Raw genomic sequence first — 288358 nt, forward strand, 5'->3', positions numbered from 1 at the left:
ATTGAGCTCCAGTCAGCTTCTGGACTTGCTCTGCCCTGCAGCTCTTCTTGTATGGACCTGCCTAGCCCTGATTGGCTGCTCCTTGCAGCCCCTTTCCTATTGGCTGCTTTTTGCACAGCCACCCTAGGGATCTATTAACCCCTAATAGGCCAGTGTGTGGCAGGTGCCCCATCACAGTAGTAGTATTTAAGTGTTTGCTTTGTAACTATGAAACTGGAAACAGGAAAGAAGCATTACTATGTGTGAAATACTAGTTTACCACAAGAGATGTCATCTCCTGCCCTACAAAGGCCTATAGACACCAGACAAACCGCTGGGGAACATCAGTGGACAAAAGACTTTGTTGATTGTTTTCTCCACAACCCATGAAGAGGGGACATGCACAAATACTCATCCCATTGCAGCTTGAACTCTGGTGGAAGGGCATTAAAAACCCTGTCAAGAAGAAATTATCGTCAATATGCTGCTTGGAATTCAAAGAGGGCAATATTTCTAAGCATAAGCAAGGGATCCCCAAGCTGCTTAGCTTGGGTTAGCTCTAACAGACATACAGAGCTTGCATATTACAGCAGCTGCTGTTATGTTTTGGATCCTAAGACTGGAACTCATTTGTGGGTGTGTGTATGTTTACCTGCTTTAAACTTGTAAAGAACTCTTGTTTCCTTTTCTTAGTTAATAAATCTTTAGTTAGTTTATTACAGGATTGGCTACAAGCACGGTTTTTGGTATGTGATCTGAGATGCAACTGACCTGGGGTAAGTGACTGGTCCTTTGGGACTGGAAATAACCTGAATATTGTTGTGATTTTTCATGTGAGGGACCATCTCTCACAAAGGCAACCTTGTTTGAGTGGCAAGATAGACTGTCTGTGATTCCATGTTAAGGTTGTTACAGTGCTTGGGAGTTCACACTTGATACTTAGTTGGTGAAATCTAATGATAGAATACAAAACATTCATGAGCCACTCCAGCCAGCTCTGAAGAATAATGATAATAGTCACTTTTAATTCACAGTTGATACATTTATCACAAGCATCCAGCTACTCTGAGACTGTAGCGGTGATGTGAGTGGAAGAGAAAAGAATATCATTGTGTCAAATGTCAGCACTATTTTGCACCCTTCTTTTGGTCATCCATTAATGCCTGCACAGCCCAGCAGTTGTGCAGCTGCCTCCATGGATTATTCATGCTACCATAAATGATCCCAGTGAGAGAAAGTGCATAGACAATCACACAGATACATGGTAAAACACATTCCCCACTCCCATCACAACCTAGTCTGTGGCTCTGACTGCAGAGGACCTACAGAATGTAAACTCCATGCAGGGTGGGAATCAAGAGCAGATGGAGAAGTTGTTGTCACTCACTTGGTTGCCTCCCTGGCCTTCTCTTCAATGAGGGGAAAAAGCATGTTCTAACTTGAATTAGTTAACTCAAGGCAAACTCCTAATGCAGTTTGTAGTTTTCACATGAGCTAGCAGGTCAAGTTAAAGAATTAACTCACTCAGGTTAAGAACACACTCTTTTTACATTTACATTGCAAGGATTTGGCTTGGGATATTTTAATAATTTTCCTCTTTCTATAATATAAAAATCTAGTATCTTGAAAAAAGAACAAGGAGTACTTGTGGCACCTTAGAGACTAACAAATTTATTTCGGCATAAGCTTTTGTGGGCTAAAACCCACTTCATCAGACGCATGCAGTGGAAAATAACCTTGTAGAGTGAGGCTACATTAACGAGTTAACCCTTGAGGGCTCAGCCAAATGCTAGTTCATCATTTTCCCAAGGCATTCCCTGGGAAATATCCCACCCCCTGATTCCACCATCTCAACCAAGCTTCACAGTCATCATCACTGTGTACCAGTATATATATATATATATATATATACACACACACACACACACACACAGAGTAACTCCTCACTTAAAGTCACCCCGGTTAACATTGTTTCGTTGCTGATCAATTAGGGAACATGCTCGTTTAAAGTTGTGCAATGCTCCCTTCTAACGTTGTTTGGCAGCCGCCTGCTTTGTCCACTGCTTGCAGGAAGTGCAGCCTGTTGGAGCTAGCTGGTGGGGGGCTTGGAATCAGGGTGGATTGGCAGCCCCCCTATTAGCTCCCCGCTCTCCTAAGTTCCCTGTGCTGCAGCTGCCCAGCAGGCTAGCAATTGCCAGCATTCAGCTGTCCCTTCCCCCAGTGCCATGTGCTGCTCCTGCCCTCTGCCTTGGAGCTGCTCCCAGAGACTCCTGCTTGCAGTACCGGGGGAAGGGGAGAAGTGGGGTCTAATGTCAGGGTGTCCCTCTCCCCCCTGCTCCTGCACCCCGCTTACCCTATTTCCATAGAGCAGGGGGGGGACACTACAGGGTTCAGGATGGAGGGAGATTCCAGGCAGTTGCGGTCTCAGCAAGCTGATCTAATTAACAAGGCAGTGTACTTAAGACTGGAGTCAGCAATTTAAAGGGGAAGTGTGCATCTCTCTCACACACACGGTGTGTGTCTCTGTCTCTGTCTGCTATGCTGTCTCTCCTCCCTCCATGCCTGCTGCCTTGTAGAGTGAGGCTACATTAACGAGTTAACCCTTGAGGGCTCAGCCAAATGCTAGTTCATCATTTTCCCAAGGCATTCCCTGGGAAATATCCCACCCCCTGATTCCACCATCTCAACCAAGCTTCACAGTCATCATCACTGTGTACCATATATATATATATATACACACACACACACACACACACACACAGCATAAGTTTTAAACAATTTAATACTGGTACACAGTGATGATGATTGTATATATATATATATATATATATATATATAGTCTTTTGTCTGGCGAAAAAAAATTCCCTGGAAACTAACCCCCCCATTTACATTAAATCTTATAGGGAAATTGGATTCGCTTAACATCGTTTCACTTAAAGTCACATTTTTCAGGAACACAACTACAACGTTAAGTGAGGAGTTACTGTACAGAGAACATGAAAAAATGGGGGTTGGCATACCAACTTTAACAAGACTAGTCAATTAAGGTGGGCGATTATCAGCAGGAGAAAAAAAAACTTTTGTAGTGATAATCAGCATGGCCCATTTCAAACAGTTGACAAGAAGGTGCTAGTAACAGTAGGGGGGAAATTAGCATGGGGAAATATTTTTAGTTTGTGTAATGACCCATCCACTCACAGTCTTTATTCAAGCCTAATTTAATGGTGTCCAGTTTGCAAATGAATTCCAGTTCTGCAGTTTCTCATTGGAGTCTGTTTTTGAAGTTTTTTTGTTGAAGAATTGTGACTTTTGTCTGTAATTGAGGGTCCAGGGAGGTTGAAGTGTTCTCCGGCTGGTTTTTGAATGTTATAATTCTTGACGTCTGATTTGTATCCATTTATTCTTTTGTGTAGAGACTGTCTGGTTTGGCCAATGTATATGGCAGAGGGGCATTGCTGGCACATGATGGCATATATCACGTTGGTAGATGTGCAGGTGAACGAGCCCCTGATAGTGTGGCTGATGTGATTAAGTCCTATGATGATGTCCCTTGAATAGGGACAGAGTTGGCAAGGAGCTTTGTTGTAAGGATAGGTTCCTGGGTTAGTGTTTTTGTTGTGTGGTTGCTGGTGAGTATTTGTTTCAGGTTGGGGGGCTGTCTGTAAGCAAGGTCTGGCCTGTCTCCCAAGATCTGTGAGAGTGAGGAATCGTCCTTCAGGATAGATTGTAGTTCTTGATGATGCGCTGGAGAGGTTTTAGTTGGGGGCTGAAGGTGACAGCTAGTGGCGTTCTGTTACTTTCTTGGGCTTGTCCTGTAGTAGGTGACTTCTGGCTCTGTCAATCTGTTTCTTCACTTCAGCAGGTGGGTATTGTAGTTTTAAGAACGCTTGATAGAGATCTTGTAGGTGATTGTCTCTGTCTGAGGGACTGGAGCAAGTGTGGTTGTATCTTAGAGCTTGGCTGTAGACAATGGATCATGTGATGTGGTCTGGATGAAAGCTGGAGGCATGTAGATAAGTATAGCAGTCAGTAGGTTTCTGGTATAGGGTGGTGTTTATGTGACCATCACTTATTAGCACTGTAGTGTCCAGGAAGTGGATATCTTGTGTGGACTGGTCCAGGCTGAGGTTGATGGTGGGATGGAAATTGTTGAAATCATGGTGGAATTCCTCAAGGGCTTCTTTTCCATGGGTCCAGATGATGAAGATGTCATCAATGTAGTGCAAGTAGAGTAGGGGCTTTAGGGGACAAGAGCTGAGGAAGCGTTGTTCTAAGTCAGCCATAAAAATGTTGGCATACTGTGGGGCTATTTGGGTACCCATAGCAGTGTCGCTGACTTGAAGGTATATTGTCCCCAAATGTAAAATAGTTGTGGGTGAGGACAAAGTCACAAAGTTCAGCCACCAGGTTTGCCGTGACATTATTGGGGATACTGTTTATTTCTTGATTATTTCTGAATACTTGAAATTTATAAGGTTTCTAGCCTCACGCTGATTCAGAGGGGGAGTCTTCTCTGGAACCCCAAACAAATTAGCTAAACAAGCCTCTTTTCAAGCTGTTCAACTCCCAAAGATAGTGATGGGGCTGAACAGGTTTAAATGAGGACAGAATTGACCATTGTGTGTAGAAACGGGAGGACCCCATTGCAGTTCAACACCTAGCAAAGTTCAATTGAAGTTCACTCCTCCAGCCTGCTAACATCATCTGTTTTTATGCAGGAATGAAGATTGGAGTACACACAAAAGATGTTAAAGACAGTGAACAAATCTTTTTAAGCAATTACATTTAATTAAGATACTGCATGTTATTTACAGAAAACATACCTTACACAATTCCTACACATAAAGTGCAGACTAAGTATAAAGACAGAAAAACTGTACTTCAATTACATGCTAAATAAAATAAATAAAAAGCAATTATTTTGGCACAATAGCTATTACATAAACAAATAAATACTCTAGAACATGAGGAATTAACTTTTCTATTTACAGTCTATTTGAAAGTGCAAAACAATTGCTAAAAATTGAAATATTTGTAAATGTTTAAGTCCAGAAAGTATGTTTTAATAATCCACAACTAATTGTAGCTGATATTTAAGATTATAATGTCCAGGAAAATATTGTCTTTGTGCATTTTGTGCTCTTTTGGAACCAGTCTCTTGCTACCTTTATGCTACTGATTTTATAAAGCTCATTGCTTCAAATTGAAATTTTCTAAAATCCTGGTTGGTAGTTTAAGAAAACCTCAAAAGAAGTAAAATTACAAATATTAATCTATTTATAATTCAAAACATGGCAGTTCAGTCCTGCCAGGGTAACTTAAATGGCCAGAGTGCTTTACAGTTGTATGCAAATGTGGTTAAGGTGTGAAATTGTTATTAATACATGAGTGTTTAATAAGTAAACATTTTTTTCAATAGCTCCCTGAATACCAAACCCTGGAAATATACCATTGGACCTAGCTTGGGCCCAAATTCTGCCACTGGTTTCTTACATACATCTCTCATTGAAGTTAATGTGAACTGAACATGCAAAACTAATGGCAGATTTTGGCCTCGAACTGGATAATAAATCTTAAAATATTGTATTTTTAATTAGAGAAAAGAAACACTGTTACATTCCTTAGAACTATTTGGAGTTTTTGGTGCACGTTTCACCAGCTCTTCTGGCTATTTTACCTCTTGTTTTTATTTTCACTAGTTACAGGAATTTTGCCTCACCTTAAATGAATGAACAGTACCCAAGGTGCACCCTCACAGTCACAATGTATAAACTCTTCATTAGTCAAACTTCTCTGAGGGCTGGTACATTGTGCGTTACCTAGGATTTTAGAATATGTTTTTGCTTATTTTTGTAGTGGCAATGCAGTAGCAGAATAAGTGGAGTTCTTAATAGATGACCTTGACTGGAAAAAAATCATTTCTTGTAGTCACTTTAAATGTTTATGCTCGACGTGGTTCTAGTCGGTGAGACATCTGTGATAAAGTTCTCTGGTTGTCAATCACATTTAATTGTCGTACATAGCTCCGTACATCCTGATGGTTCTTATTAGTTAGAGCTGCGTCAGGATCTGAAGAAACAGAAATGATGTAGGATTGGTACACTTGGTCAAACAAAAATCTGAGTAGAATATATAACTCTTCTTTTCAGAAATCTACTATAAGTAAACACCAGATACTGGTGCAGTAAAAATAAAATGTTTAGAAATCTGTCTTCAACTATTCTCCTCCATTTGAATTCACTCTCCCCAGTGTATTTTATATTTTTCTTATCTTGTATTATTTTTCCCATAGAATAACTCTGCTTCCTGGTGTCCTTGGCTACATTCTCTCAAATTGATGGCCCTTGGGTGAAGTTTTATACCTAGCTTAATACTCAATAGTAATAATTACACAGCTAGTTAGTATAGTTTAACAGTTTAGTAATATCTACTGTTGACCTAGGAGAGCTCACACTGGCCCCAAACTGTAAAATTGCTTTAGGTGCCCTTTATGAACCAATGTAGTCCTTAATTCATTATTATTTAACATTTGCAAGGTGGTGGTGTTTAGTGGCCAAGCAGCTTCAGACCCATTATGTTAGGTGTTGTAAAAACATATAATAAGTGACAGTCACTGGCTTACAATCTAAAAGCTCCCTGGGCCAGATTTGTCAAGATGGAGATAGGCACCTAGTGGGATTTTCAAAAGTGACTACCACCTAACTGATTGGTTTCAGCAGGAGTTAGGTGTTCACATGCTTTTGAAGATCCCACTAACTGCTTATCTGCATCTTTAGATGTCTAAATATCTTGAACAATCTGACAGCATGCTACAGCAAGGGCTAGAAACTGAGTACATACCCAGGCTCCAGGTACTAGGGTGGCTAGCTTTTGCTGAAGCCTGTGCCATCACATCTACGCTGGTAGATGGTAGCTAGATTAAAGTTAGCATGGGTACCCCTACCCACACTACCATCACTCCTTCACTTGCAGTGTAGACAAACCCATAGGCAGAGCCTAAGCTACAACTTGATCGGGTAACACAATTGTAAAGGCATTAAACTGTGTCTACATGAGGAATAAGGGCTGTTTTAAATCAAGTTCGTTAACTTGATTTTTAAAAGCAATTTATCTAGACATTCCCTAAATGACCACACAAGACGGTAGCCAGGGGAGAATCAAGTCTTTTGTGTTTAATTTAATCACTTTTTTACTCTAGTTATACAATATAATGTCATTGCACTGTAGGCATTCCTGCAATATTTATTAAAGTATTGCTATATATTGTTCCATAAACTGGTGACTTCAGAGCTGAGCAACTGCTGCTTCACAGCAATACGCACTAAGTGCTTTACAAACGTTCACTCTTCTGTTAGAAAAGAAGATGATGCAGAATCTACACTGTGTGCAAACTACTTTATTCTCAATGTATGTGCATATGTCCATGGACTTTAACTGAAGATATGTGTGTGTGTTTACATCTAGAAGATAATGAGAGTATATTTTAATTTCTAAATCATTTATATCTGAAGGTCTCAGAGTGCCTAATAAATCAAAATTAAAAAAAGAGAGATGTCCAACTGAGATGCTGCCTGGAACAAAGAAAAAGTTTAGTCAACAAGAGATTCTGGTGCTAGGATGGAAAAAAAATCTATTCCATTATAAGTGTTTCTTTTATTCTGCTTTCTGTGAAGAAGGATTGGAGGCTGCTGTGTTAAAAAGAAAATCAGAGACTGAGTGGTGCTCTTTAGCGAAGTGAGGCTGAAATTATTCAGTCTGGTTGATCAGACCTCTGTCATTGTGCATGACCACAAAGTATGGTGAAACTATTGAAACAATAGCCTCAAAATGCATTATCCAGTATGTCTTTATCATCCACAACAAACTCATTTTTAACATTCCAATGACCAATGATAATTCTGACAATGCACATATCGCAATACACTTACTGAAAGATTGGCTTCGGCAAAATTTCACTGTCCTTACAGTGTTGGCGATCATACGCTGAAAAGAAAATGTATTTTAAGTGTCCTTCTTGGTGGAGGATGCAAACAGAAAACAAACATTGTATTTCATCATTTGAACTAAGCACAGGTCTGAAGATACTGACAAAGTCAATTAAAACATTCAAATGATGTTAAAGATTCAGAATTTTAACGTTGCCCTGACATTTTGGGTCTGATTCTCATTTACATGGGCCTCAAAGTGGGCATAAATGTGATTTCCATTTTCTAAGTGGTGTAAAGGGAGATAGTATAAGTGAGAATCAGTTCCTTTAATATTTAACCTTGCTATAATAATAATTAATGGAGACATCCCATCTCCTAGAACTGGAAGGGACCTTGAAAGGTCATCAAGTCCAGCCCCCTGCCTTCACTAGCAGGACCAAGTACTGATTTTGCCCCAGATCCCCAAGTGGCCCCCTCAAGGACTGAACTCACAAACCTGGGTTTAGCAGGCCAATGCTCAAACCACTGAGCTATCCCTCCCCCCCCCCGATTTGCTCCCACCTGCACATGAAACAAAAGGGTTATCCCAAACCCTCTGCACACCAATACTCAACTTTAATTTTAAGATCACTAGTTCCTAACAGCAAGGACATTCTAGAGCACATTCCATTAAATTACTGAGCACTTTAAGATATTTCAAATTTTATTACGGGTTTGAGTTAAAATGCAACTCCACTTTGAAAAATGGCTGTAAAAATGGCATCCTGGGGATCCATGTTTACTGATTTCCTGATGAAGTGTGCTCAGTTTATAATTAAAAAGCTGATGGGTGGAAACCTGGCCCTACTGAAATCAAGAAAATTTTTGCCATTGACTTCAGTGGCGCCAAAATTTCACCCAGTCCTGCAAATCCAGCTTCGATTCTTTTCTTTTTCTACAGCTGGAGTTGAAACTTTTGTTGATAATTCACAGGAAGGAACAGAATCCAACTCAGTCCCTCCTAGATGTGCTTGCTTTGCAGTGGAAACAAGAGTAAAATGTAGTAAAAAATTATTGCAGTTCCTAAAGTAAGCCACAGTGACTTAATAAACATGGGGGGTAGATCTGATAAGGAAGAAGTGCTATTTTACAGTAATGTTTCAGAGTAGAATTGCTGCTGATTAAACAAAAAGCAAGGAAGTTGAAATCTAATTCTACAACCCCAAACTTAACTCACTGGCTCAATTGTCACCTGATAGATAATGTTCTCCTGGCTGAGCAAAGTATCAATTAAATTACAACTTCAGGAGTAAAAAGAAGAACAGGAGTACTTGTGGCACCTTAGAGACTAACAAATTTATTAGAGCATAAGCTTTCGTGGACTACAGCCCACTTCTTCGGATGCATCCGAAGAAGTGGGCTGTAGTCCACGAAAGCTTATGCTCTAATAAATTTGTTAGTCTCTAAGGTGCCACAAGTACTCCTGTTCTTCTTTTTGCGGATACAGACTAACACGGCTGTTACTCTGAAACTTCAGGAGTAAATCTGAATTTCCATAGTTGGGGAGTTTGATTTAGGCATGAAAGCTTGTGGTTTAATTTACTTATTTAAATTAAGAAGAAGAAGTAGGAAAAAAGTTTCAAATGGCAAAATTGCTATTGCTACAAAGAATCTGAAGTTTGTTCTCATGTGTTCCAACACATTTAACATGTTAAAACATATTCTAATAGTTATATGTTAACATACTTTCACAGCTTATTCTCAAAAGGCTGTTTTACACACACTGGAAATTAAGATGATCAAGAAAATTATAAACCCATACAGTGGAATAGCCTATTTCCAACTAGTGAGTAGTGAGAGAATTGTCTGGTTAAATTTAGATGCCTCGCAAAAAAAATCCACAGATTAGGCTGTTATGTGAAAATAAAATAGCTCTTAACCCAACAGCTCAGAGGAAAATAGTAAGCACTACTCCAGAACAGGCTTGTAACTGACATTTTTCATGCACATGAATGGAGTAATCTCAGACATTTTAATGCAGCATGTAAAGTATACCAAAACTGGCATGACTGTTGATCAACACGAGAAATCTAATACCTACACAATATGAAACTAGCCTGTGATAGTGCGCAAGAGGTGCCTGAGTGTACATCACAACTTTGCCAACATTTTGGGGCATATGGACCAAGGATTATTTTTTATGCTTTCTAGATAAACAGATGCAAAATTAAATAGATAAAGAGCCCTCAAGTAAAAATAAATTTAACGCTACATTACCTTAGTTCTTTTTACACTTCTCCAAATAATTATTACTTGTCTAGTATTACAGGTGTGCATGGTGTTCTCCTTTAGGAGTCTACAATCTAAGGCTCCAATCCTGCAAATTCTCTTGCATGTTCTTAACATTAAGCACATGAGTAATCCAACTGACTTCACTAAGGCTACTCAGATACTTAACGATAAAGACATATCTAAGAGTTGTGCTGGATCAACCCAGAGTGCACAGTGCCTTGTAGGATCAAGCCTGGAAGTCTAATCTAATCAAACTGGAAAACACTTGAGTATGCTCTGGAAACAGATATGTTACATACTTCTGTGGAAGCCATGTAGTTTTGGCTAACACAATTACTAGTGGTGTTGCTATTTTGATCATACTATTTCAGGAAATACACCCTTAAAATAAGTATTTCCAGGAGAGGTATCATAGCATTGAACAAGGCTGGCTGACTAATGCCTTGATGCAGCTTCCAGAATTACTTCTTTTAGGGGAGGCACTTCAGAAAGTTCTGTCTTTCAAGATGATGGTTAAAGTTGCTTGACCTGTATATTGCTGGGTGTTTGTTGGAAACATGCAGCCTTATCTTTCTATACTTACAAATCTTCAGTATCTTAGGCCTCACTTCACAAAAAATTTGAACTGAGCCATGAAGTTTGGATCTAGAGCTATGTTCAAACTTCTCCAAAGTTTGATTAGTTTTGGATCCAATTTTATGGTTGAGAATCTTACCTTGCGGTAAGAGACAAGCATCACTGAAACTTTTTCACCCCATGTATTTTCTTTATTTTGGGGATGTTCTGTATATTGGAGTAACATTGGGGATCAGGACAAGTCTATTGTGTGCAGTTCAGAAAGATGAAAGAAATCAGGAGTATGAGTTTCCAAAAGTTCTAGTTCTAAGCTTCTCCCTTTATGGACTATTCAAAATTAGGAAACTGGAAGTTGTGCATTTAGCCTCTTGTTTGGATAGGAGTATCTTCTCTCACTGAACTGTCTGAAGGATTCCATTTTAAGGAGCGGTGTTGCATGGCTCTAAAGATAGTCTCATCCAATCCTTTTCATTCAGAAGGATGCAGGCAATGATGCAACACCAAGGATTTTGGAAGTGGGAGTTAACACAGCAGAATATGTTGCTTCAACCCAATGAGATGATCCCAGAAGCACACCATACATCCTACAAAAAGCTCCATTCACATGGCTCTTTGTATGTCCTGTACACTTCACAAGTATTGACATAAAAGGTGTGAGTTGGACATATCACTGGCTCATAAAGAAAAAACAGATTTATTTTACCAGTGCCTTGCAAATGTGGTGGATTCTCTTCTTTTGATCCATTAATAGTGGAGTTTTACTACATGTAGATGAAGGGTTGTATTACTAAGCAAACATTAACACAGAAGTTCAATTGTTAGCACCTTAAACTTTTCTTCATTTTGGGATTGTCTCAGGTTAATATCTCCAAAAATTAGCCTCTGTTTACTCACTATGCTACGAAAGGCCATTATTGAAAAGCCATATAAACCTAAATATGGAGCCATCTGAAATAGAACCAACCATGTAACACAATAGCAACTGCTACTATCAGCATGCTATATATACACACAACAATACCGTTTCAAGTTTTATGCTGCCTAGAAGAGTGGCAGCAGGCCAGCACATTATCTGCTAATCCATTCCTAGCCTAGGCTTCTAAATGTTATAAATATTCATATATGCCATAGAAAACTATCAGGGGCTTTAGTCGCACACTTTCTGCATAATCTTTATGTTCCAAAAATGAAAGAATGTTTACCCTTTTTTTGCATAAGGATCAGAATGTGAAATCCCTTTTGTTCATAACCACAAAACCTGAAAACCAATATGCACAAATTCTCTAATACTCATTTCACACCTCAAGGATGAAGAGACTCAATAAAAGAAGAACCAGAGACCAGCTTTGTAGCCTGATGGTACTGTCTTATGGTGCCATAGGAAGGTGGGCTCTAGATTTCAGAGCCACCTTGCAGCTTCTATTCCCTCTGCAGGTGCCACTACTGGTAAGCAGCGAGTGCAGAGGCTGCCAGGTAAATTGATCTCTGATCACACTGCCAGATGATTTAAGGAATAGTGTTGACATAATCTCCAAAGGAAGTGCATCCCCTGCCTTCCCTTATGAAGACATGATGCTGCAATGGCAGCCACATGTACTCGGGTTATAGAGAGAATGGGAAGAAAGGGTGGTAAATAATGACTTTCAAATGAACCGTGAGGGAAAAGATAAAGACCATGTTTGAATTCATTTGGGGACACAAATGTGGTATGGAATATAGCATCTCCACATGGAGAACCAGCCCCTGGAGCCTCCCACAGAACAACCATTCTAGAAAAGGGCCTGCCTAGCATATCCCATCTATTTACAAAAACCTGTGAAACTGTTTAAAAATTGACAGGTACAAAAGCAGTACAACTTGTATGTAATATACTGTTATGTACTGGCTTTGTAGGTTGCATGTTGCCCTCTAGTGGCTATCCCACAGGGAGTAAACAGGAACTACTACTACTACTACTACTACTACCAGCTATGGGATTTCTCCTTTGCCTCAAAGGGTAGAGGCTTGTTTCTGGAGTTGAGAGAGAAACTTGTGTGAGGTGCCCAATCGCTGCATTTGTGGTCTACTACAGTCCTCTTCACTACTGCTTTACCTTCCTGCAGCTCCCAAATTGTATGTTCTCAACCTTGCAACAGCAGCACTTCTACAACTTCGCAAGCTAGTTCCCCCCTGATAATTATGACTTTGTCTTCACTGCCAAAAAAGGTGTGTTTTTACAGTACGATAGCGAATGCATATTATGTAAAACTCCTAGTGGAGATAAGGCACAGACAGCTTTTACTGCAATGTAGTTAGGTGAGATCAAATCTGGGTAGAGGGTACAATATTGACCTCGTCTAGCTACATTGCACTTTTCTCTGCTAGGATTTTCAGCAAGATAGCAAACACATGGTAGTTACTGTAAAAATAGAACTTTTTGGTAGTGAAGACAAAGTCTATAAAGCACTAGTAATGCTACTGATATGCTAATAATTCAAACATCTAATTACTGACAAAAATATTGATCATGGCCCCATAAACCCAGGGGTCAACTCCTGCTATCTGCTGCCCCCTCCCAGCTTCGATATTAGAAGGGCGCACAAAGAGCAGGTTGTGATTTAGTACTTTAGACTTGTGAGAAAATAATGGATGAAAGAGTTCTCACAAGTCTGAAAAGGTGTCAGTCTTTTTAAAAATACAGTTGAAACATTAAACAGAGATGAGAGTGAATAAGAAAGCTGTGTTGGTTGGAAGGATGTCATTTATTATGCTATTTCCAGTCTGGGTGGTCAATTACAAGCAGACAGTTGTCGGTAACCTATCAGCTGTTGGGACTGAAACTCTTTGGTGAGAATTCAGACATAGCGCTGTAGTTATGCCAGAAGCAGAGGAACATCCCTTTTTGGAATAAACAAGGATTTCAGTAGGGATCATCAAGAGATTTTTATTTGTAAGCAGAACAAAAGTTAAAATCTCCTAATCAGGATGGATCAAAAGAAACTGTTTTCCAAAGGATGAAGAAATTCAGGACAGACCAATAATTCCTAACCATCAGAAGCAACTAGAGTTAATTATATAGCTAGAAATGACAAATCACTAGATATGGCTCCTGGAGAAAATCTCCCACTGCCTATTTTCTGGTTTCTATCTAAAACTACATGAAAGCAGCAGAATATTGACAATGGTGTTGCTCAGAATTTATACCAGTATAAATTACAGCAGAATTTAGCCAGTAATATGTGACTGCATAGCCTTGTCTTCACTAGGAAAAAAAAGTATTTTTTAGCCTGTGTTAGCTAAGACATGGCAATTAATACGTGACCAGGCAGTTGTAGTTGAAACATGAGTTAAAAGACTGAGATAAACAATAGTCTCCCTCTCGCATTTATTTATCTTGACCTGATAACACATGTAAAAACTACAAACTGCCTTGTCCATACTAGAATTTTACAGTGTGTTAGCTAGCACATGCTTAAAAAAAAAAAAAAAAAAAAAAATCACCTTTTTTCCTATTGTGGACATTCCTGTTCACCAGGTGCCTTTTATAGCTTTGCACTAACCTGCTCTCTCTCCCATCTATTAAAATTTGTTCTCCTTCCTTTCCCAATTTCTTGTTTCCTTCTCTCTCTGTGTCCTCTTCTTGTCTTTCTTCATATGTTCTCTCTTCCCCATGCTTTCTCCCTACCTTCCTAATCTGTCCTTCTGTCCCCCTCAAGATCTTACTACTTGCACTGTGGGTACATCCACACTGTAATTTCCAGCCTAAGTAGAAATTCCCACACTAACTCGGATCGAGCTAGCATGCTAAAATCCGCAGCCATGTGAGCGGTGGGAGGGGCTAATTCCCAGAGTTCGTACCTGGGTCTCCCATGGGATTGTACTCAGGAGGCCAAAACATAGGCTACATGCCAGGCCAGTGAACTGAGATATGTGGGAGAGCTTTGACTGGAGGCTGCATATTGCTTGAGAGAGCTGTGTGTGTGGAAAGAAGCATCAGAAACACTACAGAAGCAGACAGAGAAAGCAGCAAGGAAGCCCCAGAGACATCCAGAGAAGTGCTTGTTACATGACCCTGAGGGTATGTCTAAGATGCAGATGGCAGCGTGCTCCCCAGCACAGGTAAATAGACACATGCTAGCCCTGCTTGAGTGAGTGCCAGCCACCCTAGGCAAAAAAGCCACCCGCCGCCCCCCCCGCCCCAAGGCAGGGGAGGGCGCCGAGCCCAGCCGCGGGCCCGCAATCCCCGACCGGGCCGAAGCGCTGGGGGAGGGCGGAGAGCCCAGCCGGGGCTCTCTGCTCTCCCCAGCGGCCAGAGCGCTGGGGGGAGGGCGGAGAGCACCCGGTGGCCAGAGCGCTGGGAGGAGGGCGGCGAGCCCGGCCGGGGCTCTCCGCTCTCCCCGGCAGCCAGAGCGCTGGGAGTAGGGCGGAGAGCCCCCCGGTGGCCAGAGCGCTGGGGGGAGGGCGGCAAGCCCGCCACAGCTCTCTGCTCTCCCCGACCGGCCGGAGCACCGCGGGGAGGGCGGTGAGCCCAGTCGCGGTCCCGCTCTCAGGCCTGAGCGCCCCGCCGCGCTGCCCCCCTCCAGGCGCCGCCCCAAGCACATGCTTGGTGGTCTGGTGCCTGGAGCCGGCCCTGGTGAGTGCACTAAAAGCAGCAGTGCAGCCTGGGCTAGCTGCCTGAGTACAAACCCCCCGGGGCCAGCCCCCTGAGGTACGTATGTGGGCAGCTAGCCCAAGCTGCCACCCTGCTACCCCGACAACACTACTACTCTTAGCACATTCGCTCAAGCAGAACTAGCATGTGTCTGTCTACCCGCACTGGGAAGCACGCTCCCAGCTGTAGTGTAGACATACCCCAAGAGAGAGCACTTTTGGGTACAGTGTGGGCTGAAGAAGAGGCTTGGAACTGTGAGCACACAAACTGTTTCCTGTTTGATTCTTACTGTGTTCAGGGGAACAGAACTACATCAAAGAAATATGCGACTTCATCATCTATTTCCCCTCCTGTCGGAAACAATCCACAAGACCCTAAATATTGGATAACTGCTTGGGTCAAAAGGGGCAACGCTGTATTGCTGTATAAAACTACCTCTAAAATCTTCTGCTACTAATAATAAAAACAGGTTGTGGAGATACGTGTTTGAAAAATTCCTTCTTATGGCTGGCAGACTCTATAAGTCTTGAGACAAAAAATGATATGAAGTCAGTCGTCCATTTGGAATCGACTACTGTATATTATAGCAATAGGCAGCCAACGTACACACATACACACACAAAATCTGAATGCTGTCCTGATTCACTGTTACAATAATTAACACCACAAATATATATCGTCACGGCAGAAGGTGTTAATGTTATGCACGTTATGAGTCATCGATATATAAGCATTCAGTATGAAACCGTACATAGCAAGAATTAACTGGATGGCCTAGACCTAGAGATACCATTCAGTAACCACACCCAGATTATCACTAAAGGGATTAAGCACTTTCTTTTGTCAGACTGGGGACTGACCAGAAGCCAACTCCAGGCAAACCTGTCTGAGGTTCCTGTGTATTGCACAACATCTTCAGAAAGGAGAGCTAGCACCTATGCCCACCTAATTAAACCATGAAGTCCTGGTCAAACAGTTCTTTCCCAGGAAGAAAGCTCGGGGCTGAGGCAGAAGAAGGGAACAGAGAGTGCTTATATGCAGTTAGGGTATGCCTTCACTGTAGAACTAACTCAGGCTGCTACCTGGCATTGCCCCTACGCCTTCTCCACCCCAAAAAGAACCTCTCACCTGAATTTGGTGGTGATTTTAACCCAGGCTAGTTGGCTTGTCTGGGGCTGTAGGCTAAAATCTGAGTGATGCATTCAGTTGGGTTGATAATCTGCCCACATTGCAGTGAGCACACAGGCTAATCACTCAAATGCTGATAGGCCTCCCCACAATTCCCCCAAGTGCTTGAAGGGCAGACAAGTTCTCCCACAATTTACTGGGAAAGAATCAGACTGGTTCAGCTTATTGCAGCACAAAGAACCATGGAATATGCTCCCACTAGTCCTAGCAGCACACATGGCTGAGTGCAGCAAAGAGGAGGACACATTAACTTGGGTAGGGCCTTGCACTGTGGGGGCTTACACTAGGGCTAGGCTTGATCATCTGAGTTAACTCTGAAGTGAAGACATACCCTGAGTAACCAATATGGACAATGACAAAACCCCCACTTCTCAGGAGCAGGAAGATGGCTCTTAGTTGAGATTTCTGCAAAAGGAAATTGCCTGCGTGCAGTTGTTGCCACTTCTTTTCTAGGTAAACAGAACTTGTTTACAATTGTTCATACATAAATTACACTGGAACATAACCCTGACTTTGTGTCATTGATTTCCCTTCCAACAGGAAGGAGAGCTACCAAGCCTGGAAATTTGCCCTCAAAGTGCCAACAATGCAACTCAGTTTCAGAAGAAAATGACGTTTGTGTGCCTATTTTGTACCTAGAAATCTCTGATATAAAAACATCAGTTCTCTTTTGCACCACTGTAAATCTCAACATACAACCATAGCTGAGAACATACTGTACGTACCATTTTTTCAAAGTTTACTAGATTGTCAATGAATGTCTTGTTCCCCTCATGAGTAAATGTCATGTCTGCATAGAAATAAATGCAAAAGTCTTATAGATAATTGAATCATGACATACAAAACAGCACAGCACTGTATCTCTATCTCTTCAGTTACAACAATCATACCATTTAATTGTTAAAAAGCATGCTCCTTTTATTAGAGTGAAACTTTGAAAGATTTCTTACTGAGGCTAGTGCAATTGGAGTCTGACATTCAGATTTACTGAAAACTCCTTCACCTATCTTCATGTCATGATTTTTTTTTAATGGAAAAGAGGATTGCACCTTCCACTGAGATTGAATTTTACTTTCTCTTACTGCCTTTCACTCTTCAAATATCTGACAACTAACTTTCACATGAATAAGGCTGGTAGATTTTCTAGATTACCTTTTATGAGTAAGGGCATGAAGGGAATTATAGGAGGGTCCAGTTTAGTTACAGTAAGCCTGTAGGCCCTATGGTTTCTTGATGGATCCTTAAAAAAAGAAGAGATCAGACAATTATTAACATGGATCAAAAAGCAGACACTGTATAGCTTCATTTAAAAGCCAGGGTGTTTATTAAATGTAATTACTTTGTCTTGCAGCTTTAAAAAGTGCAGCTTCAAAACAAGGACAGCTTTTATTAAATTTAACAGTTTTCCTATCAAATGACAAGATATAAGTGTGATTACAAAAGAGCTTATTTGAATAGAAACATCATATTTTTCCTCCCTCTAATGGATTTGCAGACACCGGAAAAAAAAATCCATGTTAGAAAATATAATTTCCCATATGTACAATGAGAAAACATGTTATAAAGCTTTTCGGAGTTTCCCAGATTGACCTTAAGTGGTACATAAATTCTGTCAGAGTAAGTTCCTAAGAGTATAATTTATTAGTCATACATGCTTATTTTAGCAGCACTAAAATGGGATCATAAACTTCTTAAATTCAAACAAGGACATATAAAATGTTCTGAATCGAGGAATTCAAATCAGTTACTCAGAAACTGAATTAGTACAGATTGTGCACAGAATAAAGGATCTATTGCCATTTACCATCAAGCTTTCAAACTCTGCATAGATCTTCTTGAACTTGCTTGGAAGTTTCTGTTAATAAAACAAAAACAACAGAAAACTGTGTTAAATTCAATCTGCATTCAGTATAATCATTTAACTGTATATGTTTCTTGTAAACATCCATAAAGCAGGAAAAACTGTTCCTTTTGGAACAATGTGGTAATGTAAAATACAGCACGTCTCCTAGCAACCAGATTATAAATAGAGATGGGACTGAGCTACAAAACCTGGATCCTGATTTGGATCCAATCCTGAAGTTACCTAGTTTGAGATGTTCAGATTCAGATGTTGAATTGGCCCATTACAGTGACATGCCGCAGCCAAGTAATTCACATTCATATCTGGATCCAAAGTGGAAATGAAAGTTTAATTCAGTGTTCCAATTCAGGCCCATCCTTAATGACAGCCTGTTTGAACCAAAGCAATTCACAAAAATGCCTTGGGCAGTATTATTTCAGCTAGATCATTCACAGAAGGGACTTTTGGAATATTCACAAATCAGTCAAACCACACCTGGGCATTTCCAGGAGCTATTGTTAAGGCAAATGTATCATCAGCTATTACACAAATCCTTGATTCGCGTGGAATCCAAGGGTCAGTGTTCATTTGTTTGGGTTTAAGTTAATTAATAACTTTTCAGTTCACAATAGACACTGAAAATGAACTTTTGTCAGCTATGCCTACAGTGAACAAAAGATATGGTGGAACATTATTAAATAGTTGCTTTCTATCTCATATTATACTAGAAATGTTGAGCAAATTTACTGGAACTGGATACTGGTATGTGAAAAAGACAGCTTCAAAGATCACAGTAACTTTCATATATCAAATTGAAACATGTCAGCTTTCTAATTTGCATTACAAATTTGAATATATTTTCTGATCAAATCACATTACAACATTTAGCGGGCATCATAAGCAATAAAGAAATATTTCCTTAAAGTTGATTCTGCAGCAAAGTTTTTCCTCTATTTAATAGGCATGTTATAGGTAGAGTACCACAGTAAGGGCCTCATTTCATGTGATGCACATGAACAATTGTGTGCCTATTTTCTATATGCATACAAATTAGGTATTAGTGAATGAAGTGGCCATATGCACCTGCAAATACCTGATTTGTGTGTGCGACTGACATACCTGCATATGAATATTAGTAAAAATTGGGTCCTAAATATTTATTTTTAATGATGTTCACTGTATATATCCTGAAAAAACCCAGCAGAGATACTCTTAGATTATGCTTTGATAACCTGACTGCTCCGCTGAACAAAAGAACGTGAAAACATTTATCTGAATACAGTATCATACCTCTTTCACTTACAAATTTTTCCCCCTTCCAGCTCAACCCCCATATCTATTGTAAATTCCAGTTTGTTGTACACAGTAAATAATTTAAATTCCACCTCTTGTCTGTTTAGAACTCCTGCCCTCTTTTAAACCCCCAATCTTAGTAGCTAGAAATAAAGGGCCATTTATTTAGAAATTAGCCTTCAAATTCATGCCTTCAACGTTAATTGTGAGAAGGTTTATGCTGGTATTTAGAAAAATCAATATAGGCTTCTCTGGCTGCAAATTGCAGGTGTACATTTAGATTTCAGGTTAGGTCTTTTTGTAAACTGGTGCCTTCTGATGGTACCTCGAATCCCCATTTTCAGGCCAGATTTTAGAAACGTGTTAAATGCAATAGGTCATATTTTGGTTTCAGTTACACCAGTAACATATCACTGACATATCACAGCAACCTGGCCAAACATTTTTTTATTTTTCATGAAAAATGTTCACAGAAATATCCAAAAAATGTGCAAACATTTTCTGTTTTCAACCAGCATATATAGGTCAACATTTTTATAAAAATGGAAATTTTGATGAAAATGTTTTGCTAAAAAATTTCATGAAAAATCTTTCAGAATTTTTGGAGCAGGGCTACACTGGGGTAAAGGAGAATTTGGCCCATGAAATGTCATTTCACCTTGCTTCCCACAATGATTTTGCCTCCCTCTTCACCTCCTTTTTTGTAAAATAAAACACAACACAGCAGCTCAGTATTGTGTTACACAAATGCTCATTAATGGTGTGGGATGTCTCCAAGCTTTTAGACTACAGTAGTAACCTCTCCTCTCAGGAGCTGAATTACTGTCTTGAAGAATGGCATGCCTCCCTCTCAACCCTAATTCTAGAAATAACATGGATGGATGTTGTTGCTTACTAAAAGCAGAAATACAACCAAAGGTCTCGGAACTGGACTGTAGCTATCACTTACCTCCCATGTTAGTGAAAGGCGGCTCACAGCAACATTACTCAGTCCCATGATAATAGCGAAAAAGGAATTAAGATTTTTGTATTCCTTACAGCTGAAATACAAAAGGTCCAGACTTTTAATGTTATGCATATAATCAGAGAGAAGTAAAACTGAGGTCCTGAAGAGAGTGGAATAGAAGCCTTTGGTTTGAGTTTGATTACTTTCTGGCAAACCTTACCAGTGGGCTTGAGACATCATTTTGCAACACCTCTCCCTCTGAGTTTTGTTTGAACCTCAAACTCAAAGCATAATGAGAAGCTTGGTAAACCCAGGATAATTGTATCTATACTGATCAAATTCACCTGGAAGCTTCTCTCCCCTCACGCCTCAAAATTGGCCACCAATTTTCCTCTTATCTGATGTCATCTTTGGCATACGGGAATCCATGGCCTTTTAACACCTTTCCCTCCCACCAGTGCACTATCTCTTGACACTAGACTAAGTTAAGGCCCAAGGAATGCTAAAAACACTGGGAGAAGCATGGTTTACACTCCCATTGCTGCAGAACTTGGTGGGCTGGTAGGTTGTCTACACTCCAGAAGAATCTTACTCCAGATTCAAGGGGCAGATGACCAGAGATGGCTGTGTTTCAGTGACCCCTGTATACATAGTCTGTAATCAATTTGTGCGGGTTTCTTGAAATCTTTGGGATCTTTCAATTAAATAAGTGCCAGTTGTCATCTTCATCATTATAAAGACCCTTTACAACATATCCATTGCTGAAGACCCCACATACTAGATGCACTAAATCTGCCCTAACCTCCAATACAAGAGTGCTCCTTCATTAGCGCTGAGGAGAGACTGAAGGATATAACTGCATGTTACAGAATATCTGATATGCCACATCTTTGCAAATGATTTGCTATGTTTGTTACTATAATTGCCCAAAGTAGAAAGCTTTAGGCCTATGCTTCTTTTGCTATTTGACTTGCAAAGGTTGGGTGGTAAGATATTAAGGAAACTATAAAAGCAAGAGATTCAAACTGTGATTCTCAAATATAATTCTCTACTTCAGCTTTACCTACAGAAGTTCAATCTTGAATATTTTATCCTCTCTCCGATATCTCATCTTGTATCTTTACCTTAAACTCAGCATGACTAAGAATGAGCTCATAGTCTCGCCTCCGAAAACTCTCTCTCCTCCCAATACTATACCAGTGTACAGTTACCATAATCCCGTCACCCAGGTTTGTAGCCTTGGGGATTAACTTGGCTCTGTTTCCCCTCACGTCCAAGCCATAGCCACGCCCTGTAGCTTTTCCTTCACAACATTTAAAAAAACCACACCTTTTTCTTTTTTTTCCTGATGGTCAAATCACTTGTCCACAACCTAATCATCTACTGACTACTGTGACCTCTTCTGCTCTCGGGTCTTCTTGTTAACAACCTTACCACCCTCCAACCTTCCAATGCTGCTGCCAAAATTATTTCCCTCATATGTTGCTTTGATGATGGTAACATGTCTTTACTTGTTCTGGGAGACACCAAGCATAAATCTGGGCTCTGTAGAAATAATAAATATTAAAATACTAGTGTTCAAGCGTAGTATGGGCTTATTTAAGGAAGCTGCAACTTGCAATTTACAACTACCCTTTGTCTGAAATAAGGGAATGTTTTGTGAGTGTGCATATGGAGAGAGATTTTTAATGACTGTGTGTGAACTAGTGTGTATCGAGATGAGAGAGAGGAGGCATAGAAGAGTGAGTAAATCTCTTTTGTGGATACACATAAAGAGGTTCTTTTAAATAATGTGTACGTAGAGACGCCGGGTTTGTGACCTGGTGAGCTGAGCACTTTTACCCAGCAAGTGGCAGGGCCAACCATTGCACAGTAAGCCGAAAGTACACCATGCTCACCACAATGAGCCCGCATCTGATTATGCAACTTCCCCTAGGGGCGTGAGCACCAATAAGGGCGCATTGCGGGGCAGAGAGAGCATGTCTATTGGAAAAGTGGGGACCCCTCAGTCACAGTATGGAAACAAAGGGCTCGGCAGCCATTATCTCCGAATATCAGTATGCCAGGAAAGCTGCAGAGCCACACAATTTCACCGCCAGCTACCCTGGAAGAGTAACAGTGCTGTACTGAACTGAGCGCCCTCCCTAATGAGTCCAGTGCACCTTCCTCTGCTCCCAGGAATGATTCGACTCTCATTCGGTTACTAGTTTATCAAGGCTCTTCATATGCAAATGTAGACGGGAATATTATATCAAGGTCTGGGCCTACCTTTTTTTAACCCAATCCCTTGGCTCTTTCTGTTCTAACTCTTCAGCACATGATATTTGTTTCAGTATGTTCTGTAGCACCTGTTACCATGGCAACAATTTATATGGTAAGAAAGAGCCCCATAATTTTTAAAGTTCTCTTGCAGCCACTGAAAATAAATCTGCCAGCTCAGTTTTTATTTAGGAAAATCTTGTGCTTCAGAACTCCCTGCCTTTAGGAGACACAGAGGTCTCAGTAGAGCAGGTCACGTTTAGCCATTTATTTTTAGAATTGTAGTGAGACCAGAAACATGGAAGTAAACAGGTCATCAAGCTGATCTAAATAGCACAAGTTAACCCTGGGAAATCTAATGGGTCTGGGGCACTTTATGATTGATTATTTTCCCTGTTTTTTCTTCAGGTGAAGTTTAACTGTTATTTTGAAGATGATTGATTTTAAAGGTTTATTAAATTTACCTTAATATCTTCATTTACTTGCATTTATGCATTTTCCCATTTCACACTGCTGATTTGAGGAATAAACCTTATTCATTTGTGTGTATGTATCCTACTGCCCTCTACTGGACAGAATATGTCAAATCTGCTTTCTGGTTTACAATTTCCCTGTAAAGAACCAGATAATGGAATGGCTGTTTTTAGAGACTACTGGAGAGGAGTATGTTCTATTTACCTTACTATGAGTCTGATCCTGTGAGGTGCTGAGTGCATCTTATAGGTGTTGGGTGCCTTAAACTTCCACTACCTTTAGTGAATGTTGAGAGCGCTCAGCAATTTCCAGAAGGAACTCAGTACCTTGCAATATCAGGCCCTCTATGCAGCAGAATTGGTCATGCTAGTGCTTGTGTATGATTTGTATGTGGGCATGGGTTTGGAATATGAAAAATTATGATTTCTGGAGCAGAATTCAGAGTTTATTTTATAGTAATCCTTTCCTCCCCCACTCCCTCATGACACTTCTAAAAATGGGGGATTTGTTTTATAAAATGCAAAAATGTTTTTTCATGTTTTAAGTGTAAATTACTTATTTGTATTATAATAATACCCAGAGGCCCCAGTCAAGATCTGGGTCCATCATACAAGGCATTGTGCAAACACATAGAAAGACACAGTTCCTCCCTTGAGGAGTTTAGAAGCAACAGGTGGGTGTAACAAACAATAGCAGGGATTGGGAGGAGGGAAGAAGAGGTTAACAGTGCTAGGAACTCTGATTACATAGGCTAGTTGTGGCCCTGCTCCCTTTGAAGTCAACATAAAGTTCCTACTGAATTCCATGATGAGAAATCAAGCCCTAAAAGCAGAAATTGAAGGTTCCAAGTAATTTTAAATTTATTTTAAATGATGAGATATTAACAAACAAGTTAGAGATCAACAATCCCCACTGGCCAGCTACCTAGCCAAATACACTTTGCTTGAAAGTGAGCTTACATTTTGCCTATTTTTGGGGTCAATTGTCTGTTTTTACTCACAAATTTATCTGTTTTCACTGAGCCATACTTTTGGGGGGGCAAAACTAGGATAATTTGCAATTTTCCAGCAAAATGTGCAAATACTTAGTTTTTATAATGAGTCACCCAAAACGTATCACTCAGCTGGAGTATTACAGAATGTTATAATACGCTTTAATTATGAAGGACTGTTGTTTCTCCATGTGTCCTGCTGCCATCCATCTTTAAGCTTGGTAGCTGGAAAGAGAGAGACAATAACGTTTTGGATGTCTGAAAAAAATACCACAGAGTGAGGCTAACAGGAGCCGCTCTACACTTTCACCTTGCTCTTCTCTTGCTCTACTTTCACTCTGCTTGAGGGACTTCTACCCCAGAAGAATGTAAATGACTTTATCCTGCATGTAACATAAGTGGATTGGTCCCACTGAACTCAAAGAATTACTCATGTAGGTGGTTACAGGACTGGGCTCTAAGAATGCTGGGAACAAGGGTAAATAGAGGAGATGAACAGAAAAGGGGAAGACAAACAGTAACAGGGAACAATCCTACATTAACAAGGATGGGCAAGATTAATTAGGCTTTTTCAGCTATGTTTGATTCTCTGTAAAAATTACAAACAACAAATATATTAAAAACTTGGCATATATTTCAGCCTCTGTCTGTATATACTAGTGTATACTCACTGGGCTGCTATCTTAATGAATTTCTTTAACAGTTGAACACGCTTGCTGAGTTGGGAGCAAAGACAAATCTCTGTGACCACCCAGAACTGGATTTCATTAAATCTTCTCAAAAACAAGTCCAAATTTGCTGTGGTCTTTTTAAAATTGTGCCTTCCAAATGTGTGGTAAATCAGCTCCAGCTAGGAGAGAAAAAACAGGGTTGGTTTTCAGATGTTTCTTTTTGGGGGGGGATTGAGAAGAGTGAGAAGTCACTGTTAGGTTTCTAAATTATTCAGGCTTGAAACTTGCTGTGCAGTAAATGTGTGCATGATACAGCTGACAAGGATTCAGCTTCCATTGCAAATTCAGTAGACAACCACTAAGGCACATTAAAAGCATAAATATAGACTATGTAGTAACAGTTTAATACCCTCAATGAGACATATCAAAGTAATTCAATACAGAATGCACTATTAGGCAATATTTCTTTGATATACTTTATATTTTTGCAGTGGCTGGAATAGTATTTAATAGTTTCAAGGCTTACAACGGCTAAGGATCTACAAGTTAAACTCAGAGAAAATCTGGCAAACAGTATCAGTATCTACACTGAACAGCTAAATGTTTAATAATAAATACTACGATGTTATTTAGATTCCCCATACCTCATGCACACAGTTGAAGAGCTCCCAATCATAAATTGTCATCTGGTATGCTAAGTCTTTGGAGCTCATGAGTTCAAAAGTTCCTACAGTTCCAGTCGATGGGCCTTCTTGTTCTGGCAGAGGTGTCTGTCAATAAGAATAATGATACAAGAATATTTCAGAATGATAATTTGCACCACCAGTGCTTAGTCCTCTGAAGAACTCCTGATTTCTTTTTCCAATGTCACCAGTTTCTGAAGGGGTTTCAGATAGTATAGCTGGAGTCTGCTTTCAACTATAGGTAGCAATAAAGCCACTATTATCAATTCCCATTTCTACATGCACACAGATACAAACCACAACATACAAACCTAATGTTTTTGCAACAAACAGATTTTAGTGATGTGAATTATTTTCTTTATTATAATTTAGAAAGCTGTAACAATCTAAGAAGTGTATCTCATACTTTCTCTTTCAGTATACATTGCATATATTCCAGTCTTCGGATCATTATCTGACATTTGTGATTGTATAACTCCCAGTTATGTTATTGGGAGTTTTATGTGTTCACAGAATACATTCCTTTGAGTTATTAAAGTATTAATTTTTAAATGGATTTTCATATAATCTAATAAAAGATGTGAGCTGCAGTTTTGCACAAAACACAAATAATTCTTAAACTAAATCAATTTAAAATGTAGGCTGGGATGATTCCATATTTGGAGTCATCTACTGTATATATTAGGGTCAAACACACTAAACCATCCATGCAAAAATTATTCAGTTGCCAAACAATATACCTGTTGCCAATTCACATGCACCCTGTGTAAACACATCCTTGGACTTCTTAAATAGTGCTTCACGTGAACCTACATTTTAAATTGCTTTTGGTTCCAGGAGAGGGCAGTGTAGTTCATTTACAATTTTCTCTACAAATTCCTCCATGCTGTCTTTAATTTTTAATGACCATAATCTAATATGTTGCAGATTATCATAGAAAAATGTGCTGTCAACAAAGCAGGTCCCATTCTGAGTCCAACCTGAACCAGGGCTGCAAGATCAGGTCCCATATTTCAACAGACTATACTTCCAAACAAGAAAGTTACGATTACTACATTATTCTGCACTTACAAAAGAAATTATGGCTGCAAAATTTTAACAATAAATAGAGCTCTCTGGATTAATATACCAGCAGGCCCCTAAGTAATACATAAGTATATAGTAAATTTATTTCTGCCAGAGTTGCTACTTTTTGTTCTCTACGATAAACTTGCGTCACAAACAACATAATGATACAATCACGTCAAACTGATCCAAAATAGTTTGCAGTAAACTACTGGCATTATGGCTCTACAAGCCTAGCTTTTCATTTTTACCTTCAGGGAAGAGTGACTTTTGCACAGAATGAAATAGATTTTTGTTCCTATTCAGAGACTATCACAACACTTTACTGTGTTACCATTACAAGCAGCTGGCCCTAAATATATTTTATATAATATATACATAATGCTGGAAAAGAAACATTTAGACTTAGACACACAAAATATTTGCAAATTCATCCATTCCAGAATAACGCCCTAATTTTCACAAGGGGCTTGCCAAGCAAAACATCAACAAATTCAGAAGTTAGAAAGCGCTTTCTTAAATGGTAAAAGGTGTTTCATTTTGTAGGATTCTGCTAGTTATTAATACCATTCTTCAGAATACTGCAGGAACAGTCAATGTGTGGACTTCTATTATGGAGAGCTGAGAAGCAACTATAAGATGCTTAATGCCCTCTATTCCTCCTGAAGCCAACAGGAGCTGAGGACTGTCAGAACATCACAGGATTGGGACTTTGTCACATTTGAATGGTACAATAAAGTGTATTTGACATATTCAGTCCATGCTAACTGGAGATAGCAAGATGGAAAAGGCAGCCAAGGACTGAAAATTTACAACTAAGTTTCTAAATCTAAAGCAGAAGCAAAACTCAGATTTTGCAATATCTATAAAAGAAAGAAGGCATACATACTAAGTAACTTGTTAAAAGCATACAGGAGGTCTGGAGTAATAGAGTTTATGCTGACATGGCTTGGCAATGACAGTTGTTTTTAATGAAGTAAAAGGAACAAAAAGTACAGTAAAAATCAAGCACCATAAAAGCAGGCCCCATGGACATTGTTAAAGTTACTGTATGAATAAGCACTTATGAACAATTTTACTTAAGGAAATCCAGACTTTCTACATAGAATATTTTCTGTGATTCAAGTTAGAATCATCTGTGATTTTCTCATGGTATTTGTGGGGGTCAGGCAGAAATGGTTTTAAAGCACTTACTGCATGAATCAAGTCTTTATAATACTTCAATTGATAACATCTAACTCCCCTTATACATACAGGGACGGGGGGGGAGAAGAGAATTCTATAATCAGATCCGCACCACAAATCTGGGTTATAATATTTTCCTCTGCCTACATACTCAATTCCATTTAGAATATTGGAGTCAAAATTTGCTGTGTGGATAGGAGAACAATTTTTGCTCTAGTTTAAGAAATTTACTATTACCCTTTTTATATATATATATATATGTATATAAAAAGGGTAATAGTAAATATATATATATATATATATATATATATATATATATATGGACGTTCTTCCCACAGCACTGTGACAAAATGTTAGCTCTGACTCTCTTAGATGAGCTAAAACATTCAAAAGGCAGAATGGGGCAAGAAACTTTTGAGCTACTAGTGTTCAAAGTACAGTAAAAGCTGTGTTATCCAGCACTTGATCAAACAGAAAGCTCTATCAACCCGCATTTCTGATATCTCCCAATACAAATCTTCAGTCTAGTAACTGGGACTAGTATACTGCCCAGGAAGTTATGCAATTGAACATTTTGCACTCTACTTTTATGCAAAAGAGGCAGAAGACAAGTAAGCAACCTGATATCAGGGATTCATTAAAAAAAGCAGCTTCCAGGATGTGTCGTAGGGTCATTACAGATTCAGCCCAATCCCCTATACCTTCTACATCTACGATGATAATTGCTATTGATAATGATGGCCCTGAGGCACTGCAAGATCCTGAAGTGTCTTCTGAATCATCAAAGAAAGATTAAATTATGTTCAGTCTAGTTTTAGTGTTAAGTGTATTTTTAGTGATGTAGCTGTACGCCATGCGCTGCACATAGTGATATGTAGTGTTATAAGATAACCTACTGTATAGAAAACTTTACCTGTATACACCTAAGTGCTTCAAGAAACCAACCACTCTGCAGTGCAGTACTTCTACTGGATTGGTGAGTACCTGTTATTCATTTAATTATATTCTAATTCTTTGAAAATTGGTAAGTATAACTCTTAGTTAGCTGGAATTTTTGACTAACTGGCACTTCCCCTCCCCTCCCCCCACATTCCTCAACATGCCAGATAATAAAGCTTTTACTGTATCTGGAAAATTAAGTTCCAAAGAAGCTCTCTGATTTGCAATGCTGAGAACAGTACACATACATACCAGGGAATCAAATTGGTCTCGTGGGCAAGCGAACAGACGTCCATTAACACTGAGAGTCGTAAATGCTGAAACATCATTAGGTTTGAGCACAACCTTTTCTATAAAAATGAAAGCATATGATTGCCTATTAAATGCATGTGGAATGAACAGCAGCGACCTAACAACAACAACAAATTAGTAGGTATGTGCATTACTTGAATGAGTATAGTGAATGCCTTAGATACAAGGTAGATGACTATAAGAACCCACTTACTGAAGAAAAGTGACATCAATATATAAATGAGCAAAGCTCAAATGAAACTCCCATCGATCTGGGACGTGGAATCCTAACCCCCAGACTGAAATCAAGAGTCAGGGATCGTGCATAGAAACCTTTAGAAACTACCACCCCCCAAAACCCCAAACAATAATTAGATCACCATTCTCTTGAGCAGGGATAGATTAGATAGCTGTTCTTATTCCAAAACTGACTTGAAAGTCAGTAAGTAAGTGCATTTCACCACACCCTCAGGCAATCATGGCAGTCCTAAAAAATGGAGTGCAGATCACAGGTAAAGAAGAGCTTATAAATTGATTCATGAATCACTCTCTCCCCGTGTATGCTAAGAAGGCTGCCTGGGCTGTCACCCACTTTTGAAACAAAAAAATGCTGCAACTGCAAAAAAGTGGGACAGGATTTGCTCCTAAGAAAGAGATTTCATACTAGTTGAACATGTATTAAAATGTACTGGAATAGCCTTTACCAAACTAGCATTGGTTTTGTGCTTCATTTTAAATGAGAAGCATTAAAGATCATGCAAAAAACATACCTCCTCCTGAACTCATCTTTACTATGATCAAGCCTTCTCCAGAACCCAGTTTATCTGCTACCGCGCTGATCACTTCCTTAACAGAGGCCATCACCGGCACACGGATAGTAGTGTAGGTGTGATCTATACAGTATACCTTAAACAGAACTAAAGACAAAAGAGTGCATTGTGAATACTGTACATAACCGAATTCAGTTTACTGTGCAAATTACTTGCTGTACTTCAATAATCCATTGCTCACAGACATAACAAACACCAGCAGGTCGCCACAAATTTATTTGGTACTGTAGCTCCAAGATTGATAATTGTTCTGAAGTTTGACTAATTTCAATAACTGATTTGCAGGAACTTCTAGCAAATTATAAGATATCAGAAATTCCAATGTTACCATATTATTCATAAAAGGCAGTATCACTTGGTATTTCCTTAAGTTTCAGGCCACTGGATAGTCAAATATTTAATAAGTGATTTTTCTTTTTTCAAAAGTTAAGAAAAATTGGCTATAAATGCCCTACATACAATATAGAGAGTTTACATATTTACAAAACCAGATTTGATAAGAGATTCATGATCACAATCAAAGCTTAATTTAAGCTGCATTGCATTAGTTCTAGTCCCCTGTTTTATATTTAAATATATTATTGAGAAATCAAAAATGTTTCGGAAAATGAGAGGAAGTGGCCTCGCAACAAACATACAATTGTAAAAAATTAGAGTCTGAAGCGATTAAAAAAATTAATTGTGCTCAATCGTGATGTTAAACAATAATAGAATACCATTTATTTAAATATTTTTGGACATTTTCTACATTTTCAAATATATTGATTTCAATTACAACACAGAATACAAAATGTACAGTTCTCACTTTATATTTATTTTTATTACAAATATTTGCATCGTAAAAAACAAAAGAAATTGTATTTTTCAATTCACCTAATACAAGTACTGTAGTGCAATCTCTTTATCATGAAAGTTGAACTTACCAGTGCAGAATTATGTACAAAAAATAACTTAATTCAAAAATAAAACAATGGAAAACTTTATTGCCTCTGAGTCCACTCAGTCCTACTTCTTGTTCAGCCAATTGCTCAAACAAGTTTGTTTACCTCTGCAGGAGATAATGACCACTTCTTGTTTACAATGTCACCTGAAAGTGAGAACAGGCATTTGTGTGGCACTGTTGTAGCCGGCATCGCTAAGATATTTACGTGCCAGATGCGCTAAAGATTCATATGTCCTTCCATGAGTCAACCACCATTCCAGAGGACATGCGTCCATGCTGATGACGGGTTTTGCTCGATAACAATCCAAAGCAGTGTGGACCGACACATGTTCATTTTCATCATGAGTCAGATGACACCAGAAGAAGGTTGACTTTCTTTTTTGGTCTTTCAGGTTCTGTAGTTTCCACATCGGAGTGTTGCTCTTTTAAGACGTCTGAAAGCATGCTCCACACCTTGTCCCTTTCAGATTTTGGAAGGCACTTCAGATTCTTAAACCTTGGGTTGAGTGCTGCAGCTATCTTTAGAAATCTCACATTGGTACCTTCTTTGCGTTTTGTCAAATCTTCGGTGAAGGTGTTCTTAAAATGAACAACATGTGCTGGGTCATCATCCGAGACTGCTATAACATGAAATATATGGCAGAATGTGGATAAAACAGAGCAGGAGACATACAATTCTCCCCCAAGGAGTTCAGTCACAAATTTGATTAACACTTATTTAACGAGCATCATCAGTATGGAAGCATGTCCTCTGGAATGGTGGCCGAAGCATAAAGAGCATATCTGGCATGTAAATACCTTGCAATGCTGGCTACAACATTGCCATGCAAACGCTTGTTCTCACTTTCGTGTGACATTGTAAATAAGAAGCGGGCAGCATTATCTCCTGTAAATGTAAACAAACTTGTTTGTCTTAGCCATTGGCTGAATAAGAAGTAGGACTGAGTGGACTTGTAGGCTCTAAAGTTTTACATTGTTTTGTTTTTGAGTGCAGTTATGTAATAAAAAAAAATCTATATTTGTAAATTGCACTTTCACAGTAAAGAGATTTCACTACAGCACTTGTATGAGGTGAACTGAAAAATACTATTTCTTTTGTTTATGATTTTTACAGTGGAAATATTTGTAAACAAAAATAATAATATAAAGTGAGCACTGTACACTTTGTTTTCTGTGTTGTAATTGAAATCAATATATTTGAAAATATAAAAAAACATCCAAAAATATTTAATATATTTCAATTGGTATTCTATTATTTAAACTACGATTAATCACAATTAATTTTTTAAACTGCGATTAATATTTTTGAGTTAATCGTGTGAGTTAACTGCGATTAATCGACAGCCCTATAAAAATACAATATAGTAAGAATTGCCCCATAAAATAATAGGAAATACAAGGTCACATTGTTGCAGAGACTGTAATGATGTTACATCAGCCAGTAAAGAGCAGGAGAGAAGTGGCATAAATTCAAGCCAAAAGAGGAAGCAAGCAAAGAACTCCTTTAACCCAACTCCCAAACCAAGCCAAATAGCTTATGTTCACTTTGGTGCCTGCCCTATCAATGAGAAATATATAGCCTTGGGCTCAATTGCTATATAACCCTTTAGAATGTGATGAGCTTCCTCCATGGAAGCAATATCTGACTGGCCTTATGGCTGCTGGTGGTGGCTGGGTGGTGGTTAGTGGTCTGTGATATACAGGAAGTCAGACTAGATGATCTGGTAGTCCCTTCTGGCTTTACATTCTATGACTATGTAAATCCAAAGGAGAGACACACAAATTATGGCTCTCTGAATATGTGATGTACATCCACGGCGAGATGCCCCTAGCGTCCTATGGAGGTATGATATACATTTATCGGATGAACACTTCTACAGATTGATCCACATGTGATATTGGTTTATCAGCACAAAGCCTGCGGATACACAATATCATGGTTGTTTCCACTCACAGATCCCCATATGGAGGGCTCCTTCCATGCATGACTCTTCTCCTATTCCTACAGAAGAGGAGAGTGACCAGCTGCCTCCACATGTGGAATGGACTCCCACTAATCCTACTCCACAGATCTGGCTCATTGCTAGGGGGAGGGCAGAGATTGGGCTGGGGAGGGTCAAAGAGTACAGACACTGTCCCCCTTCCAGTCTGGTGGAGATTCCCAGAATGAGATAATATGGCCTAGTGCTGTATTTTTTAGCAATGCTACTTTAATGGAGTCCACAGAGGCCAGAGCCAATGGGTTTTTGTAGTTGTTGGGATTTTTTTAATACAATACCAATTAATTTTCTAAAATATCTGATTTAATCAAAATATGATGCTTGCTCTATCAGCAGGACATACCTGGAGTCCTGGATCTAATAAAATATTATCCATTTTACATATAGCATCCTCGATACCTAGCATCATAAAACACTTTGCAATGAGAGGTGGAACAGAAAGATAATACAGGAGTTGGGTACAGCAACATATTATATAAAATGACATACAAAGGTAAAGTAGAAGAAAAGGAACAAGGGAGAAGACAAGTGAAAGCAATAGAGATTAAAGTAAATATCCTAGCAAACTAGTAAAAGAGGGAAGGGGGGCGGAAGGATGCAGCAATGGAAAAAAGAAAGGCAAGTAGAATTTAATGTTGACTGTCAGCTAAACTGGAGAAAAAAGATTTAAGATGAGATTTGAGAAATAGAAAAAAAAGGAGTGCCTGATCCAGAGCCCACTGAAGTCAGTGCAAATCTGTCCATTGATTTCAGTGGGCTTTGGAGTAAGCCTTCAGATTGTTCTGAAGGACGGAGTGATCACAGAATACAAGACATCAGAGATGGAAAATATCTATGAGTAATCAGATCTTTCCAGATGCCAGTGCAAGATTGCTCTTCGTTTTCAAGTACCTTATCCACTGCTGGAGTATTGAACTGGATGTTCTCTCTCAAATGTTAAAGATTTGGAGATGAATTAAATTATAAAAGATGTGCTGTGCACCTGCGGTTTAGCTCTACTGCAACTCATCTTTGGAAATAATTCTTGCTCTGGCTCCCTGTATGCTGCCAGCTTTCTCAGAAGATGGACTAGTATATTAACAGCCAGAGTAAAACACAAGATGTCACCACAATATGCATCTTACAGATAAAGTTCTTTAGAAGTTTGTACCTCCTACATTGCCTAGTTTTTAAAACATGGCATGGTATGTGTAATTTACAAAGTATTTTCCGTGAATCAACATGAGATTTGCAATCTACTACAGAGAGCTAGAAATTTCCTTCCGCACTCTTGCCTAGGATGGGCAATAAATCATAACAGATCGACACCAGTTTCCCAATCAAATGTATCAAGATTTTCAGCATGTATAAGGGACAGAAACCTTAATAATTCAGGATGCTATTAGGGCCCTTTCTGGTCATGACGGTGTGTGAGGGGGACGGTGAATGAGTTGGTGTCTGCATAGCTAAATGGGAGATGAATAGTGGTAGGGTAAGAGTGTGAGTGACTGTATTGACAGTCAAGTATCAGAGGGATAGCCATGTTAGTATGGATCTGTAAAAACTGACAAAGAGTCCTGTAGCACCTTAGTCTGTAAGGTGCCACAGGACTCTTTGTCGCTTTGTATTGACAGTGTGTTGTTGGGGTGCAGGGAAGAGAGAGAGACACAGAGATATACAGTGATGCAGGGCACTATTTTCTTCAGAGAGCACAGACCAATACACTAAAAAGGATGCCTGGGAACCCTGCATCTTGCCTGATGTTCTTACTGTCCCTGCCTCAGTGACCTGCTCACTTGCTGGAAATGCTGTCCCTATCTCAGGCTGGAGAAACTGTTAAGAAAGAAAATCGTATCGGGTACGGCACTGTTTAAACTGTGTCTTGACCTAATTAAAAAAAATGATTCAAAACCGGAGAAAGTTTGAAAGAGGCTAATGCGGGGGAAGAGTGAGGTCAGGAGTTAGCTGGGGGAAAGACAGAATGGGGACCCCGCTTTTCAATTTTTTGGGGTGAGAACCTGATCTCACCAAAATTTGAGGAGCCTAGTATCTCCTTATTGTGATTTTCCATGCTGGAAAGGGAGAGGCAGCTGATATTTGGTCAAGAACGTGCAGCTCTAAAGGAGGGCAAAAGAAGAGGGAGTCCATGCTAATATAGTTTTAGAAGTGAAAAAGTCAGAAACCCAGAGCTAGACTGCTATACGGCAGTCATGGCCCATGGTCCCAGGGCAAAGTGCCCTAAAGCCAGCTTAACCCGCTTCCAGAGGACAGGGGCCTTCAGCTGGCGCACTGCTCTCGGGCTCCTATGCATACAATCAGGAGACCAGTGCCTGAAGCACGGCTGAGGAAAGGCAGCATGGCCAAGGTGTCTCTAAGCTCTTCTAATCCTTAGCTGCTGTAATGGCACTTAGGGCCATAAGCAACTGGTGCAACTTAGTTCAGGCTGTAAATTGTTCTAAGTTGCACCGAGGGGCTGGATTGGTGCAGATACATCCGAGGACTGGGGGGATGCCAGGTGATTTAAGGACACCTTTCCACCCCCTCTTCCTGAGCAGTACTAAGTGTGCCTCAGTTGCAGGGTAGGTTCTGTGCCAACGGTGCACATTAGTGCTGTTCCTGGGCTGCGTTAGCCTACATAAGTAGACCACTTCTGCTGGAAGTGCAAGAGGAATGGCTCCATCATTCAGGAGCCCCACTTTTTACTCTGCACAGTCATTCTTGCCACTGTGCAGCTATTATAACCGTCCCCACATCAGTCTCGGTCTCACTCACACCATTCACGGAATATGAAACAGAGCCAAACTGCAACACTTACCTGGCAACATTTTTATTCCAGTTTTTTATTTTGAAACAGTAATTTTTGTATTTTGAAATTTCTTATGGAATTCCTTCGCCCGTTATCCACATGAGAGTCCTGGGCAGAGCTGAATACAACCACATAAAATGCAAACTAGCTCAGGCTGAGCATATAGCAGAGGAGCCACAGGAAAAAAAATGAAGGGTCATATCCTCAGCTGGGGTAATTGGAGTAGCTCCATTGACTTCAGTAAGGAGAGAACACAGACAGATGAGATCAGGTTGTTGATCCATTAAGTACAGGACCCTGGCTCCTGCAGTGCCCATTCCTACTTCCAGGAAGGCAACTCCCTTCTATCAATAATGCACCTGGCCAACTGGCAGTGCTGGACATGGGGAAAGGGGGAATTCCTTAGTGTTCTCTGTGGCAAACGGCAAACACCTTCAGCCATGAGATTTGATTAATCTAACCGTAGCATTCATCATTATAAATGCCATTACTCATAAATGCATGGATTTTAAGCCCAGAAGGGACCATTATGATCATATAGCCTGACCTCCTGTATGAGACAAGCTACAGAATTTCTCCTGGTAATTCCTGCAGCAAATCCAGTCAATTGATGGGCTAGAACACATTTTTAATCCAGTTTTGATTTAAAGACTCCAATATCCTTTAGTAACCTTTGTCAATATTTTATCAATACATTAGAAGCAAGAGGAAGACCAAGGACAGGATAGGCCTACTGCTCAGTGAGGAGGGAGAAACAGTAACAGGAAACTTGGAAATGGCAGAGATACTTAATGACTTCTTTGTTTCGGTCTTCACCAAGAAGTCTGAAGGAATGCCTAACATAGTGAATGCTAATGGGAAGGGGGTAGGTTTAGAAGATAAAATAAAAAAAGAACAAGTTAAAAATCACTTAGAAAAGTTAGATGCCTGCAAGTCACCAGGGCCTGATGAAATGCATCCTAGAATACTCAAGGAGCTAATAGAGGAGGTAGCTATTATCTTTGGAAAATCATGGGAGACAGGAGAGATTCCAGAAGACTGGAAAAGGGCAAATATAGTGCCCATCTATAAAAAGGGAAATAAAAACAACCCAGGAAACTACAGACCAGTTAGTTTAACTTCTGTGCCAGGGAAGATAATGGAGCAAGTAATTAAGGAAATCATCTGCAAACACTTGGAAGGTGGTAAAGTGATAGGGAATAGCCAGCATGGATTTGTAAAGAACAAATCGTGTCAAACCAATCTAATAGCTTTCTTCGATAGGATAACGAGTCTTGTGGATAAGGTAGAAGCGGTGGATGTGGTATACCTAGACTTTAGTAAGGCACTTGATACGGTCTCACATGATATTCTTATTGATAAACTAGGCAAATACAACTTAGATGGGGCTACTATAAGGTGGGTGCATAACTGGCTGGATAATCATACTCAGAGTAGTTATTAATGGTTCCCAATCCTGCTGGAAAGGTATAACGAGTGGGGTTCTGCAGGGGTCTGTTTTGGGACCGGCTCTGTTCAATATCTTCATTAACGACTTAGATATTGGCATAAAAAGTACGCTTATTAAGTTTGCAGATGATACCAAACTGGGAGGGATTGCAACTGCTTTGGAGGACAGGGTCATAATTCAAAATGATCTGGACAAATTGGAGAAATGGTCTGAGGTAAACAGGATTAAGTTTAACAAAGACAAATGCAAAGTGCTCCACTTAGGAAGGAACAATCAGTTTCACATATACAGAATGGGAAGAGACTGTCTAGGAAGGAGTATGGCAGAAAGGGATCTAGGGGTTATAGTGGACCACAAGCTAAATATGAGTCAACAGTGTGATGCTGTTGCAAAAAAAGCAAACGTGATTCTGGGATGAATTAACAGGTGAGTTGTGAGCAAGACACGAGAACTCAATTTTCAGCTCTACTCTGCGTTGGTTAGGCCTCAGCTGGAGTATTGTGTCCAGTTCTTGGCACCGCATTTCAAGAAAGATGTGCAGAAATTGGAGAGGGTCCAGAGAAGAGCAACAAGAATGATTAAAGGTCTTGAGAACATGACCTATGAAGGAAGGCTGAAAGAATTGGATTAGTTTAGTTTGGAAAAGAGAAGACTGAGAGGGGACATGATAGCAGTTTTCAGGTATCTAAAAGGGTGTCATAAAGAAGAGGGAGAAAACTTGTTCACCTTAGCCTCTAAGGATAGAACAAGAAGCAATGGGCTTAAACTACAGCAGGGGATGTTTGGGTTGGACATTAGGGAAAAGTTCCTAACTGTCAGGTGGTTAAACACTCGAATAAATTGCCTAGGGAGGTTGTGGAATCTCCATTAAGAGTAGGTTAGATAAATGTCTATCAGGGATGGTCTAGACAGTATTTGGTCCTGCCATGAGGGCAGGGGACTGGACTCGATGACCTCTCGAGATCCCTTCCAGTCCTAGAATCTATGAATCTATGAATAGGTAATTATCCACACCACTAAAAACTTGTATCTCATTTCCAGTCTGAATATTGCTGACTTCAAATTCCAGCCACTGGATGTTGCCATGTTTTTGTCTGATAGATTAAATAGTCCTCTAATATCAGATAACCGCTCCTTGTGTAGGTACTAATTGACCATCATCAAGTCACCTCTTAAACTTCTCTTCTATAAACTAAATAGATTGAACTCTTAAGTTTCTCACTGTAAGGCATGCTTTCCAGACCATGAGTTATTCTGTAGGTCTTCTCTGAGCCCTCTTCAACTTTTCAACATTCATTCTGAAGATTGGATACCAGAACTGGGTACACCATTCCAGTAGTGGTCTCACTAATGTCATGTACAGATATAATGCCACCTCCTTAATATTCTTCACTTTATACAGCTAAGGATCATGGTAGCCCTTTTTTGCTGTAGCTTCACACTGGGAACTCACGTTCACTTGCTTACCAACAATGACGTCCTTCTCAGATCACTGCTTTCCAGTGTACAGTCTCCCAGTCTATAAGTCCATTTTTTGATCCTAGATGTACAATCTTGCATTTGGCTATATTTTTACTATTATTGTTCATACAGTTATCCAAAGTGTCCCTTGACTGACAGAACAATGCTGGGTTCGAAGCTGGGGCAACTTTTATTGTGAAGATAAATTTTAACACCTGTTTGAAATGTTGATTAACAGTTGGGGAAAGGTGCCAGGATTTATGGGATTTTTAAAATATCTTTGGTTACGATGGATAAATCACAGAGCCAGGTCTCCAATCTGCCTCCATACAGAGGAGCTTCTCCAGCCCAAAGTAAAAAGAAAGTCTGAAAAGTGAGTAGAGCTGAAAGTCTCAGTCTGAGGCACTGACGTAAATTTTATTTTCAACTCTGCATGGGAGTCAAACTAAAGACAAAATGATTCATTCGAGCAAACAAAGGCTTCTATTTAATAGGCCTTCCTGTCATAGGCCAGAGATCTAGAACCCGACTCTCCATTCTATTTACACATATTTTATGATAATGTAACTCCAATGAAATCTACAAAGTTACACCTGTGTGTAACTAGTGGGGAATAAGGGCCCCAATGTCATGTGTGTTACAGATCACTCATTGCACACGTACTACACACCTACATATTGCTAGTGCTGTTTTTCAAACTGCTTTGTTTATTAATTATTTTAAAGGGCCTGAGGAAGTGTATTTTTTCCTCTGAGGAAGTTATATTAAAATCAGTGACTAAGCACCATGTTAAGCAAGGAAATGCAAACATGTTTTTGCCCCAGATTTATAAATTGGGGATACTTATGTTTATTTTGATCTCTGCCACAGAAGTGACAAATTTATTACAAACATCAGAAAACAGAGTGCCGCAAACCCCTGTATGCATACTTACTTTCATCACTCCCCCTGATTGGCTGGCGTTTTTGAGCTCTGTCATCAGTTGTGTTAAACTGCTGCAAAAGTACTTTGTGCTGCCAGAAACAAACAAACAAACAAAAACCCATAATCATAAATGCAAGAAGAAACGTGGAGTAGATCTAATCAGACATACTGTATCAGAGATGCAGGTGAAAAAGTAAAACAAATACATTTGCAGTTTAATTCTTGAAAATATTTCAATATGTGTTGTTCTAATAAATTGTATGTTACTGAAGAGGAAAGTCAATAAGTCTTAAAGCAAAGCCTTTGTTTTAGAAGATTGCCAAATAAAGTCCATTTACCTTCTTTTGTGGCGCCTTAGTTTCTTCTGAACTATACAAAGCAGAAAAAAGCATACTGTATCATTAAATATATTTTGGAAGATATTTTCTACAATATATCAGTTTAGACATTGACCACTCTCCAAACTATTGTATGTAGGTATTCAGACATTTTTTATACTAAGAAAATAAAGGAAGATTATCATAGTCTAAACTAGGATTGGGCAAATATTGCAAAAATTGTACACAGTTAATTTGCAATTTTGTTCATAGCTTAATAGACTTTAAGGCCAGATGGAACCATTAGATCATCTAGTCCGGGGTAGGCAACCTATGGCATGCGTGCCGAAGGCGGCACGTGAGCGGATTTTCAGTGGCACTCACACTGCCTGGATCTTGGCCACCGGTTTGGAGGGCTCTGCATTTTAATTTAATTTTAAATGAAGCTTCTTAAACATTTTGAAACCTTATTTACTTTACATACAACAATAGTTTAGTTATATATTTTAGACTTATAGAAAGAGACCTTCTAAAAAAGAAAAATGTATTACTGGCATGCAAAATCTTAAATTAGAGTGAATAAATGAAGACTCGGCACACCACTTCTGAAAGGCTGCCGACCCCTGATCTAGTCTGATCTCTTTGCTTCAGTGGAATTTACAATTGCTTTCATATTCTGTCTGTGAACGTTTATGAGTGAATTTGGTATTTGCAAGAATGTTCATAGAGAGAAAAAGTGTCACATATGCTTGTCTGAACATGCATGAAAATGGAAGTGTTTTTCTGTTAGAGCAGCCATCTTGAAAGCTTCCCATGGACTTGGGGAACACTTTCCAGCCAGCTGTAAGATAGACATTTTTCACTGGGTATTTAGTTGTAAAATGAACCAAAAAAGAAAAGACCTTACATTTGTTTGACAGTCTTATCTAGCTCTGAGAGTTGCTCTTTTAGTGCTGTAATAATTCTTGCATCATCTGATACAGATACATAAAATTCCTGTAAATGATACAGAACAGTCTTTGAACAACAAAACAATAGATGAGTTGTACCTAAAAAGATAAAGGATTAGTGAGCTTACATATGCTAGTTTATTGATTACTAAGAGTGAGACCCAGTTTAGTGAATAGGGGAACAATAAGATGCCCCACAACACTCAAATTCTGGGCCTATTCCTGTATCCCTTCTGTTTGTGTAACTCCAGCTGACTTAAATTAAAACTGCACATACAGGAAGGAAGCATGATAGTAAAAATGTGAGACAGATGTGAATGTGCTTTTTCTAGTTAAGCACTGCCCTGCCAAAGCCCATACTCCACATTTTTGATAATTTTATACATAATGCAGTGAAACACTGTTACAGTTAGGTCACTTTGTTTTAAAAGAGCAATCTCACTATTGTTGTGGTTGTTATTCCTTATATGACATCCCAAATGTACTGTGCACTACAAAGCAAATACAAAGGCATGGTACCTGCCCCCAAAGAGTTTACAATCTTCATAACAATTGACATTGTTATGGGTCAAATGCTGTAGCTGGGCTGTGTGTATGGGAGATCTGCAAGGACCTTGGGGGCAAGGATTCCAGGCTACAGCAGCCAGTGTGGCTGCAGGGTAGCCTCAGTTGGGGATGGAGTGCTCTTTGGCTTCACATAGTGACAGATCCTCTAGCCCCTCCCTGGCACATACCAACAAGATTCAAACAAACAATCTACATGACAGGGTTTAGGAAGACCTTTGTGGCATGCAGAGGGTCTATTCTCCCTTGGCAAAATCCTGCCTCTCACCCCTGCACAGCAGAACTACAATGATTCTGCTGTTGTCAGAGCCCTCTTCACTGTGCGACAGAGTATCGTACAAATACCCACAAAGCATGGATTTGTACCTGCTGGCTCTATAATTGTTGTGCATTAAAATAAAAACCAATCACGTGTGTACTCTGCAGCCAAAACTGAGAAAGAAAACACAAACAGAACATTGCACTTTAAAATGATCTATGGCATCTACACACTTGTTAACAGAATTCTAAAGGTTGTGAAGTGGACTTATGGAAATCCTCCTTGGTAGCTGCTCTTCAGTATAATGATACAATAGCAATCCCACTGTACCTCCAGAAAGGCCATTGCTGCTTCATCCTCTTGTAGTAGATCTCCATACAAAGCAGCCCACTGTAGAACCAGTCGGATGACTCGCCTTTTATTATTAAGCGCATAATCCATTTTCTCCTGCTCTGAACCTTGGGAAGGCTGGGCATGGTAAGTGCCAAGGTGTCAAGGAAAATATTTACTGAGTTAAGATGTCCAATACAGTAAGAACTGAAGAAACTACTCTTTTCAGGGGCTTTCCAACAGGAATTTCATGATCAGTGAGGTTGGAGGGTCAGATTTACACACCTTTTTTGTTTCTTACCATATTATAAAGGTATAATGAAGCCTCTTCATGAAACAATAGAGGGCATTTTCTAAGGAATGTATCAAGAATCACAATCAGACTGTTTGTCACAGCTTTATAATGGAGCAAGAGAGATGACACTTAAGAGCCAGGGAAATGATGGTTAATCATTTCATCTAAAGAGAACATTTAGTCCTGTTCTTCTAGTAGAATAAGAAGGAATCATGGAAATAAAAGAATAAAACTCCCCCCCCCCCTCTTTGGTTACAAATTATTTCAGCTTCTATCTGCAAGCGATTTTACCACCTGTTTACATGCAGTAAATCTTTGGCATTATTACTCCTATTTCTAATTTTATTACAGTATTCCCAGGAATCCCAACTGAGTCGGGTCCCCTTGTGCTAGATGCTATACATACATCTGTTGAAAGATAGTCCTTTCTCTGAAGAGTTTACAATCAAAACAGACAAAGGGTAGAAGAAAGGAAATATGCCCGTTTTATAGATGAGGAACTGAGGCATAGAGGAATTAACTGATTTGGCTACAGTCATTCAGGAAGTCTCGACTCTGTCACATAAGTTAGCCGCGTATCGTATCCTGTGCACAGCACTTTGTGACATGCATTTAACAACATAAACAATAAAATATAAAGCTACATATTTAACAAATGGTGGCTTTACTTTTTCAACTTTTTAATTGCAAAAACATGGAAATTAGATGCAAAAACTTTTTTTGAAAAGGAAAAAAAACGTAGAAAAAGATAAAGATATAAACAAACTGCACCAAAGCATAGTTTCTGCGTGCACATATCTTGTAAGTATCACAAAGGACAGCACACCTGTCAGGGTGCTCACTCCAGTACCTACAACTGTAATCTAAAGAGCACTGGGCTTGTATAAAAGACTGCACTGATGCCTCTATACATCTATGGGGAGCAGACTAGAGAGCGGGGATTGGCCTGTGGACCCTCTCCCCAACCAGAGGGAGGAAGGTTCAAGAGATTTATTGAATCAAGATTTTATTTTAGTAACATTAAGCCAAATGCACCTCTGGTGTACCTCCACTGTAATGAGCAGATATCTACTGGGGAGAATTGGGCCCATTGAGACTAGGTTTAGGAAAACATTTTCTTTAAATATTGTATTGAATCATATCATGCAGGATTAGATCAAATAACGCAAATGTAAAGTGCAGCACGTAATGGTATATAATTTGTGTACTCTGTAAATTCAACTGGCCTGAGTGTTATTTAAAGGCTTCATTCAGCTTGTGCTTAAGCTCAGGCTGCTTAGCCACATAAGGGGCCTTATACATAAATAAATAACTAGAAAGCACGTCCATGGAATTGTAAACAGAAAACGCTCCCTTTTGGGGTTGGAAGTTTGGGGCCAGGCAAGCTTTATTTCAATTTGCAAAAAGGAAAAAAAAGGGGGGGGGGGGGCAGTGAAGATGTCTACATGGTCTCACCGAATCTCATTGGAAGAGTCTGTCTCAGAATCACTACAAAGCAAAACAAAATTCACACATAATAAATACAGAGAGGTCTACTTGTCCGTAACTTACGGGAAAGACCATCAGTACAGCTTGCCTACCTCCTGGTCTATTACCTCTAGGAAAGGTTTCAGAGTAGCAGCCGTGTTATTCTGTATCCGCAAAAAGAACAGGAGTACTTGTGGCACCTTAGAGACTAACAAATACCTCTAGGAAAGGCAGGGTTTATACAGTCTCCTTATATCCCACCAGGTCTTCCCCCATGCTTGCACTACTACCCTACCCTAGGGATTACACTTCCAAGCCTGTAGTGCTCTCCCGGTTCTGACAGACAGACAGGCAGGACCCACCAAGAACCAACTTGATCTCTCACCACTGAAGGGAGAGGGAAGTTCCAGCCCACCTCTGATTATACAAATCCACCCTGGGCACTAAAACCAAAGGTATCAGCAGCCCACATGACTTTCCCAAGACTTCTCCTCAGTGACCTTATTTCCTGTCCCAAATGTCCTTTATTGAAAACCTGGCATGGGGTAATACTGGCCTCATAAATCTTAAATTGCCTGTATGCCCCATTATAGGCCTTATGCTGACATTAATTCAAGTCTGATCCTGCTAGGGTTCCCAACTTCGTAATATTTAAAAACTGGACACTCCAGCAAGTGCTGGAACCTCCCCTTCCCCTCTCCTGCCTCACACCTTTCTCCTAGGCCTCACCCATGCCCCACCTCTTCCCCCAAGGCCCTGCTCCTGCCCTGCCCCTTCCCCCAGAGGCCCCGCCCCCGTTCACTCCTCTTTCTCTCTCCCTCCATCGCTCACTGCTTTTCCCCTTCCCCCCCACCCTCGTGAGTCAGGAGAGACTCACCTGCAGAGCCGGGGCTAGGAGCTGCAGCCACCCAATGCAGGTAGGAGGTGGCCCTGGCTGAGTAGGGGCTGGCAGTGGCATGGGTGATGATGTGGTGCCTCCCCACCTCTCCCACCCGCAGTAACCGGACTTTGGGAGTCTGCTCAGTAGATCTGACTGGACAGTCAGCTCCCCTTTTCAACTAGACTTTCTGGTCGAAACCTGGACACCTGGCCCTCCTAGATCCTGCTCTTGTTGAACTGAATAGGAATTTCATCATTGCCTTCAGTGGAAGCAGGATCAGACCCTTCATGCACTTGCCTTGCCTCTCGTTGATTTTAGGTTAATAGTATAAATTGTGGGAGGAAAAATTGCTCCCAATACACTGAGGTTTGTGTGAGAATTAGGGAGAGAATGATTGTGGTGGTAACTTGGAGTTGCCTTCCATGGAAGAATTTTTAGCCATGGCCTCTCCTACATATGATAGCTTTGATATGAATCTGGACATAGTGAACTTTAAGAATTCATTTATTTCCATTGTTTCAATCAAATCAAAGACTGGGGTTCATTCAGGACACTTTCAAGAGCTCACCCAGGAGACTTCAAACTCTTCATTAGAAATCAAAATCATCTGTAAGATCTATATTTCAATCTTTTCATTTGAAAATGACACCAAGGGCTCTTGTTTTTTTCCACATTAAAGCATTATATTAATAAAGCATTAATTGGAAAAAGGATGGGCTTATGAACAAGGAATTTTCTAATATCCCTCTGACCAAAAATACCCATAGAGATTAGGCATTTCACTAGGATTACTGGGACAGTTATATGACTGCTAAGCTTTTGAGTATGAACAGAGATCTGCATTCTAATTTAGTTTAGAACGGATTTAACGTGACTAGGGAAACAACATGTCAGCCTATTTATGAGAGTGCGTAAGTCCGAGGATCATAGGAAGTAAATAATATATTGCAGACTATGCTCTCTAACATTTCAAGCAGCAAATTTAACATTCCACTGAGTCATTTTCCTCATGCAGTTTCTACCTTTCAAACACTTATTATTTCATATATTTTTACCTACTTATTAACTGACTCACCACAGGCACCAGTAATTTTTACTGCTCATTTGCTTATTTTTAATTTGGCTCATAATGGCTTCTTTATTAATGTTATCATGGTGCAAGTTAGTGAAAACCTCCTAATTCTACATGTTGCAGATGCGTTACGGTTTGCAATCAGAAACACAATATTATTTATTTTCGCAATAAGAAAGTGTCAGATATGCAGTTAATTGTGAAACATGAATCGACACCAACATGGTTACAGCTTTGTACTTAGATCTTAGTTATGTTGGCATAAGATATCTTTGCTAGGAAGCAGAAGCAAGTTTTGAGTCTGTTCTTCCATCCATGAAATCAAAATTTCACTCCATTAATAACTAATAATTGTTTAAAGCCAATGTGCATCACTGTGATGGAGTATAAATTCTTGTTGGTATGATGGTAAATGAAATTAACAAAACATACAATGTATTTTCTGTAGCTGCACAATGTAAGTATAAAGGTCTAATGGTTAAACTGTTGTTGTGTTTATATGAGACACATTTTTGATCAGATGATTACAGGTACTTTACAGTTTTCATTGGAGGTTCAGAATCAGGTGAAATCAAAAACACCCCCCTCTAGGCTCGTGGGTTCACAACAATTTATCTGTGCATTGAAGAGCAAACTCAAAACAATCTGCTGAAATCTATGTCACTAAGTTGTTGGTAAAGCAGGTAAAGTGCTTCAGGTGTGGAAGTCAGTGAAGCTGTTGACACTGATGTAATATTCGAAACAAGATCACTGCATCATGATCACATTCTGGATGGAAAATTTTGTGTGAGTTTATGAGAAGAGAGAGTTGAGAAATTAAGAGAGAGAAACAAACATGAGTGACCCCAACATAGAACTTCTAAAAGCTATTTGTTTTCCTGAAGATTTTGTATTTTGTAAATGCAAGTCTTCATAATAGCTGCCTGATATCATTGTTATAGGAATAGTAAGATGTTTTATATACTAATATAGTAAGGTCATTTGATGCCAGACTAATTACTAATGTAAGAAGCCATTTAACCATAGAATATTTACATTAATGGGGAATTAATTAATGAATTACTGGCAGTGCGCAATCAAATCCTCACTCAGTGCAGGAAGACAAGGAAATTATCATTCCAAAAATTGCCATGTAGAGTCAACAACTTAGGCTAATGAATTTCCAGGAGTTATGTAATTTTGAAAGACTGTTTTGAGAACTGAAAGCTCTTATATGAAGAACAGGAGTGTTTGGAATTTTGGAAAACAGAATTTCATTTCCTGTCAAACTCTAATAAAAGTTTTAATAAACTCATAAAATGTTCTAAGTTAAAAGAAAGAGTTAAAACTCAATTTAAAAGTTATCTGGCTCTTTCCTGCCAAAAGAAGAACGAAGGCAATTAAAGAAATGCTGCTTATTCATTTAACAGACTGCATATTCAGGAGCTGAAACTGTCACATTAGCCAACCCCAAAGGCACAGAACCAGTGAAAGAGTGGCAGCAACCAACTTGAATCTAAACTACCCCATTCGTCCCCACATGCTGTAGTTATCTGAATTGTTAGTAACGGAGTCATTTGGAAAAGTGAAGTAAAGTGAAAAAAACAGAAGACCAGAATTACATGAGAAATGTCCACACTTGTCACAGAGGAAGTACAGAATACAAATACTCATGAAATGTGTTTCTGCTCTTCTTCATTGTTTAGCGTCATTAAATTTAACTGAAAAAGCAATGTTCTGGCAAGAACTTCTGGCACCTTCTGAAAATACAGTCAGATAAACTCAGCTACTTGTAATTCATATTCTTAGAATAAAATAATTATAACAGTGATTGCCATTAAAACAATCAACATTTGTCTACAGTTAACATACAACCACAGCTATTTCCTATTCCATGTATGGAGAAAAATGGCATTACAGATACCACTGTGTGGTAACATGGACAATGCTGACAATTTTAACAGCAACCACTCACCTACTCACCTTCCCTGGGGATACTTTTGTTCTGATGTTTTAATTATTCTGCTTTCATTTTGTACAAAAAACGAACCGCTGGCTGAAGCAGCCACTGACTTTCATTTACTCCAGGTGCCTTAAGACTTCAGCTATCATGCCAGAAGGGATTGTTTTAACTTATAGGCACGTAATGTCACTCAGTGGAATTCAGCCTGCAGGATAGGAAATCTCTAGCAGGAAAGAAGGAGTTTTCAGACTCTTTATTTCACCATAGTATGAGTATGTATTGTGGCACTCTGTGCCACATATTCACTATAATGATATGATTATGATATGGTTATAATATAATTATGATGCATCTTGTACAACATATGTCATGTAAGGTGTCAATGGAAAAGTTATGGTTTGCTGAATATGATTATCCTATTTGTATGCATGTATCATTTTTGTATCTGGAGTTATGAATATTGACTATGCATCTGTATTTCAAATGTGTTTGCTTCTGGATAATTCCCACAGGTCAGTTTACATCCAGTCTAGCCAGCACATTCTGAAGGAAATATTCAAGGTAATGGGCCATCAATGAAAACAATGGAACATGGGAAAAGCTTATCCTCACCTGTGGACACTTCAGTCAGCATATGGATAATAGTTACCATGACTCATCAAAGCATGCAAGGGCATGTGACTAGATCAGGTGATATTGGATTCCATTTTAGTGCCTGTATTTTTCCACAAACTGTGTGTGTGAAAACAACAAGGAGTCTGGTGGCACCTTAAAGACTAACAGATTTATTAGAGCATAAGCTTTCATGTGTGTGAAGTTCCCTCCACATGGAAGAAACTATAAAAGGGAGAAGTGATGTCACCACTGGGCCTCACTCCCTACAACCCAACACCTGGAATCACCTTAGGAATAAAGACTGAACTGAGGAAGGGGGTTCCCAGGCGGGAAACAAGGAAACGTGCCTGTGTATGGAAGCTTGGTGGACTGTTTGTACTATCTAACAGGGTGAGACACGGCTTGGTTCAAATCCTATCCAGTTTAGAGAACTTAGATTGTGTTTTTGTTTATTTCCTTTGATCTGTATGTTATTGCTTATAAACACTTAAAATCTATCCTTCTGTAGTTAATACATTTGTTTTATATTTTTTACCTAAAACAGTGAGGTCTTCGAATTGAAGAGGGAAATCTGCTCAGGAACCAGGGCTGGTGCATTGTCCTCCCCACATCAAGGGAGGGGCGGACTAGGTAATAATCTTTACTGATCAGGCTTTTGACCAGGGCAAGCCGGTACAGCTCTGGGGTCCTAGCTCTGGAGCTGGGGTGGGGGTGCTGGCTATAGCCTCTCTATTGTTAGTTCATGAGTGGTTGAGGAAAAGCACTCACATAACTGGGGGAGGGATAGCTCGGTGGTTTGAGCATTGGCCTGTTAAACTCAGTGTTGTGAACTCAAACCTTGAGGGGGCCATTTAGGGATCTGGGGCAAAAATCTGTCTGGGGATTGGTCCTGCTTTGAACGGGGGGTTGGACTAATGACCTGCTGAGGTCCCTTCTAACCCTGATATTCTATGATTCTATAAACTGCAGCTGGGTGTGTACTTGTCTGTGTGAGTGCAAGTCCTGGAGAGGACTGTAGCTTATCACAGTGTGAGCATGAACCCAGGCTGGTGAGTCAGAGGGCTCAGTGGTACCCCAGTTCCAGGTTGCACCCCAGGGGGGACCCTCACATGTACCACTTGCTGGCAGCTTAAACACACAAAACTATGAGTTATGAGTAGGCTTGGCAAAAAAAAAAATTAAATAATTTTGACAGATAATATTAATTATTTTGAGCATTTATTTTTATCAATTTAAATGTTCACATTTGAGAAAATTATGGGTTTTAAGCATTTTTTAATTTTTTTGTCTATTTAAATTTCACAGTTGCAAGAAATTATGGGGCATGTGTCAGGCAATGGTGATGGGGCAGACAATTATTTAATGACTGCAGATGTTGAGATTCAAAAACTTAAAGCATTATAGCCATTAAAACACAAATTATCAACATCACATGTCTAAACCTACAAAGTAAATATCCTTAAATCAAACTCTTACAGTCGTAAGCAGCATTTTTCTTACTTTGTCTATCTGTCAATTTTGATTACTATCGATGGAAATATTTTTTGTCGGTTTGTGTGTGTACAGTGAAATCTACATTGCCAACATTTACCAATAAAAATCTAATCCTTCCAAGCCTAATTATGAGTATTCTGTCATTCACACACTGGGAGCTTGGCCATAAAAGTGAGGCTCCATTAAACTTTACTTGTCTTTGGAGAGCTAGGAGTTTTTCAGAATGTGTCTGTCTCTTTTCTAATAGGAATAGTCTTAAAAGGAATGTAAAATTTTAATCAAAAAAGGATATTGTGCCATCAAGGCTGGACAAAGCTGACTATTTGGCATAAAAACACAGTGCATCATAACAAAATCATTTAAAACAGAATCTGTGAAAAGAAAAACAAATAAAGCAGAAAGTTAAGCTCTTGAAACAACTCAGGGTTCATAACAATGATGCTTCTTTCAGTTAAAGATCTCATTAGCTTCCTGAAAACTGTGAAGAGGTCATTTTTTGGCTACAGTATTAAACTTGAGTACAGAGAATCTATGTATTTATCATGAAATATTGATTTGTTTGCTTTCTTGGAATGGATTCTGCTGTGGTTATGCTTCTAGATTTGACAGGTACCTGGCTTTAGTAGATGTACTCAGTTTGCATCAAATGAATCCTTGCCATGAAATACTGCACTAAGGCTCTGATTCAGCAAGGTATGTTAGCATGTGCCTTACTTTAAGCATACATTTATAGCCATTTGACTTCAATGGGCTTATACTAAATACTTCAGAAGAAGGCATCCCATGCATCACAATACTTCTGTACAACAGTGAAATATGTGGGCATAATTCTCATGTACATAAGATCTTCTGTGTAATGAGAATCAGGCACTGTACATCTCAGTACCTAGGAAGCACCTGTCAACAGGGTGTATCAGCATAACAATTCCAAATAGTATACTAAGATGGGGAAGAATTCCTAGCTGACTCCAGCTGGCAATCAGCAAAAGACCAGAAATAAGTAGATTGATAGTCAAAGATCTAATGTATATTTTGATTCAAATCAGTTCACAATTATGACATTTGAATTAAACATAGAAAACAGATTTATAATGAGATTAATAATACAAATAAAACATTTTTAGGTTGGAAAGAAATGAAGGTCTACTATACCATTCACTACATTATGGCAACTGAAGAGCTACCTCTTCCCTCCAAATGAGCTGCTAGTGGGGTTGCACTGGTGTAAATGAGGGCGTCTTTTACCCCTTGTACTTGTGATGATGTATAAGGAGGACGATCTGGAATGGCTTTTAGAGCCCGACATAAGTTTGAGGGTTGGCAGTTCGTTTTAATTGTAAACGAAGCAAATTTTATATGGAATCAGTGAAACACAATAAACCCATTACCCCAGGGAGCCATTTTTATAGAGCCACTTTTTAGTGTAATAACAATTTAAGTCTTGTAATGGAGGGATATGAGGGAAAACATAGTGTGACAGCTGTGCCATCCATACTGTATCATCGCTTCCACTCTTTATATAATTCAGCATCTGGAAATGTCTCTCTGTTGGAAGTATATAAAGTCCTATGGACCTCAGCCAGAGTATTTTTTTTTTTTTTTTGGTGTATAATTCACAAAACAAACTGGTTTCATTGTTTTTAATTTACGAGAATGCACAAATGAAAAATCAGTGATTTCAGAAGTTTGTGCCCCTACCACTTCAGAACAGCTTTGTTTGTTTGTGAAAAAGAAATGTGATGTTTTGCAGGCCATCAGACTGAAATATGGAATTTTGCTATTGGACATTTTGGAAAAGAAATGTTTTGAAACAATTTAAAAGTTTAAGACTATTTAGAAAGGTAAAGGATAGGGATGGTAAACTTGCCATCAAATGTTTGCAGACATGAAGTCCCTATGCCCTGCGTCTGCTGCTAGATGACTATGCAACTGTATAGGAAGCTTATTTTATTCACAGAAGCAATTAAAACAGAGAAGTTAAAAGTCATCATGCAGTCTTTCAGCACATGGGCTGATGTACTGATTGTATCACTACTAATCTATGGATTATTTAAGAATGTTTTTACACTCATGCTTCCTAACCATCTGTAAGGTCAAAAACATGCTTACTGAAGGGGTGTCCTAGTTGATATACAGTAACATAATATAAATTGTCTGTGCCAGTTTACAACAACTATTATTATGAGAAATCCTTTTTTCTTGACTTTTCTTTAATGAAAAGACCTACAAGGAATAAGATAGAAGAGACACGTTCTCGGATCTGACGACTGTGCTGGTGTAAATTGCTGCAGCTCCATAGGCTTCAATGAAGCTGCAGCAATTTACCTTTGATGTGCTGAATTCCTTCTGTTTGAATAAGAGTCCATTGGAAAAGTATAATAAAGAAATTTAAAGTGACACAGGAGGGATCAAGGTTAGTGCACTATGTATTATGTGGCATGCATCATGACAAGTACATTATGTGGTGGCAATGTAACTGGGTTATTGCATGTCTCCATTTATCATCATAGCTGTGACCAATAAAAGCAATTGCCTGTGTTACAACATCTTGTGAGACTTTGCTATCAATAGACGCTCCAAACCCTAAATACAATGGGGCAAGATAAGGATGGTGGATTATCACCTTAAATTTTGAATTTCCTAGCTTTTTAAAATTTGTATCTAAATATTGATTAGATTAATTTCTGCAGATAATTAAAGGCTGCATTCTCAAGCATGACGTTTTCACTTACATCTCGAGAGCCTATCTTATTTATGAATAGAAATACAGCCTTTGTCACATAATTCTACCTGTCGCTTCATTTAAAGTTGATTCAAGGCGCATAGTTTCTAGAAAGTGCTCTAAAATTTTCTCTGGAGTTCCTGACATCACAGTATACCTGTGGAAGAGAAAAGAAGCAATTAATTTTCTAAAGGCACAATGAAAATGCCAACTGAAGAAATAATTGGTACCAGAGAGAAGTGGAACCTAAGACTTCTGAGCACAGGAATGGAAGTCAAGAACAACCCGAGAGTGCAAATACCTGCTCTGACATGGACTGTGTGGCCCAGGGGAAAAATTACTCAACCTCTTTGCTTCAGGTTCCCCATTTGTAAAATGCGAACAATAATACTTACCTTCTTACCATGAGGACTAAGTTGACAAAGGGCCCATTCTCCACTGCGATACCCAGTTTTACACCATTGATTTCAGTGGAGTTGCACTGGTGTAAAACTGGAGCAGAGAAATGGAAAACATGAAAAACGCTGTCAGTGCTAAGTATTATTAAGGAAAAAAATATCAGCAAAATTTCTGAAAATGTAGGCTTTGGATGGATTTAAAGAGATTAACTCTTAGGATGAGACGGGCACCACTATTTATCATCATCAGTGCTCAAAGGGAAAACAATGAAAGTAAATGAATGCCTGCAGTACTGCAGGTCTGAGCTGGGGGAAAGGACATGGTGGTAGACAGTAACGTATAGTAGTGGAACTTCAAAATTTGCCAATTGCCTTAGGTAACTGCAGTAAATAAGTATCTGCTTAACTTCAGTACTTACACCATTTCTAACAGTAAATCTAGAGAGGTATAGCACGAGGGTATATTGCATATAGTGAGGTTATCATATGTATTGCAGGGAACATTGGCAAGATTTATGTACCAGCACTATAGCAGAGGATATTACAGAATAGAGCTGCACTGATTAACTGTCCTCTCTTTCCTAGTGAATAGGATTTCTCTTTATCTTTCATTTCATTCTTTCAATCTTTGCATCATTTTTCCACGTTGAAGTGAAAAAGTATGAAACTTAAAAAAACCCTGAAACCCTAGGAGAAGTGTAGGTGTTCTGCTCCTGCTGAGAAATAAGTGGTGGAACTGAGCTCCTGGGAGCTCCCCCTCACTTTGAGCACTGACCATCACAGTTCTTTTACCTGCCAGCCCCTTTGGAAGAACTGTATTGATGTCCCAAGAACACAAACACTTGTTAAGCCAGTGCACATCCTTGTAGAGATACTCACCAAGTCTGTAGGTGAGCGAGGCAGAGAGAACCCAGTTTGCTGCACTTTGAATATGAAAGTGAAAACGAAGCAGTGAAGTGGCCTACAGTGACTGTAGCAATGCTCTGTGAGGTGTCAGGCAGTAACACCGCATGTGTGTGATCACCCATGAAGAGAGAAGTTAGAGGTTGGAAGACAGAACTTCAGAGTTAGCTCTTCGTAGCAAGCCTGTCATTCTTTGAAACTGTGGCTCACTGAGCTGCAGCAGTCAAGGGGGTGGGGATGGACCCAAACCGCAGTTCAGGGCATCTGGTCCCAAAATGAAGCCTTTTTCTTAAGATTAAGAGAAGGGAAAAAATAATTCGTGACAGGATGGCTCAGGGAACTAACAATACACTACAGTGTTTCACCTCTATATAATTTGGTAGGGATCAAAAGTCTGAAGGTAGTTTAGTATCTCATAAAAGTCACTTGCTGGTCTTATTTTACTTCCTAGTGAGAAAGTGCCCACATCAAAATTGGTACTTTTGTTGACAGTCTCAGCAGAGAAGCTAAGGTTTGAACGGACCTGGAAAATGAAACACCCTCCCACCAGAGAGGTGAGCTCTCCGGCTCAGGCCTGAGCAACCCTGCTGGGGCAGTATGGGGAAGGTTGCACGGCCTCTGCTTTATATTTTCTGTGGATATACAGAATGGATTAGCCAAGACTTTCAAAGGTGGATACTTACAGTTAAATTCCTAACTTAGGCATCTAAATAAGTGGCCTGATTTTCAAAAGCACTGAGTAATTCCCAAAGACTCAGCATTTTGGAAATCAAGCCACTTATTTAGGTGTCTAAATATGGACTTTGAAACGTAACGTTTGCCTCTCACTCCATTTACTAGCTTATAGCAGAAACTAGAGAGGTCACACTCACAAGTACTAATTCAGTTTAAAAGATTTAAAATAAAAATACTTTAACAAACATACTGTCAGTAAAATAAGCTGGACTCTGAAAAAATTATTTGGGAATGCTGAAATTTTTAAGCCATTTTGCTTTTTCTCAGTTTCTGCCCCTTTTGTGTTTGCTTTCTGTGACTGCTCACTGGCAGGAGTGGTCACAGAAACAATATATTTAAGCAAATTGATAAAATATTTGTGAAAAGCAAATTTGAATTTTCATTGAAAGTATTCACCCTGGAAGTTTGATTTTGAAAACTACCCTCATCTAGCCAGGGAGCACAAACATACCATGTGACTTAGCTGTTCACATTTTGAATTGTTAAATGCCAGATACTAGAAGTAATACTCATAGCAAAGAGTAGAAAAGAGTTTTCAAGAAATCCAGTGTTTGAAATATGTTTGCATAAAACATTAATTGAACCATTTTAGAAATGCACAAAATTATATGGTCACAATCAAGTCACAAAAAGCAAAATGGGCTAAAATCTAGAGGCCATTCTGCTGATGTAAAATAGTGTAGTTCCACTGACTACAACTGAGTTTCACTCATTTACACTACTAAAGAATTTGGCACTGTGGCAAGGTGGACTAGGTGTGGAGGCCCCCTGCTGGAGGCATCGCAGCCCTGAATCACCCTGTCCCAGAATAGAGCAGTGAGGAGTCCTCTAGGCAGCCTAGAGAAGAGCAGCCAATCAGAGGGGCTGCTGGAGCGACCAATAAGGGGCCAGAAGGGCCAGATAAAAGGCAAGCAACAGAGCAGAGGCTTCAGTTACTGTGTGGAGCTTGATGAGGGAGGACTGGGTGCCTGGCTGGCTAGACAAACAGCAGTACCGTGGATAGCTCATTGCAGAGAGCTCACCAAACAGAGCCCAGTGAAGACTGCTAAAGACCGTCTGCCTTGCTGGCTAGATAGTATAGCAGCAGAGCCATCGAAAAGTCACTGTGGGCAGGCTGAGCCCAGGGGACTGAGCACAAAACCTGGCCAGACCAGAGGAGGGTACTGAGATGGGCTCTGCTGGTCTGGTTGCAGACTGAACCCAGGGAGGTCTGCTAAGAAGGACGCCAGCTGAAGGTACCAATATGGGCCCCGGCTAGTGTCTGAAGAAGGCAGTGCCTCTGGGAAGAGGCCTAAGAGCTACTGCCCCATACCAGGGCTGTGATAAGAACTTGGGACTGTATACCCCAGAAGTGGGGGATAGTGTATGCAACTCGGCCAGAGGGGGATGCTGGGGGATGCTTGCGAGAGGCAGGTGGCACCCCACCGAAAGAACAAAAAACCTGAAAGCAGGTTCACACCTTACAGAGAGAAAGGGAGCCATCCATGAGAGGTGGGTGCCTCCTGCCCCTGAAAAAGAACAGTGTTTACAGGCACTATTGGCCAAAGAAAAGGGGGCCTGCATGAGAGGCAGGTGCTAACTCTGTTACAGGCCCTAAAACTAAACTGTTTGCTGAGAGGGAATGCCTGGGTCTAATAACTTAGTCATAGGATGTGATGCCAGATTACATAGCAGATGAAAAATGTGTGTAAAAATATAAGGAAATGCTTTATTTAAATCCCCATAGATAAAATATTTAATTATAAATACAAATACTGTAATAACAGATGGGCGATAATCACACATCAGAGGAAAATTGTACTAATAATGGGCAGTGCTAGCACTAACCTTATGTCTTATCTTCACTAATAAAAAAACCCCTCAAAATAGAGGAAAATAAGTTCCTTATCTGGGTAAAAGTGAGGAGCAGAAGAGAAGTTTCAGTACTTCTCAATATATAATGTTAGCTGTGTTAGAGATGCTAACCATACTGGATACGTGATGGCAAAGGGCCATCCATTATTGTCCAAGGAATCTGCACAACATTCCTGTGAAATGACAACACTTTGAGGGGATGAAAAGTACTGCCATCTCCTGCTGTATTTTGCTATTTTGTTGTTGTTGTTCTTGTTATAAGTGTGCATTAGATGACTGGTGCATTTGAGTGCATATACGTGTGAACAGAACTGGGTCAAATTTTTCAGACCAATAGTTTGTTCGCTGAAAAATGCAGTTTCAATTAACCTGAAACTGTTTGCCAATTTGACAGAAATTCATCAGATAGTTTCATCCAAAAAGACTTGTGGGCTATAATTCACAAGTGGACTTTGGCACAAAATGGCTGGAGGAGAAGGGTGATGGTGCCTCCCTTATAATCTTTAGCTCAGTGGTTTGCGTCCTCACGTGGAAAACAAGTGACCCGGGTTCAATGCCCCCCTCTGCCTGATGCAGAACAGGGATTTCTCCTCTTGAAGCTGTTCCACTGTATAAATATAATTGAACACGCATTGAAGCAGGGACATGGACATAGGCCTCCCCCATCACAGGTGGACGCTCTACCCAGTGGGCTACAGAGTCACTCATGCATGCGCTCTCTGGCCCAATGATTAGCCGAGTATTTTACACAAAGTGGAACAGCCTCAACAGAAGAGAATGAGAAAACCCCAGAGCCTAGTGGTTAGGACACTCTCCTGCAATGTGCGAGATCAATTCCCTGCTCCAAATAAGGCAGAGAGAGGGGAACTGAGGCAGGTCTCCCACATCTCAGGTGAGTGCCCTAACCACTGGGCTAAAGGTTAAAAGGGAGGCACCAGATTTTCTGGCCATTTTGTGAACATCATGCTTTATTTCCTTTGCTTTTATTTTGAAAATGCCCAGAAATTAAATCATTCAACCAGAAAAAAAACTATCAACTTTTTCAATTCACCACTTTTTTTCCCCCAAAGTTTTCAGTTTTAGTTCAACCCAAATTTTTTTTTCAGAACTGCCAGTTATTTGCCCAGATCTACATGTGAATGCATGGGTGTGCAAAATATGCATGTGCATGCAAATGTGTGTGCATGAGGTCATTATTTCTGTACTGGGGAATTTAAACTATTGGAATAACGGAGCCAACAATCCAACCTGATTGTATTTCAATGGAGGATTCAGACCGATTTTCAAGTGTAGAAAACCAGTAAGTTTCACAGCCCCTATCTTGGGGATTTTTTTCAAGCAGTTCCGTTCATTTGAAATATTGATAACTTGACTCCCCTGGACATCCTTACTTCATTTCAGAACGGTGCTTCCTGCCTCTAGGTAAGAAGGCAGGAGAAATGTGGTGAATATTATAGAAAAGAATGCAAGCCTATTCAGGGAGTTACTTTCCTGTCTGAATTCTTCACACTGTGTGTAAATTGAACCTAGCAAATTTGTATTAGAATCCTGAATCTGAAATCCACAGAGAAACATCTGTACTTAGTAACAAAACAATGTACTTTCCCCATGTATTTTACACAATTGTGCTGCTTAATGGGGTTTCATCATTCCCTATGTGCAATCTATTTAAAAGCCATCCATGAAATGAATATTTACAGTTAGAGCTTTAGAGAATTATTGTGTAAAGTTGTAGACCTAGTGCGCGGCTGGAAATTGATATATTATGCACTACAGGGCATGTGATTAGCTGATGCTAAAAAAAAAACAACCCTTACATACACTGAATTTTTCCACAGAAAGGGAGAATATGCTATTGTTTAGATAATAATACCATATGAAAAGATTAATCACAGTCTGACATTTGCACTATTGAATGAAAACATACTTGTGCTGAGGTTGTGCGTTTCCTTGATTAGAAGCTCTGTTTCCTGCTAGGATTTTCTCCAATACCAAGACATCTTGGTCATGTTCTTTGAGTCTTACTGTATTTGCTTCAACATCCTGCAAGACAAGTTATTTTTAATACAGTTACTGCACCTGACTTGGCTGCTTGATTACTTTTTAAAAATGAATGACTTTCAAATAACTTCAACAAAAGCTGAGGAGCCAAGCCTCTGTGGCTGGTCCTTCTCGTGTTGGTTTCCCTCTCAGCACCCTTTCTCCCTGCAGGCAGAGCGAAGAGGATCTGCAACTGGACTCCCCGGGTGGGCATGGGGAAGTCTAGCACAGCAGCCTCTAGGAAGGGGATCACAGGTGTGTGGTGGGAAGAAAGCAGATTACCAGAACCAACCCTTCTCCACACATTTAAAATGTAGAGTCATTTCAACCCCTGCCCTTCCATGATCATCATTATCCATAATCTGGCATTTGTTGGCCATTCATTTTTAAATACTGTTCTTTTGGAAGGATTATAGAAGAATTATAAATCCTAGCCCAATAGTGTTATAGCTAATCACAGTCTAGGGTGGAAACAATTATATACAAGTAAAACAAAGCCAGAGCCAAAACTGGTGCACATTTAAACACAAAAGTAATCTGGCACCCAGGTTTTAGTACATCAGTGCAGTCTTTGAAATCCTGCTAAAATCAGACAGCAAGAGCTACATAAAACTCAACTAGAGTCTCCAAGACCTAAAGCATCTCACTACTTATTAGTTCAGGAGCCACTCAGCAGCAGCAAGACATTTTTCAAGTACAGCACTGAGTGGCACCTGTCTGAGCTGATTTTGTCATCACTCCAGTAGGCACGTAGACATTCCAATCGAAGGTAATAGGGTTCTGGCCTTGGGTATTATGGGATGTTTCCAACCACTCACAATCAGATCATCTGGGCCCACATTATAAACACCACAATTGAACTTTTCTTCTAACATTAATAACCACAAAAATTGGGCCAGTACATCTTTCCAGATCCTTTGAGCAGGGGTCAATGTATTTACCTGTAGTTTATTTAATGTACTACTTGATTTTTTTTTTTTCTAGGAGGTTACATCTCTCTTCTTTAATTACAAGTTTTTTCAAATGATGCTTTGGGTTGATTTGCATTTATTGATACTAATGACACAGGTTCTGAAAATGTTTGCAAGGTGAGAAAGCAGGCCACTGGATGTGGCAAATATGAGAGGACCAGTGTTAGTGTCATGTCTTACCCAACACTTACCCTAAGTATTCTATTAAAGTCCTCCTTGTCTACTCTCAAGAAGTGGCAGTTATCTTCTCGTAAAACAATGGACGCTGCTCTCGGAGCATCATTCACTAGCGCTAACTTGCCAAAATCATCTCCTTCGTGTAGGGTACATACCACACCCTATAAACAGCAAAACATTTATACACAAAAATCATCATTATAGTTCATCCCATTGAAATGCCATGTGCAAACACCAGACTTCAAAATCCAATATTAAAACAAATGTATTTGGCAGGAAATCAACAGCTAAAATAATGACTAGGAAACAATACTTGATAACTGCTTATTACTATTACTAGAAAAAGGCAAGAATAGAAAAGAATGGGCTTGTTCTCTGAAATTAGACTCAGAGCGAAGGACTCTTCTGGCCTTGCTGATAACAGCAAGCTGTTGATTTAAAAAAAGAGACCATGAAAAATACAGATCTAGTTTGCTGACTAACAGATTTGGAGTAGAAATTCTCCTCTCCAACAGTGTGTCTCTGTTACCTATTCTGCTCTTTTCCATAATACACATGCCCATGACGGGTGTCCTGATCTAATGATAGGAGAATCTAGGTGGAATGGAGGTACAAATTTCCATCTTCCAGTTTTGGTAAAGGAGGCTGATCATTCAAAGGAGGTCCTCACAGGAGGTGGGAACACCACTGTAATAAGTCAACAGACTGTGGTGGTAGAGGATTTGATCATTAGAAACATGAATAACTGGATATGTGATGATTGTGAGAACTGTTCAGTGACTTACTAGCTATATAGGTGACAGAGCTCACAAGACATCTAGAGTGCTGGAGAGTTGCTTGGTCATTTTATCTAGTGACACTAAAGAGACAGAACCAGATCTTCAGCTGGTGTAAATCAGCATAGCTCCATTGACTTCAGAGCTACACCAATTTAACTGGCTGAAAATTGGGCCCACAGGCTGGAGTGAGAGATGACCTAGAAGCTAAATCTGGATGAATAAGAAAAAGGCTTAATACTGGGACTTCTATGGTAGCAGTCACTGAAATGCTTAGAGTTCCACATGCAGGTCCAGCATGAGAAAATGTCAGGGGAGATTTTCAAAGGCACAAAGTGTAGTTAGGTGCCAAACTACCATTAAAAGGAGTTAAGAGCTCCCATATTCACCGGTGAAAATCTCCCTCATAAAGAGGAAATTTATTAGGCACTGGGACACTTTCTGGGCTTTACCTTAACTAAACTGAGAACAGATTGCTGACACAAAAATTGACAGTTTTGGAGGGTTATTTAAAGTAGGAATTGAAGGAAAACTGACATACAGAGGAGCTCTCAGGTCAGATAAAGACATCTGCCAATATAAGTGGTGGTAAAGGCCTGGACAAAAACTCCTGATGTAATGGAGGAGTGACAGCTCACCAGGACTGAATGGTATTCATCCAAGAGTTTGAAGGATATAAGAACAGAATGGCTCAGCTACTAATAAAAATACGCAATCTCTCATTAAAATCAACTACAATGCCAGAGAATTGGAAGGTAGCCAGTGCTGTACCTTAGTTTTCTAAAAGGTAATGGGATGATCCTGCGAATTACAGACTAGTAAGTCTTTCTTCAGTGCTGGGTGAATGCAGACCTGCCAAGTCTACTGTTTTCCACTGTACAGTACAATTTTTTGTAACTTTCTACAGAGAAACTTATTGATGTACTAGTTTTTCTGAGGCATGGCTTAGAGTTCAGTGTGGAGGATTTTATATGGAAGTTTGTGTGTGTGAAGAAATAAGTGGTGACATTAAAATGTTTCAAAGTCATTTGTCTCCTTAACTTTTCAAAATGTAGGTTTATTGGAATCCAGATTCCTCAGTGTCTCGCAAACATCTTCCTATAAGAAAATGTTTTTCTCAAATAACAACAACTTAGGGAGAGTACTAACAGGTCCTCCTCCCCACAATTCTGCCAGATTAAAGAGCCATCTTCTATCAGAAAACTCTTTGCCATGGAGGTAATTGGAGAAAGTGATCAAGTCACCTCTTAACCTTCTCTTGCATAAATTAAAGAGACTGAGCTTCTTAAGTGTCTGACTAGAAGGCATGTTTTTGAGACCTCAAATCATTTTTGAAGCTCTTTTCTGAACCTGTTCCAATTTTTCAACTTTTTTAAAAGTATTCCAGTAATAATCTTACAATTGCCATATACAGAGATACCAATTCTCCATTTATTATTATTTTATTTCTGTCAGTTAAGCAACTTTTAATCCATTTAATATGGATTACACTGACTTTGTATAGTGCTAATTTCTTTATCAGATGTCTGTGGGACTCGGTCAAATGACCAGCAGAAATGTAAGTGTTGCTACAGCTGTGTTGGTCCCAGGATATTAGAGAGACAAGGCGGGTGAGATAATATCTTTTATTGGACCAACTTCTGTTGTTGAAACAGTCAAGCTTTCAAGCTTACTGAGAGCTCTTCATGTCTGGAAAGTACTCAGAGTGTCACAACTAAGTACAAGGTGGAACAGATTGTTTAGCATAAGTAGCTAACACATATTCTAAGAGAGAGAAGATGGGTGAGGTAATATTTTTTTTTCTCTCCTTTCCCCCACTGTGACTGGAGAGTTGTTAATAGCCATTTCTCCTTGAATGGTCCATTGAAATATTTCCCAGACCTGAAGAAGATCTCTGTAGAGCTCAAAAGCTTGTCTCTCACAAACAGAAGTTGGTCCAATAAAAGATATTATCTCACCTGCCTTGTCTCTCTAATATCTTGGGACCAACATGACTACAACACCACTGCATACATATTCGTAGAGACCATTCAAGGTGAAGTGACCCATTAACACCTCCCCAGTCATAGAAGAAAAATCCTTTTCAGTGTCACTGCAATCCAGGATACTTTCTGGTCTTTTTTCTCAGATGACTAGAAGGGTGTTAATGCCCCACTTCACCTTGAAGGGTCCCTTGAAATATCGGTTAACTACTTATGCTAAACAATCTATTCCACCTTGTATTCAGTTGCGACACTCTGAGTGAGTATCTTTCCCAGACCTGAAGAAAAGCTCTGTGTGGCTGAAAAGCTTGTTTCTTTCACCAACAGAAATTTGGTCCAATAAAAGATATCGGACCCACCTTCTCTCTTGCAGAAATTTAAGATACTTTATCAGTGACATTTGTCAATCAAAAATGCTATCATGTTTATTTGACACCACCTATGTTCCATAAAACCCTGCTGACTGGCATTAGTTATGCTATCATCCTTTAATTCTTTACTGATTGCATCACATATCTGCTGTTCCAGAATTTTGCTCAGGATCAAACTCAGGCTAACCAGCCAATAGTTACCCAGGTCATCCCAGTTATCCTTTTTACAAAAGTAACTTTCTTTGATTCCTTTAGAACTGCCCAGTAGAAGGAGTCCAAAGATGGAAGACAAATATGATTATATGTGTGGAAAGCTTATATGTGAAGAAAGACACTAGGACTGTTTAATTTAGAAAGGAGAGAAATCAAAGAGGCATGACAGTGATATAGAAAATAATTGCATACAGACGGTAAAAATCAGGTACTCCTATATACCCTTTCTCAAAAGAATGAAGGAGAATTTAATAATATCAAAAGGCAACATATTTAAAACTGAGAAAAGGAAATATTCTTTTACACAGTTTATAATTAATCTCTGGAACTCTTTGCCACAGTGTATCACTGAGGCCAAAAAGATCAGTAGGAGTCTAAAAGGATTTGACATGTATATGGTTAAGGAGAGAATACACAGTTACATTAGACAGGATAAAAAAATTCTTAGAAGGGATATAAATCGTTATGCTTTGGGTCATAAATTGACTACTAACTGTCAGGGATTAGGAAGTAACTTCCTCTATAAGCAGGTTATTTCCTATCTGACCACCATAGGGATTCTTGTACCTTCCTCCAAAGTATCTGGTACGAAAGCAGACTATGTAGTAGATATCTTCACTCCTTTAGGGACATTTTTGCCTTAAATCAGAAGGAAAACTAAGGGCTCAGTTTTCTAACCTTTACTCGTGTGAGTCATCCTTACTTCTATGAATAGACCATTTGAAGCCACTTAATGGGAGTACCCTTGTGGGGGAGGGTTGAGGAACGCACATCAATCTATGTCAATTTGTTCAAAAAGTACAATACATATATATATTATTTAAAATGGAAACATACTTAAAGGGATCATTTTTAATGTTTATCAATGGACATTTAAAAAATATTCTAAAAAGAGGTGACACATTAATTACACTGAAAATACCTATCTAGCTTCTTCAACATTAGTTATACATGCTTAAACATGAAATGGCATAAAAGGAAATACAGAATTGTATCTCCATATTATGGTAAAAGGTTGGTAAGATGAAGAAGACTTTTTTGTATTTAAAGTTCCTGTATACAAATTATTATACTTTGTGAAGTGATAATAACATTTAAGTTAACATACGATCGCTCATATGTGATCGTGCTCACAAACGGTACTACTTGTAATACTAGACTAAAGCAACAACTCAGAAGGAAGCAGTTGATCTTACATCCCCAAAGGACTGTGGCAACCATGATGTGGGCAGAGGGCTTAGCTAAGGCTGGGAAAGTCAAAGGGACTTGGCTACGTCTGCACTATGAGCTAGGCGTGTGACTCCCCTGCTCCTGTGCGCATATTTGCGCTAGCTCGATGAGAGCCAGCAAGAATATAAAGAGCAGCACAGCCACGGTACCACGGGTAGCGGCAGCGGAGGTACAGGTAGCTGTGCCAAGTACAAACCTGCCTGAAACCAGTGAGTACGTATTCAGCACAGCAAAGCCGTGCCTTCGCTGCCGGTACCCATGCTGCTGCAGCTATACTGCTAGCCTTCGATGAGAGCTAGTGCGAGTATGTGTACGTGAGCAGGGGAAATCACACCACAGTTCATCGTGTAGATGTAGCCTAAATGTGAATTTGGGCATTATTTTTTGTTGTGTTAAACGTAGCTACATAGGGATTATAATGCTATAACTTGTAGTTGTCTGGCAGCCTCCTTCTGGGCATTGCATTCTGCACGACTTAGGTTATGAGGCAAGCGATGTGTCCTGTGGCACCTTTAAGACTAACAGAAGTATTGGGAGCATTGTTTTTCCACAATTTCTGCCTGTGTTCCATTCCATATGGCTAAATGCACTGCCTTGCATGGTGTCAAGTATCAGAGGGGTAGCCCTGTTAGTCTGAATCTGTAGTTGTCTGGCAGCCTCCTTCTGGGCATAACTTGGGGCAGTTTAGTAGTTGGCTATCAGTGAATGAGAACAAAGCTATATTAAGACAATGTCAGCATTATGGTGTGACAGCTACTATTGAAATTAAAGTAGTAACTACTGCTAAGTGCTAAATATGCGTGTGTGATCTATCTAGCTAAGGAGTCACTGAGTATCTTGGAGAGGGTGTGCTATGCCATAATGCTTTATTGTTTGTGTTTGATTTAAACCATTTTGTAGTACAAGTGTGGATGTAACTGCACGGAGTTATATTCAGGGAGTCTATAGTCTTGCAATTGTACATATACATACAAATTATAGTCCTGAAATTATTCATCGGCCACGTAAAAGCATAATAAATAAAACAGTTTGGAATCATTTCTTGATTAAAAACTGAAAACAGTATTCTACTTTTTACCCCAAGCAACATAATCTTGCTGTAAGTCAAAGTGTATTCCAGTAAAGTTTATTCTTACAGTCTCACTAATAAAAAGAATAATAAAAGGTCTTCAAAAATACCTTGCCATAAATGACTACATTTACCGATCCCTTTAGGATAATGTACCAGGAAGTACCTTCTTCTCCCTGATTGAATACTACAAAAAAGAGAAAAGATTTTATGCTGAGAATATAGGTGCCTTTTAGCATAAGTGGGCCAAATTCTTCCATCAGTTACACCAATATAAAATAACTATACTGAAGTCATTTTAGTGGGTATTACCATCTTGAAAAAGGTCACATTTGGATTTAAAAGCAATTTTCTTTTGATTGGAGATGAAAAAGCGAATACTAATCATTTTATAATATTTGTATGAAGCCCTCTTTTTTTCTAAGACAATACTAAAAGCAGTTGTAATTTCTCCTTGCTCTATAGGCGTCTTTATGAACTTTATGTTATCAATTGCTAACTGATACATAGATTTGGATCTTACAGGGTGCTGAGTGATATAACACTAATCTTTAAAGTGCTGAGAACCTGACATTAATTTTCCAGTGCTTCTCCATATAAAAAGTTTAAAACAATCCTATTTTAAATATTTTTATACACAAAGCTGGGCTTCTGAATACCATGAGAATAACATTTTCATTAGCGTTTCATTAGTGGGTGCAGAAGTCCAAATAGCAGTCCAGAGACATTTTGCAACTGGCCACTCGCACGTTCTGAACAGCCAGCTTTGGAATATTCAAGTTTTGCATAATAATTTAAATAGTCATCTAATACCACACATGAGAAAAAAAGGTATGGTTGGATCCCTTTTACTTACAAACAGTTCCTGCTTTGGGATGTGACTCAAAGATTAGAACACCTGCTAATTCTCGCTTTACCTTAAAATAAAGAGAGAAGAGTTATAGTTTTTCTGTGTACTGCATTTTTGGTGCTAAATGTAACAGTATGCCAATGGGCACCCTTCTGCGCCCATTGACTTAACTGGGAGCGGGGTCAGGATCAACATGTTTTAAATTACATACGGATTTGGGGCCAGACTGTGGCTTTAAGCCATTGGTCACAAATAAGGGAGATGAGGAAGGACTATGCAGAAACAGAAGTCCCCAAAAGAATTTTAGCTGACTCAGCCAAAAGTCCACTTCCAGATCTAGAAGTGGCACTGGCAACACACAGTGCCTGTGCTCAATGCCCCAACTATGGGTAGCTTCTTGGCATGGGATGGAAAGAGTCCTGGGACCTCAACCTCCACTCCTTGTGCACCCACAAAGGGCCAACCACTATTCAGCCCTTTTTTGTCAATGAGTTATATATAAAAAAAACAACCAAAACACTTACTGTGGTAGAAAGATGAGATAAGGCCTTAATGTGAAGAAGTTCTTCATATATAATTTCTAGATCATCAACAGTTCTCTGGCCAGGTCTACAAAGAAAAGACAAAAACAACAAAATACAAAAAAACAACCCCAAAACAAACTCCTAATAAGTAATGTTTGCAGAATGAGCTCAAGGGGTCAGTTAAGTGCCTTGACATTTCTTAACTATAAAAATAAATTTGCCCTGGATAATCTTTATACCATAATAAACTCTAACATAATTATTTAAAGTGTTTCTTGTTGGGAAACAAAATGTAACTAACAGGGCCGGCTCCAGGGTTTTGGCCGCCCCAAGCAGCCAAAACCAAAAAAAAAAAAAAAAAAAAAGCCGCGATCGCGATCTGCGGCGGCAATTCGGCGGGAGGTCCTTCACTCCCAGGCGGAGTGACGGACCCTCCGCCGAATTGCCGCCGAATACCTGGCACTGCCGCCCCTCTCCGGAACGGCCGCCCCAAGCGCCTGCTTGAGAAGCTGGTGCCTGGAGCCGGCCCTGGCTGTACATTTGAAAGTCATCCTTCAATTTGTGTGGCTAATTAGAAATGGAAGAGAACCTTAAAACTGTTCTGTGAATATACACTTGGGGGGAAAAAAGGAATAAAAGGAATTTCCTTGGCGGTTTTTGCTCCACTTATGTGTTTACTATCCATTAATATTCTATTCAACTAATTTCTAGGAAGTATGTGTATGGAATCAGTGAATTTTAGAGTGAATTTTGAATGTGTGTATGAGAGTATTTATACTAGAAACCAGGTTCTAAGTGTTATGTTTTTCAAGTCAGTAAACAAAAATATCATGTGACCTGTGTGTCCAATCAAAACCAACCCACACAACTTGAATTGTGAATATTGAACACTCACAATAAGCTTCTCATAGATACATAGACTATGAATTTGTCGACAAATGACTTGAACAGGGAATAAATTTTGTAAGTTGCTCAGAGACAACTTGTGAGCAAACAAATAAAAAAAAGCACGTCTTTGCTGAATCAATCATTTTCTGCAAATTTTCAGCTCTAAAAATTACACAAAACAATATTTACTAAAGAACCTAATGAGCTTTTTCAAGGTGAATTTTGCAAAAGCATTTGTACCATTTAAGTGTGAAACAATAAACTTTAATGAAAACATCCTAAAATACAGTGGAAGACTAATATCACTTTTGAAAAAAAGTGTTTTTAACCTTTTTTTTTAAAGTGGGAATCAGATGGAGACAGATGTTCTGAAGTAGTGAGTTCTATACCCTAATATCCTCCACATCAAGAGTTTGGTTATGTATGTTCATAGCAATGAAAAGATTCCCAAATAGAGTTAGCTCACAGCACTATTCTTTGGTTTTGTATGTTGATAAGGACCTCTTTTATTTACTATCTCCACTAGACTCTATTTTGGACAATTTATGCAGGAAGCTCCCATTAATATTAATGGGAGGATATTCGATGAGAAAACAATCCCCCTGCAGCGCAATAGTGAAAGAGAGTCTTCACACTGATTGGGGTATTTTGAGTTTCTGGAAAGCACATGTAATTGGGATAATTTTGGGGACATTAACAACTAACATTGAAGAGCTCAGGACTGATGTATGCTAGAGAGGTTACCTTTGAGGAACTCCACACCTAAAGGATACATTAAATTGACTATGATTAAGGGCTGTAGGAACCTCTGAGTATATTCCAACTCATTTCCCCTCACCAGAACCTCTTAATTTTAAATGTGCACCACAACCTTATTTTGTACAGGACCAAATTCCTCTGTGATGTAACTCCATTCAGGCCAATGGAGTTACACCACAGACAAATATGGCACAAAAACTGTTTCACAAACACTTTGGAGCAGTGGTTCTCAACCTTTCCAGACTACTGTACTCCTATCACGAGTCTGATTTGTCCTGCGTACCCCAAGTTTCACCTCATTTAAAAACTACTTGCTTACAAAATCAGACATAAAAATTCCAAAATGTTACAGCACACTATGGCTGAGAAATTGCTGACTTTCTCATTTTTACCATAGAATTATAAAATAATTCGATTGGAATACATTGTACTTATATTTCAGTGTGATACTTGAGCCTGTTTTTCACTTATCAGCCTGTCTGAAGCCTGAGCTCCATCACCCGGGGCTGAAGCTTGTAACTTAGCTTCAAGGGACCCCCTGTGGTGCAGGGACCCAGGCAATTGCCCTGCTAGCTACCCCCTAACACTGGTCCTGCATTTGCGACCCCCTTAAACCTATCCCATGACCACCACCCCCGGGGGTCACAACCCCCACGTTGAGAAACACTGATCTAGATAGAAGACCTCTGTGTACCCCAAAGGTTATACGTTCCCCTTATAAGTAGAATCACTACTTTAGAGCACCAATTCCAGACAGTATATGGTATAAATCACAGAAAGCAGTGATACAAATACATTTCATGGCAAATAAATTATTCAATCATAGGGCCAACATCAGAAGGAGGGAGCAATCAGAAGGTATAAGCAGGGGAGGAAAGCAAGGTTTTAAGATTAGGTTTGAAAAATGGAGGCAGGTAGAGTGATACAGAAAGCCTGGTCCAGATGGCAGGAGCCGCAGAGAAGTTTTCCACATCAGTATTGAAAACAGTTTAGTGCAGGGTCCTTAACTCTAGCTTTCTGCTACATAAAACATCCAAAGTGTTAACAATACAGTTGAATCTTTGAACAGCCCTCTAAGATATGTAACAATGGTGCTTTTTGAAAGAAACGTTTCCAAAAAATATTCAGTACAACAGGAGATGCCAGTATCTAGAGGGTCAGAGAATCACATTAAAAATTAATATATTGCTCTAAGTTCTCTGTCTAATCACCTGTTAGAACAACAGAATAACTAAATCATTTATGAGAGAGGGGAGGGAGAGATTTGTTGAAGCACCTAGCAATCTTTTCACTAAAAAGGAATTGGTTGGAAACTTCTACTGGTTAAAAGTAGTAGTGAAGAGATCACACGAAATATAAGATAAATCAACCTCTCTTGTCTGCCAGGCAAGCTAAATTTTTCATTTGTTCTACATTTACCAATGGCACGTAAGGAAACCTTAGCATAAAGGTAGCATGGATGGAATTATGCTTTTCTTACACAGAACAGAATAAATTGTACAGGGAATAACAGAAATTGATTTGGTACTGCTCTGCCTTTTAGTGATTCATAAAATGTTCACCCTCCTGTTGCTGGTCAAAATTTTGCTCTCAAGTACAAGGGTGAAGCCCCCATTGGGTTCAGTGGGGATGCACCAGTGTAAGTGAGAGTATAACTCAGCTCCGTGTGCCCTATTCAGTAAAACAAGCTCTTTATCCTAAGCTAGTACATAGTGTCTTTCACTGTGTATTCATCTGCCATAATAAGACAACATGAGGTAAGGCTTTAACAGTTAAAACCGATATATTATTTAAGTAAGCAATAGCATTAATCACATTTGATGTGTACAAAGCAGCATGTCTGGATAAACGGGAAAAGATATACAGTACATCAATTAAAAAATAAGGATTATGTCCAATTGCATGAGATCTAATCTGAGAAATGGATATATTCTTCTGTCAACATGTTCATTTGTCTCCCTTTAGCATTACTAAGAGTATCACACATGACATGGGGAGGAGTGGAAATCTATAGTGGATGTACCCAGTCTTTATTTCTGCTTCTCCAGATGTCACATGGAGAGATATTAGGTATCACTGCTTCAGTTAAACCCATGTGGTGCCCCACTGATATAGATTTGTAGGATCCTGCTGTGTAAAGACCTAGTTTCTGCAGGGGACACATTCTAGCAGCAATGCTTGGTTATATACAGGATAATAAATGGGGATAGATGGAGAACCAGACTACTCATTAATGAATGGGAGACCTCAGGTGATATTAAGCGATCAATAAATTCTGTTCACTGTTTGGGGAATTTATCAAGGTCAGAGACACTGAGCTTCTCTTTACTAGAATGTGGACAAAAATACAGAATTTACTTAACCATCAAGAAACCATGTATGTGCTGGAAAGATCACTTACCACTTTTATTACACTTCCCAAACTTTGAGATGATAAAAACTGGGATGGGACTAGCTGAGAGCCAAATATAACTTTATTTTAACAGATTTATTTGGACATAAGCTTTCGTGGGTAAAAAACCCACGTCTTCAGATGCAATGAAAGCTTATGCCCAAATAAATCTGTCTTTAAGGTGCCACCAGACTTCTTGTTGTTTTTAACTTTATTTTACACATACATAAACATATAAACACATTACAATGGCAGCAAAACTGAACACAGATTTCATAAAGGTTCATATCTTTTCCCTAATGATTCTAAATATCGTATCTTTCCGTGCTATGACCTCACAGTGAAAGCAGAACAATGGGCTACTTTTAGCTGTCACTAATATATATGTGGGTGTGTGTCTGTGTTCTCTCACCATATGGAAGAAGGCCATCTAAATCGGTCTTCTTGATTCAGGGCTCCTGGACAATTCCCTTAAATTCCATTTTATCACATATTTATCTTGTATTATCATGCAAACCTCAGTAAGAGGAAATGCAGAAAGACATCTGAATTTTATCTCAGTGCTAATTCTTGATTGATTTCATAGAAGTTAATGGTGAAAAATCCCATTGGCTTATATAGAATCAGAATATGGCCTTTGAGGAAAAAAATCACTATAGTTGTGTCCACTTAAAACAAGGCTGAATTTGGCATTAGAATTAAATTTTCTCAGGGTAAGAGAGTACATTCATGGTGCTATACAAATGGTTGTTAGCAATAACAGCAACATTTACTTTGCTATATATTGTGTCCTCTTCTATTTTCCTTGTACAGTATACTTTTATTTTCCTTTCTATAACATGATGCATACCCACCATATTTTTAAAAGTGTGAGCCAATGTAAAGTCCCCAGGACACAGAAAGTTTATTAGTGATCACATGTGTACTCATGTACTTATGAATACGAAGAAGAAATCTGTAGCACAGATTTATTGTTTGAAGAGTCATGCTGCTAACATACTGCAAATTGGAGCAAAACACTGTCCAAAAGAGAATATATATTACAGTATCACCTCCTAAGTTAAATACTAAATCTAAGGCATATTTTCACCTTATAGACAGACTTCTGTCATTAGTGTTTGGCTTTATACTATATTGCCATGTTTAATTAGGTCCTACCATCATTCATGCTACAGCTAAACATATTAAACACAAACTAAAAAATAGAAAGGGGGAAAAAAAAAAACAGTTTCAGGATGTCATTCTCATACTGAAGGATTGAAGAGCTTGCAAGTTAGAGCTGTGTTAGACCTAAAATATTTTCCCAAGAACCGACTACAGGTCTTCACCTGTGATAGCAGGCACTGTGAGATAGCAGGGAGCTATGTTTGCAGCTTCACAAAAAGCTAATTTCAGATTCACAATGTATGTGTGTTTTTTTCAAATACCAATAGCAACAAGAGCCTGTCAAAAATTTCCCTGAAGCTCTATTCTGTTTTTTAAACTATAGAACATTCTTTCATAGTTTGACAGTTAAAATGCTGCAGTTAATGTAATAAACAGAGAATTTTTTAAGTCGGCTGTCAAAACAAGCGACACTTTTTACTGGAGAGTTTCAGATTGTGAACAATAGAAAGTACCTTTCAAAGCAACAGCTTCATTATACAATCAAATTCTCAAAGTAATCTTCTCATCAAAGAATATTGTCTTATTTGTTTCATGGTAATTATCTGAGCTTTGCAACCTCTCCGGAAACGGTGACTATTATAAAAGCAGCTGTGTTGGTTTGAAAATTGGGGGTCCTGCTCAGGTTGACGCAGAGCCAATGTCCCTGAGGCCCTGACACATCCTTGCACTCCTGGTAGATGTAGTGGTGTCTAATCAAAACTGCTAGGCCTTTGAGGATTCACTGAGGTTTCAAAAGCACTGATACATCTTAGCACAGACAGGATGCCCAACTTCCAGTAATGTAATGTACGAAAAGTGAGCTTTATAACAGTCATTAATATGGTACCATAGGCTGAAAATATGAAATATGTTCTCTCTGTTCCGAACACCTCATGGGATATCCTTATAAGACACTTTTACATTTTGTACAGCTGCAATGGACTGATGCTGAAATGGAGTAATCAGTGAAAAGGAAGCCTATCAATATGCTATAGCTGCCTCATAGTTTCTCTTGTTATATGGAGAAAAAGGCTTGCAGAATATAAAGATTTTTTCAGAGGCATGAGCAACAAAAATTGGCTCTAGATTTGGGCTAAAATTTTGATCCCACTGTGTTGCAAAGTTCAGGGGTGTTGAGACTGATCAAAATATTAACCTATTAATCTGCTTACGGTTTTCTGAGAATCATCCTCATATGGGCATCTGGACCAATCTGAGACAGCAGAAGCATAGTATCCTGCAGCTCCTCATCACATTCCTTCTTCTCTTCCTCCGTTGGCATTGGGGCATCTTCATGCTCATCATCCAAAAATCGATAAAACAAGTATTTGTCTTGGAAATGGTGTTCTTGATCCACTGCAAGCAACATCATTGACATCAGGTATCAATATTAAACTTTCCTCATTAAAAAGGAACCTTCACAGAAATGGTATATTATGTGGTGTGTGGCAGAGACATAATAGTTTAACGAGCAAGAGAAAATGGCAGAGAAATACCAAGAGAGTGAATTGCCGCCTTCTTGCTGATATACGTTAATAGTTTGTACAAAACTGCAGGTCTAGGAACTTTTCCTTAATTTTGCACTACAAATGCTTTCTATACTTGTAGCTTTCTCACACACATTTTTTTCCCAAAGCAATTCATTCAAGTGAAACTGTCCACACTGGACCAATAATTGTATTAACAACAACTCTATTTAAACAAAGCTGTTTTTTTTTTTTAAATATATGGAGATATACCTATCTCATAGAACTAGAAGAGATCCTGAAAGGTCATTGAGTCCAGCCCCCTGCCTTCACTAGCAGGACCAAGTACTGATTTTGCCCCAGATCCCTAAATGGTCCCCTCAAGGATTGAGCTCACAACCCTGGGTTTAGCAGGCCAATGCTCAAACCACTGAGTTATCCCTCCCCCTGTTCCAACAAGACCCTCTAGTCTGATTTCCTTACCCAGTCAGTGTGGCCACAGCCTAAAGGTAATATATTGAGAAGTATCTAAACTCCTTCTAAGCTACTCTAACGACCACAAGGGTCCCCGGAGGTTACTGTGTATATTGGCAGGGTCAAATTCACTGGCACAGACTTTAGTGGAAGGAAGGCCTTTGAGAGCAGAATGTCTGTCAAGATAAGATTACAACAGGGCAAAACACCCACCCACAATCTCCCATCTAAGCAAGCAGGCAGTTCCACTCCAAATGTGGGAAATGCTGACTTAACAGGGGGCATGGCCAGGGTGGCCAGGTGGTGGGCTGATTCAAGGCATCCATGCAGCAAACACTGCAGGTTCTGGGTAGCCCTTGTCAGACGTTAGAGCTGTAATTCCCCTCAGGGAAGGGCAGTGGAGAAAACACTCTGCCCTCCTACAGGGATGAATCCTCTCTGGGGTGCAAGGGACACAGGAAGTAGATGGAGGTACAGTTTGGAAGTTCAGTGATTTGCACACACAAAACCTCGGCCACTGAACCTGATCCGAAAGCGTTTGTGATGTTAAAGAAGGGGACAGGAGGGGTGTTGTATAAAAATTTATTTCCGTAGATAACATACCAATGGTATATGTAAAGGCAGGGGGGAAAACAGATAAACCCAAACCAAAATCTAGATCTGAACATTAGGACGTTTGAGATCCAGATCTGAATTTTTTAAGTGGTCCTTATAACAGGCCAACCCAAAGCCATGGATCCAAACACTTGGAAACATCTGGTCCAAATGTTGTAGCTGGATCCAGGCCCACCTCTATTCAAAATCCATTACTTTTATGTCATTGTGCCAGCACATCTCATGGGTTTTTTTTCAATATATACAAAGATGACCATATAATCACATTAACCATGAACGCTGAATACACACTAATAAACATAATTAGAATTCCTGCCACCTTTAGATTGCAATTTCATTTACTTTTTTAACATTCTCCTGAGTTACAAAGTCAATACTGCTGCATTTAGCTGGATGAATTAAGTCTGCTGTATTTCTAATGGGATCATCATTCTTTTTTCATGAAGGAGACCCATAAAGATTTTGATGAGAGGCATTTCCAACACATTAGCTGACAACGTTTATCTTACCATGGTTAAGAACACCTTCCTCCAGCAATACTTGCCACATGCCGACAGCCTGCGTTCGTGAATGAACACAAGGACTTTGTTGCATCATCCAGTCCACCAGTTCTGTTCCTACACAACATTGCCTGAGGGTCAAAAAATCGTATTAAAACAGATCAGTAAAAGGAGATTGCTTAAAGCATCTATCAAGAGTAGCAGTATCAGCAACCTGCATCAGCGAGACTAGTCAGACCCCATTATAGAAAAAACAATGCTGAAGCATTAACTATCATCTATTTATACCTGTTTGAAAGACCTGTCAAAAATGCTTAGTTTTGAAAGAATTATTTAAGCAAAACAATCCAAACCTTCTGGAAAATGGAAATCTAAGAACATAAGAGCTACCCTGTGCCATACTAGATCACCTAGTGCAGTATCTTATGCCTCATACTTCAAAGGAAGCCTTAAGTATACCACACATAAAGCACCTACATTTGCAATACTATGCTGGGATGACACTAGTTGATGATCGACTTTTACCTTAAAGCATAATGACTGCTGTATTGGTAAAGGACTATATCTTTTTTATTTCTGTAAGTAATAAATAATAACACCGCCTAACTCTTACACAGCGCTTTTCATCCGTAGATCTCCAAGCACTTTACAAAGGCAGTCAGTATTACGATCCCCATTTTACAAGTGGAGAAATTGAAGAGCCATGCACATTTGAGGTACTATCTAATTAACAACAGCAATAACAATTTTTAGCCTAGCTAATGTAACTTTAGATACTATTCTTATTCACAGAAATGTTCAATTCTTTTTACACTTACTACATTTCTTTTACCAGTAAATTTCACAGATTTATCTTACACTGTAGCCATATCTTTCTATAATTTTCCTAAGAAACAAACTAACTGAGAATTTCAAGGCCTACCCAGAACAGAGTTCCAGACTCCATGTGCACACTGACTAAGAAAGCTTTCTACAAATTATCAGGCATTAAAAAAAAGGGGGGGTGGGAGGGGGAATACGCTTTACTCCAGTAGATATCAAATGTAACAAGTTTAACATGAGGCAGTTGGCTGATAAAGTACATTTGTCCTTTGGATGGGGCCAGTCTTACATTTTGCAGGGCCCTGGGTGAAGACAGATGCATTAGTCCTCAAGCACTTTGCTAACCAATGGAGCCCACACAGGAGGAGCTGAAGAGAGATTATTATAATGGAGCTCCACAATCTGCATTAGTTCCCTGATCACTATTGGATTTTCTGGAATTGAGCTACAAAGCCTTTTGAGGAATTTTGCTTACACTCTTCTCTAGGACCCCCCCCATGCTAGATGTAATTATCTAACAGATCACAACTGACACATCCCACATATAAGGTCTTATGCTGGAGGAAAACCCTTCTCAACAGCAGTCCTGAGGCTCTGGAATAACCCCCCAAAGGAAATCAGAAAGACCCTGGCTCTGACCATGTTCAGATGTAAAGGTCTACTCTTCGTCATAACAACAGATAAAGCATCAGAGCAGAAGAAACCCCAGCAGCATGATCAAAGCTAGAAAAGCCTATAAATAACCACTTATAAAACAGCGACTGTCTGGTCCATCTGGACAAATATCACTATTCTACAATTCATGTACAGCTTCTAAATATGAAGGTGATGGGGCTTCTGAAATACTCGTATTTAGGTTAGAGAATGACTTGTTTTTGAAGACTTGCTGTAGGTGTATCCCAGGGGTCGGCAACCTGCAGCACATGTGCCAAAGGTGGCACGTGAGTCAATTTTTACTGGCACACTGCTGCCAGCTGGTGTCCCAGCCGCCGCCCTCGCTCAGCCCGCTGCCGGCCTGGGTGAACAGAACCTCAGGCCGGCAGCAGGCTGAGCAGGGCCGGCGGCCGGGACCCCGGCTGGCAGGAGCCGGCGGTCTGGGGTTCTGTCTGCGGGCATAATGTATTAAATTTCTCCCCGTAGGAATGTGCTACTTGCGGAGCACCAGGACTGGCAGCCATAAGTAGTACACTGTAAGTAGCACATTCCTACGGGGAGAAATGTAATACACTACACCTGGGTAGGGAAGGCTGTGCCTCCCCAAACAGCCCGCCCCCTATCTGCCCCCTCCCACTTCCTGCCCCCTGACTGCCCCCCCTCATAACCCCTGACCCATCCAACCCCCCCGGAGACCCCCCACCCCCTGACTGCCTTCTTCAGAACCCCCCCACCCATCCAACCCCCCCCCCCCCCGTTCCTTGGCTCCTGACCGCCCCCTCCCGGGACCCCCTGCCCCCAGGACTGGCAGCCGTAAGTAGTACACCGTACGTAGCACATTCCTATGGGGAGAAATTTAATACCTACACCTGGCCCCACTAAGCCCGCTGACAGTCTGGAGTTCTCAAAATATGTTCTCACACCCCTCATCGAAAATTACACTACAATTAGCTTAACAACTTGAAAACTTAAACTTTGTATATTACAGTAATCGTTAAAAAATGTATAATGTTAATAAATCCATAGGTTTGATGAAACAAAGTAGTTGTACTTATGTGCCTGTGTTTAATTTGAGTTTTGATGATTTACCTTCTAAAAAAAATCTCACGTGTTTCCAGGGCCGGCTCTAGGATTTTTGCCGCCCAAAGCAAAAACAATTTTGGCCGCCCCCCCCCACCCCCGGTTCCCGCCTCAACTCTGCCCCTTCCCCAAATCCCCAGCCCTGCCTCCTCCCCCCAGGCTCTCAAGCCTAGAAGGGAGGGAGGGAGGGGGAGAAGTGGCGCCCGCGCCACGGCCACTCGGAGTCTCCCCCCCTCCCAGGTTTGAGAGCCTGGGAGGGATGGAGGGGGAGACTCCGAGTGGCCGCGGCGCGGGTGCCGCTTCTCCCCCTCCCTCCCAGGCTCCCAAGCCTGGCTCCCAAGCCTGGGAGGGAGGGGGAGCAGCAGCGCACGAAACGGCCGCTCAGGATCTCCCCCTCCCTCCCAGGTTTGAGAGCCTGGGATGGAGGGGGAGACCCCAAGCCGCCGCGGCGAGCGAATCAGCTGTTTCGCGCGCCGTGGCAGCAGCAGCGGAGGTGAGCTAGGGCGGCCGGGGCACATTTTTAGGGGCGGCATTCTGGTGCCGGCCATGCCGCCCCAAGCACCAGCTTGTTTTGCTGGTGCCTAAAGCCGGCCCTGCGTGTTTCGCACCCCCAGAAAGGGCATCTTGCACCCCCAGGGGGTGTGTGCACCCAGGTTAAGAACCACTGTACTAAACTGATAAGATCAGCATTTTAATTTAATTTTAAATGAAGCTTCTTAAAACATTTTAAAAACCTTGTTTACTTTACATACAACACTAGTTTAGTTATATATTATAGACTTACAGAGACAGACCTTCTAAAAACGTTTAAATGTATTACTGGCACGCAAAACCTTAAATTAGAGTGAATAAATGAAGACTCGGCACACCACTTCTGAATGGTTGCCGACCCCTGTTGTATCCCAATTCGATCACAAGAAAAAAATATTTCTCATCTTAGAGATTTGCCCCCATGACATAAACAGCACCCAGTTTGACACAGTTCTATAGCACTGGTAGTCTTTATTCAAGAGGCTGAAGAACAGAATAGCAAGTGTTTTTTGCTTAAGGTAAATTGGCAGAGTTGTATGGAGGAGCTTCCACAGCACCGAACTGCATGCACCGTGCATGCTGCCAGGGTATCTCTCCCATACGTATTCTGAAATAAGGAACTATAACCTCAGAAACTCTTATTGCTACAATCATTCCGATAAATACAAGTGTTCCAAATTTCTCACTGGTTTATAATACATCAAATTAATGTCAGTCAATTTTAGACTGAAATCTAATGGAAAAGTATCTCTCTGAAAAAGTAGATCAGTGATACATTGATTAACTATCAAGAGTGGAAGTACTTAGAGATTGTAAACCACTTTCTGTATACTCAGAATCACGTATGAATCATTTGGATTAAATATTAAACAGTAAAGCTACTCAAATGTTTCTTAATCCAGCAAAACAATATGATGAAGAAGAACAGGAGTACTTGTGGCACCTTAGCTTATGCTCTAATAAATTTGTTAGTCTCTAAGGTGCCACAAGTACTCCTGTTCTTCTTTTTGCGGATACAGACTAACACGGCTGTTACTCTGAAACCTGTCAATATGATGAAGAATCATTTATAGTTCTGGACTTTCAACGCCTATCTTGCCAGTGTCACAAAAGTCCCCTTTCAGCAAGACAGTGCTGCCACCAAAAGGAAGATCAGAAAGACTGACTGTAAACTGAAAAGTTTAATTTCAAATAGACCTGAGAATTTATATGATGTGAAAACCGCATTTCACTATGTGAACTTTCAGAACTCCACATTGAGCAAAATGGGTGCAGCTCTTTTGGGATCAATACAGTAGCACAGTCTTTTAATGAGATTTTCATTCATTATTTAGTGATACACCAAAAGACCTGGATCTATATTTTCACCCTGATGTGTAAAATATTCCAGCTAACCATAATATTAACTTTTATAGGGGTTTTATATGTATGCTTCGTTCACAATCAATTTCCAGTCAAATTACCTAGAAAGGATTTACCAAGAACATTAAACACTGTATAACACCCAGAATAATTTCAGACCTTTTGAGACCTGCAGGCAGGGTAAGGTATAAATCACAAGTCAGAGGATGGTAGATGTAAAGGTTCCAAGCCCTTTACACAATCAGCTCACACACACCTGTAAGTTTTCAGATGATATTTACGATCTCTTATCATATGAGGTGCTCGGGAAAGAATTGCATTGCGTAAAATCTTTCCAGCTCTGAGGATCTTTTCTGATGGCACCTTGATGAAGAATAAAGGGAACAAAATGAACAGATGTTAAACATTTTTAATATCTGACTATACAGCTTGCTGAAAGAAAAAATACCATCCAAACCCCCATAAAATAAAAGCCTCTGCACAAATGGTCAACTGTGAAGAACACTAAAATAGTGAGGACTCTAAGTCTAAGATACTCAAAGGCCCAAAGCAAAGCATCACCATGGTATTAGCTGAATATCATGCCCCCATACTGGAAAACTGCTACCATCAGTTATTTCAATTTGCACAGCAGCCTAGCTCCCCGGCACATCTATGTACCCATTACCTGTGTAATAGTTTTAGCAGGACGAAGTGGGATGTGAGGTTCAATGAGTGGTGTCTGAAAAATAAAATGTAAATGACACAAATAATAATAAAAAGTAAGAAGAAAAAAATGAGCTTAAAAATGATTAATTGATTAAAACTAAAAGGATGAACAACGTAAGGAACAACGCTTAGGGCCAAGCTCTGCCCCTGGATGTCTGTGGAAGATTCCTAGTGAAGTATGGAAACCACATACAGGCATCCCAAAGAAGAACTTTAATATTGAGCACTTTAAAACAAATTACATGAAATGTGAAGATGTACAAACAGTTATTTACTCTTTAGGGCTTTTAAAATGTAACAAAGGGCTTAATGATCATCATAACAGTTCAAAAGCCAAGCCACAAGGGAGTTAGGCACCAACTCTCACTATTGTGATGGTGCTAGGCATAGGTGCTGGGTCCCCTAAGAGGGTGCCAGATTGGTTCAGGGGAAACAGAGGCTCCAGCTACACGTGACTGTCTCTGCCATTCAGCCCACAGCACTGGTTGTAAAGAAATAAACAAAGGGGGTTTCTGAGTTCCAAGGGCTGTCTCTTCCCTCAGCTCCTTTCTCTCATTAACCCACATGAGGCAGGATGAAAAATGGGAATGGAGAAGAAGATTATTCCCACTGAGGAGGGGCTCTGCAGTTCAGGGAGCAAAGTGTGGCCAGATCTTATTTTAGCTTCTCTGCTTTACAGGAGCACACAGATATGTCTCAGGTATCAATGGATTCCTCTGGTAAAAAGTGGGGTAGAAGCACAAGAGATGAGAAGGTGTCAAAGTAATAAGGGAAGAGGAAAGAGGACAGAAAATCCTGAAACAGAATGAAGGAAGTGGAGAAGGTCCCGGGAGAAAGAGAGAGAGAAGAGGAGTGAAATGGGAGAAAAGCATGAAGAGATTGAGAAAAAAAGGAGAAAGAAAAATAAGAATAAAAAATGGGAAGCAAACCTCAGAAAAACGCAGAGACAAAATTGGGAAAGCCGCCAGGACTGAAAATGATGGAAGAAGGATAAGGAAAAAAAAAAAAGTGAGACCCAGCAACCATCTCTAAGTGGCAGGAAAATCCTTTGTTTTGTAAGGACCCCTAAGACTCAATTGTCTGAAGTTATGTCAGGGATGAATCTGTGGGAAGTCCTGTAAAAGATTAAGGGCTGGATTGTACCACAAGGACATGGCTCACAGAAGGGACAGCATGCTGCTGACTCAGGGAGACACAATTGCCTCCCTGCTCCCTACTTGCTCCACAGAACCTAGTAATTTGCTGCTGGTCTATACTATCACCAAATTACTAATCTCCTTCCTCCGTACCAGCTCAGCTCCTTTGGCCAGCAGACTAGGGTAGAGAGAGAAAAAGACCTAAGGGCAGGGAGCAGGAAGGGTCTCCTACAATAAATCAGAGGGGTGGTAGGAAGCACTAGGAGGCTCAGGAAAGTCTGTGGGAAAGAAAGGTCCAGGGAAGTGTAGCAAGGAATCAAAGACGCTGGACCTTCTCCACTTACTACAGAGTGCCTGGCCTTGGACCCAGAGTAGAGGGAGGGTCTACATTCCCTACAACGTTAAGGAAGGTGGTGAGAAACCTCCTTAGATGTTGGGCAGAAGGGCTATTGAGCCTGGAGTAAGTGGCAGACCCAGTGCAAGGTTGATGGATGTCTGTTTTGTTGTGTTGGACGTCTGTTTGTTAATTCCAGATGGGGTAGACTCTTTCAAAGGGCTAACTCATCTCAGTGAGACAATAGTGCTGAGAGCTGAAGGACTACCAAGGGAGACAGCAAGTCAACCAGAGTAGGGAAATGGAGGCAAGCACGTGACCAGAAGTTAAAGGAGGGAAGATGATCTAGTCACACAGGCCCACTAATCAAGTACTATTTAAGTCACTTCCATAGAGGTGGAAAACATTGCAACTTCAACTTCTTTAATTATGGTTATATCTTACAACAAGCCTTTGCAAAGGTAAATTAATAAAATTAATTTGGGTTTGTATATTTTTCTCCCATTAATAAGACAAAAACATTTGCCAAAAGAATTGGGTCAAGTTATACACACTTTCTTCTTTTAAAAAATAAATCTATCCAATATAAGTTCTGGGCATGTTCCCCCTTATTTTCTACACAATGTATTTTTGGAGTAGGATCAAAAGCATGTTTGATATGGCCTACATTTTTTGTTTTGGAGAGAGAAACCAGTAAATACAAACACACATACATACATAAAACAGTTTTTGTTTTAAACTAACCAGATTCTTTTTTTCAGATTTTTCAGTTCAGCCATTGAACTAAAGAATCGATTATTAGCTAAGCTCAATTTATGAATGAATAAGGATTTGGAAACTCAGCAATACAAAAGCAGAATCAAATAAAGGAATGATGGCGGGGTCATAACTTACACCCTCAGATTTAAAGGTTGGGAACATGAACTCGAGTTAGGAAGAAATAAAATAAAATCCACTGAATCATATTTTCCCCATGACCTAGTCCAGTCCATCTTTGAAAAAAAACTCAAATAACAACTTGCTGTATTTGTTGGAGTTAAGCGTGGCATTTGAGATTACCAGCGAGAAAAGAACAAAACCATCAAAGAGCAGCCTCGGTATTTCTGCTAACGTCCACAGGTGAGTCAGCAACATCTCATGATTAACAAATGATAGATCTAATAATATTATCACTGATACCTGATCTTTATTACTACTCCAAAAAATCTTGGACCCTGCCAAATTCCAAAACTTAATAATAGAAAACTACCCAAGAGTCCAAAGAAGAGAAAAATAAGTGAGGAGCTACAACTAGTCTTTGAATATAGCTATAGACACGCTTGCACCCAAGCACCTTCTCCTGGACCACAGACCACCATGGTTCTCAGACAAGGACCTGTAACTGAAAAAAGCAGGAAGGAAGAAAACTTCAGCACTGGTAGCAGAGAACAGAGTCTGATACAAGCTCAGACACAAACTGTTTCTACAAACTTATGGCACTGCCACCAAGACAGCAAAATTACACCTCACACAAACCTTCTGGACCATAAATCACTTCACATTGTCCTGCAGTGTGTGTAACCCAAACACTGCAATGCATGATACCCAGAAGCAATAACTAACTATAAACTAAACAAAAATGACATTGACTAATTAAAATTGTTAGGACTAGGAATCTGCCATTAACTTGCTGTGTGACCATAGCCAAATCACATGTCTCTGTGCCTCAGTTTCTCCTGCTGTAGAAGAGGGATAATGATATTTATCTACCTTTGCAAAGTGCTTGAGAACTATGGTTTAAAAAGCTGCTAGAGGATACTTAGCATTACTTTAAAATCTATTTTTATTGTTGAATCTTAGCAAAATGCAAAAAATACACAGCATAAATGGTGCAAATTTAATTAGTTTAAACATTGTTTGCATATTAATTTAAGTTTATTAATAGCACAGGTAGGAATACTTTCTCTTTAAATACTTGAAGTGCAATCAGTGCGGCACACTTATATTAGAATGTTCAATTAGGCATGCATTACTTAGCATTTTGCACAGTCTCTTTGACAAACCGTAACATGATTCAGCCATTACCAAAAAATGATACTTTACTGCAAATGTCAAAGGGAAAAAAGAATATTGAAGCAGAATATGGCCAGTGTACCAAAAACTTGAGAACATAGCTAATGATGTCTTATTTTCCTGTCATTTTTCTACTTCCTTGCTACAATGAAACATCTGCGGTAACTACACTGAATGCATTGAATAAAATGTCCCAAAATGCTAACTCCACTGAGAATGCACCGGATAGTCTGATAGAGGCGTACAGTTGTCATGGCCAAACTCAGCTAGGAGATGTGATTTGTTTGTCTGCCACAGCATTTGTTTTTAACTTAAGGAAGAATAATGAAACTTTTTTCCATCGTATCTCACTAACATTGCTGTGTTTTCTTGATCTCTGCAGCACTATTAATGGCAAACTGGTTTACCTGATATCATTTACATCTCCAAAAGCAATATATGGTACTGCGGATGAAAAATCAAAGTCATAAATAAGGCAGAGATTTTTTTTAAAAGAATCATTTCCCAAACATGTTTTGATTTATAACAAATATTCAAAATATTGGTCTTGGCAAACTAAAATAAAGTTATTGTTTAACCATATGGAGATTCTTCTTGGGTTCTCTGGACACCCGCCACCTATATACCCCACACCCTGTAAGAGGCATGTGGGGGGGGGAAGTGGGCATGGATGAGGCATCCCATACCCTGGCAATCCCTAGATACCAGAACTGCTCCTTAAGCCTTAGGGAGGTGGATATAAGTCTAAGCAGGCTCATGCCAAGGATTGGTCTGATGCTTGGCTGCACCAAGGATTAAGGAGAGGAGGAGTCAAGGGGTGAAATTCTGGACCTACTGAAATCAGTGGCAAAATTTCCATTGACTTTACTGGGGTCAGGATAGCACCTAAGGTGATGTAAGGCCACCTTTGCTTCCTGGGATCTCCCACTACATTGGCCAGCAAAACTTCTCCATCTGTAAAACGGGGATAATGATAATCAACCACCTTTGTTTTTGAGATCTAGGGATCAAAAACACTATCAATTAATCATCGGCGTCAATGATTTCAGTGAGTTTTGCCAAAGAAAATTTCATCAAAGTGAGACAGATCCCCGAGCTTTAAAAGCTTCCTACAAATCCCTGAGCAGTGGGCGCCAAAGGTAACACTGTCTGCCCTCTGCGGGGTAAATCTCTCCTTTAGCAGACAGGGCAGTGCTGGTGCAGGGAGCATAATTTACAACTCCTTGTGCCATCTTTGGTGAATCCAGGCTCCCATTCCCCACAGTTTACAACAGTGCATTTTGCCCAGCTTCAATTTGCCACACTGTGTGAAATGAAGATAGATAGAAGAAACATTCTGGTGGTATAAGGCACCTGCCTCAGATTCTAGCTGTCCTATGGACTCCTCATTCCTCTCCTCTGTCAAAGGTAAACTTTACCTTCCTACAAATACGTTCTTTAAAAATAAAACAATCTTTTAAACACTGAAGCTGAAAAGGAATCCAACTGGTTCAAGATCTCATATTACACCTTTTTATGTACAGTAGATCTGATAATTCTTTACACTGATATATCGTGGTTTTACCTATAACGCAGTAAGATTTTTTGGCTCCTGAGGACAGCGTTATATCGGGCTAGAGGTGTATTTAGATGCAATTTCTTCTTTCAGCCAGGCATGACTTTTCAGAACAGTATTTTTTTTCCTGTTACAATGGCCTAAAACCAAATATTATGGTTGTGGTAAACATCCACAAAATTAACTCATTATCTTCCTTCAGATCCCTTCTTAAAACCCTCCTTTTCCATGACACCTACAAAAAATGTGGCAATGGTTAGGCTGTTGGAATGCTGAGACCACAGCCATCTACACTGACCAATACGGACTCATTATTTCCTTGTCTGTCTGTATCTTTTGGTTGTCTCCTGCCTTATATTTAGATTGTCAGCTCTTTGAGGCAGGGACTTGTTCTGTGCTTGTACAGCATGTAGCACAGGAGGGTCTTGGTGCACGACTAGGGCTCCTAGGTGCTACGGTAATACAAATAAACAATAAGAAGAATTCTCTGATTGTCAGAGCCCAGGTAGACAGTGAAGGCCTATCTTTGAATGATCAGGTTTGACAGAGAGATGGGAGAGTTGGCCCCAAAAAGACAGCTAACATAGATCTTCTGTACAACTTCTCTTCAGCGTCATTATTTCTGTCTGCAGTGGCTACATGTGGATTAATGGATGAGATCTAACTAGGGTGACCAGATGTCCCAATATATAGGGACCATCCCAATATTAGGGGCTTTTTCTTATATATGCAACTCTCTCCTCTCTCCCTACCTCTAAAAAAAGTGTCCCAGTTTTTCACAGTTGCTATCTGGTCGCCCTAACTCTAACAATACATATTAGTAGGAAAACATCAGCTATAAAGGCTAGGGAGAAATCTTGCTTGTTATATAAAACCTGACCACAATCTTATGGTCAAGAAGTTTGTGATATTGTAAATAAAGGAGGGTATCTATGTATCAGTGCACTGTTCAGTGTTATCTTGAAAGTATTCTTTGAGTCGGAGGCGGCGAAAGTAGGCTTCCAGATCACTGCAGAACTGTATCATGTTCGTGGAGGTGCTGGGGCAAAAAGAGAGTCCCCGAGATAGGACAGACTCTTCTGCTGGGTTGAGTCTGTAGCTGGATAAATTGACGATATTGCTGGGTGAGTTAGGGGTACCCCTGTTGTAGCCCCATGTGGCAGGTAGGAAATAAAGAAACAAATCAACAGAGCCAGACGTGTACCCAGAAGACTCCTGCCTACAAGACAGGCCCAAAAAAGAAACCATCAGAACTCCACTGGCCATCACCTACAGTCTTCAGCTTAAACCTCTCCAATGCATCATCAGTGATCTACAACCCATCCTGGACAATGATCCCTCACTTTCACAGACCTTGGGAGGCAGGCCAGTCCTCGCCCACAGACAACCCGCCAACCTTAAGCATATTCTCACCAGCAACCACGCACTGCACCATAACAACTCTAACTCAGGAACCAACCCATGCAACAAACCTCGATGCCAACTCTGCCCACATATCTACACCAGCAACACCATCACAGGACCTAACCAGATCAGCTACAACATCACCGTCTCATTCACCTGCACGTCCACTGATGTTATATATGCCATCATGTGCCAGCAATGCCCCTCTGCTATGTACATTGGCCAACTGGACAGTCACTACGCAAGAGGATAAATGGACACAAGTCAGATAACAGGAATGGCAATATACAAAAACCTGTAGGAGAACACTTTAACCTCCCTGGCCACACAATAGCAGATGTAAAGGTAGCTTACAGCAAAAAAACTTCAGGACCAGACTCCAAAGAGAAACTGCTGAGCTCCAGTTCATTTGCAAATTTGACACCATCAGTTCAGGATTAAACAAAGACTGTGAATGGCTATCCAACTACAGAAGCAGTTTCTCCTCCCTTGGTGTTCACACCTCAACTGCTAGCAGAGCACCTCACCCTCCCTGATTGAACTAACCTCGTTATCTCCATACTGATTTATACCTGCCTCTGGAAATTTCCATTACTTGCGTCTGATGAAGTGGGCACTCACCCACGAAAGTTTATGCTCCAATACTTCTGTTAGTCTTAAAGGTGCCACAGGACCCTCTGTTGCTTTTTACAGATTCAGACTAACACCGCTACCCCTCTGATACAATACAAAATTTGACACTTTTTCACTCACTGTTACCCCATTACATTCCACTACAATTTTAGCAAGTTTGTGAAAAATGTGGCTTTGTCTTACCTCTCCCAGTACCTACCAAAAACTTTATAAATTCTGTCAGTCTGGCTTTCAAGAATTTCACAGAATCACACCTGTCCTTGTGGGACAGTTAATGACCTACAATCTTTGTCTCTTCTTATCCTACTTAATCTCATTGTTAATTTTAATATCATTGCAGACTGTGTTGTTCCATGGAACTGGAATTCTGTTCCTTCTCCCTCTGAGACATTTTCTCCCTCATTAAATCTAACCTTAAACCCTTCCTTAATTTATGATTGGTTTTTTTAGTGAAGAATTTTGTGGTATTGTATATAAAGGATACTAGATAAAACATACTGGATTGGATTAAGTATTTTATACTCAAAGCAAATACTGTGAAGACAAACCATTAATGTCTGCTGTCCCAGATGTGAAGTTTAATTACTGTAAATTAAAACAACTTGAGTGAAAATATTGAATGCAAATGCAATATTTGCAAGTAGCTCATAAATCTAAAAATCATAATTCCTGCAACACTGCACTAAACAGTCCCTCTAATTACAAAGTGTGCTTCAGAGACTGTCATGAAGTAACATGATGCCTCATGGTGCAGTATACTACAATATTATTATGGAAAATAATGTGTATAAATTGCCACAGATTCACAGACTTTCCAAGCAGTAATACACGTTGTCTGCCTCCCAGGAGCTTACATTCTAAAATAGACAAGACAAATACACACACACACACACACACAATGACAGTTCAAGGACAGAGTTTTATAAAGTGATTGCTGCTGAGAAACTAACAGACTCCTTTGTGATATTACTAATATTTAGAGATTCTAGCACAGTAACCTCCTTGTCCTTCCTTGCAATTTGCATGTGTATATTTGGACCATGAAATTGTCATTATATTGTACCATTAGTCCCAGGAGTGTCAGAGAACTGTTGCTGAAACTTTCAAGTAAAAGATGCGTTAAAAACCCCTCTTCTAGGGCAGACTTTTATGGTCTTGCCTACAATCAAGTTTTTGTGAAATTTTCCCACCATTGATGTGGTATCAACACAGCTCTCCTAGCATCAGCAGTGGTTGGTGCGGACCATTCACCAATGGTTTTGTTTGTTTGTTTTTACCAGCATGTCATTCTAGATCTGCTCTGAACAGGGTTAGACATCCTGGGGTTGCCAACCCTCCAGGAATTAAAGATTAATATTTAATTAAAGCTTATGTCGTGATTAAACTTCCACATACATCCAGCCAATATTAGCAACCCTAGACAACACAGAGGTAAAAACACCTTTGCCCACATCTGAGCCAGTACTACAGCAACAACAGAAAAAAACCTCACAAAAACCTGAATCTAGACACAGCCCAGAGATTGATACTATGCTGTTTAACCTGCTATTTAGCTGCAACTTGCAATGGTTTTGTCCTCTGGTGGTTGGAGGCCTGACAAAAGGATTTTCCACTACTAAAAGTCCTCCTTTAGTTGAAGTGGACTTTTAGATCCAAGAGTCCTTGCTTCAGATCCCTACACAAAGACAGTGACGGGGAATTTACTGCAGTTTTATCAGATTAAAGGGATAGATTTAATGGTGGTTTGTACTCCCATAAAGGAGCTGTGGTATTTAATGGGCTAAGGGGCTTTCAGAAGCTGCTACACAGAAAAACACATCAGAAGAGTGGAAAGGTGGAAAGGGCTTTCTCCTTACTCTTCCTCAGACTAACACCTGGCTCATTAGCAGCTTCAAAGAGTGAGGAAAGACTAAACACCATTTTGTGATATGCAGTGGTATATTCGAAGTTCAGTTTTGTTCTCACCCCTTTAAGCTGCTCCCTTCTCTCTTCCTTCCCTGTTATAATGTAAGGTAATGGTGCATCCTTGTTTGGGGATTGATTCTTCAATGGGTCAAGTGCCTTCTACAGCATTGTACCATTGTTTTAAATTATAAAAACCCTGTTTCTGTGAGATGAAAACATGCGTAGTACAGTAACCCCAAGTTAGAACTGTACTGTTGTACAGTAACTGGTGTTGGGAACATGACTTCTTCCTTTATCGCTTTTGTTCTGGAACCAAATGCACTGCTTTCACTTCTGTACTTGCAAACTCACGTACCTATGTGTATTTGTACTTCCTCACTAACTGATATCTTCAGTTTAATCTTCAATTCACAGATGAGGAAGCCCCAACACAGACATCAAACACATTAAGGCTCTCATGTCAAGCTTTCCTCTAGACAGACACTTTCAAAAAGAATAAATAATGAAGAAATCATAAATCTTTAAATACTTGAATAGCACTTTACCATCACTAGAAAGAATAGGCTAGAACAACATGTTCAACTGTGTCTTAGACATCTGACAGTTCTATCTAACATTTGTAACTTCTTATCAGAATTTTTCTCATAGGCGGCAGTGAAAATATTCTTGGGGAGTTGGACTGAGCCTTGTCCCACACTCATCCTACAGAGGTAGCTCCTGTCCTGCAGAGCTGGGCCCAAGCTTCAGCTTGGCCCATTGGCACTCACTGCTCACAGATTCGGAGGAGCTCACCAGAGCATCACTTGACATACGTGTCCGCAGACAGGCGGGGCCCTCCCCCTGCGAGGCCCTGCCCCTGGCACCACTGGATGTGGTGTCTCAGAAAGGGTACACTGTTACACATCACAACCCATAAAGACATGCACATATGCTCAATTTAGCTCTTGCAGTTGAAAGGCAGGAAAAGAGAGTGGGTGATTACAGTGAGGAAAAGGGTCGTTCTTCTCAAGGTTCATGCCTTCAGGCAAGTCAGGCGTACACAAGTAACACATTTCGCACTTAGATTTGAAACAGCAAAATGAGTTTCTTGAATCTTGTAATTATTCTCTCAAGTTTGGCAGAAAAATTGAATCGGGGATCTTAAAATCAGATTTCTTATAGTCAGTCATATCATCTCCTGCAGAGCATTTTGTCTACCTGTCTTACAAGTAATATACATGCATTCTGGAATTTGTATTCCATAAAATCAAATGTCATCCTGAGCCAGTGAATAATGATGACACTGAGGTAATAACTGGTGAGACCCTTCTTCATTTATATATTGGTGACAAAGATTTGATGGATTAATAATTAAGGGTGGGGGGAAGGAAGCTGTGAAATGATTTTATTATTATTTTATTTATTTGTAATACCATAGTCAGGGCCGGCTCCAGGCACCAGCTTAACAAGCAGGTGCTTGGGGCGGGCAAGGGAGAGGGGCGGCACCTGCGGCAATTCGGGGGCGGCAGGTCCCTCACTCCCTCTAGGAGCGAAGGACCTGCCGCTGAACTGCCGCCGCCACCGATCGCGGCTTTTTTTTTTTTTTTTGGATTGGGGTGGCAGAAATGCTGGAGCCGGCCCTGACCATAGTGCCTGTGCAACCAAGTCAAGGACCAGGACTCTATTTTCCTGTACAAACACGGAACATAAAAGACAAAAAATAAATTATTTCTGTCTGTGACATTCATTTAAAACAATCATAGGCCGTGGGTAGCTAGGGCTAGAAGGTGCCCCCCTAAATCTGTTTTCTGAGCCACACTGTTGCCCACAAGCATGCCCAGATTGGCAGGTGAAGCCCCACATCCAGCGGCCCTAGGGCTAGGCAGGGGGAAAGGCAGTGCAGGGTGAGGGCCCTGCTTGTGCACTGGATTCCTGGCAGGTGGAGCTAGATACTTCAGTCCTGGCAGGGGACACTGACCCCTGAGCAGCACTTGGAAAAGTCCCCTGGAATAGAGGAGAGTCCTGGGAGAAGGGTGGGGATCTTGAGGGATGGGGTGGGAGGAGAAGGGGATTCCTAGGGAAGGCAGGAGATTTTGAGCTGATGGGGAGAAAGGAAGTCGCGGGGGAGATCCTGAAGTGATGGGTTGGAGGAGGCATTTATAAAGACAGAGTTAGCAGCTTGGGACCTGCCAGTGGGGGCTCCAATGGAGCTGTGCTGCCAGGGAGCCAGGTGGAGGGCAGGGCCTCCACACAGATGGCCCATCCTTCCAGTGGATCCCCATGGATTTTGGAATGGGTGTGGAGTTGGAGGGTTAAACCACATGCCACAGGGAATGAAGGGGGTAAACTCTGCCAGCTCCGCAAGGGAACGAAACAAGGGAAAGTTCATCAGCTAGCCATGGTTTACTGTTCTCTACATGGGTTTTTCCTGCATAGAGGACAATCTGGGCCTAAGTTCCTGCATTACAAAAGGATGGTTTACTTAGCTTAAATCACATTGTTAAACAGACGGGCAAATTTGGCTCTTATTTACACCAGTGTGCTTCCAGAGTAACTTCACTGATTTCACTGGAGTTGCACCAGGGATGAATTTGCCCCATTGTATCTGAAAAGAGCAACTGTGCGCAATCCTATGTATCCAGGCCAATGATTCCCAAACTGGAGAAGCAGGTGAGCACTTGGTGATGGTCTGTAGCAGGGTGCTGGTGCAGAAGCACCTAATTAGCCCCTGCTACAGACCACCGGGGGAAACAGATTAGGGCTGACAGAAAAGGCCTGATGCCGGCCTGAGGATTGGCAACAACTGCCAGCCTGACAAGCCAAGGGCTATAAAGGCTGGGAGGGAGCCAGATGGAGACGGGCAGCCAGGGAGAAGTCAGTCAGGGAGGGAGCTGGAGGCCTCCTAGCTGAAGGCTGACTCTGCCTGTAAGGAAGGTAACCAAACCTGTAAAGCTTGTATATAGATGGACACTGGTGGTGGGACAACATTAAGTAAATAAAAACATGGGTGTTGCACAACCCTGAGGCCTCTCCGAGCCTTACTGGGGAGGGCAAACGGGCCCCAGGAAGAGGGGCGGATTGTGGAACCCTGTTACATAGTCCCATGATGTTGGCTCTTCTTATTTGCAGAAGACAGAAAAAAGAACCGATGAGAGAGGAAAGATAAAACAAAAAGCAAAAGAAGACAGTATGATTAGCTTTGTGCCAAAAAACAACATGCTTGTAGCACAAAAAACAACATGCTTGTAGCACAATGACAGCTAAAATACATCTATACTTATTACTCTTTCATTTGTGAACAACTGTAGTTGCCACAAAGATGTTTCACAATTGTGAATGGGAGAGGAGATGGTTACAAGACAATCTCTCTGTTTGTGGCCCACACTATAAAAGTTTGGCAACCAGTTTTAGGTGCTTCTATTGCACCTTGCTGTGGTGGCTGAAGGCACAGAAGAAAAATCAGACCAGTGGTTCATTGCCAGAACTTCCCAACGTAGAAATGTACTTGGTTTTTAAACTAGTATATACACAAACACACCTATGCAGATTTAATTGTATTCTGGTCTTGTTTGTGATTGTTGTGAGAAAATAAAAGTGAAGAAAATGGTATTTCACTTGAACCTGAGTGTTGTGAGGTTCTTCCCTCCTCAGGAAAAAAGATTCCATAGCTGAAGACCAGCCACCAAGAATGTTCTGTCAGCATCTCTCATCAGTCTTACTCTTGCTGTAGACAGCTCCATTGTTCCTCAGAAGTGCAGCTGTGGTGGAAAGTCCTGATTGTAGAAGGAGAGGTGATCTTACTCATGGGAAGGTTTTGAAGATCAGGACTATGATCTTGAACTAGATCAGGTATTTGATGAAGAGGCAAGTTAGTGAGTATTAACATCCATGTTGGTTAGCTGACATGCTGTGGCATTCTGGACCAGCCCGAGTTTTTTCAAAGCTTGTGTTCATTCCTGGTATAGCAATAATCAAGTAACAATCAATAATTAATCCTGCATGTGTCAACAGGATGGAATACACTGGTCAGCAAGGTGTCTGTCACATTAGAGCTTAGTGTCCTGGTCAGCTACAAATAGAAGTTGTTCATGGCAGCCATCACTATTTGGGTCTCCAGGATCAGTGAGGAGTGCAGAAAGACCCCAAAGCCCCACACCTTTTTTGATGATCTGTCAGTTGAATTGGATGACAGGTGATGAAAGAATGCTAGCTACTTCTTAGAAGCACCTCTTTTCTCACAATCATCACGTTTTTCTTGCCTGGGTTCACCTTCAGCCAGATGCTTCTCATCCACATACTGACTTCACGTATGTTTTGGGACAAATGGCTTCTGCATTTGATTTTAAGGAAATGTACAACTGTGTGTCATCTGCATACTGCTGACATTTAAGTCCATGGTGTCTTTCAGTCTTCCCTATTGACTCTCTAACAATTTAGCTTACGTAAGACAAGTTTATGTAAAACTGCAGCCTTTCTAATAATGTAGCTTATGTAAAGAGATCTGGCGACATATAAAGACCTGCACATTTTTCAAGATGAAGTTTATTTCTAATGTATAAAAATGCATTTGTCACAAACGCCTTCACACTTCACACCTCGGTATTTATTATCTCTCCCACCATATGCTGCCTCCAGTGTGACTCACTGCAAAGTGACTATACTCACTCACACAGTCTTTAAAACAGCCAAATTGCTATGGAATCTGATAATTATTGAACCCAAAGCATTTCCACATAGTGCAAAACGAAGAACTTAGACATCTAAGAAAATTATATTTTCATATATCGGATAATGGATGCCAAAATATTATAGCAGACACCAGAAAGAACTATTATAGTTCGGGTTGCATAAAAATATTATTAGAAATCATTGTGTAAAGGGCATATGTAACAGTTTTAAAACAGAAAATACAAAACTATTACCTTTGCTATCCTATACTGACAGTGTATAGGATAATAGATTTTGGCACACAGCCCAAAAAGGTTAGGACTTATAACAGTGCATATACACTGTAGGTCACTAACACAAACCATATAAATGAAGAACACGAACATGCACTAGGGAACTTTTAGTCCACTCCAGCAGGGACTACACGAGCTATTTAGTGCAAACCACATTGGTGCACTTTAGAATTCACACCTGTCTCGTGCGCATTGCCACACTAAGTAGACAAGACCATAGAAAATCAATTCACTCAAAACTACAACACACAAATTTAATTCAAGTGCCACACTGAGATCACCACTTTCCAAAAAAACTTTGTCATCACAGCTACAATCTTGCTACAATACTTCACACATTCTCTTTTACTACAAACCCAGTATTTTACAGTAGTGTCAAAATTCTCCATAAGAATTCTGCTAGGAGTCAGACAAACCCCAGATTTGTTAACCTATTGGATATGTTAAAAGGTAAGCATTCTCCTCAGGCATTTGGGAATGGTAAACTGAGAGACAGTATAACCAGAGGTGTAATTTCTGTGCTTATTACTACTGTGGTTATTATAGTAGCCCAGCATGACCATTACTGGTATGCCATATAGGCTGTTCAGTATTGTGTATCTGGTGAATTTTCAAGTTAGCTTTGTAAACAGTACATTTTACTTATTTTAAAGTGCCTAGAGCTACCAATAAGGGCTTAAAAATTAAAATAAATTAATATTAATTTGATTGTTTATGTAGAAAAAGCTATCATTTAAATGATTAATACTCAGATTATACTTTTTCTTTCTTTCTACTAAAAGTTGTTTTAGATATTTTTATTAAAAAGATCTAGGGCTGACAAAATACCAACTACTGCTTTTCCACCCATGCTATTCTAATTATTTGAATGGACCAAATTCTGTTCTCAATTACGCCAACCTAGACCCTTGATCTAGCAAGGCACTTAAGCACATGCCTAACTTTTAGCAAGTGAGAAGTCATATAGGACAACAGCCAAAAAGCCAGAAATGCTATAATTTATTAAAGATATAAAACAATTTTAAATTATTGTCTGTCAAATAAATCATGGAGGAAACAAAACAAAAAGATACCTTCCAAAGAGATTTATAAGCATATATTGTAAAGGTCTTGGTAAGAAAAATGTCCTCAAATAAACGAATTTTTGAAAAAATTACACTCAGCAGGATTTGAATGCATTACCTTTGAAAGAAAAAGCAGACAGTTTAGCCGTTGTGCTATTTAGACATTACCTAATGTTAAGGGTATTTAAAGGTATTACTTTGACCACCAGAGGGAGCCCAAGTTGTTATTTCAGTATAGTAGAACTATATGCATGGGAACACATTAAAATAAAACATAACAGAGAGTTCAAACAAAGTATACTCCCAAGCTCATATCAAGATCTACATGCAAAAAGTCATGCCAATTACATCTAATTTATTGTGTATATAGATTATTTTGCAAAAGCAGTGAGAAGAAGACAAATGAAGAATAAGAACTTTCCTACTTTTGGGATATATATTTTTCCACAAATAAGGCATATATTAAATTAATTTTCTATGCAATGTTAGAGGAATTAGGCTGTACCAAAACAAAAACAATGTGTCAATGTTACTGTCTGAGGTTAGAATTTATATTGTTAAGGGGTCCCACGGAAAAAATATGTGATTATGTAATTAAAGCCCATAACATAATGCATACACACAAGGGGGCCTAATTAAAATTGCACATTCTGACAATTGCACATAGTTTTTTGGGTTTAATTCCCTAATTCAAAGACAAAAAAAACCCCAGAAATCCCAACATGAGAAACCATATTGAGCCCCAGCATAGGACACCAACAGGATTGAGATTTTTAGGTCTGCAGCACAGATCTCTTCCACATGAGCTAACAGAGTAAATGATAGCAGTTGTAGGCTGTTACCCTCTATGTGACCATCACTAGAGGAGAATAAGACACATGCTTTGGCAAAGGATTTCACAGTTAATTGCTGACAGGAAAGAAATCCAAAGACTGAAGACTTCTGAGTTCAATTCCAGGTTCTGTAGGAGAGTGATTAGAGACTCTATGCGCCTAGCCTGGGTCTTTCTCTGCTCCTATCTACCCCTGCCATCCTGCCTTCTTCTCCCTACTGTCTTGATCCTGCAGCTCCCTCTTCCCCTGTCTCCATAACCCCTGGGAATAGTCAGCCAGTTTCCTCCTGCTCCTTCTCACTGCCTGGGTGACAGCAGGAGATGCACTGAGAGCACAGAAGAGACAGTCTTCCTCCTCTCAGTTCCAGTGCCTGGCTCCACAGAGGCCCCTAGCAGCTGGAACAGGGGTGGTCAACCAGAGTCTGAGAAGGAGCCAGAATTTACCAATGTACATTGCAAAAGAACCACAGTAATACATCAGCAGCCCCCTGTCAGCTCCCCCCCCCCGCCCCTGGCTCCCAACACCTCCCACCCACCAGCAGCCCTGCTGATGAGCGCCTCCCACTCCCTCCCCACACCTCCCAATCACCTGTTTCATAGTGTGCAGGAGGTTCTGGGGGGGAGGGTGTGGGGGAGGAGCGAGGGCATGGCAGGCTCAGGGGAGAGTGCGGGAAGGGGTGGAGTGGGGGCAGGGCCTGTGGCAGAGCCAGGGAGTGAGCAGTGAGCACCCCCTGCCACATTGGAAAGTTGGTGCCTGTAGCTCCAGCCCCGGAGTCGGTGCCTATACAAGGAGTCGCATATTAACTTCTGAAGAGTCGCATGTGGCTCCGGAGCCACAGGTTAGCCACCCCTGACCAGGGAGAAATAATTGCAGAGAAAAGCTTGTTCAGTTCCTGCAGCCCTGAGCTGGCATGCATGTGCAGAATGCGCCCAGTGCAGATGGGATCTTTGGAGAATTTAGCTGTCAAACTCTAACAAATCTCTCTAGCAAGCATGTGTGAACTGAGATTTTTCAGAGGCTTATATCTTGGACAGAGTGTTATTGGGATGACAAAAGGTGCATCCCTGATGCCAGGGTGACATCTACTGCTAAATTTCAAGTCCCTGCATGGAGGCGCTAGAGCTTCTCCAGGAAAAAACTAAGAATTATTTTTTTTAACATGGACAAACAACATATTTTTCCCCAACCTCATTCTCCGAAATGGCCAACCAGTTTAGCTGAAACTTTCAGCCTCAGGCAGACCCCTGGCCTGGAAAATTTCAACCCAAAAAGTTAAAGATTGGAAAAGTTATAAGCAATTAAAAATAGGGTCCCATGATGGAAAATATCAGGCAACCTTAAATACAGGCCTGGCTCCCAGCTCTACCTGTACACAATCAGGAGTCTCCTGTCTTCTTATTCTTCTTCTGTAACTTTTTCCAAAATGTATCTGAGATGATCATAGATTCTGTCATTTAGCCTGGAAATTTAAGCTCAACTACTAGACCCAGTCATATCTAGGTTTAGTTCTATAAGAATTTTCAAAACTATTTCAAGAGACACTATCATACAATTATTAAACTTAACTACTCCAACAGAAAGTATTTATGTTCTTTTTTCTAAGGTAAGAGAGTCTAGAATTGATTGTTTCCATTCCCCAAAATATAACTGATGACATTAACACAATCATTGCATATTTTGTTTCAGTTATTTTATGCTCAGTTTAATTGTGTCTTTGTATTAAATGATGTGCACTAAAGTAACCCCAAATGCAAATGAATTCCTGTTTGGTACGAAAAAATCACTTAGCAGCTTTCTTCAGACAGAAATGCATTTTTGATCCATTTTAATTGAACCAGGAATACCAAATGCTCCCATATGGTGGGATACTTGGAAGGCATACATTAGAAGAAAAATCTATGTTACTCATCAAAAAAGAAAAAGGTGACAAGAGAAAAAAATTAAGCTATGAACATACAGCTCAAATAATTAGATGGTGAATATGGAAAATCATCTATTCTAGAGCTATTAAAAGAATTAACATAAACCGAATCAGAGATGAATACATTTCATATTTAAAGAGTGGAATATATTCTATTTAATTTGAAGCAAATTTATGAGCCATATGAAAAGATTTGTGAATTATTTACATGCAAAATTAAAATAAGCAAGTTCTACGAAAATAATAAAAACAAAAAAATTGGAAATATATCAGATCTGTGCAGGATGTTTTCTTACAGAACATAGTATTTTAAAGAGCTTCCTTTAAACCTCATCCACCTCCGCGCTTGGCTGATCTTTGAAGGGTGCTCTAAACCAGTGGTTCTCAACCAGGGGTCCGAAGCCTGCTGGGGGGCTATGAGTAGGTTTCAGGGGGTCCTCCGAGCAGGGCCAGTGTTAGACTCACTGGGGCCCTGGGCAGAAAGCTGAAGCCCCACAGCATGGGGCTGAAGCCTGGGCCCACGAGCCCTGCCACCCGGGGCTAAAGCCAAAGCCTGAGCAACTTAGCTTTGCGGGGGGCCCTGTGGCATGGGGCCCCAGGCAATTGCCCTGCTTGCTACTCCCTGATGCCTGCCTTGGCTTTTATGTGCAGAAAACCAGTTGTGGCACAGGTGGGCTGTGGAGTTTTTATAGCATGTTGGGGGGGCCTCAGAAAGAAAAAGGTTGAGAACCCTGCTCTAAACTGCACCTACCGCCAGCATCATTAGGGTCATTCCAGTAGCCAAGGCTAAATGTGGCATAAGGATACTCCAGACATGCGATTCTGCACAAACCTAGTAGCTGTTCAAGTGGCTCTGCATTACCCAAAGATTCATCTATACAGGGGGAATCCTTCTCTGGCTGCTAATGCTGGATTTAGGGCAACTTTGCATCCTGGATCAGTGTAAAGCTACCCCCACACATCTGAGAATCTGGACCTGCAGGCATATTTTCCAGGTCAATCAAATCTTTAATTGATAGCAGGATATGAGACTGGTACAAGTTGTTCAGGTTCTATAGTATTGGTATAATTCATAAATGCATATACAAATAAATCTGACATGCAGTAAACTAAACATTTATGCATTTACATATTGTTTGGTGCACTTGCTTTTTTACTTCCTGTAAATAAAAAGAACTATGAACTTGTGGCAAAGGCATAGAACTAGGAGTCATGAACTATTCTGTTCTACATAGGTTTTTATACCACACTCATCACCATCTTTCAGTAGTGCACTAAGAAAAGTGACTAACATCTCATGTTTGTTCTCTCATCTCCCTGAAGAAGAATTGTATGTAAAGTGTTTTGTTTTGGAATGTTTTTAAATATATACATGTGTTGCTATATGTTTATGTCAGAAAAGTCAATACCAAAGAAAGGTTCCTTTCACTTAGAGAAGAAGGTGATATAATTTGTGATGGTCCTTGGTTCCTGGGGGAGTTCATCCCCAGTCTTGACTGGCCCCCAAGAAAGATCTGGGCCTCGCACACAGGAGCTTAACCCTCATTGCAGAAAGTTACATTGTGCCAGAGAAGTGAAATTGTCAGCCACATTCTTCATCCCAGAGCTTTAGCTGATCTTTTAGATAACTTGGACTCAGGCCATTGAGCAACTTGAAGATAAGGGTTGAGACTTTGAACTTGACTTGACATTCTATGGGAAGCCAGTGTAGCGTGTGGAGGACAGGTTTGAGGTGTTCACAGTAGTCTGTGTTGCTGAGGAGAGTAGTGCAGCATTCTTGACCGAGTGGAATTTCCTAAGAGCTTGTGATGGGGTACACAAACCCCACAATGGTAACAGAGGATTAATGAGCTGCTCTGGGCTTAGCCAGCCCCACCCCGCCACACCTGCAAGAGATGCACGGACTGGAGGAGGAGCTAAAAGGGAGCAGAACAGCTCACTTGCAAGCAGGCCAGGAAAGAGATTGGACCTGAGAAAAGAGCTGAGGGAAGAAAGGACTTTTCCCTGCAACAACTGCCCAAAGGTGCCTCCCTGAGGGAAGAGAGGCCCTACTAGAGTTGCCAATTTTGGTTGGATATATTCCTGGAGATTTCATCACATGACAATCTTTAATTAAAGATTAATCTTTAATTCCTGGAGACTCCAGGCTAATCCTGAAGGATTGGCAACCCTACCTGCTGCAGATACTCCCTGAGGGGGAGGCACTCCCCTCTCTCTCATATGGGCTCCGTGATTGCATTAATTCCCCTTCTTTTGTCTATGGACTACCCCAGCAGGGGAGAGACAGAGGACTGACCTGGCCCAGGGCAAAGCCACCAGATGGGGCAGCTGCCACCGTGAGGAGGAGCCACTACATCACGCATGGCCACAAGGAGGTGCCAAGCGGTGAGCTGACCTCCTGGCACATCTCCTCGCCACAGACAGCGAACTCTGGACAATCCTGGGATGATAGGAAGTGGCTCAGGGAGGGCAGTCGTAAGGTTTCCCAGGTGTCAGACCTTTGATAGGCCTCACAGGGCCCTGAGTCTGGTGGAGTGGGAGGGCCTGGGCTCCCCTACCAAACCCTGCCTCCACAGTACGAAGGGCCTAAGTCCAGACTATGAAGCAATGCTCCCCATGAGCGAAGGCCATCATAGTGCTGAAGACTTCATGTTCAGGTATATTGTATTGCTGTAGGCCAACCAAGAGGTGACAAAGGCGTGGTCATCGTTTGCCAGGATGTGATGGTGTCTCCTAGTCAACTGGAGACAGTAGAAAGCATTACTCACAGATGCTGCCATGTGAAAGCTTAGCAGCAGTGAGGAATCCAGGAGCATTCCTAAACTACAGACTGAATTGACCAATTGTGAATGTGTACCTTCAACCAAAGGTGATTGCACCATTGCTGCAAACCTTCGAAATGCTTTCCTTTGCCCACCAGCATCACCTGTGTCTTGCTTGGGTTCAGTTTCAACCAGCTGATATCATCCATGAGCTGATCTCATCCAAGCACTGAACCATCTCGGTGGTAGTCATATGCCCATATGTGGTGAAGGATAGGTAGAGCTGTGTGACACCTACATATTTCTGGCACCTGAGTCCACATTTATCTAGTGGCTAAATGCAGATGTTGAATAAGACAGGAGAGAGCATTGATCCTTGTGGGATTCCACAAGTGAACTTCCGCTCTACTACTTCGCTTCACCTCTGCTACCGACTTCCTGTGTGGTCTCAAGTATGTTACCTAGCCTCTCTGTGCCTGAGTTTCCTCATATGTAGAATGGAGATGATCATGCCTCACAGAGGTGTTGTGACCTTAATTCATAAATGTTTTTAGAAAGCTTTTAGAATGGAAGGTGCTATCAGAGTGCGTAGGATTACTATTACTAAATTCATGGAAAAGTGTTAATTTTCATGCAGGATAAGGCTGGGTCAGGAAGTGTTATGCTGTTAGTGAATAACAGAGCGGAAAAAGGAACTGCGTATGCAGTAGTGTCTGTATGCTTAATAAAGGCTAAAAGACATGATTAAGAAAGGTTACTATCTCTGAGGAAGAGGGACAGGCAGACAGGGAGAGGTGGAAGTGAACAAGAACAAATGGTTTCCTTTTTCAATTAGTTATATTCACATTAATGAAATGGGCTAAAGTATTCTTTTGCTTTATCTGCTGTCAAGAGATATTTTCAATTTCCACTTAAAAATTCTATTATTTTTTTAAAGACATAAAATAAATGCATGATTTTAAAATACTATGTCCAGAAAGAAAAACATCCAAGCAACATTATATATCCATGTAACGCTCCCACCCAGGCCCCAGCAGGAACAGACCCTGCTACTATTATTTCTTCCTGCTATTGTGGTTATTTTAAACCCAAACAGCATTACTAATAAATTATCATATGTGTGTTCCAATTGGTTAGTATGAAGGCAGAGAAGCACTTTTTGAAAGGGAATTGAGATTACGGCTATTCTGTGCAGATAAGGTAAAATTCAGCCCTGTGTAAAGGGACAATACAAGGGCTATGCATTATGTAAAACCCACTTAAGCCCTCAAAGTAGGTCTGAATTAGGACTATAATGGTGCCTTGGCTTGCATTGGCCCTCTTCACAGGGATGCATTTCACCCACATACTCTTCCATCCTAGTGACTTTATTATAGAGACGAGCCCCAGATGTGAAGGTCTGATCCAGGCACAAGCTGTTGCCAATTTCAACAGTAGCTGAATATATTTGAGATAACAGACCTTTTTTTTTTATGTCCTGGTCCTGGACCAGCAATGAGAGAGAGAAAAGTTCAGCCACTGCTCTTTGATCCTGCAAAGACTAAAGCCCAGTGGTAACCTGGGATTTTCCATGTGCGATAAAGTTACACATGTGTTTTAAGCCTTTGTAGGACTGCAACCTTTCCCTCCATCCCTTTTTATTGTTTTACTGTTTTTCCAATTTAATGCTATATTTATTCTTTTTTATTTTCAAAGTAGTGAAGAATGATGTGTGATTTACCTTATTACAGTTTTTAGATACTGGGCAAAGAGCATTACTAGACATATTCTCCTTGTCAGGCATCCCTAAAAGAAAACAGGGAATACATCAATACAGCATATTGTGCATTCTCTAAATACTAAAGCAACCATTCATGAAAGTAATAAAAAAATTAGGAGGGTCTTAGCAGTTTGAGTACATGTGCATTTACTTATGAGGTTTAGTAGTTAGTGTAAGTTTGATCCACATTATTCAGAAATGAAAAATGTACTTCCTACCTATTTATGAAGGCTATAAAGATGAAATGCCCATTAAGAATAACAAATGTGTAAATCCTACATGTATCGGCAGGTTACCTCCCCCAATTTTAAGATTTCAAGACTGTACCTGGGCATTTGGCTGTGCACACATAAAACTCAGAAATTGTTGTGCCCAGAGATTACACTGTGTTTTAATATATTTAAAAACAAAAATAGCACTGCCCATAACAACCTATTCTTCTATAAAACATAATATATAGTATAACATTGGTATGTGTTTCTTTAGAAGAATGTTCTCTGTTAAGATGTCATATGAATCCCATGGAATGCAGCAATGAGTACTGCAGATACAACAAATATACCAAATGTATAAACGTACTGGCCAACATTAGCAGATTTGAGCAACTAAAGTTAGACATCCTACATCCATATTCAGGCACCTAAATAAACATCCTTGATTTTCAGAAGTGCTGAGTATCTACAGCTCCCAAAGACTTCATTTCAATTTAGATACCTAAGTGTGGATTTAGGTACCTAGTTAGGCACACAAGTTTGGATGTGTTGCCCTCAGCACTTAACAGAAAAATTGAATGCAGTCCTCAAATTGACTGGTGTGTAGTAGATAATTGTTCCTTGCTATCCCCCACTTCTCACTGCTAGCAGCTGAAAAACGGGTAGATAAAAGAAAGAAAGTTGGGGCACCCCCCCCCCCTTTTTTTTTTTTTTTTACGGTGGACACTGACACCACTTCCTGTCCACACTAAAAAAAAGATCATGCATCACAATGCTTAAAGAGAACAAAACTCCAATATCTAAGGAGGAGGGACTTTTTAAAAACTGATTTCCAAATATATATATATATATATATTTACTTACTGTCATTGTTAGAGCCACTTTCCATAACACCATAAGGAGGAGCCAGAAGTCCTGACATGTACTGTCGATATTTCTGAAAAACAGTGACAAATTCACTAAGATACAGATATACATTCCATTCCTTGGGTGAAGTGATGTTTGCATTCATGAGGTCTGCTCTGTTGTGCTTCACATGCACCTGAGCTGTATATTAATGGCCAGTAAGAAATGCCCTATCATATCATAAAGCTATAATAAATGCTTTATCATTTAAACAATTGCTTGCTCTTTTGATCTGTGTTCATTGCACTGGCTATATCAAAAGTCATAATGCATTTCCACTCACCTCCCTTCCTGACCTACCCAGAGTGTATGATTTTGGGTTCCAGCATAAGTTGATATAGTTGATACAGAAGTGTGACACATGAACATTTATGCAACTTTTTGTAAGGCTTGTTTGAAATTAAACCAAATTTAACAAGTTGTTTTATCTTAGAGGGAGGAGGGAAGGCCACTAATTAAGAACATAAAATACTAATGGCTATACTGGGTCAGACCAAAGGTCCATCTAACCCAGGGGTTGGCAACCTTTCAGAAGTGATGTACCGAGTCTTCATTTATTCACTCTGATTTAAGGTCTCACGTGCCAGTAATACATTTTAATGTTTTTAGAAGGTCTCTTTATATAAGTCTATAATATATAACTAAACTATTGTTGTATGTAAAGTAAACAAGGTTTTAAAAATGTTTAAGAAGCTTCATTTAAAATTAAATTAAAATGCAGACCTCCCCCCCGGACCAGTGGCCAGGACCCGGGCAGTGTGAGTGCCACTGAAAATCAGCTTGTGTGCCGTCTTTGGCATATGTGCCATAGGTTGCCTACCCCTGATCTAACCAGTATCCTGTCTTCCAACCACGGCCGGTGCCAGATCATTAAGAGGGAGCGAACAGAACAGGGCACTATATCGAGTGATCCACCCGTCATCCAGTCTCAGCTTGTAGCAGTCAGGTGGTTAGAGACACCCAGAGCACGAGGTTGTGTCCCTGACCATCTTGGCTGATAACCAACAATGGATCTATTCTCCATGAATCTATCTAATTCTTTTTTGAACTCAGTTATACTTTTGACCGTCTTAACATCCCATCGCAACGAGTTCCACAGGTTGACTGTGCACTGTGTGAAGAATTAATATGGTGTTCATCAGTAAGAATTTTTCTACTGCATATTATTATCTTGCCTACAGTTTCTAGGCTAGACACAGTTTAAAATATAGATCCCAACAAATTGTAAATTGAGGGTGACAATTCTGAATTATTTATTCCATCACATTAAATAAACAGAGGTTTCCAAAACCACAAAAGCATAGTACACACATTAATACACTGTTTCAATATTTAAACTGCAGTAACAGTCTGAATTTTAGATTGATGAAAATAGTGTCCATTACATCACTGTAAGCTTTATAATCATAACTGGTGTACAGTAATTTATATTGTTCTTCAGTGAATACTGGTATAGTGTAGACATGATCAATAGCACTCAAAGCTTACGTAACTTGCTGTCTGGGATTTAAGTAACTCCCCACTAACCTGGGAAATAATATTATGGGAAACACTGTCCTATTTAATACAAAAACATATAGGGAATACCTACAGGCAGTTTTGTTTTCAATCATATAGTGCCATCATGCTTAAGGGTAAACTTTTGGAATTGGCAGGCAATCAGCTTGTACCGATGGGAATACTAACACTAATTAATAGGGTAGGATGTATCTTGTAGCCTGGCTATTTACGCACTGAGTTGAAGTTGAACAAAATAACTAGTTTAAATGCATGTAGGTTTCAACTAAGTATACATTAACAATTGAACCACAAAACTTCTCTTATAATACAATTCTAATTAAAAAGGCTTATTCTTTGCCCTCTGGGACTGGCTTGAAGTATTCGCTTTAAATATGCTGTCTGCTGGATTTTAATGGATGCCTGAATTACTTTTTCAAAATTTCTTCTGTATGGAATTGGATATAAAAATGCCATTAGTTCTGGTTCTAAAGAATGAATGCCTTGTATTCTAACTGCTAACAAAAGCTACAAACTTGTATATATGTATATTTTATATATTATGTTTAAGTTTATTCATCTTAATAACCCAACCCTATTTTTAGCCAAATTTTACCACTAAAAGCTTAGTAATATTTTATTTAAACCTCATACATAAGCCACCTACAAACTATTAGGAGCAAAATATTTGCAATCAGAACTAAGTATTCCTGGGGCTTTAGCCCTTACAAAATCCTCCTCTCTTCCACATTGTGTATCTCTTCTGCATACCACATTCAGCTCTTGTCCTGTGAATGAAACTTCCAATGACATCACTAAGAGACCCACAGAGAGCAGCAGAGATGAGAATTTTGCCCTTAGTTTTAAAAAAAAATGTGCATTTCTCACCATCACATCATGTTCCTTGTCAACTGCAGCACTGTAGTTTGTTCTCTGGCTAATTCTTTAATATGCTTCCTGACTAACTTGCTTATGAAAGGAAACAGGTAATATACGTCATTTCCAAAAATGATTTGGGACTAACTCAGTGAAAAATACACAGAGAACTCTTAATGAACCACATCCACATACACGCAGACACTACTGCTGTCAGCAGGCATTCAACCTTCAGCACCAAAAGTGCAAGTTTTACACTTCTGTTGAGAACTCTTTGCTGTGGGATGTAACTAGCCTGAATAATTGCTAGGGTCAGCCACAAAGGGAGAGATATAATCACACACAAGAAACCGGTGATACCCAATACCACCGGGAGCTGATACATTACGGCTGCTAGAATCCCATGTGGCTTTCTGTATTATAGAAACCTACCATTATTTAAAACACAACCCCAGTTTTAAGTACCTCCAAACTTTGTAGATGGTCTCTAGCAGTATAAACAAGTCCAATATTTCAGGCTCAGCTCATATATTATTTGCTTAATTATTTGGGTTCACAATGCTTAAGCTTTGGAATATCATCCACTATCTTCCTTGCTTATGTGCAGCCATAGCCACACGCAGCCCAGTGTTACACCAGAGGAAGCCACAGCAAACAAGGCCTGGAAGGCAGATAGTCGGATTTATGCCACTAGAAGACCCTCCCATTCTACTGGGGTGGGCCTGCTCAGGGGACCAGTACAGCAATGGGTATTGCTGGCCAGCAAGGCAGTAAAGCCAACATTACTGGGGAGGCACTGATTCACTGCCTCCCCTTAGAAATCTCTGCTCTAAACGACTTTAGGGCCTCAGCAGCAACTAAAGCTGCCCTCCCCACTACAGCAGAAAGCTTGAGAGAAGGCAGGCATCAGTATCATCAGTGCTTTCCTGTCAGAATAACCCTCCCACCTGGGGTGCAGGTTGCCACAAGGAGGTGCAATTCACACCACTTTGTATTGGCTTTGGATGAATATTGCTCAATGTGACTAAAAAGGAGCCTTTCCTCAGTCAAAAAACATTCAGTCGCAGAGAGGTTAGATTATCCCACGCTGAGGAAGCGTGTGTGCTAAGGATAGGCTGCATAGAGATTCACAATATCCGGCTGAGTAATGGAGTCCCAAGCATGCCATCTTTCAAAGCTGAGATAATGAGGAAAATACAATATTAAATGCAAGACCTAGCTTGTTACTGCAGTGTCTGTAAATAAAAAGAAATGTGATAAACAAAAGTGTTCTGCTTGGGAACATTTGCAATGATTCCGCAGATTAAAAGAACCAAATATTTACATAAGATTTTTTAGAATGCATTCCGTTTGTGGTACGAGCCTAAGAAAAAGTGTCTTACAAAAAAGCAAGAGTAGCTTTCAAATCACCAGCAGCCTGCTTATTACTAGGAGCCTTGAAAATCTGTAAAACCAACATGACAGCAGGTTTTCAAACTACACTCCGTGACCTATTCATCGTGTCTTCATTACACTTTCTAAATCTACCAATTTACAAACTCCATGATGCAACGGTTTAAAGATTAGAGCCTCCCTGCATCTTCTGTGCAAATTCAGGACCCTGCAGATTAGCATCAATAATAAAGACACTATTTTTTCTTACAGTTTTTAACCAGATCACGTCCATAATGTCCATGTAGTTGAGAAGCAAAGAAGAGTTTTAAAGTGCAAACATTAGGGGAAAACTAAGGAGGACAACATATTCTTCAGGATGGGAGGTGCGGGGGTATGATGCTAGTGAATTTTCACATGCTTACAGTTTTTAAAGACACACACAAGCATGCTTTTCAGAGCATCCCCCCCACACTGTTAGTTGGATCGTGTTCAGTGGTACTTGGCTGCTGGTCTCAAATTATGTTTTCATTATAACTAGATTTCCTTCCACAGCATTAACATAATTTGGAAAGGACTCTTACATAACAGCTTTTCAAAAGAGGTTTGTTTATTTTTAGTGCCAATGTAAACTCTTTACAAGCCCACTCAATGCTATTAGGAAGGACAATGATTGTGAACTATTTGGGGATACCTGGAGGATAAAATGTGCTAAATTACCACCCACTCCCTTCCCTTTTCTGTTGCAAACCTGTGAAGCAAAGAATGGAAAGGACACATGGTAAGCAAAAGTCACCTATTTAGCACAAACACTACAAATAAAATCATATACTATTTAACGATGTGTCTAAGTATAAGATCCTATGTTTGCTCCCCCCCCCCATTGCTTTATAATATGTAAAGGGGAGCAGAGCCACAAAAATCCTGTGAACAGGGGTCATGCTGATGGCAAATTCTGCTGCACATAGCTTGCCTTCTACAAGAACTATGAAAAAGCTCAGCTCTAAATCAACAAAGAGGGGCACACATCACAGGGGAAAGGATGTAACTGGGGAACAGTCACCCAACATGGTATGTTCCTCTTTCCACTATGAGCCAAACATTATGCACCAAAACAGGAACCATTACTGGAGCTTGGATTGACAAATGGGGGAAAATACAGAGTTCAGGTATTGGATAGAAGCCAATGCCAATGCTGGCCAGCCCTGGAGAGGGGAGGATGTAGCAGAGAAGCAACTGTTCAAAAATGGCTCTCCTTAGGTTGTTTCCTTGCAAGTGAGTGAGTGTGAGAATCGAACAGAGTCCATAGGTTCAGAAACAAAAGATCAAATCCCCAACTAATCTTTCTTAGGCTTTGAAATCTTCTCCAGATTTACAGAACACTCATTACTTTATACTAGTCAGCTATTCAGGCTCTGCAGAGGTGAGCATCAGGAGCTAGTTACAATTCCTTAACGTGGCAGGTCAATCTATGCCAGTGCTACCCCGACTGGAGCACCCTAGCAATTGGTTTCAGCGGAGTGGAACTCTATGCTGGAGTTTGGTGGAACAGCTGGTCACAGGAACTGGCTCCACCAGCTTTATGTCAGTGGGAGTTCCTTTCCATCAGGGGACTTCCCTGTTGCCAATTTTCAAGCACAATCTGGTCCCTGAATGGCACAAAAGGGCCCGATCATATTCAAAGATCTAGCCCGAGTTGTCTATTTTCTTAATATGATAAATATTTGATCAGCACTGATGCCCTCAAAAACTGCTTTTTCTGAGCTTTGGTCATACTGCTCGTACCAGGCAAAACAAACAATTCAGGCTTATATGGTATGTTGCTACTTCCTGTGTTCATATGGAAACTGAATTTTCTCCAAAACTATACTGAATGATGGAAAATAGCCAAACGAGCTGCATTAAGTCCCCCTTCTTACTACAACACCAAGCACAGATCATTCTTTTCAAAAACTAACTTTTACCATATGGCTAATATTCTTTGTGTTCCAAAGGTCACTCTTCACTGGACTAAAGGCAGACCCCAAGTCTTGGATAAATGGCCTAACATATCTACATATTCTGGGTTAACATTGCATTCACCAGCAGATTATGGTAAAGCTATGCAGGAACATTAGGCATTTTCTCACTTTCTATACTGTGCTTGTTCCTAAAGAAAAACCATATGACACATTCACATTTGTACAATATTATGTTCTGAGACTTGCAGAAAACTCACTGGCATGATTCTGATTTAAGATATTGCCTGCTCAGTATATTAGGGTAATTAGTAAGTGTAAATGCAAGCTCAAATAGAAAAAAAACCCCACACTGCAAGTCAATGCCACTTAATTGAATGTCATAAAAAGGACTTGCCCAAGGGCTATTTATTATTGGAAAGTAAATCCTTGACCGAGGTTGCAGTAATATCATTACTACTACTGCCATAACTGACTCAGATGTTAACCCAATCTAAATTGGAGTGGTGATAAGCACCTGAAAAAACTATTCAGATAAGGGCAAACTTTCAGGAAGTGAAGCAACTTGGGTTCCTCAGCGTCAACGGTCCAAAACTTCACCTACTGATTAAGCAATTTAGACTTTATTTTAAAATTGATTTTTACAGCAAAATTGACTCCAGAACAAAAAACTGTTCACACCACACGCTCCATGCTCCCTTAAACTGGGCTTCAAGACAGTGGCAAAGGAAGAAACCCGGGCATGTAAGAAATGAATAGGGATTCTTGTGTGGATTTCACTCTAAAATGTGCTGTCTGAATTTAATTTTTCTCACATCTCCAAAGAGGGGGATTAATTTGTGTCATTCCATTACTTATAGATGTGTATTGAACAGCACACATCATAGCGGAAATCCAATTGGCTGATGTAAATTCCATCTCCTGGTAGTATCCATGTGACTTACAGTCAAGAGAACCTAATGAAAATAGTTTGAACTTTGTTCACAAATACAAAGCAGCTATTGGTGGTAATACAATAAGATAGAATAATGTGAAATACTTATTGTATCACCACACTGCATATGTTATGGAGCGCATACACTGTACTATGGGATAATTTTTATCTCAGTACAAAAGGAAGTTATGTACATAAACTACATACAGACATACATGATTTGTGTTGGACAGTGCTTTAAAATCTATTATATATTCCTAAATACTAGCCTATCTACCATGCAGCCAATATAATGAAATTCAAGTATTTTCTAAAATAATTTTAAAAAATTAGAAAGGAAAATGGAGACTAAATTAAATGAAAATAATAAGGCAACAAGTAAAGATTAAACATATTTTTCCTGAAATGCAGAAAGAGAATGAATAAAAAGTGATACTAAAATGTTTTATTAGACAGGTATAAAGCAGACATTTCTGTATTCAAATATTCTCTAAATATGTCAGCACTACTCGCAAAACCTCACGGCCAAAAGTCAGTTGACTTCTGATCCCAGAATTAACCCAGTACATATTGTACCATGTACACACAAAATTAATCTTGCACATTTTCCCTTGTTTATTTACCATTTTTCAAAATGTTTTCAGCTTGGTTCTAATCAAATTTGCTTTTGCGTTTATTTTACTTCTGTGTCTTGGGGGTACATTTTTTCTGCCACATTCCTGCTTAAATAAATTTACTGTGCTTGAAAAACTTTGTGTGCAGAATTTGCTCAATCACAGAATCTCCTTGAGTTTAAGTCAAGAAGAAAAATGTGCCCAGTGCATTGAAATCATGCCAAATAAGAGACGTAGCTAAGAGATATAAATTTTAGATAAAAGCGCACTGTAAAAAATCAGCTCCCAGGAAATTAATGCATGAGCAATGATTAAACAAATTACTCAGCTCTATTCTACTACATCTAATTTAAATATAGAAATGACATCATGCAGCTCTCTGATTCTAAACTCAGCATGTTTAATTCTGTTTCCTAGAGGAATCCACTTAGTAAATGGATTTGAGGGGGATTGTGCATGCTCAAATGAGGGCAGAAAAAATATATAAAGGAAAAAAAATGACCCTTCTGCAACATTCTTTCACTACACTTCTAAAATTGTGACATAAATAATTTACTTATACTAAGTAAGTTACAACTAAATATCTTTAGAGTGCAGTTCAAGTAGAAAGTACCTAAAAAAAGAACATTATGGGATTCCATATATATTCTCTCTCAATGATCTCCATACTGAATTTGTTCAATAGACAAATCAGATGATGATTTCTCTAAGTGCCCTGGCTGCAATCTTAACCCAGTATCTGAAAATCAAGCTGTGTTCTTTCTGCCTCTTCTATTATAACTTGTAAAGATTCTGCAAATCACAACTTAGCAGGAAATGTTCTGAATGATGCATGCAGCAGAACAGTATCTATCTCCCTCTTCAAGCTGTTCTTGAGTGCTAACAATTGTGAAACTGTTTTTAACAGTGAAGTCAACAGATATGACTTGAAAACACACACCGAGCAGAACTATTGAGTCGGAAAGTGCTGTTTTAACATAACCGTTTTTCTGACAATGGTCATCCTTTCAGTTCCATGCACAGCACTAACTCAGCAGAACACCTTAGATCTCGCCAAGTCTGACAACATTGCTAGGGTCCGATTCTCACAGGGGTGAGCTAGTCTGGAACAGTTTCCTCAATTTGTTGGATAAAAGGGTTCCTTTCGACATTAGGCAGGTGCAGTTCCTTTTTCCATACGTATTGCTTTAATAATGAGAGTACTGAAGAAGTGCTCTTCAGGTCAGTTTGATGTGGGTGGGTAGCCTGTAAGAAGGTGCAGAGACTCTTGTGAGAAGCTAACAAATAGGTGGATGAGGCCAGGGGCACCCCCAGAAATTTTTCACATGGTATGCACCACCAATCCCAGTGGAGCTATCTCTGCTGCAGCTGCTGGCCCCAGTGCCTTGCTCACCAAGTCTGTGCCAGCCTCAGCCCCCCTTTTCAGCCTGGCCTACCCAGGTGCAGTGTTACTCCCCATCCCAAAGAGGGGACATGGGCTGCTGGAAGGTGGGGAGAGGTTGGGTAGGCCTCCAAGGGAGATGGAGGGGGCCCTGTTGTGTAAGCTGGCTCCATGGCAGTGGCAAGAAGGAACTGCGTTGGCTGCCCCACTGCCACTCAGATTGGCCCCACCGGCTCTCCAGCATTACACGCAGTGGGATTAAAACTGAGTGAGAGGTGCTGCAATCTAGTACACAGCGGTTGCAGTGCCACTTGGGTTTGCCAAATTTGCCAAATGTGAGTGGCACCACTGCCCCCGTGCACCAGGTTGCAACGCCACTCACTTAGCTCTGGCTCTGCCAACACCGGTCATGATGGAGGGCCAGCAGGGCCAAACCTGAACGTGGGACACCCAGCGCTGCTCCTCTTCACCACTGCCAATGGTACACACCATACATAACGTGCATATGGCTACAGCTGCCACTAGATGAGGCTGGCATTTGTCAGGTCCTGACAAATATCTATGGGCTGCCTTCTACGCTATATCTAACACACGGAGCCCCTCTCTGAACTGATCCATCTGTCCCTTCCTGGAGCAGATCCTCAGCTGGTGTAATGTGTCACAGCCAATGGGCCTGTGGCAATTTACATCATGTGAGGATCTGCCCCTCTATCTACTCCTCCTCCATATTACTGTTCTTCTGAGACACCTCTAAGAAATCAGCCCGTTAATTATGGATAAGATGAAGGACAGCTAGGGATACAGCTGGCATTATATGAAAATACACAATTTTAAAAATCAAGTATGTATTTTCATATAAAAATTATATATATTTGATCATATCCGGTCTCCTCTACAACCATATGTCATTTGCAATCTTAGATTTAGATCAGGGACTATGTTTGTGTATATATGTACAGTGGCTAGCACGATGGAGCCCTATCCCTGCCTGGTGCTCCTAGGTACTATGGTAATATAAATATAGTAAATATGTTGTTGTTGTTATATTTCATAACAGTTGTTGGGTAAATCCTACTCTCTATTAATGTTCATGTTCTTCTGTATCCATCAATGTAGCAATGGAGTATAGGATCTGGTCCACTTCAAGATCCCAGTGACATGGATAAAGTTATGCAAGCAAAATTTATATTGCTCTTTTTCCAATAGTAGTAATGTTGACTAGGGTAGATTAAGACTGAGTAGCCTGAATATGTCCCCCTCTGTCCTGTCTCCCCAAATGTATATTGGTACCAGCGGCTGGGGAAATAAAAGACAACAGCTGATTTGCCATCTACGTGAGCATACTGTGTTGAGTTATGCCAATTTCTGGAAGAATGACCACAGCTTGATCACATGACTATCTAAAAGATAACCACTACAGCGCAGTAAAGAGACCTACCTCTTCATCCACCTTTAACAATCATCATGCCCAAGGTACATTACATAACCTATATCTCATTGTGATACTCACTCCATCCCTCGACCGTGACAAGTCACTTAAAACCTCTGCCTCTGTTTGCCCCACATGTATAAAAGGGGATGGGAAAGCACTCATCGACATACCTAACAGGGGCATTTTGTTTGGAAAGCATTTTGAAAGCATTGCAAGTATTATTATTGTAATGTGCCCAATTGTTTCTGATTTCCTTTAGCATGTAAAATAGGGAATAATGTGTATTGGAGAGGTTCGTAACATTCTCTGAACCAAACTCTTGTTCCACCACGACAATGTTCTCTTCCAAATGTGTTAGGATGATATACATTAATAGGCCTGTGCTTGAATGTTATGAAAAAGAGGGCTGATTTGAACAAAAGTGAGCGGTAATTAAGTACAAGTTATTTATATAAAGTATCCAGTGAAAGTCGTGCTGAAGTGGAAGGTATAAATTGTGCTCTTATAGAGTGAAATTCTATAGAGTCAGCACAAGGTCTATGCAGCACTTAAATCCTAAAAATAGGACTTCAGTAGGACGCAAATAGTGCATAGGGGTCTCATGAGAGCCCTAGAGATCAACAGAGTGAGCTGATGTGTAATATTGGTGCTCATATTTACAACTCCCAAACAGAGAAATGTTCTTCAACAAGCTTGTTTTCAGCTGGAAGAAAACTATGCGTTAAATCCTAGCATCATTGAAATCAATGGCAAACCCCATGATGAGTTCAATAGGACAAGACTTCACCTTGAGCTTTTACCTCTCATAAAAACCATCTGCCATCTGAAGTCCTACTATAAAATCAGTTCTTTTGATAGGTAATCCCATAATGAGAAGACAATTTCTGCGATGATTATAGCTAACAAAAATGAGTTTATTTGGTAAGTGCAAGTAAGCAAAATATAAATGTGTTTTCCTCCGAGTGTAGCTCACTGAATTATCTTTTCTTGAATGATTTTTTTAAAAATATTACTTTAATTATAACATGAGTAGCTTTAATAGAAGTTTGTACATATCTCTCAATGTTGTTGCAAAACCTCAACATGCTATAGGAAAATCAAAGCAAAAAAACCCAAACACTTGAGTACAAACTGTACAATTATATTGCAATTTGTGTGTGCATGCCTTGATCTGCCCAGTGCATGGAGAACAGTGTGACATTGACAAACAATTCAAAAAAATCTGATAAGTATTATTTAAGAGGATCCTGTAATGCCTGGGCCCCACACCAAAAATACATTCACTATTATAGCACCACTGAAGTTAACTTGCCAGTTCATGTGGCTCAGAACCCACCACACCCAAAACGTTATATAGGTTGTAGAGTAATTAGTGCCACTCACAGTGTTTCCACAATAGTGCTTGCAAGTTGCAACCATATTTCAACTATTTTCTACCACAGTTAAGCCCTAGCATGGTTGTACCATCTACATTCATAGTTAGAAACCATGCTGATAAACCATGCTTGAATCCTCCTATGAAAGCAGTCTGAAGTGCAGTTTCTAATATATGGAGTTACACCTATCTCATAGAACTGGAAGGGACCCTGAAAGGTCATTGAGTCCAGCCCCCTGCCTTCACTAGCAGGACCAAGTACTGATTTTGCCCAAGGTGGCCCCCTCAAGGATTGAATTCACAACCCTGGGTTTAGGGGGGCCAATGCTCAAACCACTGAGCTATCCCTCCCCCCCTTCTTCTTTCTTCTACTTCTACTATTTCTAATGTGTTTGTTTGTAATAAAGCCCTGTCTGTATTAGGCCTCAAGGCTTCAAAATCTAGAGATGTAAATGAGTAAATAGATGCTAAGTATTATCATTATTCACTACAAAGCAACCAACATTAACAATGGTGGTTAAATCTGGTTGCAGCTCAAGTGTGTTGTAACATATGAAGAGGGCCAAATTGTGTTGTAACCTACAAAGTAACTGCCAACCGTACTGATTTGGATGGGGCAGTCCCAAGTTTTTGACCTCTGTCTCCAGTCCACCCAGGCAACTTCCTCAGCCTGAAAACATTTAATTTATACTGTAGTTATCCATTTGAGCTACTAAAGCTATTGCACTCACTACTGCTATGCAGCTCGAAACAGCATGACTAGATGCAGGCTCTCAGCCTACCTTAAGTGTTTTTTTCTGTAGGCAGGTTCACCTGTTTCTCCCCAGCCCAAATAGCATTTTCAGCTCCCATCATGAAAGGGTGCAATGAAAGAAAGCAGGTCTTGGAGACTGCGAAGAAGGAGGGAAATCCCACCGAGGCAAGGCTTGGAAAGGCAAAAAATGTATAACTTAAGCAGAGCCTCTTTTACTAGAGAAGGGAGGTGAGAAGAAACATGAAATCAGGTAGGGGGCTTGCCAGGCATACCTAATTTACCTGGAAGGAATTCACATCCTGTGGTGATGGACGCAATGGAAAATCCTAAGATAAGCAGATTGAAAGGAAGTGGGTTCTCCAGAAGGAGACACCACAGCTGGCTGAAGGAGGGAAAAACTGAAACACCATGGAGAGTGAAAGGAATTCAGGGAACATGGGAAGAGAGAGAGGGAAAAGGTTGAGATGACCCACAAATATGCCAAATGGAGGAACAGGCCTGCCATCTACCCCTAATGGTGCTACTGGGGAAAGGATGTTTACACATGAGAGGGTGAATGAAGGAACCAGACAAGTAGGAGAACTGTTAAGACTGGCTATGTGTGAGATGGCTTTGAGGCCAGGTGGGAGGTTTCTATAGGTCCAGATAAACATCCACATAAGATACTGCTCAAAACCTTTGAAAGTTCTCCCATCACTGGCTTAATTTATATATTTACAGTGAATTATGTATAATTTTACAATGTGTCATCATGGCAAAACATCAAGTTCTAAGGCAAAGTTATAATATAATATATGGGGCAGAGAATGCAGGGCATAGGGGATTTTTTTAGAAATATAGTAGGAGTTCAGATCCTCAAGAGAAATCTGGAAAAAAAGTATCAGTTTTGAGGGCTTGAGCAGACGCTCATATAAAAAATAACATACAGTAACATTCATCAGAATGCATTTAACCTATCGATAATAATTTGTCCTATTTTAATGGGATGGATCAAACACAACTGAGATATATTTTAAGAATTACTTTGGTCAGTTTTTGTAGGGTAGTTTGGCCAAGAGCATCAACCCATGCCAGCTACAACACAGATTGAAAGCATTTGGCTAGCATAGCTAAAATTGACAAGAGATTTTGAACATGGATGTAGCAAGGGTTGGTATTCCAGTGCGGGCAAGAATTCTGAGTTAAGTAGTACCGTGTTCTTTCTTTTACTGGATGTTTCCTTTCACTGTGCATTATATAATCACAAAATGGTCACTCTCTTTTCCTTTCTTGTAATCAGCCTTCAGTCCCACTATGATCTGTCATGGTTAAGACCAGAACGGCATTTGGTGATAGGCAGATGGTCACAGTAATGAGGAAGCACTGTAAATTTCTTAAGGAAAAAAACAGCAGCAAAAAGAAAAGAAATGAAACCAGAATCCAAATGTGACATAAAAAATATAACAAGAGAAATAGGAAAAACTTGGAACAATTCACATAATAGTTAAGAATAAAGAGAAGAACCTCATTTGAGACTGATTTGTAAAACATGCTCTAACCACATCTCAGGGTGCATATGCTGAATATTTCACTGTTGCTTCTTTTCTCCGAGGAACAAAAGGAAAAGAGAGAGTGTGACATAAAACCTATCCTTCCACCCAACTGAGGCAACTGGAATCCACAAACAGAATCGGGGGGGCCCACTGTGCTGTGCTCTACATAAAGAATAAAGGGCAGGCCCGGCCTGCAAAAGCTTACAGTGTAATTAGGGACAAGACCCAGAAGGTGGGGGTGGGACACAATTGGTGGAGTTAGGAGGAAGGCAAGGGTGATAGCTATAAGAACACAAGGTTGCACAGATGGCTGAGGTCAATGTGAAATTTTTATTTTAAAATAAAGTGAACAAGAACAAAACCCACGATGAGGCACATGAAAGGCAGGCATAATACATTCTCAGTAAGGGGGTCCCAGCTATGGAACAAACTTCCAGAGGAGATCAGGTAAAACTGGAATCTAACCATCTGAAGAAATGCTGCAAAACCTTCCTCTTTGAAAAAGCCTTCCCACCATAAGAATGACACCTGCCACCCCCTTGACTCTTATGCCCTGAGCAACAAAAAAAACAGAGGAATTTAAAAAGAAAATAAGTCCTACACCAAGCAGAGTTTTGATCCTCAAAAGGTAGAAGTGCCAGAGACTACACAAAGTCAACTAGGGACTTCGCTATTTCCAATGAATTTACATAGAAGGAGCTCAGACACAATAGTGAGGAATGACAGTATAAAACTCTAAGATAGATAAAGAATCACTCACAGGCCACCATGCCTGACCATTATCTTTGTACTGGGTGCATGAGGACAAAGTAGTAGCTATGCAAATCAATTTGGTAAGGGAACTCCACATCTAGTACCAGGCTTGGACTTACCAATGAGGGAATCGGGTTCCAAAACTAGGAGTGGTCCAGGAAGAATGCCCTACCACCTGTTCCAAAATCTAGGGTCTGATAGCACGAGCACCCCACTATTAGCCTATCAGGTGGGAGTCAGTTTTTAAGTAGCTAGTTAGAAGATGCTGTCTATGGAACTTGTCTGCATTAATGAGTTTGGTTTGCTATTCTGAGTCACTGAATGTATATTTCAAAGATTGTGCTTGATTAAAAATGTTGATAAATGCTAAATTAGACAAACAGATGGCTAAGAAATGAAACTCCTATTTTGAGCTTCTGAGAGTTCGCTCTTCTAGAGCAAACACATTTCTTCTGGGCACTGTGAGGGGGTATACAAACCCCATCTTGGGCAACACAGGCTTAACGAGCTAACGTTGGCTCAAGTGGCCCTCCCCCCTGCACCCAGGAGATGTCAGAATTGGAGGGAGGAGCTCATCTGGTGGTGGACCATTGAGGAGAGCAGATCTCCCAGGCCTCAATTCCAGGAGCAAAGCCTGGCTAAAGGCAAGGGCTCCTCAACCGCCCGCTGCCCGGCAACCTGTCCTTGTAGGGAGGGAGGATCTGCTATGGATCCACTTATGATGGGACTATTCTTTGACACTAGCCTATGAGCCTAGATAAGGCCTACTGCTTTACAGGAAGTCCTCTGAGAAAAGAGGACTCTTGCTACTCCAACCCACCAATCCACGTGTGGGATGTTCATTTGTGTTGACCTCATTTGTGTTTATTGACAAACCCAGAGGGGGATGGACTATCTTGGACTCAGCCAGACAGCTGAGCTTCTTAAGTCCAGACTGATGTGATAATCCCCCGCCAGAAACTCAGAGCAGAGGCCTGGGTGAGTGACACAGCACAGCACCTACACATCACATGACAGAAAGGGTAGGTACAATAAGTAAGATGAGGTTCTGTTTGCAGTGATATATTAGGATGGGAAATATTTTCCATTTCTTTTCCTGTTAATTTCTCCGACAAAGAGTTCCAGATAACATCCATTAAGCCTACATATGTAGGAACTTAGATGGCCCCCATGAGCATAGTATCTGAACAAACATTAATTATCATTTATGTTATGATCATGCCCACAATATGCTGGGTGCTTTCTAGACATTCAAGAAGAGAAATTCCCCCAATGAGGAACTCAGAGGCAAGAAGACAGAGGTTAGGGGAAGAGGAACAATAAGTAGGGATTTTTTTTAATACAAGTTTGTTCGATTTATTGCAGGGAACACTGTAGAAATGCATCTTCAAAACGAACTTAATGAACTTATCCTCAGAACATCCCCATGAGGTAGGAGACTATTACAATCACATTACAGATGAGGAACTGAAACAGAAAAATTAGGAATGAAATTTTTGAACATGGCCACTGAGTTGGGGCACCTTAAATATTGGTTACCCTATTTGCAATGCCTGGGGCTTCATTTTTCAGATGTACTGACCATCTGACGCTCCAACTGACTTCTGCTGAAGCTGGGGGTGCTGAGCCCCCAAGTGTATCAAATTGGGCACCCAGAAACAGTGGTCACTTTCTAAAAAAATTGGTCCAGTTTTTCAGAAATATTTAGGTCCTAGGTGCCAAGGTGCTTCTGAAAATCCCATAGGCACCTATCTGCATCGTTAGCTGCCTAAATACCTTTGAAAACCTGGCCCATTGACCTTCATGACTTGCCAAAAGTCACACAGTAGTAGAACCAGGAATTAAACCCTGATTGCTTGAGCCCCATTTCAGTTCCTTAATCACAAGACCTTCCTTGTATTTAATGAAGACACACTGTACATTCCTAGAGGAAGACTTATGAGCTTCAGGTTCAGGAAATCCTGAGTTCTAATCCTTCCTTGGCTACAGACTCAGTGTCTGACCTTAGATAGGGTCACTTCATTTCTTTGCCACAATGAGCATTTACTCCACACATCAGAGCCACCACTACCACTACCAAATGTGAGTATGAACTGTTCACTTTGAGTCTCAGAAGAGAGTTTTTAAATTACAAAGACACTAATGATGCTTGCATCTTTTGGCTCTAACGTCAGTGGTGTTTACCTACCTTTATTAGTGCACTTCTTTGTATTTTAAAACCTGAATCTGTATCTTATAAACTCAACTTATGGCCTCAACCAAAATATTAAATCCCAACTCTCCTGAACTTTGAGCAAGTTCTGATTTGGACCCAAACTTCATCACAATCCTTTCTTTGTATAATGGTCTCCACCACGGCCCCCTAACCAAATATAATCATACTTTGGAGAAATTTGAATCCAAAGCTGAATTTGCCTATCAGAACAATTTATAATGACATCACAGCATTCTTAAGACTTAGTGACTAGATATTTGCTACCAGGAGATCCTTTCTTGATGTACACTCTGTGTTACACACATTCAGACTAATTATTGTCCTAGCAAAAAAGACATTTTCAAAAGGTGATGCTTTTCAAGAAAAAAAAACCCAAAAAACAATAAACACAACATAAAATAATCAACGATAAAGTCTGCAGATGACACCAAAATTTGCGAGTGGTAAATAATGTAGAGGACGCGTCATTGATTCAGAATAATCTATATCACTTGATACACTGGGCACAAGCAAATATTATTTTAAAACAGCTAAATGTAAACTTATACATCTGGGAACAAAGAATATAGGCCGTACTTGCAGGATGGGGGATTCTATCCTGGGAAGCAGTGACTATGAAAAAAATTGGGTGTCATGGTGGATAATGCTATGGACAAAAGAGCTAATGCAATCCTAGAATGCATAAACAGAGGAATCTCAAGTAGGAATAGAGAGGTTATTTTACCTCTATATTTGCCATTGGTGTGACCATAGTTGTAATACTGTGTTCAGTTCCAGTGCTCACAATTCAAGAAGGGTATTAATAAAATGGAGAGGGTTCAGAGAAGAACCACAAGAATGATTAAGAATTAGAAAACATGCCTTATAATGATAAATAAATTGAGCTCCTCGAGTCTAACTTAACAAAAAGAAAGTTAAAGAGTGACTAGATCACAATTTATAAGTACTAGGAGGAATATTTAATAATGGGCTCATCAATCTAGCAGAGAAAGGTATAACATGATCCAATGGCTGGAAGTTGAAGCTAGAAAAATTCAGATGGTAAAAAAGGCATACTTTTTTTTAAAAAAAAACAGCGAGAGTAATTAAATACTGGAACAATTTACTAAGTGTTGTAGCAGATTCTCCATCGCTGACAATTTTTAAAACAAGATAGGAAGTTGTTTTTTTAAAAATATCTGCTCTAGGAATTATTTTGGGGAAGTTCTGTGGTCTGTGCAATACAGGAGGTCAGACTAGATGATCACAATAGACCCTTCTGGCCTTAGAATCTATGAATAAATACATGTTAGCATAGATGCCGACTACATCAGCGCTCTGGGGCTGGGGCACCCACAGAAAAAAAAAAAAGGAGTGGGAGCTCAGCACCCACCAGCCACAGCAGATCGGAGGAGGTGCTTGGAGAAGGGCAGAGAACAGCAAACAACAGGTGGGCAGGGCCTCAGGGGAAGGGTTGGAACAGGGCGGGAAGAGGTGGAGTGAGGGCGGGGCCTCGGGGATGTGGTGGAGTGAGGGCAGGGCTTCAGGGGAGGGGCAGAATGGGGCAGGGCCTTGTAGCAGAGCAGGTGTGGAACACTCCTGACAAAAAAGAAAACTCAGGGCCTATGCATGTTAGTACAAAAAAAATTATAGGGCCGGATCCAAACTCATTACATCTGTGATGCTTCAGACTTGAAACTGACCTAATTGGCTAGCTGAGATTTCATTGTATAGAGAAGTCCTCTAGTGGCACAGAAATGGATTAGTTAGCCCTATATTAACCCTATCACATCCGAAGCACAGATAAACTAGTTGGGGACCGGTGGAGTAGCCAGAGCACTGCTACCTTTACAGCTGGATGTAACTTGGAATAGCTGGGTGAAACTTGGAGCAGCCCTGAAGCTGCGCTTGCACCAAGGGCTCAACTGCCCAACAATCCAAGATCAGCAGGTTGTAATGATGACATACAGTCATTACTCCCCTCCCTCTCCCCCACCTTTGGTTTTACACTAATTGCAACTTACATGGACTTGGAGATTGGGTCTTTTTATTTTATTATAAATTGGCATTAGGAATTAGAGTGACCTAGGTGACTATGATGAGTTTTACATATGCAGTTATAATGCTGTACCTGACTGGCTAGAATCTCCTGAATTTGACTCTCTGCATAGAGACTTTGAATTTATTTTTATAGTCTTCATTAGTCATTTTTTCTTTTTTATATCCAGGATCCATTTTAGAGCAGCAATAAGGCACTTGTCACCAGGTACTATTGTCCTATAGTCACACTTCTCGGGTTCCTGAAGGGATTGGGCACCTGAGGTATGCAGTTCTGGATCAAGAGCATAGTCTTCTGTTGTCTGTTATTGCTGTAATAAAACATATACATGGACATTCTTATATATTCATGGATGTAATCTCCAAGATATATAGTGCCTCTCAGTCAAGTAATTTAATACATACTTTCTCTAAAGTAACTGACAGCAAAAAGAAATTATAATAATATTAATACTTCTAGCAAGATACATTGAGATGAGAATTTTCTTCTTACTGGAAGGCAGTATAAGAGGAAGCCAATGATAATACAATATCAGAATGCTTCTTGAGCTAAATGGTGGCTCAATTTCAAATGAACAAAATGCCAATTTATTTTTTATTAGCTTTCCTCCCTGTAGTGTCTCAGGACTGACAGAGCAAGTTAACAGATTTTGATATCAAGTATCCACTCACTGTTCAAAGAAAGTCTTTGTAAAGAATATGCAGTAAATAAACTACAGCATGCGTCATGCTGCAAGAGAATCTATGCTTTTTGTGCATTATGAGGCACAAGAGGAATCAGATGAGTTGCCTGTGAGAAAGAGGCATTATTCACCAGGCCTCAAGTGTAATTATGAAATGGCCTCAAAGAAAGGTTTAATCAAAAGAGACAAAATGTTTCCTTCATGTTTAAATCTATCTTACACACACTCTTACATAATTGTTCTGCCAAAGATATTAGTTTCTAGCACAATTTTAAAATTACAATGTTTCTAGTATGTATTCATCAAAAAAATGCCAGTGCAATACTGAAAGTAAGACAAGAATGTTTCTCATGTTATACATTTGAAGGGGTTTTAGATTTTTTTTTTAAAGAAGAGCTTATTGCATGGTAACTGTCGTTTATGAAGTCTGTTTGTTTTCCTTTGATAACACAGGAAAGAAAAAGCGAATGTGTCTGAAGAAGAGCTATATGAATACACAAATCATGTTTCCAGCTCATGGGGTTTTTTTTCTAAATATCATCACCACAATTCTACCTGTCTCTCCAACTTTGTAACATTTTGAAACTGTAACTTTATGGATTTCATGACAAACATTGATAGCTTTTAGATACGATTGTCACAGTTTTATCTGATCTTATAAACAAGTTAATTTGTCTAACACCTTAAAATCTCATCAATAAAAGCAAATTCCATTACGTATAGGTAAACCAGACCAGATCCTTAGCTGGTGTAAATTGGCATAGCTTTATTGATCAATGGACCTATACTGATTTACACTGAGTGAGAATCTGGCCCAAAGAAGCTAAATAATTAGTCATTTGAGTGGGAAGGAGCATCGTCTAATGATTAGAACAGAGGACTATGCATCTAGACTTCTGCATTCTATTCCCAAGTGTGCCACTGATTGAGCCTAACCCTGTGTAAATCATATGTAGCCTTTTATTTTATTTAATGTTAATTATACCACAGTGGGTTTGGCTCTGGCAGCTCCAGACTTAAGTTCAATAGAGTTATCTCTGTTTGTTCTGGATCTAGAGCCCCTAGGAACACATGAAACCAGAGGCAGGTAACACATACAATCACAAGACCAAGGTTCACTATCTTTTAGTAGTTTTATTAAAGTTACCAACAAAGTTATAAATGTCACAGTATATACAATTCCTAAATATATCCATGTACCAGTTATAAAAGACGGTTACTCACCGTTGTAACTGTTGTTCTTCGAGATGTGTTGCTCATATCCATTCCATTAGGTGTGTGCGCGCCGCGTGCACGATCGTCGGAAGATTTTCTACCCTAGCAACACCGGCGGGTCGGCTGTGGAGCCCCCTAGAGTGGCGCCTTCATGGCGCTGAATATATACCCCAGCCGACCCGGCGCCCCCTCAGTTCCTTCTTGCCGGCTACTCCGACAGTGGGGACGGGGGGCGGGTTTGGAATGGATATGAGCAACACATCTCGAAGAACAACAGTTACAACGGTGAGTAACCGTCTTTTCTTCTTCGAGTGCTTGCTCATATCCATTCCATTAGGTGACTCCCAAGCCCAACTTAGGTGGTGGGGTCGGAGTGAGACATTGCTGTGTGCAAGACCGCTGATCCGAAAGCAGCATCGTCTCTGGACTGCTGCACTAGTGCATAGTGAGCTGTAAATGTGTGGACTGATGACCAAACCGCTGCTCTACAAATGTCCTGGATCGGAACTTGTGCCAGGAAAGCCGTCGAGGAAGCCTGGGCCCTCGTGGAGTGAGCGGTGAGGTGCGGTGCTGAGACACCTGCCAGGTCATAGCAAGTCCGGATGCAAGACGTAATCCAGGAGGATAGGCGTTGTGAGGAGACCGGTGAGCCTTTCATTCGGTCGGCCACTGCAACGAAGAGTTGCGTCGTCTTTCTAAAGTGCTTTGTGCGGTCAATATAGAAGGCCAGGGCCCTTCGTACGTCCAGGGAATGCAAACGTTGATCCTGGCGAGTGGCATGTGGTTTGGGATGAAAGACCGGGAGAAAGATGTCCTGGTTGATATGAAAAGGAGAAACCACCTTAGGGAGAAAGGCAGGATGTGGACGAAGCTGCACTTTATCCTTATGGAAAACTGTATAAGGGGGCTCGGATGTAAGCGCCCTGAGTTCAGAAACGCGCCTTGCTGAGGTGATGGCTACAAGGAAGGCTGTCTTCCAGGATAGGTACAAAAGTGAACAGGTGGCCAGTGGCTCGAATGGAGGACCTGTGAGCTTGGAGAGAACCAGGTTGAGGTCCCACGTCTGAACGGGCTGACGTTGTTGTGGGTACATCCGGTCTAAGCCCTTGAGGAATCTAACGACCATCGGGTTAGAGAATACCGAGGACGCGAGTTCCCCTGGGTGAAAGGCCGATATAGCGGCCAGGTGAACTCTAATTGAAGATATCGCCAACCCCTGCTGTTTTAGGGAGAGGAGATATTCCAAAATGAGAGGAATGGGTGCCTGCAACGGGGACATGGCTCGTTGTTCGCACCAACAGGAGAACCGCTTCCACTTGGCCAGGTACGTGGTGCGTGTTGAGGGCTTCCTACTGCTCAGCAGAATCTGTTGGACAGAGTGCGAGCATTGCTGCTCTGCCTGGGTGAACCATGGAGCAGCCACGCCGTGAGGTGGAGTGATTGCAGGTCGGGGTGACGCAGCCGGCCGTGGTCCTGAGAGATGAGATCCGGACACAACGGAAGCGGGATCGGTGTCTGAACCGAGAGTTCCAACAGTGTGGTGTACCAATGTTGTCTCGGCCACGCTGGAGCGACCAGAATTACCTGTGCCTGGTCTCTGCGCAATTTTAACAGTACCTTGTGGACCAGAGGAAACGGAGGGAAGGCATAAAACAGGTGGTCTTTCCAGGGAAGGAGAAACGCATCCGAGAGGGAGCCCGGAGCTCGACCTTGTAGGGAGCAGAACACGTGGCACTTCCTGTTGTCTCGAGATGCAAACAGGTCTATCTGGGGAAACCCCCACCTCCGGAAGATGGAATGTATGATGTCCGGACGGATAGACCACTCGTGTGTCTGGAAGGACCTGCTGAGTCGGTCCGCTAGAGTGTTCTGGACTCCAGGGAGGAACGATGCCGTGAGATGGATTGAGTGGGCGATGCAGAAGTCCCACAGGCGAATGGCCTCTTGGCATAGAACTGACGAACGTGCTCCTCCTTGCTTGTTGATGTAAAACATGGTCGTGGTGTTGTCGATGAGAACTAACACACAACGGCCACGTAGTTGATTGAGAAATGCCTGGCACGCCAGGCGCACCGCCATCAGCTCCCGAACATTGATGTGCAGGGCTAACTGGGGTGCAGTCCACAGGCCCTGGGTATGGTGTTCGTTGAGATGGGCGCCCCAACCCAGAGATGAAGCGTCTGTGACCAGGTGCAGAGAGGGTTGTGGGGCGTGAAATGGCATCCCCTCGCAGACCACATTGTGATCTAGCCACCAGGTGAGGGAGGTCAGGACCGAGATCGGGACCGTGACCACCATGTTCAGGCTGTCCCGATTTGGTCGATATATTGACGACACCCAGGTCTGGAGTGGGCGAAGCCGAAGTCTGGCATGCCTGGTTACGTACGTGCAGGAGGCCATGTGACCCAGCAGGGTAAGGCACGACCTCACCGTGGTAGTTGGGAACGCCTGGAGCCCTTGAATGAGGCTCGTGATGGTGCCAAATCGGTTGTCTGGCAGGATGGCTTGTGCACGTCTGGAGTCTAGAACTGCGCCTATGAATTCTATTCTCTGGGTAGGTTCTAGAGTGGATTTGTCCTTGTTGAGTAGGATGCCCAACTCGTTGAATGTGTGCACTATTATGTGGACGTGAGCTTGAACTTGCTCCTTGGTGCGACCGCGTACCAGCCAGTCGTCTAGGTACGGGAACACCTGTATCCCTTGCCGACGAAGGTACGCTGCCACGACAGCCATACATTTCGTGAACACTCTTGGGGCCGAGGATAGGCCGAAGGGAAGGACTGCAAATTGGTAGTGCACCATGTTTACCACGAATCGCAGGAAGCGTCTGTGAGGTGGGTAAATTGAGATGTGAAAGTATGCGTCTTTCATGTCGAGGGCGGCGAACCAGTCTCCAGGATCGAGGGAAGGGATAATGGCCCCCAAAGAGACCATGCGGAACTTCAACTTTACTACGAATTTGTTGAGTCCGCGCAAGTCCAAGATGGGCCGCAGACCTCCTTTGGACTTGGGGATCAGGAAGTAACGGGAATAAAATCCCCTGCCCCTTAACTCTACTGGAACCTCCTCTATGGCCCCCATAGCAAGGAGCGTGGAAACCTCCTGTATAAGAAGTTGCTCGTGAGAAGGGTCCCTGAAGAGGGACGGGGAAGGGGGGTGGGAGGGGGGGATAGAAGAAAACTGGATAGTGTATCCCCTCTCCACTGTGCGGAGGACCAAACGGTCCGAAGTTATAAGGGACCAAGCACGGTGGAAGTGGGAGAGACGATCCCGAAAGGAGGGGGCTGGATCCTGGGGGATGACTGGGGCGCCGTCCTCGACCGCACCTTCAAAAGTTCTGCCTGGGGCCTGAAGGTGGTCTAGGTGGCCCTTGGTTCTGGCCGGGTTGAGGGCCGGCCCACCTTCTTCTACCACCTCGCCCTCGCCTCCGGGTCGAGTCCTGTCTCTGACGAGGCGGGGGGGGTAGAAGCGCTGAGGCTGCGGCCTAAATGGTCTGCGCTGAGGGCCCACAACATGCATCCCCAGGGAGCGCATGATTGTTCTCGAGTCCTTGAGGCTCTGCAGGCGAGAGTCCGTCTTGTCCGAGAACAATCCATGTCCCTCAAAGGGCAGATCCTGTAGGTTTGCTGTAGCTCCGGAGGCAAACCCGAAACTTGAAGCCAGGAGATCCTCCGCATAGCGATACCCGAAGCCAGGGTCCTCGCAGCTGAGTCTGCTATGTCCAAGGAGGCCTGCAAGGAGGTCCGAGCCACCTTCTTACCCTCCTCTACCATGGCTCCAAACTCTTCCCTGGACTCTTGGGGAATCAACTCCTTAAACTTCCCCATAGAGTTCCAGGAGTTGAAATTGTAACGGCTCAATAGCGCCTGTTGGTTCGCCGCTCTAAGTTGCAGCCCTCCGGCTGAGTAAACCTTACGGCCAAACAAATCGAGCCGCTTAGCCTCTTTTGATTTAGGCGCTGCAGCCTGCTGGCCGTGGCGCTCTCGTGCGTTCACTGATTCCACCACCAGTGAACACGGTTGGGGGTGGGTATACAAGTACCCGTAGTCCTTAGACGGGACAAAGTACTTCCTTTCCACCCCTCTCGCTGTGGGTGGGATAGAGGCAGGAGTTTGCCATATCGTATCCGCATTGGTTTGTATCGTGCGGATCAGGGGTAGCGCCACCCTCGATGGGGCATCCGCTCCGAGGATGTTCACGATAGGGTCCTGTACTTCCACTATCTCCTCCGCCTGCAGGTCCATATTACGGGCCATCCTACGCAGGAGATCCTGGTGAGCCCGAAGATCTATTGGAGGGGGACCCGTACATGAAGTGCCCGCCACTGCCTCATCCGGAGAGGAGGAGGAAGACGCCTCCGGTGGTACTGGATCCAAGGGGGGGTCCTGATCCCCCTGCTCTTGGGCCGGAGCATCACCTGTACTCGGGTCTATGGTGTCAGGTGGCGTGGACACGGAAGCCTCCATGCCCCCTGGCGGAGGCCGAGAGATGGTGGATTCTGGGGCCCTTCTAACCGAGTGACCCGAGCGAGAGGTCGATGGTATTGGAGCCCCTTGCTCCTGGTGGTACGCCCACGGGGTCCAAAATGACCAGTGAGATGGTCCATGAGAGTGGTCCTCTGCCATCTCCTGCCAATGGCCCAAGTTCCGTTCCTCGGCTTGCCCTTGAGGGGGGTATGCCGATCTCGACAGGTCCTCCGAGGAGCGAGACACCGATCTTGACGGCCATGGCGGTGCCGAGAGAGATGAAACGACCCCCGTGGGCTGCGGTGCCGCACGGTACCGGTCCGGAGATGATCTATCTCTGCGCGGTGCCGGCGAACGGTGCCGGGACCGCGATCGGTGCCGATGACCTCGTCGGTGCCGGGAGCCGGATCTGGACCTCGACGAGGACCTGGAGTATGCCCGGTGCCGGGAGCGGCCTCTCGACGTCGAGCGTCGACCGTAGCGGTGCCGAGAACTACGTCTCGACGTTGATCGGTGCCGACGATCATAGCGGTGCCGAGACGTAGAGCGGTGCCGCGAAGAAGATCTTGGCCACGAGTACGACCGGTGCCGAGGTGATATTCGGTGCCGGGACTGCGAGCGGCGTGGGGACCTGCTTCTGGACCTGGACCGGTGCCGAGGTTCCAGCCCTTGTGATGGAGGGCGCATCAAGGCAGGTTTCCCCCTTGACTGGACCGGGCGGGTCAACGGTGCCGTCGGTGCCAGTGGTTGAGGCGGTGCCGGCTCCGTGAGAGCTATCAAGTCTCTCGCCGCCACGAAGGTCTCCGGAGTCGACGGGAGTTGTATTACTGCCGGTCTCGGTGGAGACGCTATCTGCACCGGACTCAACGGCCTCGGTGCCGGAGTCGACAGTGCTGGAGGCACCTGTTTCCGGTGCTCCACCGGCGCACTCGGCTCTACCCCCGGCACTGGGGGAGCCGGCGTCTTCGGCACGGATGTCCCCGTCTTATGGGCTTTTTTATGCCCCGGGGATAATGACCGGCGCCGAGGTGCCTGCTGCGGTGCCGACGAGGTCCGGTGCCGGGGAGGTTTGTCCGACACCGCCCGCGTTGTCGGCATTGCCGGTGCTGCTGGGGCACTGCGCACCGAGGCGCTAGGTGCCTGGGCCTGGCTCGTAGAAGGAGTGTCCGGGCTAAGTGCCGCCTCCATCAGGAGTTGCCGGAGCCGAAAGTCCCGCTCTTTCTTGGTCCTTGGTCTGAAGGCCTTACAGATCTTGCACTTATCTGTTTGGTGGGACTCTCCCAGGCACTTCAGACAGGAGTCGTGCGGGTCGCTCGTGAGCATAGGTTTAGCGCAGGAGGCGCACTGCTTGAAGCCGGGAGCTCTGGGCATGAGCCCGGGCCCGCGGCCGGGGGAGAAAGGGGGCGACGACCCCCTTAGTCCCCTGGACTATTATAACAAATCTAACAACTTTAAAAACTATTTAACTATTAAACTACAAACACTAGAACTATAACTATAACTACAACTGCGAATAACTAACTAAGCTAGGGAGAGTGGAGAACAGCTATGCCGCGCTCCACAGTTCCAACGACCGTCAGGGGCGGTAAGAAGGAACTGAGGGGGCGCCGGGTCGGCTGGGGTATATATTCAGCGCCATGAAGGCGCCACTCTAGGGGGCTCCACAGCCGACCCGCCGGTGTTGCTAGGGTAGAAAATCTTCCGACGATCGTGCACGCGGCGTGCACACACCTAATGGAATGGATATGAGCAAGCACTCGAAGAAGAACTACAGACATACTCACATCCTCCTAGATAGTGTTAAGAGTCTGATGGCCTTCTTATGGATTGATCATCAATACAGGAGGGGTTCCTGCTGGAGGTTTCCCATAGGAAGCTCAATTTTTCTGCTTTGGGCACCCTTTTTTAGAATGTGATTCTGGCTATACGTGCATTCTGCGCATGTACTTGAAAGTGTCAACCCTCTATTTTTGTTGGTCCGTGTTGGTCCTAGAATAAGGGACCCTGAATTCTATAGGCAGTGTAGGTTCTCATTAACTTTGATGTATCACCTTTATCCTGTGGTTAAGACATATGTTGGAGACGATATTTGCTGTTATAGCACTTTATAATTTAAAATTTAATCTTCCAGCTAGACTTTTGCAATATTACCAGATGGTACTTCTTTTTTCATAATCTTAGAGCACTGGGTTATTTGTTGGTCATTAACTTATGTCAGCATTTCTTGTCGCCAAGGCCTAAATTAGCTAAGCTAAAATCATTCAGCCCTCAGCCTACAAGTTCTTGTATTTCAGCTTGTTTTACTTATGTCTATTACATGATTCTTCTGAATACTGATCAGTCTTTTACTTCTATAACTCTACAAATTAATTCACATACAATGAATATACAACTCTACCCCGATATAACGCTGTCCTCGGGAGCCAAAAAATCTTACCGCGTTATAGGTGAAACTGCATTATATCGAACTTGCTTTGATCCGCCAGAGTGCGCAGCCCCACCCCCCCAGAGCACTGCTTTACTGCGTTATATCTGAATTTGTGTTATATCAGGTTGTGTTATATCGGGGTAGAGGTGTATATGATATAACATGTTGAATAATCATAACATTACACAATAAATGAATAATAAAAACACTGGCTACACATGTCTGCACTTGTACCAAAACAAAATAGGTATATTAATATAGACCTACTTTAAATGGCTGTTGTGATGATCAGGGTGAAATCCTGGCTCCACTGAAGTCACTAGGAGTTTTCGTCACTGACTTCAGTGGAGTGAAGAATTCACTCTTTGTGTTAGGTGAAAGGTACTACATAAAAGTGTCAGGTATTACTTTCATCTGTGCTAACTCTTCAGCAATTTAGGTAATCATGGCAGGTTCCAAAATCAGGCCATTATCAATCTCTATGGAACAAGTATTAAAAATACTTCTGACTCTGGTTCAGATGAGGAGCTTATACAGCAACCTTGCCTGGCAGCAGAATGCAGTGATTTAGCATCATCAATATAAGAGCAAAGCTTAATGAATTTGGTAGGTATCACAAACTTGATGTCATAAAAAATGCAAAGAGCACAGTGAATTGGGAGGCCTACTGATTTATGAAAGACCACATTGTCTGACCAGAGTGTCAGTGAGGTCAACTTTAGATATGTTTATTCATTTAAACAAACAGAAACAAGTAGGTAGATTAAGGATGTAGAAAAAGGCGGTGGTTTTAGGATATTGCATAGTGAACAGAAACCCATTAATGGTGGCAAGGATAAAACAAGTCCTCTTAGGAAAAACAGAATTTCTAATAGATACTAGACAGTGTCCAAAAGTTCCATTTCAACAAAGCAGTGGGCAATGAAGAGAAGGTGGAAATTAACTATAATGCACAATCTTCATAAATCACCAATATAACAGTCTGTTTCTCTGCTTTTCCAACCGACAGAAACTAAGGGCCTGGTATATCAATGTGTTCATCCAGTTTTACAATGTAAGCTTCTTCCCATTTCTTTTGGAGCCGCACTGGTATACAACTCAAGCAACACAGAGATGAATCAAGCCACTAATACGTCAGGCTAATTAGATACATTGAGCCTTTAATTGGAAAGAAGAGATTTCCTACATCTAGAGTGCATACTGGGAGCAGAGAGGTGGCGATGGCAAGAGGAACTGTTTTAAGCTAATAAACAAAAGGGTGTGTGTCAGAAACAAGACACTGAACTGGACTATGTAGCTTCGTGTGCCTTTGTTGGAGGAGCAGATCTTGTGGAAATAAGTCAAAGGCCTTTTCCTTACAACTGTATTCTATTAAAAAATCTAACCTGCGTGAATAAAGGATAATAAAATGGCTATGACAAATATACATATCTCTCTGTTTACTTATCAGAGCTACATAGTCAGTTCTCAGTATGGCTGAGAAAAAGCTTGTGTAATAAGGTGCTGGAGCTTCTCTGAAATTAAGATATTTATCAGCATATTCTATGAGTTCTCGCAAGAGGAGGGAGGCTTCGTTGTAGGACAGAGCTACACTCTGTTTGGAGGGAGAAAGCTGTAGAATACAGTGATCTTATGAGAAGATCCCAGGCTACTGCATCACCATACATGCAACCAATTTTTAATTTAGAGGGAAATGAATTCTCAGTGAGGATGTTCATTTCACTTCTTTAAGGAAGAACTAATGGCTTCATAAATACTTGCCATGTAGTATTGGAACACTGGAAAGCTATAGTCAAAAGCCTGACCTGCTCACATATGGTCAGTACTAATGCACACATAGCAAAGACATTACTGTCATCTTGTTAGCTGTGGTCCTCCCAAAACCTCTAAACTATAAGAGTATCCATCAGACAGTCTCAACGATAACACATCCTTAGTTTGCAATTTCTCAATGGTTACTTTTTGCTTTGATGAGCACCATCAGGACTCTTCTTTCATGACACACATGGAAGAGTGCTGGATGCGGTTAACGCAAGGGGTTGGGAGGTAGGACTCTTGGATTCTATCTCCAGCATTTGTGTATAATAATTACCCTTGGGAATCAAGTTTTTATTTAGTATAATCATATTTATGTGCCCTTCCCCATGATATCTGGTTGCATGACATACACTAAAAATAAGCAATACATTGGACCAAATACATCTCAGTGTAATTCTATTGATTTAAATGGTTTTATACTAGAATGAATTTGGCTGATTAAAATAACCTCCCCAAAACAGTCAATGGAAACCTTTCCCAAACACACCATAAGAAAAACTTCCCTAGTGATGACCTACAACGAAGCAAACACTTGACTAAAGCACTTGTCTGTCTATGGATCATCACCCAGGGAATTTTTTTGAGGGTGCTGGCTAGCTAGATATTTGTAAAATACTCCAACTTCTTTGGATGAAGGGTGCTAGCAGAAGTGCTAAGCAAAATACTATTATGATGATACTGAATTTCTTAGGGGACAGACATACACAAAAATATATAATTGGAGTGATATCCTTTTAAATATACATCATTAGAACTCCAGTGAGATACACATCAGTGTCAGTGAATGTATGTACAAAGAGCTATTCATTTGATTCTCAAATAATACAAAAATGCATACATATATCTATGATGATTATACATTCAGTGTATTCACTGTAATGTCAGCACATGGTCTGAGACTTACTATTCATTATCACATTCAGGAATGTTTGTCTTGACTGCTCCCTATCTCCCACACTTCATCTGCCTACTTAATCTCACGTCTATAAAACTTGTCCAAATAGGTTTTAAAAGAAAGATACTCTTCTCCTGCAGGATAAGCAAGAAGTGACTATATAATTTCCTGCTTTACCTACACATCTGGCGTGGTAGGGAGAACCACTGCAAATCCCATCAGAGACAGCAGAAAAATAGCTGAATATCGTTCTGTATGAAAGGCTTTTGCAGCATTGACTATAAAACCTATTAAATATTAAATAAAAGATTAGCAGATTTCTTAGCAGAATACAATACTGTATGCAGGATTGGTTTGCTGTACAGATATAGAGCACTGAGTGATGGAGCCTTCCAACAAATACTGAATGATGAACCTCAATCTGCTTCTCTCTGCATTAAATGCAAACTGTCAAGGGAAATCTGGCAGGAGGCTTCCTAATCCAAATATACTGAATAATAACATACACAAAATTTTTCAACAAATAACCTTCCACGAGTACATGGCAAACAAGAAGAAAGGGTAAAATTTCCAAAAACACCTGAATGCTATAGGAACCTAAGCCCCATTTTCAAAAGTGACTCAGGCACTCAGGGATGTAAGTCTCATTGAACATTAATGAATCTCCTATGTGACGAAGTCACTTTTGAAAATGGGGCTCAGGTTCTTAAGTCACTTAGGGACAGATTTTCAAAGGTGCCATAAGATACAGACAGGTTCCTAGTAGAATTTTCAAAAGCCATGAAGCACCTAACTCCCAGGTGTTTCTGAAAATCCCACTAGGCACCTAACTTCACCTTTAAAAATCTACCGCTTAGGCACTTTTGGAAATACTGGAACTTCACAGTGTGCCTGGGAAGGGCCATGAAAGAATGAGGTTACTTTGTTGGTACTGGTGTTTGGTTAAGTGCAGTATAGTCATATTCAGGACCTAGAAGCAAATTTTATGTTTTATTCACAGGGAAGTTCAATGAAAGATATACTTGGAGGGGTCTGGAGGTTCCAAAGTGCTCAGCATTGGCTAACTTGGTTCCCACTGATTTCAATGGGAGCAGAGTTAACCTAAAGCTGAGAGCTTTTGCAAATCCCATCTCCAACGTGGAAGAGCTGTTCATTGTGACTCCCATCTGGCAGACCTGCACTTTGGGAATTATGAGCATGAGGGCAAGAAATCTGACTCTAGAAGCAAAAATAGGGAGTGAGTCACAGGAACTATTGAGGGCAGGGAGATGACTAGGACCTTTAGCATGACTGGGAGACCTGTCCCCATTACTGGGTCAGCTGTTGGAAAGTCAGAGAAACCTAGTTTGACTTGGGCAAATCAAAGTTCAGAAGAGTTCTGCACAGAAAGGAGTGCCCTGCCCAGGAACATTGAGGAGACACTAGAAGAAGTTTCTATAAGTGACAGTTCTATTACAAGTTTCAGAGTAACAGCCGTGTTAGTCTGTATCCGCAAAAAGAAGAACAGGAGTACTTGTGGTACCTTAGAGACTAACAAATTTATTAGAGCATAAGCTTTCGTGGACTACAGCCCACTTCTTCGGATGCATATAGAATGGAACATATAATGAGGAGATATATATACACACATACAGAGAGCATAAACAGGTGGGAGTTGTCTTACCAACTCTGAGAGGCCAATTAATTAAGAGAAAAAAAAAAAAACTTTTGAAGTGATAATCAAGCTAGCCGAGTACAGACAGTGTGATAAGAAGTGTGAGAGTACTTACAAGGGGAGATAGAGTCAACGTTTGTAATGGCTCAGCCATTCCCAGTCCTTATTCAAACCGGAGTTGATTGTGTCTAGTTTGCATATCAATTCTAGCTCTGCAGTCTCTCTTTGGAGTCTGTTTTTGAAGTTTTTCTGTTGTAATATAGCCACCCGCAGGTCTGTCACTGAATGACCAGACAGGTTAAAGTGTTCTCCCACTGGTTTTTGAGTATTTTGATTCCTGATGTCAGATTTGTGTCCATTAATTCTTTTGCGTAGAGACTGTCCGGTTTGGCCAATGTACATGGCAGAGGGGCATTGCTGGCACATGATGGCATATATCACATTGGTAGATGTGCAGGTGAACGAGCCCCTGATGGTATGGCTGATGTGATTAGGTCCTATGATGATGTCACTTGAATAGATATGTGGACAGAGTTGGCATCGGGGTTTGTTACAAGCGGAAACAAGTTTGTTCAGCTTCTTAGGCCAACATTTCTAGGCCTTCACATTCCTCCCAACCTCCCCTCCCCATCTCCATCACTTGTTCAGAATTCAAAATCTATAGTAGACATATCTGGGAATTTAAATTAATCTAGTAACTTATTCTACAATGTATTTTATTCCTAATATAGTTTCATTGTTTGTTGAGGTGTGATTTTTTTTTAAGTTTGTGATGGGATGGCTGCCCCTCACTGGTAAAGCAACCCTGGGGAGGTTGCACGGGAGACTGCCAATAAGGAAAAAGCTTGGAGTGCCAGCCAATTAGGAGAAGGTTTTTTGGAGGAGCCAATCAGGCCAGGCTGGCCCATATAAGAAGGGGCTGCTGAGCAGAGCAGAAGGTAGTCACTCCCTGAAGTTTGAGGGAGGAGAACTGGCTACCTAGAGGGCTGAAGCACCACGGACAGAGCAGTGCTAGGCAGGGTCAGCAGCATATGAGGAAGCTCCAGGCTGATGGCTTCCCGACTGAGGCCTGGATACAAGGGCAGAGGAGAGGTGCCGGGGCTGCAGGGAAGTGGCCCAGGGAAGGAGACGGTGGAGTTGGAGGAGGGGCAGCCCGCGGCTTCCAGCTATAGGGTCCCTGAGTCGGAACCCGGAGTAGCAGGCGGGCCTGGGTCCCACTCCCACACTTGCCACTGAGGGGAGTGGCCAGTGTATGGACTGCAGTTTGCCACTGAGAGGAGCAGCTAGAACCTGGACTGCAGTTTGCCACTGAGGCAAGTGGTTGGACTGAGGACTGTCAGTCCCCTGGAAGGGGGGAAAGAACCAAGTGGGGCACAGCCGCAGGGCTGTGTCCAGAAGAGGACGACGTGGTCCGGGGAGTGATGCGGGTCCCGGAGATGGAGACAGAAGTGATGATGGGTGAGACACCACCTGAGGAAGGTGCACTGACAACCCTGACCTAATTCCCAAGATGGCCAGCAGGCAGTGCCGCGGTGGTGAGTCGAACATCCCCGTTACAAAGTTTTACAAAATTAAGAAAGGGAACACTTCATACCCAGTGTCAGACACACCCAATGATGCACCAAAACTATTGAGGCTATTCTGCACTGGACACTATATCATACATCCTGCTGCCATCCAAGGACCATAGGTGAAACCCTTGAGATTTCCAGGAGAATCAAAAACTACCATAGAACTGTGCAAGTCTTCAATAATGAAGCCCAACTGGCCTGATTTGGGATTTTGTTACCTATCTTAAAGTCAAGCTGAGTCTGCTGAAAAAGGGTTGCTGCGATTCACAATGCCAATCCTGAGGTGAGTTTCAGACAAACCTTGATGGGTTGCTGGAAAACTCATTCCTGGCTGTCCAATGTCACTCTACGAGAAGGTCACAGGTCATAAGCTGTGAGAATATCAAAAGCTGATTGCTAGGATCAGGGAGTACTACCGGTAGGGGATTGACTGCTCCTGGAATAAACATATGGACTTTTCATAACGCAGTGTTAACTGGACAAGGTCATCAGAGCAGTACTGAATAACATTATGTAAGTCTGGCAACAGAAGTTCTGTACCATGTCCTGTCCTGTACCATGAATAATATCACTTAAATAAATTTTTAAAAATACCTATCCCCCATCACAGAATAGGGCCTTCTTCAGCAACATTTCCAAACTCTAGCCTTTCTCTGAGATATAGCTTAAAGAGAAACAAACCTCCCTTACTCTTCAAAAACACACACATTAAGAACTGAAGCTGCTACAGGATCCCATAACCCTGGCAATCACTTCCCCTCCCCTGAAAAGTTTCTTACCTTCCCTCAGCATATAATTTCTAAATTTAGGCTACAATCTATTTGCAGCAAAGAATTTGACCAAATTCTGTGATGAAGTGCAACATTGTAAGTGGGTCTATCAGTCTCAACTTGTGTAACTTACATGCAGAAGAACCACCGGATGGTATACATTATACCAGCTTGACTCCATTGCAGTGCCCTTACACATTACCTCTGAATTTGGCCCAGCTATGGTTCTGCATAAATAATAAATGAAAGTAATACACAGAGTATAAAATGAATAAAAACAGAGTACCTGGCAGCAGATTCCATGATAGCACATGGTTTTTACAACTTATATCTAACAACAGTCCCATAAAAATTCTTTCAGTGAAAAAATACCCATTGGGAAATTAAAACAGCTCTCCATTACCTAGCTCTTGGAGTGCAGGCTTCTTTGGCAGTACGTGTAACATTTTAGAATCTCTCACTGAACATTCATATCATTCAATGAAACAATCTGATAACTAGCAGCCAGGAAAGGAAAAGGTATTTCCAGTGCCACAACATGGAGTATGTGATTATTGCTTAATATAATAATTTGATTGGATGGTCTTTCCTTCTATTAAAATAGAGGCCCCTTGCCACTGAAAGAAAAGCTAAGGAAATAGTTGACTCTCCCATCTCTTTGAATTGTCCCACAACATCTAATTTTCACCAATTTGTACACACATGAACACGGACTGCCAAGACCAACTGGCTTTCTTCCACCTTACAGAGCACACACGTGCCTCAGACTCTGGCTGGCACTACCGTTCCATGGCCTTCTCACAAGGAGTGTTTAGGTACTGTATGTTGCCTCCTTTCTTCCCAGAGACTGAATATGTCACTTCCAAGAAGTGCTCAGATTCTGGATCAAGAGCACCTAGGAATTGGCAGCTGTCCTTTAGTTTTAAGTCTTCTATTTCGTAGTAGTCTACATCGCTCTGTATCAACTCAACAGCAGAAATATATTCAGAAAACAAAATGTTTCAAACGACACATTCAAGGTTGACAAACACAGCATTCTTTGCCACACACACACAACCACAGGGCCCAATTATGGAACCCTTACTCCTGAAAGGAATCCCTCTCATGTGAACAATGATTATAAAATTGGGCCCAGGCACACATGAAAAGGAGATATTCTCCTCTTGACATAAGTATTTTACATAAATTCGAAACCATTCATGCTATTGGGAGTTACAAAAATGGAGAGGTGAATAGATTCAAGTTATACTTTTGTTTCTAGACTGGCCCAACAGTTAAATTCCACACCACGATCAGCCCCTAAAGTGGGCTGCAACAGAGTTAAAGTCCCAGTTGCACTGTAAGACAACAAACCTAGCAACCATTTCCCCTGCCTGCTCTATTTTAGCGCTTTCTATAGAGCAAATCACTGTGGGTAAGCACCACTCTGTCCTTGTGAGCCATACAAGTATTGAAATGGACAAGAATTTAGGTCTCTGGGCTCTTTCAAGATCAGATTTCCATCAGTTTCAGGACACAGGGGTTCAGAAAGAAAGGGGCAGATAGAGCAGAGGAATGGTGTGACAACTGCATGTTCATATTGTACATACACTCATGACTAAGATCACCACAAACCCAGCATCCTCTTTTGATGTTGGTCTGAGTTTTTCCCATTACTGGAAAGAAATTTTAAAACCACACATTTAATGTGTATCTTTAGTTTATTTCCCCCCAAACTGCATCTTGTTAATCTTGACATTATGTCAAAGATAATAATGAATTTATTAATAAAATGGTTCCCCATTCCCCCTCCATCAACCCACCAAAACAATGATAAAACAATCCACCAGTTAAAAACTAGCCCATCCACAAGTTCACTAGTCAGTCATTTATAAAGAGGCAGACACAGGGCACCAATTTTAACACTGCTGTCATTTTTAATCAAACACTGACCCTTTTAATCAAACACTGACCCTTAGGCTTCAAGGAAGATATTGTCACTTTGACAAGCCCATTCTTAAATAAACAAAACAAAACTTTGCTTGATTTAACAGTTAACATCTTAAAAGTATAAATAGCAAGCAAATAATAGATTAAATAGGTTCTTAAAGAAGATTCAGCAAGACTCAAAATGTACAGACAACGATTCTTCCGGGGATGGGGGGTGAGATGAGGGGGCAAAGGGACATGCATTAACTTTTTAAAGTTTGCCATTGTCAAATTTAGGGACAGCTAGCATGTGTGACAGCGCAGGTCATCCGCCGGCGCAGGCACCTTCAGACTAGGGGCTGCAAAAACTCAATGTCTCCTGGCACCAGAAGTTCCATGAGGAAATGTGACTTGTTCTAATTTTGGAATCTGGAAAAAAGACAGACATCAGGAAGGAAATTTTAAAAAATATGTTTGGAAAAAAATCCTTTAAAAGAAAAAGGAAACTCAAGTCAGATACATTAGAATAATAGTAAATTAACAATCAAATTTAAGTATCATGCTGCTTTAGAAACAATATACAGATCCCTAGTCCCTCCATGGAACACAGAACATGAAATGATGGGTCTCATGCATCCTTTGGTTGCTCTAAAGCAGTGGTTCCCAGTCACTCTTACATGGACTGCTTATACATGGTACCTCAGGCTTGCTTTTGAATGAGATACTCAAACTCTATCATAATAATGAGCCTTGGAGCTAGGCTCCAACACACCCAACTGTTCACCATCCATCTATGCTTCTCTCCCTATGCCTAAATAAAACTATCACTAATGTCAATGGGAGTTACATCTATAGAGGAAAAAGAGATGAACGAACTAACTTGTCCTTTTCATACTCTCAAGAATTTTTAAATACTAGGGAAGGGAGTGCTCCTGTGAAAATCTTTTCTGAGGTGTGAGGTTGTAATTTGTTTGTTTGACTGACACCAAGATCAGTCTACCCAAGACTTCTCTTCTATCATTGTAGGATCTAAACATTTGTCTGAGATTTGTTCTTAAATTTGCAGCTATAGGACCCTGTGCTGTGAGCCACTTGGAACTTGTAAGCTAAACATGGTTCAGAGGAGTCAACGTTGAATGCTTAGAGCATTGTAGGAAGTGTAATTTATGCATCAGTACTGAAACCACCTCATCATGGTTTTAGGGGTTGCTGTAGTGTTGGGGATGACTTTTTCAGTTGGCATGTATGATTTATGTCTTGAGCACCAGTGGTAATTAGAGATACTATGGCTATCCCCACCCCAACTCCTTTTTGTTCTTTTTAGACTAGTTTACCATGTCTTAGAGAAATATAAACTTGGCTAATTCTGCTGTAGTTTCAGCTGGATACAGTATTCTTCACTTCCCAGCCTAAATTTTTATGTAGTATTATTGTGTGCTCTTAAACAGTGGCCATATCTCATTTCAGTGGTAGATACATAATAATATAACCCAAGGTATAATAGCAACAATAGTTAGCACTTTCTGCATTTTCAGTGTGCTGTACAAACATCAACTGGTCCATCATCCCACCACTACCCAGTAGGGATGTCAGTGCTTTGGGATCCTTTATAATGAAAGGTGCTATACAAAGACAATATTATTAACCATCTTTTTGAGAAATGTTAGAGTACAATTTAAGCCAGAGTTTTCAGTCTCTGGCTTTCTGCAAACCTTTTCTGCAGTTGCAGTTTGAAAGCTAACCCCTGAGGTGGCTAACTGTCATGCCTGTTCAAATGGTCTGTAGGGTGAGAATCGAGATGGTGCCTCTTCCCACCGTTATATGAGACCAGGGTATGTTATCATGTGCATTATGGCTTCATGAAAGTACTGTGCATGTGCAGTCTTTGGTTTCAAATACTACTTAATAATTAGCCAAATCTGCTATCACTATTCATGTTTCGATATGAATACGTTATTCAAAATGTCAGGTTCATTTTAGTTTTTATAAAATAAATTCAGTTGAAATTGCACACATCGTAAGTATCTTTCATGTCAAATACACAGCAGATGAACCATAGGTCCAATTTCTCTGTTTTCCCTGGATACTGTTTTGAAAATATGTATCTAAATTATCTTTATAGGCTACCAACATCAAATTGCTTTTTTCACAAGAGTCACTACATCAGACATCTTTCAAATGGGTTGGAATGTTTTGCACGGTTTGTGTTTAAAGCTTAGAATAGAAGAGCCATTCAAGCCTCCTGAATGAGTAACATACATGGCATTACCTCTCTAGAACGGCACTCAGCATATCAACTGAAAATATATCAGACACTATGGTGATGGAGAATTTAGAAATGTATGTAATCATCATAAGAATATTACCCATCAAAATCCACACATCTATGATTTTTTTTTTCATTTCCATCATATAATAGCAACAATGACCTCAGCCTAGGGCCTTACATAGGGATTAATGACTGGCTGGAATTAAGGGCCAGTGGTTGTGCCTCAGGCTATCAACACCTCCCAGCCACTCATTAATCCCAGGAGATCCCATAGTCTCCTTTGAATCGTTATTTAAAATTAAAAAAATAAAACTTTCTGCACAGATTTATTTATATATTTGTGTGAATAAAAATCCAGTGAGTTGGAAATAGAATATTTGTGTAGAAAACAGTATTGCTATCCTAGAGGAGTATGTTCAGTTGGAAACAAATGCTCCCATGTTGGAAAGTAATGCAGGTCTGTACCTTTGAGCACTCCCTCTGTGAGGAAACTTATATTTCATTGATAACTTTCTGTTATTCTTCCACTGTGTCTGCTCTTCCTGAAACTAAATGGTTCACCCTAAGTTCAGCCAGATTGTTTCAAAATACTTTGAAATGCCATTACTGAAGCTATCTTCACATCTATGGAATCTGTTGACTGCTCAGCACTTTTGAAAGTGGTCATAATATTTATCTCAATGCTTCACAATAAAATATTTATTGTAGCACAATAACTGTATTATCTGCAAGATCTGGGCCTTAATTTGAAATATATATATATTAACTATTTTGATCCTTAGCATAATCGTTTCTCATTTTGCTTTCAATTATTAATTAAAGTAATATTTAATTTATACAAAGTGGAACAGTGGGAATATATTCCAGTCCCTTTTCTAATGAATATTAAATTATTCATTTATCCAAAGTTTCTAAAATATTGACCCAAAACTGATTTTTTTTCATTTTTTTCAGAACTGTCAGTGAAACAAAAAATCAGTTATTCTCACAGCTCTACTCTCCACCTATAATACTGAGTGTTAGTTTTCACCAGATTTCTTTTGGAGTAGATTGCATGTGCACTACAGACTTTTGTCAATGAAATTTTTATAAAATATTGGCTGTTATCCAGATCTGAGTCTCTTGAAATTGCAAAAAAAAAAAAAAAAAACCACCTTCGGATCCTGCCCTCTGGATGTTCCTTTTGCCAGGAAACTACTACTCTGAAGAATAATCCATCTGACTAAGATGCAATCTGGAATGATGCCATTCACCACAGCAGTAATTCTCGAAATAGCCAGCAACAACAGGAACTAAAAAGAGATCTCTTTGAGTACTGGGCAATGCATACTATTTCCCCCCCGCCCCGAAAGCTGAACTCCATGTTTATATTCAAAAGCTCATTATTAAAGCATACTCTGTATATGGAATAAAGAATTCATCAATTTAAAATACTGCTTTCATAATGTACAAAGAAGTGTGCTCAGTCTTATCTGTATTAGAGCAGTGGTAATTGTGTAAGACAAGTCCAGATTGTTTGATAAGTCAAAAACATACTGGGCCAAATTCTGCACTCAGATATGCACACATTATTTATTATTTGTATCATCATAGTACCTGGTCATGGACCAAGACCTCACTGTACAAACACAGAACAGCTCCCAAGAACTTACAATCGAAGTACAACTTCACTAAAGATCATGGGAGTTATGCATATATATTTGCATAAATGAGGACAGAATCTGGCCACCTGTAGCTGAATATTTGAATAATCTAACCCAGATTTGACAGCACCTTCTCAGAGGTAGTTTCATCAATTAATGAGCAGACTTAGGGTTTTTATACTGATCATAACAATCAACTGTATATGCATAATGCACCAAAAAGCAGTAAAAACATAAAATAAATATATACCAGCTAGCTAATTCTGAATTGTCCACCAACTATTAATATTAAAGACATGGGTCTGGAATGAAGTAACATTCCAGTGTAAAATGGAGTTGGCAATTCTCCTTCTGCTTATCATGGCCTAGGGAAGTCATGCATTTGTGTGCAATTATCAGTTTTCCCTAAATTGCACTGTCTGCAGGTGGTTGTTGCTGCTGCTGCTGCTGTTAGGATGGTGATGTTACTACGGTAGGATGGCTAACTTCCTTCCCATCAGAAACAGAGAAATGCTCAAATGACAGAGTTTCCAATTTACTAGATCTTTAAAGAATTTCTGGCAAGCAGAGCAAAATGAGAAACGTAACCTCTGACAATAAAATAGCCAACTCTACTCTGAATAGGGTTGCCCCCTAGGCATTTCTCAAGTCCCCATGCTGGATAAAAAATTCTGGCACTTAAAACATCTGAATCTTTCTTGTTTTGATTATTAGAGACTTTATAGCTTATGACAAAAAACATGATTAAAAGAAAGAGCCTTAGGATTTCAAACTGTTCCCAGATTTCTACTGTATCACTGATACAGTTCAGCATAGTTACATTAATGCCTCAGTAGCCCTGTACTGGTATTACAGGGTTCTCATTCTCTCTCTCGCTGGTATTGCTAATGTACCTGTCACCAAAGTAGCTAAGCATAGGGTTACCATATTTTGTGCCTCCAAATGGAGGACACCCCCAGGGACCCCGGCCCCGCCCCCCAGCCCCGCCCCCGCCCCAACTCCGCCCCCTCCCGAAGTCTCCGCCCCCTCCCCTGCTTCCCGCGAACATTTGAGTCGCGGGAAGCCTGTAGCAGGTAAGGGGCGGTGTGGGGGGAGGAGGGGCGGCCCAGGCTGGCCCCCTGGCGGCTCCAGCCTGGGCCGGCCCCGGCCCACCACCCCCGGCCCGCCCAGCACTGCCGGCCCCCGGCGGCCCCGCGGACCCCCCCGGCTCGCAGCCCCGCGGACCTCCCGGCCCAACGGACCCCGCGGCCCCGTGGCCCCCCCCCCGGCCCGCGGCCCCGCGGACCCCCCGGCCCAGCGGACCCCGCGGACCCCCCGGCCCCCCCGGCTCCCCCGGCCCCGCGGACCTCGCGGCCCCGCGGCCCCCCCCGGCTCGCGGCCCCGCGGACCCCGCGGCTCCCGGACCCCGGACAGGCACCGCGCCCCCGGCTCCCCGCCCGGCCCCGCGCCCACCCCGGACCGGCACTGCGACCCCGGCCCGGTACCGCGCGCCCGGCCAGGCTCGGCACCATGCCCCCGGCCCTGTGGCCCCGGCCAAAGAGCCCTCCCAATTTTCCAGGACATGCCCGGCTTTTGGGGATTTCCCCCCGGACGGGGATTTGAGCCCCCAAAAGCCGGACATGTCCGGGAAAATCCGGACGTATGGTAACCCTAGCTAAGCACCAAACAAGAAATGCAAGAGAACTGTCCATTAAAGTTCACCACTCCCTGAATTTTGCCACTGTTACTGAGAAGTGATATTTCCCCTTGTCTTCTTCAAGCCCCACCCACTTTCTCTCTGCATCTACCTCCTCCTGCTCCCTCCATCGTTGCCTATCCAGGGAGAATGATGCCAAGCTATTCATCAGCCCTTGCTAACACGAGGTTTTTTTTACAAAAGGAGGCAAGGTGGTTGTGTGGAGATCTGAAAAAATCCTCAAACTTGGGCTTCTACAGTGAAGGACCTTCTGCTCCACTTCCGAAGAAGTGGGCTGTTGCCCACGAAAGCTTATGCTCTAATAAATTTGTTAGTCTCTAAGGTGCCACAAGTACTCCTGTTCTTTTTGTGGATACAGACTAACACGGCTGCTACTCTGAAACTTCTCCTAAGAGTTTCACCTACGAGCACTAACACAACAAAAAGCAAATACAGATAATGCATGTAAACTGAGCACTGGTCATCTGGTAGTTTTGCTGCTATGGCAAATAAAGAACTTTTGACAGCACAGCACCTGTGGTCCTCAATGGGGAATTTAAGTGGGCCATTATTCAAATTCAGTACCCGGTGCCACACTGCATTCTCTTGCAGCAGCGTAAGGCTCTGACACACATTGCATATTCCAAATTCCAAGTCAGTATTGATCCCCAGCACAGACACTTATGTTGAACTCTCCTCTTCTTTCTACTGTAGTTTTCCCTCTCTCATTCTTGAGATTAGGGTGACCAGATGTCTCGATTTTATAGGGACAGTCCCGATTTTTGGGTCTTTTTCTTATATAGGCGCCTATTACCCCTCACCCCTGTCCCGATTTTTCACATTTGCTGTCTGGTCACCCTACTTTAGATATTTATTTGGATTTTTGCAATTCTACTATAACGGCGTACGGATCTAGTGCTCTGGGTCCTCTCAACAATCTTTTAAAATACACTAATAAACAAACTGACCCACCAAGTACCCCAGCTTAAATCAACACCCACTGACAACATACAGATAACAAAACTGAGTTAACTTCCTCACAGAATCCCCACTTGAGTTCCAGCGCCACTATCCAGCCCTACCCAACACCCATCCCCAGTAATAGATGTGCCTTGCCACATGCCCTGAAGGTTAACAAATTCGAGATTATATCACAGACCAACAGGGGAAAGGGACAATGGTGAGGCAGACAGTGAGTCCCAGCCCCTGCTTAATGAACAATAACTTACATGCTTTATTGTTGCTTTGTCCTACTTCCTTCCTGCCCCACCTTGTCATAATCTAGACTGAGTATCTGGGGTCAGGGACTGTCTGTATTTTCTGCGTGTCCATATGTTTCCTAGCCCAATCGGGTCCTCATCCTTGGCTAGTGCCCCAAGAGACTACTGCTGCATCAATAATAAATGATAAAAAGAAGAACAGGAGTACTTGTGGCACCTTAGAGACTAACAAATTTATTAGAGCATAAGCTTTCGTGGACTACAGCCCACTTCTTTGTTAGTCTCTAAGGTGCCACAAGTACTCCTGTTCTTCTTTTTGCGGATACAGACTAACACGGCTGCTACTCTGAAACCTAATAAATGATAGTCATTATGGCCTGGATTCTGCCTTCCTCTTTTGTGTGTGCATGGAGCAGAAGGGGAGAAAAGAAGGAGTAAGGAGACTTCCCCACACCTTGTACATACAAGGGCTGGAAAGTATTGCAGCCCCTGACTCCCCTAAGAACAGGGACTGCTCCCCAACTAGTCCATCAGGCCCACTGCCCAAAAGAGGCAGGGAGAGGGAGAAAGTAGACAAAACCATGCTTCTGCACCCCGCCTTGCTGGCTAGCAGAGTTGATTGGCTGCATGATGGGAACATGCTGTGCCCCTCAAACAGAGTAGCAGTGCAAACACTCCATTTGTGCAGGAGGGACCTCCAATGCAAGGCCCCCTCAAGAGCCTAAAATGGTACAGGTTAGACCTTCATGGATTCAATTTTAAAATGAAACTGTTGATTTTTTTGTAGACAGAAATGTGTAAGAAATGCTGTGTAACCAAAACATGCTTCACAATTATAGTCTGAACTTCGATTATTATTATACATTTTTCACTATAAAGCCCTTTGGTCACAGGATCTATTGGTGTGGGACATGTGCTCCTTTAAGATTCTGGGCCCTCTTGATTCCACTATAGTCAATGGCAGCATTTCCATTAAGCTCAGTGGGAGCAGGAATGTTCTGTAGACTGTTTGGATGAATAGCACAGATATAAGCAAATTTTATATGCAAAAGCTACATCAATAAGTCACCTGCTGCTCTGAAACTGCAATAAATGTCCATTACCACGTTTTCTCTCTTTTCTACACTGTACGCAAAACTATATTTAGATAATATTCAAGTATTGATAAAACAGAAAACAGAAATAAAAGTCATGTGTGCGTCTAGCGAAATAGCCACTGTTTACACTCAAACACTCAGCATAATAAATAAATACATGGGCCAGAGTTCAGCTTTGAAGGAAGAGGATGTGCCTCTCATTCACTAATGGGAGTGCACACACTCATTCCAAGGTCAAAACTGGCCCACAGACAGGCATCTTATTAAAAAAAAAAGTCAGTAAACTCCAGTCTCTTGGGTTAGAAAATAAAATCCCTGAAATCTGGAGGGAAAGCAATTGAATACCAGCTTTCTCAATGTGCAAAGCAGTACATTGTTAGTTAGTGGCTCTAACTGAAGTCCACTTATTTTATGAAGCTTTGTAGAAAACCCACAGTGGCAAACATTTATTTAAAAATCTCATTGTGAAAGCAGCTGTATTCCACTTTGGAGAATGCAGAATTGCTGACCCATTAAAAATAATAATCCTGGCAGAAATCTAAACACATTGTGGCTGATTACAGAACTAAAAAGAGAAGATAAAGCTTTTAATTGTTGCGGTACGTTTTAAAAGCCAGCATAATCTCCCAAAGTTTAAGTGAATGCAGGTCACAGAAAGTAGGATTGCTTTACTTTACTAACAGAACCCTGTTCCATCAATGTAAACCAGGATTGATTATACTACTGTTATGTCTGCAAAAGGGGAATATTGCAGTGTTTTCTGACTCTCCTCTAAAAGTAGTGCTGTATACTCATATACTGTACACTGATATTATAGGTCCAAACAGGTCACTTCAAAACAAAGTCATGTTTCCCCAAAAAACTGTTAAAGTTCTCTTTTCTAACCCTAACTCTGGACTGAATGGAGGATGCTACTACAACCTTCATGATTCAGCATGCCTTAGGGTAGGTCTATACTTACCTCCGGGTCCGGCGGTAAGCAGTCGATCTTCTGGGATCGATTTATCGCGTCTTGTCTAGACGCGATAAATTGATCCCGGAAGTGCTTGCCGTCGACACCGGTGCTCCTGCTCCGCGAGAGGAGTACGCAGAGTCGACGGGGGAGCCTGCCTGCCGCGTCTGGATCCGCAGTAAGTTCGAACTAAGGTACTTCGACTTCAGCTACGTGAATAACGTAGCTGAAGTTGCGTATCTTAGTTCGAAGTGGGGGGTTAGTGTGGACCAGGCCTTACATAGCCACAACTCCCTTTGAAATAAAGGGGAATTTTGGGTCGGCAAGGTATGCACAACTGGGTTCTGAGACTCACAGATCTATAACATGTTATGATACTATGAGGAGATGAGTACTATAGGAATAACAGTAAATAAAAGCCAAGTAAAACTGTAAAATCAGAAACCTTACCAGTAACAGTATTGTTTATTTTAGTTTCTTAGGCCTGGTCTACACTATGAGTTTAATTCGAATTTAGCAGCGTTAAATTGAATTAACCCTGCACCCGTCCACACAACGAAGCCATTTATTTTGAAATAAAGTGCTCTTAAAATCAATTTCTGTACTCCTCCCCGACGAGTGGAGTAGCACCAAAATCGATATTGTCATTTTGAATTAGGGTTAGGGTGGCCGCAATACGATGGTATTGGCCTCCGGGAGCTATCGCACAGTGCACCATTGTGACCGCTCTGGACAACAATCTGAACTCGGATGCACTGGCCAGGTAGACAGGAAAAGCCCCGTGAACATTTGAATTTCATTTCCTGTTTGCCCAGCACAGGAGAGCATAGGTGACCACAGAGAGCTCATCAGCACAGATAACCATGCAGGCCGATAATCGAAAAAGAGCACCAGCATGGACCGTACAGGAGGTACTGGATCTGATCGCTATATGGGGAGAGGATTCAGTGCTAGCAGAACTTCGTTCGAATAGACGAAATGCCAAAACTTTTGAAAAAATCTCCAAGGGCATGATGGAGAGAGGCCACAATAGGGACTCAGAGCAGTGCCGCGTGAAAGTCAAGGAGCTCAGACAAGCCTATCAGAAAACAAAGGAGGCAAACGGTCACTCCGGGTCAGAGCCGCAGACATGCCGCTTCTACGCTGAGCTGCATGCAATTCTAGGGGGGGCCGCCACCACTACCCCACCTCTGACCGTGGATTCCGAGGCGGGGATAATCTCATCAGCCACACCTGAGGATTCTGCGGACGGGGAAGAGGAGGAGGAGGAGGACGAGCTTGCAGAGAGCACCCAGCACTCCGTTCTCCCCAACAGCCAGGATCTTTTTCTCACCCTGACTGAAGTACCCTCCCAAGCCTCCCAAGCCAGTACCCAAGACCATGACCCCATGGAAGGGACCTCAGGTGAGTTTACCTTTTAAAATATAAAACATGGTTTAAAAGCAAGCGTTTTTAATGATTACTTTGCCCTGAGGACTTGGGATGCATTCGCAGCCAGTACAGCTACTGGAAAAGTCTGTTAACATGTCTGGGCTGGAGCGGAAATCCTCCAGGGATATCTCCATGAAGCTCTCCTGAAGGTACTCCAAAAGCCTTTGCAGAAGGTTTCTGGGCAGTGCAGCCTTATTCCGTCCTCCATGGTAGGACACTTGACCACGCCATGCTAATAGCAAGTAATCTGGTATCATTGCATGACAAAGCCTGGCAGCGTATGGTCCCGGTGTTTGCTGGCATTCAAGCAACATCCGTTCTTTATCTCGCTGTGTAATCCTCAGGAGAGTGATATCGCTCATGGTAACCTGGTTGAAATAAGGGAATTTAATTAAGGGGACAGAGGTGGCTGTTCCTATTGGGCTGTTTGCCTGTGGCTGAAAAGAAATCCTTCCCTGCAGTTAGCCAAGCGCGTGGGGGCGGGGGGGGAATTGGCGCTGAGCTTTTCGCCTTTGGCTAGCAGGGATCTTCCCTGATACCAGCCACGCGGTGGGGGGAGGGATAAAGCGATCATCCCAGAGAATTGGATGGTGGGGGGGGGTTAGTTTGTTTTCTGCTGCTGAAGGTTAACAGGAAAACCGCAGCAGTCAACGGGCTTTGCTTGGTATGTGGGAAAGGAGAGCGCAGAAGCCGAAAGACAATGGCTTACCATGGCCGCATGCAAGCTGAATTCTGTTGCCCGGACCTGTGTCTGTGATCTCTAACACCAAAGCCACAGGCACTCAATATTAAGATGGAAAATGCGACCTTGTACTGAAATCACATGTGCTTTGTAATGTGAATAGTGTTGTTCACCATGAAAGAGTATAAGCATTGTTCTATAAAATGTATCATTTTAAAAACTTCTCTCCTTTTTTTCATCCCTCCAGCAGCTGTAAATTTTTCAAGCCTCCCTCCTCCATCCCGAAGGCTATCTCAGATAAGGTGGCGGAGAAAGAGGACGCGAGACAAGATGTTCTCGGAAATAATGGAATGCACCCGCAATGAAACAGCTCATTTGAATGAGTGGAAGGACACGGTATCTAAATACAGAAAAGTTGCCAGTGAATGTGAGGTCATGAGGGACGCTCGAGATGAGAGGTGGCAGGCTGCAACGCTGGGGCTGCTGCGTGATCAAACGGACATGCTCCGGCGTCTGGTGGAGCTTCAGGAACGGCAGCAGGATAATAGACTGCTGCTGCAGCCGCTGTATAACCTCCCTCCCCCCTCACCATGTTCCATAGCCTCCTCACCCAGATGTGTAAGAACGCGGGGTGGGGGGAGTGGGGGGAGGCTCCGTGCACCCTCCCACTCCACCCCAGTGGACAGCCCAACCAAAAGGCGGTCATTATATTGAATTTTTTCAGTGGCCTTTTACTTCCCTCCTATCCTCCTCCCAAACCTCACCCAGGTTATCTTGTCGGTTCTCTCCCTATGTTTATAATCAATTAATAAAGAATACATGATTTTTAAACGATAGTGACTTTATTTCCTTTAAAAGCAAGCTGTGATTTAAGGGGGGAGGGTGGTTTGCTTACAGGGAATGAGTCAATCAAGGGGGCGGGTTTTCAACAAACAGAACTTTCATACCGTAGCCTGGCCAGTCATGAAACTGGTTTTCAAAGCTTCTCTGATGTGCAGCGCTTCCTGGTGTGATCTTCTAATCGCCCTGATGTCTGGCTGCACATAATCAGCAGCCAGGCAATTTGCCTCAGCCTCCCACCCCGCCATAAAGGTCTCCCCCTTACTCTCACAGAGATTGTGGAGCACACAGCAAGCAGCAAGAACAATGGGGATATTGGTTTGGCTGAGGTCTGATCGAGTCAGTAACGAGCGCCAGCGACCTTTTAAACGGCCAAATGCACATTCTACCACCATTCTGCACTTGCTCAGCCTGTAGTTGAACAGCTCCTGACTCCCGTCCAGGCTGCCTGTGTATGGCTTCATGAGCCATGACATTAAGGGGTAGGCTGGGTCCCCAAGGATAACTATAGGCATTTCAACATCCCCAACAGTTATTTTCTGGTCCGGGAAGTAAGTCCCTTGCTGCAGCCGTTTAAACAGATTAGTGTTCCTGAAGACGCGAGCGTCATGAACTCTTCCTGGCCAGCCCACGTTGATGTTGGTGAAATGTCCCTTGTGATTCACAAGTGCTTGCAGCACTATTGAAAAGTACCCCTTGCGGTTTATGTACTGGGTACCCTGGTGCTCCGGTGCCAAGGTAGGGATATGGGTTCCATCTATCGCCCCACCACAGTTAGGGAATCCCATTGCAGCAAAGCCATCCACTATGACCTGCACATTTCCCAGAGTCACTACCTTTCGTAGCAGCAGCTCAGTGATTGCTTTGCATCACAGCAGCACCCACAGTAGATTTGCCCACTCCAAATTGATTCCCGACTGACCAGTAGCTGTCTGGCATTGCAAGCTCCCACAGGGCTATCGCCACTCGCTTCTCAACTGTGAGGGCTGCTCTCATCTTGGTATTCTGGCACTTCAGGGCAGGGGAAAGCAAATCACAAAGTTCCATGAAAGTGCCCTTACACATGCGAAAGTTTTGCAGCCACTGGTAATCATCCCACACCTGCAACACTATGCGGTCCCACCAGTCTGTGCTTGTTTCCCGGGCCCAGAATCGGCGTTCCACGGCTATAACCTGCCCCATTAACAGCATGATCTCCAAAGCACCAGGGCCCAAGGTTTGATAGAATTCCATGTCCATGTCCTCATCACTCTCGCCGCCGCGCTGCCGTAGCCTATTCCTCGCCACCTGGTTTTGCAGGTTCTGGTTCAGCATAAACTGCACAATAACACGTGAGGTGTTTACAATATTCATGACTGCTGTCTTGAGCTGAGCGGGCTCCATGCTTGCTGTGGTAGGGCGTCTGCACTGTTCACCCAGGAAAAAGGCGCGAAACGGTTGTCTGCCGTTGCTTCCCTGGAGAGGGGGGTGACTGCCTGGGGTGCCGAGCTTGGGGGGCACTGCCTGAGCTGTACTCGACAGAAGAGGAGAAAAAAGGTGACTTTATGGTTAGCCACCTTCAGGCTCCCCTGATCCAAAAGCCAGCAAGTGAGTGGGTCTGTTCCCACCTTATAGTCAGAGCAGCCCTGGGGCTTTTCCAGAAGCCAGGGATCACTCAGGCATAGGGGCTGGCACCCCTTCTGTGCCTTTTGCTCCAGGGGCCAGGAAAGGATAGCATGGGAAGCTGCTACATATAAGCCAGCCAGGGCTCTATGCCATCCAGGGATTCACCTAGGCAGGGGGATTCTTCAGACAGCAGTTTAAACCAGTTTTACAATTGGCTCTGTGTTGCTGGAGCAGCGCAAAACAGTCCAAGTAGAGGTCAGGATCTGCCTAATAATGCTCTATACCTGTATGTTATATACTTGAAATTTGAACTGAGAGTCCACAAGACTGGTCACGCCAGTGTTGTGGCTGATCTCTTGTTCATTCTGTTAGGCAATCCTTGGCTTAATTCTGTAGCTCCTAGAGAAATGGGTAACTCAGGGGATGGATGGAGTAACTCAGGGGACTGGTATTGGGATAATACTGATGCATGTTAAAAATTAATACTAACTGGCCTATGTGAAATGTGTCCTTCTCGGGCCATTCCCAACAAGAAGGAACTGTATGCACATTATTAAAACACCATCACTATTGGCATTAACTGGCACTGTTCTGGCAGTGTCAGTAGAAGGCCAAATTGGCAATACTGTGACTGAGTAACAGCACGGTCCCTTGTTTGTTGCTGAGGAACAGCTACCAGCTTTCCATAGCTGGTCAGAAAATAAATATTTCCCCATAATTTTTTTTCTGACTTTTTGGTAAAAAGTTTATCAAAATATTGCCATTCAGAAAAACCACCATCCTGCCTTATTCTCCTGCTTTCCTCGATAGGCCAGGCTACCTGGTCAAACTGCATCCTCTATGATGCTCTAGTTTCAATTTTCAGGTTGCAGTTTTTCAACAACAAATTCCAAAGGAAGCGGACACTGTTCACAAAAAAATAATTTAATCTAATTTTCCATTCAAGAACAGAAAATTTTCAACCAGCCCTAGTTCTGTTCCTTACTTGACAAAACAAGTCTAACCCATTATTATATATTTGATGTTATGCCACAGATTTATATGGCAGTTCAAAGAAGAAATAAAAATAGAGGACTGCCCCATAGAGTTATTAATTTAATACCTCATTAGAGCATCAGAATGACAGTGAAAAGGGATTAAGGCAACTGATAATCTCTCTCTCGGACTCGCTCGCTCTGTCTCTCTCTCTCTCTCTCTCTCACACACACACACTTTTTAAAGCCAATTTCCTAACTTGATGCATACCTCATTCGACATTTGCCTCAAGTTGGCCATTTACTCTGCTGGGAAGGAGAACAAGCTACCACTATGTTATAGCACATCACTTCCCCCTTGTCCATTCTAGTTTTAGTAAATATGGTGAAAATATCAAAAGCAGCACCTTCACTTTGCTTAATGCTTAGCCCAAACCAAACACAAGACAGAGAAAATGGGAGGCTAAAATGCAGTTGCTGAAAGTGACTAGGGCAACAGCTTCACAACCATCCACAACATTTCCAACTGCTTCAGGGAGAAGCCAATTTTAGAAAATACACTTCTACCCTGATATAACGCTGTCCTCAGGAGCCAAAAAATCTTACCGCATTATAGGTGAAACCACGTTATATCAAACTTGCTTTGATCGCCAGAGTGCGCAGCTTCCCCCCCCCCACCCCCGGAGCACTGCTTTACCACATTATATCCGAATTCATGTTATATCGGGTCGCGTTATATCGGGGTAAAGGTGTATACATTTAGGCTCTCTCTGTTTCTAAGCTTCCTTTGTTTATTATATTTGGCAACACTCATACCATTGTAAAATAAATGGACACTCTCATGTATTTTTAGATAACTCCGGGCTTACTTCATCAACAGTTCCAAAAATTAGGAAGCATATGTCTGCAGAATCAAAGGCATTGAATATATTGTAGCTGGGTGAAAGTTTGTTTTTTTACTAAATAATAGAAACAGTAGTCCCAATTTCATATTAAAAAGGATAATGCAATTATTTAAAAAGAATTCCCTTCCACAGAAGCCCAGAAAAGCACAAATTCCCCCTCAGTTCTACTTTTTACACTCCATACATTAGCTTCCCTGAACCACTACCCCACCCTAAAAGAATATTTCAACACATCATTCAAACGGTTTCTTAAATACATTTCAAAAATTTCCCCACCCTTGAGGTACACAGCAAAATCATCTACAGACTTTCCCTCATCTTTCTCTGAAATAGTAAGGGAAACTCTAAGTTTACATTTCTGTACCTTTTTAAGTTCATACTTCTATCTTTGAACAAAAGCACCACCTCAACATCTGAACAGTAAAATTCATCTTCCCTTTTCACTTGCCTATGCATTATTTAAGCATGCTGCTCTGAATTCTAGCATTAGGGTTTTCCATGGAGCAACAATCAACAACAGCTTTATAATCTGGTACAGCAGGAAACATGGGATATGCAGGATAGTTTCACACATTTGTTTGATATGTTTATCCTCAACAATTAAATATGATAATCCAATTTGGTGAAAAATAAACTGAAATCAGATCTGCTGCAAAAACTTTTTAAATGTAATTTTCAGCCTAGCAATCAATGCTTATTCAGTTTCCATGTCATCTCTGTCTTCTCGCTTTGCAGATGCTCAAGTGACGTTAAATTAAACAATTGCACAAAATTTAAGAACTGCAGGAAAATTACCATCCACACTTAATTCTGGAATTCAAAAAGGTCCTTAGAAAACACCCTTCAATGATTATTTTTCCTAATAGCAAAAATAAAACAATACAAACACTCTCACAGTAAAAGTAGAATACATTTGAGACATTCTACTTGTATTTTAAGTCATTTTAAAATATAACACTACAATGGTGAAAATGAGGTACCCCTAAAATATATTAAAAGACTGAGCTGCTAATGAAAAATGTCCAAGTAACCTCTAAGTGAGCTGTGTATTGAAACAGACAGCAACACTAAAGTATTTATCGTTTACAGACATACACAACATCAAACTATTATCTAGTAAGTACTATACTTTACTCCAGGACATTTACCCTAAATTTGTGTAAACTAAAAACACAGGCTTGTAAATCACAGGCTCAAACCTGTAATTACAACACAGAGAAAAAAAATTAAGAAATCTTAAACTTACAATGATGGGTTATCATAAGTCCAGCACAGCAAGTAGCCCTAAGGGTACATTTTAGATTTTTTATCCATGCTCTGTTCTTCTCTCTGATGTGACTATTCAGGCACATGGTCAAGTTGCAATCAGCTTCTCTCTTAGTGATGTATGAGAGCTGTGCTGATTTATCTAGTCTTTCTGCAGCAGATTAGCACTAATGTTTCTGCTTCTGCATCCTACCTTTCTTTAGCAGTAGGCTCTGCGTTATCATTGGCAATCCAAATTAAAGAGCCAGTAAATGTAGCCCAGACTTTTTTTTCCTGTGAAACAACTGCTAGGCAGTTAGCCTCACACAAGAATACCGCTGTTTAATCTATTGAACCTCCTTTTCAATATCCCTGCTGAGAATGGCAGTCAGAGACATAGAAGGGTGGGTCCAATAAGACTGCTGTAGTCCAAAGGTCTTTTTATGATTTATTCTATTACAAGGAATATATTCTTGTGCAGATTGCCCCAAACAACGGAACAGCTGCAATATAGAAACATAGGTTTTTCACTATTTGTAACACAATATGTACATATACAGTGAAATCTAGTTTATCCAGAGGACATGGCCAACATGAAATTTAGACAAACAAAGTTTTTTAAAATATCAAGGATGCTGGGGAGAAATGAACTCATGTGAATAAGGAAGATTTCACTATATTACAATATATGTGCTTGTTATAAACTCTCTTTCTCTTGCTCCTTTTTTGTTTCTAAAATGGTATTTTTTAAACATTTGCCCCCACATTTTTTCTCATGTTGTCCCTTAGGTTAGGAATATTTTACACTGTGGAAATGATGAAATCAGCATACTTCGCTATAAAATGTTGTAAGAACAAACTGAATGACCGGTTTTGTCTTTCCAGTAAACAAGTAGTATTTTATCAATAAAACACCATTTTTAATTCATGAAGTTTTCAGTTCAAGCCACCCTGAGACACAATAGTTTAAATTTTCATAAAGACTTTTAAAACTGTTTAGGAAAAAAGTAAATGTCTGAGAACATTTATTCATGGAAATTTTGAACATGCTGACAAGTTTGCTCATATCACTGCTCTTCCTAGATGGTTTCTCCTCTTGAATACAGAAAAGGATTAGTATTCCTTTCTGCCCTTAAGAAACAAACATGGTTCTTGAATATTATTAAATAAGCATCCAATTCATGCCACTTAAACACTAGGAATATCTGAGTAGCAGACAAGATTCTTGGAGCCCTAATCTCTGATTATTACCAGCATTAACTTTAAATACAAGTTATATGGAGCTTTCTAGGCTAAGCATGAAACACCAAAAAAGGATTTACAATTCTTTTACTGTTCATTTACTATTTTATGATAAGCCCTAAAACAAAACATAAAAAGCTGCTATTTTAGTTCACTTATTTAAATAATAATAGCAATTAAAAATGCAGCACCTTTCATCTTCTCAAAGTGCTTTACAGATTTTATATATACACAGATTTTATATATTCACCCACCAATGAAGCGCAGCCAGTACACCGATGGATGTAACAATGGTTCAAAAGCATGCAACAACGCTTTAGGACAGGAAATACAGAAGAAGACTATATCCAGCTGAAACGGATGGAGGAATTTTAAGCAGGCACAATGTGGTTATCCAAATTGGAATTTGTCCTGGACAGATAAACACTTCTACCCTTGCAAAAAGGCATGGTAGAATTTTTAATGGCCACAAGTAAACAGGCCCTCCCCCTTTGAAAAATGGTATCCTTCAGCGACAAGCGCACTCAAACTTAATAGGGCACTGATTTAATATTGATTCAAAAGAATCACCAATACCACTCTCTTCAGCACTTAAGATTTCATTGGAAGTTCTTCCATACAAGTATTGTGCAAAACTAAAAACAGAGTCCAGTTACTATTGCATTGCAGTGGTGCATTAAGTCCAAATTATATCCATAGTTATTCACCTGCACAAATACAGTACAACACTTGCAGACTCTTTGGAATGAAAGTGTTATACAATACATCTTTACCTATCAGAAGTGTGGTCCTTTAGGGTATCTCTACACCAGGGGTGGGCAAACTTTTTGGCCTGAGGGCCACATTTGGTTTCGGAAATTGCATGGAGGGCCAGTTAGAGAAGGGGGTTGTGGCCCGCCCCCCATCTTCTATCTGCCCCCGCCCCGAGACCCCTGCTTCATCCACCCTCCCTGTCCCCTGACCACCCCCGGAACCTCTGCCCCTGACTGCCCCCTGCCGCCCCATTCAACCCCTCCTCTCATTCCTGACAGCCCCTCCGGGACCCCTGCCCCATCCAACCACCCCTTCTCTCTGTCCCCTGACTGCCTCCGGAACCCCTGCCTCTGACTACCCCCCCGCTGCCCCCATCCAACCCCTCCTCTCATTCCTGACTGCCCCCCCCCCGGGACCCCTGCCCCCATTCAACCCCCCTGTTCCCCGCCCTCTGACCGCCCCGACCCATATCCACACCCCCACCCCCTGAACTCCCCTGCCCTCTATCCAACCCTGCTCCCCCGCTCCCTTACTGTGCTGCCAGGAGCACCAGTGGCTGGTGGCGCTACAGCTGTGCTGTCTGGCTGGAACCAGCCCTGCCGTCACCACCGCGCAGCATTGGGTCAGGCCGGGCTCTGCAGCTGCGCCGCCCCAGAAGCTCGCAGCCCCGCCGCCCAGAGCATTGCGCCGGTGGCGGAGCGAGCGAGCTGAGGCTGCGGGGGAGGGGGAACAGCAGGGGAGGAGCCGGGGGGTAGCCTCCCGGGGCAGGAGCTCAGGGGCCGGGCAGGAGGATCCCGCGGGTCGTAGTTTGCCCACCTCTGCTCTACACTATAGCTGCGAAGTGTGATTCCCAGCTCAGGTAGACATAGTAGTGTGTTAAAAAGAACAGAGTAGCTGCGGCTAATCCAAGCTATGGCTCGTGTTGCCATGGCCACACTCCTATTTAGCATGATACTTGAGCAGAGCTAGTACATGTAACTCTACCCTAGCTGGGAATTACACCTTCCAGCTGCAGTGTAGACATAGCCATAGAAAATTAGATTGACCCAGCTATATCGCTCAGGAATGTGAAAAATCCAATCCCCTAGCAATGTAGTTAAGCCAACCTAAGTCCCCATGTAGACAGCACTAGATCCTACCTATCACTTCCTTGAGAGGTGGATTACCTACACCAACTGGAGAACCAATCCTGTCCGGGTAGACAGTGTTTACACAGAAGTGCTGCAGCTGTAGCATTTCAAGTGTAGACAAGCCCTTACGTTTTGTCTAGACTAGACTTTCTCGTCCTGTTTTAATGAGTGAATCTGAATTAACTGGCAATCAATTAACTAACTCCTTTGTAAATGCTAATTTAGATACTCCTGGAATAAATATTGTGGGGGGGGGGGAGGGGAATCTACAAAGGTGTTAGTTAATTTGAGCTAATTGACACTCAGTGAACTCAAATTACTACAGGACCACAAACTAAATTAGAAAAAGCTTTCAGGCATATCTACATTAGAAATTTATGCAGGTATTGCACCATGGGTAGGGATGTATACAGCCATACACCTTTGTGTAAATGCAATTATACTGGTATAACAGTGCTTTTGCCAGCACAAGTTATTTTGTTGACTGAACCAATACGCGCTATACCAACAAAAGCACTTTTATGCTAGTATAAACTGTGACTACACAAAGGGTTTGCTGCTATAGTTATACCAGCAAAATTTTCTAGTGTACACTAGGCCGGTACAGCACCAAAGGAAGTTTGCATGATTTACTACACCTCTACCCAATTTCTGACCAAATAATGGTACTTCTTAGGTTAACTCTTTTTCAGCTTAAAAATGAATTTAGTGCTTGTGATTTATACTGGATTTACAGCCTTGGAGTTTGAGCATTCTACCTAACCACAGTACTAGTACAGCACAGGAAACTGTGGTGTAGGCTTTCTGATACTGACCTATCTCTGTATCCCAAAACTGGTCTGGAGAAATCACCACTTGGGATGAGAAGGTAGATAAGGCTCCAGGCCCATTAGGTCCTTGGTTTAATACTGCCAACAAGGGTGCCAATTACTGACAATTATGGTGATGTAAACACCTTTTCATTAGGAAGTGGACTGAGACCAGAATCTAAATTTCATATAGGCCTTGTCTTCATTAGGAAAAATGGTGTGTTAAACAACACATGCTGAAACTAGTGTAGACATGACAAGTTTTAACATTTGTGAGCTGGTCGAGATAAATCCTAGGCTTCCCACTAGGTTTAGCTCAACAAGCTAACATGCATTAAAACTACAACTATCTTGTCTACATTAGTATTTCAACACGTTAAATACACACCTTTTTTTGTACAATAGACATGGCCATAATGTAGGTCGTAGACTAGGTATCAGATTGACTCAGTCATTGTTACTATCTGTAGAAAGGATGCAGTTTCCAAACATGTATCCCCCTTGTGGCCTTGTGTGCCACTGCAGTTGCCTGCCTCAGTTTCCCTTCAGGTTCATGGAAATAATCCACTCAAATCCAAAAATCCTTAAAATAATATTCCCCTCTCTTGGAGTCTAATTTATTCTATATTAGAGGTGGGCAAACTATGGCCCACGGGACTGTCCCGCCCGGCCCCCGAGCTCCTGGCCCAGGACGCTCGCCCCTGGCCCTTCCCCTGCTGTTCTCCCTCCCCCGCAGCCTCAGCTCACTCACTCTGCTGCCAGCGCAATGCTCTGGGTGGCAGGGCTGTGAGCTCCTGGGGCAGCACAGCTGCAGAGCCCTGCCTGACCCGGTCTTTGTGCTGCGTTGTGGCGGCGGCGGCATGGCCCAGCTCTTGCCAGGAGTCGTGGCTTTAGCTCCGCCAGTCACCGGTGCTCCAGGAAGTGAGGTAAGGGAGCAGGGAGCGAGGGGGGCGCAGTTGGATAGAGGGCAGGGGAGTTCAGGGTGGTGGGCAGGGGGGCGGATAGGGGCTGGGGCGGTCAGGAGGGAAACAGGGGGTTGAATGGGGGCAGGGATCCTGGGGGTGCAGTCAGGAAGGAGCGGGGGTTGGATGGGGTGGCAAGGGGCAGTCAGGGGTAGGGGTTCCAGGGGCAGTCAGGGGACAGGGAGAAGGGGTGGTTGGATGGGGCAGGGGTCCTTGGGGGGGTCGTCAGGAATGAGTGGAGGGGTTGGATGGGGCGGCAGGGGTCTGGGGGCAGTCAGGGGACAGGGAGCGGGGGGTGTGTGGATGGGGCAGGAGTCCTGGGCAGGGTGGCAGATAGGAAGTGGGGGCCGGGCCACGACCCCCTCCCCTAACCAGCCCTCCATACAATTTACGAAACCCGATGCGGCCCTCAGGCCAAAAAGTTTGCCCGCCCCTGTTCTATATAGTCCAGCTCCCAAGAGAGACATTCTTTCACTCAACCTGAGGTTCAGGATTGCCACAGCCCTCCTTTTGGGACTTTGTTGTGGTAGAGTCCTCCTCTCAGCAAGCTTTTCCTGACAGAGTGTGGAGACTCCTTTTGAGTCACCACTCTCTTCCCATTCATTACTTGACAACTCCCCTGACCCTTCCGAGGTGGTTCTAATTACAGTAGAACCTCAGAATTACCATCGTCTCAGGAATGGAGATTGTTTGTAACTCTGAAATGTTCCTAACTCTGAACATAACATTATGGTTGTTCTCTTAAAAGTTTATAACTGAACATTGATTTAATACAGCTTTGCAACTTTATTATCCAGAAGAAAATGCAGCTTTTAACTATCTTAATTAAAATGAAACAAGCACAGAAAGTTTCCTTACTTTGTCAAATCTTTTTTTTTAAAACTTTCCCTTTATTTTTTTAGTAGTTTACATTTAACACAGTACTGTACTGTGTCCCTCCACTCTTTTTTTTTTTTTTTGGTCTCTGCTGCTGCCTTTATGCATACTTCTGATTCCAAATGAGACGTGTGGTTGACTGGTCAGTTCGTAACTCTGGTGTTTGTAACTCTAAGGTTCTACAGTACCCCAAACTCCTGTCTGAGCCAGCTGGGAGAAGGGGAGCCTTGCAAGGTTCCTGGTCCTTTAAAGGTTCCTGGTCCTTTAAAGGAACAATGGCCTGGTTTTCCTATATCATCCCTATCCCAGACACTAACTATTCCTTGAGACTATCTTCCTCTCAACCAGTGTACGTTTTGGTTATTCTTTCAGCCTTCATTCACCTTCCTCAGACACCTAGAATGGGGTAACTGGCCTCTCAAACAACCTCCTCTGGCCTTAAAATCCCAGTATCTCATTACACACCCCAGCATGCATTGAAGCAAATTGACTACATGTAAAAAAATTTGTATCACATTACCACTGCTTTGAGCCATCCGATCTCCGGTTTGCTTAATTCCTAATTATTTATTAAAAATTTCCTTTGAAGGCTTTAATCTTTTACTGAAAAGTTGGTTTGGATAAAGAAATATTGTTCCACATACGTACAGCAAGGAGCAGAAAGAAAGACCATCACATCACCAATTGTCCCAAAAAGAGTCATCTGTCCTTTCTAAGCCCCAGTGATTTGTTACACACAAGCTATGCAAATGCATATAGCACTAATACTTCTAACATGTATATAGATTATATGTACATCTACAGGAAATTACTCAAGGCAATTTTGAGTGTAAAGTCAAACAAATTATCATCTATAATTGAATGCATGCAAGTAAGCTTTAATTAAACATGACTTCTCTGCTGAAAAGAAAAACATTAAAATCTCATAACAGAAGAAGTTGGCCAACTGAGAAAACAAGCTTGGCTGCATGAAAAAATAATAATTAAAATAAAAACCCACATTTCAGGTTTTTTTCCAACTTATTCTTGATTCACAAAACCAAATCTGTAAGACACAACAGTGCTTATAAAAAGGTGACAGGCTTGCTGTCAAGATCAAATATCAGATATATACAGACAGGCAGAAAGTTTTGGGGTAAAGGGACCAGTGAAATGATTCTTTGGGACCTCTTCATCATATTTCAAAAATGCACAGACTCTTCAGGCTATAATCAGACTCCTGCCACAGAAATGGAACCCAGCTGCTTTTGCTGGGTACGTGGCATGGGGGCCAACACTTAAAAATGTCCAAATGATAACTTACCACAGAGGATTGGAGTTTGTGGCCTATTTAAGAGCTGTGTGTTTCCATACACTGATTTCTAACACTTACAGCATTTGCAAAATGAACCCACCATCACCCCTAGAAGGTAGAGAATGTACTTTCTCTGTTGAGGAGAAAGTAATGCGGGAAAGGTTAATTGACTTGACTAAGGTCACAGAGGGAGACCACATCAGAGCCAGGAATCCTATTAGACCACCTTTCTCCTTGTGGCCAGGGATCTTCTCAGCAGAAGAGCCAACTAAACTGCAAGCAACTGCCTGGGAGGTGAGAGGAAGTTCACACTACCAGTGACAGCCCAGACAGTACTACCAAAACAGCCATGAATTAGTTTGAAGTCCCCCAGAAAATCAAGGGATTATAACCATGGGTTTCACTGGTCCCAAAGGGCAGCCACAGGCCTTGCCTATACTAGAAGGAATTATCAGAATGGTTATACCACCAAATCCTCGTAGTGGAGATGCAGCTATGCCGACAAAACTTTTACAAGTAAACCAGACCTAGGTGACTTTAGGAAGAGCATGAATAATCAGTGATGTTTAAGGGAAATCAATTAGTAACAACATTTCAACTCTCAGTGATCAGTTTACATTTTCCAGACTTTCCTTGCGAGGAAACTGGCAAGAACATTTTTCTGAATGAAATCAAGGGAGACTGGCAGCTGCAGATTTCATGGGTCACAAAGATGTCTCTGTAGAGCTAAGGATGAAATGTGACCATAACAGGAAAGCTAGTATGTTGTCACATGGATCACGGAAGCCACTTTGTGCCAAAACAGTGAAATACTTAGAACTACTGAAATAAGATGCAATATTAGTCAATCTCATTCTGCTATCACTATTGGCTTTTACCCTTTGGGCAGCTAATGTCTAGTCTGAAACATATTTGTTAGTGTAAACCAAGCTAAAGCTCTGCTTTTCCCAAAACTGTCCTGTAAGTCTGCTTCTTTTTTAATGGCAGTTTTGGAAAACATTTTTTTTTTAACCTCTCATGTCATATTAGGTTGCATAAGTCCATGTCGAAGGTTAAAGACAGATAAAACATGATATGACAGATGCAACTTATCAGGATGCATCACAACATAAAATATCACATAACATAACAATATGAGTTTTCCCCTAAACTTTCCCTTAAAGAATCTGTGACAGATTGAACCTGATCCATCATTAAATTTATATTTAATAATCAAAGGACATGAGTTCAGCTTTAAAATCCTCCACGCAGTCAAATAAAACTACCTTTCTCCATGGAAGGTGAGCATGGCCCATCAGCAACCACTCTGATGAACACACTGCTCTGTGAAAAGTGGTCTCTGAGATAAGAGATGTTAAGTCTTTGAAAGTCAGATACTAAAGGCCACTTTATCCTTAATGGGCCACCTCTTAGCTTAACACAGGATTTGGGGACTTCAACAGCAGAGTCAAGGGAAGAGGTAGGGACGGTTTTGTGGCCTGCAGCATGCAGGGGGTCAGACCAGATGATCATAATGGTCCCTTCTGACCTTAAAGTCTATGAGTCTATGAGTCTTGTTTAGACAAAGCCTCAAAGAAAGCAGCGAGTCCAAAACCCCATTGTGGGTGTAGGAAACTGGGATAAACTGCCCAAGAGCTTATCGACACAATCTGTTAGTGCACAACGCACTATAGCACTCTAGCCCACCTCATGCTAACTAGCCGTATTGACCCTGCTACCGTGCACTAGAAGTTCCATGGTGCACTTTGATGTCCTGCTGTGAAAAATGGCATGTCTTGGCCTGCAGGCTAACCCAAAGAGAGATCTTCTGGGCACAGCAAAAGAGGGCGGGGGATGGAGGGGGGATATCTGTCACTCTGGACAGCATGTGGCTGGAACTCTGACTGGGAGATGAATGCCAGGAAAAGTTCTTTACATATGTGAATGCATGTTTTTCTATATCTTAGAGTTCTTGTCTAATTTATGAAAAGCGTGTGGTGGGGCCTGCTTGCTCCTGCCTCTATTCAAGTTCACAAATGTCTCAGAGACCTTTTTTGCTGGTAAAAAGCCTGGTGTGGTTTATTTACAATATTAGTGTCCATCACCCTTATACTCTCTAGCCTCACCCCTATAGTCCAAGGGAGCCCTCCATTCTTGAGACAAGAAGGGAAGAGCAATGACTCTCTTCCTTTCCTCATTTCTCTTTCTGCATTCTCCCTCTCCTACTTCCCTCCTGTGCCTTTCCTACAATCAGCCTAATGGCCTAATTAGATCTCCTCAGCCCATCAGTTAGGCACAGCTCTTCTTATTGAGGTCTGCTCTAGAGTAATTAATTAGAGTTGCAGTGAACAGAGTGCTGGCTCAATTGCTGTTGCCCAGCACTCTGTCACTAAGCATAAAATCTAGATTTTTTTTTATTTTACTCCATTTTTCCCCCAATAAAACTTTTTACTAAGAGATTTAATATTGTGGGGGGATTCTCACTCAGTCCATCTGAGAGGAAAACTGCATCCCGCAACTTCTAAGGAGAGATACTAAAGTGGTAAAAGTTTCTGGAACCTAAACCCTCACTCTAGTTTCACAGTCAATGAACTTGGGGCTTTAGTGTTCTCTCCCAAGGGAGGTGCATTGCAAAAGGCTAAGGCAGGCTGGAACAAGGGCCCGGCTCCACACCCAACCTGTGATATTGCTATACAGTAAAGTTTAAGAGCTGCTAAAGCTCTATGGATCCAGGCCTCCAACTCTTCCCTACTGTGACCCTGTCCTCTTCTTTGCTGTCCCAGCCTGAGCAAACCCCTGCCTTTTGCCATTCTTGTCAGATTGAAGAAGTTTCCTTGCTTCTGTGGCTTATTTTTGTTGCTTTTAGGGAAGCAAGGCAATTGGGAGGAAGTGGAACAGCTAGCACTATGGAGACCCTCAGGCTAGAACACAGAGAATGGACTTGTTTGTTTCAGCTATGTCAGTAATAGAGACAGATGGGTGCAACATTTATAATCTGGCTTCTGGGGAGCATGTTCCCATTTATGAGTTCTAAATTCACTGTTTTGGTGAACAATCTTGTTTAATAAACTTTCACATGAATATTTACAGAAATCAAACAAAAGGGGATGGAGTGTAGGGTTTTTTTTTAGCAAATTTATGTTTTCGAAAATAAATTTCAGCTGTTCACTCAAATCCACTACGTATACATTAAAAATCACAGCTTCTCCAGTGTACAGGCTGCAATTGTTCTATTTCTGTTTATATTCCAGACCTTTAAATGCTTATTTTCAAAAGCCAAGACAAATTTTCAGTAGGAGAACAAAAATCAGGCAATGGCGCAAAAAAGGGAAACTTTGAAGGTGAACTTAAGGTCATGCCAAATGAAGAAGAGGTATAATAGAAATTGATTATTCCCTCCTCTTTACCCAGCCCTGAAACATGGAAACAAGAGAACATTCAATTGCCAGGCAATACATCTGTAACCTGTAATGCAGCCTACAGTTAATCAGTGGAATTCACTGCCACAGAAGATCAGTTAGTAAATTTAATTTAGTTTACTTATTTAAAAGTTTATACAGCACACCTGTTGCCAAGGAACCAAATTCATAATGGAAGGTGATTGGGAAACAGGGGTAAGTGTCAAAACAGTGTAACTTGCTTTAATTTGGAACTCGGTGGGAGTGCAAAACAAGAATGCAATAAAAGTTGTTTCAGCTTATGTCAGGGTTGAATTTGGTTCTGGGACTGTTCGGGGTAATGCAGGGATAGGGTAAAGCATGTGTTGGGAGAGAAAGAGATCAGTGGGGCTGCTTTTATTATGCACTTCTGTCAACAGCTTTTTCTGCACCTTTCCCTCCACCCCATGGATGACGTTACACTCACTTTTGCACATCTTCAAATGCCAAATCAGTGAAAATTCCCCACTTACACCCATTTTCTAACAGCTTACAGCCAAAAGTAATTTACACCACCAATGCTGGCACTAAAAGATTTGGCCGAAAGACTTCTATGGAAATGACACCAGTTCACTCCAGGCTGCATTTGATTTAAGATGTCTAGGCACCTTACAGTTAACATAAAAACAAACAAGAAAGTATTTAAATTATCTAATGGGTGAATATTTATGGATACCATTGCATTTAGACTTAGGTTCCTCCACATTGCCTTGATGTTAATTAATTCATAAACCAGTTAAATAAATCTTACCGACAAACTTGTTGGGGAAAGAGAGATTCTTTTATAAAAATCCATCACCAAATTAGTGGATTAAGAAAATGCAGTAGATATAATATATTTGCATTTCATTAAGGTATCTGATATTTAATATCATGAAATCTCATCTGAAAAATTAACTGACAAGGATTTGGAGAGAAGCACTATCGGGATTAAAAACTGACTAAATGAACAAAAACGAAAGGTGATTAAACATGGCAACATACAGATACGGAGTGTGGGGGATAGGGTATCTAACAGAGTACCAAATGGATTAGTTTTCGATCCTGTCCCATTTAATATTTTCATTAATAATTTATCAAGAGAGAGTAAACAACATGTTTGTTAATGAAATACAAATTATCCTAAATTAGGAGGAGTTGTGAACACCTATCAGGACAGGAAAATAATACAAAGGAACCTAGAGAGATCAAAAACCTTGGGAGAAAACAACAAAATTGAGGTTCAACTTGGAAAAATACATTTTTTCTGGAGAAACAAACAATCTGAAAGAGATACTCAATGGGAAGGAGAAACCTGGGAAGCAGTAATGTTGAAAAAGAACTAAAGTGCATCGGTCACCATTCAAATTTCTACCTTTACTATCAGACACAACAGTTACCAAACTATAGCCTTTCTAAATATAAGGGGCAAATGCTATCATCTTAAACACTAGTGAATGGTAACTGTTGGCAAATAACGACTGCTTAATGGTGACCACTGCAGGGGAGATAGTAGACAGCAAATCAGACGTGTTGCAGATATGGCTGCAAATAGGCCAATGCAATATTGGGCTGTATTCAAAGAGGCATCATGTCACAGAGTAGGGCAGTAACAATCACACTCCTTGTGGCTCTGTTATGACCATATCTGGAATGCTGTGTTAATTGCTAGGCACCATATTAACAAAGACCGTGACAAATTGAAGAGAGTTCAGGATACATCAACAAAAATTATCCAGAGCTGGAGGAATTAGCTTTTCAGTAAAATTAAAACACACGTGTAAAATTTGTTGAGAGATGACAAAACGGAGACAACAGTATACAAATACTTGAAGGCCGTAAATGATGACAGAGAGGAACCATAAGGTGATATAAGTAGGAATAATAGGATGAAATTTTAAAAAAGAAAATTTAGTCTGAATATCAGAATAAATTTCTTAAATAATGTGAGATGCATTTGACTGTGGAATATTCGCCCAAGTGCAGCTCCCATCACTTATGATATTTAAAATTAGACTAAACTAAACACTAGAAAGTGAACTATATATGAAACAATCCCCCTCTGGCAGGGAGATGGAAAGCATGATCTAATAGGCCTTTTTCATTTCCATTTCAATCTTCTGTGCTATGATCCTCTTTGTTTTCAATTAATTACAAGTCTGATTTAAAAAAAAATTGTATTCTAGTTCTACAAGTCAGGATAAGGCCGAATCAAGTCCTGAGGGCTGAGAGGAAAGAAACATGCCAGTCTTTTTGTTTATCCAATTCCAGGATTCTCTCTCAGCATGTTGTTTCCCTCTGTATTTAGTACTGCATAAATAAATGGCAAGGTTTATTAAAGGTCCCTCCCCTCCCCCCCCCCGACCTTTCTAAGCTATCAGATATTGATCGCTGCTGGAGATTGGACACAGGACTAGATGAAGTCTTTGTATGATGTGCTAGCAGGGGTTCTCACTGCAACAGCATTCTGACAACAAAAATTACTACATGACCCCAGGAGGTGGGATTGAAGCCTGAGCCCGCCCAAGCCCCACTGCGTCAGGTGGGGGTGGGAGGCAAAGTCAAAGACCAAGGGCTTCAGCCCCAGGCGGGGGTTGCTGTAACCTGAGTGCCACCACCTGTGGCTGAAGCCCCTGGGCTTCGGATTCGGCCCTGGGCAGTAGCGCTCAGGCTTTGGCCAGCAAGTGTATTGCCAGCCCTGGCGACCTCATTAAAACGGGGTCGCAACCCACTTTGGAGTCCCGACGTACATTTTGAGAACCGCTGTGCTAGAGTAAACACTATGGACCAAATTGTACCCTCAGTTACATCACCAGTCACAATGAAATCAAGAGGATTGCATGGATGTACTGTAAATGAAGAATGTCACCCTATGCTTCTACTGGGAAGACAGTTTTTAAGATGATGTAATTTGCCAGAACCCAGCCTGCGCAGTCCAAGAAGCCTTGGATATTTGCTGCTGCTCCTTAACTTGCCACTCAGAGCAACTGACAATATAAGAATTCTATCCCACTTCTCCTGATGGAGTAGTCTGATTAATGCCAAGTGCAAAAGAAGAGCCTTGATGTGGCAGTAAAAATGACAAGACACAGGTCCACAATGCAGGAGATTCAAGTCCTTCTAACCCAGCAGAATCTTTATAGTTAATCTTTTAGTTAAGATACTATTCAGAAGAAAATGCTGGTTATGAAAAACTTCCATATATATTTCTATTTATTTTCTTCATGCTGAGGAGTCCTGATTTTGGGGAGTGTCACATGGTTAGAGTTTTCTATTACAGCAAATCATTCTTATACAAAGAAAGCCATTCAAATGTGTTCATTTAAAAAGGAATATATTTAATATACAGACACTATTCATTATTCTTTAACAGTTTTCAAAACAGGGTTGCTTTTTCTTTTTACTATAAAAGCTTTTTTGGATTTTAGACTATATGATTTATACTGCATTTCTGCAATGTGGCAATAATTTTGTCAGTATTCTGTTGCCCCACACATCCTTTTCATAAATGAAGTATTGGACAACTTAAATAAAAATACCTGAATTTTGCAAGATTTTCTGTTAATTTTAGCTAAATTTGGACATTTAACTGCCTGTTACAAAGGTAATTTAATAGAATTTTGGCTACATTTTTAAGCAAAAAAAAAAAAAACCACCATAAAAGCACTATACAATTATTCCGTCTATAAGATTTTATAAAAACATAGGATAGATAATACGAAAATGGATAAATAAAAAATCACTATGATATGAGATCCATTTTTCAAAGAGTTGTAATCAATCCTTCACAATTGAAATTCATCACTAGAACCCTGCAAACAGTATGGGACAAATTCTGCCTTGGACACATGAGCAGCAACCATTGGGCTAAAGCCACCACTGGCGTAAGCAAACATAATTCCATTTGACCTACTGGCTTCAACTAGAAGCTGTTCATATGTATCTGAAAGCAGAATTTGACCTTTAGAAGTTCAGGGTTGGTATAAAAGCCCCATGCTATGTAATGATGCTGGCTGTGCCTCCACTCCTCAATTCAGACCTAGCTCTAGTTGTTACGAAGGTCCATGGAAATCGGCCTAATCCCCACAGTAGGACTGCTATTTTCTAAGTAAACCACAGGTTAAGTTGGTCCATCAAAAACTTTCCAAAATAAACTCAGGAAGAGTGACCTCTTTCACTTCTTATGGGGAGCGGAGGGTGGGAGCAGGGGGAGGGGGAAGAAAGCTTTTCTGTACATACAGAAAACTGCAGCAAATTTCCTAGACTAAAACAAGGGAATTCTCTGACTTCCGCAGTGAAAGTGAAATCCCAAGAAGTGAGATAATATAAAAATTAGAACAACATCATGTAACAAGCTATTTACACCATCTTAGAATCTGGCTTATATAGATATTGATCTTTCTTAAAAGGCTCCATTGACCTTTAAACATGTGTTTCCCTTGCACAAAAGAACTAGTCATAACAGTTTATGGGCCAAACTGAGTCCCAGTGTAACTGAGACAGACTTTATGCCAAGTATGAATTTGGCCCTTAAAATGTTAATGGAACTTTATGCATGCCATGAACACTGAAAGAACGATATAAATCTTTAACCACACAGAGGGAATCTTTATGCAGGATATTTTTTACTCTGAAACAAGATAGAAACATAGCACACAGGTTGGATGCAGAGAATAATAGCCAACACGTATACAGCAACAGTGTATGTAGTACTTTATGGATATATGCAATCACTGCTCCAGAGACAGTTTACAATGAAAGGGTCTAATCTTGAGTGACGCTGAGCACCTGTCACTCCTATTGACTTCAAATGGGCACAGACTGGGCAACAGGAGCACTTTCTCTGGGGAGTAGTTTCTGCTGGGCTACTATCCCGCACGCAATAAACTAGTCAGCACAGCAGATCACTTTCCCCTTGGAACCATATGGGCTCTTGTCTGCTCCTGTGCAGCACATCTATGCACTACTCAAGAGAGATTAATTGACAATCCTGCCCAAAGACACTGCCCAATTAATGGACACCAGCAACATAGTAGATGGAGCACTGGACTGGGCTTCATGGGCCTGCAGAGCGATCCTGAGAAAGTCACTTCTCCTCTCTGTGCCTCGTTTTCCTCATGTGTAGAAATAGGGATAACGATATTGACCTCCTTTGTAAAGTGCTTAGAGGTCTACTGATTAAAGGTGCTATATAAAAAGTAGGTGATATTATAATATAGGGCATCTGGGTCCAACAAGTACCATCATGTAAGATTATGATTGCTCTGCTAGATTCCTGAGATATTTCCAGTATGTCCTGCAGGTCTCAACTGTATAGAAATTAGATATGATTTGAGAGCATAAAGTTGTCAATAATTCAGTTAAAATACAAATACTTACAACCTGACTGGTATCATCTGTCACTTCCTGAAGTCTCATTATATTATTCATCAGAAAGGCACAGAGGCAGGAAACCCTTCATTTTGTTGAGGAAAAACAAAAGAAGTCCGTGTCTCAGTGTAAGATATTTATTTATTAAAACGGGTTATCATTCTTCATGGGGCAACTCCCAGTACAAAATGAATATAATCACATCTGACAGAAATATCCTGCTAAGAGTTTCAATGTGAGTTTCTACCATCATCTGACAATATATAATATTTTAAACAACCATACCTCAGGCACTAACAACTCGAAAAAATAACACACGCTGATATACATCTGATATATTTTAGAATTGGGTCACATTTATGTAAAGAAATTGGAGCTGTGATTCATTCATATTGCCAGCATTTACTGGTAAACTTTAATGTTATTTATAGAATAGAATTTGGTTTTCTATCATAGGTTTCATGTCATACTTGATATGGCTCAAAGCACTCTGCACAGCTCACAGTAATACAGCAACTCAAAGATAAATGCTCCAGCCATTCTATGCTCTAGGATAGTGTAAGATGTGATTCTACTCTGAAAAGGCACTATGTAAAATAATAAATAATCTAAATAATCAAATCTGCTACTTCTGTGTATTCATTGTCATGTCTGCTTACTTAAGCGACTAAACTTTTACTACTTTTTGCTCCCACAGGCAACACAGCTGAAAGAGTGCAAGGGGTTTGTCTAACCGATGGGGAAGTGTGAATCCTGGGACAATTAAGGGACTTTTTCAGCCCTCAGGACTGTACTGCTGTACACCCATTTACTGGTTCCAAAGGGCATTTCCAGCAGCCAGGGATTGCCAGAGAGCTCAGGGCATGCTCCTGCACCACTGAAGTCAATGGGAATTTTGGCTTTGACTTCAAACAAAGTTAAAAATCAAATTCATTCATTTGGGGAAGAAAAATGAACCAATAAAATGGTTGTCTAGGAAATGGAGGCAGAAAGGAAACAGGCTTTTGAGTGTGTGTAGATAGATTAGATAGTTAAAATAGATAGATTAGATAGATAGAGATTATAGCATTACCTCCAGAGATAATTAAACAAAAGAGCATACACAGCCAAAACAAAAAAAAATTCCCCAAAATTAAATTTAAGAAAAATACAATATTTTGTAGTGCCATAGGAAGATTTAGTTGGCCAGGATCCAATTCAGATAAGTCAGACTGCACAGCCCAAAACATGCCTCTGAATATGTACACATATGAATGTGTACAGAATAAAAAAAAATAAATGATTGGTCTGGGGGCAACAGCAGTAAGATAGCCAAAGGCTGAGGGTTTATTTTTACTTGAGGACAATGTTCATTTTGGTTTATTATTTCCCAGTGCTCTAAGAGAGTCAGTCTACAGTGCTGGAATCACTTGGCAGATGGGTGGCATCTTCTGATACTGGTGCTCTACATTTTGCTGGTGGAATGAAGAGCTGGAGCTGTTTTTCATCCTGCAGATTCCAACTGCTGGTTCCAGTTTTTGCAAAGCTACATGTCAGGTGTCCAATAAGGATTATTTCCTTTCATGCTTATGGTTTGCAGTATCAGTTGGTGAGAGCAAGCATAAGCTATATCATTTAACATACATATATATATGTATAGTTATATTTATATTTAACATGCATATTGTATTAATCACACACGTGTGCACACACAATACATATAGATATTACACACATGGTTACATGGGATAACGAAGGAATATATATTTTTGAAGACTGTACACCAGGCTAATCCCAGATCCAATACATCATATAGAACAGTGGTTTTCAACCAAGAGTATGTGTACCCCTGGGGGTACGCTGAGGTCTTCCAGTGGGTACATCAACTCATCTAGATATTTGCCTAGTTTTACAACAGGCTACATAACAAGCACTAGCTAAGTCAGTATAAACTAAAATTTCTTACAGACATTGACTTGCTTATACTGCTCTATATACTATAACTGAAATGTAAGTACAATATTTATATTTCATTTGATTTATTTTATAATTATATGGCAAAAATGAGAAAATAAGCAATTTTTCAGTAATAGTGTGCTGTGTCTGATTTTGTAAGCAAGTAATTTTTAAGTGAGGTGAAACTTGGGGTGCACAAGACAAATCAAACTCCTGATATAGAAGGTGGACTTTGCCTACTTCTCAACAAAATATTATTAGCGGAATGCTGTAGTGAGGATTCATCATGTTGATTTTATTTTTTTAAACATATTAAAATTTTCCAATATGAAAGATTAACTCATCAAAATTAGATTATACAACCCAATAGTAATAATTATAGTTATGTAATGTTATGTTACATAACATCATATCTAATATAAACTCTAGATCAACTAGTATATTATTTAGGTATCTATTTTAAACTGTGTGTAGAAAAGGCATAATTAGGTTGACTGATGTGTTTGATAAAGAAATATCAATATCTTTTTCAATGATAAAACAAAACATATGATATTACAGCTGGTCATTTCTGCCCATTTTTGTTACTCAAACGATATCTTAATACAGTTTGGGAAAATAACTGAATGAGTCTCAGCTATATTTGGAAAGTTGAGTGATTAATACTCCAAGATGATGTTTTTGATTGGTAGTCAAAGGGATATTTTCAAAGTTCAACCAGGAGGTGGAATGTAAAATTAAAGACAGATTACTCAGGAGAAGACTGGAGGCTGATATATAAGCAGTCTGAATTTATATTAATAAATACTAAACGCAGGATGGCAATTTTAAACTCCGATTATATAACTGCCCTCAAACAAATAACTATGACATATAACTCTTTTATCCCATTGCATGTCTCCCCAGCATTTCTTGCTGTTCCTCTATCTCCCATCAACCCTGGAAACTACAAGTCTACAAGAATTACCTTCTTATTTGGGCTGAAACAGGAACAGAATAGTGCCAGCATGCCTTGTTACACAAGGATTCTTGAACCTTTTTCTGAAGCATTTGGTACAGGGCAGAATTGGAGACAGAATACTGGAATATGGCCCGCTGGATGGATCCTGTATAGCAATTATCTTCCTATTAAGAAGAGATTTGCTTTTAACTTTGATATAATTTCATTTCTAAATGTTAGATTATTCTGGTGCATATGGAATTTGTATAATTTGTAAATCTTTAATTTGACTTACCTGAGCATATCTATTGCTTTTAATTTATATCTATCTATCTATCTATGCCTATACCTGTCTGATTTACATGGAGCCCCTGAACAACTGGCCCTCAAATCTACTTGACAGCCCAACCCTCTCATTTCCTGTCACCTAGGTAAAGATGTGGAAACAGCAAAGAAGTGGCAAAAGATGTAGAGAACATAAACCTCATAGATGATGAGATGGCCAAACTGCAGGTCCTAAAAGGAAACAAGAAGTGGTAATCTGGGATGAAATCCTCGCCCAACTGAAATGGAGTAACTCCGATGGACTTCAATAAGGTCAGGTTTTCACCCATGGTAATGGAAGAAACTAGCCTCATGGAAAGGGCAAAGGGTCTCCTGCTTATACCCTAGAAGGGGAGCACTTCTATTTTAAAACTTGGAATATATTCTGGGGAAAGGAAAGGCTTTTAACTCAACTGTTATACCCTACACAGGCCAAGATCTTTAACAAAAAAATTAGACCATTTCTTATACTGCACACCTAGACTAGATTTAAATAGTTGGATTTGTTTAGATGCTGGCTACTCAAGCCTCTCGGAAGGGGAAACCAACAATAAGTAGGTTTTATAAGGCATGTCTTATGTGTTACTCACAAAAATTTATAAAAATATTTAAAAAAACTAAGCTACACATCAGAAAAGTGAACAGGGTACAATCTGATGCACTATCACCGCTTTTCTGTTTGCTTGATTGCTCATTAATCTGCAAAAAGATCTTTCACTGTTTATTATCAAGGACCTGTATATTAATTTTTTTAACTACCAGTATCTGAAACTGATGAATTAAAAATGTAAATGTTAAAACATATATTGATGTAATAAATGATATTATTATTTGTCTTGTCCATTATAAGCATAAGCACCAAGCGCACAGATGTAGTATGCTCTTTAAAGCAATGCCTTTAAGGGACACATTGAAATACCCAGTACTGTAGAGTTACATAAAACAGCAATATATCTCATTATTAAAAGGAATGTTCTAACTAAGCAATGAATATATTTTACTTGAGACCCTGAAGGAATTGAACTGTCTCTGGGGTGGATAACAGATTAATCTTTTGTGCAAGATGAAAAAGAAAGATTCATTTGTAAAGAAACCAAAAACTGAGATGGCAACATTGACTGAGAGATTAGGAAGTGTCAATGCCCAAAATAACCTCATCCCCATAACCATGAGCTTGAGCAGAAGAATGGATAAACTGTGTTAAATCAAAAGGTCCAGAAGTATAAGCACAGCTTTCGCAGTTGATTACTTTGGTATCCGTTCTAAGGCGATGAAAGTCCTCACCAACTACAAATCCAGTCAGAACCAAAGCTCCAGTCAATTTAACACAAATTCTGGACAAGATTAATTCAATTTTAATACAGCGATTTTCTTGTGTACGCATGGTGCTGCATTGTTTGTCACTGAAGCAAACATTTAACAAAAAAAGTTAACATTTGGCAAGAAAGACAGAGACTGTTTTGCAAATCTTGAAAGTCTCTTGTGAGTCTTGCAAATCTTTCTTTCATTCATTACTTTCTATCAACTGAAGTCCACAACTATGCTTCTCAAAATGGGAATTGTGTCATATGTTAAATGAAGGAATAACATACAATGATAGAAATGCCATTTTACAAATATTAGCTGGCTGCTCAGGATCAAAAGTGCTTTTAGCATTAATTAAAAATAAAACAAGTTCATTGGGTAAAATGCAACTTTAGCTGTACAAATTCCAGGAGAAATAGCAGCCTCAAAACATCTGCAGAGACCACCCTTTTAATTGCTTAAGGAGATTCCCAAGACTCTGTCACCTTAAACCAAGGATAACTAAAGTGAAATGGAAACTCTGCTTTGAAATGGAAGTAGCTCAAAGTGCCTAACTTTGTAACTATTAGTGTGCAGTAGCAGGGCCCACACAGACAGTGCATGGCAGGCTAGAGTGGGGTAAATTTACACCCCAGTTTGCCACAAACTAAAATGTTTGTGTAGACAAGTGGATTTAATGCCACTTGGCCCCTTTAGTCTTTCACATAAATTGTATCTGCATGGCAATACTGCATATCATACATAAGGACACAGCGCATCAATTGAAATAGAGTAGATCACCATTGATTATGATCTTACTGAACATAATCCCACTACATTATTTGTAAGCATTTACAAAATCAGTTCAGCATGTTCACCAGCACCATCAGCTCCAACAGAAAAATTCCTCTGGATGACTGCCATGGAAATTCTGAACAGTTGGTGATTTCTCTTCTAAGACAATTACCAGTAAAGTCCTCACAGAAGAAGATAGATTTGTCATAAAGAGTGTTATATAATATACAGCAATTTTGTTACAAGAAGTGATGAATACATCCAAATAAAACTACCCAGGAAGGCAAAATATAATTTGCCCACTCTTTCAAATGTGCCATGTGATCTATCATAACCACAGTGGTCAGTGCTTCAGCTTTATATCTTTATAGATCTGAAAGAGCACTATAAAGGCACCTCTGGTTTGCTAAAGTCTCAGAGGGACAATATTGAGATACTCCGAACCATTTCTGGATAGCACCTTAGGTTTTCCCTGGAGGTCTCCCACTCAAGAACTGACCAGACCTGACTTTACTTTGTTAATGAAATCTAATGAGATGACAGATCGATGACCGGAAATAAAAATTCATCTGTTAACATTTAATTCAAGCCATAAATAGAGGTAAAGAGTATTAAACCACCTTTCAGGTGAAACAGCCATAAATATATACATAGTACATGTGATAGGACTCCATATAGTTCTCTGATTGCAAACAAAACTACATCTGATATCTGTCATGTACTGTCTCCTCAGACATAAAGAAAACATCCCAACCTCAAATAGATGCCTATTTTTTTCCTGCCATTCTCAAGGATTTTATAAAAGAAAGATTCCATCTTATGTCTGCTCCCTTACTAAAAGTCTCTTAACTTATCTCAAAAGCAGTTGAGGAGGGCTTGGGAACAAATACTGCTAGAGAGACTTTTGCTTAAGCAAAGCCCCTCACTGAGGTACACTCTTATGACCCATTATGGCCTGCCACAAAAGCTGGGCAAGTATTCAGCATTCCACCTTCCACCAGCACAGCTCCATTATTGCTGTGTTCTTACACAATTTCAGCTTCTTCTGGTGTACTCTTCAATTCACCTACTTGGCGAGAATTTCATTCCATATTAATTTACATCTGCACTACCAGACAGAGCATCATTTATTAAAGTGAAGAATTTTTCTTTGAAAATAAACATTTAAACTAAAGAACAAACTGTAAAAGCATATTGCAAAATAATCAAATCCAGAGTAACAGCAACACTTTGGGCCAGTTCTGCTCTCAGTCATACCTATGTAAATCCAGCATTATTTCACCATCTTCATGGGAGTAACTCTGAATTTATACCAGTGTAACCGAGAGCAAAATCTGACACTAATTTGAGTGTAATAAATATTTTGGAAGCTCTCCTTGTTCATGTTGGTAAAACACATAAGAGGCGTACTATGCAAGATACGATGGTGAGCTGTTGGCTGCCTAAGAAGCTTTTCCCCCACTTTCTGCCAAATCTGTGTCTACTGTCATATTATTAATTAGCCTATGCTCTGACTTTTTTAATGTGTTACTCCAGCAACAATCTTCTGTCTGCCAATCACCACTACATTTCTCAGCATCTCTCACACTAGCTCTGTTCCTTTGCACAAGCATCTGATGGTCAAGTGTGTATTTCTGAACTACACAAGACACTAGATTTTACAAGCTTGTACTTCTCCATATTTTTATTTTCCTGTAATGTGTGTTGTCTGCTTTATTACATGGACTGTTTCTTCTTCAGTCTGATGAAACAAGTATTTGACAGGTTGCCCGATGCTATGCTCAGACGGCAATCTACTATAACCTGATCTCCTTTCCATTTCTTAAATAAACCCATATGAGAGAAATGAACTATCCAAGTAGAGTTTCAGCAGCTAATGAAGAGGATGCCATTAAGTGGTTACATGTAGCTGAGTATTCCATACATATATTTTTTATACTTATGTGGGTCTCAACACTTCACTGTTTTAAATCACCCGATCATCCCATTAAGCTAAATATTCTTCACTTTATTAATTATATGGTTTTATATCTGTACTGTACTTGCATAGTGGAAATTAATAAATTATAGTAATGATTTATGCAACTGATTACTGAGCAATAAACTGTCAAAATAGTATACCATAAATCAACCAAATCATTTAGTGTCTGGACTTGAATCTGATTTTTCTCTTGCATTTTTATTTCAATATTTCATTTCCTGTATCTAGTTTACTCTCCCTCTCAAATTAACTGTGAAACATATCAGCTATGCAATACTCAATGGTGAAAAGGTGCATTAGAAAGTGCTGATACTGACTCGAGATTCCCAGTATTCCTTACACAAGAAACAGTATTCTGATAAAGGTTCTACTACAGAGAAAACATAAGCTTCTTCTGTACCAATATTTAATGTATGTTCTCCACTTATCAAGAGGAAAGGGAAATCCTACCTCTCAGAAATAGCCTACTGTATTTAATTCCAAAACACTTAAATGCAATTAATAATGACACAGTACTGTTTAGATAAATAACTCATTTGCTGTGTTTAAGAAGAATGATCAAATGGAAAATATAAATGAATGAAAATCTTTACACATCCAGCCTGTTGTTAAGATCCACACAGAAGGCCCACTGACATAAAATTGGTGCCTACATCCTAAAATGAAGACTGCATTAGAAAGGTCAGTCAGACATCATGTACATGTGCACTGAGGGCAAAGTAATTGCCGTTAATCTGATTATTTGAGAACTTAACCAACCCTTTCAAAAAGTTCACATCTAATACTATGGAACATTCAAGTCACTACACAGTTCAATATTTGTATTTCTTAAACAAATTTCCACTGCATCTACTTGTAAATTCCTGTGTTTTCACAGAGGATCCATTTTTGACCAGCTCATTAAATGGTAACATTAGCACTTTCCAAGAGAAAGCATTTTTTTTCAGAAGTTCTGATTTCAATGCAGTGAGACACACTGAGGTCCGCTAGAATACCATCGGAAGGGCAACAGCAGGACACAAGTTACACTATTATTTATCAGGCTGTAATGTGTATAATGCTGCTGAATGCAAATAAAAAGAATAAAAGTATTAATTCTGACCTTGTAGAGGCCAGCTCTCTTTCTCTCTCCAACGTTACTGCACGCCAAGTAAAGATCAGTTCTTCATTTAATCATGATCAAATATCTCTCAGGGAATGTATGTTATTCCACAGAAGAGGAAACTAGCTGTTTGTGCATTATCCAAGAAGCTTGAGCAATTCACAGTAGTAGGAAAGACTTCTAAAAATAAGTCACCTCCCAGCAGATGCACTTCCTTCCTGTCTTAGTTTGAGTCAGTTCGTAACTGCATGAAAGAACAAAGCTTGAGGACAGAGTAGTGAGAACTCCTATAACAGATATAAAACTCCTATAACACCATACAAATAAATGTAGTTCTTTCCTTGTCTGTCTAAAAGAATCAGAACATTGGAGGCGGAGTGAATCACAGACCCAACAGGATATGCGTGGCCAGAGCTCCTGGTGTGTAGTTTCCTCTTCTATGTTTATTTTTGGATATGGTTTTCTTAGTCCTTTGCAGTATTCAGGGCTAGGAAGTAGCTCTGTACTAACTTGATAATGCCAAAGGGGAAAAGTAAGTTCTTTTTGGTATAGGGAATGTCTCTTAGTATACGTTCATAAAACACCATGTAAGTCTAGTGCTAACAGAGCGACTAATAAGTTCTCACATGAAGAATATTTTTTGACTGTGTTAACACTCCTTAAAGAGGAAGACCAGAGATAAGCCAGTGCACAAAAGCATGACTGGAGATTCTGGACTCCTCCTAGAGCTTCTTTGTCAAGCAATAATGTTCAGCTCACTGTAAGAACTTAGCCAGAGATTTCATCTTCTCCAATGTGCTGCAGCAGCTGTTGGTGTAAAACTAGACGTCTCTGAGGAGCACACACTGAGGCTGAGCAGATGTTCATGAACAGGGTGCTGCTTAAACAGACATAGTCATTAGAGAAAAGACTAGACCATTTTCACTGGTAATTGCTCTTATCAGGATGATATCATCTGTTTTGACTGGCTTATTCCCTGAGTATTAAAAATGGAGGTCATAGAAGATCCTGTCCGTATTTAAAGGGCAGAAAGAATATCCTTTTTTTTTTTTCCAAATATTCTTTCCCAAGAAACACAAGCTGCCTTCCCTCCTACACATATCTGGTAGAACTACTGTATTTCCATATATACAAAGTCTATAAAATTCAGGGAGGAAAAAAAGACACCCCCCCCCCAAAATCTGTATAAAAGTAAATCTATTACTTTTCAGGTCAAGTATTCTCAATGAAGTCCTACACTAATTAAAATAGGAGTCACAGGTTCTGTATTAAGCCAAATACACATTAACTATGTTATCAGGTTGTGTGTGTCCTGGGATATGAAGCAATATAGAAGATCAATAATATTGTTTTTTACAGTGGTATAACTTTATACAGGCATAGAGCCAATTTACAATTTGATTTAAACAAATATACAGAGAAAATTGTACAAAAATAGCACTGATTCAAAATTGGCACCACGGTGTGATTTTATAAAGATAGCCTTACTTTAAAATTCTTCCTGAATTTGTTAAAGAAATTAAACAGTTTCTCCCATCCCACCCCTGCAGTTCAGCTCTAGTTATCCAGAGGGCTGAAAATGGTATGCAGTGGATTTTAATATTAATTTCCTGAAGATATTTGCTGTAATGATGCTGACGTGGTGCCCTCTTTTGTCTTTCCCAGGACACCACTGAAAACTAATCTGTAGACCATTCTTAGTTATGTAGATCATTTTAATAAATGCAAATATAGAAGTTATGGAACGGCATGGTCAGAATAAGTTTGCCAAAATCTGCTTTGGCTAAACAAAGGTGACCTGATCTTAGAACAAGCCCTGAACAACACCAATCCCACAACTCATGAAAAAGTTACTATAAAAGGAAAGATGTGCACTTATGGTACAATGAAAATATCATTATAATATTACTAATATTTTCAGAGATTTTCATAAAGAAGTCACATATATTTTGAATATCTATCTTCTTTGTAAAGAATATTTTTATTTTTTAGCTGCCACATATGTTGTGGCTTTGGAATTAATGTACTGCATAGAGACAAAAGCAGCCTTGCAAAACCCAAATACCCCTTTCAAGTCCTGCTAATACATCCTAAACTACCAACTAGTGCTAACTTCTTCAGCATTCTTGTTGAACAGGATGTTCAGGAATATTGCCCACAAGAGAGACTTCACAAAGATTCAGAAAGAATTTGATTGCAAAGTGCACAGAAAGCACATGCCAGTCGACCTACAGTCTATGAGTGACACCTGCAGCATGTCCAATATTCTTTGTATAAAATTTTGACAGGTCAGAAATACACTGAAAAGTGACTGCTAAACACTCCCAAGACAGCTCTCTCTTGATGGCAGCTACCATTTTTGTATTGGTTTGTTATAATTTAAACATTATAAAAAATAAAAGTTGCTCTGTAAAAATAAACAGCATTGTATCAAACATTTAAGTAAGAGTAGTCAAAGGAAAAACATTTTTACACTGCTTTGTAATTCTCGTTAGAACATCTTTAAGGTGTTTCTGACAGAGGAAAATATTTTTAAAAGCATGCAACGTTCAGAATTGAAAAAAGCAAACATATGCTAAAGGTTTGGGGTTTTTTTCCATTTATCAAAGATGAGATCCAATTACTTTGTTTTTAGAAAGGAAATCCCTTGGATACCACAGATGACACCTCTTGTCCTACATCTAGGGAAAGGTGAACTAAAAACATTTTAACTGACAAAACCTGAGCCCAGGTTTGTTTTCTTCCATCACTAACATCCAAGACTCCATCTGCATTACAAGTTTTGCCATCTGTAAACGTAACACTAAACCAAGTTACAAGACGGTCAAAGCATGCGGTAGTTAAGCAAGGCACTTAAACACTGTAAAATCTGTAGTGAGATGGAGCCTAGAGTATTGCAGGAACAGCATTCTTCACATATTTGCTCAAGTATTTTCCTACAGCTCTATTTGAGCTGAAGACGTTGGGCCAAATTCTGCTGTAAGTTACAGAAGCACAACCAATGAAGCAAAGTCTGCCACTATCAGTGTGTTCAGCGGCAGACATGTTTTAACAGTACCTTGGCACTCTGATGCCCTGCCCATTCTATAGTACAAAGGTGGGCAAACTACGGCCCGCGGGACCCTCCTGCCCAGCCCCAGGAGGCTACTCTCTGGCCCCTCTCCTGCTGTTCCCCCTCCCCCGCAGCCTCAGCTCGCCTCGCCTCCGGCGCAATGCTGTGGGCGGCGGGGCTGCGAGCTCCAGGGGCAGTGCAGCTGCAGAGCCGGGGCCTGGCTCTATGTCATTCGACTAGCTGGTGTCAAATGTAAATATAAATCTGACAAACCAGCAAATGGAGGGCTCAAATGAATATGTTAATCTGAGTTAGTTTCATTTTATGAAATAAGTTAAGGAGAGAAGTAAACAGCAGTTAAAGTAAGTTCTGACTAATGCATTTGTGGAGTAACTTATTAAGCAAAGTTGTCAAGACAAAAAAACAGGATGGTCTTTGAAGAAATATTAATAAGGATATGTAATCTTGCAGAAGATGAAGTATCAAAAAGGGACAAGTGGATTTAACTCATTCTCCAAAAAAATGTTTACAAAATTATATTCCTCTGCTAAAACTGAACACATTAAGACACAATCATGATGTCATTATATACATACATTTCACTTTTCTCTAACTATATTAATTGTTCAATAAGTCTTTTGGCTTTACCTCCCAAAGTGCTTTGAAATCCTTCTGCTCAATTCGAAGGAGCTCACTGTATTCCCTGGTAACAATAGTAGCATGGCGAGGGGTGTTATCCAGAATTGACTCTCCAAAAGCGGTTCCTATTCCCAGGGTACATATTGTCACAGCATCCTTTGAATCAAAAATAAAAAAGGACATGTATTAAATTCCTGTCTTTTGAAGGGGTCTGTAGTTTCATTTCACTTATCAGCTGATTATGCTACACAGCACAGACTTAGAGTCTTAATTAATTTTCTAGGATAAGCATTTTAACATTGGAGTGGGAGGATAGGGCTGGGTTGGTCCAGTGGTGCAGGAAGCCTTGATTTCAGAAAGTGCTTAGGACTTCTGTTTTCCCTGTCACTAGCTGGATCAGATCTGCCTTGCTGTAAACTACACAGCACAGGAGTCACCACCATCTTTGGAAGAAAAAGTCATGATCTCTGGTCATGTATCCCTTTAGGCAGCTGTGATGATGAGTGTGAGGTTAACCATATTTCTATGAAGAATATGGGGTGTATGATATGAATATGGCATAACTAAGATATACTTTTTACAAGATGGCTCATTTAAGGTATCATTGGAAAGGTTATGATTTACTGAATGTGATTATCCAATTTGTATGCATGTATCATTTCTGTATCTAGACTTAGGAATATTGACAATGTAACAATTACAATTGTGTGTGTACTTGGGGGGAACACCCACCAGACAGTAGGCAATCACCCTCAATGATCCATTAGGAAGAAACAAAAAGACTGTGGCAGGCTACTAATCTCTCTCCTTCCTAAGAGATGTAGCTGTGACACTACCAGGTCAGGTGATAAGATCACTTGATACAACATACCACCTTAGACACTGCTGGTACTTTTTCCTCTGTAGGGGGGTGGGGATCAAACGAAGGATTCCTGCCTTAGGTAATCCTGCAGATTTTTCTATACAGCGCAAGGAAACAAAAACTTTGGGTCTGCACTCCAAGGGAGGTGGGCACTTGAATGCTGGGGCAAGTCCCTTAAACTGAGCATTCCCAGAGCTGATCTCAGTGTCTGTATCTTTCTGCAGCTGGGTGTGGCCCTGCCCAGGGCCGGTTCTGGCTTTTTGGCCGCCCCAAGCAAAAAAAAAAAAAAAAAACGGGGTGGCCAGAACAGCAAAGCAAAAAAACAAAAAACCTGCGGTGCGGGTGCAGGGGAGGGGGGGAGGGGGAGGGAGAGGGAGCGGGCAGGAAGGGGGCGGACAGGGCTACAGCGCCTCCAGCCGCGAGGGCTCTGCTCCGGTCGGCGGGGAGGGAAGGAAGAGGACTGCCCTGCAGGGCGCTCTGGTTCTCCGCGCCGCCGCCCCCTACAGGGCAGCCAGAGCGGAACAAGAACAAACAAACAAACAAACGAACAAAAAGCGGCCGTGCCGCCCTAGGATTGGGCAGAATGCCGCCTCCAACAATCTGCCACCCCAAGCACCAGCTTGCTCAGCTGGTGCCTGGAGCCGGCCCTGGCCCTGCCTGTGCGTGTGCAAGTGGAGGCTTAAGAGCCCGGCTCAGCAAGACAGGGTAAAGGGGGCCCAGGCTGGCAGAACAGGCAGGCTCAGTGGTATCTCAGTACATCAGATGGCACCTTAAAGGGGGGAAAACCTATCACTGAGGCGTAGTCAAGCAGGATTATATGCGCAGTTTATTGCTATGAGACACTGGTGGTGATTTTAAGTAAGTTTGAAGTGTGCTGGCTAGCGAACAGACAAAGCGGGAACGGATAACTCAGTGGTTTAAGCATTGGCCTCCTAAACCCAGAGTTGTGAGCTCAATCCTTGAGGGGGCCATTTAGCAATCAGGGCAAATATCTGTCTGGGGATTTGTCCTGCTTTGAGCAGGGGGTTGGACTAGATGACCTCCTGAGGTCCCTTCCAACCCTGATATTCTATGAAAGTGGTTACTGGTTTGTTATTTTCTGTTTACTTATTTCGGGCAAGAGAAGTAAGGAAAAGAAAAGCATAAAAATGAGTGAAAGTGAAGCTACCAAAAAGTTGGAGCTCTACGGATTGCAAGTAGAAGAAAGCAAAAAATGCATAAGAGACAGTTAGAATTGAAACAGATGGAAATTGATGAGTAAGAGGCAGACCACCCGAGAGCCATGGAAGCAGAAGCAGCCAGGCAGAAAAATGCCCTGGAACTGAAAGACAAAGAAATGAAGCATGAACTGGCCGTAATGGAGTGGAGGAGACAGAACCCCCCCAGGGGGCTCCACCTCTCCAAAAATTCACAAGTGGAAGCGCTTGTGTCTGGCATACAGCAAATCTGGGGACATTGCTGAATACTTCATCACCTTTGAGAGGCCGTGCATGCTCCATGCAATTCCTGAGGATCAAAGGATGATGACTTTGGTTGCAAAATTGACTGGGAGGGCTCTGGACATATTCAATAAGATGCCAATTAGTGATGCTTCAAGCTATGGTAAATTTAAGGAATTAGTTTTGAAACAGTTTCAGATTACACCTGAAATTTACAGAGCAAAATTTAGATGCCTTAAGGGAGGGGCTGGATTAAGTAATGTGGTTTATGTGAACCAAATGAGAGATGTACTGGATAAGTGGTTAACGGAAAAAAGTATTATAAGCTTTGAAGCAGTGTGTGATTTGGTTGCTCAGGAACAGTTCCTGACTATGTCTAATGATGATGTAAAACTGTGTTTATGGGATAAAAAGGATAAGTGGCAATTGCCTGAGGTGCCTCTGTGCTTTGGAAAAACAACGAGGAGTCCAGTGGCACCTTAAAGACTAACAGATTTATTTGGGCATAGGCTTCCGTGGGTAAAAAACCCACTTCTTCAAATGCATGGAGTGAAAATTACAGATACAGGCATAAATATATATTGGCACATGAAGAGAAGGGAGTTACCTTACAAGTGGAGAACCAGTATTGACAGGGCCAATTCAGTCAGGATGGATGTGGTCCACTCCCAATAATTGATGAGGAGGTGTCAATACCAAAAGAGGGAAAATTGCTTTTGTAGTGAGGCAGCCACTCCCAGTCCCTATTCAAGCCCAAATTGATGATGTTAAGTATGTAAATGAATAGTAGCTCAGCAGTTTCTCTTTGAAGTCTGTTTTTGAAGGGTTTTTTTTGTTTGTTTTTTGGAAGCATGGCTCCTTTTAAATCTGTTATTGAGTGTACAGGGAGACTGAAGTGTTCTCCTACTGGCTTTTGTATGTTACCATTCCTGATGTCTGATTTGTATCCATTTATCCTTTTATGTAGAGACTGTCCGGTTTAGCCAATGTACATGGCAGAGGGGCATTGCTGGCACATGATGGCATATATCACACTAGTAGATGTGCAAGTGAAGGAGCCTCTGATGGTGTGGCTGGGTCCTATGATGGTGTTGCTAGAGTAGATATGAGGACAGAGAAGGCAATCTCTTCATCAGTTATTGGGAAAGGACTACATCCAACCCTGACTAAATTGGCCTTCAACATTGGTTCTCCACTTGTAAGGTAACTCCCCTCTCTTCATGTGCCAATATATATTTATGCCTGTATCTGTAATGTTCACTCCATGCATCTGAAGAAGTGGGGTTTTTACCCATGAAAGCTTATGCCCAAATAAATCTGTTAGTCTTTAAGGTGCCACTGGACTCCTCGTTGTTTTTCCAGAGCACAGAGGCACCCCAGGCAATTGCCACTTATCATACAGGGTTTTTAAAGATTGACACTGCACAGCCAGGCAGTAAGCACCTGACAGCCTTTAGAGTAAATGGCACAGAATTCCCTGAATGGAGAGATACTGGTGCAGAAATTTCTGTGGTCAGGAGAGACCTGGTTCAACAGAAAGACATACTGCCAGGACTTTTGTTAGTAGGAGGTCACAAAATCCTTGTGCCTTTGGCTAACGTGCACATGGAAACTGGGGATCTGCAAGCTGAAGTAACTGTTGCTGTGGTTCCTCATAATCTTACACTAATTCTTTTGGGTAACGATTTTTTTAATGTGGCTCAGGCTGTCCAGAGCTCTGTCAGCAGCAAGAAAGAATCTTGTGCTGAAGCCCCAGAGGGAAAGAATCAAGCTACAGAAACTGCTGAGGAAATGGGAGAGTTTCTCTAATTCCTCTGCAGCCCTGCAAAGCAGTTTGCTACAAAGGAATGGGGGTGGGTAAAACCAGTTCCTGTCTGGTGGCTATCCCCTCAAGGGATGGGAGTGTTTTGCCTGACGATAAAGAGTCTGTTCAGGTTGCTGGCTGCCAGGAAGTGGCAGTTAAGCAAGGAACAGAACTCACTCTAAAATGCATAGGAAAATGTGTCCTAGCAGAAAGCCCAAAGAAAAAAAGTGTTGGAATCCTAGAGACCGCTGCGGTGGGTGCAGATTCCATGGACTCTAACTGGAGGCAAACCCAATTCGAGGAAAGAGGAGGGTACAAAGCTTCCAGTGAAGGGTCTGTTCTGGCTGTTAGTTGTGAGCCCACAGCTGACAGGGGACAGATTCCATTCTAGGGAGCACAGGGGTGTGTGCCCTAGAAGGGGGCCCAGGCTGGTGGAACAGGCGGGCTCAGTAGTATCCCAATACATCAGGTGGCACCTTAAAGAGGGGCAACCTGTCACAATGAGATCCTTTAAAAATGACTGGGGTGATCAGAAGGTGACTAGGAGAGAAAAGACAATTCTTGTATATAAAGTTTCTGCCCTTTCTAGGCTGCTGTGAGCAGAAGGAATATTTGACTGCAACTTTTTTCTCAACAAAGTCATCTTTCAATAATAATGGATTTATATCTTCTTGTATGTATAATATATTTGTCTATCTTTCAAGGTCTGATGGCAGTGCACTCTAAATCAAATCAATTCTTGGCCTTTCGACTGAGACTTCCAGTAAATCTGCCAATGGTTTAGTACATTAGAAATTGTACTAAAACTATAAACTCATTTTACACAGATCAGGCATTTTAAGGTAACAAGTCCAGAACAATTGGGAATGGATTCAGATTAATAACTATGGTCCCCAACCTGCAGTGAAATCCACTTCAATGACTTCAGTGGGTGAGATTCTACATGAGCACAGGAATCCACTCACATGGATCTCATTGTAAGATCAGGGCCTTAGAAATGAAAAGACCCATAGTCCAGTCTCCTTAACCATCCAGTCCCCTGGGACAGTTCTGAAATAAATGACATTACTGCAGCCAAACAAAAGCAGAGTACTAGAAATGAAGGCCCCAAATCAACCAATAGTCTGATAAAAAAAATGCATATATTGTAGTTTACTGGGGAAACAGAAAATGTAAGCTCATTTTACTTGATATAACATTAGTAACACGGTTTGATTTAATTCTAAAATTTAGGATTCTTGAAATGGCCACAAAATATAATCAGTAATTTCTGGCAATGTACCTACTTCTTGCCCATGGCTCATAAACCAGGGGAGATTCATGAGCATATTTCAGCATCATTCTCTGTGCTTAAAATTGCATTGTTTTCCTTTCATGCATCCAATACGTGATAATAGGCAAATGTTATTAAGACCAAGTAAGTGGTTCTGTAATCGCATTACAAAGACAAATATCCATAATAGTCCAGCTCCCTGAACCATGGCAAATTGCTTTTGTACAGATATTTCCATATAAAATTATACAGTCAGAAAAATAAAATAAGTATAGCCTTGGAAAAGAATTAAGGATCTAGGAAAAATTTAACAATTGTTGGTACTAAATTTTCCAGGAAGGCAACTGTGAGCATTTGGGGTGGGCGGGGGGGGGAACCATATAGGATTCTATAGATAGCGGTTACACAGCAGTCCCATTATACCCAGAGACAACATTTCTCCCTAGAGAAAGCTTTGTATGTTGTTTTTAGAGGTGACGTCCTGTAACTATCCAACCATTATCAAACAATGCACTCAAATGAGGGTACAAAGAAATGCCTTTATTATCCATACTGATTTTGTTCTCAAGGACTCTGATATTCTCAGCTTTATTTATTAAATTCAGTAAATGGCTTCTGTTTTGTCCTTACTGCAGAAATAAATTCATGGAATGGAAGAAATAGAAACTTTCCAATTAGGCAGATTATGAGCAACTTTTATATCTATTACTCTCTCTTTACCTCCCAAAAATAGGGTAAAAAACCTCTCCACATTTTGAGGGTTTTAGCAATGAAAGGAAAGACTTGTTAAAACCAGAATAGATGAAGGATAGACAGGGACATGTGTTTGTTAAGGAGTCACTTTCTAAGAGACCTTTTGATGAGGCAGCTGTTCAACCTAAGAAATAAATTAACACCATAGGTTTTCAGGTCAAGGAGCCTGAGGAATCATGTGTTCATAAAAGAAAAGTCCAGGATTCTGTCAAGTGAAAGTTCTTTCAGCTTTTTTTCTAGCCATCATTTCTCTACATGAGAAGTGGTTTCTGTGAGCCAGTTAGAGAGCAAGCCCATCTTGCTTCTTCAAGGCTTCAGAGTCCCATTTTCCCCCCCTTCTCTCTGTTTATATATCTCCCACCCCCTAGGAATGCTTCCTATTAGGGCCTGTTAATGTTACACTCAAGGATCTCCTGCTGTTCATGTAGACTATCTTGAGGATTGCTGGCAGCTAGAAGTTCAGGCTGCTGTTCCCCTCTGAAATCCCAAAAGCAGCAGGAGGTTCTATCTACCAGGTACCAGCCAAGGTTCACATCGTTATTTAAAAAGAAGAAGCATTAAGGACTTGGAAAGATATGTTTGTTCCCATTGCTGTATGTTCTTTGCACACACTGTAAAATCATAGAGAGTTCAGGTCGCAGACTATGTACTTAAGTTCACTGCATTTCAGTGACAGGTTTAAGATTCATGGGATGAAAGATGTTGTTTCAAAAATCCTCAGTTATAAGAGAGCTGTAGTAACATCCAATGGAACCGATCAGAATCACAAATTTAAACCATCAAATACCAGACATCCACAATGTATGCTCCTCCCCTTCTTCTGAAACACTCTTTTTCAAACATGGCAGACTGTAGTGTGCACAAGGGAATTACTTATTCCCTAAGGTCCAAATTCTGCACCCTCATTCATATGGAGTAGTGCCTTTCTCGGTGAGCAATCTCACAGAAGGAGAGAGAATGAGAAAGAGAAAAAGAATTTTGCGGGGGCACAAGGGTTTTTTTTTAATTAGAAAGTTAAGTTTATTCAGTGTTTTGAATCTGTGATGGAAAGGTGATTTGGTTGTTTCAGTTAAAAAAATTTGGATTATTTCCCCACCCTTTGCACCTTCATCCCATACCTAAACCCTTTGGATGCTACATATCATTCTGACAAATGTACAAATATTTATATTTTTAAAGGTGATGTGTTAAAAACACCATGGCTTGCTGACTATTTCAGGTAGCATTTCAGGTTTACTTCAAGCCAAGTTCCCTTATATAATCACAGAAACAAAAGGATATAAATGAACCAGAAGAATCAGTATTACGAAGAAACGTTCCTGTAGTATCATCCACATAAGAATACATTTAACCTGCTAAGAAAAGAAGCTCTTACCAAGTTACTGGCTTATCTGTAAGAGCTAAGGTGGCAATGATTTTCCATATTAGAATAGCAGTTCAAACAGTATATGGTCATTGTGAAAAAACCTGTTAGGGAAATACTCTTTATATGAGGAAAGGTAATTTGCTTTGGGAGATAATCATATGTTTGTTAGAAGCACTACTTCTCTTATAGTTTCCAATTAAAGTATTTACATACCACACCAATTGGGCTACTTACATAGTTAACATAGAATCCAGCAAAGGGCTTGTGTCACATATGCATAATCATATTTTCCAAAGAAAGATGGCTTGAGGAGATAGTTTTGATATTTCATAGGAAAATTAGGCAAAGATCTCATACACTTTGCTCAAGTGTAACAAGCATGGTTTAAATGGAAGTCTAACAGTCCTAAAATTCTGGTAATGCACAGATCAGCAAATGTGTAAAAATTCACATTTAAATAGAAACTGCATGAAAGTTTCTTGTAGTTCCAAATAGTCTGTTATCACATACATATATATACACATATAGACACACACATAGATATACATTTATATATATATATCACATAATGACTGTTTCATTTACACTGGAGCAAGCAGTCTCTTATAAAAATCGAAGAATTATAAAAATGTAGCACTACAAGGGACCTGGAGGAAAAAAAAAAAATCAAGTCCAGCCCCTACACTGAGGCAGGAAGAAGTAAACCTAAACCACTCCTGACAGGTGTTTGTCCAACCTGTTCTTAAAAACCTCCAGTGATGGGGATTCCACAACCTTCCTTTGAAGCCCATTCCAAAGATTCACTACCCTTATAGTCAAAACATTTTTCCTGTTATCTATCCTGAATTTTCCTGGCTTCAGATTAAATCTATTACTTCTTGTCTTACTTTCAGTGGACATGGAGAACCATTGATCACTGTCCTCTTTATAACAGCCCTTAACATAGTTGAAGACTCCCGCTCGGGTAGTCTTAGACTTAAGTCTGAAGACTAAGCATGCCCAGTTTTTAAATTTTTTTTAAACCTTTCCTCATAGGTCAGGTTTTCTAAACCTTTGATCATTTTTGTTGCTCTTCTCTGGCCTCTTTTCAGTTTGTCCACATCTTTCCTACAGTGGGGGGCCCAGAACTGTACACTGACAATTATCGCCCTTGTCTTACATACAACCCAGAATGGTATTAGCCATTTTCACAATACATCACATTGTGACTCATATTCAATTTGTGATCCACTGTAAACTCCAGATCCTTTTCAGCAGTAATACCACCTAGCCAACTATTCCCCATTTTGTAGCTGTGCATTTGATTTTTCCTTCCTAAGTGCTTTGCACTTTTCTTTATTTAACTTCATCTTGTAGATTTCGGACCAATTCTCCAATTCATCCAGGTCATTTTAAATTCTAATCCTGTCCTCCAAAGTCCTTGTAACTTCTCCCAACTTGGTATCATCTGCAAATTTTCTATGCATACTCTCCACTCCATTATCCAAATAATTAATGAATATATTGATGAGTACTGGATCCACGACTGTGGAACCCCATTAGATACAGCCTCCCAGTTTGACATAGAACCATTGAGCACTATTCTTTGAGTACCGTCTTTCAGCCTGTTGTGCACCCCCATTATAGGAATTTCATCTAGACCACATTTCCATAGTTTGCTTTGAGAATGTCATGTAAGGCCTTACTAAAAATCAAGACATATCATCTATTGCTTTCCCCTATTCACTAAGCCAGTGACCCTGTGAAAGAAGGAAATTAGGTTGGTTTGGCATGATTTGTTCTTGGCAAAGCCATGCTGGCTATTCCTTACAACCCTATTATTCTCTAGGTGCTTATGATCGATGTGCCTCCCCTACTTTGGTCTGCCAAGCCCCCATCCCTCATCATTTAAATCCCACCTGTAAATTCACTTCTCTGATGCCTACAATAAGCAATTGAGTTATTTTCACTATTTTTAACTTGATCGATGTTATCTGCATATGGTCTTTAAATTTCCACCAAAACGTATACAAGCCTTAAACTTAGTAACTGTGGCCCAGTCCTGCATTCTGATTCATGCCCATGGTCTGCAGCAGGATCAGGGCCTATGTGACTCTTTTGCAGATATCTTAGCCCTTCACTGCCCCATTTCCTCCATTGTGTCTTGTCCACATTAAAATTGTAAGCATTTGTGGGAAGAGATAGTGGGTCCAATCCTGTGTCCACTGAAGTCAATGACAAAGCTCAATGGTGCAGGATCAGGTCGGCCTAGTGTCTTTTTATGTCTGCTGTTATAAGTCTAGCACACTTTGTGGCAATAAAAAACAAAATAATAATAAAGATGATCCTAAACAGCTGCTTGGAGGCCTTCTCTTACCAAAAACTTACTCGCAGCTTCATTTTGAGGCATTACAGTTGTGACACTTGAAAAACACTTGCCTATTTTCAAAGGGGAGTTAACAAATTTATAGTAAGTGGAGGTTTCCTGTGTGTTTCTACAGCACCCAGCTAAATAGGGCCTTGATTATGATGGGGGCCTTTGGGTGCTATCACAGTACAACTTAAAAACACTGCAGAAAAAAAAAATTGTAAACAGAATCCATTTACAACAGTGAGTAAGGACCTTATTCTACCGAAGTCATAACAGAGCAAGGAAGTTGTTTATCAGGAGGAGTCTTCGCTGAGTTCCATGTACAAATCCCATGTACAAGTGTTATCAGGGTAGGTGCAACTACCTAACCCATAAAAGAAGGGAATAAATTGAGTAGGAACAGGGGCAAGAAAATCCACTGAAAATTCTTCCGTGCCTTCCAGTGTAATACTTTTATCACTAAAACAGAAACATCTTCTTCCGTTTCTTACACATTGCTAAATACAGAGTCAACACTTAAACAGTTTGTATGGAAATGTCCATACATCACTCAAAATTTACTGGATATGTAATTCTGTCACTTTTCTGCATTACAATTGTCTTGCCCTATTTCAATGGCAAGTGAAATTATTGCAGAAGTAGGGAGCAGCTAGCATCTTTCTCTGTCTCACAGGGACAGAATTACTATTAACAGAGAAATCTATTCTGGTTAAAACTCAAAAAATGAACAGATTGAATAGCTGGATGAAATTTTTAAACTACCGGTAGTCATTTTGGTATGAAATAGTCTAGGTTCCCTCAGAAGCTAATTTCTCTTGTTTCTTATGTATTCTAACACTGCCCCCTTGTGATATACTAGAGTTCTGCACATATTAAGATAGCTTAATATTATCCCAACTCAGGTAAAACAAGATGTTTTACCTGTCAAATCCTAAATTTGTGTTTTCCCTGTTATCTCTAAAGGTCTAAATCAATGTGGGAAATATCTTGTTTTAATAAAATAGAAAAGAATCAGGCATTTCAACGCCATTCAGTTCCGTTCCCGTCTTGCTGACAGTAGTTAACATCATCAGTGCCTAATACAAAAGAAACACAGAGCCTGTTCAGGTGTTAACTAAGTAAAAAGAAGAGTTGATTATCCCATTTTAAATTAAAATTGTTGATTTGCCATGTTTAAGTCTATGCTGATATCTTTTTCCAATGAGATTACAAGTTTGGTTGATAAAAGGGAATTATGTTGATGTAGTGCATTTAGATTTCTGTAAGGTGTTTGACTTGGAACCACACAACATTTTGATTAAAAAACTAGAATATAACGTTAACCTGGCACATATTAAACAATTAAAAGCTTGCTAATTGATAGGTCTCAAAAGTCATTGTAAATGGGAGAATCATCATCCAACAGGTGTTTTTCTGAGGGGTCCTACAGGAACTGGTTCTTAGCGCTATGTTACTTAACAATTTTATTAATGTCCAGGAAGAAAACAAATCACCACTGATAATGTTTGTAGATGACAGAAAAATTGGGGAAAATGGTACATAATGAAGAGGACAGGTCACTGGTATAGAGCAATCCAGATCACTTAGTAGCTGGGTGCAAGCAAACATTTCAATGCAGCTAAAGTAAATGCATACATTTAGGAACAAAGAATGCAGGCCATGCTTACGGCATGGGGGACTCTATCATGGGAAGCAGTTACTCTGAAAAAGATATAGGGGCCCTGGTGGATAATCAGTTGAACAGGCTTTCCCAATGCAACGTTGTGGCCAAAAGTGCTAATGTGATCCTTGGATGCATAAGCAGGGGAATATTAAGCAGGAATAGGGAAGTTATTTATCTCTGTATTTGGCACTGGTGTGATTGCTGCTGGAATATGGTTTCCACAATTCAAGAAGGATGTTGATAAATTGGAGAGGATTCAGAGAAGAGCCTCGAGAATGTTTAAAGGATTAGAAAACATACCTTATAGCAGTAGTGGGCAACCTGCAGCTCGTCAGGATAACCTTTAAATTTGTACATCCACCCGCAGCTCCCAGTGGCCACAGCTCACCACTCCCAGCCAATGGGAACTGCGGGAAGTGGCATGGGCCTGGCTGCTGCTTCCCACTGCTCCCATTGGCCGGGAGCAGCGAACCACAGCCACTGGGAGCTGCGGGAGGATGTGCAAATGTAAACCAACGGTCTGGCACCCACCAGCGGATTACCCTGATGGGCTGCATGCGGCCCACGGGCCGCAGGTTGCCCATCACTGCCTTATAGTGACAATCAAAGAAGCTCAATCTATTTAGCTTAACAAAGAGAAGGTTAAGGGGTGACTAGATCACAGTCTATATGAATCTACATGGGGAACAAATATTTAATAATGGTCTCTTCAGTCGAGCAGAGAAAGGTATAAACACGATCCAATGGCTGAAGATTGAAGCTAGACAAATTCAGCCTGGAAAGAAGACGAATTTTTAACAGTGCAAGTAATTAACATTGTAATAATTTACCAAGGGTCATAGTGGATTCACCATCACTGGCAATTTTAAAAATCAAGATTGGATTTTTTTTCTGAAAGATACACTCTCGGAATTATTTGGGGGAAGTTCTATGACTTATGTTATACCAAAGGTCAGAGTAGATCATTGATTTTTAACCTTTTTTCATTTGTGGACACCTAATACATTTCAAGTAGTGGTGCACACCCCTTTGGAAGTCTTAGATAGTCTGCAGACCACAGGTTGAAAACCACTGAACTAGATGATCACAATGGTCTCTTTCGCACTTGGAATCTATGGATCTATATTCTGTTAGTGATCTGGGATAATAAATGGTTTGTTGTTTTTAACCAAAAAACTTTCCAGTTCACATTTAAAGGCCATAATCAGAAATGAAAAAAACATAATCCCAAATCATAAGTGCATCATGTAAGTTTACTAGTATCTGCCATTTGATTGTCTTGATAGGGGAAGCCAGTCAGCTAGAATGCACAGGAATATTACTTTCATTAGATTTTTAAAATCCTGAATTTTTCAGGTGGTACCATCCTAAGTGGTATTGGCACTACAGATAAGATTGAGCCAGAACATTCGGAGTCCACATTTAAAGTGTGTCTGTATCTAAGATTCTGGTTCAGATCCATCTTTCAATATTTTACTGAGAGGATAAGAAATTTTGTCCTCAACACTGGGAGTAATCTCATCTTTTGGGAAGTATAAACTGATCTTTTTTACCTGGGCATCCACTAGAGGTGCACGGAAAGGGGACAGCTAGGAGCACATTATCATTCTATATTATGAGAATACTGCTGCCGATCGAGCCGAGCAGCAACTTGCTCAAATTAGGCTAATTGTTCTCCCTCTCATTCTATACTCCGTACAGTTAAGAAGTTACTAAAAATAGTGAAAGAAAAGCTGTTTCTAGATTTGTCACTTTTATATTGAATATGGAAATATGGAGGTAACTGTCAGGTGATTTTTTTTTTCTTGAATCCCAGCTCTCACAGGCTTGTTTACACTAAAATTTTTACACTAGTGTAGCTACACTGATGTAGCTATATTGGTGCAAACGTCTAGAGTACATGACACATTGCTGCAAAAAGTGACCTGAACTGGTTTCAGATGGGTTTCAAACTGGGGAAAGCTACACAGGCTCAAGGAACTTGTTACACTGGTGTAGTGTCTCTATGTCAGTGTATCTACAAAGGAGCAACAAATCCAAAAAACAAATACAAATAAGCTCTATATGTGGCTTTTTCCAGTATCTCCTCAGGCAGAGAATTCAATGTGTTGATTACACTCTGGAAGAAAAGGTCCCCTTTATGTGTTTAATATAAACTTTAGATTTTGCAATTTCCAGGAGTGCCAAGTTATTGAGAATTTACTAAGTTTACCTAGTGTTTTACTGCTTCTCCTCTCTCCATGTCTTGCACATACATTATTTCTTGATGCCTGGCCTAGCACACCAGCAGTCTTAATACTTTGATGTTATTACACTACCTTTCTCATCTTACAGTGAAGGCTGCAGTGTGCTATTAGTGTCAGAGACCAGACACATGGGTGGTCATGTCTAGCAGATGGAGCTGGAGTCAGGACCACTCGAATCGGTAGCCAGGAATCAGAGCCCATGGTCAGAGTCAGAGGTCAGATGCCAGAGCCAGAGACAGAAGTCTGGAATCAGAGCTGAGGGTAGCATCGCCAGGCGTCCGGTTTTCAACCGGAACGCCCAGTCAAAAAAGGACCCTGGCAGCTCTGGTCAGCACAGCTGAATGGGCCACTAAAAGTCCAGTTTGCCGCAGCAGACGGTTCTGCGTGGCTCCTGGAGTCGGCCAGCACGTTCCACTGGCTCCTAGGCACAGGAGCGGCTAGGGGTCTCCGCATGCTGCCCCGTCCGCAGGCACTGCCCCCACAGCTCCCATTAGCCACAGTTCCCGGCCAGTGGGAGCTGCGGAGCCAGGGCTCAAGGCAGCGCCTGTGCCTGGGACAGCACGCAGAGCCACCCTGGCCGCTCCTGTGCCTGGGACAGCACGCAGAGCCACCCTGGCCGCTCCTGTGCCTGGGAGCCAATGGGACATGCCGGCCGCTTCCGGGAGCCACGCAGAGCCGACCGCTGCAGCCAACCAGGAACTGCAGCCAATGGAAGCTGCGGGGGTGGTGCTTGCGGACAGGGGCAGCGTGCGGAGACCCCTGGCCACCCCTGCGCCTAGGAGTCAGAGGAACATGTCGCCGCTTCCCACCACCTGAGATAAGCACTTGAGGTAAGCGCCACCCAGAGCCCACACCCCAACTCCCTGCCCCAGCCCTGAGCCCCCTTCCAAACTCCAATCCTGAGCCTCCTTCCATACCCAAACTCCCTCCTGGAGCATGCACCCCAACCCCTGCCCCAGCCCTGAGCCCCCTCCCACACCCTGAACCCCTCATTTCTGGACCCACCCCAGAGCCCGCACCCCCAGTCCACAGCCCACACCCCAACTCCCTGCCCCAGCCTTGAGCCCCCTCCTACACTCCAAACCCCTCATCCCTGGCCCCAGCCTGGAGCCCACACCTCCAGATGGAGCCCTCGCCCCCTCCTGCACCCCAGCCTCCTGTCAGTGAAAATGAGCTAGTGAGCAAGGGTGGGAGAGAGTGAGCAACGAGGGTGGGGGGATGGAGTGAGCAGGGGGCAGGGCCTCAGGGCAGGGGTAGGGCAAGGGTATTCGGTTTTCTGCAAATCAGAAAGTTGGCAACCCAAGCTGAGGGTTAAGTAGGGTTACCATATTTCAAGCCTCCAAAAGGAGGACACTCCACCGGACCCCGGACCCACCCCCAGCCCCGCCCACGCCCACGCTCCAACTCCGCCCCTTCTCCAAAGTCCCCGCCCCAACTCCGCCCCCTCCCCTGCTTCCTGCGAACATTTGATTCGCGGGAAGCCTGAAGCAGGTAAGGGGGAGTGTGGGGGGAGGAGGAGCGGCCCAGGCTGCCCCCCCCCCGCGTTTCCAGCCTGGGCCGGCCCCCGGCCGAGCACCCCCTGGCCCCTTCGGCCCCCCGGCTGAGCATCCCCCAGCCCCGCCGGCCCCCCGGCCCCCTCAGCACCCCCTGGACCCCCTGCCGAGCACCCCGTGGCCCCGCTGGCTCTCGGCGCTCCCGGTCCCCGGCAGCGCCGGCCAGCGCTCAGCCCCCCCGGCAGCGCTGGCGCTCGGTGCCCCCGGTCCCCCGGCAGCGCCGGCCGGTGCTCGGTGCCCCTGGCAGCGCCGGCCGGCGCTCTGCCCCGCCGGCCCCCGGTAGCGCCGGCGCTCGGTGCCCCCGGCTCCCCGGCAGCGCCGGCCGGCGCTCTGCCCCGCCGGCCCCTGGCAGCGCCGGCACTTGGTGCCCCCGGCAGCGCCGGCACTCTGCCCCGCCGGCGCTCGGTGCCCCCGGCAGCGCTGGCCGGCACTCTGCCCCGCCGGCTCCTGGTCCCCCGGCAGCGCCGGCCGGCGCTCTGCCCCGCCGCCCCCCGGCAGCGCCGGCGCTCGGTGCCCCCGGCTCCCCGGCAGCGCCGGCGCTCGGCCCCGCCAGCCCCCGGCAGCGCCGGCGCTCGGCCCCGCCGGCTCCCGGTCCCCCGGCAGCGCCGGCCGGCGCTCTGCCCCGCCGGCTCCCGGCAGTGCCGGCGCTCGGTCTCCCCGGCTCCCCGGCCCCCGGCGGCGCTCGGCCCCGGCGGCGCTCGCCCCCGGCGGCCCCCGGCAGCGCCGGCACTCTGCCCCGCCGGCGCTCGGTGCCCCCGGCAGCGCTGGCCGGCACTCTGCCCCGCCGGCTCCCGGTCCCCCGGCAGCGCCGGCCGGCGCTCTGCCCCGCCGGCCCCCGGCAGCGCCGGCGCTCGGTGCCCCCGGCTCCCCGGCAGCGCCGGCGCTCGGCCCCGCCAGCCCCCGGCAGCGCCGGCGCTCAGCCCCGCCGGCTCCCGGTCCCCCGGCAGCGCCGGCCGGCGCTCTGCCCCGCCGGCTCCCGGCAGTGCCGGCGCTCGGTCTCCCCGGCTCCCCGGCCCCCGGCGGCGCTCGGCCCCGGCGGCGCTCGGCCCCGGCGGCCCCCGGCAGCGCCGGCGCTCTGCCCCGCCGGCGCTGGGCGCCCCCGGCCCAGCACCGCCGCCCACATGTCCTGATCTTCCCGGACATGTCTGGCTTTTTGGGATTTCCCCCCGGACGGGGATTTGGAGCCCAAAAAGCCGGACATGTCCGGGAAAATCCGGACGTATGGTAACCCTAGGTTAAGACCAGGTTACTTGGAGCAAGGTAAAGCAGGGGCAATGCTAAGACCAAGGCAGGAGCAAGACTGGATCCAAGGAAAAACTAAATCAAAGCTGGAATAAAGCAGGAACACGGCTGTGAGCAAGCAGACTTGCTAGCACAGCCATGGGCAAATGCTTTGAGCAGCCACTAAACTGCTGCTAGGCTTAAGAGCTGGTCTGCTGACTCTTCCAACCAATCAGGCAGCCTACTACAGGCCAGCTGTGCTCATTAGGGTGCGGCTCTGCTGGCCTTGCTTCCTGACAGTCAGGATCAGCAAAATGCAATGGCTGGGGCTTCAGTTTAAACCTCTTAAGTAAAGGACAAAAATACATTTTTTCCATGGAATTCAATTCAAAAAGTTAGACCTTGAGCTGCACTTCATGCGAACCCACAATATGACAGACTGGTGATTCCTATTTTACATTCAGATCCAGATCCTCTTTCAGATTATTAAATTTCAGTTCCCCTAAATCAAGAACATGGGTTGCCTTTTATAGGAGCAAAAAGACAAAAAGTAAATTTAAACAGAAGAAAACGCGGCTAACACCAGCATGCTTATGATGGACAAAAGAGCAAAGTATTGACACTATGCAGACCATTTTCATCTAGCCCTTTTATGTAGTTTGTAATATTTCTTTGTGCCATGCAACTGGGTTGTTTTAAAGAACAGTTGTATTTTTACCTGGTAGTTGCTCGTATCAGAAACTTTAACATCCAGTGATCCTGCCAAAACAGCATACCAATTTGTTCCGATATCACCCTGACGAAATACTAGAAAGATGAAATATTGTAAATAAACACTGTTATTGTAAACATATCTAACAATGCTGACAAACGTTGTTTTCATGTTGATGTATTACTGTACAGACTGCTAGCACCATAGGATCGCCATACCATATCGGATTATTTATCTATCTGCTAAGATACCCAGTGAAACCGCAGCATACCAGCTTTAGGGTATCCATACATAGAATCACAGTACAAATGAAAATAGATAGCAATATTTCAGGCCACCTTTCTTGTTTGCTTTTCTTTTTTCTGCTATCCTAGTTAATAAAAAGGTCCTCTGAACTTGCGTTTACCATGGTGCCTCTGAAATTTGAAATATTTATTGACTTCCCTCATCAGTCACACTTTATATGAAAATTATTTTTATAAAAGGTTAATAAATTATTAACAGATGTTTAATAAATGCTTAATCAATTTTTTTAGATAGTTATACAGTCCAACAGATCAGCAGGTTGCTTATAACCATGGCGTATAATAATTTATAACACATGCTATTTATATCTGTAATATGCTTATAACATCTATTGATCATTTGCTAACCCTTTATTAACCATTCCTAAATGGAACTTTATATTACAGTGAGATCCACACGTCTTTGTTATGTTGCTACTATTATCTGATTCCCATCAGGAAAAATAATAGAGAATAGAAACCAAAGATATTTAGAAAATACCCTTATCAGGAGAAATACAAGGAGATAATTCACTTCTCTCTTTCTGGGGATGGTCCCTATAACTTTGTTTCAGAAAAGACTGTTAAAATATTTATCTACAATGCTACTTTTGTGGATTCCTCTTGTGCTTTAATAAAGTTTATGCTGAGAATCAACTTTATTTCATGCTATTTAATATTAAAGTAAAATATAGAGGATGTATGTACTATATTGATGTGTGCTTTAGAATGGGTCTACATACATTAACTAGATGTATACCAAAAACAAAACACAAAAAATCCATCTTATGACTGTAAAAGACCAAGCAAAGGCACACAAGCCTGCAAAAGCAATAGGTCAATGTTTGTGTGAATAATTTCTGTAGCACAGATCACCATTTTTGTGTTAATGCCTACTTTAAATGGTGTTCATACTGTGTACACATTATAAATCTATCGGATATGTAATTCTCTGAAAGTAATTTTAGACAAATAACTTATTTTTACTGCTTGCTGTTTTGGTATTTTTGTGGCATCTTTTCTGTTCTAAAAGTCTGCGCAAGCTAATGCTGCATTGGCAACTTGCTGCAAGATTGAAGGCTTCTGTATTAACAAGGGAGACTACAGGTCACATACTAATACATAGCTGTTATGCACTGCCTTTCATCCGTACATCTCAAAGCACTTTACAAAGGAGGTAAGCATCATTATCCCCAATTACAGACAGGGTAATGGAGACATCAGAAGGAGACAGGACTTGCTCAAGGCCACCCAGCCAACCAGTGGCAGAGTCCTGGTCCAATGTTCTATCCACTAGGGAACACTGCCTCCAGGGACTCAGAGTAGAACTGCATTATGTCATATAGAAGTTCAGTCAACTCTGTCCCAGCAATGTAGATTTCTTCAACAGGATTCCCCATATATACTGTTGCCTTATCTGTCCCTAGAAGGGAATCCTGGTCTAATATATTATGAAACAACTTACATGTGATTCCCTTTTCCAGATTTTCATAGTATCCACAGAGACATATCTGCTGGAGAAGGTTTGGATGAAATTTCTCAAAAGCTTTCACTTCTTTCAGTCGGGTGAATATAATATCTACATCTTCACTGGAACGTTCCAATGGTCTGCATGAAGAGAAAAAGAATGGCTCACAAAGGTTTTATCACAGAAACAGGTAATTCCCACCCACATACACCAAAACTAAGATTATTAGTTAAAAAATATTTGTGAGCCCATTAAATGCAGGTTGTAGGTGCATGCAACAACCTTGCAGACATTCCAAATAATCAAAACACCTAAACACTATATCCAACTTTATTATTATTATTATCATCATAGAGCCTGGCAACCCCAGTCACAACTGAATCCCCATTGTCTCAAGCACTGTATAAATATTTATGAAGATATGGTCCCTGCCCGAAAGAGCTTGCAATCTTAAAACTAAAACAAAGAGCAAAACCAAAACCACACCACAATGTGAGGAACAAGGGGTAAACATGGCATTGAAACCTATAAACCTAGAGTCCTGGCCCAGCTCTGAAGACTGAGGATACATCAGACATACAGAACTGCTTGCCATAATGGAGATTTTCTATATTACTTTAAGGAATGCTAGTAAGCATGCTCAGTAACTATTACACCCACCCCACTCTTTTAGATTTTACAGGGCACTTCTGAATCTCCAACTCAGTTTTCTGCATACATATAGAAACACAAATGATTCCAACAAACCCATTCCTCTGCTCCACCACTTCTGTCCTTTTCTTTGTATACGAAAAATAAAATGCTGTTGTATAAAAGCATGCAAGTTATGCAAGCTGGATATGAACAACTTCATTAAAAAGAAAAAAAATGAAAGTGCTCCTATCTCTAAACAGATACAGCATAAATAACAGGTATCCTACAACGGGGAGTGAAAATAATTGGAGGTAGGGCAAGACTGTTGCACTCACTGGCACAAGATGGCATTGAGCCCAAGAGCTTAGTAAGTTCAAAAACCAATTTGACATTTACATGGCTAATGTGAACATCCATAGTTACTTAACTAGAGCATTTTAAAATGTAGTTATAAAACTCTGTAATTCAGAGAATAAACTGACCACTAATTGAAGGCATTAGGAAGGACAATTATGGAAGATTCAGTATAAGGTTTCTTCCATCTTCTTGTGGAACTACTGAAACTGACCACTTTTAGAGTGGGATACTGCAATAGATGGACCACTGGTATGCTATAGTATGGCAATTTTAATGTTTCTATGAAATTATGTTGGAAATTCAGGTGCTGAAATTATTCTTGTACAAAGAGGTCTGGAAAATTTAAATAGTTTTCAGTGCCCTTCATGTCTACCCGCTGAATCTAGTGCTTCCACAAATCAGTTAATTTAACTGATCAAAATGCTAATTTCTTTTAAATACATGGAAATAGCATGACTAAAAAGGGACAACGTTTAGCTTAATTTATATATATGCATTTGTTTCCGTCTTTCACCACAATGCAATGTGCACACTCTAAGTGCTCTTCCTCCAAAGAGATTTCTGGTGTTCCTCTTTGGTCATTCAATGCTGGCACCAGTGCTTGCCCCAGTGAGGAATACCATATCCCTCTCCTCTCAGATTGTCTCACTGGCCCTCCATTTCTTATTAAATGTGTCTGGGAGGGATTAAATCCTTTATCCTCATTTACATTCCAATTTACCTTTATTAATACAGATGAGAGTAATAATTCTATGGTGTATACCAGGGGTGGCCAACCTGAGCCTGAGAAGGAGCCAGAATTTACCAATGTACATTGCCAAAGAGCCACAGTAATACGTCAGCAGCCCCCCATCAGCTCCCCACCCCCCGCTCCCAGTGCCTCCTGCCCACTGGCAGCCCCGCCGATCAGCACCTCCCCCTCAGCTGTTTCGTGGTGTTCAGGAGGCTCTGTGGAGGAGGAGGAGGAGCGAGGGCATGGCAGGCTCAGGGGAGGGGTTGGGAAGGGGTGGAGTGGAGTGGGGGCAGGGCTGTGGCACAGCTAGGGGTTGAGCCGTGAGCACCCCCCAGCACATTGGAAAGTTGGCACCTGTAGCTCCAGCCGTGGAGTCAGTGCCTATGCAAAGAGACGCATATTAACTTCTGGCCACCCCTGGTATATACAGTTGCTTCTACATCATAGCAATATCCTCTTACCTACTACCATAGGTATAGTCTCTTACCTGCTTCAAACCACAGTCAATTACAATTGCTCCCTTTTAAATTCTTTCAAGCAAGGTTTTTACCCTCCTTTTTTTTTTTAATCTTTGCACTAGCTGCCAGTTATTAATAAGTATTAATTCTCTTGTCAAAATGCTTTTAAGAATATTAGGAAGTGCAGCTTGAAAACAGAATTAATACTAGATCCCTACCTACACTCTGCTGGCACTTGGAACACCAACTCACTTCTTTCATGTACCCCAACATTAACAGCAAAGTTTGACAAGGAAAGGGAAGACAATGATAATAATTCCCAGCACAGCACACTTTCCCCACAGAAGCCCTAAACTCTTCATGTCAAAGTTACTTTCTCAATTTTTAAAATAAATGTGTGTAATTTTGCCTCCAGTAGTTTGCTTCCTTCCATGTTGGAAACACTGGTAGGTTACACAGGCACAAAAAAATAAACACCAAATCAAAGCAAATGTGCTTGAAAAGTCAAATTAATATTTTATTATATTTTTTGCAGCATTCACCCAGTTCTACTTACAAACCAGAGGACGGTATTGGGGGGTTGGGAAAGCATAGTGCTGGGAACAAGGTACTTCAAAATATTTAATGCCTTGATCCCACAATTTGCTATATGTAAGTTGACTGTTGCATCCCTGGAGAGCCCCACTGAAGTGCCGTGGGCTCCATATGGGACCAGCAGCCTTATTTTGTTGTTGTTTGATATCAAGGGAGAAGACGCAAGTAAGAAGGGTTAGCAGGCAATCTAGGTTTTTTTAAATTGCCGACCTTTGTTATCTGAGCACCTTTCATGAAAAGTAAGAAGAAACATCTTTCTTCCAGCCCCGGTAGCAGGAACAAGCTTAACAGCTTTGTTGGGCTTTTTTAAAGACAACGCGTGAGAATGCTCATTTGTTGAAAAGGGTTGCCACAAGCCAAAGAGATGGGTTTTACATTTGGCTAGGAATGCAATGAGTGGGGATCTCTCTTATTCTGTCTGGCTATGAATGCCATAGGCTTGGACCAGTTCCAGTGAAAGTTCTCTCTCCAACAAAGCTAGTCTTTGCCTGTTGCTTCATAAGGTCATCATACTATACCTCAAAAGGTCATCGTCACGGAAGGAGAGGAACTCTGAGGCAGCAATGGTCAGTACCTGTTCAATCTTCTTTTTGATAAGACAAACAGACTGAGTTCTTTAAGGCTCAAGGCATTTCCTTCAGCCTCAGACCATTTTTGTAGATCTTTTCTTCACCTTCTCCAGTTTTTCCAAATCCTTTTTAAAATGTGGACACGAGAACTGTATGCAGCATTCCAGTATCAGTCTCACCAATGCTGTTCACCTCTCTGCTCCTGTTCACTACTCCCATTTATATATCCAAAGATCACATTAGCTCTTTTTGACACAGCTAAGGACTGGGACCTGATAGTCGAGCTGCTTATTCACCATGCCAGAATCGCTACTTTCCAGAATACAGTCCCCTATTCTAGAGGCATAGTCTGCATGCATTGCTTTTGATATATTACTTTGGATGTGAGGGGTCTGCCTTAACTAAACCCTCCCCTGTAACTGCACCCAAATTTCTGTACAGTGCCCATTCTACAGAGGGGCCTCTGTAGCAGTGAGGCAAGGATAAGCATGGCGGGCTCCACCGCAGCTTTAGTACGTCTCTGCAGTTTTCAGTCCAATAACAACAATGGTAGTTTTACTTAAGCTAATTTTATTAAGCATTTATAAACTATAACAATAGCACTAGTTTTTGAAGGAAGAATGGTTTGACTTAATAGCAAATTGTAATGACGCTAGTTAAGTGCCATACCTTCAATTACTTATTCCTTAAAACACTAGTGAAACTCAGGTTTGATCACACTGACCACTTAAGTCTTTTAACAAAATCATCATCATCATGAAATTAAATATTAACAATCTATGTATGACCAAGTGTTTTCTATTCTCTAAGTACAAGCCGCCTAGCAAGGAACAATGTCAATACAGTATAAAATAAATTAACTTCCTTTCTCAAGCTATCTTATTAAGGAGTTGAAGATTTGATTTGATTTTAATAAATAAAGCAGATTTTAATGTTGGATCTAACTAAATACTATTGTGACATTGTCTTTAGAAAGTTAATAATTGATCCAGTAATTAGAAAGCAAAAACTAATGGCAGATGTGAGTCCAATCACGTTTAGCTCTATGCTTTAAGTGCCGGGCTCATTCATATCAATCTAAAAAGGAACACTGATGGGGTGGATAAAAATCAATGATTTAAGATAAATAAATAAATTTGGATTTTTTTGATAAAATGCTTCTCGAGGAAAAACCATATCTAAATATAGTTTTAATTAAGATTCATTGTAGCTCTAATATATCTCATAATGGAATAGGGATTATAGATTCTAATTCTATAGTATGAGACAATATATTAATGTAATGTTTAAGAAAAGTTTTGTGAGTGAGTTCCAATAGTTCATGGATTAGGGACCCAATTTTATGGGGTTCCACAGGCTTCTGTATAGATTATTTAGGTTAATCTTTCTATCCACCCAATGGGACTCAGTGCTCAGTCTAGAAGATACCATCAGAGATGCTTAGTTTTGTAGTTCTCAAACTGGATTTGTGTCTCCAGAGGTAACATGCTTGTTAACAGCAAACATGTTTTTAAATAAATAAATACAGAAAATAAATAAATAAATATAGAGAGAGAGGCGAGAAATAACAGACCTCAACTCTATTGTCCCTCTACAAATTTGTGTACACAGAGTCAATCAGTCAATCCCTTACCTCTCTCTAAAAGTGCAAAGTTTCAAAAAGTTCAGTGAATAGAAGATTGTTGGGGACGGAATAGATCTGGACAAGGAGAAGAGGTCTGGAGATAAATGTGAGAAACAAGGAACATATGCTTGTTTTGTTAAAATATTATATGTTTGCTGTTGAAGAAAAAAAATCCAGAATACTTAACATTGTTGTTTTAGTTAAATAAAACAATTTAAATGTCTGTCTCGTGATGTTCTCCTCCTAATATAGCATGGCAAAAAAATCCTCCAAATATTAATGATTAACTTGTTGAATTGGAGATAGTTCACCTCCCAATGACTTCATAAATATCTGCTTCATTTACCAAAGGTAAATGAAATAACCAAACAATCATTCATTTTCTGATATAGCTGTAAAACTAATCTGAAAAGTTTTCAAAATAAATCACCATTTAAAAATGTATAGTGTGTACCTTCTAAAAATTAAACCTACATCTCGGAGTTGTGAAGAATACGTATTAAGGTTATGACAACCAACAAGAATGCACTTTTATGTAGAAAACCATGATTAAATCGAGTCTTCCTGACTAGTGATGTAAATCATGATTTAAATAAATCTGATTTAAATCAAATCCACCCTGAGCACTGATAATTTAGTTGTGTATTGTGACATCGATGTTCTTCCACTGCTGAAGTGAAAATATTCCCCCTGCTGTTGAAGCCATAGTGTTGTGAACTGATGAGAGTAGTACTGATAAAAAGGCATTTCAGTGAAGGTTAAGAAGTAAATTGACACTGGATACTAAAAGATACACATTATAGCTCAAACAAAAGTTATGGACTTGATGCAAGAATTACTAAATGAGGTTCTGTGGCCTGTGTTATGCAGGAGGTCAGACTAGATCAGTGGCTCTCAACCTTTCCAGACTACTGTACCCCTTTCAGGAGCCTGATTTGTCTTGCATACCCCCAAGTTATACCTCACTTAAAAACTACTTGCTTACAAAATCAGACATAAAAATGTCACAGCACACTATTACTGAAAAATTGCTTACTTTCTCATTTTACCGTATAATTATAAAATAAATCAATTGGAATATAAATATTGTACTTACACTTCAGTATATAGTACATAGAGCAGTATAAACAAGTCATTGTCTGTATAAAAATTTGAGTTTGTACTGATTTTGCTAATGCTTTTTACGTAGCCTGTTGTAAAACTAGGTAAATATCTAGATGAGTTGATGTACCCCCTATAAGACCTCTGCATACCCCCAGGGGTAAGAGTACTCCTAGCTGAGAACCACTGTACTAGATGATCCTAATGGTCCCTCTGGCCTTAAAATCCATGAATCTAGGCAGTCAAGTGCCACATACTCTCCAACCTCTCTTCCCCTCCATCAATTCCAGTTCCATCCTTTCCCTGAGGTAACTATGGTGCTTGATTACATGAGGGTAAAATTAAAATGCTCTTAAGGCAACAATATGAAAATAATCTTGCTCTAATGAGATATGTACTCTGTCTTCCTGAATTTTTATACTATGTTCATCACCATGGTATCTGGGTGTTATTATGGTGTCCCAGCTGCTTGGTTATGTTTCCCCCATTTTGTATCTATGTGCTGTTTATTTCCTCTACCAGGATGTTGGTCTTCATATTTAATCAATACTCCTCTGTAGTAGTTCCGGGGTGGGGCTCGTTCCTTCCTGGGGCGCCTGAAAGCCAGGCCGCCCCGCTACAAAGCGAATAACAGTTCAGGGCCCCGAGCTTTGGGTAGGGGCTGAGCAGACAATTAACAGTTCTGGGCTCAGGCCCTTTGTGCAGGGGCTGAGCGGCCAATTAACAGTTCTGGGCTCAGGCCCTTTGTGCAGGGGCTGAGCGGCCAATTAACAGTTCTGGGCTCAGGCCCTTTGTGCAGGGGCTGAGCGGCCAATTAACAGTTCTGGGCTCAGGCCCTTTGTGCAGGGGCTGAGCACACAATTGACAGTTCAGGGCTCAGGCCCTTATGCAGGGGCTGAGCACACAATTAGTAGCTCCGGCCCTGGGTCAGGGCGGGGCAGCAAACCAATAGTCAGTCAGTGGCCCAGGCCTTGTAGCAGGGGCTGGGTCAGTTTGGGTTAGCCCAGGCCCTAGGTCAGGGCAGGGCAGCCAACGGATAGTCTGTCAGGGGCCCAGGCCCCTTGGACAAGGAGGAGGAGAGACTGCCACCCGGCGCGGGGTGGCAGGGGGGGAACACAGGCCCACCCACTCCACTGTGTTCCAGCCCGGGGCCCTATCCGCAGCAGTCCATCTGCCGCGCAGTCAGTGGGGATCCTGACCGCAACACACTGACATGGGTTCGGGGTCTGCTATCCCCGGGCCACTTCCCATCTCCTCCTCCATGGGTACCTGCTCCTCCTGAGTTCCGTCTGCTGGGTCACAGATCATGGGCTCCTCCGGGCCCCGAGCACCAGGTAGGTCTGTCGCTCCCTCTGGGCCCTCGGCGGGGGGAAGCTCAGACTGCTCCTCAGGATACCGGGCTCTCGGCAGGCTCGGCCAGTCCTCCTCAAGGTACCGGGCTCTCGGCTGGCTCGGCCAGTCCTCCTCAAGATACCGGGCTCTCGGCCGGCTCGGCCAGTCCTCCTCTGGATACCGGGCTCTCGACAGGCTCGGCCAGTCCTCCTCTGGATACCGGGCTCTCGGCAGGCTCAGGTCCGCGGGAGCTCGGGCACCAGCGTCTGTCCTCTCCCGCTGCCGGCCAGCTACTGAGCGCTGGGGCCTGGCCTTTATACTTCCTGTCCCGCCCCTTGACTTCCGGGGGGCGGGGACAGGCCGCGGTGGCTCCGCCCACTCTGGCGGCTTTTCTGGCTCATCCCTTCCTGGGGCGCCTGGAAGCCAGGCCGCCCCGCTACATCTTCACAGTCTCTGCATTCCAATCTGTTCATGTCACTTTGCATTTGTCTCTATCTTTTAGTGTTTGCTGCTCTTCCTAGATATGCTCTAGGAATTCTTTTGGGAAAGTTCTATGGCCTGTGTTATACTAAACTAGATTATCACAGTGGGTCCCTCCTGGCCTTGACATCTACAAACATTGGTGCTGTCTATAAATTGATTGTCTGAATTTATACCAAAGAAACACAGCACAGAAAAGACAAAACACCCATACAACATACAGAGTAGCATTTCTTTGTGTTAAACAAACCTTAAAGAGTCCTGTACTGCGCTAAAACTATCAGATAGCATCACCACTTGAAGACAGACTCTTCAACCAATGTGAGAGAAAGAAGGCCTATGGACCATCTAGCAATGCACTGCTGACCATCGGTTGTCCACAAACCACTGCTTTAAAGAAATTAATGGAGTGAAGTGAGAAATAGAAAAAACAATGTAAATGCTATAATGAGAATATGATACGCTCTCCTCTCCTCTCCCCCTCCCCGAAAAGGCAAATGAAGAGGAGTATTACAGTATAGACAGTGCAATAACTACAGTTCTGGAGCACAGCATGTTCTGCATACTGTTTCATTCCACCATTGCAAGACATGCAATAGAAACACTTCACGTGACAGACTCTAGCAGTGCTTTACTTCTATAAGGGCATCCTAACTTTAACTGTGGTCACAAAGCAAAGCAGTAAAACAAAACAAAACAAACAAACAAAAAAGGTGGAGGTAGCACAATTTAGAAATTGCCACCTGAAAAATGCTTGGCTAAGTCCACAAAGGGGAATTTGTGATTAGCAGCCAATATTTATTGACACAATCTATTTCTAGGATGATAAAACATCATAGCCAGAAAAAGCAGGAGTCTGGTTCTTCATACAGTATTTTTCAGTTACGTCTAGTTGTGTGGCGTCAATGCGCAGACTGGGCATAGCAGAAATTATATTTTGCACGCAGTATTTCTCAGCCAATTTCTGGCACATCTCATGGAAGAGAATGAAAAACAGCCAGAAAGAGCATGTCTAAATGTGTAGAAGTAATTACAATTTAGATCGGTGAGAAGGTTATCTTCTGACATTAAAAACTGAATTAAGTTTGAATATTGATTCTTTCCGATATTTGTTGTTCTAACTTCCAAACTATTAGTTCTGATTCTACACTAGGTTACACATTGACATGTACCATAGGATTCTGACACAAAATTTCACTTAAAAATAAAGTTTAATGCATTTGCAAATTCACATACTGTTTTCACTCCCAGAAAATGGACTGAAGCTATCAAAGGCATTTCTGCAATTTGTATCTAACAGTGAAATTAAAAACCCTAATCGTTTTAGTAGTTTGCTTATTACTATTGTCCAATTCTTCATACTGCCCAATTGTTTGTTCAAAACAAAGCAAACAATAAACCTTGTTCTATTTTGACGATAACAGTATAGTAGCTTCTAGGATTATTTCCAACTTTGGGAATATCCAAGATGCAGTGGAAGTGCTGAGCTGTTGCCCCACTTAGAGAAAAAAGGGAAAATAAAATGTAAGTTATATAAATGAAGAAATGTTGAAGTTTGTCTTCATTGCTAGCTTAACAATACAGCTTTTCATCTCCCAACTGGAACATCTCGGGAGGGGGAGGGGGGCAGCTTTCCAATTTTCCCCAGGTATGCAGGGGACTTCCCAGTAAGGAACTTTACAACTGAGCAACAGCACATCATGGATGGGATAAAGACTTCTCTTGAAAGCCCAGAAGCCACAAATGGGCAGAGAAGGCTAACACTGTTCAGCATTAATAGAAAAGTATAAAAAAAGGTATACTAAAAATCAGGCTGGTAGTCTACAGATCATGCAATAACACACCACTATGGGATGCATCCCAGTTCAAGATTTGGGTTTGGTTCTTTGCTCCTGGGCCTGGAGGGGTGGGGCGAGAGAAAGTATCTTGTGCCATCCTGTAACAACTTCTCTGGATCAGTTCAGGAACAGCGTTATGGAAAATGAGGGAAATTGCATGTAGGCCTCCTTGATGTTCTTCCTTCATATTATTAGATCCTGAAGATCGGGCAAAGGGAGTAAATCTGGAAAAGGCTGTCAGAGGACTACCCCTGATCCATGCATGCAATTTTTCAATATGAACATTATTGTTTAAAAAAAAAAAAAAAAACACCATCACAAGATGATGAAACTTACATTGTCAGAATTTTGTATTTTCCTATCAGTCCACTATACACTCTCTTGCCTTGCTTATCCACTGAACACTTTAATTGTTATTTATTTATATTACATAATTAATTTGCCTCTTATAACAATGGCACAGATTTTATCTGACAGTAACATTTTCATATCCTGCATCCTCTTATTCCTCTCTCCCCCCGTTTCTTGCCTATTTAGACTGCATAACCACTTCACAGCATGCATACACATGTGACAGCAGCATTACTAATGACATAACCCTGCTCAATTATGTCAATCTCTCTTCTCTAAAGAACATTTTAGCCTTGATTTATTTGATCATCAGGATCTCAGGTAACATACCTGACATTTCTCCTTGCAAGGAAGTTTATATAACACACATTAGAAAAAGCACTCTAGAAGCATAACTTAAGGAGAATATTTTATATCTTCAAAAACAGCTACACAAGTTCAAGGTTAAAAAAAAACACACAAAAAGGGACAGTTGATGCTCCTACTCAGCTGTACATAATCTGGGAGAGTATTTCCCTTAGTGTACAGCATGTATCACTTTTCATAAAACAGATTTTAATATTTTGGCTGTGTTGTTATTAATTATTTGTATGTTGCTCAGTGCTGTACAAGACACAGAAATCATCAGAGTCCTTGCCCTTAAGAGTCTACAATCTGTTAGACACAGAAAAATGACACAACAGGGTCCTTCACAAATACAACTAGTCCTTCCCTGGGCTAAAATTGCAACAGTTATTTCCAACACTATAAACACAAACTGAATGAGCTGACATGTACAACTAACCACTACAGCTGAAAACCCTGCTCATTTTATCGGTATATTAGAATATATACACCTCTACCCCATATAACGCTGTCCTCGGGAGCCAAAAAATCTTACCGCGTTATTGGTGAAACCACGTTATATCGAACTTGCTTTGATCCACCAGAGTGCGCAGCCCCACCCCGCCCCCGGAGCGCTGCTTTACCGCGTTATATCCGAATTCGTGTTATATCGGGTCGCATTATATCGGGGTAGAGGTGTATTTTGTTTTGAAGTAGCTGCAAAAAGGTAGTCTTTTCTACCAGATGCGGCTCTCTGTGCCCTGCGTACCCACTTCCACCACCTTCTGGCAGGGAGAAGGGAAGGAGGAAACAGCAGCAGAATCTCAGCAGTAGGAGAATGCTCTCCGTCCCCTACATCACATGGGAGTAGGAGAACAATGAAGCACGTTTCTCTTCCAGACAGTTTTGGGGCTCATTGACTGGCTGCTAATTTTTCCCTTTGGCTCTCGGATATATAAATGCTCTGGGAGAGGGAGGTATACGAGGACAGAATGAAAGAAGGGACTTGAAATATGATGTCATGTCAGGAGATGGTGTTAACTTTAACATAATGGAGGGCACTCAGCCTCTCCCAGGAGGTGCACAGCACCTAGTGTGGCAGTACTGCCAATCCCAAGCACTAAAAAAAGTGATGAGTTTGGCCTCCCAAAATCATCAGATGTTCTTAAAATAACAAAGCGTGTGGGGGGGGGTAATTTGCATTCAGTTTCTGAGTCTTTAGGGTTCATGTTTTCAAGCTTTTCCCTTCCCCGCGTCACCAGGAAACAAAAAAACAAAACAAAAAAAACACCCTAAGATTATCATCCATCACATGACTCCAGGAGCTGTAACTTTATGAAAAACATGAAATATCACAAGAATTGCAATAAACGCATGAGAATTGGAAACACCAGTATGCTCAGTTGTTTAGATGTAAGCATTTCATAGCAGAGACTGTCTTTCTGAAAAAAAACACTCTTTTCCATGTATGCTGTTTGTTTACTTATGTTTTCCATTTGACTCAATGAGATAAGTAAAGCAAGACGGGTCTCTTTATAGCCCCTTTCACTTAATGATTTATCAGCACTAGCACGGGACTCAAGTGTTGGGATTTGCAACACTGAATGGGAATAGTACAATAAAAAACAATATTTTGTATCAAACACCTTTAACATTGCAAAACTTAAACACACTCATTTTAAGCTCCAACTACTTGGCAGTGTCCCTTGAAAAAACATTTGGCATAGAAACAAACACTGTATACACTCAAGCAATTCTGCTGAACAACAAACAGAATTTTCTTCCAACACAAAGGTCAGCATTCAAGCTGTAACAATTGTGAGAGAAAAATAGATTTGTCGAGTAATGACATTCATAGAGATTTATCTCCAGGTAGAAATTCATTATTTGAATAGTGCAGCAGTTACAGGAAAAGAGTTTCAAGCACAGGAAAATATAAATCTGTTTTATTTTTTCATAATAAGATTACCTTTAAGAAAAACACAAATATACTCCATATTAAAGAGAGATTAAAATTATAAGGAAACTTATCTGTTTCATTTGTGAAAATATCCTTTCCACATAATGCACACTTTAGAACTAAAATACAGATCAAATGTCATTGAATTAAACACGAGCTCTCATAAATGTGAACTAGAGCTTGCAAAGACAGTTACCATTCCTTCTGATCGGAGTGGAGCTAGATAATATTATAAAGCAAATGTGCCATTTAATGTAAGAGACATTTTGAGGACTTTAATGTGAAGACTAGTGGAGATAAACATTGTTTGAACTGTACAACAGAACAATATGATTTAGTGACAAAAATATCCCGATATAAACTCTAGCCATGAGAATCCATGAACAGAGCTTTATCCTCATTGCACTTGCACCCATATATAGTCTAGCTTAATGCTGGAGTTAATAAATATTTTAACTTTACCGAAACTATGAGATCACTTCTGGAAGATTACATTGCCATATACAAATTTTGACAGCTGTTTAATTCAAAGATCATCCACTAAAGCCATTAACGTTAATGTGGATTAACTCTATTGAAAAAATTAGTAAGAATACTAAGAGTTGCTATAATGCAAAATACAGTTAGAATGATAACAGAATAACAGAATAAAGGGAGTAACACAAAGATGCAAAAACAAAGAGAAAATTACAACTTGCATTTTGTATCAGTCCTAAATAATATTCTCATAAGCAAACTAGGGAAATGTGGTCTAGATAAAATTATTATACGATGGGTGCATAACAGGTTGAAAGAAAATACTCAAGGTAGTTATGAATAGTTTGTTGTCAAACTGGGAGGATTTATCTTATGGAGTCCCGCAAGGGTCTTGCATGGTCCAGTGCTCTTCAATATTTTCATTAATGACTTGGATAATGGAGTAGAAAGTACACTTATAACATTTGCAGATGACACCAAGCTGGGAGGGGTTGCAAGCACACTGGATGACAGGATAAGAATTCAAAATGACCTTAATAAATTGGAGAATTGGTCTGAAATCAACAAGATGAAATGAAGATAAGGAAAAATCAAATGCACAAATACAAAATGGGGAACAACTAGCTAGATAGTAGTACGGCTGAAAAGGACCTGGAGCTTATAGTGTACCACAAACTGAATACCAGTTAACAATGTAATTCGGTTGCAAAATAGGCTAGTATTCTGGGGTGTATTAACAAGAATGTCAACATGTAAGACACAGGAGGTAATTGTCCCACTCTAGTTGGCACTGGTGAGGCCTCAGCTGAGTACTATGTCCAATTCTGGGCACCACACTTTTGAAAAGATGTGGACAAACCGGAAAGAATCCAGAGGAGAGCAACAAAAATAATAAAAGGTTTATAAAAACCTGACCTATGAGGAAAGGTTTAAAAAACTGGACATGTTTAGTCTTGAGAAAAGAAGCTGTGAGGGGACCCAATAACGGTTTTCAAGTATGTTAAGGATGGTGTTTTACCATATGTAAAAAAGGATGGTGATCAATTGTTCTCGATAGTCACAGGTCAGACAAGAAGTAATCAGCATATTCTGAAGCAAGGGAGATAAAAGCTTTCTAACCATCGAGGTGTTAAGTACTGGAATAGGTTTCCAAGGAAGGTTGTGGAATCCTCACCATTGGACGTTTTTAAGAACAGGTTGGACAAACACCTGTCAGGGAAGGTCTAGGTTTACTTTGTCTGGCCTCACTGCAGGGGGCTAGACGCGAAAACGTCCCGAGGTCCCTTTCCACCCTACATATCTGTGATTCTATAGTGTGCTTAGACATCCATTGAAGTCAATGCACTACACTGCCACTGGTGTCAGGAAGTTGAGAATCAGGGCCAGTATTTTTAAATGAACAGTCTGACATTTATCAAGTAATTTAAATGTAATAGTTTATGAAGTACAAATTTCAAGTTTGACTAAACCTGAGAGCCTGAATTTTATTTCAATGCATGAAGAATAAACGTGGGTAGGGAATGGTAGCTTCTAGGAAATACATATTTTGGGTAGGTTTCAGAGTGGTAGCCGGGTTAGTCTGTTTCAGCAAAAACAACAAGGAGTCCTTGTGGCACCTTAGAGACTAACAAATTTATTTGGGCATAAGTTTTCGTGGGCTAAAACCCACTTCAACAGATGCATGGAGTGGAAAATACAGTAGAGAGGTATAAATACAAAGCATATGAAAAGATGGGAGTTGCCTTACCAAGTGGGGAGGGTGTCAGTGCTAACGAGCCAATTCAATTAAGGTAGAAGTGGGCTATTCTCAACAGGTGACAAGAAGGGAGGAAAAATCACTTTTGTAGTGCTAATGAGTTCAATGTAATCAAGGTGGCCCATTTCAAACAGTTGACAAGAACGTGTGAGTATCAGCAAGGGGAAATTAGTTTTTGTAGTGACTCATCCACTCCCAGTCTTTATTCAGACCTACAATGTCCAATTTGCATTTTGGGTAGTAGATTTCCAATTTATATCAGCTATTATGTATGTTTCTTATTGGCAGCTGGGCTGGTATTTTATTTTGTCCCTGTTGCTCATTTAAAATAATTTAGCAATAGGTGTTTGGCAGTTGAACAGAACCACTTTCTGAAGTAATTGTTTGAGAAGTGCACTTTCTATAGCTCGTGGAGATGGCACAAACCTGATTGCTGAGGGACATGGGTTTTCTTCCTGTCTCTGCCACTGACTTGCTGTGTGATCTTGAAAAAACAGTTAACCTTTCTCTGGAATCCCCATTCTTGGAGGTTTTTAAGAACAGGTTGGACAAACACGTGTCAAGGATGGTCTAGGAATACTTGGTATTGCTCAGTATGGGGGACAGACTAGATTACCTCTTGAGATCCCTTCCAGCCCTGCATTCCTATGATTACAAAAATAATGCCATCTAGAATAGTGAAAAATAAAGATCATTGATGGCCACTTTGTTTTTGAGGACACAACTTTCAGTTCTGCTAAGACTCCCTAACTAGATTTGGTTAAAACTTTTCCAATTACAATTTGTTGGAAAATGTGGTTTAATCAAAACTGAAATTTGTCACTTTTTTCATTTTCAATGAAAAAATGAAAGTATTTGGGATTTTTTTAAAAACCCAAAAATATGAAAAATGAAACATTTTAGTTTTTTTATTTTGTTTTTGACAGTCCAAAAAATAATTTATTAAAAGGAATAAAGTTCATGTTCCAGCCAACTCTACCCTTTATATTGCTCTGACAATGCCAACATGTTTGCGAGGGCAGCGTAAAACAAACCTTACTATAAAAGACAACCAGGCCGTCGGTATCAAGGACAAAGGGAAAGGTGAGAGCAATAGCAAACAAGATGACATAAAATTATGTGGATTTTTGCTTGGAATACAAGACTTCAATGGTCAAATCCTATCAATATGCAAGAAGCAACACAGACAACTGCAGATGCATCCAGTGCAGACAGGTTTCCAGATGTATTCAGAAAAGAAAAACCCTGGTGTTGCAGGAGAAGACACCACACATCATTTGCTAGTGCACTCGTGGGCCCTAAATAGATGCATAAGGCAATAATGCTTGTGCACTCACTTTGCCTATGTAGGTGCGTAAAGAAGGGAAGGTAGAAAGGAAGACTAGTAATCCTGTATGTGCAAAAATGGAAGATGATGCAAATGAAAGTCCTAATCTTGTGATTACAAAAAACAAACCTTCTTGAGTTTACCTGAAGTACCTTGCTACTCCTGCCTTTGGTATGGGTATTTTCAAGCACAGCACCTTATAAAATACAAAGAGGCTACAACATTAAAGTATGCCTATATTAATATTAGCAAAAAGAACAGGAGTACTTGTGGCACCTTAGAGACTAACAAATTTATTAGAGCATAAGCTTTCGTGGACAACAGCCCACTTCTTCGGTGGGCTGTAGTCCACGAAAGCTTATGCTCTAATAAATTTGTTAGTCTCTAAGGTGCCACAAGTACTCCTGTTCTTTTTGCGGATACAGACTAACACGGCTGCTACTCTGAAACCTATATTAATATTAATTACCGTTGTTGTAAAATGGCCTTAGTCAGGTGACAGACAGGAAAAGTTGTTTTTATTTATCACTGTCAGAAGACTGAGTATTAAACAAGAAACTAGAAAACACTGGGCAAAACATGGTGATGTTGCTTCCAAGGAATTATTATAAATATAAAACTGGATTAGAGACAAATACACAGAAAGCAAAGTGCTTCCTTATAGTCTTATAAAATATATATTTTTAAAAGAAATAAAACATGGTTGTCATAAGCAATAGTATAAATAGATCAGGCAGGTTAAGTACAAGCCAATCAAGTTCTTACTTCCTTGAGGCAATGATACATTGCCCAGGATGGCAATCAGTGAGATCATTCTTCTTCCTACTACCTTCTTTCTAACACCATGTATTCCCCTTTCAAAATCCCAGCTCTCCACTTTAGTTTGTCTGCACAATCACTATCAGCGCTACTCCTGTTTGCAATTCTCACTAATGGTATAAAGAGCTGGCTAGGTCCCAAACATAAATATAATGAGCCAGATGGGAAAGCCTGAATCAAATGTTTGGCCTGATCCCTATAGTCCAGTCTTAGTCTAATGAAATACAGGCAAGTCGCATCTTAGGCGCATTTAACATGCGCGAATTCAGCTTTGCGCGGTCGGCAAAAACGGGGGAAAAAACGAAAAACAACAATATAAAAACTGCATCTGTAGTGCGGGCAATTCTGCCCGCCATTGAACTCAATGAGTGTTTCACTACACGCAGTTTTCCCTTTACACGCTAACCACGGAACGGAACCCCCACGTAAGATGAGACTTGCCTGTAAATGAAAATGTTGCCTGATTAAGGACTGCAAGATCAGTGTTCCACATGTGGTATTTTATTCTTGTTAGATCTAAATAATGGAGGCCTAAAGTCTATCAGGATAACAAAAGATACAGAAAGTAACTATGTACAATATGCCCTCAAAACACCCATTCATATCTAAATAATTCATAAACAGCTTAGCCAAGATCATTACATTCTTGACACACCAGGATAGCAAAGTTACATGATTTCCTCTGTGATCTGCTCCTGCAGTCAAACATACCAGTCAGCTAAGGCACTGCAGGTTATATCGAACACGTAGGAAAGCACAGAATTATAATGACAGAGCTGAAATCTCTGGGTTATCTAATTGTTGTGGGCATTGTACATCATTAAAAAGAGTTGATGTCTGAATCAAATTAAAACCCGCAGAATAAAAGCTGTACTCTGGTTTTGTGAACTGATAGAATTCTGTAAAAGATGCTCGGCCTGCCCTGAACACATACTGTATATTCATTTAAAATTAAAGATTTGAAAAAAAATGTTAGTATAGAACTCTCTCTCTCTCACCGACACACATTGGGTTAAAAGAAATCAGGAGGACTGCCCATAGGCTGACTACATTAAATATATTTGAACAGATTTAGCAACCTTTTACTGAGATGTATGCAGATAAGACATATGGAAAAATGCTAAGAGAGTGGGCCTGCTTCTGCTCCCATAGAAGTTAATGGCAAGACTCTCACTGACTTCAATGACAGCAGGATCAGGCTCCTTAAAAGATAAATTATTTCAGTACCCAACAAGAATGTGGGTTCACCTCCTCTTGAGGATCTATTCTGTCCAGTAACAATGAAAAATTCTTAACACAACAGGGTTTTGTGACTTTTTTTTTTTTTTTTTTTGTCGTCTCTCTGTCATGTTTTTCCTGGATTTCAACAGCTTCCACCCCACCATCAACCTCAGCCTGGAACAATCTACACGGGAGGTCCACTTCCTAGACACCACAGTACAAATAAGTGATTGTCACGTTAACACCACTCTATACCAAAAACCCACCGACCGGTATGCCTACCTTCATGCCTCCAGCTTCCACCCCAGACACAGCACACGATCCATCGTCTACAGCCAAGTGCTGAGGTACAACCGCATCTGCTCCAACCCCTCAGACAGGTTCGTGACATAGCCACTAAATAACACTGCCTCTGTAGAAAGTGCACTTCTCAAACAATTACTTCAAAAAGCAGTTTTAACCTAAACTGTTCAACTGTCAAACACCTACAAGATCTTCACCAAGCATTCTCAAAACTACGATATCCACACAAGGAAATAAGGAAACAAATCAACAGAGCCAGACGTGTACCCAGAAGCCTCCTGCTTCAAGACAAGCCCAAGAAAGAAACCATCAGAACTCCACAGGTCCATCACCTACAGTCCTCAGCTTAAACCTCTCCAATGCATCATCAGTGATCTACAACCCATCCTGGACAATGATCCCTCGCTTTCACAGACCTTAGGAAGCAGGCCAGTCCTCGCCCACAGACAACCCGCAAACCTTAAGGATATTCTCACCAGCAACCACACACCGCACCATAACAACTCTAACGCAGGAACCAATCCGTGCAACAAACCTTGATGCCAACTCTGCCCACATATCTACACCAGCAACACCATCACAGGACCTAACCAGATCAGCTACAACATCACCGGTTCATTCACCTGCACGTCCACTAATGTTATATATGCCATCATGTACCAGCAATGCCCCTCTGCTATGTACAGAGTCTGGAGTCTGGCCAAACTGGACAGTCACTACGCAAGAGGATAAATGGACACAAGTCAGATAACAGGAATGGCAATATACAAAAACCTGTAGGAGAACACTTTAACCTCCCTGGCCACACAATAGCAGATGTAAAGGTAGCCATCTTACAGCAAAAAAACTTCAGGACCAGACTCCAAAGAGAAACTGCTGAGCTCAAGTTCATTTGCAAATTTGACACCATCAGATCAGGATTAAACAAAGACTGTGAATGGCTAGCCAACTACAAAAGCAGTTTCTCCTCCCTTGGTGTTCACACCTCAACTGCTAGTACAGCACCTCACCCTCCCTGATTGAACTAACCTCGTTATCTCCAGACTGATTCTTGCCTGCATAGTTATACCTGCCTCTGGAAATTTCCATTACATGCGTCTGACGAAGTGTATTCACCCACAAAAGCTTATGCTCCAATACATCTGTTAGTCTTAAAGGTGCCACAGGATTCTCTGTTGCTCTTTACAGACTAACACGGCTACCCCTCTGATACTATATAATACTTATAATCTCACAGCATTTTCCTCTGTAGTTCTCAATGCACTTTACTAAAATAGTGTTATTCTTAGTTACAGATGGGATGAGGAAAAGAAATATTAATGTTTTTTCAAGGTCACGCAGGAAGTCAGTAGCAGAGCCAGGAAGAAAATCCATGTTTCTCACCTCCAGATTCGTGACATATCCACTAAATAACACTGCCTCTGTAGAAAGTGCACTTCTCAAACAATTACTTCAAAAAGCAGTTTTAACCTAAACTGTTCAACTGTCAAACACCTGTTGCTAAGTTATTCTAAATGAGCAACAAACACAAAATAAAGTACCAGCCAAGCTGCCAATAAGAAACATACATAATAATAGATATAAATTGAAAACCTACTACCCAAAATGTGTATTTCCTAGAAACTACCATTCCCCACCCACATTTATTCTTCACGCACTGAAATAAAATTCAGGCCCTCAGATTTAGTCAAACTTGAAATTTGTACTTTTATACATAAACTATTCATAAACTATTATGGTTAAATTACTTGATAAATGTCAGACTATTCATTTAAAAATTCTGGCCCTGATTCTCAACTTCCTCACACCAGTGGTAGTGTAGCGCATTAACTTCGATGTCAACCTAATGTCAACATACCATAGAATCACAGAAATGTAGGGCTGAAAGGGATCTTGAGAAGTTTTCAAGTTCAGCCCCCTGCAGTGAGGCAGGACCAAGTAAACCTAGACCTTCCCTGACAGGTGTTTGTCTAAACCAGTGGTTCCCATACTTGTTCCGCCGCTTGTGCAGGGAAAGCCCCTGGCAGGCCGGGCCGCTTTTGTGTACCTGCTGCATCCGCAAATTCAGCCGATTGCGGCTCCCAGTGGCAGCGGTTCACTGCTCCGGGCCAATGGGAGCTGCTGGAAGCAGCGGCTTGGCCGTGCAGCAGGTAAACAAACCGACCCGGCCTGCCAGGGGCTTTCCCTGCACTAGCAACGGAACAAGTTTGGGAACCACTGGTCTAAACTATTCTTAAAAACCTCCATTGATAACCTATTTCAGTACCTACCTATCCTGATCGTTAGATATTAGGAAAAACTTTCTAACTTAATTTTCCCTTGCTTAAGCTTAAGCTCCATTACTACTTGTCCTACGGTCAGTGGACACAGAAAACAATTGATGAATTCTCTTTATAACAGCCCTTAACATATTTGAAGACCCCCCTTCCTCCTCTCAGGCTTCCTTTCTCAAGACTCTATATGCCCTGTTTTTTAACTTTTCCTCATATGTCAGGGGTTGTTTGGTTTTTTTTAAAACCTCTTATGATTTTTGTTGCTCTCCTCTGGAATCTCTCCAGTTTGTCCACATCTTTTCTAAAGTATGGTGCCCAGAACTTGTCATAGTACTCCAGCTGAGGCCTCACCAGTGCTGAGTAGAGGACAATTACCTCCCATGTCTTAAATAACAGAAGCGTCTTAATACACCCCAGAATTATATTCGCTTTTTTCGCAACTGCAATAAATTGTTGACTCATTCAAATTGTGATCTACTATAACTCAGATCCTTTCCAGCAGTACTACTGCCTAGCCAGTTATTCTTTAGTTGTACATTTAATTTATTCTTCCTAAGTGAAGTATTCTGCACTTATCTGTATTGAATTGTATCTTGTTAATTTCAGACCAATTCTCCAATTTGTCAAGGTTGTTTTGAATTTTAATTCTGGCTTCTAAAGTTCTAGCAACCTCTCCCACGTTAGTGTCATCACAAATGTTATAAACGTACTCTCCACTTCATTATTCACGTCATTAATGAAAATATTGACTAGTATTAGACCCAGGACTGACCCCTGCAGCATCCCACTAGATATGTCCTCCCAGTTTGACAAAAAAAAAAAACACATTGATAACTATGCTTTGGGTACCATCTTTCAACCAGTTGTGCACCAATGTTCTCTCTAATTTTTTACACCCATGTGCGGAATGAATTTTGTTATGTGCACCAATATGGAGGGGATGTGTGGTGAGGGTGGGGGTTTAAAGTGTGGGATGGGGCTCAGAGCTAGGGCAGAGGGTTGGAGTGTGGAGGGTGAGGGGTCTGGCTGGGAGATGAAGGCTCTGGGGTGTGGCCAGAGATGAGGGGTTTGGCATGCAGGCTGCCCCGGGGCTGCTGTGGGTAGGGAGGACACCCCTCAGCCCTCTCTCGCCGCAGCAGCTCTGGGGCCAGAGGAAAGGTGCCTCTTGCCCCTGCGCAGCCCTTGATAGCCTGCTGCGCAGCCACGCAGCTTAGAGGGAAATTAGTTGTGCACCCATTTTAAAGTAATTTCATCTAGACCACATTGCCGTAGTTTGCTTACGAGAATGTAATTTAGGACTGCATCAACTGCTTCTCCCCTATCCCCTAGGCCAGTAACCCTGTCAAAAAGGAAATAAGGTTGGTTTGGCTTGATTTATTCTTCAATAGCCCGAATGGATTTGTCCTTATAACCCTATTATCCTCTAGGTATTTACAAACCAATAGTTTCATAATTTGCCCAAGTATCTTTCCAGCTTTCAAAATTAGGCTGACTCATCTATAAATTCCCCTTTTTAAAGGTGGGTCCTAAGTTTGTCCTTCCCCAGTCTTCTGGGACCTCACCCATCCTCCAGGAGTTCTCAAAGATAACTGCTAACTGTTCCAAGCTTGATTCTGCTAGTTCCTTAAGTACCCTAGGATGAGTTTCAGCAGGCTCTGACAATTTGAATACATCTAACTTTTTTTCAATATTATTTAATCTATTCTTTCCCTATTTTGGCTTGCATTCCTTCCCCCTTGCTGTTAATATCAGAGTAGAGAATCAGGCCCATGCTTTAAGTTGTCATGGGAATAAAAGGGAAGGTCCTTTCATGGACTGAGAACTGGTTAAAAGACAGGGAACAAAGGGTAGGAATTAATGGTAAATTCTCAGAATGGAGAGGGGTAACTAGTGGTGTTCTCCAAGTGGTGTTCTCCTAGGACCAATCCCATTCAACTTATTCATAAATGATCTGGAGAAAGGGGTAAAAAGGGCAAAGTTTGCAGATGATACTAAACTGCTCAAGATAGTTAAGACCAAAGCAGACTGTGAAGAACTTCAAAAAGATCTCACAAAACTAAGTGATTGGGCAACAAAATGGAAAATGAAATTTAATGTGGATAAATGTAAAGCAATGCACATTGGAAAAAATACCCCCAACTATGCATACAATATGATGGGGGCTAATTTAGCTAAAACAAATCAGGAAAAAGTTCTTAGAGTCATCGTGGATAGTTCTCTGAAGATGTCCACGCAGTGTGCAGAGGCAGTCAAAAAAGCAAACAGGATGTTAGGAATCATTAAAAAGGGGATAGAGAATAAGACGGATAATATATTATTGCCCTTATATAAATCGATGGTACGCCCACATCTTGAATACTGCATACAGATGTGGTCTCCTCATCTCAAAAAAGATATACTGGCACTAGAAAAGGTTCAGAGAAGGGCAACTAAAATGATTAGGGGTTTGGAGAGAGTCCCATATGAGGAGAGATTAAAGAGGCTAGGACTTTTCAGCTTGGAAAAGAGGAGACTAAGGGGGGATATGATAGAGGTATATAAAATTATGAGTGATGTAGAGAAAGTAGATAAGGAAAAGTTATTTACTTATTCCCATAATACAAGAACTAGGGGTCACCAAATGAAATTAATAGGCAGCAGGTTTAAAACAAATAACAAGAAGTTCTTCTTCACACAGCGCACAGTCAACTTGTGGAACTCCTTACCTGAGGAGTTGTGAAGGCTAGGATATAACAGCGTTTAAAAGAGAACTGGATAAATTCATGGAGGTTAAGTCCATCAATGGCTATTAGCCACGATGGGTAAGGAATGGTGTCCCTAGACTCTGTTTGTCAGAGGGTGGAGATGGATGGCAGGAGAGAGATCACTTGATCATTACCTGTTAGGTTCACTCCCTCTGGAGCACTTGGCATTGACCACTGTTGGTAGACAGGATACTGGGCTAGATAGACCTTTGGTCTCACCCAGTACAGCCGTTCTTATGTTCTTATGTTCTTTCAGTTTAAGTAGCCCATAATTTTATATGTCTGACCAACCTACTCCAGTTTTATCTGTATTTCTGTCTCAGTAGTTCTAATTTTCACAGATACTGTATATTATTTTTTAAGAGAGTTATACTTTTGAGTAACAGCCTGCACTGTGTAGGTGTGGTGGGCTCAGGGAGGCTGTTTCAGCCAGAATTCTTCTATGGGATCTGAGGAGTCTACACTGGACTGGGAGCTCTACTATCCTCTCAACTTGTGCTCCAACCATCTCTCCTTTGGGATTTTAATACCAATGACACCATGGCTTGCACCTGCACAAGGGTAGAAGGGACAAGAAGATTCCTTGCGCACACACAAAAGACCAACCAAAATATAGCCCAAATGACTCCTACTGACAAAAGCATTCAATAATCTGCTATATTGTTAAGTGCAGTATATTCTCTTGGATATCTTTAAAGCTTGCAGTGTAATCCGATCAATTAAATCTGAAGATAATATAGTAAGGAATGTATAACGTCCCACACCTACCATATAATCAGACATCACACAGCTGCTGACAGCATAGGACTTACGTTTTTCCTCCACCAACACCCAGTGTGAAATACAAAAATGTTTTTTTAATAACTATTTATTTACATTTTATAAAGTTTTAACATATCACCTTTTAATCCATGTTAAACTATAAATACTAACCGTTTTAATGTTTACTACTAGGCCTACAATCTGATCCAACAGAAAATTATCCTGTCAGTGTTTTGGGAACAATTACAGTCCACTGATGTGCTCTTTAAAGAGACTGCAGAGAAAACTTGTATTTAAACAAGTCTCTACAAGCCAAGGGTCCTTCATCTGCCTGTGTAGGATGGTGAGGATCTTTTTTTTTTTCATCCTGGTGAAAGGGGTAGCAGAACGGGAGTCTCTTTTTCTCCCCCCACATGGATGATGGAAGGGAGATCTGTGGGGAGAGAAGGATGATCTTGATGGGGTTCCTTCATGCAAACCTACATCTAGATGTGGAACAGGGCCTATGAACCCAACAAACCGAATGGATGGGTTTCACCTATCCTAGGCATTCAAAAGGCAAGTAGGTGGAATTGACTTTTAGACCATTACAGTCTATTAACTGAAAGCTTCACAAAAAGGTTTATGCTGTAATCCCAATATGCAGTCATTCAAAGCATCCACTGGAGCTATTAACCCAGAGTGCACCAACCCTGATATTATTTAGGATCAGAGAAGTTAGAGCTAGAAAAGACCTAGACCACAGTCCCATTCCCCATCAATGCAGGATTTAACCTCTCCCATAATGCCCACAGTAGTTTTATCATCAGTGCTGGACGTATGCTTGTGTGCTGCTTACTGATTCCTCTGCCTCCTGCACCTATCGGCAACCTATGCAAAGCCAGCAGCAGCCCTAAACCAACACCCATCAGGAACGGGGGTGGGGGGGCGGTTCTTTGATACATTTCACCTCCACCACGTGCAATATTTCCAAGGCACCAGAATCCCACGGCAACGAGACCCGCTGGGCTCTTACAATGGCACTAAACCCCCTCTCCTGCCGGTGCATGTACCCCTCCTATGGGCATTTTCAGCCCCCGAGCGGCCCCACTGCTCCCCCCAGGCAGGTTGCCTACGACCAGCACGCTGCTTATGTAAGCCGGGCTTATCGGGGGGAGCTGGGGCCGCAGGCACAGCGGGCCCCCCTCGCACGCCCGCTCCAGCCCTCCTGCCGCCGCTCCCGGGAAGATGCTGGTACCTTTTATCCAGGCAAGCGATCCACTCGCTGGAGGAGGACGAATGGGAAGCGTGAGCAGCGACCATGTTTGCCCGGCTCCCTGCGTACCCAGGCGGCGGCTGCTCTGCCCCCTCCCCTGCTCCCTGCCTCCTCCCCCCCGCCTGCGGCTGCCGCCCCCCCGCGCTGAGCAATGGGCTCTCCCAGCCACAGGCTCCCGCTGCCTCCGCGTGGGCAAAGCCACCTGGCCCAGCGCTCCCGGGCTCCCCGCGGCTCAGGTGCTGGCTCTGCGCAGGGCGGGCCCGTGGGTCACGGCAGAGCCGAGCTGGCTGGGAGCCAGCAGGCGGGAAAGGCACAGCTGGGGAGGGGGGTCACCTTGCGTGAGAAAACCTCAGGGGACGGGACCGAGCCTCCCTATAGCGCCGATACCAGCGTCATACGGCCAGACGCTGCAGGGCTGTGTGGGGCCCGACCCGTGCCAAGCGCAGCCCTGGACGCTCCAGTCCCAGCAACAGAGGTGCTGGAACTAGGGGCCAGGTGGAATCTCCATCACTGGAGATTGTTAAGAGCAGGTTAGACAGACACCTGCCAGGGACGGTCTAGGGAATACCCAGCCTGCCCTGAGAGCAGGGGTCTGGAGTAGCTGCCCTCTCCAGCTCCGTTCCAGGCCTGTGTGTCTATGATCTACCGGGTTTACAGTTAGGGTCAGTGGTTCTCAGTATCCCCATTCTATAAATCATTCCAGTGCCCCACCCACCCCTCCTGGGGGCATCTGCTCTCTCACTCCACTGCACAGGCAACCCTTCCCCACAGTCTCTCTCATGTCACCTCCCCCCCCCTTCTCAGAAGAGCCCCTCACATCTGGCAAGTCATTCTCCTCCCCCTGCCTCAAGTCAGGGGAAAGTGAGTCAATTAACCTGAGCCAGTCCAGCTGGAGAGCCCAAAGCTGGGAGAGGTACTGTACACATCCCCAACCCATAAAAGCCAGTTTATTTATAGAGATATATCTAACAATAAAATTGGCTTCCATGGGGTTGGGGAAGTGTATACATAAATATAGTGTAAAGCATTCACCATTGTTTTAGTCAGGAGGAACTGGGAAACAGCAGTTTCTGAGCAGAGAAATGCTCTCTTCGGTGTGAGGCAATAAGTTAAAGGAGAGAAGTTTTTCATTTTTCCCCCCAGACAGAAAAGCAATGGAGTGTTGCACTTCATTTCAGAGCCTTCTCTCCGGTGGAGGTGAGGCTGTCCCCCAGGATGTCATGGACTGTCAGCAAGAGGGCCCCCAACCTCCAAGGGAAAAGGAGGGCCTGAGACAAACCGCTCCAGGAGATGCAGAGGGACTTTGCCAGCAGATCATAATAGTTCTTGGAAATGTAGAAGGAGATGCTGGAACAGGACCAACAGAAGCAGCTGCAACTGAGAGGATGTTGGAGAGGGATGAGAGAACGGTAGCCAAATACATTGCCCATGACCTAAGTTCCCTCTAAGCTGCACAGCCGCACAGCAACCTATCAAGGGCCTCTCCCGTGGCTCTGGCCCCTTCCCCCTCAGCCCCGGTGCTGCTGCAGCGAGAGAGGGCTGGAGGGAGTCCTCTCTCCTGGCTGCGGCCCCAGGGCAGCCTGCACCCCAAACCCCTCTCATCCCCAGCCCCACCCCAGAGCCCACACTCTCAGCTGGAGCCCCCACCCACACCCTGAACCCCTCAGCCCCAGCCTGAGCCCTCACCCTCTTGTGTCCCAATCCTCTGCCTCAGCTCTGAACTCCCTCCAGGGCCAGCACTTCCATTTAGGTGACCTAGGCGGTCGCCTAGGGCACCAGGATTTGGGGGGGCGGCAATTCAGCGGTGGGGGGTCCTTCCGCGCTCCAGGTCTTCGGCGGCAGTTCTGCGGCGGGTCCTTCACTCACTCCAGGACCCGCTGCCGAAGTGCCCCGAAGACCGGGAGCGCGGAAGGACCCCCGCTTAGGGCGCCAAAAACCCTGGCACCGCTCCTGGCTCCCTCCCAAATCCTGAACTCCTCATCCCTGGCCCCACCCCCAAGCCTGCATCCCCAGCCAGAGTCCTCACCCCCACACACACACCCCAACCCTCTGCCCCAGCCCTGAGCCCCCTCCCATACTCCAAACCCCACGGCCCCACCCCTCGCCACACATCACCTCCATATTGGTGCAAATAAAATTCATTCTGCACATGCATGGGAAAAATTAAAGAGAACATTGTGACCATGCCATGAAGGAGCAGGACTGACAACTCCAGCAGGAAGATCAATCAACAGTTTACATATTCATGTACACCTTGGGGAGTGGTTTAGACAATGGGCATGTGTGTGCCATCAATGGCACCAGTACAGTTTGGGAAGCCCATTCACTCAAAGACTGCTATTATTTCAGAGACATTAGCAACCTTCACAGTCGCAATTGCATTGCAAACCTCCATAACAACTCTACAGATGGTTGAGTCAGCTGAAATACAGAATGTCCTGTCAAATCTGGCACACCTGAGAGCTCTGCGCTTGACAGGTCTGTGAGATGTTTGACACTTAGCAGCCCTATCCTTGGTTTAATGAGATCAACTGCAAGTTTCTTCTGCCTAGGAGCAGAGCCGGTGCAAGGATATTTTGCGCCCTAGGCGAAACTTTCACCTTGCACCCCCCGCACCCCCCCAAAATAAATCACATACATTATACACAATACACGGTCACAGAGTAACATGTTATAATTTATGCAGGCGTAACACAGCAGCAGGGCTTAAAACTCAGACAGGGTCGCCCAGAGGATTCAGGGGGCCTGGGACAAAGCAATTTCGGGGGCCCCTTCCATAAAAAAAAGTTGCAATACTATAGTAACATGTATTTGGAAATGTAAAAAATAACTAGTGAAATACATTCAAAAATTAATTTGTAATAATTTGAAAATACACTAAATACATTATTTAAAAACATTAAAAGCTGTAATGGTATGTATACATTTGCAATTACATAATGGGCTGTTGCTGGGCGATGGTGATGGCTGGTACCAATGGGCTGTCGCTGCCTGGGGGTGGTGCTGCTGTTGCCCAGGGCTGGGTGGGGTGCTGGGCTCTGGGTTCGGGGGTGCCCGGCTCACAGGGGCTGGGCTCGGAGCTGGGGGTCAGGGCTGTGTGGGGGATGGGATGGGGGGGTGCCTGGCCCCGGCCCCTTACCCCCTCTTCCAGGAGCCTCTGACATACACGTGGGGCAGGGGGAGCCTCCGACATACTCATGGGGGCCCCTGCAGGGCCTGGGGCAAATTGCCTCACTTGCCCCCCCGGGCGGCCGTGAACTCAGATACCGGGCATGACAGAGGCTGGAGCAGGGAGGGGGGGGCACTGGGGCAGCTCAGCTCTGCAGGCTGTCGTCCTCTCCAGCCACCCACACACAAAGGGAGCAGGAGCAGGGACCAGCCAAGGACCAAGGGGGCAGGAGCACAGGCGCCTGAAGCCGAGCTGTGTGGGGAAGCGCTTACCTTGCCCAACGCAGGGGCGTCGGGGTCCTCTTTCTTCCTCCGCTCCACCAGACCGCCGCCTGAGGCTCTTTTTGTAAGGGGACTGTTGCCCCCTTACTAACACTCAGTGGGGGTGTTTTGGTTGGCTAGGCCCCAGCACTAAAAGGGGAGGGGTCGATGGGAAATCAGGAGCCTGAGACTGACAGTCCCCAGGAACAATGGGGAGAGGCCAATGCGCCAGATCAGCCTGATTGACAGGGCGGGCAGCTAATCAGCATGACAGGAGGCCAGGGGGTCCCGTCCTCCGTGTGAACTGGAATTGCCTGGGTCAGACAGAGTGGGGCCGAGCTAAGGAGAGAGCAGGGGCCCGAGCTGAGCTGGGGAGCAGAGCTGCAGCCCCAAAGCCAGAGCACGGCCCAGAGAGAGCAGACCTGCCCTGGGAGCAGAGCTGCAGCAACCGGAGCCAGAGGGGCCAGACAAGCCGCCAGGGAGCAGGTCAGAGCTGGGAGCAGAGTCATAGAAGCAGCCTGCAGAGCCGACCTGTCCTGGGGGCAGAGCTGCAGCAACCAGAGCCAGAGGGGCCAGAGAAGCAGCCCAGGGAGCTGAAGGCAGAGCAGCAGCAGCCGTGCTGAGGCAGAGTGGAGCCGGAGCTGGAGCTGGGGCAGTCCGGAGCTGGGTGCGGTGAGCAGCTGGGGAGAGTGAGGGGGACCCTGGGCAGTGGGCCCAGCACAGGGAGATGCCTCAGCCAAGAGGCTCTGCAGGCCAGACTTGGGGGGGATCGTAACCCTGACAGGGCGGGGGCAACGCTGGGAAGAAGGGTCCTGCCACCTAGAGCCTGAGAGCGTGTGGCCACCGCCAGAGCAAGTGTCCAACCCGCAGCGTCTCTGCAGCACAGCCAGGGCCTGAGAAGGAGCCTGGAACCTACAAGGAAGAGACTGTGAACTGCCCTGACGTTCCAGAGACACTGGTTGTGATGTTCCCTGCCACAGAGCGGGGTGATGTGTTTTCCTTTAACTTTTCCCATTTTTCCTTATTCTTTTTTAAAATTAATTGTTAATTAAACAACTTGTATTTGCTTTAAATTGTATGAAATGATCAGTGGGTCAGGGAGGTGCCCAGTGCAAAGAGAGTACCCTGGAGTGGGGACACCCTAGCCCCTGTCCTGGGTGACCAGAGCAGGGTTGGGGGTCGAGCCCCCCAGGAATCCTGGGCCCAGCCTTGTCGGGGTTTACGAGGATTCTGCCAGACAGGAGAGTGGAAGGGGAGTCCTCAGGGGCAGGAAGGTCTCTGGGTAAAGGAAGTGGGAGCGAGGACTCAGATCCTTTCGCCAGCCCACTTCACCGGGGTAGTGCAGAAGACAGGAAAGTTCCCCACAATAGCGGGACCATTCCCCTGCTTACATTTTCTTCTCCGTGCTCCCCGCTGGGCTGACCATGTAGGCTGAGCCAGGAGGCAGCCACCCCTTTCTCCAGAAGCCCTGCTGAGTCGCGCCCGTCGCCGTCGCCAGGCTCGTGCCACATGCCGTAAGCAGAGCTGCGGAGCTCTGCCCAGCCGCCGGCACCCCCGCCAGCAATGACAGGAATCACATGGGATGGAGCGGCCGCTGCGCTGGGAGGGAGAGGGAGTCTGAGCCGCTGGCAGGCAGCCCAGGGGCTCTCAGACTCCAGTTCAAACAATGATTCATGCTAACACATCATAGACTTTTAAGGCCAGAAGGGACCATCATGATAATCTAGTCTGACCTGCACATTTTAGGCCACAGAACCTCACCCACCCACTCCTATAATAGACCCCCAATCTCTTGCTGACTTATTGAAGTCCTCAGATCATGATTTAAAGACCAAGTTACAGAGAATCAACCATTTACAGTAGTTTAAACCTGCAAGTGACTCATGCCCCATGCTGCAGAGGAAGGCAAAAAAAACCCAGGGTCTCTGCCAATCTGACCCAGGGGAAAATTCCTTCCCAACCCCAAATACTGAACTGGTCATTTTCAGTTCCCATGCAGCACACAGTCCTGCTGTGTATCCAACATGGCAGGAGAATACATTTTAGAGTATGGCTAAACTGATGGTACTCCAAAAGATTCCTTGGGGGAAAAATTAAGAATGCATCTGGCAGGTTCAGAATTATGAGACAAGTTTAGCACCAACCCATGCTGGATTCAGCACGGCTAAGGTTCCAGCCTAAAACTTTAAAAGCCTGACTGTCTCATCAGTGGCATATATAACTACTATTGACTTCAAAGGGATAAACAGGACCCAGCATAATAAAGAGAGAAGCAGGAATAGGAGAGCTATTGGGATTTGCATACTGCACTGGATGCAGAACATACAAAAGCAACTTGATCTATATATTAATAATCCTGCCATATAAATCTTATAAGCAACATATTAGTTTGGTCCCTCTTTCCATCTCAAACACTGATAAATTACAGGAAGGTTACAGTCTTATCAAAGACAAAATAGAGTATTTGTATAGCATATCAATGAGAAAACATACAGGAGCCTGCAGATTGCCCCATTACCAAGCAATCATAAATGCAAAAAAAAAAAAGTTACATGGGGAAGGATGGCATAGTGTATCTCTCATTAGCTATTTAAACCAGAATTGTGACATCCTGGCCAGTGAAATCATTGGGCATTTTAGTATTGACTTCAATGGGACCTGGAATGTTCCTGAAACTGGAGAACCTAAACTGAGTTGTATTGTGGCTGTAATTTTATATACACCCAGCTTGTACAGCTTTCCTGAGCAGAGGAGGACTTCTTGTTCATACAGATCTTATGCTATGTAGAGTTCTGCAGTAATTTTACCTGTCCTAATTTGATGTTGCCCTTTCTAATGAAAATGAATTAAAAACTTCAGGGGGTTTGCTCATGCAATAGTTGGTGAAGCCAATCACAACAGAAGGCTATGTTTAGCTAATATGCCTTAATACCAAAATCATCTCTCAGATATTTAGGATCTGATTAAAATCAAGTTTGTGATGTCATTCCTCAGTAACAAAAACTGTTCTCAGAACCACCTTTTGCATTATTACTTGGCAGAAGGAACTTTAACAGGATATTTCATAGACATTCTTGCCAAAAGTTTTGGATGCCCAATATCAAAGCCTTTGTGTAAAGTATCATTTTGAACAGAGGGTTATCTGATTTCTACACATGAACTGAGCCCATATCCTGGGTTATAAAAGGACTTAAGAGAAACCACATTAAGGTAAGAAATGACCTTCTACTAATAATGTTGATATTCACACATTGACAACATGGAGGAAATGCATGAGTTTTAGTATTTTTATTTCAAATTTTGTATTTTTTTTGTTTGAATTTTTTTAACTCCTCGATACAGCCTTATAGAATAGAGAAGAAAAAGCCAAGTGGGTTTGGGTCTTCTCAGGCTATTTCAGTCCCTGGATGATGGAACTATGATAGAAAGGTTAGATGTCCTATTATTTTGGCCCCTTTAAAATGGAGAAGAAAAAAGAGCCCATAAATACAAAAAGTTACATAATATATAGAGTCATGATTAATAATCCATAGTTACATACCTCATGGGATGTTATGAATATTAAACAGTTGGAGAACAGTGCTTTGGAGATGAAAGGCACTACATAAATATGACTATTTTGTTATTGGGATCTACACAAATATCAACACATTTGGGTTTATATAGGTGTAGGCAGAAATTCAAATGCACAGCCCTACCTAAACACATGTTGAATGACAACAGGAAAACCATTTACAACATTAAATATTTAAGTGTTAAAAGCACTGAATTTGTACCATTATTACTTTTACCTTTCAGTCATCATGTGCTAAAAGTCAGTATTTGTAACAACACACAGCTATTATGGAAATCAATCTTGAAACTAAGAATAATTGGAATATCATATCATTTAGCTTTGGATCCATGGGTAAAGTCTCCTGGTTAATTGATGGTACCAGTTCTTATAAGGAAAGAAAAAGCTCTCTGCTACACTGAAATAATCTGCAAGCTAAACCACTTTGGATAAGGGGGGGAGGGTTCTATTTTTTAAATGAAGCAGGCGATTAAAGTAAATGTTTATGTGAAGATTTTATTATACAACATATATGCTCATTTTCAGTCACACTCCTAATTTTTTATTCTATTATCACATTTTGCATAAAATGTCTCCTAATTATTTTCAGAACTCCATGACTTAGAAAATATAATATGACCACACATAAAGGTGCATGATAATTAGATCCAGGATTAGGTAGGTTTGTGCTTTCATAATTTTCAAATGGACAGCAAGTTATATAAAGATGAATTCCAGGACTCATCTATTCTAGCTACCATAGTGGATAAAGACTTACCAATAAACAGATACATAAGATAGAATACAACCAGTCAATTGTTGTTTACTCTTCTTTTTTTATGTAAAGGTTGCAGGATCTGGCCCTTTATGCATGGCAGGCAAACACCAATGCTATAATGTTATTTATTAGTAAATAAAAACAACACATTATCAGGATAACTCTAGATACCAAGTATTATTATTTAGTTTGCAGAAGATTACAAAGACAAATTTCATGGTTTTCTGAAAGAACAGAGTTTCACACTAAATACACACCTGCAGTGTCTTTACTCTTTGACAGTGGATGCTATAAGGAATGCTATATAGGTTAGTAAAGTGTATTTTTATATGTGGTATATTCCCAAATAAAGAAAATCCTTTTAGGGTTACCGTTAAGGTTGCTAAATAAGTACAAATTAAGACAAGATATTAAAACACTTTATAAAAGAACCACAAAACATCACAACCAAACCCCTGCAAACATTAAGAATTATGGAAATAACCTACGGTGACAAAAATAAATTCTCACATCAACCTTTACATGCAGTTCACAAAAAACAGACCAACAGAAAAATTCTCACTGAAACATATAGCCCAAATTCACAGCTGCAGCTAAGGACAGTAAAGGGCAACTCGGGGACAGAGGAGTGCGGGGGAAGGTGCCAGGGAGACTTTTGTCATCTTTGTGCACCTCTGATCAGAACTCAGCAGTATGTCAGTCACTTCCCAAGCACAATTTAGAGCTGCCTGAATGCCAGTTGATTCATACATTTACCTTTACAAACTGGCTCCTATAACAGAAATCCATTTAATCACAACAATTTGGTTATTTCTCGAATGCAATAGCTTTACAAAGAATGCTATGACCAAGTGTGCAAACTAAACTATACATCTGCCAATATGGGATGTTAAATGTGTCATGCTGAGAAAACAAGAGGATGAAAAAAATCAGGCATTGCAACAAAATGTTGAAAAGTGCTAATTTTTATTAATTAATATGTAAAAATGCTCTCCTAGAGTTATGAAATTTTCTGGAAAAAGTTTCCCCCTAATGTATGTTATGCACAAAACAAAATCATTCACTCAGATCTAAGGTTAAAGATACGGTGGGTGGGTGTCACAATAAGGATTATAAGACAGAGAAGCCCTTAAAACAACATTGACTAAGGAGACACTACCAGGCTTCCATAACTTTATGTTTGCAGTATTGTGGCTGTGTTTATCCCAGGATATGAGACAAGCTAAGTGAAATAATATCTTTTATTGGACCTGTGACATTGTGCAGTCTATATGGTTTTATAAAAACATAATAAGAAGTGAATATAATGTAACTGGAATAGTTTTATAAAAATATGATAAGTGAATATAATGTAACTGGAATATGCTTCATGCAAAAGGTCTCTTGTAAGGTATCATTACAAAGCTTATAATCTACTGAGTGTGACCATCCTATTTGTATAAATGTACCACTCTTGTATCTAAAACTAGAAATATAACTCTGAGGGCCTATCGTAATTATGCAAAGTGTGGGCCATTAATAGTGGTTTGGAATCTGGATGACTCCCATTAACCAGAACCATTGTCTGCAGATGGCTGTGTTTACCTGTTAGTCTTCCTGTATATGTGTGTGCTGGCAAGTGGGTAATGAAGTCTTGCAGTGACATGTGATCATGTCACCTGACCTGGAATCCATCTTTAACCTGGGTGCTTTTCCAGTGAGCGGGGGTGGAAACCCAGAGGGACAAAGGGTTCCCGCCTTATGCAAAAGATATATAAAGGGGTGGAAGAGAACAAGGAGGGAGAGGAGCCATCATGAAGAATCCCCTAGCTATCACCTGAGCTGCAACAAGAGCTGTATCAAGGGAAAGAATTGTGCCCAGGCCTGGAAGGTGTCCAGTCTGAGAAAAAGCTTACTGAAGCATCTCTGAGGATGACATTATCTGTATTCAGTTTGATTAGACATAGATTTGCGCATTTTATTTTATTTTGTTTGGTGACTTACTTTGTTCTGTCTGTTACTACTTGGAACCACTTAAATCTTACTTTCTATATCTAATAAAATCACTTTTTATTAATTAACTCAGAGTATGTATTAATACCTGGGGGAGCAAACAACTATGCATATCTCCCTATCAGTGTTATAGAGGGTGAACAATTTGTGAGTTTGCCCTGCATAAGCTTTATGCAGGGTAAAACAGATTTATTTGGGTTTGGACCCCATTGGGAGTTGGGCATCTGAGTGCTAAAGACAAGCACACTTCTGTGAGCTGTTTTCAGGGAAACTTGCAGTTTTGGGGCAAGTGATTCAGACCCTGGGTCTGTGTTGGAGCAGACGGGAGTGTCTGGCTCAGCAAGACAGGGTGCTGGAGTCCTGAGCTGGCAGGGAAAACAGGAGCAGGGGTAGTCTTGGTACATCAGGTGGCAGTTCCCAAGGGGGTTTCTGTGATCCAACCCGTCACAGGACCAATTTCCGTTGGTGGAAGGGACAAGCTTTTGTGCTACACACAGCTCTGCTTCAGGTTGGGAGAAGGAAACCAGAGTGTCTGAGGCTTATCTACTGTAGAAACACGACAGTGCTACACTACCTATGCCTATAAGAGGGTTCTCCTGTCGGCATAGGTAATCCAGCTCCCTGAGAGGCGGTAGCTAGGTTAATGGAAGAATTCTTCTGTTGACCTGGAGCTGTCTACATAGAGACTTAGGTGAATGATGCAGCTGGGTTGACCTAACTTTTTAGTGTAGACGAGGACTGAGCTAAATACAAGTTGGGACAGATTGTTAAATAGAATTAATTTAAGCTGTAGTAGCCAATTAGACTGTTTTGCATAAAGAGTTTACACATGCTGTAGGTGACCATTTAAAATAAATTAGGCAATTAAGGGCTGGTCTACACTGAAAACTTTCATCAGCATAGCTACATCTGTCAAGTGTGTGAAAAATCCACACCCCCAGGGACATACCTACATCAACCTAACCCCTGGTATAGACCGTGCTAGGTCAACGGAAGAATTCTTACATCTTCCTAGCGACTGTTTACTACAGTGATGGGAGCACCCCTCCCATTGCTGTCATGAGTGTCTACACGGAAGCACCACATCAGTGCGTTAAGTACCTTCAGTTGCTTGGGTCTCATTGTAGTGGGGCAGACCTTTACTATGTTCAAGAATGGGAGTCCATTATATACCTCCATGAAAGGTCCTATTGTTCACTATGCCTCCTCTTAGCTATTGGGTCACTAACAGATATTATACAGTATGAGATGGTTAAAAAGCAAGGAATGTATTTCATTATCTTTACAATATTGTTTTCAAACTTAATTCAAATTGATTTCATCCTCAAATACATTTTATTAAGTTAAGAAATATATTTGACTTTAATCTTAATAAAATGGGGCCTTCTTCACTGTAAATAAGTTTGACATAAGTGTAGTATTCCCCCACTCTGCCAGCAGTAAGCTCAGGAATTCAAGAACATTTGGTCTGCAATTCTATTTCCAAACAACATACTGATATATAAGCATTTAAAAGCAAATGCACTAATCTTCACTTCAAGATTCTTCTACTTATTTACATTTCTGTATTGCTAAAAAGATGCGTGTGGTGCATACCCCGGCCTGGCTGCAATCACACCTCCCTATGATGATTTATATGTAACTATATTCTCTCCGGTCATGGAAAAAACTCACTGCAGGGAGGAGATATGTGGAGAATTCTATGTAGAGGACCATCCAGAGCACCCTACAGAAACTCTCAAGAGATGTGCAGAGAGGATGGGGTTCTCAGAGTTGTGAGAAAGCAGGGTTCCCCCTCTACAGATTATTTGACATCTTTATGGTCTATTAGGTCCTCAGTATTGCTCTCTGCCCAGCTGTATTCTCCACATCTCTGCTGCTTCTAAATAGTTAAAGTTGCTCCCTTCTGTCCCTCAGCTTCCTCATCTGTAAAATGGATAACTCACATATCTGAGTCAGATGCTGTAATAATTAGTGTTTTCAAACCACTCTGAAGATTAAAAGTCCTAAGTATCTTATATACAATGATGATCTTATGCGCTGCACTACTTTAAAAAACCCACAACTTTCAATTTCCAATTAGCAAATTCCATTTTAAGAGCCTATCTAGAAGAAATAGGATTAAGTGTCCAATCCTGTGATGTTCCCCAAAGGATATTCAGAACCATAAGTCACTGTGTTACTCCTCTGCCTTAGCAAGAGAGAGCTTTGCTGGCACTTGCACTGTGTCAGATCCGTACCACACAGTCTGTCCACCTCACCAACAAACACCTCAAGATTGCCAGTTCAATCTTTGACTTGCTGGTAACCTACAGTGCACTCTAGTTCGAGTTCCTCAGAGACATTTCTCTGCAGTATCCAGTCCCTGTCACTGGACAGTCACAGAAATTAAATGTGCTGCCTCTAAAGAGGCAGCACAAACCTTGGCCTGTTAGTTTAGCTGAGGACTCACACTTCACTTTAATGCGCAGCACTGAAGTGGTTTTGTAATAAAAAAGAATACGTTTATTAAAAGAGAACAGAGATTTAAGTCATATTAAGAAGGAGAAAACAAGACAGTTATGGTTAGAAACTAAACTATTACACACTTTCCAGTGACTAAAACTTAATTTTAGCAAGTTACATTCTTTACCTAAGGAGGTTTTTAACTTACATCAAGTTATCGGCAACTCCATCCATTCAGGTAGGAGAGTCCCTTTTCCACAGAAATTTGTATCCTAAGTGATGAATAACTAAAATGTCTTTTTACTCTCTCTCTTTATATTATCCGAAGTCCATTGCCTTTGCTTCCAGAACCAGGAAGGCTTCCTGGGGGCTCAGTCTGTGTCCTGCTGTTTCCTCCCCTGCTTGTTAGCTTGATTGCTTTGTTTACCTTGTATGCCAATGTACTTTCATTGTCTTCTTCCAGACAATCAAGCCAGGCAGACAGGGAAATCCACATTCCTTTGTTTAGAGTGGGCTTGATTTATACAGTGCCTCCAAAACACATTTTAAGAACATATTTCCAGCATACATAATTATTTATACACAACCCATACAAACATCACACAATGATATTCATGACCAGTATTTCACCATTTACATATGATACATTACAAGATACCGTTTGTATACATATTATGACAGTATTTTGAGGGGTAGTGTCAGGCCTGATATGAGTTACAGTATAGGGGGCCTCCTCCTGTGGGCACTGAGGGGCTGTTATGATCATAGTGTTGATCGCCTTTAACTTTTGCTAAATCCAATCCTGACATTCTTATACAATAGCAGCTCAGGCAAAACTTGCACTGAACGGATTTGAATGTGACCCTTCACACATCTAAGGGACTATTCAAGGTGCAGAGCTTAAATTCATAACTTTGCTAGACACTACAAATCATGGTCTTAATAAAGACATTGGATTTATGACATATTACAATAATCTGTAACCCACTAACCTTCCTTTTTATCCTATGACTACAGGGGTGTTAATGGGCCACTTCACCTTGAATGGTCCCTTAGAATATGTGCTAACTACTTATTCCAAGCTGCCTGTTTGATCTTGTATTTAGCTCTGACACTCAGAGTACCTTTTCCAGACCTGAGGAAGAGCTCTGTGTAGTTCGAAAGCTTCTCTCTCACACCAAGAGAAGTTACTCCAATAAAAGAGATTGCCTCATCCACCTTGTCTGTGTGTGTGACAAAGGGCTGCAGCTGCGCCATCGTAAACTCTCTAATATAGCCATTCTAAGCCGACAGGAGAGAGCTCTTCCATTGGCTTACCTAACTCCAGCCCCCGCGAGCTCTCCCACTGACATAGCGCTGTCCACACCAGCACTTATGTTGGTGTGACTTATGTCACTCAAAGGGGTGATTTATTCACCCCCCCCCCCGACTGACATAAGTTATACCACAGTAAGTGCTAGTGTAGACATAGCCAAAATAAGTCTCAGGTCACCCCAAGTGACATCCCCCCAACTCATATCTGTTTTGAACTATCTGAGACATGGAACTCCCTTACTTGAAACTTTATTTGTGAAAAATGGTGGCCCAATGACACATATACACCCTTTAGCAGGGCTAACATGAGCTAGCAAAACAGGGATGTTTCAGAGGGTGAAGCTGTGGATTCTGCATTTGCAGATAGAGGGACTTGGTGTGTGTTGTGTTTCTTCCCTGTTTGTATTTTTCTTCACGAAGGTTGTGTGGCTGGGCTACGTGCCCCTGAACTGGCCAGTGAGACAGATCTGTTTATGCCTTAGTGAAGGCCTTTGAACAGAACCAGTGTTTCAAGTCTCTGAGTGGTTGTTCCCTCTCTGTTTGTGAGGGTGGGAACTGAGCATTGAGGCTTAGTCAATTGCCAGGTGAACAGGACTGGCAAACTAGATGAGTTTCAGTGGAGGTTTACAGAGGGCAGACTATTCCTGTTTTAGGTATGTCGCTATACCAAGTGGGAGAGATGGATGGTGAGAGAAAAACTACTGTGACCTGCCTTGGATGTGCTATGTTTTCCTTTCTTCTGGAAGACCGAATAAATTTCTACAAGTTGGTGGCCATACTTAAGGAGAAGTTATGTGGTCTGAAAGCATAAGTTGCAACCTTGTGCAGCATCTGAGAAAATGAATACTTCTTGGACAAAGCAGACTGCAAAGAGTTACAAAGGGATTTCACAAAACTGGGTGACTGGGCAGGGATGTAACCCCATGCTCTGAGCGTCCCTACCCTCTGTTTGCCAGAAGTTGGGAGTGGACGACAGGGGATGGATCACTTGATTGCCTGTTCTGTTCATTCCCTCTGAAGCACCTGTCATTGGCCACTGTCAGAAGACAGGATACTGGGCAAGATGGACCATTGGTCTGACCCAGTATGGCCATTATTATGTTCTTAACCAGATATGGAAATCATTGTCACAGATACCTCCAGGGGAAAGATCGGCAATAAGAGAATTAGAGAAAGTAGAAACCAAAGAAGTGGACAAGCAATTGTGACCGAGAGGAAAGAGAGCCAGGAGACATTTAACTCAACAAAAAGTATCAAAACATTTTCAAGTACTCAGCAAGTCAGCTATGGAAGAATCTGTCTCTGGAGGAATGGAACAGAAAGCTGCCAGCAACATACCTGATGTGTGTTCTTTCAGTGTGAAATAAGCAGCAGTCAAGAGGTTTTCTTCAGTCATCCTAAGAATGCAGACAATCGACACTAGCGATTACATATTGAGAAGGGTGGACAGAGAATTCAGTAAGGGACACAAGGACAATAGGATGGCATGCTGTCTCCCTGAGTTGTAACCACAGGATTAGATAGGTTTATGAAGTTGTCTTGCAAGTCTCCACTGACAGTGATACACATTGGAACCAATTGCAGAGTATCCCATGGAATACAAAGATTATAGAAGACCTCTAGCATCTTGGAATGGAGTGGAAGAAAAGGAAAGTTCACATGGTCTTGTAGATCCTACAGGTCCAATGAGTGAGGGAAGGAAGAAAATACTGGAGGTGAACTGTTGGCTGCACAATTGGTCTGAGACTGAAGGTTTTGATTTTGTGGAACATTGGTCCACAGTCCCTTGGGAGAGGTGACTGTACAACTGTATGGGCCTGCATGTCACAGGTAGGGGGCTGACATTCTTGGCTGGAGACTACCTGGAGCAGCAAGGAAGACATTAAACTACCAGTGCAAGGAGAACTCAAACTTAAGAGGTCATGAGCAAATTGAACTGATATGGCAAAAAACACAAAGAGGAATTTTTCAATTGCTTATATACCAATGCTTTCTAGCTATCAAAAAAGAAGAATTACAAATTCTCATTCTTGCAGCATGGGTTACTTGCTGGTTTTAACTAAAGTAAATGGTGGATTCTGTGTAGCTTGAAGTCTTTAAAAATCAAGATTTGCGAACTTCAGTACCGCAGTCAGAGGTTATGGACCTATTGCAGGAGTAGGTTGGTGAGGTTCTGTGGCCAGTGATGTGCAGGAAGTCATACTAGATGATCATTCTGGCCTTAAAGTCTATGAGAAAAATGTTTTTATATAATTAGCATTACAGAAACCTGGTTGAACAATTCACAATTCACCAAATGATTGGTTTTAACCTGTTTAGGAAGAATAGAGTGGGTAAAAGAGGTATATGTTGGGTTTTGGGGGGTGGGGGGGGGGAGTAGCACCTTAATTTAAAAACACCATTATCTGTTTTAGAATAATTCAGAACCACAGGGTCTTGCATGTACATGGATCAATGTGCTAATTAATAAAGCCTAGGATAGGGTCTGTTACAGGCCACTAAATCAAACCTGAGAACAATATGAGTTACTCCTTACAGACCAATGCTTAATGTGTTGACAGAAATGGTGCTGTTATGGGGGAATTCAATTTAGGAGACACGCTGGAGGCCTCATGCAGCCACTAATAAAACATCATTCCAGTTATTAGAAATTATAGGTAACTTTCTAACACATGAGGTACTGCATACAGCAGGAGGTAGCTCCATTTTGGGTGTCATTATGACAGGTAATGGTGAATTAATCACTGCACTGGATGTTGGTGGTAGGGGACCAGTGATCATGACCTGATTACATTCAATATAGGCAAACACAGAGAACAGTCCCAACCAGTAATATATATAGACTTGGTTCTACAAGAGGGCTAATCTCCCAAAGCTGAGGAAAATTATGAATGAAATTGATTGGGAGAAAAATTAGACAGAAAAATGTGAATGAAAATTGAGAGTTCTTTAAGAGGAGCTTTTTTGGATGTACGAAGAGCTGTGCTTCCACAATCAAGAAAAGTGGTCAGAAACTTATGTTGTCATATACTGTCTATCAAAACTCAGCTTCTTATTTAATTAATTAGTAATTAACATTTGTCACAATCACATTAATTTGACGAAGTTTCTAGAAATTTAATCTTACACCGATATTCTTAAAATAATTTTGGCCTTTGGGAGCCACAAATAAGGAATTGGAGTAAGGAACCAACTTTAGCCTCTTGGTAGACGTTTTATTTCCCTCAGAGCCTGCTGGGGGCACCAACACATCCTTAAAAACAAATAGTGAAACTGGGTAAATAAAACTAGAGAAACAAACACCAACATTTACATCTGATAAAATCATACACTGTACACACTAGACTTAAAAATAAATTTTACACTAATATTTACAGGATTCTTTTTATAATCTTAAATATTCTTCACAATCAAACACTTACAGGCTTGTGTACAAAAATCATTTACGTTATGGTCAAACTAAATGATTAAGGAGCGAGCTGTTTATAGCATAGACAGCCCTGAGGGAAAAGTGTTCTAGCCAAGAAGAACAAAGGTGAGCTGCTGGATAAATACTAAGAAACGCCACAGCTGAGGGCTTCGTTCTGGCTGCCACAAACAGATGGCATTTATTGGTAGCAAACAGACCGTAGAGTGCTGTTGTGCAACACAATCTGCCCTGTAGTAAAACAGCACCCATCAGGTGCTACCTGCTTGTACAAGCAAAGAGAGGAATCTGAATGAATTAAAACATGTTAGTGATAAGACATCACAAAATAAATGATGCAATAAACACCCATTTTGCTGCACAGAGATTTCCACATAGAATTCCTATTAGTGCTAGAGGAAGTTGTGAACAAATCTACAAGCTTCAAGATACGCTATATCAGGGGTCCCCAATGTGGTGCCCGCGGGCGCCATGGTGCCCGCTGGGGCATCTAAGTGCACCCACGTGGCCGGTGGACGAGCATCTGCCGAAATGCCGCCGACAAGCAGCGTCATCCAGAGGCGTCGCCGCCAAAATGCCGCCGATTTTCAGCGGCGATGTCTCTGGATGACGCTGCTTGTCGGCGGCATTTCGGTGGCGACACCTATTGACGTTGTCGCTTGTTGGCGGATGCTCGTCCACCGCCACGGTCCTCCGTGGCTCGTCGTCTGGCACCCGCCAGACAAAAAAGGTTGGGGACCACTGCGCTATATTGTGTATAGCCAAACTCTTCAGAAACCTTCACTTATTTTCAGTGGTCTCTTATTTTCCTGATGTGAGTTTTTCCATTTCAAGGTCTCTCTTGTCCCCTGAAATTAACAAGATTCATGCTTGACAATAGCTTTTAAATTATCTAAAAATGTCTGTTTTTCCAATGGATCCTGTAATAAACTATTTAAAGGTTTATTAACTAGCAATAAGGAGTAAGAGAGTGATTTTAGAGGTTAAAGCAAGCAAAAAATATACACACCAATCAGTTACCCTCTAAATCCTAAGAGTGACAGAGTTGTGGTGATCTGTCTATTCAAGGAGTCTTTCAGGGCAGCCCCTGGAAGCAGCCCCCTTGGGATCTCTGACTTCAGTTTACAGTCTCTGGCCCTTCGGAGTTCAAACAGCCAAAAAGACGCAGTTTCTTCTTCTCCAGGATTTTTATTCTCTTCCCCCAGAGTTCAAGATGATGGGATGAGTTCACTTGTACGTCTCCTCTTCCTGGGGTGGCGGGGGAGGGGGGAGGGGAGAGGGGGAACTATCAAAGTATTTTGTCCTCTGATGTTCCACAATGGTTTGTCTGGTGTTTATGGGTCTTTTATTGGGCAGGAGATAACACCTCTTGTGGTACACTAGTATTTCACACTTAGTAATGTTTCTCTCCTGACTGGGTTTTACAGTTTCAGAGCAAAACACATAAATATTATCTTATAAGATGGGATACAGATATTATAAGTGAGATTAATGCATGCAGCAACATACAAGCATTTCATAGAGTCTAAACACTAAATACATTCTTTTAAGACTAATACCTATTTTGAGCAAAACTAACATACAGATGACCTGGTCTGGTCTTCAGCTACAAGGTTGTCAGTTCTTAGCTAATGTCTGCAGCCTGGGAATGAGCTGGCATCTGGCCTGCCAGCATCACAGTTATTTCTTAGATATTCACTTAACCTTGTGCCAAAAGTTTGACTCTCAGATGTAGTGGCAGAGATTCTATTGTGCAAGTCTCTTCATTGCTGTCTTGGCTTTTCAGACATTTGGTAGTTGAAATGGGTAAGGAATGGTGTCCCTAGCCTCTGTTTATCAGAGGGTGGAGAAGGATGGCAGGAGAGAGATCACTTGATCATTACCTGTTAGGTTCACTACCTCTGGGGCACCTGGCATTGGCCACTGTTGGTAGACAGGATACTGGGCTAGATGCACCTTTGGTCTGACCCAGTATGGCCATTCTTATGTTCTTATGAAAATGTTCCTGAAAAGTAACTAGAAATGTAAGTGATTAAGTTATAGAGAAGGTTTATTGTGTCATTTTCAACTTTCAGTACTAGCATTGTCTTGTCATAACATAGCCCAGAAAGGATACAGTTTTTGCTATTCCTGATTTCTATCATTTTGATGTTAGCAGTCTTACTGAACTGGAAACGTATCTGAAAGTGGAAAAAGGAATACGTTTTTTCTGAACTCCTAAGAGCGACTGAGATGACTTAACAACCGAGATGATCCATTTAAACTGAAAATAAGTTGTAATAGATCTTTTGTTATTCCAAAGCTAAATCTTTTGACCAGATTGTCTACAAATAAAGGAGGGAACATTCAACTCCCAACAGGAAAGGCAAAATTCCGTGACATCATGCCACATATTCTGCTACCAACAAGGTATGCCTAAAAATGAGGTCATTTTAGATTAACTATTCTTGGGAAGCCTATCATGAATTACTTTTTGGAGCACTCCAGAGAAAACAAGAAAAAAGAGGAAATGATGAAGACTGAAGGCATAAATAGGGAACCCCATACAATCAGCTTTCACTCTCTGAGATTCCAGCTCCTATGACTGCTTGCGATAATATAGGCTGCCTTATCAAAGTTGCCTAACACTTCACAAGATCCTGTTTTCAGTTGCTTATAACTTTGTCAAACTTCCATCCAGGTTAAATTTTCCATGTCTGGTGTCTGCCTCAGGCTGACTTTTGTTGTAAAGTATCAGTCAAAAGAGTTTAGTTGTTTCTACTAATGAGGCTAGAGAAAAATAAAATCTATTTTGCCATTTAGTTTGGCAGCCTTTTATTTGAACAGTTCTAACACCCTCATGCTTTGGACAGGGACAGGAAATTTGGCAGGAGGGTAGCCTTTGTGTCAGGGATTTGTCTTTTATTGGTCCTGTGAAAATCTGCCCAAATTTGGCCAAGTTATAAAGCTTCTGGGGGGAGGGGAGAGAGGGAATCCCCACAATTCTCACATGCTTAGAGACATTTTAGAGATTAGCGCTAAAATCTCTAAGATTCTCTCCTCACTGAGCATGCTCCAGCCTCTCACAGCTTCTTGTGCTGACCAGACAAGGAAGTTTCCTTGTAATGGCTGCTCACAGCTGCTCAAGGATAGGGTGAGCCAGGCACTGGAACTGAGAGCAGGGAATCTGTCTCTTCTGTGCACCCAATGGCACCCCTCACTGACAACGAGACATCACGGAAGAGGAAGCCTCCAGACTCAAATCCAGAGGAAACAAAATCCAGGCCAGGGGGAAGGAAAAGTAGTAGATGGGGACAAGGAGTCTGGTGACACGGGGACTGAGGGATCAGGGGAGGAGGAGAGAAGACTGGGATTGGAGTAGGGGGAGGGAGTGGGTTTGACTGGGCAAGGAGAGTGAGTCAGAGAGGGGAGACTGGGAATGAGAGCCACTGAAGGAAGGGGGAGGGGCACTGGCAGCTTGTTGTGGGGAGGAAGGAAAGGGGATGACTGGGACTAGCTGCACAATGAGAACCAGTGAGATTGGGAGCGAACAGGGATGTTGGGAAGGAGAGGAGGGAAACATATCTGACAAGGAGCTTGGAGGTTGAGGGAGAACTGAATATGGTTGGGCAAAGACAGGATTCCTGAGTCTCACCATTCCTCTGCTGTAAGCAAATAGCTGTGAAATCCACTGAAAATGTGTCCCGTCTTCCTCTAGTGCTGGTTCACATACAGGATGAGAACCTACTACTGCTATCCATACCCCGAGAGAGGCATAACTATGCTGATCCAACCCCTAATGCATCAGCACTAAATCAATCAAGAATTCTTCTTCTGTTGACCTAGCTACTGTCTCTCAGGGAGGTGGATTAAGTACAGTGACTGAAGAAACCCTCCCATCACTGCTATCTACACTAAAGCTTTATAGCAGCACAGCTGAAGCACTGCAGCTATGCCACTATAGCATTTTAAGTCTAGACACAGCCTCACAGGCATATTTGTAAATTTTCCCAGGCTGACCTGAAACAACCAGTTTAATTCACTGACTACAGTTAATCCCTGTGTTTAGTAAATCAGTTAGTGGTAAATGTGAAACATGTTTTGATAAGAAATGTTTATGTATCCAAAACATTGAAGGATTTTTGCTTAATAAAAATAAACCTTATATTCTGTTGTGTGTATTTAATTCCAGTTACCATCCTAATGCAGCTTGACACAAATCAGGAACAAAAAGTTAATTATCTAGTAAATAAGACTATCAGGTCACTATTTTCTAACATACTAAAAATGTACAATATGAATCTGAAAATTGCTTAAATAAATGTATATAGTTAGTATACCCTTCTACATAGCAAAAAGATATACCAAATCCAATGTAAAGGCTCTATCTAGTTTTAAATCAACATGTTTTAGTGTTTATATCAACCAATGAGAATGTACCTTTCTTTAGCAAATAACTGAAGTATAAATGAAAAAGTGAATTAAAATTGAGGCTTTCCACTTGGTGATTTAAATCACCTAGATTCAAAGCCAATCCACCCTGCTAACTACTCTGAAAAAAAATCAGGTCCCTGGATGTGTCAGACTGGGCATGCAAAATTAGTGGATACTTTTAATTGTAATCTCTTTGGGCCTCAGCTCCCCATCTGTAAAAATTGGGCTACCTCCTAACCTCCTAGGGTGTAGTGAAAACATGTCTGTGAAGCACTTATATACCACAGTGAGGAGCAACACAAAGAAGCTCATGAGGATGTCAATAATTCTGTCTTCAGAGGTCTTTGAATAGTGTGCAGTGGATAAGGCCTGAGGCCATACCCTGAACAGTAAGGAGGGAAAAATATTGAATAGCTGCTCATCCAGTGACTGCCTTCCATTCTGTGTACTGAATGAAACAGGGGTCCTATGGAAAATATAGTATCTAATCGTGTAATTAGAGACTATATCATAATGCATATGCACAAAGAAACCAAATTAAGGTTGCACAGGCAACCTTAACACTAGCATTTCCTAACTTTTAAGTGCCTGACTTTGAAGCCAGAATAATGTTCTTTCAATATAGTTTTTTGTAAGTAATATATGACTTAGAGAAAATGCCCAAAATACATGTATATGCTTTCCTTTGTAACCCAGATCCTTGTAATGTTAGCAGTCTATTAACTAGCTTTACCAGAATAGATTCTAAATCTGTTCTTTGTAATATTTATGTTATTCTGCTAGGGCCTTTTTAACATAGTAAAATAAGTGCTACAGAATGAATTTACTGGCTGTTTATGGTGTAGATGTTCATGCTCAGGGGGAGCCCAAGCCCTGGGGCCCTGCCACCTCACAGGGTCCTAGATCCCAGCTCCAGCTCAAGCCTGAACATCTACACCACCATTAAACAGACCCTTAGCCTGATCCCCATGACCCCGAGTCAGCTGGCACAGGCCAGCCGCAGGTTTTTAATTTCAGTGTAGACATATCCTCAGGGTCTTCTGGGAGGAATAGAGGGGAGCAGTTTTAGTTTTCAGCTGAGGTTCCTGATGATTGAGGCTCCTGAGCAAGTATACGGAATGAACACATTCTCTTGGACCAGCCACGCCCCCCTTCCTGGCCAACACCACCCAGTTTTGGAGACAGATTGGATCCCTGTAGGTTGTCTTTTCCCTAGCAGCATCTCTTCCTGTTGAAGATGTAAGTCCATAAAGGTGGCGGCATCAGTTAATCTTCTTTAGCAGAGAAACCAGGACAAGGTATGAATTGCAGCCCTTATGCTTCCAGGGTCCTTTAAAAAAAATTATTTAAACTGAAGCTAAACCAGGAACCCTGTACATCAGTTAAAAGTTTCAGGCTACCTCATAAAGGTGTGTACTGTACAGGTGTAGGGTTGAGGCCTCTAGGAGAGAAGGCTATGATGATAACAACATTAATTACTATATTGATTCATAGTAAAAATATTTTAACAGGTGTTATAAAATTATCAAAAAAATAATTTCTGTCATACACCTAGAAATACATTCACTGCTCTTTAAATACTGCTTATCCATGGAAAAGAAGGGATGTGAAAATAAACTATTTACATGTGCTGTAACTTTGCATTTTCTATATGGGAATATGCAAACAGTCCTTTCAAGGGGCAAAATGCACTGACCTGTGATCCCTGTTAACACTTTGCTCGCCTGACAGCTGGCATTAGTAGTTTGGAAATTGGGTCTCACTTCTGGATTGAAGGCCCATTTCTTTGAAGTGCTCAGTGCCTCAAAAGAGATGCTGACCTGGCTCAGCATGTTGCAGATTCAGACCCAGATAAAATTATACAGCTCCACACTCAACAACTAACCTACATTTGCAGTTTGACTTTCACCTGAAAAATGTTGGTTTTAGTTTTTGTTTCAGGTTTTTTTTACCCGTCTTTTTTTTTTTTTTTTATATATATATATATTTTTTAAAGGAAACAAATCAAGCTAAATTTCTAAACCAAACACTTTTTGGCTGGAACTGTTCACCTCCTATGCTACATTTTTTGGCAAATAAACTATTCAACTAAAAGAATGTCACCCAGCTGTATATTATAAACCCACCTGAACGCCCTGTCTAGCTTTGGTTGGTTGGTTGGTTACATTAGGAGTACAATTCAGTTTATTTTATGCTTGAAAGTTGTAATAAGTTTACACACTTTAAAAAAAAAAAAAAAAAAAACAAGCTGCTCAGACAGCACCACACATCAGCAGCAAGGGGTAGAGTGAACAGCAGAACCTTTGTAACCACTTCTACCTCCAGACAAGAAACTGCTCCTTCAAGCAGTAGCAAGATAAAGAAGATTGGAGAGAGGGAAAAGCCTCTTTTGCCTGAATCTCTAATTACAGGAGGATGGAGGGTAGAGTGGCACAAAGTCAGCATAGTTCCAGAAGGAAAGAGAAGTTGTGCCGCCTAAGAGGGTGTGAAACAACATTCACTGCTGTCATCTTTTGCCCTTTATATTACGTAATATGAAGGAACCACGTGGGGATGGTGGGGTTCAAATCACCCTGTTTATTATATATGCACAATGTGCCAGATCAGCTACAAATGCACATTGCTGCTCTGACTAGTTTGTAAAATAGAACACAATGAGCACTATCACAAGCTATTTAAAGGGATACAACTATTCATATACAGAGGGAGGGGGAGCAACTTATTGCAAAACCTGGGGTGCTATATGACTCCCTAGCTGTGTCAATCCATTTGCATTGCTTCAGCCTGGTGTTAAGGGCCAAATCCTAGTCCCACAAAAGGCAATGAGGCTTTTGCCATTGAATTCAGTGGAAGCACATTAATGGAGCTAAATGCGGAGCTTTAGTGGGGCTGAATTGACGAAGAAGGGCCTTGTGTAGGCCCTCAGCACAGGGGTGAGTTTCACCAACACACACACAATATTAATTACAATGCTTAAAGTTGTGGAGAAAGAGATATGTAGCTTTCTGCAATCCTGCACACTGGGGTGGTGGGAAAAATACGATGCTCTCTCTCTCTCTCTCCTTCTTCTCCCTCTTTCTGCACTCCCTCCCCAGTACAAAAATCACCAGCATGGAGTTTACCAGTTTGCAGGGTGTGGGGAACTGAATGTTAATACTCCAATTACATGGAGCTTTCACACTTGCAACATTTAAAATGCAAATTCAGATTAAGTGACACTGATCTAATTTATTCTTAGTTTTCAATTATTTCAGATGCACAATTTTAAAGAATGACATTTTTCTGCAGAAGAAGATTTTATGCCATAACAGACACCTCACTTATAAGACAATATACTAAAGGGATTTGACACCAATAATATGTTTCTGCACTTCATTTGTCTTAAATTTGTTGCGCAAGAAGCTTACCAGATTTGTATTTGTTCTCCGAATGCTTTCGCCAAATCTTTTTGTGCTACATCGGAGTCTAAAGATTTAAATTCTTGCCTTTTTGTTTTACATGTTTTGATTATTCTAGCTCCAGTTTTAAGGGGAACTACTCAGGTATCTCCTTGGGCAAAAAATCCTGCTTTGTGCACTGCAGTTGGAAAAAAAAAAAAAAAAAGCTTTTCATATTTCTCATAAGTTAATGTGAATTAGTTTTGAGGGAAAATAGCCAACAGACCTTACATGTCTGGTGCTGCTTTGTAGAAAGTTGAGAAAAATAATATACTGCTCTAAGTTTTTAGCTGTTTGATACACCTCTACCCCGATATAATGCTGTCCTCGGGAGCCAAAAAAATCTTATTGCGTTATAGGTGAAACCGCGTTCTATCAAACTTGCTTTGATCCACCAGAGCGCTGCTTTACCGCGTTATATCCAAATTCGTGTTATATCGGGTCACGTTATATCGTGGTAGAGGTGTATTTCAATTAAATAAATAGAACTCCATTATTCATTTGAACCATCCTATGCCTGTGACATTGCAGACTGAGCACTTCCTACATTAGCCTACCAAATTACCATAAAAAACAATTTTCCAGTGAACTACAGAGTCACCTATGAACATATGCCACATTCCACGCTTTTATTCCCCACTTGGTAAATGTAATTAAATTCTGCCTCCCGCATGGTAGATACAGAAATAGATCATTTAAAAGGTGAACCGTACAACTTCCTATAAAACAAAAATAAAAAGACTGTTTAAAATCCCTAATCAGTGACAGAATGAGCATGTTGAAATGTGCATGGTGAAAGTTACAAAAATCCACTTCAGAACAAAATATTTGAATACCTCCACTTATTAAGTCAGGCTTTTACATTTCTGCTACAAAATGGCAAGTGATAGACTGGCAGAATTAGATTTTTATTATCCATTACTAGACAAGTGAAATTGAAAAACAGCTTTTGTTGTGGATGAAACAGTACTTTGGACCCTGAAGCCAATGAACCCTGGCTCTCTTGAGATAATAGATGTATCTGGCTACCATCCAATGGGATTAAATGGGACCAGCTAACCACAAAGGAACGACCACAAAAAAAAAAAAAAAAGATGCTTTTAAAAATAAATCTACAATGCTGCAAACAGTGTGGAACAGTTTGCATGATCAGGGCCTAAATTTGAGGGGGAGAGGGGGAATGTCCTGCTAAAAATTGTATGGTACTATGGGAAAATATTCATATTCTGGATTATTTTAAACCAGATACTGTTAATCTACCTAACACTGTTTCCATTCTCAGTTAAGACGTGGTATTTTACAAGGAAGACAGAATACGTCTAATATCTAAGGGCCCCAGTCCTGAAAATACTTATGAGCATCATTACTCACTTGACCAGTTTCACTGAAGTAAATGGAATTACTCGGATGAGTAATTTATGCATATGCTTATGTCTTTGCAGGATCAGGGCCTTAATTTCTATTTTTCTGATTTCTTTTCCAGTGTGTTATTTTGATTTCTCTAAAAAAAAAAAAAACTTTAAAAGCCCCCAAAACAAAACAGCAACAACAGCTCCTTCCTGTTGGAGGGATTTAGCTCTCCTCTCATTATTATTATTAATTTTACTAGGGCCAGAGCTACTAAGGATCATGGATGAATAATTAACTTTTGTCTAGAACACCAAAAATATCTTGGTAAAAATAAAAGATTGTACATTTGGTGAAATCAGTAAGTAACAATATTTTATCTACTATGGGGGGAAAGTTCACTTAATTTACAAAGGCCCCAATCCCGCAAAGATATAAACATGTTTAGCTTTCAGCAGATGAGTAGTGTCACTGGGACCACTCATGTTCTTAAACACTTACTAAAGTCTTTGCAGATTTGGGGCATTAAAACAGATCATCAGTTACAAACTCTTTTGTGAAAAGCTCATCTTCCTATCTCCAGAGCCTAACCACAATCTCTTTCTGACCAAGATTTTCAGTTCTCAGATTGAGCAATGAAAGAAAAATTAAGCTCTCTTTAGTTAAACTGAGCAAAATGATGCAGTGAAATGTTATTAATAGTCCACCTAACATTCTGAAATGTAAACAGGCACATTAATAATTTTCTATTTAAAACTGCCAAAATACTTGGGACAGTCATGTTTGGGAGCAACATACTGATTCATGGCTGCAAATGTCAGTTAGATTACTTTCTTTGCACCCTTCAAGGTAGAGATGATTATGTGGCTGCTACAGTACCTCCAGTACTGGTTTAGGATTAATTTAGCTTCACTGAGACAAGAGTTACTGTATTTATTATCAAAGGCATTTCTAATATAGCCATCACAATGATACATTGCATCAAATGCAAAATCAAGGGTTATGCACTAGGTTTGTCTACAGAAGACCCTACTTTTCACCAATTGTTGATTTAGTTGTTGTAACTTAAGAGGTGTTTGTTTTATTTCTCTTCCATCATTGCAAGATGTTAGGATGTTCTTTAGCCTTTATTACTGGGTAAAGTCTTATACAAACAATTGGACCTTGATTTCTATAATCATAGAATATCAGGGTTGGAAGGGACCTCAGGAGGTCATGTGGTTTAACCCCCTGTTAAAAGCAGGGTTAATCCCCAGAGATTTTTTTGCCCCAGATCCCTAAATGGCCCCCTCAAGGATTGAACACACACCCCTAGATTTAGCAGGTCAATGCTCAAACCACCAAGCTATTGTAGGAGCTGGATGTGTTAATGTACTATGAGAATTAATGTATGATTTAATTTCATCCTGTCAACCACCTTTTTTGAATAGCAGAAAGGAATGACAGACCAGAACAATCCTTATGACTGATTATGGTCACCCTTTTGTTTTAGGAGAAGTTATAATGTCTACTATGGTATCCTATATGTATTACAAATTAGGCACTCTAGTTAAATATACATTTCTTTGTTTTAAGGTTTTAGTAAGTAAGAGACAGGATCGTGTATTGTATCCATGTTAAGGAGATTAGAGGAATGTCCAGGGCCTGAAGCCCAAATGTAAATTGTAGGCTTGATTTACAATGTATTCTGCTGAATATACAATACTGCTATCTGTATACCTTTGAAGGTTTCTGTAAGAGATTGTTTGTGTGAATGAGGAATGCATGCACCAGGAAAAGATAAGGTGTGAAAGCCATCACAAAATGTCCAGATGTGAGAGACTTGGAAAGACCAGGAGACAGTCAGAAAACATCCATTGTATCCGATGCTAAACATGTTAGCAGCATTGACCACCTCAGAGGTGAGGCAGGCACCCCCAAAGGCGAGACAAGAAATAGGAGATAATGATGGAAAGCTGGACAATAACTATCAAATGATAACACCACTTAAGGACTAATGATTACAGGATGACATTGCAAAATGCATGGACTCAAATGGGAATTTACAACTGTAAAGCTGGGGTGTTTTGCCATGGAACTCTGGGTTCAGTCCTGCAAAGCCTCGGATCGCAACTGACGAGAGCCCAGCTCCACACTCGTGCTCAATCTAACTGGCCATTAGATTGACTCGAGCTACAACAGACTGGTAACTATAAACATCACTGCAGGACTATATTATATAAATAAATGTGTGTGTATGACTGAAAAGCATATGCTAACTGTTGAATTTTCAATAAATGCTGCGTATTTTCCTTCCTCTATAAAGATCCCGTGTGCTTTGTATGAGCATAACATTTTCCCTCCCCCCCCAAGCTGTCAGTCATGAGACCATTCTGCTCCCCTGTTGGAAGGAGCTCCCCCAGTGGTGACCCTCCTCCAAGAACATTCTGACCTAGCTACCCTAGCTCATTAAGGGCTTTAAATTTAGGACCATGACTTTGAAATTAATCTGGAAACTAATGGAGAGTCAGTGGCATGCCTGGGACATCCATGTCATATGTTCTCAAAGGTCCCTCTTGCCCAGAGGAACGGCCATTGCTCAAAGAGTTTCTATGTGCATAACCTTCCCCGAGAGCCCCAGAAGAGGGGAGGATATAGCTTTAAACAGTAATTGTAATTGTGGGACAAGTGGGCCATTTCCTTGATCTGTGTCTAGGGTGACCAGACAGCAAACATGAAAAATTGGGACGGGGATGGGGGGTAATAGGAGCCTATATAAGGAAAAGACCCAGAAATCGGGACTGTCCCTATAAAATCGGGACATCTGGTCACCCTGTGTCCCATCTTGTTAAATTTGAATATCAATATTCTTGTTTAAATATCCTTTAAATTTTTTCTAGAGAATTAAATGCTGGTGAAGGGGGATGGATTGAAATCCTTTAAGCCTGAAATCCTCTATTTATCCACAATATGGCAAAGGCAGCAAAAATGCAGGTTTCCCCAACTGTGATGCCAAGATGCCTCAACACTGAGCAGCAGGGACCACCTAATAGGGGTTTCATCTTCATCTTTGGTCTTAGGCCTCTCTGTTAACCCTGACCAATAAGGGCACCACTCAATGCCATTAGTGATGCTGATTTATATCATTCATAGTGTTTGTATAAATAAGGCAGAAACCAGGGAATACCCAGACTAACCCCTTGCCTGGGTACTCCCCAGAATTAAAAAGCTGAAAGAATTTAGCTTCTTTCTCCCAAGGGAAAACAATAGCAAGAAAACATGCTCAAACCTGCACCTTTCAGGTACACTACATCTCCTATAAAATGTATATATTAGAAGAGGATTCCTTTGGGATCCCTTTACATGCTTATATACAGCAAGATCTGCCTCTCCACACATATTCTTTCCTCTCCTGACCATATAGGTTTAAGCTCTTCAGACTATAATAGCGATGACTCACCATACCATTCATTGGTTTACCTACTCCTCTCAGATCTGATGGGCTCATAGTTAGATGAATTGCCCAGGATGAGGATTCACTTTGTAGAATGATACAATACAAAGGTTCCCAAACTGTGGTCTGCAGAGCACTTGCATGTGTTCCCCAGCACTGACTGGTCATATAATGCTGTATCCTGCATCTTATTTCCAATTGCAGGCAGCGTGCCCTAAATTGAGCAGGTAACACAGCCGCTAACCTGCATTAAAATCAAGCTAAAAATAAATCAAAAACACATTCAAAGCATCCCTAATATTGCTTTCTCATGTAAGCAATTGCTGCAGGTGCCACAAGGATAGTATGGGACTACAAATGTGAGAGGACGGTTTCTGCATTAAAATGTAGTCAACATTTTGAGAACCCAGCTACATTTATTTTGTCTCATTCGCAGACTTTTTTTGCTATAATACATTCCCAGTTTATGGCACAGCAACTGTGAATCATGGAGGCCCTTTAACTAGCAGTACATCCCAATTTTTTATCCAGCAGAGTATGCTTTAGGTTGCCTGATTGATTTTTAAATCCAGAACGCTTTACTTAAGCATCAGGCTTGTTTATCTTGGTTTCGTTAGATTAACTCTTCTCAGTAAGTTTCAAAAGAAATCCAACTTTTATTGTTTCATCCATTTTTGCAGTTGAGGGACCTGAGCAAAACTACAAACTTCATCCTACAAAAACCTGACTGTGGTAAAAAAAAGGGGAGGGAGCTCTCACCATTCCAAACTGATTGTTGTTGGAACCTGGCTAGTCCAAGCAGGGGTCATAACTTAAGGTTTCACTTTTCCCTCCAATTCCAAGCATCATAACTCTTCATAAATGTTAGTCATGCAGTATCCTTGTGAATGCTGCTCTTACCCATGCCACTGAAAGGACAAGCAAGTTTCTGTGCAGTATAGCAGCTTTTTGTGCTCAAACAGCAGATGTGTCCACACTGCCAAGCCACTTTGTGCACAGAAACTCCTCAATCGTAGCGCTGCAAAAAAACCCCACCTCGACGAGAGTCATAAGGCTATTTGCGCAGAGGTTCCAGCGCTCTATTGCCAGTGTAGACACTGGATTGCTTTCTGCACTGTAATTGGCCTCCAGAGCTGTCCCTTAATGTCCTTCAAGTGACCGCTCTGCTCATTGTTTTGAACTTGGCTGCCCTGGAGACATGCACCCCTCCCCTTTCAAAGCACGGTTTCTGACAGCTGTTGCATGCTGTGCTGACCTGCTCCAGGCACATAGCAAACCATTAATGTGGAATGCTCATGCTGTTAAACACAGAGGGGTGTGTGTCTGAGATTGCTGTGCAGTGAGCCAGGGGCTGATGTCCGGGTTGCCCCCCCTCCCCCTGCCTCAGGGCTGGTTACTTCCTGCCACTGTCTGAACTTACAAGACAGCATGCAGACACACACTCTGTCCCCAGAAACACACCGTGTCTCTCCTTCCCTCTCCATACACACACACACTCCCTGTCACACACTCTCCCCCTCCCCTGCTTCACTTGAAAAGCAGCTAGCAATGTAGTAGGATTCCCATGGAACAATGAGATTGGAAAATCTGCCGCATGAGGCATTGCAAACCCTTCCCAAAGCACCCTGCAGCCAGTTGCACAGTTACCACAATGCATTGCTGTCTTTGTCGTTGCAAAAGCTGCTAATATGTATACACTCCAGCATCACAAGGAGCACAGTGTGGACATGCAACAGCGGTTTAATTCCAGCGTTTTAATAAAAGTGGTATAACTTGTGGCCCAGAAACTTGCCAGTGTAGACAAACCCTGCTGGTAAATTGGGGAGTTAAGTGGTGGTGATAAAAAAGTAGTGAAAATAATAATCATCTCCTGATACTAACACTGGCACCTGGTCTTTCCTAGTCAGAGGAACAAAGTACTGGTGTTTGCCCTTCAACATCGTTTCACATGTGACAGGCCACTGTAGTAAGAGCAGGGGAAGTGGGTCAGCCAGGGAACTTCTTTTAATTAACCAAATGTACAGGATTGTTCAGTAATGACACTGTCTTTGCAATGCAGTTCTTCATTTTCATTTGTGAATATATGATGTGCATGTATTGGACAATACTTGAGCTTATAAGATTACATGCGAAAGCACATTTATAGCTCTGAGGAGCAGAAGCTGAAATATTTTAGTGAAGACTGTCACCAACTAAACAAACTGTATCCAAGCAGCATGAAAACATCACTTTGGTTATTCATGACTTCGAAACGTCTGTATTTTTTAACGGAAGTGTCTAGCAGAGTACAGGAGGCCAAGTAAATCTAATCTACTTTATATTACACATCAAATTAAAAAGAGCCAATTTGAAATCAGTTCATCTCAGCCACAAAATGTAGTACAACAACTAAACTAAAAAAAAATTAGTAAAACTAGTAAGATCTCAGGGTGGATCCAGATGTTAGGTTTTCATAGCCAAAAATAGTTTCATGGAAGTCAATATGGGGTAAATAAAAGATTTCACAGTGAAATTTATTTTTTGAGAAATTGAAGGTGATTGTTTATTGAGAGGCCAGGTATGATGGGCTCATGTGCAACTTCTCGGCGTTGCTGTTCCACTAATCTAGACTCTCAACTGCACAGCCACCTGTCTCTCACTAAGTCACCACTTAGAATCGATAGAGATCATTCAGAATTTCTCTCGTATTTCCTTTGGTGGTGGGCAGGATTTGACTCCCCACCATCTGCCTATGTTCCAATAGTGATATCTGGAGAGGTTGGGACCATAGATTCCTGAGGGTGCTGCCATGTGTCATCACCTCCCCCCACTGACAGTTGCGCCAAAGCCACAGAATGCAGGATACCATGGTCCAGCTACCAATTGTCCAATTTTGGCCTGGATATCTGCTTTGACTTTAGGTGAGTATGCCATGCACAGTGACTGTTCTGTAGCTCATTCTCCTTACAGACCCTGAAGAGTGGGGTCTCTAAGGTCAGATGGATAGGGGAGGAATGCAGCAGAGCCACCACCCCACTTGGGGGTCTTTTATGGTATTTTGCAGCACATGACAGACAGCGGGCAATTTTTTTCCTCTTGTAGGCATGATGTAACACTCTTTAGTTTATACAAGTCAGGGGTGTAAGTGAGTTCTTGAAACGCTTAGCTTTTTCCACACCTTTAGACTACGAAAAGGTGTATTGTTGTGTTGTAGCTGTGTCGGTCCCAGGATATTAGAGAAACATGGGGTGAGTGAAGTAATATCTTTTACTAGATCAACTTCTGTTGGAGAGAGAGAGACATGCTCTTGAGCTTACGCAGAGTTCTTCATCAGGTCTCAGAACTCTGTGTAAGCTCGCAATCTTGTCTCTCTCACCATCAGAAGCTGGTCCAATACAAGTTAGTACCTCACCCACCTTGTCTCTCCAATAACACTGTATTTATACTACAATTCTTTGGAGCAAAGAGCAAATCATATGGAATTTTATGCCAACTGAAAGAATGCATTAATAGTTGAAATGCCATACAGCAGCCTGTTGGCTTAGGGATCATAAGCGATATTCCCTAAAGCCTGTGCAGAGTACAGGTTAGAGAACATCAAAGATATTGTAATGTAAATGCTACAGGGTTACAGCTTTCTATTTTTATAATATTAGCATAAATGTAAGCACACAGAACGGCATCTGAGAAGCAAGAAAAGATTTTGTTCTACCTTACACTATACTAGTTTTAATGTGGCAAAATATAAATGTATACATCTAGGAACAAAAAATATAGACCATGCTTGCAGGATAAAGGACTCTATCCTGGGAAGCAGTGACTCTGAAAAGGATTTGGAGTTTGAAGTGGATACTCAGCTAAACATGAGCTCTCAGAGCAACTGTAGCCAAAAGGGCTAATGTGATCCTTGGATGCCTAAACAAGGGAATCTCAAATAGGAAGAGAGAAGTTATTTTACCTGTATATTTGCGGCTGGTGTGATCACTGCTGGAATCACTATCCAGTTCTGATGTCCACAATTCAAGGAGGATATTAATAAACTGGAGAGGGTTCAGAGAAGAGCCACAAGAGTGATTAAAGGATTAGAAAACATGCCTTATAGTGATAATCTCAAAGAGCTCGATTTATTTAGCTTAACAAAGAGGAAGTTAAGGGATAAATTGATCAGAGTCTATAAGTACCTATACGGGGAAGAAGTATTTAATAACAGACTTCAGTTCAGTAGAGAAAAGTATAACACAATCCAATGGGTGGAAGTTAAACTAAAACAAATTCAAAAATCTTTCCAAATCCCCTATTCTGGCCTTCTAACACGCCCCCCCAAACTTCCCCAAGTTTATAATCAGAAGCAAGCTCCCCATAGATCAGGACACACCAATTCATTGCACCTGTAGTTTGATTATAGCCAAAAAAAGTGTCAGTACTGCATTTCTGTTCTAAAATCCCACTGAATTTTGTTAGACAGAGAGCTTCAGCAAGAGCAAACGCTAAATAAGGTTCTTCTTGGCTGAGCTCACAGAGGGGACCTGCCAACAAGACAAGAAGCTTTCAGAGTTGTTTAAATGGTGCAAATGCAAAAAATAAAAGGATTTTAAGCATAGAGCTATCCCCAAACCCTCACTCCTCCCCCTTGGGAACAGCTCAAGAGATTTTCTGAAGTTTGACTCTAGGCCAATAAATCTTCTTTCCCTCCTACCTCATCCTACAGAGGCACTAGAGAGTTCTTCTGGCCTTTCGTAGGAATAACTCCCTCAGACAGAAGATTCTTTGCAACCCTGCAAATAGAACCAGGCTGGAATACCTTTCTGAAGGGGTGGAAAGTAACAGATCACCTTTCTGAGGCCTGGAACACCTAAAGAAATTACAAAGAAATGCAAATATCAGAGGGGTGGCCATGCTAGTCTGTATCCACAAAACGAGGGGTCCGGTGGCACCTTAAAGACTAACAAATTTATTTGGGCATAAGCTTTTGTGGGTAAAAAACCCACTTCTTCAAATGCATGGAGTGTAAATTACAGATGCAGGCTGCGCCCACTTTAGCACTTAGTGAAGACGCTACCTATGCTGACAGGAGTGCTTCTTCCATCGACATAGGTACTCCACCTACCCGAGAGGCGGTAGCTGTGTTGTCAGGAGAAGCCCTCCCATCAACATAGCACTGTTTTGTCAGTGAGTTAGGTCAGTATAATTACGTTGCTCAGGGGTGTGGATTCTTCCAACCCAAGTGACAGTTATTCTGATATCAATTTGTAGTCTAGCCCAAGGCTATACCTCTTTCTGACTTTACCTATTAAATGAACTGTGTTACTGCCACAATTATGGGGATGGCTGCACCTCTGTCCCCTTCCTGGGCAGTGACAAACAAACAGCCTTCTTAAAACAAGAAAGAAGATTTGGCAGTTGGAACAAAGTATTCGAGAAAATTATTTTAACCCAAATAGCTTGGATGCATGCTCATCTAATCTTATGCTTCACTACGAGGCAAATTAAATGGGCTTCCCTCTTGGACCAGAGCAGACCCAACCTACATTTTTTTCCCCTGTTTAAGCAAGCCTAGGAACTCTTGCACTCTTTGAAAGAAAAAAGGCTCGTCTGCCAGTCTGTTCTTCCTGTGAGGGAAACGACCTTTTCTAAAAAAACAACACCCTCCTTGTGTGAGCCTGAGGCCTATTAGCATATATCACAATATGCTTTTGTTACAGGGCCCAGGTGTGATGTCCTTTTTGCCTTGGACTGGTTTCTCCCGGTCAACCAACCAGGCTATCTAGGTATGCCCCTGTGACAGCTGCTCCATTTTTGGACATAAACCCATTCACACTTAATGGCTTGCAAACACAGGCTTTTAACTCGGGTAGATTTTGCTGAAACCGTCAGCTCCCCAACACACCAGCTCAGAAATCCTATACAGAACACTCATTTTGGGGTACAGCTGTTGTGATAATTGGGCTGAAAAATGTACTCTAATTGTGAGCTCAACTGTAAAAGTATGTGAAAGTTCATAAGATGTCACAATAACCTATAAGAGAAAATGTTGCTGGAAAAACTATTAAAGGGGGACAGGAAGACTAAGGTCATGTCTACACAACAAAGAAAATCCCACGCCTGGCCCATGCCAGCTGACTCAGGCTCACAGGACTTGGGATGCAGGGCTGTTTCAGTGCTGTGTAGACTTCCAGGCTCAGGCTGGAGCCCAAGCTCTAGGACTCTCCCACCCCGCAGGGTCGTAGAGCCAAGTCCGGACATCTACACAGCACTCACACAGCCCTAGACTGAGCCCCATGAGCCCGAGACGGCTAGCATGGGCCAGGCACAGGTGCCTAGCAGCTGTGTAGACATCCCTAAATTAGCCTAAACAAAAGGGCCTATCAGCATGGTTCAAGCACTATGTTTAAAGAAAACAAAAGGACGTGGAACTGTAAGTTAACTAACCAAAATTAAAGGAATTAAAGATTATGTCATGCGATGAAACCTCCAGGAACATGTCCAACCAAAATTTGGCAACCTGACTACCGACTCCAGCTGAATCCCAAACATCTAGAATGAAACAGATTTGGACTATAACAGAAACAACAACTCCTCCTCCAGCCTATTTGAACTAATTTTTTCTTCTTTTGACCAAAAGGACAGCTATTAGTCCTATTACCATCTTCTATACCATCCAAGAGACTGTCAAACAACACACACAAAAAAGCTCTCTCCGGCTAAAGGAAAAAGGAACATGGGATGTTAAAATGCAATCCCTACTTCATACTTTACATTTCATCTTTAATAAGATGTTAAAATCATTTTAACAGGGTGTTTGCCACAGTACTAAGCAGGCTGAGGTCTCTGTATATCAGATCCCAAACCTTTTTTAACACTGGTTTATGTTAACACCTTTGGCCCATTTATTCCATCTAAATTAATGCAACACCGCACAATATTCTCCAACAAGCACTCCTACATTTGTCAGACATGTTAATTGTTCAAAAGACATTGTCAAATAGGTTTGTGGGGTTTTTTGCTTATTTTCTGTTATTTGAATTTTTTTTTACAGAAGTAGGTCATTTGCTTTACATTGCATTATGCTTAGGCTTGGAAAGATTCGATTTTTCTTGTTAAGTGTCAGTAAATGTCAATTTCACCATACACAAATAAATGAAAAAAATGTTTGCATTCATAATAATCAAAATTTACAGTTAGGCAAAGTAAGAAAAATGCTGCTTGAGAACTTATTAGCATTTGATTTACAAATATTTACTTTGTCAATATCATATGTCAAAATAGACAAATTGTGTTTTAATAGTTGTGAAGCTTTAACTTTTTGAATCTCAATATTTATTAAATTGCTTGATCACACCCACATAATTCCTATAACTGTGAATGTTTACATTGATAAAAATCTAAAACAATGCTTTAAAATATCAATATTATCCATCAAAATTTTTAAAAGTGAATTTTGCCAACCATAATTATTCTGCAGCAGCCTTTCACTTTAATCCACTGACTGAAACAGATTAGTCACATTACCACAAGTTAAAGCCCCATCTCCAGCTTTTCAATTATATATGTGACCGTTTCTCTGTGCAGAGCTATTGCAAGGATGAGTCACACCAACATGCTGGTACAGAGAATGTACCACTGTAGGAATTGCCAGTTCAGACAGATGGTCTATCTTGTCCTGTGTCTGGACAAAGGCCAGTATCAAATGCTTTAGAGGAAGGTACAAGCAACTTCTTGGTTTGGTATTTGTAGAATAGCCTTGTCATAGGAAAGTTTCTTCCTACTCTGTCAGCTAGTGGATGGTTGAAACACTGAAAGCGCCCCAAATTTGCCATTTTTTGCAATCTTGAGAACCGGCTGCACAACTGATGTAGGAGGTTCTTGGCATCAACCCCCTACACCTACAGGGGGCTTGTCCATAGGAACATGGGGTTTCAGAACTGCCTAGTGCAGTGAGAAAACACAGTGAGAAAAATACAGCGAGAAAACACCACACCAATGTGAACCAAGTTTTCTCAAAGATTAACTTCATTTTCATAAAAAACAAACACTAAAAATCAGGAAGCCTTTTAAACTACACTTAGAAGTTTCCCCTCAAGCCAAGAAGTTGGTAAGAATCAGCAGCACAAAAGGTGCTCCAAATTTTAGGTCCCTCCAACTTCTATAATCTTTTGTTCTTTCCGTATGCATTGAACTGTTTTGCATAGTGGAAGGGTATTAAAAATGTATATTGCATTTTTTAAAAGATTTTTTTAAATTAAAGTTGCACAGGGACCCAGAGCTTGAGTTACTCTGCAATAGGCATCTTTTTCTGCTGATGGAAAAAAAGGACAATTTTTATTGCATAAATAGTAATCATTCTAAGATTAACCATAGAACTATGGTGTGTAATAGAAATGAATAAACTCAGTTAGACGTTAACTTGGTAAAATAAAAGGCCTCTTTCATTCTATTGGGTTGATTAGAAGATCAGTGATGCAATTAGAATTTAAACAGGGAGAACTGCAATCATGAACTACTTCTGTGTGTGGCGAACATGTGCAGATGGGTGTTTCATGTATGAAAATATTAATCCTTGCCCTTCTTCTAAAAGCCAAGCCAAAATTTTCAAGATACTGGTTTTAATTCATGGCCACTCCAGCCCCCAACAGTATTTATACCCCTCACCTCTTTCCAGCCTGCCCATACCCTATCTCCCCTTGTAAGTACTCTCACACTTCTTATCACACTGTCTGTACTCGGCTAGCTTGATTATCACTTCAAAAGTTTTTTTTTCCTTTTCTCTTAATTAATTGGCCTCTCAGAGTTGGTAAGACAACTCCCACCTGTTTATGCTCTCTGTATGTGTGTATATATATCTCCTCATTATATGTTCCATTCTATATGCATCCGAAGAAGTGGGCTGTAGTCCACGAAAGCTTATGCTCTAATAAATTTGTTAGTCTCTAAGGTGCCACAAGTACTCCTGTTCTTTTTGCGGATACAGACTAACACGGCTGTTACTCTGAAACTTGTCATTATGCAAGGCACTGCATTTAGCCGTATGGAATGGAAATCCATCAACCTCATGAAAAAACTCGTACAGATACAGACAGACATCATCTTCCTTTCCAAATGCAAGCAGATGGACATCATACCAAAAGGACTAAAGGTAAAAAATCCATTACAATCTACATATCACACAGACTATGCTGAGAGACTGTGTCACACACTCTCAAAGAAACTGCGAAACCACCTGATCAGCATCCTATACAGCAAACAGGGAAAGATTAAGAATGAGCTCTCAGAACTGGATACTCTCATAAGAAACCAACCTTCCACACAAACTTCCTCATGGATAGACTTTACAAAAACTAGACAAGCCATTTACAAGACAAACTTTGCCTCTCTACAAAGGAAAAAGGACACTAAACTATCTAAACTGCTACATGCCACAAGCAGCCACAACAGTAGTTCCCTTAACCCACCCAGCAATATTGTTAATCTTTCTAGCTATACTCTTAGCCCAGCAGAAGAGTCTGTCCTATCTCGGGGCCTCTCCTTTTGTCCCTCCAGACCCATGAATATGATACAGTTCTGCGGTGACCTAGAATCCTACTTTCGACGTCTCCGACTCAAAGAATATTTCCAACATACCTCTGAACAGCATACTAACCCACAGAATCCTCCCTACCAGCACTACAAAAAAAGGATTCTGCATGGACTCCTCCGGACGGTCGAAACAGACTGGATTTCTACATAGATTGCTTCCGTCGACGTGCAAAGGCTGAAATTGTGGAAAAGCAACATCACTTGCCACATAACCTCAGCCATGCTGAACACAACGCCATCTACAGCCTCAGAAACAACCCTGACATCATAATCAAAAAGGCTGACAAAGGAGGTGCTGTCGTCATCATGAATAAATTGGAATATGACCAGGAGGCTGCTAGACAGCTCTCTAACACCACATTCTACAGGCCATTATCCTCTGATCCCACTGAGGATTACCTAAAGAAACTACACCATCTGCTAAAAAAACTCCCTGACAAAGCACAGGAACAAATCCGTACAGACACATGCCTAGAACCCCGACCAGGGGTATTCTATTTGCTACCCAAGATCCATAAACCTGGATATCCTGGACGCCCCATCATCTCAGGCATTGGCACCCTAACATCAGGCTTGTCTGGTTATGTAGACTCTGTCCTAAGACCCTACGCTACCAGCACTCCCAGCTATCTTCGAGACACCACTGACTTCCTGAGGAAACTACAATCCATCGGTGATCTTCCAGAAAACACCATCCTGGCCACTATGGACGTAGAAGCCCTCTACACCAATATTCCACACAAAGATGGACTACAAGCTATCAGGAACAGTATCCCTGATAATGTCACAGCTAACCTGGTGGCTGAACTTTGTGATTTTGTCCTCACCCACAACTATTTCACATTTGGGGACAATATATACCTTCAAGTCAGCGGCACTGCTATGGGTACCCGCATGGCCCCACAATATGCCAACATTTTTATGGCTGACTTAGAACAACGCTTCCTTAGCTCTCGTCCCCTAACGCCCCTACTCTACTTGCGCTACATTGATGACATCTTCATCATCTGGACCCATGGAAAAGAAGCCCTTGAGGAATTTCACCATGATTTCAATAATTTCCATCCCACCATCAACCTCAGCCTAGATCAATCCACACAAGCGGTCCATTTCCTGGACACTACTGTGCTAATAAGCGATGGTCACATCAATGCCACCCTATACCGGAAACCTACTGACCGCTACACTTACCTACATGCCTCCAGCTTCCATCCAGGACACACCACACGATCCATTGTCTACAGCCAAGCTCTAAGATATAACCGCATTTGCTCCAATCCCTCGGATAGAGACAAGCACCTACAAGATCTCTATCAAGCATTCTTAAAACTACAATACCCACCTGCTGAAGTGAAAAAACAGGTTGACAGAGCCAGACGAGTACCCAGAAGTCACCTCCTACAAGACAGGCCCAACAAAGAAAATAACAGAACACCACTAGCTGTCACCTTCAGCCCCCAACTAAAACCTCTCCAGCGCATCATCAGAGATCTACAACCTATCCTGAAAGATGATCCTTTACTCTCACAGATCTTGGGAGACAGACCTGTCCTCGCTTACAGACAACCCCCCAACCTAAAGCAAATACTCACCAGCAACCACACATCACTGAACAAAACCACTAACCCAGGAACCTATCCTTGTAACAAACCCCGATGCCAACTCTGTCCACATATCTATTCAAGTGACATCATCATAGGACCTAATCACATCAGCCATACCATCAGGGGCTCGTTCACCTGCACATCTACCAATGTGATATATGCCATCATGTGCCAGCAATGCCCCTCTGCCATGTACATTGGCCAAACCGGACAGTCTCTACGCAAAAGAATTAATGGACACAAATCTGACATCAGGAATCAAAATACTCAAAAACCAGTGGGAGAACACTTTAACCTGTCTGGTCATTCAGTGACAGACCTGCGGGTGGTTATATTACAACAGAAAAACTTCAAAAACAGACTCCAAAGAGAGACTGCAGAGCTAGAATTGATATGCAAACTAGACACAATCAACGCCGGTTTGAATAAGGACTGGGAATGGCTGAGCCATTACAAACGTTGACTCTATCTCCCCTTGTAAGTACTCTCACACTTCTTATCACACTGTCTGTACTCGGCTAGCTTGATTATCACTTCAAAAGTTTTTTTTTTTCTCTTAATTAATTGGCCTCTCAGAGTTGGTAAGACAACTCCCACCTGTTTATGCTCTCTGTATGTGTGTATATATATCTCCTCATTATATGTTCCATTCTATATGCATCCGAAGAAGTGGGCTGTAGTCCACGAAAGCTTATGCTCTAATAAATTTGTTAGTCTCTAAGGTGCCACAAGTACTCCTGTTCTTCCTATTGTCTTAAGGTGCCCTTCTCCTCCCATCTAGTCAGCAATAGCAGCAGCTGTGGGAACAACACATTCAGCATGCCAGACTGAAATTCATGTTTCAGGAATGTTTTCTCAGTCAGATTTTTAGTTAGAAGCCCTTCTCTGTAATACAATTACCCAGCAGTGAAGAGGAGAAATGTTCTGCACTCTTTATGCCATCAATGTGTCTTTGCAGCAGTAACTAGTACCGAAGTCCGTCCTTAGGCAAAAATTCCACTGAAGTCAATGGTATTTACCTGAGCAAGAACTTCAGGACTGGGTACTGAGGCACTGGGCTAGCAATGCAAGGAAGAGAACAGAGCAATAAGTAACATTTTGAAAAAGGTTTCACTGCCCACTCATTCAAAAGTGTCCTGATCACTCCGGTATTAAATCCGCCAACCACAGCAGTCAGCAAAATCCCTAGTGTGCAAGTAACTTTTATATTATGTACAGGTTTTTGGCTCTCGTCAATAATGCTTATAGTTGATCCCTTTTGACTAATACTAATTATTTAATATTTGCATGATGTCAGCATGTTCAGTGCTATACAGAAGAAAGGAAGCCAGTTCCTGATCCAAGGAGTTCATAATTTATATTAGACAACTAATACAGTTAAAACATATAATGCACCAGATTATCAGAGAATGGTTTAATCTCACCTAATTCCCTCCCCTCTCACTTCCTTTGCTGGGGGATTAATATTGATGGGCGTTCAGAAGAAGTGTTTTAGTGAGGGATTTATACAGAAGGTGCATGTTTGCTGCACAAGGAGAGGGAAACATTTGCAAGCATTAAGGATGGCATGGGAGAAGGTACATATATAAGAATGGGAATAAGATAAAAGAAAGTTGAAAGAACATAGTTTAAGGGGCATGCAAGCGGGGAGGAAGAAATGAAAATTGGGATTTAGGCAGGGATAAAGATTCTTAAAGACTTGAAGGCAAGGAGGAGAAGCTTGAACTTGATGTGGAAGATTAGAGGATGCCAGTAGAAAGATTTAAGAAGGGAAATACATTTTCAGACAGTGACAAGAGAAGAAAACAATGTGTAGCCAGTGCGTGGCAGCCCCCACCTTGAGTATCCTCCAGCATCAGGCCACAGCAGAACATGTGCATCTACCTCAGTTTCCCCTTATTTCACCCATCAAAGGAGCATAGTCTCTTAGCATCTAGTACAAAGTCTCACTTTCTGGCCTAGTTTATTCATATACACCTGAGCAGTAGCTCCCCAAAAACCTTGTAGTAAAACCATTCTCTGATTCCCACAGTAAAACATATAAACAGTTCAGCAGTTTTCTATTTCCCTCTCCAGGGAAATCACTTCCAGATCATCACCCAAGAGCCCACCAGCACTCTGTTTCCAGCTCCTTTTCCCTCTGTTCCAGGGCCCCAATCTCCAGGCCTCCACTTGAGAGTGGCCAGACTAATGACTCTGTATCACAGCACTCTAGTCAGGTCTTCCCCAACAGAACGCACCAGGGTTCCACTCCCCAGGTCTCTCTGCTGGTGAGCCTTATCCCTGCTCAGGGAATGCCCTCTAGAACCAACCTGGACTCTTCCAACAGCCCCCCACTCAGTTCTTCATCCAGAGGACCCCCTCTCCTGCAGTGTTCCACTCCCCAGGCCTCCCTGCCTGTGAGTCCTACACCTGTGCCTGGGGATTCACCCTCTAGCAACAGCCTTCTTGCTTCTGGGCTCAGCTTCCCCTGATCAAGCTGGATCTTCTCCTTTTCCTAGCCTCATTTCAAGCTTTCCACTCATCCACTCCCCAGCTTTGGTCAGTTCCAACCAACCATTCTCTTCCAGCTATCCTCAAAGCTCAGCTCTCTCCCCCAGGTTCCCTGTACCTTTCTCCCAAGCACTACTTACCAACTTCCCCATTGCTCTCCTTTCTCTCAAACAACACTCCCAGTGGATTCCTATCTCCACTGGTCTTATATGATCCAGGTTACCAATTAAGCCTAATTGAGAAGCAGCTGATGAATCACAGGTGCACTGGCCCATACCTCTTAAAGGAGCCACTAAGCCTGTTGACACAACATTTATATTGATTGGGTGGAATGGGGAGATAGATGCAGGAAGACCAAAAAGGAAGTTGCAGTAGTCAAAGGAAGAGATGAGCAAAGACTGGATAAAGTGTTTTTTTTTCCCAGGGTTTTTTTTTTTGTTTGCTTGGGGTGGGGGAGTAGAGAGGAAAAAATTGATTACTGAGATGTTAAAAAGGAAGAATTAACAGGATGTGTCAACAAAGCCACCATCCTGGATGTGATGGGAAAGAAGAGTCAAACATGACATTAAGATTGTTGGTCTTGATGACAGGTAAGACAATGGAGTTTCCAATAGAGAAAGCAAAGGGAGGAAGAGGAGGAGACAAATTCAGTTTTTACCATGTTTAATTTCAGTTGGTGGCAAGGATGAGATTTACTGGAGTAGGGTTCTTTTCCTCTATGAAGTTGCTACAAAATAACAGTAATAATACCACTAATAATAAGTACTTATTGTGTCCTCATAAAATTAGTATTGCTATTCAGAGGATGTGAGGGATTAGCTCATAATGACAAGATAATGATTGTGTTAAACTTCACTCACAAGTTACAAATTTTCAACATACTGTAAAATCTATTGCAACAGCACCAACCTCTGGTGGAAGACACTATGAAGCACTAGAGCTACATAGATATTGCATCACATAGATTTCAAACAGCAAACACACAGGCATTAAAACACTTTTTAGACTATAAAAAGTGTATATAGAGCAGATGTAAATATATACAGGAAGTTTTGATTTGGCTACAGGTGTTTGTATTACTCAGAATCAGAAGTGTATCCAGGGCTAAGAAGAAAAAGACTGATGGGCAGCCATGTTTCACAACAGGCAAATGTAAGAGATTTTTGTGCCTGCCTCGGAATCACTTTGCCTGCTCTGTCTGGAACAATGTTTTCACAAGTTGGAATCTGGGTGGGTTTTTATTTATTTATTTTTTTTTAAGGTAACTCATTCCCTTTGTACAGCAGTAGGCGCACGCTCACCTGCTAGAAATAAAAAGCAAGAAATAAAGACAAGCACTTTGATATTCCCTTCTGTGTTTCCATTAATAAGTTGGGAATATCTCAAATGTAGCAGTATCAAACATTTTGAAAGCATTGTAATATTTTGAAAATTACAATTAATAGCAAGTGAATGGTGGTGTATCTGAAATTGTGTACGCTCACTTAAGGGAAAACTTAAGTAAAATGGCCTCATTCTGTTCCAGGAAGGTAAGACTCTGTGTCTGTTTGGACCACCATTGATTTCAGTTGAGCTCTCCATAGGTGCCAAGATCTACCAATGAGGAGCAGCTTGCAGGACTGGACCTTATGGACCCAGTCCAACTCCCACTGTAACCATTGGGAACCTTCTCTTACTTCAGAAAGAGTTGGCTGGGGCCCCAAATATTTAGGTTGCAGTTCCCTTGAGAAACCCTCTCAAGACAGACCTCTGAGCTAGTTGCTCACATTTTGTATATCCCAGAAGTGTAAGAGTCTAAGGAATACAGAGATGCAAGTTTGATGAAGTAATAGCTTTTATTGGACCAACTTCTGTTGGTGAGAGAGACAAACTTTCAAGCTTACATAGACCTGAAGAAGAGCTCTGTGTAAGCTCAAAAGTTTGTCTCTCTCACCAATAGAAGTTGGTCCAATAAAAGGTATTATCTCAGCCACCTTGTCTCTCTAATATTTTGGGACTGACACAGCTACAACAACACTGCATACATCTAAAGAACATACTTAAATTAGTTTTAAATCCACAATAACACAATTCTTAAATCAATAATAGTTTTAACAATATTTTAAAAAGAAAAAATGGATTTGAACTGTCATTTATTCTGAACCATGGATTAAATACTATTTTTATCTTAAAGAGTGCATAAAAATGTAATAAGGAGCTCATATTTGGACATGGAAAAAAATGTAGACCCACAAGCAAATGGCATCCATTCAAGAATTTTGAAAAACATCCAGTTAAAAGGTTAGAGTTCAAAGGGTTTTTTTTAAACTTGGGTTTATTTGCAGTTCAACAAAAATCTCCAGTGTCAACTTCCTCTTGTTTAAAGTAAAGGGTACTGAGAAGCACTGAGCCAATGGCACAGGGATGAACCTAAATAGGATAGCATAGAATAGAGCATCTTAATGCCCACTGAAATTAGTGAGAATACACTTCATAGAATTGGGCTGTACATAACTTCTACATTTGTGCTATTCATTTTATGGCTGTAATCTATAACATTATTTCTCTTTTCTAATATAATGGAATGCAACAAAGTATTATTTCGGATATCAACAATGCATGTTTTACATGCAGGTGAAATGTATATCTCAAAGAAAATGGTGCACTTTGCTCTGTATATTAATGTTAAAGCTCTGGATGCAAAGTTAGAACATTTAGTGTACAATATGAAACACTGGATAAATTGCTCTGACATTGACAAAAAAGGCAGCTGAAATCTTGGCAATTTATGTGCAGTGCTACTCACATGCAGTAATGTATCAAGTTAAAATTAGTCCTTGTGTGTGTGCGTGTGTATATATATATATATATATATATATATACACACACATATTACACACTTTTAAAATAAACAGTATCCGAGTTTCAAAATGACATTTGTCCTGGAGGAAAAAAAAACAATATCTAGTGTGTAATAGAGACAAACAGTATACATCTGTAAAAGAAATAATAAGATGGGCTTTAACATTGCCTGGACAAAGCAATCCCTAAATGGACAAATTCTGTTCTCACTCACATCCAAATGTATCTTATTGGCTTCAGCTGGGCTCTAGTGTCTAAATCCGACCACCATTTGGCCCAGACTTTGTAGTTGTCAGATTAAGGCTGCTTTATCTGTTAAAGCTATGCAAGTCTCATGACTGCTGAGAGGTAAAGATGTAAGGTGTTTCTCCTCTCTCTCCTCCTTCCTACTTTTTTTCTGGCTGCTTTGAAGGAGACAGCGTCCTTGCAACAATTCCTTTCCCCTCCTCACAGATGAAGAAAGTTGTTCCTACACCAGTGGTCTAATTGTTCAATGTTCCCTACATTGTCTTGCATGCATCAGCTCTTCCAATCAACATTCCTCACTCTGTCTGAGATCCACATAGAGCAAAAGGACCAGTGCCGAGTTAATTAAATTATAAAATTGTGATTAATATATATAGATATCTCAAAGGACCATGTTCTAATTAACGGTAATAGTTTGGACACTCAAAGGATTTCAGCTACCTATTTATTCAACAAATTCCACTATGTCAGCTTGATTTAAAAAGGGAGAGATGGGCATAAGATTATTTATTGCAGCACCAGTTGTGCAAGCATAATTAATCTCTTGAGCATTACACCTAGTGCTTTCCCAGGAGCCACTTGGGATAGGTGCCATGAAAAGCTTGAGCAAAACACTAAAAGGTATTCAGCAAATGTTCATAGGACTATACATGCAAATGAGGTCCTTAGGCATACTTTACCCTTCCCTGGATGCATGTCTTGTAACGCCCATTAGCACTGAGGGGATAGTGGATTAAATTTAGCAGTTTGGGTAAGCTTCTCTGTTCAATAATAAAACTTTCACATTAAGATGTGACAACTTGTCCATAATTCCCATTGCAGAGGGTGCTTTACAGGGATTTCCTAAAACATATATTGTAGAGCGTGGTCTATTTAAAAAATATTCAATGAAAACTTTCATTTAAACAATGTTAACATGGGAGCATAAACTGACAAGCGGGAAGAAATTCCAAAATGAGGTTAAAACAGTATTCCTAATCCTGTCATGTCTCAAGCTGGATTTTCTCTAGACTTTGACTTGTCCTCTCTGCCAAAAAAGTTATGTATTTTTACTGCAGGATAACTAACACACATTATTTATCCTGTGGTAAAATCCTAGTGGAGGCAAGGCACTATAGTTTTACTGTGAAATCACTAGCGAGATCAACACGACACCCTCACCTGGGGCCAACCTTGCGTAGCCTACCTCATGGTAAAAACTGCCGACACCTTGTCTCCATTAGGATTTTACAGTGCATTAGTTATCCCATTGTAAAAAAACAAAAGCAAACCTCTTTTGCAGTGAAGACATAGCCTTTGAGAGCAACTCTGTGGGATCAATATGTGAACTTGCTGCCACCAGTCCTCAGTTCTAGCCATTGGGCCTAATTATTGCAGAAGTCTGAAAGCAGAATGTGGAATTCTGGACTACACAGCACAGCATGTGTTCAATACCAGCTAGGAACTGAGTAAGTCATGGAGAGAGTAATAGTTAGGAATGGGATTTCAGTCTTTGTCTTCTCTTGCTTCTGTCAATTAAACCTCTAACTTCAATATTGCCTAAAAATAGTTTTCTTATAAGTGGCCAGCTTTTGATGCAGCTATTTTGAGTTCTTAGGTGAAATGTTGCAGTACCTGCTGGTAAATTCACCTTTAACATTTCCTAAGTCTCTGTTAAAATCATTCCATTTACTTAAAATATGAATCTCTTTTGGGGGATAAAAGCTATGCAAGTCTCATGACTGCTGAGAGGTAAAGATGTAAGGTGTTTCTCCTCTCTCTTCTCCTTCCTACTTTTTTTCTGGCTGCTTTGAAGGAGACAGGGTCCTTGCAACAATTCCTTTCCCCTCCTCACAGATGAAGAAAGTTGTTCCTACACCAGTGGTCTAATTGTTCAATGTTCCCTACATTGTCTTGCATGCATCAGCTCTTCCAATCAACATTCCTCACTCTGTCTGAGATCCACATAGAGCAAAAGGACCACCAGTCAGATCACTGGCCTGTACAAGAGCCCCAGCTGCTCTAACTTACAGCAGCCTGTCCTGTGCTTCCTATGGGCATTGGTATAGCCCAGAATCCCTGTAGGGCCATGAACTATGGACCCACTCCCTCCTGCCCTCAACTTCTCTTCGTGCTTAAGTTAAGGCTAAGGTTGCTTGGGTGCACTAATGTGCATTTCCATATTGTAGCATGTTTCAATGTCTTTTTAATTGAACCTTAATTCTAAATGTCCTCGGTAACACATTGTTCCCTGAATTATTGATCTGTACACTCAGCCAGGAATTCCACACAACTAGAAGTTTCAAATCAACATTAGGTCCTCAGTGGGGAAACTATGGAAGATACCTTTCAAGATCCAGCAGATACAAGGGAAGGGAGAGATGTATAGGACACATGTGCAAATGGTAGCTCAGACAAACCTGTAAGAAAATCAAGTTTACCTGCAAAGAGTTCCCCAATCACCCAAGACAGGTGATTTTTTTTTGTTAGAGATTCAATAGTCAAAAGAATTAGAATGTTCTGTGAGGGACAAGCAGACAACAGGATGGTGTGTTGCCTTCCCAGAGCCAGGACACAAGACATCGCTTTAAGACTAGATAGACTTCTGAAGTGTATAGGCATGCATGGATGCAGTGGTGATGATTCATATCAGCACTAACAACACTGCGTTGCAATATATCTCAGAGACTGTAGATGACTTCAGGCAACTCAGAAGCATGCTGAAGAAAAATATCCAAGCAATCTTCTTTGAGGTTCTTCCTGTCCCTTGAGCAAAGGCAGACAGAAAGCAGAAGATTTTTGGAAGCGAATCACTGGCTAGATAAGTTATGTAGGCTTTGGTTATGTGGAACATTGGTCCACCTTCTGTGGGGAGAGGGAGCTGTATAGTTAGGTTGGCCTCCACTTCAGTAGAAGGGGAACCAATTTCCTTGGGGACAGGCTGGCTAGAGTAGTCAGGAAAGGGTTACACTCATAGCAAAAGGGGAGGGTAAAAAGAGGAAGATATGAACACTCAGCACAAAATCAAGATGTTGAGGACAAAATGAATCAAGGAACTAAAGTATATAAAAAGAAATTATTTAATTGCCTAAATGCTAATGCTCAGAGCCTGGGTAACAAACAAGGAATTTGAATTTATAGTCACTGTCATAACTGTAAAGGGAAGGGTAACAGCTGTCCTGTGTACAATACTATAAAATCCCTCCTGGCCAGAGACTCCAAAATCCTTTTCTGTGTAAAGGGTTAAGAAGCTCAGGTAACCTGGCTGGCATCTGACCCAAAGGACCAATAAGGGGACAAGATACTTCCAAATCTTGGTAGGGGGGAAGGCTTTTGTTTGTGCTCTTTGTTTGGGAGTTAGTTTGCTCTTGGGACTCAGAGGGACCAGACATCAACCCAGGTTCTCCACATCTTTCTAAACAAGTCTCTCCTATTTCAAACTTGTAAGTAAATAGCCAGGCAAGGCGTATTAGTTTTCCTGTTTTCTCAACTTGTAAATGTACCTTTTACTAGAGTGTTTATCTTTGTTTGCTATACTTTGAACCTGAGGCTAGAGGGAGGTCCTCTGAGCTCTTTAAGTTTGATTACCCTGTAAAGTTATTTTCCATACTGATTTTACAGAGATGATTTTTACCTTTTTCTTTAATTAAAAACCCTCTTTTTAAGAACCTTATTGATTTTTCCTTGTTTTAGATCCAAGGGGGTTGGATCTGTATTCACCAGGAGTTGGTGGGAGAAAGAAGGGGGGATGGTTAATTTCTCCTTGTTTTAAGATCCCAGGGGGGTTGGAACTGTATTCACCAGGAGTTGGTGGGAGGAAGGAGGGGAATGGTTAATTTCTCCTTGTTTTAAGATCCAAGAGGTTTGGATCTGTATTCACCAGGGAATTGGTGAAGAGTTTCTCAAGGCTTCCCAGGGAAGGGAATCCACTTGGGAATGGTGGCAGCGGACCAGATCTAAGCTGGTAGTTAAGCTTAGAAGTTTTCATGCAGGCCCCCACATTTGTACCCTAAAGTTCAGAGTGGGGAAGCAGCCTTGACAGTCACAGATGAGCAATTCAATCTAGTTGGTATTCCTGAAAGCTGATGAGATGACTTGCACAATTTAAATTTTAAAATAAATGGTTATAACCTATTTAGGAAGAATTAAGTGGGCAAACGCTGTGAGAGAGTGACATTCTATGTCCAAAATGGCATTACTTGTTTCTGAGACATGGATCACTAAGAAGATATTGATCTTGAATGCTTATTGGACCAATGCCCTAATAGATAAAGCACATTATTAAAGCGTATTTGGTGGTGTATAGCAGACACCAACTAATCACACTAGGGAACAGGACAATCACTTTATTATGTACCTATCTCAATTAATAATGAATTAAAGGAGGGTGATGTAATTAATGCAAATCAACATGGGTTTATAGAAAATAAATCATGTCTAACCTGTACTCTCATATTAAAAAAAAAATATATCAAGTTTGGTTGATAAAGGTAATAGTGTTGACATAAGTGTAGACTTCCATAAGGCATTTGATTTGGAGCCCCAGGGCATTTTGGCTGAAAAATTAGAATGATATACAATTAACTGTCACATATTAAATGGATTAAAAACTGGCTAACTGATAGGTCTTAAATGTAATTGTAAATTGGGAAGCATCATCGAGCAGGTCTGTTTCCAGTGGGGTCCCACAAGAGTCTATTCTTGGTCCTACGCTATTTAGGACCATTTATCAATTACCTGGAAGAAAACATAAAATCATCACTGATACAGTTTGCAGATGACACAAAAATTGGGGGAGTGGTAAATAATGAAGAGTACAGGTCACTGATTCAGAGTGATCTAGATTGCTTGGTAAACTGGCCTCAAGATAACTGTTTTTTAATAAATTTAAATGTATAAATCTGGTAATAACAAACATAGGCCATTCCTTCAGGATGGGGGACTGTATCCTGGAAAGCAGCAAAGCTGAAAAAGATTTTGGGGTATGTGTGTCAATAATCAGCTGAACATACAATTCCAATGTGATGCTGTGGCCAATAGAGCTAATGCAATCATGGGATGCATAAACAAGAGAATCTCAAGTAAGAGTAGAGAGGCTATTTGACCTCTGTATTTGGCACTAGTATGATTTCTGTTGGAATAGTGTGTCCAGTTCTGGTGTGCATAATTCAAGAAGGATGTTGACTCATTGAAGAGGGTTCAGAGAAGAGCCATGAGGATGATTAAAGGATTAGAAAACATGCCTTATAGTTATAGAATCAATCTATTTAGCTTAACAAAGAGAAGGTTAAGGAGTGACTAGTGTCTATAAATACCTACAAGGGGGAAAATATTTAATAATGGGCTCTTCAATCTAGAAGAAAAAAGGTATAACATGATCTAATGGCTGGAACTTGAAGCTAGACAAGTTCAGACTGGGAAATAAGGGATAACTTTTTTAATGGTGTGAGTAATTAACCACTGGAACAATTTAACAAAGATTGTGGTGGATTCTCTATCACTGACAGTTTTTAAATTAAGATTGGATATGTGCCTAAAAGATGCTCTAGGACTTATTTTGAGGAAGTTCTATGGGCTGTGCTATATAGCAGGTGAGACTAGATATTCACAATGGTCCCTTTTGGCCTTAGAAGAATCTAAATCTTAGTTCCTTCCTAAGTGGAGTACTTTGCATTTGTCCTTATTGAATTTCATCCTATATTTACTTCAGACCATTTTGAATTATAATCCTATCCTCCAAAGCACTTGCAACCCCTACCAGCTTGTTATCATCCACAAACTTTATAAGTGTACTCTGTATGCCATTATCTAAATCATTGATGAAGATATTGAACAGAACCAGACCCAGACCCAGAACTGATCCCCCCAGGACACCACTCATTATGTCCTTCCAGCATGACTGTGAACAACTGATAACTACTTTCTGGGAATGGTTTTCCAACCCATTTTGCACCCACCTTATAATAGCTCCATGTAGGTTGCCTTTCCCTAGTTTGTTTATGAGAAGGTCATGCAAGACGGTATCAAAAGCTTTACTAAAGTCAAGATATACCACGTCTACCGCTTCCCCCCCTATCCATAAGGCTTGTTACCATGTCAAAGAAAGCTATCAGGTTGGTTTGACAAGACTTGTTCTTGACAAATCCATGCTGACTGTTACTTATCACAGTATTATTTTCTAGATGTTTGCAAATTGATTGCTTAATTATTTGCTTCATTATCTTTCTGGGTTCAGAAGTTAAGCTGACTGGTCTGTAATTCCCCAGGTTGTCCTTATTTTCCTTTTTATAGAAGGGCACTATATTTGCCCTTTTCCAGTCTTCTGGAATCTTTCCCGTCCTCCATGACTTTTCAAAGATAATTGCGAATGGCTCAGATATCTCCTCAGTCAGCTCCTTGAGTATTCTAGTATGCATTTCATCAGGCTCTGGTGACTTAAATATCTAACTTGTCTAAGTAATTTTTAACTCATTCTTTTCCTATTTTAGCCTCCGATCCTACCTCATTTTCACTGGCATTCCCTGTTAGATGTCCAATGACCACCAACCTTCTTGGTGAAAACCAAAACAAAGAAGGCATTAAGCACCTCTGCCATTTCCACATTTTCTGTTATTGTTTATCCCCCCTCATTGAGTAATGAGCCTACCCTGACCTGGGCCTTCCTTTTGCTTCAAATGTATTTGTAGAATGTTTTCTTGTTACCCTTATGTCTCTAGCTAGTTTGATCTCATTTTGTGCCTTGGCCTTTCTAGTTGTTAACACATACTTGTGTTATTTGTTTATAGTCATCCTTTGTAATTTGACCTAGTTTCCTCTTTTAGTAGGATTTTTTTTTATTTTTAGATCATTGAAGATCTCCTGGTTAAGCCAGGGTGGTCTCTTGCCATACTTCCTATCTTTCCTACACAGTGGGATAGTTTGCTCTTCTGACCTTAATAATGTCTTTTTGAAAAACTGCCAGCTGTCTTCAATTGTTTTTCCCCTTAGACTTGCTTCCCATGGGATTTTACCTACCAAACTCCCTGAGTTTGCTAAAGTCTGCCTTCTTGAAATCCATTATCTTTATTTTGCTGTTCTCCCTCCTACCATTCTTAGAATCATGAATTTGATCATTTCATGATCACTTTCACCCAAGCTGCCTTCCACTTTCAAATTCTCAACCAGTTCCTCATTTGTCAAAATCAAATCTAGAACAGCCTCTCCCCTAGTAGCTTTCTCCACCTTCTGAAACCAAAAATTGTCTCCAATGCATTCCAAGAACTTGTTGGATAATCTGTGCCCTGCTATGTTATTTCCCCAACAGATGTCTGAGTAGTTGAAGTCCCCCATCACTACCAAGTCCTGTGCTTTGGATGATTTTGTTAGTAGTTTTTAAAAAGCCTCATCCACTTCTCCTTTCTGGTTAGGCCCCTGCCATGACATCATCCTTGTTTTTTTAGCCCTTTTATCCTTACTCAGAGACTTTCAACAAGTCTGTCTCCTATTTCCATCTCAATCTTAGCCCAAGTGTATACATTTAATATATAAGGCAACACCTCCTCCTTTTTTCTGTATCTGTCCTTCCTGAGCAAGCTGTACGCTTCTATACCAATATTTCAGTCATGCATATTATCCCACCAAGTCTCTGTGATGCCAACTATGTCATAGTTGTGTTTATTTACTACCATTTTGAGTTCTTCCTGCTTATTCCCCATACTTCTTGCATTAGTGTACAGACATCTACAATATTGATTTGATTTTCCCCCTCCTCAGATCTGTCTCGTCTCTCCCTTATCCCTGCCATAACAGCCCATGGAAGTGGGGAACATGGAAACCTGGGAGATGGGTCGCAAGTAGGAGGGAGCGGGAAGTGTTGAGTCTCTGGATTAGGCTAAAAGGGGTAAAAAAACAAGGGTGATGTCATGCTAGGAGTCTACTACAGGCCACCTAACCAGGTGGAAGAGGTGGATGAGGCTTTTTTTAAACAACTTACAAAATCATCAAAAGCCCAAGATTTGGTGGTGATGGGGGACTTCAACTATCCAGATATATGTTGGGGGAAATAACACAGTGGGGCACAGACTATCCAATAAGTTCTTGGACTGCATTGCAGACAACTTTTTATTTCAGAAGGTTGAAAAAGCTACTAGGGGGGAAGCTGTTCTAGACTTGATTTTAACAAATAGGGAGGAACTCGTTGAGAATTTGAAAGTAGAAGGCAGCGTGGGTGAAAGTAATCATGAAATCATAGAGTTTGCAGTTCTTAGGAAGGGTAGAAGGGAGTACAGCAAAATAGAAACAATGGATTTTAGGAAGGCGGATTTTGGTAAGCTCAGAGAGCTGATAGGTAAGGTCCCATGGTAATCAAGACTGAGGGGAAAAACAACTGAGGAGAGTTGGCAGTTTTTCAAAGGGACACTATTAAGAGCCCAAAAGCAAGCTATTCTGCTGGGTAGGAAAGATAGAAAATGTAGCAAAAGACCACCTTGGCTTAACCACGAGATCTTGCATGATCTAAAAAATAAAAAATGGAAACTAGGACAGATTACAAAGGATGAATATAGGCAAACACAGGAATGCATGGGCAAGATTAGAAAAGCAAAGGCACAAAATGAGCTCAAACTAGCTACAGGAATAAAGGGAAACAAGACCACTTTTTATCAATACATTAGAAGCAAGAGGAAGATCAAGGACAGGGTAGGCCCACTGCTTAGTGGGGAGGGAGAAACAATAACAGGAAACTTGGAAATGGCAGAGATGTTTAATGACTTCTTTGTTTCAGTCTTCACAGAGAAGTCTGAAGGAATGCCTAACATAGTAAATGCTAATGGGAAGGGTGTAGGTTTAGAAGATAAAATAAAAAAAGAACAAGTTAAAAATCACTTAGAAAAGTTAGATGCCTGCAACTCACCAGGGCCTGATGAAATGCACCCTGAATACTCAAGGAGCTAATAGAGGAGGTATCTGAGCCTCTAGCTATTATCTTTGGAAAATCATGGGAGACAGGAGAGATCCCAGAAGACTGGAAAAGGGCAAATATAGTGCCCATCTATAAAAAGGGATAGGTCCTTTGTGGTATCAGAGGTGGGTGATATAAAGAACCAAGCACTGATTACTGTTCTCAGAGTCAGAAAGGACCCAGAGCATGAGCCAAAACTGGACAATTTTATAGTATTAAAAGAAACAGGAAGGCTCTTTTATATATGTATTTTTAATGCAGAAAAAGCACAGGAAACCTTCCCACATGGTGACCAAGCCAGGAGATCTAATTTTTGTAGTTAAGTAACTGACAACATATAAGACCATATGTTTCACATACTGCAGTAATTATTAATAACACATGAATTTAAATATATTTTTCCATTTTTAAACTATGCTTACTGGAAGGCTACATCTGTTACTAGTACAGGAGTGACTATGCTGGGTATGTTAAGCCTTTGAGAGTGCATAAACTACACATTCCCAGGAGCCTGAGCACTGGTCTTAGTCACAGGCACCTGCAGTTAATAAAATTGCTATGCCTTGTCTTCAGCTAGACTACCTAGTAAGCGCTAATTGCATCAGGGCAAGGCTACCCTTGCGAGTTAGAGTGCATTAAAGCAGCCCCGTGTGTTCTAACTCATGATGTGTCCACACTGGCAAGGCACATAGAGCGCTTTGACTCCGCGGCTAGAGCGCTGCTGGCAAGCCACCTCGGTGAGTGGAATAATGTTTGATGCGCCCCCGCTGGAGCGCCGCGGTGCCAGTGTGGACGCCCTGGTCTGTTAATGCATTCTGATTGGCATCCAGAAATGTCCCATAATGCTTGTTCTAGCCACTCTGGTCATCACTTTGAACTCTACTGCCCTGCCTTCAGGTGACCAACCGTCAGACCCGCCCTTTAAATTCTCTGGGAATTTTGAAAATCCCCTTCCTGTTTGCTCAGCCAGCAGGGCCGGGTCCAGGCATCAGCCGACCAAGCATGTGCTTGGGGCAGCACCTTAGAAGGGGCGGCCAATGTTGGGGTGGCGGGTGGGCGCTTGCGGTGTTTTTTAATTTGTTTGTTTTTTTTTGTTCGGTGGGGTGGCACTCGAGGGTTTTTTTTTGTTTTTGTTTTTTGTTTCGTCCGGGCAGTGCGGGGGATGTTGCGGCGCAGTGCGGCGCTGGTGGGGGGGTGGATTTGGCGGCGCGGCGCTTGGGGCTGGGGTTTGGGCGGCCCGGTGCGGTGCTCGGGGGGGGGTTGGGCGGCATGGCGTGATGTGGCGCTCGGGGAGGAGGGGGCGGTTTGCCAGGAGTTTGGGCGGCCTGGCCTGGCCGGGCGCGGCGCTCGGGGGATGGGGGTTTGGGCGGCCCGGTGCAGCGTGGCGCTCTGGGGGGTTTGGGCGGCCTGGCCCGGCGCTCTGGGGGGTTTGGGCAGCCCGGCGCAGCGCTCTGGGGGGTTTGGGCGGCACGGTGCAGCGCTCTGGGGGGGTGGGGGTTTGCCCGGCCCGGTGCTCTGGGGGATTGGGTGGCCCGGCCCGGCGCGAGGGAGACGGGGGTTTCGGCGGCCCGGCGCGGCGCTCGGGGGGAGGGAGACAGGGGTTTCGGCAGCGCGGCGCTCGGGGGGAGGGGGGTCAGCGGCGTGGCACTGGGGGGAGGCACTGTTACGGTAGGGCGGCGCTCTTCTTTTTTGCCTGGGGCGGCAAAAAAGTTAGAGCCGGCCCTGTCAGCCAGGCATGGAAAATGTGGGGACAGTGTTCAGTACAGGGGCCCCCTGCAGCTGTTGGCTCTCCCCAAGGCACAGAAGCCAGAGGACAGTATGGCCGTGAAACAATCAGTCCCCCTTGACCCTGTGCTTACTCACCATTTTGGGGCTCCCATGGGTTATGTGCGCTTGCTTTGGGACAGGCAAATTATGCTATTGTGTAGACTGTGCTTGCCCTTAAGTACAGGGGAATCATTGCTCTGTCTGAGGTGAACAATGCTGCCTCTGTTAAATGTTGCATTTTGCCTTTACAGATGCAATCTTGAGATCTCACCCATCCGTGTTATCACCGTCTGAAAGACTGCAAAGAATTAGGAAGAGGCCACGTAGAAGCAAAGAAGACATGCTGCATGAAGTAATGCAGTCACTTAACGAGAATCTAAAAGCACAGGAGTGGAGGGAGAGTGAAAGGAGGATCCGCCAGCAGAATGAGGAGCACTGGCACAAAAAGCGCGGTGCTCCGGCAACAAAGCACAGATCGGCTGATAAGCATCTTGGAGCGCCAAGCAGACTCAATCCAGGCGCTCGTAGCCATGCAGGCGGACCACTACCACGCCTGCCCTGCCCTGCAGCCCTTTAACCCAAAACTCTTTCCCTTGTGCCCTCCATGTCATCTCCAACCCACTTTCCCCAACATCCGGGTTCTTACCGCCACCAGCTGCCTCAACACCTGTAGCTTCACCACCCAGCCCTGAAAACTATGACTCCTACCCACTGCACTCAACCCCCATTACCATGCATTGTAGCCATCCTGAAGTGCAGTACTCATTGCACAGCACTCCAGACAGGAAGGCTGAGTATGATAACAGGACATACGCAAATCTGTTCCCCACCCTATCTCCTTGCCCTTTCTGTTTCCCAAGCAGTTGTGTTTCTTTTCAATAAATGGATTTTTTGGCATTGAAAACATTCTTTATTGTTGCATAAAGTAAAAGATACCTTAACCCAGGAAAGCAACAGGCACTGCAAGTCAGTGTAGCAAACACAGACTCCTACTAACATTGGAACCACTGCACTTCACTCCCGTGCAGGGCACCAAACGTTACTGGTGGCTTTCAGCCTCAAATTGCTCCCCCAAGGCATCCCTAATCCTTGCAGCCCCGCGCTGGGCCCCTCTAATAGCCCTGTTCTCTGGCTGTTCAAATTCAGCCTCCAAGTGTTGAACTTCCGAGTTCCATTCCTGAGTGAATCTTTCACCCTTCCCTTCACAAATGTTATGGAGGGTACAGCATGTGGATATAACCGTAGGATGCTGTCATCGGCCAGGTCCAGCTTCCCATACAGAGAGCACCAGTGACCCTTTAAACTGCCAAAAGCACACTCCACAGTCATTCTGCACTGGTTCAGCCTGTTAGTCCTAGATTTTAAGGTCAGAAGGGACCATTATGATAGTCTAGTCCGACCTCCTGCACAACGCAGGCCACAGAATCTCACCCACCCACTCCTGTAATAATCCCCTAACCTATGTCTGAGCTATTGAAGTCCTCAAAATTATTGTTTAAAGACTTCAAGGTGCAGAGAATCCTCCAGCAAGTGACCCTTGCTCCACGCTGCAGAGGAAGGCGAAAATCCCCCAGGGCCTCTGCCAATCTGCCCTGGAGAAAATTCCTTCATGACTCTAAATAGGGCGATCAGCTAAACCCTGAGCATGTGGGCAAGACTCACCAGCCAGACAACCAGGAAAGAATTCTCTGTAGTAACTCAGATTCCCACCCCATCTAACATCCCATCACAGGCCATTGGGCATATTTACTGCTAATAGTCAAAGATGAATTAATTGCCAAAAAAATTAGGCTATCCCATCATACCATCCCTTCCATAAACTTATCAAGCTTAGTCTTGAAGCCAGATATGTCTTTTGCCTCCACTGCTCCCCTTGGAAGGTTGTTCCAGAACTTCACTCCTTGCTGAACTACTCCTTGCTGCTGTCAAGGCTCCCTATGTAGGGTTTCATGAGCTATGGCATTAAAGGGTAAGTGGGGTCTCCAAGGATCACAATGGATATTTCGACTTCCCCTACGGTGACCTTCTGGTCTGGTGAAAAAATCCTGGCTTGCAGCTTCCTGAACAGGCCAGTGTTCCCAAAGATGCGTGCGTCATGCACCTTTCCAGACCAGCCTGTGTTAATGTCAATGAAATTCCCACGGTGATCCACAAGCGCCTGGAGAACTATAGAGAAATATCCCTTCTGATTAACGTACTCGAAGGCTAGGTGGGCTGGTGCCAGAATTGGAATATGCGTCCCATCTATTGCCCCTCCACAGTTAGGGAAACCCATTTGTGTAAAGCCAGCCACAATGTCATACACTGTCATAACTATAAAGGGAAGGGTAACAGCCCTCCTGTATACAGTACTATAAAATCCCTCCTGGCCAGAGACTCCAAAATCCTTTTACCTGTAAAGGGTTAAGAAGCTCAGGTAACCTGGCTGACACCTGACCCAAAGGACCAATAAGGAGACAAGATACTTTCAAATCTTGGTGCGGGGGAAGGCTTTTGTTTGTGCTCTTTGTTTTTGGGGGTTGTTCGCTCTTGGGACTGAGAGGGACCAGGCATCAATCCAGGTTCTCCACATCTTTCTGAACAAGTCTCTCATATTTCAAACTTGTTAGTAAACGGCCAGGCAAGACGTGTTAGTTTTTATCTTTGTTTTCTCAACTTGTAAATGTACCTTTTTGCAAGAGTGTTTATCTTGGTTTGCTGTAACTTTGAACCTAAGGGGATTCCTCTGGACTCTTTAAGTTTGATTACCCTGTAAAGTTATTTTCCATCCTGATTTTACAGAGATGATTTTTACCTTTTTCTTTAATTAAAAGCCTTCTTTTTAAGAACCTGATTGATTTTTCCTTGTGTTTAGATCCAAGGGGGTTGGATCTTGATCCACCAGGAGTTGGTGGGAGGTGGGGGGGGGGGGGATGGTTAATTTCTCCTTGTTTTAAGATCCAAGGGGTTTGGATCTGTATTCACCAGGGAATTGGTGAAGAGAGTCTCTCAAGGCTACCCAGGGAAGGGAATTAGCACATTGGGAGTGGTGGCAGCGGACCAGATCTAAGCTGGTAGTTAAGCTTAGAAGTCTTCATGCAGGGCCCCACATCTGTACCCTAAAGTTCAG

General features: G+C 41.5%; 1 protein-coding gene across 4 annotated transcripts; it reads right to left on the reverse strand.

Annotated features, from left to right (window-relative positions):
- Positions 1 to 4751: 4751 nt before the first annotated feature.
- RAPGEF4 (Rap guanine nucleotide exchange factor 4) lies at positions 4752 to 228329 on the reverse strand. Of its 4 annotated transcripts, XM_054044609.1 has the most exons (31): positions 228244 to 228329; positions 202968 to 203110; positions 201225 to 201313; positions 183986 to 184132; positions 103377 to 103449; positions 102262 to 102326; positions 79962 to 80015; positions 79551 to 79657; positions 74855 to 74976; positions 72963 to 73146; positions 66606 to 66690; positions 66088 to 66148; positions 65342 to 65418; positions 59605 to 59751; positions 58330 to 58445; positions 52581 to 52669; positions 50083 to 50161; positions 42026 to 42176; positions 40830 to 40918; positions 39944 to 39974; positions 39616 to 39694; positions 29983 to 30129; positions 29174 to 29271; positions 25694 to 25819; positions 25050 to 25228; positions 20658 to 20748; positions 18377 to 18427; positions 17725 to 17812; positions 17298 to 17362; positions 7908 to 7962; positions 4752 to 6048 (listed from the first exon to the last, which is right to left on the reverse strand). In XM_054044609.1, the coding sequence occupies exons 1-31, from the start codon at positions 228306 to 228308 to the stop codon at positions 5921 to 5923; spliced, it is 3081 nt and encodes a 1026-aa protein (XP_053900584.1). In that variant the 5' UTR covers positions 228309 to 228329; the 3' UTR covers positions 4752 to 5920. The 4 variants fall into 4 exon arrangements, with proteins under 4 accessions (XP_053900584.1, XP_053900585.1, XP_053900587.1 ...); XM_054044610.1 differs by lacking the exon at positions 79962 to 80015; XM_054044612.1 differs by lacking the exons at positions 183986 to 184132; positions 201225 to 201313; positions 202968 to 203110; positions 228244 to 228329 and adding an exon at positions 180286 to 180447.
- Between the last annotated feature and the right edge of the window lie 60029 nt (positions 228330 to 288358).

This window comes from Malaclemys terrapin, chromosome 11, assembly GCF_027887155.1.
Source record: "Malaclemys terrapin pileata isolate rMalTer1 chromosome 11, rMalTer1.hap1, whole genome shotgun sequence".
Lineage (NCBI taxonomy): Eukaryota > Metazoa > Chordata > Testudines > Emydidae > Malaclemys > Malaclemys terrapin.

Coding starts and splice junctions, on each gene's coding strand:
- RAPGEF4 (XM_054044609.1), bottom strand. CDS start 228,308: ATGGTCGCTGCTCACGCTTCCCATTCGTCCTCCTCCAGCGAGTGGATC. Junction 73,147..74,854: donor GGAAGGTGTTCTTAACCATG/GTAAGATAAACG, acceptor TGTTGCTTGCAG/TGGATCAAGAACACCATTTC. Junction 17,363..17,724: donor CATGCCCTTACTCATAAAAG/GTAATCTAGAAA, acceptor ATTTCTATGCAG/ACATGACATTTACTCATGAG.